Source organism: Leucopleurus acutus, assembly GCF_964270905.1.
Source record: "Leucopleurus acutus genome assembly, chromosome: 12".
Classification (NCBI taxonomy): domain Eukaryota; kingdom Metazoa; phylum Chordata; class Mammalia; order Artiodactyla; family Delphinidae; genus Leucopleurus; species Leucopleurus acutus.
The window spans coordinates 21,530,516-21,814,566 of record NC_139154.1 but is presented as its reverse complement, the minus strand read 5'-3'; the positions used below and the strand labels follow the sequence as shown (position 1 = coordinate 21,814,566).

The window sequence follows — 284,051 nt, the reverse complement described above, 5'->3', positions numbered from 1 at the left end:
ACAAAAATGTCCCTCCCAGCTATCTCCCCATGTACATTTTTTCAGGGGTGGTCTATTTTTTCCCTGTTTTTTGAATTCTTGCTATTATCATGATTCACTTGTGCGTTTTATTTTAGTAAGAAAGGACTTCCCCCTTCTACCCCCAGATCATTCTCTTCCCCACCTGCTACCCTCTCTCTGGCCTCCACATTAAGCCAAAGTCACCACACTCACAGATTCTTGCCTCAAAGGGGAAAAGGTTTTCTTCTGACAAACTCGCTTATGGAAATCTCTGATTTTCTAACTGTATGCTATTTATCCTTAGCCCTTCAATGAATGTTTGGGAAACCAGCTGTATCGTAAACACCAAGCCAGATCCTGACTTGCTAAACTTGGATTAAATGGAAGCTATTATCATTTTTAGAAGCTGACACCAGGACGATCTGCCCTCCTCTCCCTCCACTCCCCAATCCCCAGAATTTGAAAAAGATTCATTTCTGGATTAAACGAATTTACTCTTACTTGTACTGATCAAGAGGTAAAATTAAGAAAATATATTTTGAGATTCTATCTCAGATATTGGACACAGACTTTCTGTCATAGGGAAAAACCTTTGTATTCTATTACAAGTTAATTACTAAATAGGTGTTGCCTGTAAGCGTTAATTACACATCATGGCCCATCTCTGGGAACACTGCCTCCCAGGTAATGATCATTAAGCTAATGATCCCAGGTAATGATCATTAAGCTAAAAATATCTCTGTTCAGCTCTCAGGAGACATCCTGACCAGGCCCACCTGTGAATGCCTGCAGGACAGGAGAGGTTAACACCTCCCCTCTGGAGCTCACCTGACCCAGGAAGTGTTTGACTTTACTCCCGCCCTTTGAGTATAAAAGAAGCGTGAATTCTAACTCAGGCAAGGTGGTTCTTTGCGAGGTGGGGGTCTGTCGTCATCTCGGTGTGCTGGCTTTCCGAATAAAGTCCCTAGTTCTTGCCCCAACAGCTCGACTTTCGATTTATTGGCCTGTCACGGGGTGAGTAGTAAGGTTTGGACTTGGCAACAGATTTTTCCTTTTTCTTTTCTGCGGTACGCGGGCCTCTCACTGTTGTGGCTTCTCCCGTTGCAGAGCACAGGCTCCGGACGCGCAGGCTCAGCGGCCATGGCTCACGGGCCCAGCCGCTCCGCGCGGCATGTGGGGTCTTACAGGACCGGGGCACGAACCCGCGTCCCCTGCATCGGCAAGCGGACTCTCAACCACTGCGCCGCCAGGGAAGCCCCGGCAACTGATTTGGATGGAACCCGCCAGGAGCTGCTCCTGGCTAGCTGATCCCAGCCTGGGAATTTGGGGGTAAGGTCCTGGCCGCTGCCGGGACCGCTTGTCCGAGGATCTTCCCTTCAACATTCTGGCCGCCCCAGCGCTTGGCAATTGGAGCAAGGAATCAATACTTGGGAGCCGGAGGACTGCACGCAGTAGGGTAAGCTGCTCTGGTGCGCAGCCAGAAAGCTCTCCGTGTGGGGCTTTTATTCTGCGGAACGAGCCAGTTGTTTTTCCATTTGAGCGGGGCAGCCTGTCAGAGAGAGGAAAGAGTTGCTGGGCCTTTACCCAATTTGTGAACAAGTTCATTTGCTGCTTTGGTTTTTTTAAAATGTATTTTGTTGAAGTATCGTAGATTTACAATGTCGTGTTAATTTCTACTGTACAGCAAAGTGTTTCAGTTATACATATGTGTGTGTACATATATATGTTCTTTTTCATAATCCATTCCATTATGGCTTATTACAGGATATTGAATTTAGTCCCCTGTGCTCTACAGTAGGACCTTGTTTATCCAACCCATATATAATAGTTTCCACCTGCTGCTCCCAAACTCCCAATCCATCCCTCCCCCACCTCCCTATCCCTTGGCAACCACACGTCTGTTCTCTACAGCTGTGAGTTCTCCTGTTTCATAGATAGGCTCATTTGAGTCATATTTTGGATTCTACAAATAAGTGATATCACACGTTGTCTTTCTCTATCTGACTTACTTCCCTTAATATGATCTCTAGTTCTATCCATGTTGCTGCAAATGGCATTTCATTCATTTTTATGGCTGAGTAATATTCCAGTATATATATGTACCACGTCTTCTTTATCCATTCATTTGTTGATGGACATTTAGATTGTGTCCATATCTTGGCTATTGTGAATACTGCTGCTGTGAACATTGGGGTGCGTGTATCTGTCCAAATTAGAGTTTTGTCCGGGTAATATGCCCAGGAGTGGGATTGCTGGATCATACGGCAACTCTATTTTTAGTTTTTTGAGGAACCTCCATACTGTTCTCCATAGTGGCTACACCAATTTATGTTCCCACGAACAGTGTAGGAGGGTTCCATTTTCTCTACAACCTCTCCAGCATTTGTTATTTGTAGATGTTTTAATGACGGCCATTCTGAACAGATTGAGGTGGTACATCGTTGCAGTTTTGATTTGTATCGCTCTGAAAGTAAGCGATGTTGAGTATCTTTTCATGTGCCTATTGGCCATCTGTATGTATGTATTCTTTAAAGAAAGGTCTTTTAGGTCGTCTGCCCATTTTATGATTGGGTTTTTCTTTTGATATTGAGTTGTATGAGCTGTTTGTGTATTTTGAAATTTAATCTCTTCTCAGTTACATCATTTGCAAATGTTTTTTCCCATTCCTTAAGTTCTTTCCATTATGTTTATGGTTTCCTTGGCTGTGCAAAAGTTTACAAGTTTAATTAGTTCCCATTTGTTTATTTTTGCTTTTATTTCTATTGCCTTGGGAGACTGACCTAAGAAAACATTGGTACAATTTATGTTCGACAGTGTTTACCTATGTTCTCTTGTAGGAGTTTTATGGTGTCATGTCTCATTTAAACCGTTAAGCCATTTTGAGTTTATTCTTGTGTATGGTGTGAGGGTGTGTTCTAACTTTTCATTTTGTCTGTACTGTTTCCGCGTTTATTGCTGAATCAATTTTGTGATATTTAAAACTTTTACAGATGTCAAATAGAGAAAAGGAATAGAAGTAAAAAAGACCTGGCTGTAGGACATTCCCAGGGAGAAGAGAAAGGTTCCACTTGGTTCCTAAAATCACCAAAAGCCCCAGTCCAGAAATCAGCCAGGTTGATTGATGCCCAGGCAAAAGACATCCTTTTAATGGTTAGAGATGATCAATTGCTATTTATGGTTTTCTGGTGGCTATTCTGTGAAGAAGCGGGGAAGAATGATGAAATTCTTTACGTACAAGCATTTCTGCTATTACATCAGGGAAAATAAGAAAAGGAAGGTAATGAGAGTGATATATTGCTTCAAACCTTAACTCCTCCAGCTGAGCTAGCTGTCCCTGCCACTCCAGCCATCATTCCACTATACCCACCCCCTCCACTGCCTTCCATGTCTCTCTGGCTCCTGACACTGGGGCTCACAACTGTCCGTCCTTATAGGGAACAATTAGAAAATCCTGTGTTAGTTCCTGGAGCACAGGGATTTGGTCTGGTATCGTTTTCTAAGACTCAACAGGGCACCCAATTTGAGGCTAGAGTCACTCCCGGGGCAGGATAGTGTACTTTATGCTGTCAGCTCATAGGGGGCCTAAATGCAAATGACCAGCTGGCTGGGTTTCTCAGACTCGTTTAACTGGAAAGATGGAAACCCTCCTTACAGGGAGGATCTTCTACACCTGAAGCCCACTTAGCAGCGCCCACAGGTAAACCGAGTTGGGACCCCAATAAAGGACGAATGCCCTTATTAGAGTACTCCCAGAAGTGCATGGTGGCAGGTTTTTGAAAAGGGAAACCAAGGCAAAAGAATTTGAACAAAAGTCAAGAAATTAAAAAAACAGACATTTTCAAATTTTTGGAAAATCTTTATCTGGCCTACAGACATTATACTAATGCAGATCTTGAGGCCCCTGAAAATATTAGAATGGTAAATTTGACCTTTTCTGTGGAAGGGGTGCAAAGTGCCTCAGATACTGGGAGAAAAGCTGCAAAATTTAGTGCATTTGGAATGAACCTAATGCACTTTCTCAGCTGGTAAATGTTCCTTTTAAGTGTTCAACAGAGAACAGACACAGAAGAAAAATATACAAAACAAAAACTTCACTCTTTTGGCAGTGACATTGGATTCCCGGAAGGCAAGTAACCCGAAGAGAGGTAAGCCACTATTGGGGAAAGAAACAATGCCCTCACCATCGGCAGAAATAACATTGGCAATCAGGTTGCCCTAGGCTAAAACATAAGAGGAAAAACAACAAAAGATGAGAGCTTCTCGCATGGTAGAAAGAGACTAACCCTCTGCTGAATGAACAGGGAGTCCAGGGGCTCCCTTGGACATGAGGTGCCTAATTCCCCAAAGGAGCCCTGGGAAAAAATGACAGTGGGGAATGAGCTGATTAACTTTTCTCTTTTTGTTTTAAGATTTTTTTTTTTAATGTGGGCCATTTTTAAAGACTTTATTGAATTTGTCACAATATTTCTTCTGTTTTATATTTTGGTTTTTTGGCCACGAGGCATGTGGGATCTTAGCTCCCCAACCAGGGATTGAACCTGTATCCCTTGCATTGGAAGGTGAGGTTTTAACCACTGGGCCGCCAGGGAAGTCCCTGATTAACTTTTTTTTTTTTTTTTTTTTTTTTTTTTTTTTGCTGTACACGGGCCTCTCACAGCTGTGGCCTCTCCCGTTGCGGAGCACAGGCTCCGGATGCGCGGGCTCAGCGGCCATGGCTCACGGGCCCAGCCGCTCCACGGTATGTGGGATCCTCCCGGACCAGGGCACGAACCCGTGTCCCCTGAAATGGAAGGCGGACTCTCAACCACTGCACCACCAGGGAAGCCCCGTGATTAACTTTTTGATAGACCTCACCTTAAAGTTGTGTTTTTTTAAAAACCCCACATTTGTTTATTTATTTTTGGCTGTGTTGGGTCTTCGTTTCTGTACAAGGGCTTTCTCTAGTTGCGGCGAGCAGGGGCCACTCTTCATCGCGGTGCGCGGGCCTCTCGCTGTCCCGGCCTCTCTTGCTCGGAGCACAGGCTCCAGGCACGCAGGCTCAGTAGTTGTGGCTCACGGGCCCAGTTGCTCCGCGGCCTGTGGGATCTTCCCAGATCAGGGCTCGAACCCGTGTCCCCTGCATTAGCAGGCAGATTCTCAACCACTGCGCCACCAGGGAAGCCCCCACCTTAAAGTTTTTCCACCAGAACAGCTTGACATTGGAGTCCCACCAGAACATGCTTTAAGCCTACAGATGGTGCTCATGAAAACCTTTGCAAAGGAGTCATAGCTCTATCCCCCTGAGGTCTACGAAAAGCACAGGCTGTGTGCAGGGTTGCGTACAGTCTTGTCGACATCTGGTGATTTTTCTTTAGATACTTTCTTTTTCACAGTTTGTTCATGAGATTACTGAAGGGAGAGCTAGGGAAGAGATCTGGTCGTCTGTTAATTACTTTTCTACATTGATTTACAGAAAGAACCAATAGATTAGGCAAGATATTGTGTGATCAAATATTTGAAAGATGTGCTAGGGCTGGAGACTAGTAGAGCGTGGGGGCACTTGGTTTAAGGATAGTAACAAGGCAGTAGGGTGCCTCCTGCAGAGAGAGCTTTCCTGCCGAAAGCGCTTTCCTGCCGAAAGCGCTTTCCTGCCGAAAGCGCTTTCCTGCCGAAAGCGCTTTCCTGCCGAAAGCGCTTTCCTGCCGAAAGCGCTTTCCTGCCGAAAGCGCTTTCCTGCCGAAAGCGCTTTCCTGCCGAAAGCGCTTTCCTGCCGAAAGCGCTTTCCTGCCGAAAGCGCTTTCCTGCCGAAAGCGCTTTCCTGCCGAAAGCGCTTTCCTGCCGAAAGCGCTTTCCTGCCGAAAGCGCTTTCCTGCCGAAAGCGCTTTCCTGCCGAAAGCTGCTTGCAAATCCCCTTTGTCAGAACCTCATTCCATCTCTGAGATTATGGATGAAGGTCCATCTTTAACTTCTTCCTGCTGACGTAGGGCGCCGTATTCTTAGACTGGAAGATGTCGATGTGGGTTTGTAGCATCTCTTTGCTGACAGTTGTAGTTGCCCACTTACATATATGGGCAGAACAAGCTGCAATTACTCAGACGCCCACAAATGTATAGATTATGAGCAATAGTGTTACTCCCATTGTCTGAAGGCCGGTTCCTGGAATTGTGCTCAATAGACTCAGTGTTGCTCAAGGTGGAGCAGCTTGTGTCACGGCTGCAGTCTGGTCATCATGCAGTTGGCTTCTCCCTCTGGTGGCAGTTACAGTATCTATAAAACAACTCGGGAACATGTATCAGACACTGAGTCTGTGACCCAGGTTTCCTAATCATTAGTGGCTTCAGCCTGCTCTTTTGAGACTCAGCTTTTCTATAAACAAGAAGCAGGCGACACGGAGGGGCCTTTGTACTGCGGGGAGAGGGTGGCCTGCAGGGTTCCGATTGGTTCCATCCCCCCTTTTCTTGATACTCCTTAATCCTGAGTAGGGACAGATGCAGAACAACAACAACAACAAGGAGTAATGTTTTGGATAGAGAGGTTAATCATAAACTTGACCGAGGAACCCACAGGGTCCTGTTCAGTTTCACCAGCAGACACTCTTTTCAGAATGGCTGGTGGTGTTTGAGTCTGACACAACTCAGGGAATTCAAGTCCTTGGAAATACAGAATTGTATATGAAATGACATTCACAATGGCCACCCAGTTTTACCTTGGATGTCTGAACCATTTTGACTCTACAATACATTTTTCTCCTTAATGGACAAAGCAGGTGTCACCATTAATGATTTTAGTGCTTTTCTAGATATGAGGAGATGCAAGAATTTGGGCTCATGAAAGCTTCTCCTGAGAATATCTCACTGTCTGAAGGCCTGTCCTGCCAGTTTTTCTCAGAACACGGAGTGCCTCATTGCTGATCTCCACCCTGAACTCCCTTCAGGGTGTGCTGAAGGGCAGCAACTGCAGTGGCTTGTGACTCAATCCTTGCAGAGGCAGATACCTAGTGCCAAGTTTTGGTCTGCAGGGCCCCCTCATGGTCATAAATTGGACCATGGTTTGGAAGGCATTTCATGACCATTTCATCCCATGGTGCTAGGAATGTTCATTCCTAGGTCAGGCGAGGATTTTGTTAATAGGCCACTCAATGTGCTATTACTGGACTAGGCCTTATTAACAGTAGCCAAAAGTCTCTGGACCACCTGTCCTGCTAGTCTGTTATGGTCCAGGAAAAAAATTCCCTCTTGTTGCTTCTTCCCATATCTAGAGTTACACTATTACAATCATTGATCTTACATAGAACTATATATCTGATCAACTGTTTCAAGTTGCCTAGTCATCATTATTTTTATCGAGGTCTCAGCCACGCATTTGGTAATGCAAGAAACAACCATTTTGTAAAACAAATTTTAAAAATCTACAAATAATATATCTGGTAAGTTCATAAGTAACAATTTAAGAACTTCCATCCAGTGCAGCTCAGTATATCCCCAGGTCATCTGACTTAGTCTGCTCTATACCGATGCTTACCTTTAAGGGAAATTATATCTTGGCATTGTCCATAGGGCACCCAGCCCAATTTCCTAATGTTACTAGGCTGGATATCTTTAGTGTGGTTTAATTGTTCCCAACATAAGGGAGCCTTTAAACTTTAATGACCATAGCCTGATGTTAACCACATAAGTCCATCCCGTAATTGTGGGAGGTTATATTCTTTTTTTTTTTTTTTTTTTTTTACTTAACAAACATTGAAAGCCATGTGCTAGGCACCAGGGACACAAAGCTGACTAAGACATGTCCTCATCTTCAAGCTTACTCTATTAGAAGAACAAACATGTGAAATTACTAGGTATGGAATAATGTACAATGATAACAGCAATGGATTGAAGCATATTAAAAAATGTTTAAATATAGGCATTCATAATGACACCAAAAACAAAGCAAAACAAAAAACCCTAACCGGTCACCACTGGCGAATGCTAGTGCACCAGTTCACTATTCTGAAAATGGATGACTCAGAAGAAAGAATCAAGCATTCATCCTGACTTTCTTATATGAACTATACCACTGGGTAGTCACATAGTAGATAAGGGAGAGTTTCTCTTTATAGGAGAATTCCATCTCATAAATAAAGAATAACAGATTAGAATATCACTATTTTGCAGCTCTTTATGATTTAATGGATCTAAGCAAAGATCATTAATAGCTACTGACATCACAAAAAGAGAGTCAGTACCTCCTGATAGAAGTACTGACCACTCTTGAAGAAGTGTGAGCAAACTTCTAAAGTACCAATTTACTTTAAGTACCAATTTACTTTAAGTACCAATTTAAAGGAAATGCAGAAGGGAAAGGAACATGCTAAAAGGCACCACAGAGATGTGATCAGCAAAGTTCAGACTCAAGGAAACTCGACAAGACAAATGACTCAGTTTTTACAAGAAATTACGAAAGAAAAAAGAAAGAGATGGACAGTCTTAAAAGATAAAGCAACCAACTGTACTGTACAAATTTGCATCCCAATTCAAACACACTAGAAAATAATATATGTATGTATGACACAATTGGGGAAATGCAAACACTCACTGGGTTTTGATGCTATTAAAGCATTATTGTTAAATTTTTAAGTGTAAGAATGGAATTATGGTTATTCAAAGCCCTTATCTTTTAGAGATGTATATGGATATGTTTATAGATATAAAATGTCTAGAATTTGCATCCAGTAATCTAGGGAGGAGGCTGGAGTGAGTAGGGGTAGTACTAGGTGGGTGATGGGGTACATGTTTGACATTGTCTACTATAAAAAACATTAAAAAGAAACAGTAAAGATCAAAGTAGCACGAGAAAGAGAGGCTGACTGTATGTAAAGCACTTAGGCTGTACATCACAAGTACTACTAATAGTTATAAAGCATAAGGATTGGATTAGATGACCTCTCAGGTACTTTTTAATTCTGAAAAGTCTAAAATGTTACGACTAGGTTATTTTTAAAGGTCATTTGTATCTCTCAAATTCTTTGGTTCTTCCCCAGGGATACGGCTCAACTTTCTTCTCCCGCTGCTTAACAATGGCACACAAAAACACTGAACAACAACTACTGTGAAAAAGCACATGAACTGGAACTGACTCCCAGTTCAGTGCTTGGAGGTTTTGGCCATCCCACCCACCTCAGTTCTGGAGTCTGACTGTTACACTGCTTCAATACTAGGTTAAACAGCCAGTACTGGTTAAACACATGGAAAGTTTTGCTTTATCCAATGGTGATAACTCCTTTACTTCTTTTATCCTACACATAAACAGTTTGGGAAGAGTGGTCCAGAACCCCATGGAGATAGACACCTTCAGGAGGTGCCTGAGATCAAAAGTATTGTTGTGGTAATACTAAGATGATATTTTCCTTTTTTACTCTCACCTCCTAAGTGTACAGCAGGGTTTTCCAGAGGATACATGATGTGTGGAAATACACCAGATCAAATGCAAAAGCAGATGTAAAATTCAAGCTGTTTTTTGTTTGTTTTTTTTATACTGCAGGTTCTTATTAGTCATCAATTTTATACACATCAGTGTATACATGTCAATCCCAATCGCCCAATTCAGCACACCATCATCCCCACCTCCCCGCAGTTTTCCCCCCTTGGTGTCCATACATTTGTTCTCTACATCTGTGTCTCAACTTCTGCCCTGCAAACTGGTTCATATGTACCATTTTTCTAGGTTCCACATACATGCGTTAATATACGATATTTGTTTTTCTCTTTCTGACTTACTTCACTCTGTATGACAGTCTCTAGATACGTCCACGGCTCCACAAATCACTCAATTTCGTTCCTTTTAATGGCTGAGTAATATTCCATGGTATATATACCACAACTTCTTTATCCATTCATCTGTTGATGGGCATTTAGGTTGCTTCCATGACCTGGCTATTGTAAATAGTGCTGCAATGAACATTGGGGTGCATGTGTCTTTTTGAATTATGGTTTTCTCAGGGTATATGCCCAGTAGTGGAATTGCTGGGTCATATGGTAGTTCTATTTTTAGTTTTTTAAGGAACCTCCATACTGTTCTCCATAGTGGCTGTATCAATTTACATTCCCACCAACAGTGCAAGAGGGTTCCCTTTTCTCTGCACCCTCTCCAGCATTTGTTGTTTGTAGATTATCTGATGATGCCCATTCTGACTGGTGTGAGGTGATACCTCACTGCAGTTTTGATTTGCATTTCTCTAATAATTAGTGATGTTGAGCAGCTTTTCATGTGCTTCTTGGCCATCTGTATGTCTTCTTTGGGGAACTGTCTATTTAGGTCTTCTGCCCATTTTCTGATTGGGTTGTTTCTTTTTTTTTTTTTTTTTGGCGGTACGCAGGCCTCTCACTGTTGTGGCCTCTCCCGTTGTGGAGCACAGGCTCCGGACATGCAGGCACGTCCACAATATTGTGTGGATATTGAAAAATCCTTAAACTCCTGGGATAAATCCCACTTGATCGTGGTGTATGATTCTCTTAATATATTGTTGAATTTGGTTTGCTAGGATTTTGTTAAGAATTTTTTGCATCTATGTTCATCAGGGATATTGGACTGTAATTTCTTGTGGTATTTTTGTCTGGTTTTGGTATCATGATGATGGTGGCCTCGTAGGACGAGTTTGGAAGTGTTCTTCCTCTGCAACTTTTTGGAATAGTTTCAGAAGGATAGGTGTTATCTTTTCACTAAAAGTTTGGTTGAATTCACCTGTAAAGGCATCTGATCCTGGACTTTTATTTGTTGAGATTGTTTTCAGCAGATTCAATCTCAGTACTCGTTATTGGCCTGTTTGTATTTTCTATTTCATCCTGGTTCAGTATTGAGAGATTGTACCTTTCTGAGAATTTGTCCATTTCTTCTAGGTTTTCCATTTTATTGACATAATGGCTTGTAGTCTACTATGGTCCTTTGTATTTCTGTGGTGTCCATTGTAGCTTCTCCTTTTTCATTTCTGATTTTATTGATTTGAATCTCTCCCTTTCTTGATGAGTCTGGTTAAAGGTTTATCAATTTTGCTTATCTTTTTAAAGAACCAGCTTTTAGTTTCATTGATCTTTTCTATTGTTTTCTTCATCTCTATTTCATTTAAAATTTCTGCTCTGAGCTTTCTGATTTCTTCTGCTAAGTTCAGGTTTTGTTTTTCCTTCTTTCTCTACTTGTTTTAGGTGTAAAGACAGGTTGTTGGAGAGTTTTCTTGTTTCCTGAGGTAAGCTTGTATTGCTCTAAACTTACCTCTTAGAACTGCTTTTCCTGCATCCCGTAGATTTAGGTCATTCTGTTTTCATTTTCATTTGTCTCTGGGTATTTTTTTGATTTCCTCTTTGACTTCTTCAGTGATCCATTGGTTGTTTAGTAGCATATTGTTTAGCCTCCACGTGTTTGTTTTTTTTGCAGTTTTTTCTTGTGGTTGATGTCTAATCTCATAGTGGTGTGGTCAGAAAAGATGCTTGATACCTTTAAATTTTCTTGAATTTACCAAGGCTTGCTTTGTGGCCCATTATGTGATCTATCCTGGAGAATGTTCCATGTGCACTTGAAAAGAATGTGTATTCCGCTGCCTTTGAAGGAATGCTATATAAATATCAATGATTCCTTCTGGACTAATGTGTCATTTAAGGCTTGTGTTTCCTTATTGATTTTCTGTCTGGATGATCTCTCCACTCACGTAAGTAAGATGTTAAAGTCCCCAGCTATTATTGTGTTACTGTCAATTTATCTTTTATGGCTGTTAACATTTACCTTATATATTGAGGTGTTCATATGTTGGGTGCGTCTCTGTTTACAACTATTATATCTTCTTGGATTGATCCCTTAATCATTATGTAGTATCCTTCTTTGTCTCTTGTAACAGTCTTTATTTTAAAGTCTATTTTGTCTGATGTGAGTATTGCTACTCCAGATTTCTTTTGATTTCTGTTTGCTTAGGATTGCTTTATCCATCACCTCACTTTCAGTCTGTATGTGTCTCTAAATCTGAGGTGGATCTCTTGTAGACAGCATATATACGGGTCGTATTTTTGTATCCATTAAGACAGTCTGTGTCTTTTGGTTGGAGTCTTTCACCTGTTTACATTCAAGGTAATTATCAATATGTATGCTCTTAATGCCATTTGGTTAACTGTTTTCAACCTGTTTTTGCAGGTCTTATTTCTTCCTTTCCTCTTTTGTTCTCTTGTGATTTGACTTTCTTTAGTTTTGTGTTGGGATACCTTTTCCTTTTGTGTGTGTATCTATTATAGATTTTCTGTTTGCAGTTACCATGAGGTTTTGATATAGCAGTCTATATATATATATATATATATATATACATTACTGTATTAAGTTGCTGATCTCTTAATTTCAAACGCATTTCACATATCCTACATTTTCACTCTCCTATCATGAGCACTGGTTTATATGTCATATTTATTCGTAGATAATTTCTTACCTTTACTTTATGTTTGACTTTACTGATGAGCATTCCCATTTTAAAATTTTCTTGTCTCTAGTTTTGGCCTTTTCTGCCTAGTGAAGTTCCTTTAGCATTTGTTGCACAGCTGGTTTGGTGGTGCTGAATTCTTTTAGCTTTTGCTTCTCTGTAAAGCTTTTTATTTCTCCATCAAATCTGGATGTGAATCTTGCTGGTTAGAGTATTCTTGGATGTAGGTTTTTCCCTTTCATCACTTTAAATATATTGTACCACTCCCTTCTGGCCTGCACTTTTTGCCAAAAATATCAGCTCATAGTCTTATGTGGATTCTCTTGTTTGTTATTTGTTGCTTTTCCCTTGTTGCTTTTAATCTTTTCTCTTAACTTTAATTTTTGTCAATTTGATTACTATGTGTCTTGGTGTATTCCTCCTTGGGTTTGTCCTGCTTGGGACTCTCTGTACTTCCTGGATTTGGGTCACTGTTTCCTTTCCCACATTAGGAAATTTTCAGCTATTATCTGTTGAAATATTTTATCTGAGCCTTTCCCTCTCTCTTTTCCTTCTGGGACTCCTATAATGCAAATGTTGGTGTGTTTGTTGTCCCAGAGATCTCTTAATCTATCCTCATTTCCTTGTATTCTTTCTCCTTTATTTTGTTCCACATAAGTGATTTCCACCAATCTTGTCTTTCAGTTCACTTATCTGTTCTTCTGCCTAATTTTTCTGCTATTGATTCCTGCTAGTGTATTTTTCGTTTCAGTAACTGTAGTCTTCAGCTCTTTGTTTGTATTTTATATTTTCTAAGTCTTTGTTAAAAACTTCTTATAACTTCTCTTGCTATACCTCCATTCTTTTCCAGAGTTCTTGGATCATCTTTACAATCATTACTCTGAACTCTTTCTCAGGTATATTGCTTTCTCCATTTCGCTTAGTTGTTCTTCTGAGGTTTTATTTTGTTCCACTTTCTGAAACATATTCCTTTGCTGTCTCATTTTGTCTAAATTTCTATTTGTATTTTTATGTATATGGAAGGTTAGTTATGTTTCTTGTCCTTGGAGAAGTGGCCCTCTTGTAGGGGATGTCCTATGTGTCCCAGCAGTTCACTCCCCTCTCGTCATCCAAAGGCCAGGTTCCAGCTGGTCCCGGGTAGGTTCTCACCTGTGTTTGCAGACTCATTTCTGCAGGCTGTGGGATCATAATTTTCTTGCTTCTGGTGTCTGCCCCCCTGGTGTGTGAGGCTGGTCTAGAGGCTTGTTCAGGCGTCCTGGTGTGAGGGTGCTGGTGCCTGCCCACTGGTGGCTGGAGCTACGTCTTGACCCTCTTGTGGGCCGGGTCCTGTTAAGTGGTGCTTCTAGAGGTGGCTGTGGGCTCAGAAAGTCTTCAGGCAGCCTGTCTGCTGATGGGTGGGACTGTTCTCTCCCTGTTGGTTGTTTGGCCTGAAGCATCTCAGCACTGGAGCCTTCAGGCTGTTGGGTGGGGTCAGGTCCTTGTGCAAAATGTAGGCCTACGGGAGAGCTCATGCTGATAAATATTCCCTGATAACTCTGTAAGCAGTGTCCTTTCCCCATTGTGAGCCACAGCTTACCCCCTGCTGCCTCAGGAGACCCTGCAAGACCAGCAGGTAGGTCTGGCCTATGTCCCTATGAAGTCACTGCTTTTTCCCTGGGGACTGGTACATGCTAGAACTTGTGTGTACCCTGCAAGAGTGGAGTGTCTGTTTCCCCCAGTCCCGTGGAGCACCTGCAATCAAGTCTTGCTGGCCTTCAAAGCCAGAAGCTCTGAAGGCTTCTCCTCCCAATGCCAGAACCCCAAGTTGGGGATCCTGACGTGGGACTCAGAACTCAGTCCTGTGGGAGAACTTCTACGATATAATTATTCTCCAGTTTTGGGTCACTGACCCATGTGTTATGAGATTTGATTATATTGGCATTGTACCCCTCCTACCGTCTCATTGTGGTTTCTTCATCATCTTTGGGTATAGAGTATCTTGTTTGTTAGGTTCCAGTCTTTTTTAACGATGGTTGTAGAGCAGTTGTGGTTTTGTTATGCTCATGAGGGGAGGTGAGCTCAAGGTTCTTCTACTCTGTCATCTTCTCGAGAATTCTAGTGTGGGTTTTTGAGAGCTTGTCTAATGAGTGAAAATGCAGGAACACTGGGTAGATGGACCTTCGACTGTATTAGGGGATCCCTAGCTTTCTCTACATTAGTATCCTTTAGAGGAGAAGCGTTTCATTTTCTCATGTTCTTGCCAATATTTGGTAATGTCAGACTTTTACACTGTGCCAGCTTTTGCCAGTCCAATGATGGGAAAGCTATTGTGTGCATTCATTTTACAATTCCCTGATTACTAGGAAGATGGAACACCCTTGCCTATGTTCACCTTTGTCCTCTGAAATTCCTTATGTTTTTCCCTTTCACCCACCTAGTTGTTTGTCTTCCTCTCATCAATTTGTAGAGAACTTGTTATATTCAACCTCTGATATTTTATGTGGTTACCTTCAAAAGGAGGCACAGTTGTAGCTCACTGTTCTCTCCCTGAAAGGGAGTTCAAACCCAGCAGTACCACTTATCTATAACATAGCAATGACAGACCCACTTTTCAGGGGTGGTAATTGTAAAAACTCCTTAGAAGAGTGCTTGACAATAATAGATACTTGATGAGTACTGAGTTCTTTACCATCATCCTACAACCAACACTTCCGTGCCACAGTATTTAATATTGCAGATATTTTTGCAATGAGAATATTCTTAGAACTTCATACCATTAGTCACAAGCCATAGATAATGGACTCTTTCAGTTTTTTAATCACCTGAAACAATTCCTCTACTAATTCATTACCTCGTCCTGAGAGCAGGTGTGAAGCAATGGTCTGTATGTGATGGAGGCATTGATGACTTTGGATTGGTTGAATTTTACATTCAATTCATTGATATTCAGACAAGGATGAGATGCATATTCAGAAGAGTAGCAAGGCAACATATTTTAAAGGTTTCATATACAAATGTATATTTAATATAATGTATATTAACTTTTTTTCTAACTAAATTACTGATTTCCCATTGAACATAATGTACAACTAGTTTCCCAGTGAGAATGAAGCAGAAATGTGTCCACAGGGCATAGCCAAATGTTCCAAAACTCAGTGTGGGGGAGTGGGGTCCTACCAAGATCTTTATACCTTCAAGCTTCTTACCTTTTTTTTTTTCCTTTCTCTGGGAGGCTTGAGAATACACAGCAGCAATTCTGCAGTTGACTTTTGTTGCTGGAATAAAATGAACTTCTAGAGATGGAAGAAGCAACAGGGGTGACAGGAGGGTGATGCTAACACATTTAGTTTCCTGGGGTCCTCAGCTCCAGTCATCAGTTCATTCACTCATCAAATATGTATCCAGTCTCCTCCTTTGTGTCAGATGACACTCCAAGTGTTGGAAACAGCTGGACAGAAGACAGACAATCTCAGAGCTTACAGTATAGTGGCTAGTGTGTGGGGGAGGTGGGGGGAGGTGAGAGATGTGGGGAAAAAGCACTGAATAAGAGCACTCAGATGATTTCAGGTTGGTGAGAGCCATGAGGATACGAAATACGATGAAGAGGTAGAGAGGGTGATGGGGGAGGCTTCACTGCAGAAGTGACTGTGGCCTGAGTAATGACAAGGAGATCCCCAGGTAGACATCTGAGGGAGACTTCTCTTCATAGAAGGAACACTGCGACAAAATATCTGAAGGAAGAAAGAGTGTGGAAATTTCTAAATAACAGAAATGAAGTCAGTGACCAGAATACAGTGAATATGTGCAAGCGTTGGGTAAATAAAGTCAGAGAGTAGCCAGGGCTGTACCGTACAGGGGCCTGTAGGCAATAGGAAGAAGGTTGGATTTTATGCTAGGCAAAATTGAAAGCTGTTAGAAGATTTAAATCAGAACAGAGAGATAATGTTATCTACAGTTTTAAAATGTCACTCTGACCATTAAAAGTCCACCAAAATGGCTATGATTACAGGCTGACAATACTAAGTGTTGATGGGGATATGGAAAAACTGCAGCTGTCATATGCTGCCAGTGGCGGTACAGATTGGCATGACCACTCAGGAACTCTGGTGATTTCTACTAAAGCTAAGTCAGCAAGTCCATTTTTGACAGATACACCAAATAGAAATGCACAGATACATTCACCAAAAGAGACATTTGCTAGAATGTTCATAGGAATAGTACTCATAAGAGTCAAAAACTAAAAATTACCCAAATGCCTATCAACAATACAATGGATAAAACAGGTGTGGTAGATTCTCACAGTGGAATACTATAGCACCATGAGAAACAACTACATACAAACACAAGCAACAGTATGGTTGAATGTCATGGATGAATCTCACAGATAAAATGTCCAACAAAAGAAAACAGAAAAAAGATCATACTACTTGGTTTCATTTACATAAATTTTGAAAACAGGAAAAATTATGCTGTTGAAAGTCAGAACAGTGGTTTCCCTTGGGGCAGGGGTAATAAGTAACTTGGGGGAACATGACAGTGATGTTTCCGTGCTGATCATCTCCCTTTCTTGATTTCGATGCTGGTGGCATGGGAGTGTCTGTGAAGCTTCAAGGAGCTATTCACTTATGAGCGCTCTTCTAAAATGTAGGTTATAAAAATTCAAAGAAAGTTCACTCTGGATGCTGTATGAAGAACTGGTCATGAGGGGTGAGATGGCAAGAGGAGAAACGTGGCCCCAGTTAGGAGGCTACTGAAGTAGACCAAGGAAGAGGTGATGTGGCAGGTGTAGCCTGATGACAGTAGACATGCACGTATGGAGACACATTTGGGATACATTAGAGTTCTTCATATCAATCTATCTTAAATCAAATTCACAACATCAGAGGTTCTGAATAGAACCGAAGGTTTGGCTATGACTTGTGTAGAGTAGTGAGCACCCCTCCTACACATGGGGCAATGCATGGTGCAGTAACCAACATTTTTCAGCCCTTACAACTTAACGACTTGTGTTTCACACAGCCATCACAGCAACCCCATCCACCTACCAGTACCAGTTGACTTGGCTCAGGACGGCTCCCCTCTAGAGACATCCTGCCCACAAGTCACCTAGTTTAATCTCACATCCAGTGTTCAGATCTCTTCAGAGTCCTGCAGGAGTTTACTCAGCTTTAGGCTTGAGGGAACTCATTCCCTCCAAGGCAGCCCATTACAAGCTGTAGCAAGTCACTGCTTCCTAACGGGAAGAGGAGATCTCAGCCACGTAGGGATTCTTGTTCCACCCTTTGGGTCCATAGAAAGAAGAACCCAGTCTTCCACATTGCGACGCATCCAGTGTTGTCAGAGATCCTGCAACATTCCTTCTCTCCAGACCTAGTACCTGCAGCCAGAGGATTCAGCAGGCCTCACAGCCACTCCGTTGCTGGCCTCTCAAACATGGAGGACACGGGAACTTCATCCCTGACATTCTAAATGTTAGGCTTGTGTTAAAATCACCTGTGGTCTCATTGGGTTTGTAAGTGTTTTGCTTTGCTTTTCCACATTCATTCATTCTGACATTACTGTTCACTAAGACACTAATCTTTTTTTCCACATTTCTAGCCTCTAAGCCGTATTTTCTGCACTTGTGCTTAGGCATGTTCCTTATTGTAAGTGAAGGGTCTTACATTTATCCTTAGTCAATGTCATCTCATAACAATCGTTGGTGAAGGAGGTCATTTATCTGGGAGGCAAAACATCTGGGCTCCCTTCTCAGCCCTCTTGCTAACTAGCTGAGAGTTGTGGCAAATCTGGGGGCAAGGGCTGCCCCCCAGGAGCTGTCAGTGTTGAGTGAAACTTTGAGCTGAATTATTTAATTTGAAAAAAGTATTTATCATAGCGATACCCTATCAAGTTGGCAAAGACTTTACAATGACTATTTTCAGTGTCACGCTTCCTGTGGGAAAGCAAAGCAAATGTCTCCATGGACACAATTAGTGAAGAACTTAAAGGTCCATTGCCCTCTGGCCCATTGATTCTAGGAATGTATGTGAAGCTAATCATCGGGGAAGTGGACAGAGATATTTGGGTAAAGATGACTACTTCATTTTGACCCCTGATAGCTACAAACTGGATATAATCTAGATGTACAACCAAAGCAGGAAAGCTAAAGTATAGAGCATCCACTCGATAAAGTGATCATTCATAGATCATATTTCAGATAATGTGGGCGAATATTGTTACTAAGTTAAAAAAAAGTTAGGGATTAAAATGCATGTATTATATGGTCTCAATTATATCCATAGAAAGACAATGAAATGTTAATAATTAACTTGTGAGGTTATGGGTGAATTTTTCTCCCTCACAATATTCAGGAATTTCTATGTTCTCTCAAGCCAGTATTGCTTCTACAATATAAAAAGGTTTTTAAAATTTAAGAAAAATGTTTTTAATACAGTCAGCTCACAGAAGGATTACTGTACCAACTTCCTCAAGACCTCTCTTTCTGACCCTTTACTCCCTTCTAATTTGCCTGCATAATAACGCCTGCCCCTCTGTTAACACTTTCCTTATGCCTTAGTGTTCTTCCATTCAAAAATATCCAAGAGCTTCTATATACCAACTCCAAATAATAAGGTCTAAGTATTTCAGTCGGCGAGTTAAGACCCTCTATCATAATGAGTTGGTTTCCTGAACTACCTTCTGTGGACACTACTCTCTATGACTAGAGAGATTAAGGGTTTTGCAACTTTGTAATTTTCTCAGTGTCTAATATGTTAGGCACATAGTTAGCACTTTTAAAACAATCAAAATTCAACTGGAAAGCAAATATATTCCCCTGTTTTGGAATTTGAGGGAGGAATTTGGGGTCCAGTTTTAGGCAACTAAGAATTCAGAAGCAATTAAGTGTAGTGTGGAAGGTAGGATTATGGGATAGATACACCAATAAAGTCTTTCAACAGATGGCCACTGTCCACAGCTACAGAGGCAAATGAGAAGGAGTGTGTCTCAGGCTAAGCGGGATAAGCGATGTGAGATGGCTGAGGAGGGAAGAATGTGGGTAGCCAGACAGGATTCACCACGTGAGCAAAGGCAGAAATGGGTTCACACGAGGGCCATTAAACATGTGATACACTCTCACTGAAGACGTCCGAGGAATCTCATTCCAGGATGTGTTAAATGAAAGGAAAACCAGTGAACATCACAGACTGGTATCAGTGCAGCTCATCCCAGACCCAGAAGCAGGAACTAAGTGACACTTGGAATGACTTCTGGTCAAGGCCTCCGAGAAAAATGAGTTTCCTTGACTTTCACTGAGTAAATTCATCTCCCCACTGGTTGAGCCCAGAGCAAGTCAACAGGATCCTGTGAGTCTCCATGATTCAGGTGCTCCAAGCTCAACTGGTCTGACAGTTGCAGTTTTTAGTGATTGCTGCCTTGTGTTTGGGCTGCAGATTTAAGGTGAACATTACAGAATCTATGAACTTTAAACAGCCAGACCTTCCTTAGAAGAAATCTGAGCCATGCATGTTAAGATGAGCATGTTTTCAGTTTAAAAGATTAATACTCACTTTAAATATTGTCATCTATTTCCTATAGCTCTCCTCCCTAAAACCAGCACACACACACACACACACACACACACACACACACACACTTTGGCTGTTACAGTAAATGTTAGTACACCAAAAATAGTCCCTCCCAGCTATCTCCCCATGTACATTTTTTCAGGCGTTGTCTACTTTTTCCCTATTTTTTGAATTCTTACTACGGTCATGATTCACTTGGGCGTTTTATTTTAGTAAGAAAGGACTTCCCCCTTCTACCCCCAGATCATTCTCTTCCCCACCTGCTACCCTCTCTCTGGCCTCCACATTAAGCCAAAGTCACCACACTCACAGATTCTTGCCTCAAAGGGGAAAAGGTTTTCTTCTGACAAACTCACTTATGGAAATCTCTGATTTTCTAACTGTATGCTATTTATCCTTAGCCCTTCAATGAATGTTTGGGAAACCAGCTGTATCGTAAACACCAAGCCAGATCCTGACTTGCTAAACTTGGATTAAATGGAAGCTATTATCATTTTTAGAAGCTGACACCAGGACGATCTGCCCTCCTCTCCCTCCACTCCCCAATCCCCAGAATTTGAAAAAGATTCATTTCTGGATTAAACGAATTTACTCTTACTTGTACTGATCAAGAGGTAAAATTAAGAAAATATATTTTGAGATTCTATCTCAGATATTGGACACAGACTTTCTGTCATAGGGAAAAACCTTTGTATTCTATTACAAGTTAATTACTAAATAGGTGTTGCCTGTAAGCGTTAATTACACATCATGGCCCATCTCTGGGAACACTGCCTCCCAGGTAATGATCATTAAGCTAAAAATATCTCTGTTCAGCTCACAGGAGACATCCTGACCAGGCCCACCTGTGAATGCCTACAGGACAGGAGAAGTTAACACATCCCCTCTGGAGGCTGACCTGGAATTGTTTGACTTTACTCCCTCTCCTTTTTGTATAAAAGAAGCATGAATTCTAACTCAGGCAAGGTGGTTCTTTGGGGTACCAGTCTGCACCATCTTCTCAGTCAGCTGGTTTCCAGATAAAGTCCCTGTTTCTTGCCCAAACAACACACAGCTTGATTTATTGGCCTGTCTACAGTACTACAAGTTTGGACTCGGTAAAAAAAAAAAAAAAAAGTTTAAGGAACCTCCATTCCATTCTCCATAGTGGCTGTAATTTACATTCTCACCAACAGTGTAAGAGGGTTCCTTTTTATCCACACCTTCTCCAGCATATATTGTCTAAATTTTAATTATGGCAATTCTTAACGTTGTGAGGTGATACCTCATTGTAGTTTTGATTTGCATTTCTCATAATTATCAATGGTGAGCATCTTTTCATGTGCATTGTGGCCATGTGTATGTCTTCTTTGACGAAATAACTATTAGATCTTCTCATTTTTTGATTCGGTTGTTTTTCCATTTCAGAAGAATGAGCTGGAGATTAGTGCCTCGTCTGTCTCATCGTTTGCAAATATTTTCTGCCATTCTGTGGATTCTCTTTTCATTTTAATTATGATTTCCTTTGCCATGCAAAAGTTCATGAGTTGACTAGGTCACATTTGTTTATTTTTGCTTTTATTTTTATTGCCTTGGGAGACTGACCTAAGAAAACAGTGCTAAGATTTCTGTCAGAATATTTTGTCTATGTTTTCCTCCGGGAGTTTTATGGTGTGATGTTTCCAATTTAAGTGCTTAAACAATTGTGAGTTCCCTTTTTCGTATGGTGTGTGGAGGGGTGAGGAGGTTGTCCTAATTTCAGTGATTTACATGTAGCTGACCAACTTTCCCAACACCACTCGCTGAAGAGACCGGCTTTTCCCCATTGTATACTCTTGCTTCCTTTGTTGAAAATTAATTGACCATAGGTGTGTGGGTTTATTGCTGGCCTCTCTGTTCTGTTCCATTGATCCGTAGGTCTGTTTTTTATGCCAGTGCAACGTTATTTTAATTACTGTAGCTTTGCAGTGTTGTCTGAAGTCTGGGCGGGTTATGCCTCCTGCTTTGTTCTTTGTCCTCAGGATTGCTTTGGCAATTCTGAGTCATTTATGGTTCTGTATAAATTTTAGTCTTACTGGTTCTAGTTATGTGAAAACTGTCATGGGTAATTTGATAGGGATTGCATTAAATCTGTAGACTTCTTTGGGTAGTATGGTCATTTTAACAATATTAATGCTTCCAATCCAAGAGCATGGAGTATCTTTCCATTTCTTTGAATCATCCTCAATTTCTTTTCTTAATATTTTATGGCTCTCAGCATATAAGTCTTTCACCTCTTTGGTCAGGTTTATTCCTAATTATTTTATTTATTTTGATGTGATTTTCTTTTAATTTTTTCAAATTTTTGTATTGTGCAATATGCATAACATAACATTTATCATCTTAATCACTTTTTTAAAACTTTATTTCATATCGGAGTAGAGTTAATTTATAATTATTTGTTACTTTCACTTGTATAGCCTAGTGATGTACTTATACATAAATCTATTCTTTTTCAGATTCTTTTCCCATATTGGTTATACAGAGTATTGAGTAGAGTTCCCTGGGCTATGCAGTAGATCCTTGTTGATTATCTATTTTGTATTTAGTAGTGTGTGTATGTTAACCCCAAACTCCTAATTCATCCCTCCCCAACACCTTTCTTCTTTGGTAACCATAAGTTTATTTTCTCAGTTTCTGAATCTGTGAGTCTGTTTGTTTTGTAAATAAGTTAATTTTTAAGGAACCTCCTTACTGTTTTCCACAGTGGCTGTACCACTTTACATTCCCACCAGCAGTGTAGGACGGTTCCTTTTTCTCCACACCCTGTCCAGCATTTCTTATTTGTCGATATTTTAATTATGGAAATTCTGATCATTGTGGTGATACCTCATTGTAGTATTGATTTGCATTTCTCTAATAATAATCGAAGTTGAGCATCTTTTCATGTGCTTTTTGACCATCTGTATGTCTTCCTTGGAGAAATGTCTATGTAGATCTTCCCATTTTTTAAATTGGGTTGTTAGTGTTTTTGATATTGATTTAAATGAGCTGTTTGTATATTTTGGAGATTAGTCCCTTGTCTGTCACATCATTTGCAAATAATTTCTGCCATTGTGTAAGTTGTCTTTTCATTTTATTTATGGTTACCTTGCTGTGCAGAAGCTCATGAGTTTGATTAGGTCACATTTGTTTCTTTTTATTTTATTGCATTGGGAGACTGGCCTAAGAAAGCAGTGGTGTATGATTTATGTCACAGAATGTTTTGCCTATGATTTCCTCTAAAAGTTATATGGTTTGAGGTCTCGATTTAAGTCCTTAAGCATTTTGAGTTCCTTTTTTTGTATGGTATGAGGGTGTGTTCTAATTTCATTGATTTACATGAAGCTGTCCAACTTTCCCAACATCACTCTCTGAAGAGACTGTCTCTTTCCCATTGTATATTCTTCCTTTGTCTAAGATTAATTGACTGTAGGTGTGTGGGTTTATTACTGTTATCTCTGTTCTTTTCCATTGATCCATAGGTCTGTTTTTATGCCAGTACCATGTTGTTTTGATTACTGTAGCTTTGAGGTATTTTCTGAAGCCTTGGAGGGTTACGCCTCCTGCTTTCTTCTTTGTCCTCAGGATTTCTGTGGTGATACTGGGTCACTTATGGTTCCATATATATATTAGTATTATTGGTCCTAGTTCTGTAAAAAAAAAAAAAATTGTCATGGATAATTTGATAGAGAGTATATTAAATCTGTAGATTTCCTGGCCATTTTAACAATATTAATGCTTCCAATAAAAGAGCAGGTGATATTCTTCCATTTCTTTGAATCTTTTTCAGATTCCTTTATTAATGTTTCATAGTTCTCAGCATATAAGTCTTTCACTTCCTTGGTCACATTGAATTCTAAGTACTTTATTTATTTTGATATGATTTATTAAATTTTCATTTCAATTTTTTTCAAAATTTATTGTGGTATAATATGCATAACATAACATTTATCATCTTAATCATTTTTTAAGATTTTTATTTTATATTAGAATAGTGTTTATTTACAATATTGTGTAATTTTTAAGGAACCAAGTGATTTACTTATATATATATATATATATATATATATATATATATTCTTTTTCAGATTTTTTTTTCCCATATAAGACACACAGAGTACTGAGAACAGTTCCCTGGTATACAGTAGCTCTTTGTTGATTATCTATTTTGTATATCGTAGTGTGTATATGTTATACCCAAACTCCTAATTCAACCCTACCCATCTGCTTTCCCTTTGGTAACCATAAGTCTCTTTACTCAGTCTGTGAGTCTGTTTCTGTTTTGTAAATAAGTTCATTTAATTTTTAAGGACCCTCCTTACTGTTCTCCTTGATGGGTATGCCAATTTACATTGCCACCAACAGTATAGGAGGGTTCCTTTTTCTCCACACCCTGTCCAACATTTCTTATTCGTAGATATTTTACTTATGGAAATTCTGATCATTGTGAGGTGATTCCTTATTGTAGGTTTGATTTGCATTTTTCTAATTATTGATTTTGAGAATCTTTTCATGTGCTTTTGGGCCATCTGTATGTCTTCTTTGGAAAAATGTCTATTAAGATCTTCTGCCCATTTTTTCATTGGGTAGTTAGTGTTTTTGCTATTGATGTGAATGAGGTATTTGTATATTTTGGGTTAGTGCCTTGTCAGTTGCATCATTAGCAAATATTTTCTGCCATTTGGTGGTTTGTCTTTTCATTTTGTTTGTGGTTTCCTTTGTGCAAGGATGCAGAAGTTTGATTATGTCCTCTTTTTTTTTTTTTTTTTTCTATTTCCTCTGGAGAATGACCTAAGAAAACCACAGTATAATTTCTGTAAGGGAATGTTTTGCCTATGTTTTTCTCTAGGAGTTTTTTGGTGTGAGGTCTCCTATTTAAGACCTTATGCCAATTTGAGTTGCCTTTTGTGTATGGTGGAGAGGTGTGTCATAATTTCAATGATTTATATGCAGCTGTCAAACTTTCCCAACACCATTTGCTGAAGATACTTTTCCCCATTGTATATTCTTGTTTCTTTGTCAAAGATTAATTGACCGTAGCTGTGTGGGTTTGTTACTGGACTGTCTATTCTGTTCCATTCATCCATAGTTCTGTTTTTGTGCCAGTACCTCATTGGTTTGAATACTGTTGCTTTGTAGTACTGTCTGAAGTCTGGGAGAGTTATGCCTCCCACTTTGTTCTTTGGCCTCAGGATTGCTTGGGCGATTCTGGGTCATTCATGGTTGCATATAAATTTTAGGCTTATTGGTTCTAGTTCTGTGAAAAATGTCATGGGTAATTCGATAGGGATTGCATTAAACCTGTAGATTGCTTTGGGTAGTATGGCTATTTTGAAAATATGAATGCTTTTATTCCAGAAGCATGGGATATCTTTGCATCATCTTCAGTTTCCTTTATTAGTGTTTTATGGTTCTCAGCATATAAGTTTTTGACCTCCTTTGTGAGGTTGGTTCCTAAGTATTTTATTCATTTTGATGCAATATTTTTGTATTTTATTTTACTTTTTGCAGATTTCTTTATTGTGGTATTACAGTATGCATAATATAACATTTATGATCTTAATTTAAAAAATTTTTATTTTATATTGGAGTAGTTGATTTACAGTATTGTGTTGGATTCAGTTGTACAGCAAAGTGACTTACTTACAATTATGTCTATTCGTTTTCAGATTCTTTGCCCATATAGGTTATACAGAGTATTACGTTGAGTTCCCCATGCCATATATTAGGTACTTGTTGAATATGCCTTATGTATACAGTAGCGTGTATATGTTAATTGCAAACTCCTAACTTACCCATCCCCACCACCTTTCCTCTTTGGTAACCATAAATTTGTTTTCTCAGTCTCTGAGTCTGTTTCTGTTTTGTAAATAAGTTCATTTAATTTTTAAGGACCCTCCTTACTGTTCTCCATAGTGGCTGTACCACTGTGCATTCCCATTAACAGCATAGGAGGGTTCCTTTTTCTCCACACCCTGTCCAGCATTTATTTGTAGACATTTGAACTATGGAAATTCTGATCCTTGTGGTGGTACCTCATTAGTTTGCATTTTGTTAATTATTGATGTTGAGCATCTTTTCATGTGCTTTTTGGCCATCTGTCTTATTTGGAGAACAGTATTATGTGGATCTTCTGCCCATTTTTTAATTGGGTTGTTAGTGTTTTCGATATTGATGTGAATGAGCTGTTTGTATATTTTGGAGATTAGCGCCTTGTCAATCATATCGTTTGCAAATATTTTCTGCCATTCTGTGGGTTGTCTTTTCATTTTGTTAATGGTTTCCTTTGCTGTTCCAAAGGTCATAAGTTTGATTAGGTCCCATTTGTTTATTTTTGATTCTCTTTCTATTGCCTTGGGAGACTGAACTCAGAAAACAATGGTACCATTTCTGTCAGAATGTTTTGCCTACATTTTTCTCTAGGAGTTTTATTGTGTGATGTCTCCTATTTAAGTCCTTAAGCCATTTTGAGTTCCTTTTTTGTATGGTGTGTGAATGGTTTCTAATTTCAGTGATTTACATGCAGCTAGCTCTCCAACTTTCCCAACACCACTTGCTGAAGAGGCTATCTTTTCCCCTTTGTATATTTTTGTTCAAAGATTATTGACCATAGCTGTGTGGTTTTGTTACTGGGCTCTCTATTCTGCTCCATTAATCCATAGTTCTGTTTTTGTGCCAGTACCTCATTGTTTTGAATACTGTTGCTTTATATAGTGTTATCTGAAGTCTGGGAGGGTCATGCCTCCTGCTTTGTTCTTTGTCCTCAGGATTGCTTGGGCGATTCTAGGTCATTCATGGTTGCATATAAATTTTAGGCTTAATGGTTCTAGTTCTGTGAAAAATGTCATGGGTAATTTGATATGGACTGCAGTAAATCTTTAGATTGCTTTTAGTTGTATGGCCATTTTAACCGTATTAAAGCTTCCAATCATAGAGCATGAAATATCTTTGCATTTCTTTGAATTATCTTCAATTTCCTTTATTAATGTTTCATAGTTCTCAATATATAAGTCTTTCACCTATGTGTTCATGCTTATTTTGAAGTATTTTATTTATTTTTATGTGTTTTTATCAAATTTCTGGATTGTGGTAAAATATGCATAGCATTTTCCAATCATTTTTTAATTTTTATTTTTATTTTATATTGGAGTAGAGTTGATTTACAATGTTTTGTTTTCAGTTGTACAGCAGAGTGATTTCCTCATACATAAGCATATGTCTATTCTTTTTCTGGATCTTTATCCATATAGGTTAGTACAGTATATTAAGTTGAGTCCCTGTTGTATACAGTAGGTCCTTGTTGATTTTCCATCTTGTATATAGTAGTGTGTGTATGTTAATCCTAAACTCCTTATTTATCCCTACCCACCACCTTTCTCCATTTTTTAACCATAAGTTTGTTTTCTTAGTTTTTGAGTTTGTGATTCTATTTGGTTTTCATAAATAAAGTTCTTGTAATTTTTAAGGAACATCCATACTCTTCTCCACATTAGCTGTACCAAGTACGTTCCCAGTGACAGTGTTGAAGGGTTCCTTTTTCCCCACACCCTCTCCAGCATTTATTTGCAGACATTTTAATTATGGAAATTCTGATCATTGTGAGGTGATTCCGCATTGTAGTTGTGATTTGCATTTCTCTAATAACTGTCAATGTTGAGCATCTTTTCATGTGCTCCTTGGCCATCATTATATCTTCTTTGGTATAATGTCTTTAGATCTTCTGCCCATTTTTTGATTGCATTGTTAGTGTTTTGATATTGAAGTGAATGATCTGTTTGTATATTTTTCAAATTAATCCCTTTTCAGGCTCATCATTTGCAAATATTTTCTCTCGATCTGTAGCTTGTCTTTTCATTTTGTTTATGGTTTCCTTTGCTGTACAAAATTTGATAAGTTCGATTAGGTCTTATTTATTTTTGCTTTTATTTCTATTGCCTGGGAGACTGAACTAAGAAAACAATGGTATGATTTATGTTAGAGAATATTCTGCCTATGTTTTCCTCTAGGAGTTTTATAGTATCTCATCTTACATAGGTTTTCAATACATTTTGAGGTGTTTTTTTTTAAAGAACATTAGAGAATGTTCTAATTTCCTATTTCTGCATGTAGCTGTCCAAGGTTTCCAGCACTGCTTATTGAAGGAAGAGACTGTGTTTTCTCCATTGTATATTTTTGCCTCATTTGCATAGATTATTGACCATAGATGTGTATGTTAATTTCTGGGCTTTCTATCCTGTTCCAGTGATCTATAATTTTGTTTTTGTGTCTGTACCATACTCTTTCGATTACTTTGACTTCATAGTATAGTCTGAAATCATGGAACCTGATTCCTCCAGCTCTGTTCTTCTTAAGATTCCTTTGGCTATTTGGGGTTTTTTGGGTCTCCATACAAATCTTAAAGTGTTTTGTCCTTGATCTGCAAAAAATGCCATGGAAATTTGGTAGGGACTGCACTGAGTCATTTGATTGTTTTGGCTAGTATAGACGTTTTGACAATATTTATTCTTCCAATCCAGAAACATTGTATACCTTTCCATCTATTTGTGTCATCTTTGATTTCTTTTATCTGCATCTTATGATATTTGGAGTACATGTGTTTTGCCTCCTTAGGTACATTTATTCGTAGATATTTTATTCTTTTTGATGTGATGGTAAATGAGATTGGCTCCTTAATTTCTCTTTCTGATCTTTTGTTGTTAGTGTATAGAAATGCAACAGATTTCTGTGTATTAATTTTGTCTCCTGCAACTATAACAAATTCATTAATGAGCTCTAGTAGTTTTCTGATAGCATCGTTACAATTTTCTATGTATATATCATGTCATATGCAAACAGTGACATTTTTATTTTCCAATTTGGATTCCTTTTATTTCTTTTACTTTTCTGATTGTCATGGCTAGGGCTTCCAAATTATGTTGAATAAAAACGGCAAGAGTGGACATCCTTGTCTTTTTCCTGATCTTAGAGGAAATGCTCTCAGCTTTTCACCATTGAGTATGATGTTAGCTGTGGGTGTCATATATGGCCTTTATTATGTTGAGGTAAGTTCCCTCTATGCCCACTTTCTGGGGAGTTTTTATCATAAATGGGCATCAAATTTTGTCAAAAGCTTTTTCTACATCAATTGAGATGATCATATGGTTTTTATTCAATTTGTTAATGTGGTATATCAGACTGGTTGATTTGCATATATTGAAAAATCCTTGCATCCCTGTGATAAATGCCACTTAATCATGATGTATGATCCTTTTAACGTATCGTTGGATTCATTTTGCTAGTATTTCATTGAGGATTTTTGCATCTGTGTTCATCAGTGATACTGGCCTGTAATTTTCTCTTTTCTTTCTTTCTTTCTTTCTTCTTTCTCTCTTTCTCTTTTTCTTTCTCTCTCTTTTTCTCTCTTTCTCTCTCTTTCTCTCTCTTTCTCTCTCTTTCTCTCTCTCTCTCTCTCTCTCTCTCTCTTTCTCTCTCTCTCTTTCTTTCTCTCTCTCTCCCTCTCTCCCTCGCTCCCTCTCCCTCGCTCCCTCGCGCCCTCTCCCTCGCGCCCTCTCCCTCGCTCTCTCCCTCGCTCTCCCTCTCTCTCCCTCTCTCTATCTCTCTCTCTCCGCCTCCCTCCCTGCCTCTCCTCACTCCCTCCCTCCCTTCCTTCCTCCCTTCCTTCCTCCCTCCCTTTCTCCCTTCCTTGTATCTTTGTCTGGTTTTGGTATCAGGCTGATGGTGGCCACATAGAATGAGTTTGGAAGTGTTCCTCTCTCTACAATTTTTGGAATAGTTTCAGAAGGACAGGTGTTAACTCTTCTCTAAATGTTTGGTAGAATTTACCTGTGAAGCCATCTGGTCCTGAACTTTTGTTTGTTGGGAGTATTAAATCACAGATTCAATTTCAGTACTTGTGATTGGTTGGTTCATATTTTCTATTTCTTCCCAGTTGAGTTTGGAAGATTGTACCTTTCTATGAATTTGTCCATTTCTTCTAGTTTGTCCATTTTATTGGCATATAGTTGCTTGTAGTAGTCTTATGAGCCTTCAAATTTCTGTGGTGTCAGTTGTAACTTCTCCTTTTTCATTTCTAATTTTACTGATTTGAGCCCTCTCGCTTTTGTTCTTAATGAGTCTGGCTAAAGGTTTATCAATTTTGTTTATATTTTCAAAGAACCAGCTTTTAGTTTCATTGATCTTTTCTGTTGTTTTCTTAGTCTCTGTTTCATTTATTTCTGGTCTGATCTTTATGATTTCTTTCCTTCTACTAATTTTGGGTTTTGTTTGTTTTCTTTCTCTAGTTGCTTTTGGTGTAAGGATAGTTTTGAGAGTTTTCTTGTTTTCAGAGGTAAGCTTGTATTGCTATGAACTTCCTTCTTAGAACTGCTTTTGTTGTGTCCCATAGATTTTGGATTGATGTGTTTTCATTTTCACTAGTCTCTAGGTATTTTTATTCCCTCTTTGATTTCTTCAGTGATCCATTGGTTGTTTAGTATCGTATTGTTTAGGCCCCATGTGTTTGTGTTTTTTTGCAGTTTATTTGTTATATTTGATTTCTAACCTATAGTGTTGTGGTCAGAAATGATGCTTGATGATTTCAGTTTTTTAAAAATTTACATAGGCTTGCTTTGTGGCCCAGAATGTGATCTACTCTGGAGAATTGTCCACATGCATTTGAAAAGAATATGAATTCTGCTGCTTTCAGATAGGATGCTCTATAAATAACAATTAAGTGCGTCTGGTCTAATGTGTCATTTAAGACCTGTGTTTCCTTATTGATCTGTCCTGTCTGGATGATCTGTCCTTCGATGTAAGTGGGGTGTTAAAGTCCCCCGCTATTATTGTGTTACTGTCAATTTTTTCTTTTGTGTCTGTTATCATTTGTTTTATATATTGAGGTATTCCTATGTTGGGTGCATATATATTTACAACGGTTAAATCTTCTTGGATTGATCCCTTGATCATTATCTTTGTCTCTTGTAACAGTCTTTATTTTAAAGTCTATTCTGTCTGATAGGAGTATTGTTTTTCCACCTTTCTTTGATTTCCATTTGCATGGAACAGCTTTTCCCATCCACAAACTTTCATTCTGTATGTGTCCCTAGGTCTGAAGTGGGACTCTTGTAGACAGCATACATATGGGTCTTGTTTTTGTATCTATTCAGCCAGTCTGTATCTTTTGGTTGGAGCATTTAATCCATTTATATTTAAGGTAATTACCAGTATATATGTTCTTATTGCTATTTTGTTAATTGTTTTGGATTTGTTTTTGTAGGACTTTTTTCTTCCCTTCCTCTTTAGTTATCTTCTCTTGTGATTTGATGACTGTCTTTTGTGTTGTTTGGACTCCTTTTTATTTTTGGTGTATGTATCTATTGTAGATTCTTGGTTTGTGGTTAACATGTGGTTTGGAAATAGCAGTCAATATATATATAAGATTTTTAAAGTTGCTGTTCTCTTAATTTCAAATTCATTTCCAATATCCTGCATTTGTACTCTCCTCTCCTCAGGGTTGCTAGTTTTGAGATCATATTTGCATGTGGATCATTTTCTACCTTTACTATATATTTGTCTTTACCTGTGAGCTTTCCCCTTTCATAATTGATGTGTTTCTAGTTGTGCCTTTTCTGTTCCTCCTAGAGAAGTTCCTTTATCATTTGTTGTAAAGCTGGTTTGGTGGTTCTGAATTCTTTTAGTTTTTGCTTGTCTGTAAAGCTTTTGATTTCTCCATCAAATCAGAATGAGAGCCTCACTGGGTTGAGTATTCTTGGTTGTAGGCTTTTCTCTTTTATCACTTCATATATGTCATGCTGCTCCCTTCTTGCCTGCAGAATTTCTGCTGAAACATCAGTGGATGACCTTATGTGGATTCCGTTGTGTGTTATTTGTTGCTTTACCATTGTTGCTCTTAATATTTTCTCTTTATCTTTAATTTCTGTCAATTTGATTACTATGTGTCTCGGCGTGTTCCTCCTTAGGTTCATCCTATATGAACTCTTTGTGCTTTTTGGACTTGGGTGTCTGTTTCCTTTCTCATGTTAGGGAAGTTTTCAGCTATCATCTCCATATATTTTCTCAAGGCTTTCTATCTCTGCTCCTTTTGGGACCTATGTAATGCAAATGCTGGTGCATTTAATGTTGTCCTAGAAGTTTCTTAAATGGTTGTCATTTATTTTCATTCTTTTTACTTTATTCTGTTCTGTGGCAGTGATTTCCACCATTCTGTCTTCCCGCTGACTTACCTGTTCTTCTGCCTCATTTATTCTGCTATTGATTCCTTCTAGTGTATTTTTCCATTTCAGTTATTGTATTCTCCATCTGTTCTTTATATGCTATAGCTTTTCATTAAATATTTCTTGTATCTTCTTGGTCTGTGCCTTCATTCTTTTTCTGAGATCTTGGATTATCTTTACTATCATTACTCTGAATTCTTTTTCAGATAGATTGCCTATCTCCACTTTACTTAGTTTTTCTGGGGTTTTATCTTTTTTCTTCATCTGGAGTATATTCCTCTGCCATCTCATTTTGTCTAACTTCCTGTGTTTGTGGTCACACAGGCCGCAGGATTGTAGTTCCTCTTGCTTCTAATGTTGCACCCTGGTGGGTGAGGCTGGTCTAAGAGGCTTGTGCAGGCTTCCTGTTGGGAGGGACTGGTGCTGCCCACTGGTGGGTGGAGCTGGGTCTTGTCCTTCTGGTTGGCAAGACCATGTCAAGAGGTGTGTTTAGAGGTGGCTGGGGACTCAGGAAGACTTTAAACATCCTGTTTGCTGATGGGTGGGGCTGTGTTCTTGCTCTGTTGGTTGTTTGGCCTCAGGTGTCCCAGCACTGGAGCCTATGGGCTCTTGGGTTGGGTCAAGTCTTGGCATCAAAATGGCAGCCTCCAGGACAGCTCACACCAATGAGTACTCCCCTGTACCTCTGCCACCACTGTCTTTGTGCACACAGTGAGCCCTATGCCTCCCCAGGAGACCCTCCAAGTCCAGAAGGTAGGTCTGGTCTAATCTTCTACGAAGTCACTACTTTTTCCTCTGGGTTCTGATATGCACTGTACCTTGAGTGTGCCCCCCTGAACTGGAGTCTGTTTCCCCAAGTCCTGTGGAGCTCCTGTGATCAAGCCCTGCTGGCCTTCAAAGACAGATGCTCTGTGTCTCCTCTCGATGCTAGACCCTTAGAATGGGGAGCTTGATGTGGGGCTCAGAATTCTCACTCCCATGGGAGAACCTCTGTGATATAATTATTTTCCAGTTTGTGGGTCACCAACCTGGCAGGTATGGGATTTTATTGTATTACAGACTCGGTCCTCCAACTGTCTCATTGTGGCTTCCTTTTCTTTGGAAGTAGAATAATTTTTTGGTAGGTTCCAGTCTTTTTGTCGATGGTTGTTCAGCAGTTAGTCATGATTTTGGTGTTTTCAAGAGAGGTGAACTCAGGTCCTTCTACTCTGCCAATTTGTCCTTGGACATCCTTCTTAATGTGATTTTAAAAGGAATCCAGTTTCGTCATGGTGTATGATCTTTTTTACATGCTGTTGGATTTGACTTGCTAATATTCTGCTGAAAATTTTTGCATCTATATTCATCAAAGATAGTGGCCTGTATTTTTCTTTTTTAGGTGTTTGTCTGGTTTTGGTATCAGGGTGATAGTGGTTTCATAGAATATCTTTGACAGCATTTCCTCTTCTTTGGGAAGGTTTAAGAAGGATTGGTAAAAGTTCTTCTTTGTATGTTTGGTAGAATTGCCCAGTGAAGCCATCTGGTCATGGACTTTTGATTGCAGGGAGTTTTTTTTTTATTACACATTATGTTTCACTTCTAGTGATCAGTATGTTCAAATTGTCTATTTCTTCCTGATTCAGTTTTGGTGGGCTGTGTGTTTCTAAAAACTTGTCCATACATTTCTTCTAGACTGCCCAGTTTGTTGGCATATAATTGATCATAGTATTCTTTTTTTTTAATTTTCTGTGGTATCATTTGTAATTTTGCCTCTTTCATTTCTTATTTTGCTTACTTGGGTCCTCTCTCTTTTCTTCTTGGTGAGCCTGGCCAGAGGTTTTTCAATTTTGTTTACCCTTTCAAAGAACCAGCTCTTGGTTTTATTGATTTTTTTTCTATTCTTTTAATCTCTATTTTATATCCTCTCTGATTTTATTATTGCCTTTCTTCTGCTGACTTAAGGTTTTGTTTGTTCTTTTTCTAATTCTTTTAGGTGGTAGGTTAGGTTGTCTTATTTGAGATTTCTCTTGTTTCCTGAGGAAGGCCTGTATCAAGATGAACTTCCTCTAAGAACTCTTGCATCCCATTGATTTTATATGGTTGTGTTTCATTGTCATTTGTCTCAAGATATTTTTAAATTTCCTCTTTGATTTCATCATTGACCCATTGGGTTTTTAGTAACATGTTGTTTAGTCTCTATGTAATCATTTATTTTTCTTGATTCTTTTTCTGTGGTTGATTTCTAGTTTCATGCTGTTGTGGTCAGAAAAGATGCTTGAAATAACTTCCATTCTCTTACATTTGTTGAGGCTTTTTTGTGCCCTCGTATGTGGTCAGTCCTAGAGAATGTTCCATGTGCACTTGAAAAGAATATGTATTCTGGGTTTTTAAAAAATGTAATGTCCTAAAAATTTCAATTAAGTCTTATTGTTGTATCATTTAGGCCTTATTTATTTTCTGTTTAGAAGATCTGTCCATTGATGTGAGTGGGGTGTTAATATCTCCTACAATTTTTGCATTCCTGTCAATTTCTCCCTTTATTTCTGTTAGTATTTGTTTTATGCATTTAGGTGCTCTTATAGTGGGTGCATATATGTTGATGGGTGTAATATCCTCTTGTATTGATCCTTTTATCATTATACAGTGTCCTTCTTGTCTTTCTTTATAGCCTTTGTATGAAAGTCTGTTTTCTGATATGAGTACTGTGACCCCTGCTTTCTTGTCATTTCCGTTTGCATGAAATACCTTTTTCCATCCCTTCAGTTTCCATCTATGTGTGTCCTTTGCTCTAAAATGAGAATCCTGCAGCATATGTTAGGTTCTTGGTTTTTTTAATCCAATTTGCCACTCTGTCTTTTGACTGGAGAACTTAGTCCATTAACATTTAAGGTAATAATTGATAGATATGTACTTGTTGCCATTTTAAACCTTGTTTTCCCATTGATTTTGAGTTTCTTCTACCTTTCTTTTTCCTTTTGTGGTTTGATGATTTTCTTTTGTACTATGCTTGTGTTCTTTTCTTGGGTTTTGTAAATCTGTTGTATGGTTTTGATTTGTGGTTACCCTGTTTTTCAAGTTTGTTAACCCCTTATGTCTACTATTTTTTTTTAAAGAAGATGTTGGGGGTAGGAATTTATTAATTAATTAATTAATTTTTGCTGTGTTGGGTCTTCGTTTCTGTGCGAGGGCTTTCTCTAGTTGTGTCAAGCAGGGGCCACTCTTCATTGTGGTGTGCGGGCCTCTCACTATCGCGGCCTCTCTTGCTGCGGAGCACAGGCTCCAGACGCACAGGCTCAGTAGTTGTGGCTCACGGGCCCAGTTGCTCCGCAGCATGTGGGATCCTCCCAGACCAGGGCTCGAGCCCGTGTCCCCTGCATTAGCAGGCAGATGCTCAACCACTGTGCCACCAGGGAAGCCCTGTCTACTTGTTTTGACTGATAGTCATATAGGCTCAAACATATTCCGGAAAAAAAAAATCTACGTTTTCTTACTCTCTTCCCCCACATTTTTTAATTTTGATGTCCTCTTTTACATCTTCATGTTTATCCTTTTGCTGTTATTGTGGTTATCATCACTTTCACAGAACTTAAAAAACATTTTTTTAAATCTGTTTACTGGCTTATTTAAGTGATTTACTTTCCAATTGTGATTTTTCTCTTTCCTATAGATTCTTGCCTCTTTTCTATTTAAAGAAGACCTTTCAATATTTCTCTTAGGGTATGTTTAGTATTGCTGTATTCTTTTAGTTTTTGTTTGTCTGAAAAATTCTTTATCTCTCCTATTCTAAATGATCTTGCTGGTACAGTATTCTAGGGTGCAGATTTTTCCCTTTCAGGACTTTGAATATATCTTGCCACTCCTGTCATACAACGTTTCTGTAGAGAAATCAGCAGATTTTCTCTACAGAAACCCCCTTATGTGGGTTCCTTTGTAATGAGCTCTGTTTTTCTCTTGCTGCCTTTAGAATCCTCTCTTTATTCTTAACTTTTGCAATTTTAATTATAATGTCTTGGTGTAGGTCTGTTTGGATTCATCTTGTTTGGGTCCATCTGTTCTTCCTGTACCTGAATATCTGTTTCCTTCTTTATGTTTGGGAAGTTTTCAGCCATAATTTCTTCAAATACATTTCGATCCCCTTTTTGCTTTCTTCTCCTTCTGAGATCCCTATTATGCATAGATTGGCATGCTTTATATTATCCCATAGGCCTCTTATATTGCTTTCATTTTTTTTTCATTTGGCTTTCTGTCTGATGTTCTGATTCGGTGATTTCCATTATTCTATGTTCTAGATCACTTCTTCTTCTGCATTATTCAATCTGCTATTTATTGCCTTTAGCAGCACAGCTTTTGTCTCAGCAAAAGAGTTTTCTAATTTCTCTTGGTTACTCTTTATAGTTTCTATGTTCTTTTTTTACAGTAATTCGTATTTCTGTCGATAGCTCTTCCTAAATCCTTCAGTATTTTCATTATCTCCTTTTTGAACTCGATATCTATTATACTGAAGAGGTCTGTTTCATTGTTATTTCAGGAGAATTCTCCTGATTTTTTCATTGGGAGTGGTTCATCTGCTTCATTTTACTTATTTCTCTTACTCCGAGTTTAGAAGAAACAATTATCTACTCTGGTCTTGGAGGGCTATTTTTATGTGAGAGCATCCCTGTATAGCCTTTGTGGGTTTACTGTTTTGTCACAAGGGTTGTTTTTAGTACAGACACCTGCTGCATCTTCCCTGTGTGCTAGCCATTACCTCCATTACATCAGGTTGTGTGACTGGTGTTGTAGTGACCAGAGCTCTCACTGGATATTGAGTGGGACCTCCTCTTGGCTCTGCAGTTATCACTGCCCTGTCAGTTTCAGGGTGTGCTCCCTAGATATTGGAGTAGGAGCCCCCAGATCCGTTTCTAAGCTGCAATGTGAGGTAGGCAGGATTGGAGCACTCCTACTGGGTGAGGAGCCACTGAGTATTCCTCCACAGGAGCTGTCCACAGGGGAGTGTGCTCTGTGGTGTCACCTGTAGCCTGTTATGTGGGCTCACAAAGTACCTTGATGTTGGTACTGCCCTCAGCCCTGCCTCCACTGTGGGAATGCAGGAAATCAGCCCTGGTGTCCCTCAGGTGCTGTGTTCAGAAGCCACCAGCATAGATCTGTGGGCACCAATCAACTGAAGTCAGGTATCAGGACCGTAGTAGTCGCACATCTGGACCCACCTAGGGAGCTATGGAAGCAGCCCAGACTACAGCCTTGCTACCATGAACATGCACCCAAAAAGCCCACGAATGCTAAGGCTGGACCCATCCCAGCCCCGGGAGCACGCTTTGTCCACTCAGATGTCCCACAGGAGCGGAGTTTACAAAGCCTGTGGCAGTGGCATAAATCCTCGGATCATACAGCTGAGAAATAGGACTCAGATTTCAGCCCTGCTTCCTAAGTCATGCAGCCCCTGGGGCTCAACTCTGATTTCAGGCCCACCTCTGTGCTTGGGCAAACCACTGGCACGTGTGCCCTCCCAGAGCTCATAGAGGTGGCACCCAGGCACAGGCTCTGCTAAAGCAAACCCCACCCCTCCCTTCATGCTCCCCTTAACAACGGCGCTTCACTTCTATGGCAGGCCCCGGCTTGTTCCACACACACACCCAGTCAGGGCACACACCACACTCCAGCCCCTTCAGGCTAGCTCTGAGCAGGCAACCCTAGTCCTCTCCCCAGGTCTGTTCTCTGAAACCCAGGTTTTAGCACCTAGCCCTAGCACATACCAAAAGGTGCGCATCTAGGTCCAGAGACTGCAGTGAGCTAGCAAGTATCCTCTGGGCCAGTCTGTCTCTGTTCTGCCTGACACACTCGGGCTGCTGCACCCTCTTCCTAGTTCTGAAACTCCATTCCTGTCCCGGCTGATCTCCTTGCCAGTGAAAGGGCTTCCCAAGATATGGAAACCTTTCCTCTTTTGCAGCTCCCTCCCAGGGGCTCAGGTCCGATCCCACTTCCTCCTTTTTTGTTGTTGCTGTTTCTTTCATCCTTCCCAGTTATGGGGAGATCTTTCCTACACTTCTGGGTGCCTGAGATCTTCTTTCAGTGTTCAGTAGGTATCCTGTAAGAAGTGTTCCACGTGTAGATATATTTTTGATGTATTTGTGGGAGGGGGTGAGCTCCATGTCCTTCTGTTCTGCCATCTTGATTGGAGCCTTTAGTTTGCTTCTTTGTATGCTAGCATTTGTGTTTCTCTTGAATTTCTGTCTTTAAAGATAGGTGAAACATTCCCCATCTCTAAAGAAAGTACTCTGATGTGCATTTTGGATAAGTGATCTGATTATAACCATGAACCCATGAGTTAGAAGATGATATTTTATTGTAATAATGTGTGGCCACAGTTAGGATCTCCACAGGAGGCTTAGGGGGTTATCTTGGGACCCTGTGCACCATTTACTGCTACCCTTGCTGTGTTCATTACATTGTTATGGTCTCCCGTGTCATTGGTATCTGGAAAACCCCAAGACCAAACTTGAGGGTTTATTTAGTATTTTCTGTTTGTCTTTTTGTTTCTTCATTTCATTTTGTTTGGTACTGTTTCTCCATTTATAGCCAAATCAATTTTGTGATGTTTAAAACGTTTACTGATGTCAAATGGAGGAAAGGAATAGAAAAGGAAAAAAGACCTGGCTGTGGGACATTCCTGAGGAGAAGAGAAAGGTTTCACTTGGTTCCTAAAATCTCCAAAAGTCCCAGCCCAGAATTCAACCCAGTTTGTCGATGCCTAGGCAAAAAGGCATCCTTTTAATGGTTAGAAATTATCAATTGCTATTTATGGTTTTATGGTTGCTATTCTGTAATGAAGTGGGAAAGAGTGATGAAATTCCTTATGTACAAGCATTTCTGCTATCATATTACATCAGGGAAAATAAGAAAGGGAAGGTAGTGAGAGTGAGGATATATTGCTTCAAACCTTAACTCCTCCAGCTGAGCTAGCTGTCCCTGCCACTCCAGATGTTATTCCAATATATCCAATCTTTCCACTACCTTCCATGTCTATCCAGCCCCAATTCCTGACCCTGGCAATCAGGACTATCCCTCCTTCTAGGGATCAGTTAGAAAATCCTGTGTTAGTTCCTGGAGCACAGGGATATGGTGTCTGGTATTACCATCTAAGATCCAACAGGGTGCCCAGTTTTGGCCAGGAGACACTCCTGGGGCAGAATAATGTCCCTTATGCCATCATCTCATAGGGACCTAAATGCAAATGACCAGCTGGCTGGGTTACTCAGGCTTGTTTAGTTGGAAAGATCGCAACCCTCCTTATAGGGAGGATCCTCTACACCTGAAGCCAACCTGACAGCTGAACCAAATTGAGACGCCAATGAAGGAAGAATGCCTTTGTTGGAGAACTACTTATTAGTGCAGGTCTTTGAAAAAGGAGAACCAAAGCAAAAGCAGTTGAAAAAAATCAAGAAACTCAGCCAAAAAAGGAGACCCCTCTGAATTTTTGGAAGAGCTTTATCAAGACTGCAGACATTATACTAACTCAGATCCCGAAGCCCCTGGAAATATTAGAATGGTACATTTGACCTTTGCGGGGGGCGGAGGTAAAGTGCCTCAGATATCAGGAGAAAAGTTGCAAAAATTAGATGGTACATTTGGAGTGAACCCTTCTCAATTGGTAGACGTTGCTTTTAAAGTGTTCAATAGGGAATAACAACGGAAGAAAGAAGATGCAAAACAAAATGCACTTTTTTGGCAGCAACACCGGATTCCCAGAGGGTGAGTAACCCGAAGAGAGGTAGCCACTGTTGGGGAAGGAGCAATGCACTTCCTGTTCCTTACTGCATGAACGCTGGAAATCAGATTACCCTAGGCTAAATCATAAGATGAAAAACAATAAAAGATGAGAGCCTCTCACAGGGTAGGAAGAGAGGAACACTCTGATGAATTCAGAGGTCCAGGGGCTCCCTTGGACTTGAGGCACCTGATTCCCTGTAGGAGTCCAGGGTAAAACTGCCCGTAGAGAACGAGGTGATTAGCTTTCTGATAGACCTCACCCTGAAGTTTTTCACCAGAGCAGCTTGACATCAGAGTCCCACCCAAACACGCTTTAAGCCTACAGATGGTGCTCATGAAAACCCCAGGAAAAGAGAGAGAACACTTTCCTCCGAGGTCTATGAAAAGGTAAGAACAGATGTGTGTGCTAACAACACCCAAGGGAAGGCCAAAAACACATGGCCAGTACGAAACCCATTAAATAGGGACACTGGGACACCTAATCAAAAACAATATGCTCTGAGGCAAGGGGATCACTTCTCCCACAGATTGACTTGTCAAAATACCAGCCAGTGGAGTCAGAAAAGGACAAAGAGTGGGGTTTCCCTTGGCTCCCACCTCACCTGGCTGAAAATGTAGTGTACGATTGTTCTGATTCCTGAGGCACTCTTGGACACTGTGCTGTACCTATTTTGGGAGAGATGCCACCTTAATGGATTCAAAAATAGATAATGGGGCCTAACCTACAACAGACCAGCCAGCCAGTCACTCAGAATTGTATGATTTGTGCTAAAAAGAACCCAAAGAGTGCTCTTAAGCTTCCTCAGAGGAACCTGCACCACCAAGGACTGGACTCGAATGCCTTGAGCTGCAGGAAATTTCAGATTCCTGCTGGTGTTCGTGACCATTTCTTCAGGATAGGTAGAGGTATATCCCACCTGGACAGAAAAGGTCTGAATAGTGCTGTTACCGAATCTGATCTGACTGCTTGCCATTCGAAAATCAGTCAATGAGAGAGAGAGATTGATAGGAAAGTTGCTTTTCATCAGAACGCCAGAGCAATCTGGGTAGACGGTGAACTCGGTGTCCCCCCAAAACCACCTCTGAAAATTCTGCTCAGCCATGGAAGTTTTTAAAAGGAACAAGGGAGGTAATCTCAGTTAATCATTGAGATGGGGCGTTGAGTTGTCGCCATCCCCCATGGTGTGCAGGCTTGTTGACTTCTTGTGGTTTTTCTCATATGCTATCTTGTTCACACAGTGTGTTCACACGATTACTAAAAGTGAAGCTAGGGAAGAGATCTGGTCATCTGTTAATTACTTATTCTTCATTTCTACTTTGATCTCTACAGAAAGAACCAACAGATTAGGTAAGATATTGTGTGATCAAAAGATTTGAAAGGTGTGCTAGGACTGGAGATGAGTAGAGCATGGGGGCGCCTGGTTTGAGGTTAGGGACAAGACGAAGGGACCTCCTGCAAAGAGAGCTTTCCTGCCAAAAGCTGCTCACAAATCCCCCTTGTCAGAACATTATTCCATTTCTATGGGATTGTGGGTGAAAGTCCATCTTCTGTAACTTCTTCCTGCCGATTTAGGGCGCGGTATTCTTAGCAGGGAAGATGTCGACGTGGGTCTGTGGCATCTCTTTGCTCACAGTTGTAATTGCCCGTTTCCATATACTGGAAGAACAAGCTACGATTATTTTGATGCCCACAAGGGTATAGATTATTATGAGCAATCGTGTTAATCCCATTTTCTTAAGGCCGTTCTTGGAATTGTGCTAGCCCTAGACTCAGTACTGCTCAAGATAGAGCAGTTTATGTCATGGCTGCAGTCTGGTCATCACGCAGTTGGCTTTTCCCTCTGTTGGCAGTTACAGTATCTGTAAAACAACTCAGGAATGTGCGTCAGACACTGTGACTCAATCTTCCTAATCATTAGCTGCTTCAACCTGCTGTTTTGTGACTCAGTGAGGCCTGGGAGACTTCGACTTTTCTATAAACAAGAGTCAGGAGACAAGGTGAGGTCTCCATACTGGATGGGGGGCCCGCAGGGTTCTACTCAGTTCTAATCCCCCCTTTTCTCTGATACTTCTCAATGCTGAGGAGGGACAGGCGCAGACCGAAAAAAAGGAGTAACGTTTTGGATAGAGAGGTTAATCATAAACTTGACCGAGGAACCCACAGGGTCCTGTTCAGTTTCACCAGCAGATACTGCTTTCAGAATGGCTGGTGGTATCTGAGTCCGACACAACTCAGGGAATTCAAGTTCTTGGAAATACAGAATTGTATATGAAATGACATCCACAATGGCCACCCAGTTTTACCTTGGATGTCTGAACCACAGCTACTCCATTTTGACTGTACAATACATTTTTCTCCTTAATGGACAAAGCAGGTGTCACCATTAATGATTTTAGTGCTTTTCTAGATATGAGGAGATGCAAGAATTTGGGCTCATGAAAGCTTCTCCTGAGAATATCTCACTGTCTGAAGGCCTGTCCTGCCAGTTCTTCTCAGAACACGGAGTGCCTCATTGCTGATCTCCACCCTGAACTCCCTTCAGGGTGTGCTGAAGGGCAGCAACTGCAGTGGCTTGTGACTCAATCCCTGCAGAGGCAGATACCTAGTGCCAAGTTTTGGTCTGCAGGGCCCCCTCATGGTCATAAGTTCGACCATGGTTTGGAAGGCATTTCATGACCATTTCATCCCATGGTGCTAGGAATGTTCATTCTTAGGTCAGGTGAGGATTTTGTTAATAGGCCACTCAATGTGCTATTACTGGACTAGGCCTTACTAACAGTAGCCAAAAGTCTCTGGACCACCTGTCCTGCTAGTCTGTTATGGTCCAGGAAAGAATTCCCTCTTGTTGCTTCTTCTCATATCTAGAGTTACACTATTACAATCACTGACCTTACATAGAACTATATATCTGATCAACTGTTTCAAGTTGCCTAGTCATCATTATTTTTATCAGTCTGTCATACATTTGGTAATACAAGAAGCAACAATTTTGTAAAATAGGAAATATAGAAAACAATATAGCTAGCAGTATTAGTAAGGTCATAAGTAAGAATTTAAGTTAAGAACTTCCATTAGGTGCAGCCCAATATATCCCCAGGTCATCTGACTTAGTCTATCCTGTACCAAACCTTATCTTTAAGGGAAATTATATCTTGGCATTGTCCATAGGGCACCCAGCCCAATTTCCTAATGTTACTAGGCTGGATATCCTTAGTGTGGTTTAATTGTTCCCAACATAAGGGAGCCTTTAAACTTCAATGACCATAGCCTGGGGTTAACCACATAAATCCATCCCATAAATGTAGGAGGTTATATTCTTTGGCTGAAATTTTGCTTGTTGCTGTGATCGAGCTTGAGTAACTTTAGAAGAAAATTTACATTTATGACCAGGATCAGAGCAGGTATTATTTATTGGCCAGGGGAGGGGATCCCACCTCCCCTGGCCAATAATGTCAATAGTGGCCTGAACAGAACTATAATTTCTTTCTCCTAGAATAAATTCCCTAAGGGCTAACCAGTAAGAGCCATGGAGTGGCTCTTGGTGGTTACCACCAAGGTAACCAAGAAGTACTGGGTATAGTTAATTGACTATAAACCTACCAATCGGGTCAAATTTAGCTCTGCATAAGATTGTGAAATACAGTTGGTTCATAAGCAAATGTGTGACCAATTATCAAAGTAATTGATATATAAGCCTGGTCCAGCATCTTGGGTCAGCTCTCCACTTCAGAGGTCATCTTCTTCCTATCCTGCTCTGATAGTTTCTCCTCTCTTTGAGCATTGTTTTAAGGTGATTTTAACGTCAACAATCCTCTCTATAGGCCAGTCCAGTGCAGAGGCCCTTTCTAAGTGGAAATATTAATCAAAGACTCAATTCCTTTCAGTTTTGCTGTGCATGAGCTAGTTAAGAGTATTTGATAAAAGTCCTTCCATCTAGGTTGGAGATAGTCCTTTAAATTATGCATAATCATCTGGTTGCAGGTCATGGGGCATCTCATCTCCATCCAAAGACAGATTACTGAGATAAGCTTCAGAAACAAACTTAGAGTGTCCTCTTACTGATTCCATTAAACTTTGCAACAATATAACCTAACAGCAAGGAACTATCTGGGATGTGAATCTTAGTAAATACAGACCACAGTTAACAAAACTAGACTTTAATATCTACTGAAACATAATCTTCTCTCTAAAACTATCCTCATTTCTACCAAATATAACCAAATTAAAATTATTTGTTTGAAAAATGAGTGATTAATTGATCATATAGGCTCTTTTTAAACTGATTGTGCTGAAACTTTCCATAAGGAGTCTTCAGATTGAACCTTCGAAAAGGCCTTTAGGAAAACCACACCAAGGGCTAGTCACAGGTTTTATCTTACAAATTTGGGTGAATTCCTTCCTTTTTGAGGTCCCCCAAATACCTTGAGATTTCTGAACCTGTTAGGAGGTGCCCTTCCTAATTTATCTGATAAAGCTGCTGGAACTAAGAGTTTCCAATTTCTGGAGGGATCAGGTAGAGAGAAAAATGCTTCAGTTTTCCTTACAAAGGTATAATTTACCAAATTCCCATAAGTCATAATTACCTTAAGGGGAAAGTTTTCTTTTTACCTGGAAAAACACAGATTAAAAGCCAGTAATATTTTAGACAAAACCAAAAATATAACCACATTCATCACTTTACTCCTATGTAATCTTTTTTTTTTTTTGGTTTGTTTGTTCTTTGTTTTTCTGATAATAAAATTTTAATCATTACCCTTTCCTCAGACTGTTTTTTCTTTGTTTTCTGTGGCACGCAGGCCTCCCACTGTTGTGGCCTCTCCCGTTGCCGGAGCACAGGCTCCGGACGGGCAGGCTCAGCGACCATAGCTCACGGGCCCAGCCACTCCGCGGCATGTGGGATCTTCCCGGACCGGGGCACGAACCCGTGTCCCCTGCATCGGCAGGCGGACTCTCAACCACTGCGCCACCAGGGAAGCCCCTCAGACTGTTTTATCTCTTTTTTTTTTCACGCACACACTGTATTTTATTTTTACAAAAAATAAATAAACTGACACCAAGCATTGTAAATGTATGACCACAACAAAAGCAACAATGATTGCAGTTACCAAACATGAAACACACTCATACTATGTCATAATATTGACATTCAGTCCAGTAATCCTCCACTGTAATAGCTCCTTTACTTTGCAGTGAAAGTTGATTTGTATATTTTTTGCCTCTGAGTCTTTGTGGGATTTTGTTTTTCCCAAACAGAAAGTCATAAAAATTATAATCATCCTCATCAGTTCACTCAGTCCCGTGTAATATTTTTTCATCTTGATCTTTTGTTAGCACTTTTATGAAGTCATCAGTTTTCCATTAGAGTTCGGAAAATACTTATTCATTCAGTTCAGCAGTATAGTCAGTTACCAGAAACCTGTACTTGTCAATCTTTTCCATGAATTCCTTGAAGATAAAACCCTTTTATAGGAACATATTTGCAAAAGCATCAGGGTACACCCAGAACTCTCTGTAAATGACAAGAGACTTAAAAATGACCACGGTTAAAGATTTGATGAAAGGTCATAATAATGCAATTGACAAGGAAATTTAGTTATTTTTGAGATATACATTTTAAAGTAATAACTAGAATTATGACTTATAACATTATACCAGAACATATAAGAGTTTTAGAAATTTCATGTAATGTCTGAAACATTTATATTAACATATTTCCATACAAATAACCCACAGAAAGTTTAGTATTAGTTGTTTTCTTTGTTTTTTATACTGCAGGTTCTTATTAGTCATCAATTTTATACACATCAGTGTATACGTGTCAATCCCACTTGCCCAATTCAGCACACCACCATCCCGACCCCACCGCGGTTTCCCCACTTTGGTGTCCTTACGTTTGTTCTCTACATCTGTATCAACTTCTGCCCTGCAAACCGGTTCATCTGTACCATTATTCTAGGTTCCACATACATGCATTAATATATGAGATTTCTTTTAACATCTATATTGGAGTATAATTGCTTTACAATGGTGTGTTAGTTTCTGCTTTACAACAAATTGAATCAGTTATACATATACATGTTCCCATATCTCTTCCCTCTTGCGTCTCCCTCCCTCCCCCACTCCCTATCCCACCCCTCTAGGTGGTCACAAACCACCTACCTAATCTCCCTGTGCCATGCGGCTGCTTCCCAGTAGCTATCCACCCTACGTTTGATAGTGTATATATGTCCATCCCACTCTCTCACTTTGTCACAGCTTACCCTTCACCCTCCCCATATCCTCAAGTCCATGCTCTAGTAGGTCTGTGTCTTTATTCCCGTCCTACCCCTAGGCTCTTCATGACATTTACTTTTTCCTTAGATTCCATATGTATGTGTTAGCATACGGTATTTATATTTCTCCTTCTGACTTACTTCACTCTGTATGACACACTCCAGGTCCATCCACCTCACTGCAAATAACTCCATTTCTTTTTATGGCTGAGTAATATTCCATTGTATATATGTGCCGCATTTTCTTTATACATTTATCTGCTGATGGACACTTAGGTTGCTTCCATGTCCTGGCTATTGTAAATAGAGCTGCAGTGAACATTGTAGTACATGACTATTTTTGAATTATGGTTTTCTCAGGGTATATGCCCAGTAGTGGGATTGCTGGGTCATATGGTAGTTCTATTTGTAGTTTTTTAAGGAACCTCCATACTCTTCTCCATACTGGCTGTACCAATTCACATTCCCACCAGCACTGCAAGAGTGTTCCCTTTTCTCCACACCCTCTCCAGCATTTATTGTTTCTAGATTTTTTGATGATAACCATTCTGACTGGTGTGAGATGATATCTCATTGTAGTTTTGATTTGCATTTCTCTAATGATTAATGATGTTGAGCATCCTTTCATGTGTTTGTTGGCAATCTGTATATCTTCTTTGGACAAATGTCTATTTAGGTCATCTGCCTATTTTTGGATACGGTTGTTAGTTTTTTTCTTATTGAGCTGCATGAGCTGCTTGTAAATTTTGGAGATTAGTCCTTTGTCAATTGCTTCATTTGCAAATATTTTCTCCCATTCTGAGGGTTGTCTTTTGGTCTTGTTTATGGTTTCCTTTGCTGTGCAAAAGCTGTGGAGTTTCATTAGGTCCCATTTGTTTATTTTTGTTTTTATTTCCATTTCTCTAGGAGGTGGGTCAAAAAGGATCTTGCTGTGATTTATGTCATAGAGCGTTCTGCCTAAGTTTTCCTCTAAGAGTTTGATAGTGTCTGGCCTTACATTTAGGTCTTTAATCCATTTTGAGTTTATTTTTGTGTATGGTGTTAGGGAGTGTTCTAATTTCATAGTTTTACCTGTACCTGTCCAGTTTTCCCAGCACAACTTATTGAAGAGGCTGTCTTTTCTCCTCTGTATATTCTTGCCTCCTTTATCAAAGGTAAGGTGACCATATGTGCATAGGTTTATCTCTGGGCTTTCTATCCTGTTCCATTGATCTATATTTCTGTTTTTGTGCCAGTACCATACTGTCTTGATTACTGTAGTTTTGTAGTATAGTCTGAAGTCAGTGAGCCTGATTCCTCCAGCTCCGTTTTTCTTTCTCAAGATTGCTTTGGCTATTCGGAGTCTTTTGTGTTTCCATACAAATTGTGAAAATTTTTGTTCTAGTTCTGTGAAAAATGCCAATGGTAGTTTGATAGGGATTGCATTGAATCTGTAGATTGCTTTGGGTAGTAGAGTCGTTTTCACAATGTTGATGCTTCCAATCCAAGAACATGGTATATCTCTCCATCTAGTTGTATCATCTTTAATTTCTTTCATCAGTGTCTTATAATTTTCTGCATACAGGTCTTTTGTCTTCTCAGGTAGGTTTATTCCTAGATATTTTATTCTTTTTGTTGCAGTGGTAAATGGGTGTGTTTTCTTGATTTCACTTTCAGATTTTTTATCATTAGTGTATAAGAATGCTAGAGATTTCTGTGCATTAATTTTGTATCCTGCTACTTTACCAAATTCGTTGATTAGCTCTAGTAGTTTTCTGGTAGCATCTTTAGGGTTCTCTATGTATAGTATCATGTCATCTGCAAACAGTGACAGCTTTACTTCTTCTTTTCCGATTTGGATTCCTTTTATTTCCTTTTCTTCTCTGATTGCTGTGGCTAAAACTTCCAAAACTATGTTGAATAAGAGTGGTCACAGTGGGCAACCTTGTCTTGTTCCTGATCTTAGTGGAAATGCTTTCAGTTTTTCACCATTGAGGACGATGTTGGCTGTGGGTTTGTCATATATGGCCTTTATTATGTTGAGGAAAGTTCCCTCTATGCCTACTTTCTGCAGGGTTTTTATCATAAATGGGTGTTGAATTTTGTCGAAAGCTTTCTCTGCATCTATTGAGATGATCATACGGTTTTTCTCCTTCACTTTGTTAATATGGTGTATCATGTTGATTGATTTGCATATATTGAAGAATCCTTGCATTCCTGGAATAAACCCCACTTGATCATGGTGTATGATCCTTTTAATGTGCTGTTGGATTCTGTTTGCTAGTATTTTGTTGAGGATTTTTGCATCTGTGTTCATCAGTGATATTGGCCTGTAGTTTTCTTTCTTTGTGACATCTTTGTCTGGTTTTGGTATCAGGGTGATGGTGGCCTCATAGAATGAACTTGGGAGTGTTCCTCCGTCTGCTATATTTTGGAAGAGTTTGAGAAGGATAGCTGTTAGCTCTTCTCTGAATGTTTGATAGAATTCCCCTGTGAAGCCATCTGGTCCTGGGCTTTTTGTTGGAAGATTGTTAATCACAGTTTCAATTTCAGTGCTTGTGATCGGTCTGTTCATATTTTCTATTTCTTCCTGATTCAGTCTTGGCAGGTTGTGCCTTTCTAAGAATTTGTCCGTTTTTTCCAGATTGTCCATTTTATTGGCATAGAGTTGCTTGTAGTAATCTGTCATGATCTTTTGTATTTCTGCAGTGTCAGTTGTTACTTCTCCTTTTTCATTTCTAATTCTATTGATTTGAGTCTTCTCCCTTTTTTTCTTGATGAGTCTGGCTAATGGTTTATCAATTTTGTTTATTTTCTCAAAGAACCAGCTTTTAGTTTTATTGATCTTTGCTATCATTTCCTTCATTTCTTATTCATTTATTTCTGCTCTGATCTTTATCATTTCTTTCCTTCTGCTAAATTTGCGGTTTTTCTGTTCTTCTCTAATTGCTTTAGGTGCAAGGTTAGGTTGTTTATTTGAAATGTTTCCTGTTTCTTAAGGTAGGATTTTATTGCTATAAACTTCCCTCTTAGAACTGCTTTTGCTGCATCCCATAGGTTTTGGGTCGTCATGTTTTCATTGTCATTTGTTTCTAGGTATTTTTTGATTTCGTCTTTGATTTCTTCAGTGATCACTTCGTTATTAAGTAGTGTATTGTTTAGCCTCCATGTGTTTGTATTTTTTACAGATCTTTTCCTGTAATTGATATCTAGTCTCATAGCGTTGTGGTCAGAAAAGATACTTGATACGATTTCAGTTTTCTTAAATTTCAATTTTCTTAAATTTACCGAGGCTTGATTTCTGACCCAAGATATGATCTATCCTGGAGAATGTTCCATGAGCACTTGAGAAAAATGTGTATTCTGTTGTTTTTGGATGGAAGGTCCTATAAATATCAATTAAGTCCATCTTGTTTAATGTATCATTTAAAGCTTGTGTTTCCTTATTTATTTTCATTTTGGATCATCTGTCCATTGGTGAAAGTGGGGTGTTAATGTCCCATACTATGATTGTGTCATTGTCGATTTCCCCTTTTATGGCTGTTAGTATTTGCTTTATGTATTGAGGTGCTCCTATGTTGGGTGCATAAATATTTACAATTTTTATATCTTCTTCTTGGATTGATCCCTTCATCATTATGTAGTGTCCTTCTTTGTCTCTTCTAATAGTCTTTATTTAAAAGTCTATTTTGTCTGATATGAGAATTGCTACTCCAGCTTTCTTTTGGTTTCCATTTGAATGAAATATCTTTTTCCATCCCCTCGCTTTCAGTCTGTATGTGTCTCTAGGTCTGAAGTGGGTCTCTTGTAGACAGCATATATATGGGTCTTGTTTTTGTATCCATTCAGCCAGTCTGTGTCTTTTGGTGGGAGCATTTAGTCCATTTACATTTAAGATAATTATCGATATGTATGTTCCTATTCCCATTTTCTTAATTGTTTTGGATTTGTTATTGTAGGCCCTTTCCTTCTCTTGTGTTTCTTGCCTAGAGAAGTTCCTTTAGCATTTGTTGTAAAGCTGGTTTGGTGGTGCTGAACTCTCTCAGCTTTTGCTTGTCTGTAAAGGTTTTAATTTCTCCATCAAACCTGAATGAGATCCTTGCTGGGTAGAGTAATCTTGGTTGCAGGTTTTTCTCCTTCATCACTTTAAATATGTCCTGCCAGTCCCTTCTGGCTTGCAGAGTTTCTGCTGAAAGATCAGCTGTTAACCTTATGGGGATTCCCTTGTGTGTTATTTGTTGTTTTTTCCTTGCTGCTTTTAATATGTTTTCTTTGTATTTAATTTTTGACAGTTTGATTAATACGTGTCTTGGCGTATTTCTCCTTGGATTTATCCTGCATGGGACTCTCTGTGCTTCCTGGACTTGATTAACTATTTCCTTTCCTATATTTGGGAAGTTTTCAACTATAATCTCTTCAAATATTTTCTCAGTCCCTTAGTTTTTCTCTTCTTAGTCTGGGACCCCTGTAATTCGAATGGTGGTGCATTTAATGTTGTCCCAGAGGTCTCTGAGACTGTCCTCAGTTCTTTTCATTCTTTTTTCTTTATTCTGCTCTGCAGTAGTTATTTCCACTATTTTATCTTCCAGGTCACTTATGTGTTCTTCTGCCTCAGTTATTCTGCTATTGATCCCTTCTAGAGTATTTTTAATTTCATGTATTGTGTTGTTCATCATTGCTTGTTCCCTCTTTAGTTCTTCTAGGTCCTTGTTAAATGTTTCTTGCATTTTCTCTATTCTGTTTCCAAGATTTTGGATCATCTTTACTATCATTATTCTGAATTATTTTTCAGGTAGACTGCCTATTTCCTCCTCATTTGTTAGCTCTGGTGGGTTTTTACCTTGCTCCTTCATCTGCTATGTGTTTTTCTGTCTTTTCATTTTGCATATCTTATTGTTTTGCTCTCTCCTTTTCACAGGCTGCAGGTTTGTAGTTTCCTTTGTTTTTGGTGTCTGTCCCCAGTGGCTAAGGTTGGTTCAGTGGGTTGTGTAGGCTTCCTGGTGGAGGGGACTAGTGCCTGTGTTCTGGCAGATGAGGCTGGATCTTGTCTTTCTGGTGGGCATGTCCACGTCTGGTGGTGTGTTTTGGGGTGTCTGTGGACTTATTATGATTTTAGGCAGCCTCTCTGCTAATGGGTGGGTTTGTGTTCCTGTCTTGCTTGTTGTTTGGCATAGGGTGTCCAGCACTGTAGCTTGCTGGTCGTTGAGTGAAGCTGGGTGCTGGTGTTGAGATGGAGATCTCTGGGAGATTTTCACCATTTGATATTACGTGGAGCTGGGAGGTCTCTTGTGGTCCAGTGTCCTGAAGTTGGCTCTTCCACCTCAGAGGCACAGCACTGACTCTTGGCTGGAGCACCAAAAGCCTTTCAACCACACACTCAGAATAAAAGGGAGAAAAAATAGAAAGAAAGAAAGAGGATAAAATAAAGTAGGATAAAATAAAATAGAGTTATTAAAGTAATTATTAAGAAAAAAAAGTTTTTTAAGAAAAAAACCGGACCGTCAGAACCTTAGGACAATTGGTGAAAACGAAGCTATACAGACAAAATCTCACACAGAAGCATGCACATACACACTCACAAAAAGATGAAAAGGTGAAAAAATAATAAATCTTGCTCTCAAAGTCCACCTCATCAATTTCGGATGATTCATTGTCTATTCAGGTATTCCACAGATGGAGGGTACATCAAGTTGATTGTGGAGCTTTAATCCGCTGCTCCTGAGGCTGCTGGGAGAAATTTCCCTTTTCTCTTCTTTGTTCGCACAGCTCCCGGGGTTCAGCTTTGGATTTCCCCCTGCCTCTGCGTGTAGGTCACCTGAGGACGTCTGTTCTTCACTCAGACAGGATGGGGTTAAAGGATCAGTTGCGCCAGGGTCTCTGGCTCACTCAGGCCAGGGGGAGGGAGAGGTACAGTTATGGGGCGAGCCTGCGACAGCAGAGGCCGGCGTGACATTGCACCAGCCTGAGGCGCACCGTGCATTCTCCCGGGGAAGTTGACCCTGGATCACGGAACCGTGGCAGTGGCGGGCTGCACAGGCTCCCAGGAGGGGAGGTGGGGATAGTGACCTGTGCTCGCACACAGACTTCTTGTTGGCTGCAGCAGCAGCCTTAGCATCTCATACCCATCTCTGGGGTCCACGCTGTTAGCCGCGGCTCGCGCCCGTCTCTGGAGCTCCTTTAAGTGGCACTCTTAATCCCCTCTCCTCGTGCACCAGGAAACAAAGAGGGAAGAAAGGGGTTCCCTGGTGGTGTAGTGGTTGAGAGTCTGCCTGCCGATGCAGGGGACACGGGTTCGTGCCCCGGTCCGGGAAGATCCCACGTGCCACGGAGCGGTTGGGCCCGTGAGCCATGGCCGCTGAACCTGCGAGTCCGGAGCCTGTGCTCCGCAACGGGAGAGGCCACAACAGAGGCCCACAACAGAGGCCACAACAGAGGCCCACGTACCGCAAAAAAAAAAAAAAAAAAAGTAGGGAAGAAAAAGTCTCTTGCCTCTTTGGCAGCTCCAGACTTTTTCCCGGACTCCCTTCTGGCTATCCGTGGTGCACTAGCCCCTTCAGTCTGTGTTCATGCCGCCAACCCCAGTCTTCTCCCAGCGATCCGACCTCCAAATCCCGAGCCTCAGCTCCCAGCCCCCGCCCACCCCAGTGGGTGAGCAGACAAGCCTCTCGGGCTGGTGAGTGCTGGTCGGCACCGATCCTCTGTGCGGGAATCTCTCCGCTTTGCCCTCCTCACCCCTGTTGTTGTGCTCTCCTCCATGGCTCCGAAGCTCCCCCTTCCACCGCCCCGCAGTCTCCGCCCGTGAAGGGGCTTCCTCGTGTGTGGAAACGTTTCCTCCTTCACAGCTCCCTCCCACTGGTGCAGGTCCTGTCCCTATTCTTTTATCTGTGTTTTTTCATTTTTCTTTTGCCCTACCCAGGTACGTGGGGAGTTTCTTGCCTTTTGGGAGGTCTGAGGTCTTCTGCCAGCATTCAGTGGGTGTTCTATAGGAGCAGTTCCACGTGTAGATGTATTTCTGGTGTATCTGTGGGGAGGAAGGTGATCTCCGTGTCTTACTCTTCCGCCATCTTCTTCAGAATCCGATATTTGTTTTTCTCTTTCTGACTTACTTCACTCTGTATGACAGTCTCTAGATCCATCCATGGTTCTACAAGTGACTCAATTTCATTCCTTTTTATGGCTGAGTAATATTCCATTGTATATATGTACCAGATCTTCTTTACCCACTCATCTGTTGATGGGCACTTAGGTTGCTTCCATGACCTGGCTATTGTAAATAGTACTGCAATGAACATTGGGATGCATGTGTCTTTTTGAATTATGGTTTTCTCTGGGTATATACTCAGTAGTGGAATTGCTGGATCATATGGTAATTTTATTTTTAGTTTTTTAAGGAACCTCCATACTGTTCTCCATAGTGGCTGTATCAATTTACATTCCCACCAACAGTGCAAGAGGGTTCCCTTTTCTCCACACCCTCTCCAGCATTTGTTGTTTGTAGATTATCTGATGATGCCCATTCTAACTGGTGTGAGGTGATACCTCATTGTAGTTTTGATTTGCATTTCTCTAATAATTAGTGATGTTGAGCAGCTTTTCATGTGCTTCTTGGCCATCTGTATGTCTTCCTTGGAAAACTGTCTATTTAGGTCTTCTGCCCATTTTTGGATTGGAATTTTTGTTTCTTTAATATTGAGATGCATGAGCTGTTTATATATTTTGGAGATTAATCCTTTGTCTGTTGATTCGTTTGCAAATATTTTCTCCCATTCTGAATGTTGTCTTTCATCTTGTTTATGGTTTCCTTTTCTATGCAAAAGCTTTAAAGGTTTGAAGTTTCATTAGGTCCCATTTGTTTATTTTTGTTTTTATTTCCATTACTCTAGGAAGTGGATCAAAAAAGATCTTGCTGTGATTTATGTCAAAGAGTGTTCTTCCTATGTTTTCCTCTAAGAGGTTTATGCTGTCCGGTCTTACATTTAGGTCTCGAATCCATTTTGAGTTTATTTTTGTGTATGGTGCTGGGAATGTTCTAATTTCATTCTTCTACATGTAGCTGTCCAGTTTTCCCAGCACCACTTCTTGAAGGGACTGTCTTTTCTCCATTATATATCTTTGCCTCCTTTGTCATAGATTAGTTCACCATAGGTGCATGGATTTATATCTGGGCTTTCTATCTTGTTCCATTTATCTATGTTTCTGTTTCTGTGCCAGTACCATATTGTCTTGATTACTGTAGCTTTGTAGTATTGTCTGAAGTTGGGGAGTCTGATTCCTCCAGCTCCATTTTTTTCCCTCAAGACTGCTTTGGCTATTCAGGGTCTTTTGTGTCTCCATACAAATTTTTAGATATTTTGTTCTACTTCCGTAAAAAATGCCATTGGTAATTAGATAGGGATTGCATTGAATCTGTAGATTGCTTTGGGTTGTATACTCTTTTTTACAGTATTGATTCTTCCAATCCAAGAACATGGTATATCTCTCCATCTGTTGTTATCATCTCTAATTTCTTTCATCAGTGTCTTATAGTTTTCTGCATACAGGTCTTTTGTCTCCCTAGGTAGGTTTATTTCTAGGTATTTTATTCTTTTTGTTGCAATGGTAAATGGGAGTGTTTCCATGATTTCTCTTTCAGATTTTTCATCATTAGTGTATAGGAATGCAAGAGATTTCTGTGGATTAATTTTGTATCCTGCAACTTTACCAAATTCATTGGTTAGCTCTACTAGTTTTCTGGTGGCATTTTTAGGATTCTCTATGTATAGTATCATGTCATCTGCAAACAGTGACAGTTTTACTTCTTCTTTTCCGATTTGTATTCCTTTTATTTTTTTCTTGCCTGATTGCTGTGGCTAGGACTTCCAAAACTATGTTGAATAACAGTGGTGAGAGTGGACATCCTTGTCTCATTCCTGATCTTAGATGAAATACTTTCCATTTTTCACCATTGATAAAGATGTTTGCTGTGCGTTTGTCATATATGGCCTTTATTATGTTGAAGTAGGTTCCCTTTATGCCCACCTTCTGGAGAGTTTTTATCATAAATGGGTGTTGAATTTTGTCAAAAGCTTTTTCTGCATCTATTGAGGTGATCATCTGGTTTTTATTCTTCAATTTTTTAATATGGTGTATCACATTGATTTTGCATATATTGAAGAATCCTTGCATCCCTGGGATAAATCCCACTTGATCATGGTGTATGATCCTTTTAATTTGTTCTTGCATTCTGTTTGCTAGTATTTTGTTGAGGATTTCTGCATCTATATTCATCAATGATATTGGTCTGTAATTTTCTTTTTTGTAGTATCTTTGTCTGGTTTTGGTATCAGGGTGATGGTGGCCTCATAGAATGAGTTTGGGAGTGTTGCTTCCTCTGAAATTTTTTGGAAGAGGTTGAGAAGGATGGGTGTTAGCTCTTCTCTAAATGTTTGATAGAATTCACCTGTGAAGCCATCTGGTCCTGGACTTTTGTTTGTTGGAAGATTTTTAATCACAGTTTCAATTTCATTACTTGTGATTGGTTTGTTCATAATTTCTGTTTCTTCCTGGTTCAGTCTTGGAAGGTTATACCTTCCTAAGAATTTGTCCATTTCTTCCAGGTTGTGCATTTATTGGCATACAGTTGCTTGTAGTAGTCTCTTAGGATGCTTTGTAGTTCTGCAGTGTCTGTTGTAACTTCTCCTTTTTCATTTCTAATTTTATTGATTTGAGTCCTCTCCCTCTTTTTCTTGATGAGTCTGGCTAATGGTTTATCAATTTTGTTTATCTTCTCAAAGAACCAGCTTTTAGTTTTATTGATCTTTGCTATTGTTTTCTTTGTTTCTATTTCATTTATTTGCTCTGATCTTTATGATTTCTTTCCTTATGCTAACTCTGGGTTTTGTTTGTTCTTTTTCTAGTTCTTTTAGGTGTAAGGTTAGAATGTTTTTGAGATTTTTCTTGTTTCTTGAGGTAGGCTTGTATAACTATAATCTTCTCTCTTAGAACTGCTTCTGCTGCATCCCATAGGTTTTGTATCATCATGTTTTCATTGTCATTTGTCTCTAGGTATTTTTTGATTTCTTCAGTGATGTCTTGGTTATTTAGTAACGTATTGTTTAGCCTCCATGTGTTTGTGTTTTGTACGTTTTTTTCCCTGTAATTCATTTCTAACCTCATAGTGTTGTGGTCAGAAAAGATGCTTGATATGATGTCAGTTTTCTTAAATTTACCAAGGCTTGATTTGTGACCCAAGGTGTGATCTATCCTGGAGAATGTTGCATGCGCACTTGAGAAGAACATGTAATCTGCTGTTTTTAGATGGAATGTCCTATAAATATCAATTAAATCTATCTGGCCTATCATGTCATTTAAAGCTTCTGTTTCCTTATTTATTTTCATTTTGGATGATCTGCCCATTGGTATAAGTGAGGTGTTAAAATCCCCCACTATTATTGTGTTACTGTCGATTTGCTATTTTATAGCTGTTAGCAGTTACCTTATGTATTGAGGTGCTCCTATGTTGGGTGCATAAATATTTATAATTGTTATATCTTCTTCTTGGGTTGATCCCTTGATCATTATGTAGTGTCCTTCTTTGTCTCTTGTAACAGTCTTTATTTTAAAGTCTCTTTTATCTGATATGAGTATAGCTACTCCAGGTTTCTTTTGATTTCCATTTGCATGGAATATCTTTTTCCATCCCCTCACTTTCAGTCTGTATGTGTCCCTAGGTCTGAAGTGAGTCTCTTGTAGAGACTTGTCTTGTTTTTGGGTCTTGTTTTTGTATCCATTCAGCAAGCCTATTTTTTTTGGTTGGAGCATTTAATCCATTCACGTTTATGGTAATTATCGATATGTATGTTCCAATGACCATTTTCTTAATCGTTTTGGGTTTGTTTTTGTAGGTCCTTTTCTTCTCTTGTGTTTCCCACTTAGAGAAGTTCCTTTAGCATTTGTTGTAGAGCTGGTTTGGTGGTGCTGAATTCTCTTAGCTTTTGCTTGTCTGTAAAGCTTTTGATTTCTCCATCGAATCTGAATGAGATCCTTGCCGGGTAGAGTAATCTTGGTTGTAGGTTCTCCCCTTTCATATTTAAATATATCATGCCACTCCCTTCTGACTTGTGAAGTTTCTGCTGAGAAATCAGCTGTTAACCTTATGGGCATTCCCTTGTATGTTATTTGTCATTTTTCCCTTGCTGCTTTCAATAATTTTTCTTTGTCTTTAATTTTTGCCAGTTTGATTACTATGTGTCTTGGCGTGTTTCTCCTTGAGTTTATCCTATATGGGACTTGCTGTGCTTCTGGACTTGGGTGGCTATTTCCTTTCCCATGTTAGGGAAGTTTTCAACTATAATCTCTTCAAATATTTTCTCTCATCCTTTCTCTCTCTCTTTTCCTTCTGGGACCCCTATAATGCGAATGTTGTGTCATTTAATGTTGTCCCAGAGGTCTCTTAGGCTGTCTTCATTTCTTTTCATTCTTTTTTCGTTAGTCTGTTCAGCAGCAGTGAATTCCACCATTCTGTCTTCCAGATCACTTATCCATTCTTCTGCCTCAGTTATTCTGCTATTGATTTCTTCTAGTGTAGTCTTCATTTCAGTTATTGTATTGTTCATCTGTTTGTTCTTTAGTTCTTCTAGGTTTTGTTAAACATATCTTGCATCTTCTTGATCTTTGCCTCTATTCTTTTTCCGAGGTCCTGGATCATCTTCACTATCATTATTCTGAATTCTTTTTCTTGAAGTTTGTCTATCTCCACTTCATTTAGTTGTTTTTCTGGGGTTTTATCTTGTTCCTTCATCTGAGACATAGCTCTGTGCCTTTTCATCTTGTCTATCTTTCTGTGAATGTGGTTTTTGTTCCACAGGCTGCAGGATTGTAGTTCTTCTTGCTTCTGCTGTCTACCCTCTGGTGGATGAGGCTATCTAAGAGGCTTGATGGGAGGGACTGGTGGTGGGTAGAGCTGACTGTTGCTCTTGTGGGAAGAGCTCAGTAAAACTTTAATCCACTTGACTGTTGATGGATGGGGCTGGGTTCCCTCCCTGTTGGTTGTTTGCTGTGAGGCAACCCAACACTGCAGCATACCTGGTGTCTTTGGTGGGGCTAATGACAGACTCTGGGAGGGCTCACGCCAAGCAGTACTTCCCAGAACTTCTGCTGCCAGTGTCCTTGTCCCCACGGTGAAACAGAGCCACCCCCTGCCTCTGCAGGAGACCCTCCAACACTAGCAGGTAGGTCTGGTTCAGTCTCCGCCGGGGTTACTGCTCCTTCCCCTGGGTCCCGATGCGCACATTACTTTGTGTGTGCCCTCCAAGAGTGGAGTCTCTGTTTCCCCCAGTCTTGTCAAAGTCCTGCAGTCAATTCCCACTAGGCTTCAAAGTCTGATTCTCTAGGAATTCCTCTTCCTGTTGCCAGACCCCCAGGTTGGGATGCCTGACATGGGGCTCAGAACCTTCACTCCAGTGGGTGGACTTCTGTGGTATAAATGTTCACCAGTCTGTGAGTCACCCACCCACCAGTTACGGGATTTTATCTTACTGTGATTGCGCCCCTCCTACCATCTCATCGTGGCTTCTCCTTTGCCTTTGGATGTGGGGTATCTTTTTTGGTGAGTTCCAGTGTCTTCCTGTCGATGATTGTCCAGCAGCTAGTTGTGATTCTGGTGTTTTCGCAAGAGGAAATGAGAGCACATCCTTCTACTCCGCCATCATGGTTCCTCTCTATGTAATCTTTTTTGCTTAGTTTTGTGAAATCAGTTTCCCTTAGACTCTTTAAAATTTCTTACCCATTTTAGCTGTATGCTTTAAAGTTTTCAGTTACCTGTACTTGTCAAAGTCATTTTCCATGAATCTTCCTGAAGATGAAGAAGCTGATGCTTTGCAAAACATAACTGTCTATGAATGGCAACCGGCTTAAAAACGCAAGGTTAGAGATATAATTACAATGTTTTTTACAAAGGAGCTTAACCAAGATGTTGTGACATGCAACATTTTAAGATAACACCTAGAATTATGACAACATATCAGGGCATAGCAGATTTTAGGAATTTCATATAAATTTTGGAATATCTATATTAATGACATTTACTTATATAACCTAAAGTTCATCTCCAATCAGTTGAGAATGTTTCTCAAGTAATTTTAACATACCAAATAAGCCTAATTAGTTTTACATTCCTCTCTGATATGTCTCAGGGTTCCTTTGAAGCAAGCACATCTCAGAGTTAGCTGGAGGTTAAAAGAAGTTTAGTTAGAATTTGATATTTGGGAAGTTTGTTAAATATATCAGAAAGGTTTTAAAACACATGAGGTCACTCTGAAATATTACTTATTCACTTAACTAAAGGCTTTAAGAAAGTTTTCAAAAAAATTACTTAAAGGCACAGAAACTCACACAATCTGTTATCAAGAGCAACACTCCAAGAAAACCTTCTTCCCTTAACAGAGAGAAAATTAAACTCCAGTCTTGTACCAGCTTACTTTTTTTTTTCTTTTTTTGCGGTATGCGGGCCCCTCTCACTGTTGTGGCCTCTCCCGTTGCAGAGCACATGCTCCGTTCACACAGGCTCAGCGGCCATGGCTCACAGACCCAGCCGCTCCGCGGCATGTGGGATCCTCCCAGACCAGGGCACGAACCCGTGTCCCCTGCATTAGCAGGTGAACTCTCAACCACTGCGCCACCAGGGAAGCCCCCAGCTTACTTTTAACAACAAAATCTGCTTACTAAATTGAATTAAATCTAAATTTGGTCAATTCTATCCATGCACAAACCGTTTTTCTTAGGATTCCTTTTCCACAAAACTTCCATCACTTTCTGTATCCAAATAGTTTGTCCCTTATTTTTCCCATCTAGAGACAACCAGCTCTAAGACAAAATTACTTTTCCCTTAATGAAATGTAATTCCATCCTTTATACCTCCTTTTTTAAAACACACATCTTACTTTCCTACTGTATACTGAAATGTATTTCTTTATTATTTCCAGTAGCCTTAGCTACATGATTAAGATAGAATCCTCAACTCTTAAAATCTTAGTTTCCAGTGAAAACTAAGAAATAAGCAATTATGAACTGTGTTCTACATTAGCATTCAATAGATTGGCAAACATAAATACCAATAATAATTTCTAAATATAGGTGCTTTCTTATAGAGAATATCTAAGGGTGGGACCAAACATATTCATCGATAGTTCTGAACACTTTTAGTTTTTCCAAAAAGGGAAGCCAATGTCAGGTAATATTTCAATATTTCTTTTTTGGGAGGGAATGACCTAGTTATTAAACTTCCATCATTTAACTCAATTTGGCATAACTCTAAGATTTCAATTTACCAAATATCTGGAGTTATTATGTTTAAGTACACATGTCTAAAACATCATTTCTAAACAATTCACCCAAAAACTCTTGCCTCATTTGCATTCAATTTACTTATAAGAATTTTATCACAATAATTTAATTTTCTTGCTGACAGATTTGCAACAGATATAACAAGGTCTTGTTTGTTATTTCTATTAAATCCAAGTATAATAAAAGTATTATACTTAATGTTCATGATTCTAAAGACATTTCTACATTAGATCAGCAAACTTAAACTAACCTTAATACCAGATATCAACTTAATATTGAATAATTCCCAGTTCACATGAACCTGAAAGCCATTTTGTCTAGCTACTTTTATATTTAATTTGTAAGTGCTTGCTTACTTTTAAGTCAGTTAAGTAGAGCTCTTTATAGATTCAATTTTGATAATATTTTCCAGAGGTAGATATATTTCATATGTATAATGTGTTCAGACATATAAACAGACAACACTAGAGCTCTCATGGTTCACTTGAAAAAACTCAGTTATGGGACTTCCCTTGTGGTGCACTGATTAAGAATCCACCTGCCTATGCAGGGGATATGGGTTCGAGCCCTGGTCCAGGAAGATCCCACATGCTTCAGGGCACCTAAGCCCATGCACCACAACTACTGAGCCTGTGCTCTAGAGCCCACGAGCCACAACTACTGAAGCCCGCACACCTAGAACCCGTGCTCTGCAACAAGAGAAGCCACCACAATGAGAAGCCCACGCACCGCAATGAAGAGTAGTCCCCACTTGTTGCAACTAGAGAAAGCCAGCGTGCAGCAATGAAGACCCAGCACAGCCAAAAATAAATACATTTAAAAAATAAAAATTTAAAAATAAATTTAAAAACTCAGTTATGAATCAGGTATTACAATATAAACTTACTAGTTTACAAAGGAGTAAACGTTGCTTGCTCAGATGATAAAGGCTTTACTATTTGTTCTTGATAAACCCTTAGAAGGCTTATGAACTAAACTTTGGCTGATGAAGCCTTCAGTCCAAGGATCACACGTTGATTATATAAGCTCCTAAGAGCCCAGGTAGATCATCTACATCTCAAAGGCACAGGAAGGGTAAAAACAACTTCTCCCAGAAAGGCCCTTCTCTAAGGATCAGAATTTAAAGAGATATTTTTCCAAGCTAGATTTTTCTAATTGCATATATAAGGAAAGGAATCTGTTTTGGAGTTTCAAAAGAGTTTCATCTTGGGTTTCCCTGGTGACGCAGTGGTTGAGAGTCCGCCTGCTGATGCAGGGGACACGGGTTCGTGCCCTGGTCCGGGAAGATCCCACATGCCACGGAGTGGCTGGGCCCGTGAGCCATGGCTGCTTAGCCTGTGTGTGCGGAGCCTGTGCTCTGCAACGGGAGAGGCCACAGCAGTGAGAGGCCCGCGTACCGCAAAAAAAAAAAAAAAAAAAGAGTTTCATCTTAACCAGTTTTTCTCTAGAGTCTAAAGAGTATTGTGGCCACACAATGTTACAATAAAATACCATCTTTCTCTTAGTCATCGTTTCATAACAAAAATCTTTCCCATTTCAAAAGACAAAAGATAGACACGAAACACAAATTCACAAACCAGACTGGTCACAAACCCAAACCCTCCTCAAGCCCGTGGAGAGACCAATTTGGAATCTCACCTTTTTTGCTCCCTTAAAGAATTGACACTCTATGGCAGGGAAGACTGACACTCATCAAGGTCAAAGGGCAGCGAGCTGCCACAGAACAGGTAAGAGAGATTGGCTGGTGCTAGCTCCAGCAGATTTACCCAGATCTAGAGCCCATCAGCTCTTAAAGTTGCAAGTTTCATTTCTATCAACCTGAAGTAAAAAGGCAGCTGGTGTCAGGCAGGAAAGAGACCAGGAGAGTCTAAAAAATTGGCTTAGTCAGCGGCCAAGACCTCCCCAGAAATTTCCCCACGAAGGCCAGCTAGCCACAAGCAACTGACTCATCACTACTGTCCTGGTGCATGGCTGTGGCTGGTGGCCTTACTCCAGGAAGCCCAGAGGACCCAAATATCATGAGAGTTCAGCTCCACATTGGGTGCCAAAACATCTGTTACCGAATCAGATCCAGCTGCTCGCCACTCGAAAATCAATACACGAGAGAGAGATGTTGGTAGAAAGGAAAGCCGCTTTTCATCAGAATGCTAGCTATCTGGGTAGATGGTGGACTCAGTGTCCCCCAAAACCCACCTCCAAAGATTCTGCTTGACCATGAAAGTTTTTAAAGGGTAAAAGGGTGTAATCTCAGTTAATCACTGAGCTAGGGGATCAGAATGGTCACCATGCCCCTCTGTATGCAGGCTCTTCTGCAGGCTTATAGACTTCTTGTGATTTTTCTTTAGATGCTATCTTGTTCACGCAGCTTTTTCACAAGATTACTGAAGGGAAAGCCAAGGAAGAGATTTCATCATCTGTTAATTGCTTATTCTTCATTTCTACTTCTTTGATCTATGGAAAGAGCTAACAGATTAGGAAGGTATTATGTGATCCAAAGATTTGAAAGGTGTGCTAGGGCTGGAGATGCGTAGAATATGGAGGTGCTTTGTTTAAGGTTAGGGACAGGACAAGAGGTGTCTCCTGCAGAGAGCTCTTTCCTGCCAAAAGCTGCTTACGGTATGCCTGGGTCTTGGACAGACTGAAAGCTGAACATGAGCATGTTATCACCATTGACATCTCCCTGTGGGAATTCGAGAACAGCAAGTACTATGTGACCATCATTGATGCCCCAGGACACAGAGACTTTGTCAAAAACATGATTACAGGCACATCCCAGGCCGACTGTGCTGTCCTGATTGTTGCTGCTGGTGGTGTGAATTTGAAGCAGGTATCTCCAAGAATATGCCCTTCTGGCTAACACTCTGGGCGTGAAAGAACTAATTGCCGGAGTTAACAAAATGGATTCCACTGGTCACCTTACAGCCAGAAGAGATACAAGAAAATTATTAAGGAATTTAGCACGTACATTAAGAAAATTGGCTACAACTGTGACACAGTAGAATTTGTGCCAATTTCTGGCTGGAATGGTGGAACCATGCTGGAGCCAAGTGCTAGCGTGCCATGGTTCAAGGGATGGAAAATCATCTGTAAAGTTGTCAATACCAGTGGAACCACACTGCTTGAAGCTCTGGATTGCATCTTGCCACCAACTTGTCCAACTGACAAGTCCTTGCATCTGCCCCTCCAGGATGTCTACAAAATTGGTGTTACTGGTACTGTCCCTTTGGGTCGAGTGGAGACTTGCGTTCTCAAACCTGGCATGGTGGTCACCTTTGCTCCAGTCATTGTTAGAACTGAAGTAAAGTCTGTTGAAATGCACCATTAAGTTTTGAGTAAAGCCCTTCCGGGGGACAATGTGGGCTTCAATGTCAAGAGCATGTCTGTCAACTATGTTTGTCATGGCAATGTGGCTTGTGACAGCAAAAATGACCCACCGGTGGAAACATCTGGCTTCACAGCTCAAGCGATTATCTTGAACCATCCAGGACAAATCAGCATTGGATATTCACCTGTGCTGGACTGTCACACAGCTCACATTGCTTACAGGTTTGCTGAGCTGAAAGAGAAGATTGATCATCAGTCTGGAAAAACAAGCTGGAAGATGTCCCCAAATTCTTGAAATCTGGTGATGTTGCCATTGTTGATATGCTTCTTGGCAAGCCCATGTGTGTTGTGAACCTCTATCACTATCCTTCTTGTTCATTTGCTGTTCATGACATGAGATAAACAGTAACTGTGGATGTCATCAAAGCAGCAGACGAGAAGGCAGCTGGAGTTGACAAGGCACCAGGTCTGCCCAGAAGGTTCAGAAAGCTAAATGAATATTATCCCCAATACCCTCTTTCTTTTAAATTAAAATATAGTTGAACTACAACTTTGCATTAGTTTCAGGTATACAGTCAATTGATTCAGATAAATATATATGCCATACAGTAGTCCTTGTTGGTTATCTACTTTATATATAGTGCTGTGTATATCTTAATCCCCCAATCGTAATTTATACCTGTCCCCCCACATCCCCTTTAGTAACCCTAAATTTTTCTGTGTCTGTGGGTCTATTTTTGTTTTGTATCTTTTTTTAAAGATTTTTAAAATATAAGTGATATTATATGATATTTGTCTCTGTCTGGCTTACTTCACTTAGTATGATAAGCACTAGATCCATCCATGTTGCTGAAAATGGCATTATTTCATTCTTTTTTTTTGACCAAGTAATATTTCATTGTATGTATATACACCACATCTTCTTTGTTCATTTATCTATTGATGGACATTTAGGTTGATTCCATGTCTTGGCTATTGTAAATAGTGCTGCTATGAACATTGGGGTGCATGTATCTTTTTCAATTATGGTTTTCTCCAAATAGATGACCAGGACTGCAGGATCACGTAGTAGTTCTATTTATAGTTTTAAAGAATCTCCATATTGTTCTCCATAGTGGCTGCACCAATTTACACACCCACCAACAGTGTAGGAGGGTTCCTTTCTCTCCACCCCCTCTCTAGCATTTGTTATTTGCAGACATTTTAATAATGGAAATTCTGACTGGTGTGAGGTGATACCTCATTGTAGTTTTGATTTGCATTTCTCTAATAATCAGCCATGCTAAGAATCTTTTCATGTGCCTTTTGGAATCTGTATGTTTTCTTTGGAGAGATATCTTCATAGATCTTTTGCCCATTTTTGATGAGGCTGTTTGCCTTTTGATACTGAGTTGTATGAGCTGTTTGTATATTTTGGAGATGAATCCCTTGTCAGTCACATCAACTGTAAATATTTTCTGCCATTCTGTATGTTGTCTTTTCATTTGTTTACAGTTTCTGTTGCTGTGTAAAAGCTTTTAAGTTTAATTAGTCCCCATTTCTTTATTTTTGTTTTCTTTCATTACTCTAGGAGAAAGATCCAAGAAGATACTCCAGCAATTTTTGTCAAAGGGTGTTCTGCCTTTGTTTTCCTCTAGGAGTTTTACAGTAACTGGTTTTATATTTAGGTCTTTAATCCATTTTGAGTCTATTTTTATATATGGTGTTAGAGGATGTTCTAATTTCATTCTTTTACATCTAGCAGTTCTGTTTTCCTAGTACCATTTATTGAAGAGAATATCTTTTCTCCATTGTATATGCTTCCCTTTTTGTTGTATATTAATTGACCATAGGTGCATGGGTTTATTTCTGGGCCTTCCTCTTCCATTGATCTATATGTCTGTTTTTGTGCCAGTACCATACTGTTTTGATTACTGTAGCTTTGTAGTATAGTCTGAAATCAGGGCACCTGATTCCTCCAGCTCGGTTTTTCTTTCTCAAGATTGCTTTGGCTATTTGGAGTCTTTTGTGTCTCCATACAAATTTTTTTTCTAGTTCTGTGTAAAATGCCATTGGTAGTTTGATAGGGATTGCAATGAATATGTAGATTGCTTTGGGTAGTATAGTCATTTTGACAATATTGATTCCTCCAGTTCAATAGCATGCTATATTTCCATCTGTTTGTGTTGTATTCAATTTTTTATCAGCATCTTACAGTTTTTGGAGTACAGGTCTTTTGCCTCCTTAGGTGTGATTATTCCTAGGTATTTTATTGGTTTTGATGAGACGGTAAATGGGATCGTTTCCTTAATTTCTCTTTCTGATCTTTCATTGTTACTGTATAGAAATGCAACAGATTTCTGTGTATTAATTTTTCTATCCTGAAACTTTACCAAATTCATTGATGAGCTTTGGTAGTTTTCTGGTAGCATCTTTAGGATTTTCTATGTATAGTATCATGTCATCTGCAAACAGTGACAGTTTTACTTCTTCCTTTCCAATTTGGGTTCCTTTTATTTTTCTTCTCTGATTGCTGTGGCTAGACCTTACAAAACTGTTGAATAAAGGTGGCAACAGCTGGCATCCTTGTCTTGTTACTGATCTTAGATGAAATGCTTTCAGCTTTTCACCACTGAGTATGATGTTAACTGTGGGTTTGTCATATATGGCCTTTATTATGTTAAGGAAGCTTCCCTCTATGCCCACTTTCTGGAGAGTTTTTATCATAAATATGTGTTAACTTTTGTCAAAAGCTTTTTCTGCATCTACTGAGATGATTAAATGGTTTTTATTATTCAATTTGTTAATGTGGTATATTACACTGATTGATTTGCAGATACTGAAAAATCCTTGCATCACTGGGATAAATCCCTCTCAATCATGATTCTTTTAATGTATTGCTGGATTTGTTTTGCTAGTATTGTTTGAGGATGTTTGCCTTTATATTCATCAGGGATATTGGCCTGTAGTTTTCTTTTTTTGTAGTATCTTTGTCCAGTTTTAGTATCAGGGTGATGGTGGCCTCATAGAATGAGTTTGGAAGTGTTCCTTCCTCTGCAATTCTTTGGAATAGTTTCAGAAGGATAGGCATAACCTTTTCTCTAAATATTTGGTAGAATTTGCCTGTGAAGCCATCTGGTCCTGAACTTTTGTTTGTTGGGACTTTTAAAATCACAGATTCAATTTCAGTACTTGTAATTGGTCTGTTCATATTATCTATTTCATCCTGTTTCAGTCTTGGGAGACTGTACCTTTCTAAGAATGTATCCATTTCTTCTAGGTTGTCCATTTTATTGGCATATAGTTAGTTGTTGTAGTCTCTTGTGATCCTTTGTATTTCTGTGTTGTCAGTTGTAATTTCTCCTTTCTCATTTCTAATTTTATTCATTTGAATCCTCTCCCTTTTCTTGTTGATGAGTCTGGCTAAAGATTAATCCATTTTGTTTCTCTTTTCAAAGAACCAGCTTTTCGTTTCATTGATTTTTGCTTTTCTTTTTGTTTCTATTTCATTTATTTCTGCTTGATCTTTATGATTTCCTCCTACTAACTTTGGGTTTTGTTTGTTCCTCTTCGTTTTATTTATTTATTTACATCTTTATTGGAGTATAATTGCTTTACAATGGTGTGTTAGTTTCTGCTTTATAACAAAGTGAATCAGTTATACATATACATATGTTCCCATATCTCTTCCCTCTTGCGTCTCCCTCCCTCCCACCCTCCCTATCCCACCCTCCCTATCCCACCCTCCAGGCAGTCACAAAGCACCGAGCTGATCTCCCTGTGCTATGCGGCTGCTTCCCACTAGCTATCTACCTTACGTTTGGTAGTGTATATATGTCCATGACTCTCTCTCACTTTGTCACAGCTTACCTTTCCCCCTCCCCATATCCTCAAGTCCATTCTCTAGTAGGTCTGTGTCTTTATTCCTGTCTTACCCCTAGGTGCTTCATGACATTTTTTTCCTTAAATTCCATATATATGTGTTAGGATACAGTATTTGTCTTTCTCTTTCTGACCTACTTCACTCTGTATGACAGACTCTAGGTCTATCCACCTCATTACAAATAGCTCAATGTCGTTTCTTTTTATGGCTGAGTAATATTCCATTGTATATATGTGCCACATCTTCTTTATCCATTCATCCAATGATGGACACTTAGGTTGTTTCCATCTCTGGGCTATTGTAAATAGAGCTGCAGTGAACATTGTGGTACATGACTATTTTTGAATTATGGTTTTCTCAGGGTATATGCCCAGTAGTGGGATTGCTGGGTCATATGGTAGTTCTATTTATAGTTTTTTAAGGAACCTCCATACTGTTCTCCACAGTGGCTGTATCAATTTACATTCCCACCTACAGTGCAAGAGGGTTCCCTTTTCTCCACACCCTCTCTAGCATTTATTGTTTCTAGATTTTTTGATGATGGCCATTCTGACTAGTGAGAGATGATATCTCATCGTAGTTTTTATATGGATTTCTCTAATGATTAATGATGTCGAGCATCCTTTCATGTATTTGTTGGCAGTCTGTATATCTTCTTTGGAGAAATGTCTGTTTAGGTCTTCTGCCCATTTTTGGATTGGGTTGTTTGTTTTTTTGTTATTGAACTGCATGTGCTGCTTATAAATTTTGGAGATTAATCCTTTGTCAGTTGCTTCATTTGCAAATATTTTCTCCCATTCTGAGGGTTGTCTTTTGGTCTTGTTTATGGTTTCCTTTGCTGTGCAAAAGCTTTGAAATTTCATTAGGTCCCATTTGTTTATTTTTGGTTTTATTTCCATTTCTCTAGGAGGTGGGTCAAAAAGGATCTTGCTGTGATTTATGTCATAGAGTGTTCTGCCTATGTTTTCCTCTAAGAGTTTGATAGTTTCTGGCCTTACGTTTAGGTCTTTAATCCATTTTGAGCTTATTTTTGTGTATGGTGTTAGGGAGTGATCTAATCTCATACTTTTACATGTACCTGTCCAGTTTTCCCAGCACCACTTATTGAAGAGGCTGTCCTTTCTCCACTGTACATTCCTGCCTCCTTTATCAAAGATAAGGTGACCATATGTGTGTGGGTTTATCTCTGGGCTTTCTGTCCTGTTCCATTGATCTATATTTCTGTTTTTGTGCCAGTACCATACTGTCTTGATTACTGTAGTTTTGTAGTATAGTCTGAAGTCAGTGAGCCTGATTCCTCCAGCTCCGTTTTTCTTTCTCAAGATTGCTTTGGCTATTCGGGGTCTTTTGTGTTTCCATACAAATTGTGAAATTTTTTGTTCTAGTTCTGTGAAAAATGCCAGTGGTAGTTTGATAGGGATTGCATTGAATCTGTAGATTGCTTTGGGTAGTAGAGTCGTTTTCACAGTGTTGATGCTTCCAATCCAAGAACATGGTATATCTCTTCATCTAGTTGTATCATCTTTAATTTCTTTCATCAGTGTCTTATAATTTTCTGCATACAGGTCTTTTGTCTCCTTAGGTAGGTTTATTCCTAGGTGTTTTATTCTTTTTGTTTCAGTGGTAAATAGGAGTGTTTTCTTGATTTCACTTTCAGATTTTTCATCATTAGTGCATAGGAATGCCAGAGATTTCTGTGCATTAATTTTGTATCCTGCTACTTTACCAAACTCGTTGATTAGCTCTAGTAGTTTTCTGGTAGCATCTTTAGGATTCTCTATGTATAGTATCATGTCATCTGCAAACAGTGACAGCTTTACTTCTTCTTTTCCGATTTGGATTCCTTTTATTTCCTTTTCTTCTCTGATTGCTGTGGCTAAAACTTCCAAAACTATGTTGAATAAGAGTGGTCACAGTGGGCAACCTTGTCTTGTTCCTGATCTTAGTGGAAATGCTTTCAGTTTTTCACCATTGAGGACGATGTTGGCTGTGGGTTTGTCATATATGGCCTTTATTATGTTAAGGAAAGTTCCCTCTATGCCTACTTTCTGCAGGGTTTTTAATCATAAATGGGCATTGAATTTTGTGAAAAGCTTTCTCTGCATCTATTGAGACGATCATATGGTTTTTCTCCTTCACTTTGTTAATGTGTATCACGTTGATTGATTTGTGTATATTGAAGAATCCTTGCATTCCTGGAATAAACCCTACTTGATCATGGTGTATGATCCTTTTAATGTGCTGTTGGATTCTGTTTGCTAGTATTTTGTTGAGGATTTTTGCATCTATGTTCATCAGTGATATTGACCTGTAGTTTTCTTTCTTTGTGACATCCTTGTCTGGTTTTGGTATCAGGGTGACGGTGGCCTCATAGAATGAACTTGGGAGTGTTCCTCCATCTGCTATATTTTGGAAGAGTTTGCGAAGGATAGGTGTTAGCTCTTCTCTAAATGTTTGATAGAATCCACCTGTGAAGCCGTCTGGCCCTGGGCTTTTGTTTGTTGGAAGATTTTTAATCACAGTTTCAATTTCAGTGCTTGTGATTGGTCTGTTCATATATTCTATTTCTTCCTGATTCAGTCTTGCCAGGTTGTGCCTTTCTAAGAATTTGTCCATTTCTTCCAGGTTGTCCATTTTATTGGCATAGAGTTGCTTGTAGTAATCTGTCATGATCTTTTGTATTTCTGCATTGTCAGTTGTTACTTCTCCTTTTTCATTTCTAATTCTATTGATTTGAGTCTTCTCCCTTTTTTTCTTGATGAGTCTGGCTAATGGTTTATCAATTTTGTTTATCTTCTCAAAGAACCAGCTTTTAGTTTTATTGATCTTTGCTATCATTATTTCATTTCTTTTTCATTTATTTCTGATCTGATTTTTATGATTTCTTTCCTTCTGCTAACTTTGGCGTTTCTTTGTTCTTCTTTCTCTAATTGCTCCAGGTGCAAGGTTAGGTTGTTTATTCGAGATGTTTCCTGTTTCTTAAGATAGGATTGTATTGCTATAAACTTCCCTCTTAGAACTGCTTTTGCTGCATCCCATAGATTTTGGGTCATCGTGTCTCCATTGTCATTTGTTTCTAGACAGTTTTTAATTTTGTCTTTGATTTCTACAGTGATCTATTCGTTATTAAGTAGTGTATTGTTTAGCCTCCATGTGTTTGTATTTTTTATGGATCTTTTCCTGTAATTGATATCTAGTCTCACAGTGTTGTTGTCGGAAAAGATACTTGATACAATTTCAATTTTCTTAAATTTACCGAGGCTTGATTTCTGACCCAAGATATGATCTATCCTGGAGAATGTTCCATGAGCACTTGAGAAAAATGTGTATTCTGTTGTTTTTGGATGGAAGGTCCTATAAATATCAATTAAGTCTGTCTTGTTTAATGTATCATTAAAAGCTTGTGTTTCCTTATTTTCATTTTGGGTGATCTGTCCATTGGTGAAAGTGGGGTGTTAAAGTCCCCTACTATGAATATGTTACTGTCGATTTCCCCTTTTATGGCTGTTAGCTCTTGCCTTATGTATTGAGGTGCTCCTATGTTGGGTGCATAAATATTTACAGTTGTTATATCTTCTTCTTGGATTGATCCCTTCATCATTATGTAGTGTCCTTCTTTGTCTCTTCTGTCTGATATGAGAATTGCTACTCCAGGTTTCTTTTGGTTTCCATTTGCATGAAATATCTTTTTCCATCCCCTCACTTTCAGTCTGTATGTGTCTCTAGGTCTGAAGTGGGTCTCTTTTAGACAGCATATATATGGGTCGTGTTTTTGTATCCATTCAGCCAATCTGTGTCTTTTGGTGGGAGCATTTAGTCCATTTACATTTAAGGTAATTATCGATATATATGTTCCTGTTCCCATTTTCTTAATTGTTTTGGGTTCGTTATTGTAGGTCTTTTCCTTCTCTTGTGTTTCTTGTCTAGAGAAGTTCCTTTAGCATTTGTTGTAAAGCTGGTTTGGTGGTGCTGAACTCTCTCAGCTTTTGCTTGTCTGTAAAGGATTTAATTTCTCCATCAAATCTAAATGAGATCCTTGCTGGGTAGAGTAATCTTGGTTGCAGGTGTTTCTCCTTCATCACTTTAAATATGTCCTGCCAGTCCCTTCTGGCTTGCAGAGTTTCTGCTGAAAGATCAGCTGTTAACCTTATGGGGATTCCCTTGTGTGTTATTTGTTGTTTTTTCCTTGCTGCTTTTAATATGTTTTCTTTGTATTTAATTTTTGACAGTTTGATTAATGTGTGTCTTGGTGTATTTCTCCTTGGATTTATCCTGTATGGGACTCTCTGTGCTTCCTGGATTTGATTAACTATTTCCTTTCCCATATTAGTGAAGTCTTCCACTATAATCTCTCCAAATATTTTCTCATTCCCTTTCTTTTTCTCTTCTTCTTCTGTAACCCCTATAATTTGAATGTTAGTGCATTTAATGTTGTCCCAGAGGTCTCTGAGACTGTCCTCAGTTCTTTTCATTCTTTTTTCTTTAGTTTGCTCTGCAGTAGTTATTTCCACTATTTTATCTTCCAGGTCACTTATCTGTTCTTCTGCCTCAGTTGTTTGCTGTTGATCCCATCTAGAGTATTTTTAATTTCATTTACTGTGCTGTTCATCATTGTTTGTTTCATCTTTAGTTCTTGTAGGTCCTTGTTAAATGTTTCTTGCATTTTGTCTATTCTATTTCCAAGATTTTGGATCATCTTTACTATCATTATTCTGAATTTTTTTCAGGTAGACTGCCTATTTCCTCTTCATTTGTTAGGTCTGGTGGGTTTTTACCTTGCTCCTTCATCTGCTGTGTGTTTTTCTGTCTTTTCATTTTGCTTATCTTACTGTGTTTGGGGTCTCCTTTTTGCAGGCTGCAGGTTTGTAGTTCCCATTGTTTTTGGTGTCTGTCCCCAGTGGCTAAGGTTGGTTCAGTGGGTTGTGTAGGCTTCCTGGTGGAGGCGGCTAGTGCCTGTGTTCTGGTGGATGAGGCTGGATCTTGTCTTTCTAGTGGGCAGGTCCATGTCTGGTGGTGTGTTTTGGGGTGTCTGGGGACTTAATATGATTTCAGGCAGCCTCTCTGCTAATGGGTGGGTTTGTGTTCCTGTCTTGCTAGTTGTTTGGCATAGGATGTCCAGCACTGTAGCTTGCTGGTTGTTGAGTGAAGCTGGGTGCTGGTGTTGAGATGGAGATCTCTGGGAGATTTTCGCCATTTGATATGTGGAGCTGGGAGGTCTCTTGTGGACCAGTGTCTTGAAGTTGGCTCTCCCACTTCAGAGGCACAGCACTGACTCCTGGCTGCAGCACCAAGAGCCTTTCATCCACACGGCTCAGAATACAAGGGAGAAAAAGTAGAAAGAAAGAATTAGAAGAAAGAAAGAAAGAAGGGAGAGAGGGAGGGGGAGGGAGGGAAGGAAAAAAGAAAGAAAAAAGATAAAGTAAAATAAAGTAAGATAAAATATAAGAAAGTTATTAAAATAAAAAAACAATTAAGAAAAAATAATTAAAAACCAAAGCAAAACAAAACAAAAATATGGATGGGTAGAACCCTAGGACAAATGGTGGAAGCAAAGCTATACAGACAAAATCTCACACAGAAGCATACACATACGCACTCACAAAAAGAGGAAAAGGGGAAAAAAATCATAAATCTTGCTCTCAAAGTCCACCTCCTTAATTTGGGATGATTCGTTGTCTGTTCATGTATTCCACAGATGCAGGGTACATCAAGTTGATTGTGGAGCTTTAATCTGCTGCTTTTGAGGCTGCTGGGAGGGATTTCCCTTTCTCTTCTTTGTTCTCACAGCTCCCAGGGGCTCAGCTTTTGATTTGGCCCCGCCTGTGCATGTAGGTTGCCAGAGGGCATCTATTCTTCGTTCAGACAGGATGGGGTTAAAAGAGCCACTGATTCGGGGGCTCTGGCTCACTCAGGCCGGGGGGAGGGAGGGGCACGGAGTGCAGGGCGAGCCTGCTGTGGCAGAGGCTGGCGTGACATTGCACCAGCCTGAGGCATGATGTGCGTTCTCCTGGGGTAGTTGTCCCTGGATCCCGGGACCCTGGCAGTGGTGGGCTGCACAGGCTCCCCGGAAGTGGGGTGTGGATAGTGACCTGTGCTCGCACACAGGCTTCTTGGTGGCAGCAGCAGCAGCCTTAGCGTCTCATGCCCGTCTCTGGGGTCCGCGCTGTTAGCCGCGGCTCACGCCCGTCTCTGGAGCTCCTTTAAGCAGCGCTCTTAATACCCTCTCCTCGCGCACCAGGAAACAAAGAGGGAAGAGAAAGTCTCTTGCCTCTTCGGTAGGTCCAGACTTTTCCCTGGACTCCCTCCCGGCTAGCCGTGGCGCACTAACCCCCTGTAGGCTCTGTTCATCCTGCCAACCCCAGTCCTCTCCCGGCGCTCCGACCGAAGCCCAACCCTCAACTCCCAGCTGTGCCCGCCCCGGTGGGTGAGCAGACAAGCCTCTCCGGCTGGTGAGTGTTGGTCGGCCCTGATCCTCTGTGCGGGAATCTCTCCACTTTGCCCTCCTCACCCCTGTGGCTGCGCTCTCCTCTGCGGCTCCAAAGCTTCCCCCTCCGCCACCCGCAGTCTCCGCCCACGAAGGGGCTTCCTAGTGTGTGGAAACCTTTCCTCCTTCACACCTCCCTCCCACTGGTGCAGGTCCCGTCCCTATCCTTTTGTCTCTGTTTATTCTTTTTTCTTTTGCCCTACCCTGGTACATCTGGGCTTTCTTGCCTTTTGGGAGGTCTGAGGTCTTCTGCCAGCATTCAGTAGGTGTTCTGTAGGAGTTGTTCCACGTGTAGATGTATTTCTGGTGTATCTGTGGGGAGGAAGGTGATCTCCGCCTGTTCCTCTTTGTATAGTCGCTTTATGTGTAAGGTTAGGTTGTTGGAGACTTTTCTTGTTTCCTGAGGTAAGATTGTATTGCTATAAACTTCCCTCTTAGAACCGCTTTTGCTGCCTCCCAAAGATTTTGGATCAACACGTTTTTGTTTTTATTTGTTTCTAGCTTTTTCTGAGTTTTCTCTTTGATTTCTTCAGTGGTCCACTGGTTCTTCAGTAGAATATTATTTAGCCTCCACATATTTTTGCGGTTTTTTTTTCTTGTAGTTGATTTCTAACCTCATAGTGTTGTGGTCAGAAATGATGCTTGATATGATTTCAGTTTTCTTAAATTTACCAAGGCTTGCTTTGTGGCCCAATGTGTGATCTATCCTGGACAAGTTCCATGTGCACTTGAAAAGAATGTTTATTCTGCTGCTTTCAGATGGAATACTCAATAATTATCAGTTTAGTCCATCTGGTCTACTGTGTCATTTAAGGCCTGAGTTTCCTTATTGATATTGAGTCTGGATGTTCCATCCATTGATGTAAGTGGGATGTTAAAGTCCCCCACTATTAGTGCCCTACGGTCAATTTCTCCTTTTATGTCTGGTAACATTTCCCTTATATATTAAAGTGCTCCTATGTTGGGTGCATATATATTTACAATTGTTAAATCCTTTTCTTGGATTGATCCCTTGATCATTATGTAGTGTCCTTCTTTGTCTCTTGGAACAGTCTTTATTTTAAAGTCTATTTTGTCTGATATAAGTATTGCTACTCCAGCTTTCTTTTGATTCCCATTTGCTTGGAATATCTTTTTCTATCCCCTCACCTTCAGTCTGTATACATCTCTAGATCTTAAGTGGGTCTCTTGTAGGCAGTATAAATACAGGTCTTGTTTTTGTATCCAGTCAGCCAGTCTGTCTTTTGGTTGGAGCATTTAATCTGTTTACATTTAAGGTCATTATCAATATGTATTTTTTATTGCCATTTTTTTTAACTGTTTTGGATTTGTTTTTGTAAGTCTTATTTTTCCTTTCCTCTTTTGCTCTCTTGTGATTTGTTGATAATCTTTAGTGTTGTGTTTGGATTCCTTTTTCTTTTTTTGTGTGTATATCTGTTATAGATTTTGGGTTTGTGGTTACCATGAGATTTCGGTATAGCAATCTCTGTATATACATGATTGTTTTAAGTTACTCACTTCTTAATTTTAAATGCATTTTATTTTCTTTAATTTTTATTGGAGTATAGTTGATTTACAATGTTGTGTTAGTTTCTGCTATACAGCAAAGTGAATCAGTTATACATATACATATATCCACTCTTTTAGATTCTTTTCCCATATAGGTCATTACAGAGTACTGAGTAGAATTCCCTGTGCTATACAGTAGGTCCTCAATTGTTATCTATTTTATACATAGTAGTGTGTATCAAATGTATTTTAACTATCCAGCATTTGTACTCTCCTCTCACAATTACTGTTTTTCATATCATATTTGTGTGTGGATGACTCCCTACCTTTACTGTTTGTTTGCCTTTACCAGGCAACTTTCCCATTTCATTAATTGTCTCATTTCTAGTTGTGGCCTTTTCTGCTTACAAAAGTTCCTTTAGCATTTTGTTGTAAAGCTGCTTTGGTGATGCTAAACTCTTTTAGCTTTTGCTTGTTTGTAAATCTTTTGATTTCTCTGTCAAATCTGAATGAGAACCTTGCTGGGTAGAGTATTTTTGTTGTAGGTTTTTCCCTTCCATCACTTTCAGTATATCATGCTGTTCCTTTCTGGCATAGAATTTCTGCTGAAAAATTAGCTGAAGCCCTATGGGGATTCCTTTATATCTTACTTTGTTGCTGTTAATATTTTTCCTTTATCAATTTTTGTTCAATTGATTACTGGGTGTCTTGGAATGTTCCTCCTTTGGTTAAACCTGTATGGGACTCTGTGCTTCCTGGACTTGGGTGACTGTTTCCTTTCCCAGGTTCGGAAGGTTTTTAGCTATTATCTCTTCAAATATTTTCTCAGGCCCTTTCTCTCTCTCCTCTTCTGGGACCTCTATAATGCAAATGTTGGTGCATTTGACCTTGTTCCAGAAGTCTCTTAGACTGTCCTTATTTCTTTTCATTTTTCTGTTCTGTGGCAGTGATTTCCACCCCTCTGTCTTCCAGCTCACTTACTGTTTTTCTGCCTCATTTATTCTGCTATAGATTTCTTCTACTGCATTTTTCATTTCAGTTTTTGTATTCTTCAGCTCTGGTTGTCTCTATACATTCTAACTAACTCTTTGTTAAAAACTTCATGTAGCTTCTCACTCTGTGCATCTGTTCTTCTCCCGTGTTCTTGGATCATCTTTATGATCAGTACTCTGAACTACTTCTCATATCTCCACTTCACTTAGTTGTTCTTCTGGGGTTTTATCTTGTTCCTTCATCTGGAATATATTTCTCTGCCTTCTCATTTCATCTAAATTTGTTTGCATTTTTATGTATGTGGAAGGTTAGTTATGTTTCTCAAACTTGGAGACGTGGACCTCTGTAGGGAATATCCTATGTGTCCCATCAGTGCACTCCCTTTCTTCACCCAACGGCCAGGGATCAGCTGGTCCCAGGGTAGGTTCTGACCTGTGCTTGGGGAACTCATATCCACAGGCTGCAGGACTGTAGTTTTCTTGCATCTGGTGTCTGCCCCCTGGTGGGTGAGGCTCGTCTAGAGGCTTGTTCATGCTTCTGGGTGGGAGGGGCCAGTGTCTGCCCACTGGTGGGCAGAGCTGGGTCTTGGCCTTCTGGTGAAAATGTAAAAGTCTATACAATGGTTGCCCTTACCAGTTTTTGGACTGGTAAAGGGTTAATAAGACTCACATTTTAATCCATTTTAGGAGCAAGCAAACAGATGGAGTACAGCTGAGGCTACAAAGGGGAATCAGCCCTCATTGGTTAGCTAATGGTCTCTGACCTCCCCAGGCAGAGTGTCCTCACCCTCTATGGGACCTGGGAGTGTGCAGGTAAACTCAGGAGAGGGCCGGCAAAGGAACAGATGTGAAGGAGAACGGTCAATACCAGGTTTTGACAATTTTATTGGAAAATAAATACAGTCCATTGATCAATGATATGTGCTGTCCATGAATCTGGCATCTTACTATATAAAAATATTTGGTATCTGCTACAGAATTATACAAACAAGTTTTTTAAAAACCCTTCATCATTAACCAGTACAAATATAATTTACAAAAAATATCATTGAAAAAATGGCTCAATACCCTTTCTTTCATTGCAAATAAAATAGAGGCAGAAGGGGGAAAATAAAAATTCTGCTAAGCCAGTTTTAACAACTGGAAATGAAACACTTCATTGCATTTGCAAACTTAAACAGTTAGGCTGACCAGAACAAACAAAAAATTTACCATCAGATAGTGCAGTAAAATCTAATTAATGGGGAAGGCCTGAAAGGAAAGAGGTTAGAGGAAACCTTAAAAGAGATTTTCAAAAATTAAATAAGATAATCTGCGGACATTTTTAAACAATAAAGCACTACACAAATCTGTTATATGTGCAAATTACTTCTGAAGGCACCTCTGACAAAGAGACACACCCACACCTCTCCTGCAGAGAGCAGGGCTCCTTAGCTGGAGACGGAACAAACTTCCCATAAAGTGACAGCCGACAATAAGTACAATCAGACTGAGAAAAAGAGAGCAAGTGCCTTAGGGCAGTTTCTTGGGGAAATCTCTTGGAGGAAGTGACTTGGAGTAAATTTTGAGTTTCAGTAAAATTCTGGTCAGCTGGAGAAAATGTGAGGAGACAGGAAGGAGAGGCAGAGATGGAGGGGCACTGGGGGCAGGTATGAAGGTGTACAACTTGGATTCGCAGAGCAGGACCAAGAGGGGTCCAGCTGTGTTGGGGTGGTGAGATGCTAAGTGGGAGAACATGGGCTTTAGCTCCTGAACCAGGAGGAGCTGGTGGAAGTATTCTAGTAAGGGCAGGATGAGATCACAGCAGCATTGTGGGAAAGATGGTTCATCTGGGGCCGTGTGTGTATGACAGAGTACAAGGAGGAGGTGACTTGGAAGTTGTCCTTCCAAAGAAGGTACGAGTCAAGTAAAATGCAGAAGAATAAGGTGGAACCGAATGGTCATTCCAGGGGGAAGGCATTAAGAGGTGGATCAATTCTTTGCAACTCTTGCTCTTGAAATTCTCTCTCTCCTGCAGAAAGCTAAGGTTATTGCAAACCCTTCTAATACTGGAAAATTCCTTTGTTCATTGAAATGACAGTTTTAAAGGTCTGTGAAGTAAAATTCCATCTTTGGAAAGTGACTGCCAGCCGTCAAGGGGTATGGGAAATGCAAGGCAAATGGAAAGTTCTCCAAGAATGCGTCTAATTTCCCTGGGAAGTACGGGTCTCACTGTGCCTGCAGCAATGTCCAAGAGAACCGCTCGAGGACCAGTGACCCTGCTGTCCCCAGACTGGGCCACAGCCCTGCCCTCAGACTGTGGGCGACTTCCTAAAGCTGTCTATAGAAGGGATTTCCTGCACGTTCATTCCTCGTTTGCCGCCTCAGTGCCTTTTCTCAGCAGTTCAAACATCCAGACAGGGCATCTGCTGCCTTGTTAAAGGACTTCCCAAGCCCTTTGCTCTGAGTTGCCCTGGCCACAAGGCAACTGTCACCACTTACTGCTCCCTTAACAATCCAATTCTAGGTGACCTCAGGGATAAGGGACTACACAGGTGTGTGGTATGACTGTACAAGTCAGTGAGGCCCAGCCCCGCCTGCAATGCCTGAAGACAGGAATCACCAAGGAACTCTTGACCAAGCTTCTCTGCTACCCGAGGGGCACGTGGACCTCCAGTGGCCGTTTCTCCTTAGGGTCCAGCTGAGTGGCCGGGGACAGCAGCTTGTGCTTGGCTGAAGGCGGCTGCCGCCGGACCGGCATGTGGTACCTGACCTTCTTCCAGAACCTCGAGTTCGTAGTCTGCGACCCTTCTCTAATGTCCCCTGACCAGCGTATGGCCCCCTGTTTCTGCTTAATGAATTTAATGGATTCTGGCATTTTCTCATAGTCTGGGATTTTCTCTAGCTCCAGCAGGACAACTTTAATTCCTTCCTGAATGAGAGCGTTGTACATGGCTATCTGCTCTTCAGATGAATTCCCCAGCCAGCAGAATCCTGATATTTCTCGGGCCAAAATGATAATCAGTCTTCTGCTTTTCTTTATGGTTTCATTAGCAACCTCAACAATGCCTGAAAAACACGAAGCACAGCAAGTAAACTTTCAACTTACGATCATTCCCTCCAGAACCAAAACCCCTCAAGGTTCTTCCCACCCCATGGCCTATGTCTCCTAATGCTCTTTTTTTCTTGCCTTACCTAAGATTGAAGGAGTTTCTCATTTTATAGAATAGATCAAAAACTGACCCACAAAAGGTGAGCAGTGGTCAGAGTACTTTAAGTAGAAATTTATAAACTTTCTTGTTAAACCACTGGATCTATATCACTCCTATTTTACCATCAGCTGTAAAGTAACTACTGGATCTAACTAGTTAAGTTTTCCAAAATGAAATAAAACTTAGTTAATTGTTGCCCCAAAAGAATATGAGAAAAGTAAACACTTTGCATTTAATATGAAAATCGTCGTCATGCACCACTTCAGAGGCTCCTAAAATTGTCAGACATGTACACCCAGAAAGAGGGAACCCAAGTTTAGTAATTAAATTAGTTTTACAAGACTATTACTTTTTCCACTGCATACATACTTTCCCCAACATAGTCATCTCGGCCACTGATGAAGAGCTTATATCCACACTGTTTTTCCAAGACCTCAGGTAAGACTTTAAACACAAAAATATCTGAGTTAGAGGTGGACCCTTCCCCAGGGGTCTTTGGACATAGTATGTACGCATCATACGTCTTTCCATCTGAAGCTAAAGAGAAAATGCAATATATTTAGAACCAAAAGAAAAAAAAAAGATTTGGTAAAGTCAGTATCGCAAACATGCATTTCATACTGAATTATTAATTTTGTGTGCAATGGTATGAAGCAACAACACCATAAGTATAATGCCTTTTTAAAGTGTTCGTCTTCTTACAAGTTTACATTTATTCTGTTTTACTACAAAGTTCTTCTTATATTATTCGATGGTCCCCTCATATGCAAACATTCTTTACCCCTCAGTATGGAACTACCCTTATCTCACTGTTCTCATCTTCCCCAAACGTCTAAGCCCTGAATGCTATCCATTCTTCCTTTTATATATTAGTGTAGTATTAGTTTTCTGTGAGGTTTAAACAAAAGAGAGAGTGCTTCCCTGATGCAGGAAAATTACATCATTTCTTCCATTTGATGGCAAATCATGGGGTGATCTGTGTTCTACCCAGCACAGAGCAAGTCCTCAACCACAGCTTCTGAATAACTGGATTTATCAGCAGATGCTCTAAATGCCTGTTTATCCCACCATGATGAACACCAGAGCAGTAACTTAGAAAATAATACTATTCAGTCTATTTGGTTAAGAAACTATAATTATGTATAATTATGTTATTTTGTATATGCCACATTTCATTTTAAAATTTAAATAAAACCCCTCTTAGTTAGCTTTTATACCTCTTAACTATCCCAACAAGAAAATACTGCATAGAATACAAAATTGTACCTTTTTTTGGGAGAAAATCATAGAAAGAATCTCTGTACCAAAGCACAATGTCAACCTTGAAGACTTTATAGATGAAAACAGAGCATGTAATTACCAATGTTAACATGACAAATATACCAATTGTGGGCGTCTGGAAGTCAGGGACTACAGCAGAAAAGAGGGGAAAAAATATTAGAACCCAAAGAATTTAAAAATTGAGCATAGCAAATTAAACATTATCATCCCAGAGAAACCATATTTGGGATTGGCCTGTAATCCCAAATCCCAGACAGTATTAACCCATTCATTATCATCTTTTATTAATGAATACTAATGTACAAAGGCATTGAGAATGGATACTGTATAAAGCTAAGGTGCATTGTATTAAATTTTCACATAAGTCGTATGTAATAACATAGAAAAAATACCAAAGACCATAGGATAGAGCATTCCATAGGACTATGAGTAAAGTCAGAGTCACTCAAGAACCTACAAAAGTTCTACAAAAGTAGGAGAGTCAGGTGGAGCAAGCTGAAGACAGGAGGAAAGGAGAAAAGGGTTTAGGGATGCCAGACAGTGTTTCACACTTCCACATCCTCCCAGCTTCACAGGCTAGTTATTCATCTGATGACTGCAGAGGAGTTCATGTGGAGAGGTAAGGGGGAGGGGAGGAGAGAAGGAAGGAGCCTTCAGAATGTCAAGGGCCAAGGAGGCATCCAGAAAGCTCTGTTATTTTGCTTTTCCAATTTCAGTCATTGATCCTTCTGCAGTTGAACTGGCTATGAAGTGGAACTCAAGATAGATCAATATCCGATTGGCCCAACTGATAGTTCACATTTACAGTCTTAATTACTGTAGCTTTGTACAAGATCATGATATCTGAAGTGTAAATCTTTGCGATTTGTTTTTATTCAAGACCACCTTGACTTGTCTTGGCCCTTTACATTTCCAATATGACCTTTAGGATAAACGTGCCCACAACAACATGCCCACACAAATGCCTACCCACACCTGTACAAATATTGCTGAGATTTTGATTGGAATTGTTTTGAATCTGTAGATTAATTTGAAGGGAACTAACATATTTATAATACTGAGTATTTCAGTCTTTCAATCCGTGGATATCGTATATCCCTCCATCTATTAGGTCTTTAATTTATCTCGATAATGTATTTTTAGTTTGTATCACAGATTTTGAACAGCTGTTGCTGGATTTATTCCTATATACTGAATATTTGATAGTTTTAGATGCTACTGTAAATGTTATTTTTTAAACTTAATTTCTATTTGTTGTTGGTATTTGCAGAAATACATAGAAATACTATATATAAACATATACACTAGTGATCATGCTAAATTCATTTAGCTATTAATTCTAATAGTTTGTCCATAGGTTCTTTTAGATTTTCTTCCATGTACACATTCATAAATACCGTATTTTAATTCAACTACAAATTATCTTAAAAATATTTCACAAACACTTTAAGATTTTTTTATTGGAGTATAGCTGACTTATAATGTCCTGTTAGTTTCAGGTGTACAGCAAAGTGATTCAGTTATATATACAAATAAAATACATAATTCAGTTAGATGTGTATATATATATATATATATATATAATGTTCTTTTTCAGATTTTTTCCCCTTATAGGTTATTACAAAATATTGAATATAGTTCCCTGTGCTATACAGTATGTTCTTGTTGGTTATCTATTTTATATATATTAGTGTGTATATGTTAATCCTCAACTCCTAATTTATCCCCCCCCTCCCCTTCCCACTTTGGGAACCATAAGTTTGTTTGCTATGTCTGTGTGTCTATTTCTGTTTTGTAAACAAGTTCATTTGTAGCTTTTATTTTTTTTAGATTCCACATATAAGCGACAACATATATTTGTCTTTCTCTGTTTGGTCTACTTCACTTAGTATGATAATCTCTAGGTCTATCCATGTTGATACAAATGGAATTATTCTATTTATGGCAGAGTAACATTTTATCGCAAATATATACCACATCTTCTTTATCCATTCATCTGTTGATAGACATTTAGGTTGCTTCCATTGTTAAATAGTGCTGTTAGGAACATTGGGGTGCATGTATCTTTTTGAATTATAGTTTTCTCTGGACATATGTCCAGAAGTGGGATTGCAGGATCATATGGTAACTCTATTTTTAGTTTTCTGAGGAACCACCATACTGTTCTCTATAGTGGCTGTACCAATTTTCATTCTTACCAACAGCATATGAGGGTTCCCTTTTCTCCATTCCCTCTCCAGGATTTATTATTTGTAGATGTTTTGATGATGGCCATTTTGACAAGAATGAGGTGACACCTCATTGTAGTTTTGATTTCTCTAATAATTAGTGATGTTGAGCATTTTTTCATGTGCCTGTTGGCTATCTGTATGTCTTCTTTGGAAAAATGTCTATTTAGGTCTTCTGCACATTTTTTGATTGGGTTTTTTTGTTATTATTGAGTTGTATGACTATTTGTGTATTTTGGAGATTAATCCCTTGTCAGAGGCATCATTTGCAAATAATTTCTCCAGTTCTATAGGTCATCTTCTCACTTTGTTTATGGTTTCCTTTGCTGTGCAAAAGCTTTTAAAGTTTACTTAGGTCCCATTTGGTTTTGCTTTTATTGGCATCTAGAAGATGGATCGGGAAAAATATTGCTGTGATTTATGTCAAAGAATGTTCTGCCTATATTTTCCTCTAGGAGTTTTATAGTATCTGGCCTTACATTTAGGTTTTTAACCCATTTTGAGTTTATTTTTGTATAGGGTGTTAAAGAATGTTCTAATTTCATTCTTTTACATGTAGCTGTCCAGTTTTCCCAGCACCACTTATTGATGAGATTGTCTTTTCTCCACTGTATATTATTGCTTCCTTTGTTTAATTGACCACAGGTGTGTGGGTTTATTTCTGGGCTTTCTATCCTGTTCCATTGATCTATATTTCTGTTTTTGTGACAGTACCATACTGTTTTGATGATTGTAGCTTTTCAGTATAGTCTGAAGCCAGAGAGCCTGATTCCTCCAGCTGTTTTTCTTTCTCAAGATTGCTCTGGCTATTCAGGGTCTTTTCTGTTTCCATAGAGATTTAAAAATTTTTTGTTCTAGTTCTGTGAAAAATGCCATTGGTAGTTTGATAGGGATTTCATTGAATCTGTAGATTACCTGGAGTAGTACCGTCAGTTTGAAAATATTGATTCTTCCCGTCTAAGAACATGGTATATCTTTCCATCTGTTTGTGTCATTTTCAAATTCTTTCACCAGTGTCTGATAGTTTTTGGGGTACAGGTCTTTTGCCTCCTTAGGTACGTTTATTCCTAGGTGTTTTATTCTTTTTGATGTGATGATAAATGGCCTTGTTTCCTTAATTTCTGTTTCTGATCTATTGTTAGTGTATAGAAATGCAAGAGATTTCTGTGTATTAATTTTCTATCCTGCAACTTTACCAAATTCACTGATGAGTTCTAGTAGTTTTCTGGTAGCATCTTTAGCATTTTCTATGTACAGTATCATGTCATCTGCAAACAGTGACAGTTTTACCTCTTTTCCAATTTGGTTTCCTTTTATTTCTTTTTCTTCTCTGATTGCTCTGGCTAGGAATCCTAAAATTAAGTTGAATAAAAGTGGCAAGAGCGGGCATCCTTGTACTGTTCCTGAGGAAATCTTAGAGGAAATGCTTTCAGCTTTTCAGTGTTGATTATAATGTTAGCTGTGGGTTTGTCATATATGACTTTTATTATGTTCCCTCTATGCCCACTTTCTGGAGAGTTTTTATCATAAATGGGTGTTGAATTTTGTCAAAAGCTTCTTCTACATCTTTTGAGATGATCATATGGTTTTTATTCTTCAATTTGTTAATGTGGTATATCACACTGATTGATTTGTGGGTACTGAAAAACCCTTGCATCCCTGGGATAAATCCCATTTGATCATGGTGTATGATCCTTTTAATGTATTGTTGGATTTGGTTTGCTAGTATTTTTTTGAGGATGTTTGCATTTATATTCATCACTGATATTGGCCTGTAATTTTCTTTTTTTGTGGCATCTTTGTCTGGTTTTGGTATCAGGGTGATGGGAGCCTCATAGAATGCATTTGGAAGTGCTCCTTCCTCTGCAATTCTCTGGAATAGTTTCAGAAGGATAGGCATTAACTCTTCTCTAAATATTTGGTAGAATTCACCTGTGAAGCCATCTGGTCCTGAACTTTTGTTTGTTAGGAGTTTTAAAGTCACAGATTCAATTTCAGTACTTTTAATTGGTCTGTTCATATTATCTATTTCATCCTGTTTCAGTCTTGGGAGACTCTACCTTTCTAGGAATTTGTCCATTTCTTCTAGGTTGTCCATTTTATTGGCATATAGCTAGTTGTTGTAGTCTCTTATGATCCTCTTATGACACTGTATTTCTGCAGTGTCAGTTGTAACTTCTTTTTTGTTTCTAATTTTATTACTTTGGGCCATCTCCCTTTTTTCTTGATGAGTCTGGCTAAAGGTTTATCAATTTTCTTTATTTCTGTTCTGATCTTTATGATTTCTTTCCTTCTACTAACTTTGGGTTTTGTTTGTTCTTCTTCCTGTAGTTACTTTAGGTATTAGATTAGGTTATTTGACATTTTTCTTGTTTCCTAAGATTGTATCACTATAAACTCCCCTTTTAGAACTGCCTTTGCTGCATCCCAGAGGTTTTGGATGGACATGTTTTTTTCATTTGTCTCTAGGGTTTTTTTTCTTATTTCCTCTTTGATTTCTTCAGGTGATCCATTGGTTCTTTAGTAGCATATTACATAGCCTCCACATGTTTGTGGGTTTTGCAGTTTTTTTCTTGTAGTTGATTTCTAATCTCAGTGTTGTGGTTGGAAACAATACTTGATATGATTTCCATTTTCTTAAATTTACCAAGGCTTGCTTTGTGGCCCAACATGTGATCTATCCTGGAGAATGTTGCATGTGCACTTGAAAAGAATGTGTATTGCCTGCTTTCAGATGGAATGCTCTTATAATTAAGTCCATCTGGTCTACTGTGCCATGTAAGGCCTGAGTTTCCTGATGGATGCTCAGTCTGGATGATCTGTCCATTGATGTAAGTAGGGTGTTAAAGTCCCCCACTATTATTGCCTTACTGTCAATTTCTCCTTTTATAGCTGATAACATTCTCCTTAGATATCGAGGTGCTCCTTCTATGCTAGGTGCATATATAGTTACAACTGTTAAATCTTCTTCTTGGATTGATCCCTTGATCATTATGTAGTGTCCTTCTTTGTCTCTTGTAACAGTCCTTATTTTAAAGTCTATTTTGTCTGATACCTTTTGATTTCCATTTGCATGGTATATCTTTTTCCATCCCCTCAGTTTCAGTCTGTACATATCTCTAGATCTGAAGTGGGTCTCTGGTAGATGATATATGTATATATGGGTCTTGCTTTTGTATCCATTCAGCCAGTCTGTATGTTCTTATTGCCATTGTGTTAATTGTTCTGGATTTGTTTTGGTAGGACTTTTTTTTTCTTTTCCTCTTTTGTTCTCTTCTCTTGTGATTTGATGACTACCTCTAGTGTTAGTTTCCTTTTTTATGTGTATATCTATTGTAGATTTTTGGTTTGTGGTTAACATGAGGTCTTGGTATAGCAGGCTATATATATACATTATTGTATTAAGTTGCTGATCTCTTAATTTCAAATGCATTTTAAATATCCTGCATTTGTACTCTCCTCGTGATTACTGGTTTTCATATCTTTGTGTGTCTATGATTTCCTGCCTTTACTGTATGTTTTCCTTTACTGGTAAGCTTTCCTGTTACATAATTTTCTTGTTTCTAGTTGTGGCCTTTCCTTTTCTGCTTATAGAAGTTCCTTTAGCATGTTTTGTAAAGCTGGCTTGGTGGTACTGAATTCTTTTAGCTTTTACTTATCTGTAAAGCTTTTGATTTCTCCATCAAATCTGAAGAATAAACTTGCTGTGTAGATTATTCTTGGTGGTAGGTTTTTCCATTACATCATTGTAAAAATACAGTGCCACTCCCTTCTGGCCTACAGAGTTTCTGATGAAAAACCAACTGATAAGCTTATGTGGTTTCCTTTGTATGTTATTTTCTGCTTTTCCCTTGTTGCTTTTAATATTTTATCATTAATTTTTGTCAGTTTGATTACCATGTGTCTCAGCATGTTCCTCCTTGATTTTAATCCTGTATGGGACTCTCTGTGCTTCCTGGAATTGGGTGACTGTTTACTTTCCCATGTTAGGGAAAATTTCAGCTATTATCTCTTCAATTATTTTCTCAGGTCCTTTCTCTCTCTCTTCTCCTTCTGGGACCCCTATAATTGGTGCATTTGACATTGTCCCCAAGGTCTTGTAAACTGTCCTCATATTTCTCATTCTTTTTTCTGTTCTTTAGCAGTGGCTTCCACCACTGGGTCTTCCTGATCTAACTTTGCAGCCCCATGTAGGTTGATGAGTCTGAACTTTTAAAAGCAACCTATATGATTCTGAAAATAAGTGGTCTCAAGACCAATTTTACAGACTATTAATGGAGCAAATAAGGAACTCTAATGGTGAAATTGTGAGGAAAATAATTTTAGTGCAATGAAAAAGAAAAGGAGACAGCAAAGGAAATAAGGGTACAATGAAGTACAAGAAGCAAAGAGTAGAATTTTAAGGAGAGTTGGCAAATGCTGCAGAGTATCAGTGAAATGAGGAGGGGGAGAAAGCTGAATAACACCTGAAGGAGTCTGTAAGAGGCTCGAAATATCCAGTAGGCCATGAGGAATCACTGAAGCCTTTGATGGCAGAGTAGAAGGACCTTGAGTTCACCTCCTCTCACGAGCACACCAAAATCACAACTAACTGCTGAACCACCATCGATAAAAGAGTGGAACCTACCAAAAATGACATTCTACATCCAAGGAATTAAAGAAGAAATCATGATGAGATGGTATGAGGGGCACACTCGCAATATAATCAAATCCCATACCACCCGGGTGGGGCAACCCACAAACTGGAGAATTATATTGCAGAAGTTCTCCCACAGGCATGAGAACTCTGAGCCCCACATCAGGCTCCCTGACCTAGGAGTCTGGCATCAGGAGGAAGAGCCCCCAGAGCATTTGGCTTTGAAGGCCCATGGGGCTTCACTGCAGGAGCTCCGCAGGACTGGGGGAAAGAGATTCCACTCTTGGAGGGCACACAAGGTCTTGTGCACACCAAAACCCAGGGCAAAAGCAGTGACTCCATAGGAGTCATTACCTGCTGGTTTGGAGGGTCTGCTGGGCAGGCGGCAGCTGTGGCTCTCTCTGGGATCATAAAAGCTGGTGGCAGACATATCTGGGAGTGTTCATCTGCGTGAACTACCTGATAGAGGCAGATATCTTGCTTGGGTCTTTGGCACCAAGACCTGGCCTCCTGCAACAGCCTGTAGGCTCCAGTGCTGGGCTGCATCAGGCCAAACGACCACCCAGGGCAGGAGCACAGCCCCACCCATCAGCAGACAGGCTGCCTAAAGACTTCCTGAGCCCACAGCCAGCTCTAGATGTTCCCCTTGACACGGCCCTGCCTCCCAGAGGGCCAAGCCCCAGCGGCACCCACCAGTGGTCAGGCACTGGCCCCTCCTACCAGGAAGACTGCATAAGCCCCTAAACCAGCCTCACCCCCCAGAAGCAAGAAAACTATCATCCCACAGCCTGTGGAACTGAGTACACAAACAGGTCAGAAGCTACCCTGGGACCAGCTGGTCCCAGGCCATTGGGTAGCAAGAGGGGAGTGTACTGACCCACAGGACAGCCCCTACAGAGGGCCACTTCTCCAAGACCAAGAAACATAACTAATCTTGCATATACATAAAAATACAAATAGAAAGTTAACAAAATGAGACAGCAAAGGAATACATTCCAGACGAAGGAACAAGATAAAACCCCAGCAAAACAACTAAATGAAGTGGAGACAGGCAATCTACCCAAGAAAGAGTTCAATATATAATGATCGTAAAGATGATCCAAGAACTTGGGGAAAGAATGGATGCACAGAGCAAAAAGCTATAAGACGTTTTTAACACGAAGTTAGAAAATTTAGAGGCAACCAGAGTTGAATACCATAACTTTAAATGAAAAATACAGTAGAAGGGATCAATGGCAGAATAAGTGAGGCAGAAAAATGAATCAGGGAGCAGAAACACAAATACTGCCAATATTGTGTTTGATTACAGGATTCATGAAAACCAGTAACTTCTGACATCCTGTCTGGAAAGTGGATATTTAGGCTTCCCCTGTGCATTCATCATGTAGTGCTTTACCTAAAGCTATTCATTAGGTACCGAGGATGACCAGACTTAAGTTGCTATTAGCTCTGGCAATAGAATGATTAGTAATTATCTGCAACATCACAGAATTTATATTCAAGTAAAGAAAACTAAGATAGATATGGACATGCATAGCAGAGGCGCTATGGGGCAGAGAGAGGGGTTAAGAGTAGGCAGCAGGACAGCAAAACCTCCTAGAAGAAGATATAGTTCAGCTGGCAAGTGAAAAAGGAATGGCAGTCCCCAGGTTAAGAGGAATCTAAGAGCATTCTGGGCAGAGGAAATAGCATGGTAAACCTCAAGGTCATGAAATCTTACTACAGGAAAACAAAATTGCATTTCAAATAAACAGCTGTGTTGTTTACCTGGATGTATTAATTGGATATATGCTGTACTCCTTCCTTCTGTATTCTTGGCTAAACAGATAAATGGATGTAGAAAAAATTTACTTTCCACTGCTGTAATATTAAGCCGTGCGATGACCGCACTCTTTCTTTTGTTTAAAGGATTCTGCACGCTGTTCAAAAGAGTAATAAAATTGTATAAATGGCATCAATTATAGATACGATAAGCATCCCTGGTTTATCGTTACAGCAGAAATAATCACCAGCCCTAAGCACAGGTATAAGAATCAGGCTTTTAGCAAGACTGATCTGATGTTTCATAGCCCTAAGACCACTGTTAGTAAAAGACTCAGTAGCACAGAGAAATAAAATTAAAATTACCAGCTTCCAAGAAGGAAAATGGGGACCTAGGCATTCTGGTCTCCATGGGGCACGAAGAATATATGAAACAAGGGTAGATTGGGACAGATGGGAAAGGGTTTGCAGGTGATGCTAAGAAGTAATAGGACGCCATCAGAGACCTGAGCAGGGGAGTGCCTGATTCTTGGCCACAATTAATGAGTCTTTTCTAAACTACTTTAAAAATGGAATGACATGAAGGATAATTCAGGACAATTGCTTCATGGGAATGCTGCAACATTTTTAACTGAATTTAAGAGAAAGCCTTCCAAGGGGTCTGGAATTTGTACCATAATGACATGTGACATGTATCGTCACCTTCATTGGACAAGATCTTAGGAATCCTGCTGAGCTTAGCAAAACTCAATATGGGCAGCAAAGGGTTAAGGACCAATCAATGACCAACTCGATCACGGCCACTAGATTCAATCATAATGGTTATATAACGTATGACATGGGATTTAATACCAAAATGTCTGGCTCTTGGCATACTTACTATGTAAACTCTTCCATCATCATAGGCTCATATTCCTTAATTCCTGACCCATTCCACCTCCAGTAGACAAAGTTACTTAACTGGCCGGTAACATTGCAGATTAGTTGGAGCCAGGATCCTGCAAAGGAATGGATTTTGAATCATAACATTAATGGACTTTTACCTGATCTATCTAGATTAATAAATGACTGTTGAACAAAAAATTTAAATTATAGGAAAGCAAAAAGAAGAAATTGCCCTTATATCCACCACCAAGAGATAAGCACTATTAGTAACTTTACGTATCTCATTCCTTACCTTTCTGTGTACGTATGCAGTTTTTAAAATGGGGTGTCGTTGTCTACTATTTGTAATTATTGTACATTGAGAATTTCGGCTCACGTGATTAGCCTTCCAAAATAGGCTATTTCATGACAGTTTACTATTCCATCACACAGACATACGATGATGAATTCCTTTCCTATTGCTAAACATAATTTGTTTCTAATTTTCCATTATTATGATTAACATTCCAATGAATGTTCCTGTACGTCAACATTGTACATATCCTGAAGTATCACTCTGAATAAAAATCTGGAAGAATTGAGTTAAAAGAGAGACATATTTTTAAAAGCCAAACGCCCTGTCCCAAGGGAGACTACACCAGTGTGCACTCTGTCCAGCAGTGTATGCAAGAGTCATTTATCCCCGAAAGCCCCAGATACCAAGTGTTTTTGGTTAGTCATTGCCAATTGAGAGAAGAAAAAAATTCCATTTAAATTTTCATCTGCATTCCTTGAGCTCATGGTGAATTAACATGTTTTTCATAAGCTTAGTATTCATTTGCCTTTCTTTTAAGAATTGCTTGTTATGGGCTTCCCTGGTGGCACAGTAGTTAAGAATCCACCTGCCAATACAGGATCCGGGAAGATCCCACATGCCCCCACATGCCACGGAGTAACTAAGCCTGTGCGCCACAACTACTGAGCCCTGTGCTCTAGAGCCCATGTGCCACAACCATTGAAGCCCGTGTGCCTAGAGCCGGTGCTGCACAACAAGAGAAGCCACTGCAGTGAGAAGCCTGTGCACCGCAAGGAAGAGTAGCCCCTGCTCTCTGCAACTAGAGAAAAGCCCACGCAAAGCAACGAAGACCCAACGCAGCCAAAAATAAATAAATAGAACAAATTGATTTTTAAGAAAAGAATTGCTTGTTATTCCTAATGGCCATTACTAAGCTGCATTCTCATATTATTAACCTTATGATGCATGGAAGCTCTTTAATTATCAAGGATAGTAACTCTTTATCATACCTGAAAACTACCGCAAATATCTTTCAGAGCTTGTTTTCATTTTGTTACTGTTTACGGAAATTCTTTAGTGTATATATTTTTATTATTTGGCCAAATTTACAATTGTTTTATTCTACGTCTTCACTATTTTTTTGTTGTTGAAAAGCTCTCTCTACCATCAAATCAGGAAAACATTCCATGTACTTTTTTCTTTCAGGTATATATGATGTTTGCATTGTCGTATTTTGATTGTTTTAGTTCTTTAATCTGTCTAGAATATAACTTGGGTATGGTATGAGAGAAAGCTTTAACTTAATGTTTTTATCCAAATAGTTGACTGATAATTCCAGAATCTCTTACTGAATAATAAATCTCTTCCTCAGTTATGTAAGAATTATAAAATAATTATTTGGGACTTTCTAGGTTGATCTGAATGTGTATACTGGCGCCAGGGGTACCACACTCTTAATTATTGCAGTTTTATGGTAAATATTCATATCATTTAGCTTTTCTTCCCAGTATATCTTAGTAAGCTCAGCATTTTATCCTCCCAGGTGAATTTCAGCATCACTTGACAATTTTTAAGCCCGTTCATATTTTTATTGGAATTCCATTAAATCTGTAACTTACTGTTGAGAGTCCATATCTTTACAATTTCCAGTTTTTCATATAGGAAAAACACACATCCTTATTACAGTTTTTCTTAAATTTATGTTTCTTGAGAGATTGTTTTTATTATTGCTCCCTTTGGAGCTTTTTTGGATTTTTTTATCCCAGTTGCCTAACTCTCCGTGAATTTTTAATACCACAGATATACACTGTATCTATTGATTTCGATTTTTTCACCTCCTAAGAACCAATTTTCTCCCCATTGCCCAGAACATCTCCCCATCCCTTTAAGAATGTATGCTTTAAATCTCCCAGTTTGAGATTTATAGGTCAGAGTTTGGGGGGGGGGGGTTTGTTTGGTTGGTTTTTTCTTCCTTATAAATCCAATATAATTTGTAAAGGTTTTGCTAAGCTATCTTATAGACATCTCTATGGCATTTACTGTTGCAAATAGGATCTCTTTTCCCATTGTTTTCTTGGTTTTTGCTAAATAACTCTTGGTTTTTGCTAAATAAGTCTAATATTTTAGAATATTAATTTTATATCTGGTCAATACAATAATATTTGTAGGTACATCATTATATGATCTGAAAATAATACAGTTCTTTTCTCCCCTACAGTCAGCATGCCTTGGTTCTTTTATCTTTGCATTAGTGGGCACTTCTGGAACATGTTAAGGCCTAGACCTGTAGAAGGTTTAACACTATATAGTGTTTCACCATTAAAAATGTTGGTGACGATTGGTTTGAATTGATGTTATTAAGTGCAGAAAGTATCCCTCAATTCCTATTTTTCTAAGTCATTTTATTGGTAATTAATATGAAATCTTACCAAATAAATGTCTGATTATAGGATACTCATCTGCCACGGTGATCAGGCCCCTGATCCATGTGATATATTAAAATTATTATTTCCTAATGTGAACTTTTTAGATTCGTGGATCCAATCTAGGCTTCAGAGCTCTACGTGTGCATTCCTCGAGCATGCTTTCTCAACAGGGCGAAATGTGTGTCTTGGCGAGGAGAGCAAGAGAAGCTTAGCTATTGCAGTGGTGTGTGGCCTTTCAAAGTGCCACAGTGCACATCTGGGTATTAAATACCCTAGCAACTAACGAGTATGAGGGAAAAAATGGCTTGTCAGGCGCTACAGGGGAGCAATAATGGGGAAAAAAGGGTTGAAACACTGCTCTGGGTTCTACGGGACAATATTTAAAATGTTCACATCTTTGTTTGCATCTATGAATGTCTTTATATTACCTTCCACCAGGAAGAACAACTTGGCCAAGTACAGAATTCAGAGGTCACAAATTTTACCTTCTGATCTCTGTACAATTGCTCTTTGTCTTCATGCAGTTACTATTACAGACTTCTATATGCCAGCCTGATTTTTGATCCTCTGATACAAAAATCTGTTTGTATGTTTGGACCGGTGGTTTCCAACAGAACTTTCAGCGTTGGCAAAAATGTTCTGTAGTTGTGCTGTCTCATACGTAGTCACTAATCACATGTCACTCTTCAGCCCTTGACTGAGGGACTAATTTTTAATTAAACTAAATAAATTTACTTAATTTAAATTTACATGTATGTAGCCACACATGCCTAGTGGCTATCATATTGCATAGCTTAGATCTCAATGCTTATCGTGTTACATCTTCATTCTTAAAATGAACATTATCACTAACTTGGAAAAATGATTTTCTAGGATAACTGTCTTTTTGGCCTGTAGTCCTATTCTTCTACCTAAAAGCTTAACTCTGATCATAAGAAATCCATCCTGCACCAGGTAAGTTACATTTCTTATTCCTAGGCCTACTGAACTTGGTCTTTGTTTTTCTTTTTTTTTTTTTAAGATTTTTTTGATGTGGACTGCTTTTAAAGTCTTCATTGAAGTTGCTTCTGTTTTATGTTTTGGTCTCCTGGCCGCGAGGCACGTAGGATCTTAGTTCCCCAACCCGGGATCGAACCCGCACCCCCTACATTAGAAGGCGAAGTCTTAACCACTGGACGGCCAGTGGCGTCCATAGGAAAGTAAGGGTGGGCCAATCAGACATGGCTAGATGTTTGCCGTAAGAGGCAAGAAATCCAAAGAAACATTTAAGACATAATCTGTGCCACTTTCCCTCTAACTTTAGATATATATCCACTAAACAGCTTAGGTTGTGTGCTTAGGTTGTGTGCAGTAAAGGTACAGTTTATCTTAATCTCGAGTGCAACAACTACTGATTTCAGCATATCCTGATTGTAGCCCACTTACCCAAGACCACTTCTATCGTCTCATTAGCTGGACTCACAATCTCAGGTCTCTTGTTCCTGGATTTCACTGAAAGAAAAACATCCATAAGGTCTCTCATGGACCAGAATCTCAAGTGATGACCACACTTGGCAAAATCTACCAAAAATATACTACAAGGCATCTGCCTGATATTCCCTCTACTGGCCAAAGCATATATAGCAGGAAACAGAAGGCCAGAGGTGAAGGTAGGAGGCTGACACAGAGACCACAGCAGAACCCACAGAGTTGGCCCTTCTGAACCCAGAGTTTGGTGCTGCAAAAAACACCCCGCACGTCACCAGGCCCTGGGGCTCCAGACAAGTGCCCCTCTTCATGCAAATCAGGAAAAACGAGTCGTTGTGGAAAGGGACTTATTAACCAGAAGGCCATCTATTGGTAGACGTGCTTGTACTTGGTAATTTTCACAATGACCCAAGAGTGAAAGCCACAATTATTGAAGAATGCCAAACATTTTGGCATAATTTATTAAAATAAGCATAAAAATACTAAGGAGCTCCAGAAATTAATCTGACCTATCTGGGGCCAAGCCTGAGAAACTATGAGCTTGAATGCCCAGTATTTATTCCGCCACAGTCAAAAAAAAAAAAATGTTAGCTCCATCAGGGCAGGATACTGTCTCCTTTGTTCCCTAACGTATACCTAGAACAGTGCCTGAAACATAGTAGATGCCCAATAAATATTTCTAAATCCACCTTTAGAAGAAAACAAAATACAACCTCACATCTGATTAAGTATATTATTTCTACATAAGGGATCAGAAAGGATGGCAGAAAGTATTTAAAACCCATTTGACCTATTTTTAAAACTCTGTAGTGCCCTGTTTTCCCTAAAATTTGGTCTGCTGGTCTGGTTGCAGTACCCCAAGGAAAACAAATCAGAGCTCCACAATGACCAGAGAGGGAACTCGGGCTGCTCAGGAACTCAGGATGGTTGTGATTCAAGGACTCCTGAAATTTACGAGTCATTGATGCTTGTAGGATGTAGGGAAGGAATTGATTCTGAGACAATAAAATTAACCTTTGAAGAAAACATGAATTATTGTAGAATTGAGAAAACATAGCTCTCTGAAAAGTGATCATAATCTAGGTTTACCTGGGATGGGCCCTGTTTATCCCTGTTGCCCCAGAGTAATTACTGATAGAGACTGCTTTGAATTCCAAAGTCCTGGTTAAACAAACTCTATTCTTATCTTACTGAAAGCTGAGAAAAACCCTGGTATTTACAGAAAGGTTGAGCATTCTGCCCATCCCTGGGTAGCTTGTAGGAGTGCCTTGGTTTTATTTTGTTGTAGTTTTTAATATGAAATATGGTTAATAGAAGCCTCAGGAAAACTAACAAGAATAATCATCATGTACCTACTCATTTCTCATCTGTTTGGCCCCAGGCACAGGAAGGACCACACCTGATCTCTCGCTTTTGCAACAAGCTTGGAAGCTTGAATTTTCTTACAGAGGAGGAAACAGCCTTAGAGAAGTTAAGTGACTGGACTAACAGAGATCTAACAAGAGTGTAACTTGTGCCAAAGTTCATTAGCATCCACCCGTCACGCTAGTGACGGCTAGACACTCAGACTGCCCAAGTGAGGGATCTCAGAACTGTCGTTCCTCCAGTGCCTCTCCAGAGAACCCTCTGGAGAAGCAGCTCTAGCCAGGCCAAAGAACGTGCCTCCGAGTTCAGCTGGAACACATAGCTCATCCTTGTCTGTTTGATCAGCACTGCCTCTGAAGTAGGAATGAGAAACACGTACATAGCACGTAACAACAAAAACTAAACTAAAGCCAGGTGACCTCTGGCGAGTCATCAAGCTTCTCTTGGATTTAGTCCCTCCATAGACAGTGAAGGTGATATTAGAGTTATGGTCTCTGGGCCTTCCTGGATTTAAAATCCTAGGAGTGGAGCTCTGACTCACCTAGAGTAATGAGTTTTATCGCCCGGGTGACGTGATACTGCTTTCCCAAGTGTGCGTAGGATGCATGACACGTATAGTGCCCATTATGCGCCGTAGTCACGTTCGTGATGATGAGTTTATTTGTTATTCCAACAAAGTTTACATTGTCAAGAAGTAGAGGTTTGCAGTCCTAAACAGAGGGAGAGGAAGGAAGTATTGAAAACCAATAATTCATATTTATATTCGTACGTATATGAATAGAAAGATTCCTTGCATACAAGTTTTAATATTGCATTTTTTTGCAAAGTCATAATTACATTCCCAGGATTTACATTTTTATGCCTATGAGGCTTGCACTTTGAAGACAAGTGAAGACCAACTTACTCCGCAAGAGAAACACATTTGAGGAAAGAATGCTAACACCATAGTTGCTTAGTAATGCTATACTTCCATTCTTCACTGATATTATTTTGTATTTTTTAACCTCTACAAGATGACTCTCCATGTAAGCTCCAACAAGCCAGGTAGATCAAAGATACCAGAATATGATGTATTCCATGGAGTGCTGGCCAATCGCCTTTCAGACAGTTAGAGGAACCACTAGGTTATCCAAGGACCACTTAATGTTTGTAATAAAACACAAAATAGTATCTTTGTAACAAATAGTTATTTCTTAAAAGCCCTAAATTTATTATCATCCTTATCTTTAAACATCTTTTATGCCTACTATACTTTTCTCAGCTCTACCTTATTAAACAAAAATGACGTCTTTTTAGTTAAGCTGCAAATTAAATGTGTACAGTCTTAAAACCTTTTAAAAACATCCTATTAAATTTCACCACTCAGGCAAAATAACATGCCAAAGGAAAAAGCGCTTTGCAGATTCATCCTACTGTCTGTGATAGAAAACTATTTTATTTGCTAGATGAGTAGAATGCCATATGTAATATAAAAATTACCTTATACCACTGTATTTGGGGCAACTCATTGTTTTCATCTCTGAAAAAATCCAAATAAGGACATACAAGTTGTCCATCTCCTGGAATCAGTAGTCTCTGTGTAAATACGGCTTGTGAATTGTAACACAAGTTAGGCTCATGCTGTACAAACTCGGCAGCTATTTTAGTTTTGAGGCAGTAAGTTGAATTGCTAAAATAAATCAGAATAGGTTTATTAGAAGATCTTTGTCCTTAACTATTGCAGGTGCATACAATGCACGTTTGTAACATATTAATTCCTTTCTTACCTCACTGCACAGTAGTAATATCCTGAATCCTCTACTTCAGCAGGAACAAACCAAAGTTTATCTTTGTGCTGATGAATCCTGGAGTCTCTTTCGGTAGATACAGGTGTCTTGCTGTCATTTTTATACCAAATTATAGGGCCTTTGTGTTCACTTAGGATAAGAGGACATGAACGAGCATCAATTTCATGTGCAGACGAAACTAAAATAACTTCCTCTTCACGTTCCACACATTTATCTTTAAAAGGGAGAAAGGGAAAGTCATTTCTATAAGAAATTGGTCAGTGTTTCTTAATGTAATATCTAAATATAAACACACCAACTATTAAATACATTAATTTGTGTTATACGTGAGAGTGTCAGTAGCCTTATGATTAAGAGAATCATCTTGGAAGTCTAAAAGACTTCTAGTCAAATCCAGGATGTCACTTACTACTTGTGTCCTTGAGCAAGTTATTTAACCTCTCTCCTCCCCTCTTTACTCAGCTAAAACTTGGGGATAAGGTAGCAGGAAAAGATGGCTGCTTCAGTAAAAAGATGGAAAAACCGTTATTTACCCTCCCACCTGTAACAACTAAAAAATGCACAAAGTATATGAAATAACCATGTTCAAGACGTCGAACGTCAGGGAATGAAGGACACAAAGGAGGCGAGCCCTAGGGTTTTCCCAAATTACTGTGTAGAGAGCAATTCTAGGCCATGACATTGCTGGGAGGAAATGCAGGCAAAACCCAGTGTTCTCTCTTGAGTTGAGGAGATGGAGCAGGGAATCCAGGTCAACCAAGAGAGTGGAGGGCAGAGTACCAGCGAGATTACAGCTGTACACAGAGAGTAAGCAAGCTTTGGAGGTCTACAGGATCTCCCTCAAGTTTTCAGCTGAGTATCAATTAGCAGAAGCATGAAAGAAAGCTCTCCAAGGCCAGAGTGAAAATTGCCACAAGAATTAGAGTGGATACTACCCGGAGCGCACACATGCCGGGAATGGTGGCTGTTCTCAACAGCCAGAATGGACAATCTTATCAGTCATGGGGCACCAGGTAGAGAACCCAGAAGGGTTTTGTCTCAGTAGATGGAGCAAGTTAGGCCTAGAATAAACCTTGTTCTGCTCCTGACTTACAAAGCTTAAAAGCAAGACCTACAAGGATCAACTATCTCCAAGTAACAACCCTGTAAAAGAACAAAGCTCAAGAACGTCTTCAGTAATAAAAAAATATGCAATGCCCAACATGGTAAAATCTACAATATCTAGCATCCAATCAAAGATTACTAGGCATGCAAAGAGGCAGCATAATAAAGAGAAAAAAAATCAGTCACATCAAAACTGACCCATAAATGACACAGATAAAAGAATAGATGGAGAAAATTAAAATAGTTATTATCACTGTGTTCCCCTTGTTCAAGGGGCCAGATCAAGCATGTTGAGTAGAGAAATGAAAGAGATTATTTTAAAAATCCTAAATCAAACCCCTAGAGATGAAAACTACAATGCTGGCTTTAAAAAAAAAAAAAAAATGGATGTGATTAGTGGCAGGTTTGACACTGCAGGAAGAAACTACAAGATATAGCATTAGAAACTCCTCAAAACTAAACAGAGAGAAAAATAAACAGGATTCTAGTTAGCTGCAGGACAACTTCAATACATGTAATAAGAATCCCTGAAGAACAGGAGAGGTGGGTTGAACAGGAAAAATAGTTGAAGAAATACAAGTTGAAATTTTTCACGATTTTATGAAAATGATGTAGCCACAGACCCCAAAATCACAATAAAACCCAAGCATAAGAAGCATGAAGGAAAGCACACCAACCAAAGACAAAAATGATGCAGTCTTCTTGCCAGAAACAATACAAGCCAGAAGAGGGCAGAATAAAGATAAGTACTAAAAGGAAAAACATCATCTGCCTAGAATTCTATATCCAGGGAAAGTACCTTTCAGAAATAGAGGCAAAATAAAGACTTTTTCATATTTATAAAAGCTACAGAAATTATCACCCATACACCTGTACCGCCAAAACATGTAAGGAACTCCTACAGAAAGAAAGAAAATAGCATCGGATGAAAAATGAATCTACATAAACGAATAAATAGCACCAGAAATGGTTACTACATGGGTGATCATAAAATAATTTTTCTTATTATTTAAATCTCTTTAAAAACAACGGAATATTTAAAGCAAACATAATGTCTTTTGAGATTTATAACATATAAAGAAGTAAAATGTATGGAAACAATAAGGCAAAGTTCAGGAAGGGAGAAGCAGATATATACTGTTTTAAGTTTTTTATACTATTTGTGAATTGGTATAGTATCACGTGAAGGTAAACAGTGATAAGTCATAGATGGATACCATAAGCACTAGAGTAGTTATTTTTTAAGTTATTAATATAAGCCAACCCAGAAGACAAAATAAATCATGAAAATTCTCAATCCAAAAGGCAGCAGAAAAGAGAAAACACATAACAAAGAATTAATGGTACAAGGTGAAAATAAAACAAGATCCTAAAATAAAACCCAAACATATTATCATATTTTTTTCATGGTCTAAACAACCCAGTTGAAAGGCAGAGATAGTCAGACTGGTTAAAGAAAGCAGGATCCAACTATATGCTAACATACACACGAACTCACACATAAACACACTTTAAGTGTAAAGACACAAATATGTTAAAAGTAAAAACGGGGAGGGGAGAGAAATATCATGTTAACACTAATCAAAAGAAAGTTTGAATGTTTATTATTATCAGTCAAAGTAGATTTTACAGTGAAAAATATTAACAGGGATTAAAAAGAGTCATGAAATTATGATAAAGGAGTAATTTGTCAGGAGGTACACAGTAGTCCTAGACATTTACTCACCTACTGACAGTGCTTCAAAATACATGAAGCAAAAACTGATAGAATTGCAAAAGGAAATAGAGAAACCCACAATTATAGTCTGAGATTTCAACAGTCTCCTCATAATAATTGGTAGAACAAGTACAACAATTAGACAGAAAATCAGTAATGATATAGAAGATTTGAACGACACTATCAACCAATTTGGCATAATCAATATTTACAAAAACTCCTACCCAACAGCAGCAGAATACACATTCTTTTTAACTGCACACAAAAGAACTTACCAAGATATACTATATTCCTGCTTATAACCCAACAGTCAACAAATTTAAAAGAATTCAAAGTATGTTCTCTCTTGACAATGAAATTAAATTAGAAATCAGTAACAGAAAAATATCTAGTAATTCACCCATGTATTTAAAAACTGAAAAAAACCCAACCAACCAACAAACAAAAAAATCACCCATGCATCAAAGAAGAAATAAAGGGGACTTCCCTGGTGGCACAGTGGTTAAGAATCCACCTGCCAATGCAGGGGACACGGGTTCGAGCCCTGGTCCGGGAAGATACCACATGCCTCGGGACAGCTAAGCCCATGCACCACAACTACTGAACCTGTGCTCTAGAGCCTGTGAGCCACAACTACGGAAGCCCGCATGCCTAAATCCTGTGCTCCGCCACAAGAGAAGCCGCCGCAATGAGAAGCCCGTGCATCACAGTGAAGAGTAGTCCCTGCTCGCCACAACTAGAGAAAGCCCAAGCACAGCAACAAAGACCCAACGCAGCCAAAAATAAATAAATCAATTTAAAAAAAAAGAAATAAAGGAGGAGATTAGGAGATAAGTCTTTTGACCTGAATGATAAAGAAAACACAACATATCAAAACATACGTCATGAAAAGGAAACAATACTTAGAGGGAAATTGATAGCACTAAATGTCTGTATAAGAAAAAAAAAAGATCTCAAATTATGACTTCGGATTCCATTTAAGAAATTTTTTAAAAAATCACACCCTAAGTAAGCAGAGGAGAGTAATAGATCCAGGAGAAAAACCGATGAAATGGAAAACAAAAACAATAGAGAAAAAAATCAAAGATACCAAAAGCTGGTTCTTTCAGAAAAATCAATAAAATGGATAAATCTCCTGCCATACTGATCAGGAAAAAAAGAGAGGTGACATCTCTCATTAAAATGATTTTAAAAGAGTAATGAGGAAATATTATGAACAGCCTAATGCCAATAAATTCAACAACTTAAATGAAATGGGCCAATTCCTTGAAAGTACAGACTATAAAATCTGCCTGAAGAAGAAATAGATAACCTGAATAGCCCTGCAGGTATTAAACAGAAAGTGTAGTTAAAAACCTCCCAACAACAAAAAAAATTTCAGGCCTAGATGGCTTCACTGGTATATTCATAGAAGGACCAACACCAGTTTTACACACACTCTTCTAGAAAACTGAAGAGTCCGTAACACTTCCCAGTTCACTCTAGAGGTCAGTATTATTCTAATTCCAAAACCAAACAAAGACATTCCAAGAAAAGAAAACCACAAAACAGTCTTCATCGTGAACATAGATGCAAAATTTCTTTAAAATATCTTAGCAAATTGAATGCTACAATATATCAAAAAAGGACGGTGCAGTATGATGTACACAACATCCCCCCCAAAAAAAACCACAATAAAACAAAACTAGGAATAGAAGGGAGCTTCCTAAAGCTAAAAAAGGACAGCTATAAAAACCTGACAGCTATCATATACAAGATTAGAAACAAGGTAAGAATGTCCACTCTAACCACTTCTATTCAACATTGTATTGGCAGATCTAATTAGTGCATTAGGCAAGAAAAAGAAATGGCATACGGATTGAAGAGAAAAGTAAAATGTCTTTATTTGCAGACAACATGATTCTCTATACAGAATATGCTAGGAAATCTACCGAAGACCTACAGGGTTTGTAAGCTGTAGGATACAATATGAATATGCAAATTTGAATGTGTGTGTATACATTACCTAAGAACAATTAGAAACTGGATTTTTTTAAATGCCTTTTACAATAGCATCAAGATATGAATAATTTAGGATAAATGTGACAAAAGATGCATCAGACTGATCCAATGAAAATTACAAAATAAATTTATTTAAATAAATTTTAAGAGATCTAAAAAAATGAAGACGTCTATACTTTGTTCATTGATCAGAAGACTTGGTATTGTTGAGCTGCCCCGTTCTCTCCAAACCAATTAATACTCAATTCAATATTATCTTGTGATGACGGTTTCGGGGTGGATATGTATGTCAACACATCAAATTGTATACCTTAAACATGTGTGGTTTATTGTATGTCTATTATAACCTCAATAAAGCTATTTTAAAACAGAATGGAAATAAAAGTGGCTAGGCACTCAGCAAGGTACCTGCACTGATGGAGGACTGGTAAGTATTTAGCTCCGAGGAGTAACAGTAGCAATAATAACAGTGATAAAAGAGTAAACCTTAGGGTCTCAGCTCAACACACTCTCCTATTTATCTGGGGTTTGCTCCACCACTCCATCAAAACTGCTCTGATCAAAGTCACCTATGACTTTTAAGTTGCTAAATCGAATCGACAACTCTCGGACGTCATCTTACTTAGCACATCTGCACTGGACACGTGTTATCCTCATCCCTGAAACACGTTCTTCACTTGGCTTTCAGGACATTTGTCTGGTTCTCCTCCTACCTTTCAGGCCAGTCTTTCACTGGTTCTTGGATGAATGGAAGCCTGACCGCCCATCCCTGGAGGGCTGCAGGGTTCACTCCTTGAAGTTCTGTTCTTTTCTAACCACACTCACTCCCCAGTTAGACCCATCTAGTCTCAGGGTTCTAATAGCAGCTGCTTGCCAAGGTCTCCAATTTTATACTTCCAACCCCTGGCTCCAGACTGCTTAGTCAACATCTCTATTTAGACATCTAATGGACAGCTAACTTTAACATGTTCAGTCTGAACACGTGACCTTCCCCCCTCCCATCAACGGCAACTCCACTTTACATGCGCTTGGGCTGAAACCCTTAGTCATCCTTGATTCTTCTCTGTTTCTCACACCCACATCCAATCTGTCTGCAAATCCTGCTGGCTCTGTCCTCAAAGTATATCCAGACTCTGACGACTCACTTCTCCTTGTCACCCTTGAATAAGTTACCATCATAGCTTGCCTGGATTGCCGTAATGGCCTCCTAACTGGCCTCTCTGTTTCTCCCTTTGCCTCCCTAGGATCTGTTCACAGTATAAGAACCAGAATGCGCCTTTAAACTATGGAAGCTCCCTGGCGGTCCAGTGGTTAGGACTGCACACTTTCACTGCCGAGGGCCCGGGTTCGATCCTTGGTCGGGGAACTAAGATCCCACAAGCCGCACGGCATGGCCAAAAAAAACAGAAAGGAAAGGTAGATCACCTCTCTGGTTTTAAACAGGGAACCTACACAGTCTTCCCACCTCAGAGTACAAGCCAAGATCCTTAGAAAGGTCTACAAGGTTCTCTCTACACAGTCAAACCTCCACCGCCCCCCATTACCTGAATGACCTCACCCTGTATCACATCCCTCACCATTCCCTCTGCTCCAGCCACAGCAGATTTCAGCCCCTGGAACATGCCAGTACTCCCGGCCTCAGGGCCTTGGCACGTGCTGCCTAGAATATTTCCCCACCCACAACCTGATCTCTATATAGCTCCCTCCTCCCGCTCCATCAGGTTCAACTCAAAGGTCAACTTCCCAGTGAGGCCTTTTCTGGCCACACTATCAAAAAATCCCCAACGTGTATACTTTACTTTTCTGCTGCTTTTCCTCTCCACACTTATCGCCATATGACACAATGTATCTTTACTTATGTAATGTACTGTCTCTCTCCCCTACTGGAATGTAAACCCCAGGCAGCTATTTCTGTCTGGATTATTCACCACTGTAGCCCCAGCAGCTAGTGCCTGGCGCACGGCAGGAGCTAAATACATTCGCAGCGGGAGAGGGAGAGGGGAAGAGAAAGAATGAATGAATGGAGAAAACACAGAACTGCCAGCTGTGGTTCATAAAGACTGCGTTTAACACCTCTTCTGAATGAAAGCCAGGATTTCCCATATTACACTCTTCAAGCAGCAACCAAGTGGGAAGAGGCCTGGACTAGACACTGGTGACGTGGACTGTAGCTTTTGCTCTGAAACTAGCTGCATGACCTTGGGCTCTTAACCTCACTGGGCTTCAGTTTCCCGATGTATAAACGAGAGAATGAAAAGTAAAGATCTTGAAAGGACATCCAGCAATACAGTTCTGTGACTTGGGCATCCACAGACACACGTAAGAAAAATGACTCTGTTCAGCAAGGTACTTCATGTATTCTAAATAACAGATTTTCTTAGCAGACAGGAACACAAGGAAATGCTTAACTCACCAGCCTCCAGAGAAGAAGTCAGTAGAGCTGTGAAACAAACAAGCCTGAATAATACTTTCATATTCTCCTGGGGAAACAGAGGAATGGAAGAGAAATTTTAAGTGTTACTATTCCCCCAGACATCTCTAAAACTACACACACGGACTGCCCCCCCCCCGGTCCCACCCTTACCCGCAAGTCACACTGATGGGTTAGTCTCCCTACATCCCTTATGTGATCATGCTTCTGGACGCAAACTGGGGAAAAGGGGAATGAAGATTTTTAACAGAACTGGGGACAAACTCACACAACTTAGGATTGACAAAACTTCCATCCACTGTCCCAACGTTCATTTCCATTTAAGTTTCCCCCAAATCTAATCTATGCTACACCCAAAATAGACTACCCACTAGACCCTAAACCATCTTGCCTCTACTTACATGGATGTGTTCCCCACCTGGAATGTACCCACTGCCAGGACCCGCTTGCAACGTCTCCCCGTACTTCCAGATCCTGCGAAAGCTCACACCTTCGCTTTATAAGGTAAGACACTAAACCGTTTGTACGAAATGGTATGGCTGCATGGAAATGCACCAGAAAGACTAAAAGAAATAATAACAGCATATCAAAATTGGGTTGCTTCTTGTGGTTGGTTGGTTTGCCCCTTCTCTGGGGCTTTTTATCTAAAATTTCTATAATAAGCATGTATTCATCTTATCACAAAGAAAACCAAAAATATAAACAAAACCTCCACAGCTCCTCTGAGTGGTTTAGAAGCCACACTAACGTAGCAGCAGCTACAGCAGGTATTGATCAGCCATAGGGCTACATAGTAAACTGAGGTCCTGGTAACCTAGCATTTCAATTCCCTAACACTCTGTCCATGTACCTGGCAGGCGGCATAATCAGATTAGGCATTTGGCTGATGCTGGAAGGAAAGCACGCCTGTGGCTTTATCCCTAAAATATCCCTAAAATAATATCAATTGAAAAAGGAAAACAGCACTCCATGTTGCCTACCTTTCTAAACTTCTCAGGCCCACATTAAGTTAATGTTCAGTACGGCCCCCTTTACCTTTTTGAACGTTCCTGTTCGGTGCTCCTGAAGGGGGACCTTACAACTACATGCAATAAATTCCAATCTCGTGCTTCCAATGAACTTAGGCACAAGTCTATTCAACAACCTATGAATTCCTAGTATTCCACAGGCCTCAAACCAAACTCATTCTCTGCACCAGCCATGCTCCCCACCTTAGTGACAGGGACAGCACTGCCACACTCCCACCCACCCAACGAGCGACCCAGGCTCAGTGACCCCGACACCCGCCATCCCCAGAGCTGTTCTCACCAGCCCTGAACAGTCCGGCTCCGGAGATCACCAGACCAGCCCGGTTCACTCATACCCACTGCTGATGCCTCTTTAGCTCAACAATCACCGGCTCCTTCCTGGATTAATTATGCCAACTGGCTCCTTATCAGTCTCTCTGCCTGTGGACTTACTGCTTCTATTCAATCCAGGGATCTTACAAACTCATAGTTACCAAGTGATCGGTTCAAAGCGCCTTCACCGGCTCCCCAGTGCACCCCAAACAGTCCGCACCCCTCAGCAAAGCACACAGGTCCTCTGTGCTGAGGCTCTGACTGCCCAACCCTCCACCTTCCTCTCCCCATGCCCAGTCCATACGTCAGCCTTCACCTTGCCCAGTTCTCCAACCTCAGAGCCCTTGCCTTTGCTATTCCCTCCACCCTTCACCTGGTGGTGAAGGTACCTCCCCACCCAGCAGGTCTCAGCCAGGGTCACCCTCCTCCCACCAGCTCCAGGGAGCCCCCAGAACCCTTGCCTGGCCAGACCGTCTCTCTCTGGGCCCCTGCAGCAACCTGTGTTAATGCCTTCGCACTTTTCACTGCAGTTACCCCGGGACAGGGAGCCTCATGTGGGCAGGAACCATGACCCGCCTATCACTGCACTCACAGCTTCCAGAACTGTGCTGGGAACTCAGAAGCCCTTGATAAGTGCTCACAGAATGAGTGAAAAAATGAACCGAAGAAACAGCTATCCCCTCGACCCGACCTCAGGGGCAATGTCCAGGGCAGACCGCATAATTTCATGCTTCAAAAAAAAGCTGTCCTTTTCATTTTACAGAAGATGAAATTTGCCTATATTCTTTTCTGTAGCCGTAAGTTAACTGCAAACAAAATATTTTAACTAAGACATCACAAACCCAGATTCTAATAACATGCAATCATTTGAATATTAGCTGGAAAATGTTCTACTTAAGAAGTGGTATTAAAAGGTATAAAAAAAGGGACAGTGTGCTTTTTAAATACAGGCGTACCTCGTTTTACTGCGCTTCGCTTCACTGCACTTTGCAAATACTGTGTTTTTTAACAAATGGAAGACTTGTGGCACCCCTGCATCGAGCAGGTCCATCGGCACCATTTTTCCAGCAGCGCCCACTCGCTTCATGTCTCTGTGTCACATTTTGGTAATTCTCAAAATATTTCAAACTTTTTCGTTACTGTCATGTTTACGTTATTCTGTGATGAGGGATCTTTGATGTTACGGCTGTAATGTGTTTTTGGGGCACCACGAACCACATCCATACGAGACAGCAAACTTAACTGATAAATACTGTGTGTGTTCTGACTGCTCCACCATCTGGCTGTACCCCCAGCTCTCTCCTTGGGCCTCCCTAGTCCCTGAGACACAACACTATTGAAATCAGGCCAACTAACAACCCTACAATGGCCTCTAAGTGTCCAGGCAAAAGGAAGAGTCAATCAATGTGGCAAATTTCAGTGTCGTCTTACTTTGAGATTGCCGTGGCCACCTCAACCTTCAACAGCCACCACCCTGAGCAGTCAGCAGCCACCGACATCCAGGCCGGACCCTCCACCAGCACAAAGATGATGACTCGCTGAAGGCTCAGATGACCGTGAGCATTTTTTAGCAATGAAGTGTTTTTTTAGTGAAGGTATGTACATTGCTTTCTTGGACATAACGTTATTGCTTATTTAATACACCGCAGTATAGTGTAAACATAACTTTTATATGCACTGGGAAACAAAAATTTCGTGTGACTCACTTTATTGCAATATAAGCTTTACTGTGGTGGTCTAGAACCAAACCCACAGTATCTCCGAGGTGTGCCTGCAAATGCAGGGAAAAAGAAGACAATCTAAGCGTGAGAGACACCCCCATCCGCATTCTCCTCAGTTTACCCCCAGCATGAGTGCAGTGATCCCCATACCTGATTCCAGCCTTAAAACCTACCTCAGAGCCATGAGACAACATTCCTTAAGTATCCTGTAATTCTGACGTTTTACTCACATAAATTAGCCTTCTCCCAAATTAGTCTAGATTAAGAGTATTATTATCATATTTACCTTGAACCTGTATTCAGATTATTAAATAAGATGGGAGGCTTTGACGTCTTGCAGTCTGGCTTATTAACTATTTCTGTAACCCTGAGGAGGTGTGTTTTAAATTTCTATGATAGAAGGAAGTAAATAAAGGGTTAAAACATTTCCCGATTAGCTGTTCCAGGCCAATCCATTACTCACATTAGTTTATTAAAGACACCACAAAATCAACTGAACTCTGCCAGGTGTTCGTTCATTTAGTCACAAGCTCTGGCTTGTTCGATGAGTGGGCGGGGGAGAAGACAAGGAAGGTGCCAGGCTGAATTCATACAGAGTGTGTCTGGAGATGTAATTCCAAATTAATTGTGGGCAAACAACGTTTAAGAATTGCAAGTCCAAGGACGGTGCGACCTTGGACACAATTCCTCCTGAGCCTCGGTTTCCTCGTCTGCACAGTTGGCAATGGGCTGGGTGACTACAGACCCCTTCCTATCTAATAGTCCATAGAATGCAGGAGCCCGGCCCCAGGGGTCCAGGTTTTACTTCGCCTGCCCTGGAACTGCTCTTGGAAAAAAGCAGGGGGGTGAGAGAAGCCCCTTCCCCTCAGCAGGGGACCTTCTGAATCCCTGTCAGTCTCCAGGATCCTAGGGCAAGGGGTTTGGCTCCAGGCCATGGGATGGGGGTTAAGAGTCCCATGAGTGCGGACAGTGTAGAGGAAGCAGGTAAAGACGTACCATCCAAGGCCAAACTAAACAAAAAAATGGACAAAACCCCCCGTATGTCCCAAAACGATACAGAATTCCAAGGGTGAAGCCAAACCTGACTAGCCTTCACCCTGCTAGTCCTTGAAAGGCTGGGCAAATCAGAAAATCCCTCAATGACATTTGTGTTCTGCTGTATACCAACATATACAGCCTGTATACCAGGCTGTATATGCTAGTACCAGGGACAAAAAATAATTTTTAAAATTCAAAATAAATAAAGTGAAATATAAAACAAGAACCCGCTCTTCAAGATGGTCACAATTCAGCCGTCAGCCACATGTGATCACGCAATACATCCCACATAGCCATCAATGGCACACTGGATAAAAGTTCAGCCTCTGTGTCGCAGTTCCCCCTTTGGACAAAATGGGGATGATGATAACAGTATTTGTCCTTGAAGGCTGTGATTAAGTGAGTTGTCACACGTGAAGGGTTTAGAACATTGGCAAACGGTCACACTCTGAATTAGCTATCGTAAGTCACCCCACGCTCTGATGAGAGATGTAAGTTTTGGTAAAATGTTCTCAGGTATCCATTCATTCCTTTGTTCATTTGCTGCCAAACCAACAACTGTATGTTGAAGATCTACTACATGCCTGTGTGTACACTCGGTCCTGGGAACAAAACTAGGAACAATGACCCAGGGGCTCGAGGAGCTCCCCAGCCAGCAGGGAGAGTGGACATGTCTGCAGAGTTACACCACAATGCGGGACTGACTGTCCATGGGGAGAGAGATGCCCCGGGTAGGAGGGAAGACAGGGCCTAACGCGCCCTGAAGGAGGGCTTCTGGACCAGGTGAGCCTCACGGTGGGGAGAGCATGGGGGAGATTCATCATGTTCCAGAGCATAAGTCAAAGGTGAGGCACCGGGAATTCCCTGGCGGTCCAGTGGTTGAGACTGTGCGCTTCCACTGCAGGGAGCGCAGGTTCGATCCCTGGTCGGGGAACCAAGATCTCACGTGCTGAGTGCGGCCAAAAAAAAAAAAAAAAAAAAGGTGAGGTGCCAAGAGGCAAAGCTGGAGAGATGGAAAGTGCCCAGGACACGAAGAGCCTTGCTGAGCAGTTGGGACTGCCCTTTGTAGGTGGCAAGACAATCACGTAATGGTTTTAAGCCACAGAGTGGTATACGATCAGATTTTCATCTTTTAAGGAAATGTTGGCACTCATGTGGAATATAAACGGGAGAGGTGTCTGGGGAAGGGCTGTAGATGAGCAGGGATGCAGGCATGAGCGGCCAGCAGTGACAGACAGACGGAAGGGGGCATATCTGAGTCCCACTCAGAGGCAAGCCAGAGAAGGGGTCTGGGACCCACCGGCCCTGATTCCCTCAGGTGGGACCAGCAAGGGCAGGGCAGGTAAGGAGGGAAGGTTCCGGCACCCACACAGCCGAGGAGACGCCTGGGGGTGTCACTCACGGCACCACCGGCCTGGGTCTCCTGAGACCATGTAACAGAAATCAAGAATTCGATTGTGAGGTGGAAATTCAGTGACGTGGACATGGAACCCGGGACGATCTGGAATTGAGGCAGCTCAGACCTGCACTGGGAGCCACCGTCACATGGTCACAGCTGAAGCTGAGGGGGAGGCAACCCTGAGAAACCGGGTGAGCAGTGCTTTTTTTTTTTGTTTGTTTGTTTTTGCGGTACGCGGGCCTCTCACTGTTGTGGCCTCTCCCGCTGCGGAGCACAGGCTCCGGACGCGCAGGCGCAGCGGCCATGGCTCACGGGCCCAGCCGCTCCGCAGCATGTGGGATCTTCCCGGACCGGGGCACGAACCCGTGTCCCCTGCATCGGCAGGCAGACTCTCAACCACTGCGCCACCAGGGAAGCCCAGCAGTGCTTCTTAATGGCTTCACAGACCCCTTCAGAAGTCAGATAAAACCACGGAGATGTCCCAAAGAAAAATGTACCGCCAAAACCAAAATATTTTGTATACAATGGGAAATAGTCCAGAACTACCTGAAACAGGGTGGAGGACTTCAGCTGTTGACGGGAAAAGGCCGGCGGGCCCCTGGGGTGAATCAGCCCAGTAACTGTGGAGGAGGCCTTGTCTCGTAGGAAGTGACCTGCTCCCTAGGAAGGAGTCACCATCTTCAGGGGGCGCATCTACCTGGGGAAGGAAATGCACACACAGGCATGAGCTGGAACAAGGAACGTCAAGTCCCCGACCACCACACGGATCTCACGGGGTCCAACGAAACAAAACAGGCTTACAAAGGTGAGTCACCTGTTTAAAGAGCACGTGTTCCACAGTCCTTTGAGAAAATCAAGTCAGGGGTGAAGAATACAGAGGCTGACAACCCCTAGTTTTGTTTTGTTTTAAATTTTTATTGGCGTAAAGTTGCTTTACTATGTTGTGTTAGTTTCTGCTGTACAGCAAAGTGCATCAGCTGTACGTAAACATATATCCCCTCTTTTGGATTTCCTTTCCATGTAGGTCAGCATAGAGCACTGAGTAGAGCTCCCTGTGCTATCCAGTAGGCTCTCATTAGTTATCTATTTTATACGTAGTATCTATAGTGTCTATATGACAACCTCTAGTTCGTTTTGATTAAACGCACACACCTGGCACTTTGCTGCACACAGGGATGAGTCAAACCACCTCTTAACGCACCTGGCCACTTAACGCACCTGGAGAATAATGCTCAGGGAAACACACCAGATGCCAGGAAAACCTTCAAGGCCCTGTTCAGTAACAGTCATCCCCTCAGAATCTTCACTCTTCCTTTGCACCAAGCATATTAACACACTGGCATTCCAAATTACATAACTTAAGATAACTTCTAAAAAGCTGAGCTGGGAATGCCCTACTGTGACGTCCTCTAGACGTTTCACCGTTCATTCCCTGGTTTTGCAGCTTCCTTTCAGTGTTTTGGAGTGTCATATTTTTTTCTCAGGTCTGAATCATTTCCTTAGGCCTCTGAGAAGCTTGTAAGCCCTCAGCATAAGGCCTTTTAGTGCCCAGTGGATAAAACAGCCTAATTCAACGCCAAACATTCTTCTTAGACTAAATGTGCTAAATGCCACCCTTGTTATCCACTTTGGACTTAAGAGAAAGTACAGGGCATCCCATCAAGGTGTCAGAGCTCGCCATCATGAATCGTAACAGGACACAAGATCAAAGACAAGCCTCCCAGATATTCCCGTCTGCAGGCCCAGCAAAGGGCCCTCCCCACCTCCAGTCGTGTGGCCCAGAATGACCGCAGCTGATGGCAGTCCCATGGACGACGTCTGGGAGAAATTAACAGACTGGGGGAGGGGTGGACGGGCAAGCGGACCAGATTTGTTTGGAAGGTCCAGGAAACCTTCTGCAGGGAAGGACACCCCACAGCCCTCTAACCACTTTCCTGCCTCGATGCAGTGATGCCTCTGCCACGTATGAAGTTTCCCAGACTTGCTAACATCCTCTCCATAGCAGCTTCCAGCTGATGTGCAGGGGTGCAGCAGTGCACTGAGGTACCCCGCTGCCCGACCCAGGGCCGTCGTGGGGGGCCTGGGTCAACAGGCCTCGGCTACTCACCCTACCTCCAGCAGCCTGGCCCGCTCGCGACAGTGCACCGTGGAGTGGAAACACGAGGCGTGACTTTCTACGACGCTCGCTGCAAAAGCGAGCCCTTGGGAGCGCCCCAAGCCCAGCTCCCATTGCCTTTTGGTGATACCGTTTGGAAACTAGTACATCACAGCCTGCCTATGTGGTACATGGAACATACATAGAAAGCTAGTGGCTTATTAAAGACAAAGTGAAAGTACAAATGTGGGGCATAGAGCAATTTCCTCCTAGACCCAGAATGAGAAACTTCAACGTGAGCTAATTTATAAGAACAGAGATTAAGCATCAGAATTTACAGTGAGTGTATTGGCCCCAACCAAAGCCCCCCTTCCGGGAAGGACTGACTTTATCCATAGCGCCTTCCTGTCACTGCAAGAAGTTCCACACCCAGTGCAGACAAAGGAAAAGAGACATGGGGGTGGGGTGCTGTCATAAGAACCCGAGGGATTTCCACAAGTCCCAGAGCCCCCGTGAAGGGCGGGGCAGGGCATTTGCTCCTACTTTGTGGCCACAGAGCATCTATTAAGGCCTTCTTATTCTTGAGGAATTTCCTTCTTGTTTCTAAGGAATTTCCTTCGTGTTTCTGAGGAATTCCCCCTCTCTGTGACTCTTGCCTTCCAGGACAGAAGCCACGCAGAGGACTGAGGTGGCGCACAGCAGATGCACCCCAGATGCATGAAGACACACTGTTCCGTGGGCCCAGGGTCCGGGCTGCACCGTCCCACACAGGGTCTACAGGGGGCGGTGCCCAGTGGGGCTTGAGCAGTTGCTATCTACAGTAACCTCCAAGCCTGACTCCCCGGCCTGCCCCCAGCTCCATCCCATACTGTGAGGGCCCTGAGTGTGCATACAGGCAGACATCCTCCCGTCTGGCCCTGGCCACTCTGCAGACCAGGCAGGCCCTCAGGCAGTGGAGTCCCCAGTGGACAACCCAGGAAAGAGGGTTGCACACGCCCTGGAATCCAAGTCCAGGTTATCTGGGCAGGGAATTCCAGGGCTCTTGGGCCCCTGGACCATCCTCTTGGCCCTACAGACTCCTAGCCATGCCGAGGCCAGCAGCCGGCTCTGAGAAACAGAACAGAACCCTCCAAAGTACAGGGCCTGGGTGGGATCTCTCCTGCCAGGTCTAAGGGAAGTTTCTGGAGAAACCCAAGGAGAGACATGACAACACTAGGGGCCCCATCCTCTTCCAGGGACCTTAAGTAGCAGAGCCCCGCCTCCTAAATATAAAAGGAAATCCTAACGGCACTTTCCACGTTTCCACCTCACGCCTACTCACTCTCCACACTGAGCGCCGCGTAAAGACACGGACGGCATTATTTCCTACAACTTCTCATCCCAAACATTAATCAACGTGGCCTCCATGTATATCGGACATCATGGGAAAATATTCAGAGAATGACGTTCCAACTGATTCACCTATAACTAAGAAGGCACAGTGGATGAGCCCCTGGGGAAAGCAAGGGCTGTAAGGCAGGTTCTTCAGCTCGTGAAATGTCACCACCCACGTGTTCTATTGAAAATCAGTGGAGACGTGCACAGGGAATGGATGACGGTATTAAAATGAAATTCATAATTATGATGTTCACCTGTTACAAGCATTCAACCAGCTATAAAACAGTCGATATTATTCAGACCAAAAATGTCAGTTTTCGGAACTTATAAAGCCAGGGAACTACACGATGGTGGGAAATACTTTAGAATTCTGTGCTTACACAAGTCCTTGTTTTTTTTAAACTAGAGCCATGAATACCCGCCCGGAGAAGCTGCAGACGGCCAGGGATCTCAGAGCCCGTCTTCCAGGGGTAAGGATTCTCCCTGAAGCTTTCCTAGGGGGAGTTATCGTTTTTATATTAGAGGATGCAGGGCTATGTCATGAAGAGGAGAGAAAGGTCTCCAAGAGATAAAACATGAGGCAAAGAACTATCTCTTAAGGTGATACTGTGGAGTGCTGGGTTGAGCATCTACTCTTCGCTTCCCAAGAGGAGCATTTTGGAGGTAAACTCGGCGAGGCACTATCTTACGGAAGCACCACGGTCATCTCCATTCCGTCCCAACCACGAGAAACAGAAGCACTGGGGTCCCACAGACTCACACCCACCAGCCCAGACACACAGAGCAGCCCAGCCCCGAGGATGGATGGGGCCCCAGGACGGCTCCATACGGGGAAGGAGAACGTGAACGTGACCACCTGGTGGTCGCCACGGTGTGCCCCCGACGTGACATGATGACTGTTCCCATTCTGCAGAGATGAAAAACACACAGACATCCTAAACCCTGACTATGTGGTCGGCATGGCTGTCACGGATCTTCTCCCGAGAAAAAGCTTTCCACGACTCTGAGCATACAAAACCACTCCCACCACAGAGGGAAAAGGAACACTTATCCTCTCAGAAAATCCAAAAAACCCTGAAATGTTGGTGATTTTCCTCTTGGGGGACAGATCCAAAAGCCTAGCTCACAGAACTATTTGACTTATTTACCCAAACGGGGCAAAGAAAGTTGCTTTTTTTTTTTTTTTTTTCATCATAAGGGTATCACGTACAGGACATGAAGATAAAGTAAAAATAGCCACAGAGGTTTCCAGTGTTGCTAGGAAATCTAAGTTATCCAGCTCTTACACGGCTCAAAGCCACCAGATTGGTGGTGTCACGTGGGTTTTAAGGGCAAAGGGGAAAATGAGGCAGAGAGGGAGTGATCACCATCACAAGAGGGCTACAGACAGGAGTGGGCTTGACCGCTAGGCTGGAGTTGGACAAGGTCTCCACTTTGCCTTCCTTGGGCTCCTGGACAAGAGAAACCAGACCCGGTGATGGGAGCGACTCTGGTCTCCATCCCTGGTGACCTTTTAAGCGCACTGCCTTGCCCCTTCCAGAATCTCATCCTGAAGCATAGCCCCAACGCAGACACTTGCCAAAGGCTCTGAACTGAGTCCGGCCACACAGGACTTGCAAAAAGTCAACTGTGAGAGACAGAATGGCCTGAGCACTGCCTTCTCGTCAGCTGAGAACAGTCCCACGTCTCAGAGTGGCGACTACAGGTGAGTCTCAGAGGACCAGACAGTCTCTACAAGAATCTTCCAGTGTTTTCACTCTTGTGGGGTTTTCTTAATTGAAGTAAAGCATGCGTATGATGAAACACACAAATCCTAAGTGTACAATTCCAGAAACTGTGCCAACTGTATATACCAGGAACACCTCCACTGGGATACAGACTGTTTCCATCCCTCCTAAAGCTCCCGGGTACCTCTGAGCACTCACCCCACCCCCCACCCTGCTGCATGCGGCCCTCACCGGTCTGATTTCCATCACCTCCTCTGCGACCCTCTGACAGTTCACGCGCATGCCCCCACTGGCCAGCTCACACCTGCTACTGTGAGTGCCCTGCTATTTCAGGGTGCACACCTGCATTGGCGTTTTCGTCGCTTACCACCTAGTGATGCAGTGAAAGCAGTGGTTCTCCATGGGGCCAGCATTTCCCCTGAGGGAGCACATTTTGCAAACTGTGGGGAAGGGGACCCTTTGGGTAGCCATTTGGTGGTGGAGACAATGGCCGCTACACATCGGGAACAGCCCTACCCAGCGAAGACCTGTCCCTCATCCTCCTTGACTTCCAGGGTCCTGCAGACATTCATGGCGACAGGAACATCGTTTACCGCTTTGGGAGCCTAGCACCCCACTCCACGCTCCACTCAGATATTTTGTTGGCACAGTTTCATCCCCCTGAATTTTCCGGGGGATGCAACCGCTGTGGTAACAGAGGGAGGACTGGCCTTTGACCTCCACTTAGACCTTGATCAGGAGTCAGACCTCGTCATGGGCAGCACCCCATGTCCTCACGCTCGGTCTGCATAAAGCACCGCTGACCCCACAAGTCCTGGTGGGGCTCTGCCCAAGCATTTGCACACCAGAATACACCATTTTAACCCAAATTACTTTACTTATTCTTTACATCTACTATTATATTGATTATTTGGAAGTTATGTTGTAGGTAAGTTTGATTGTATCATTTTGGAATTGTAAAAGGGTGTTTACCATGTTCGCATTCAGAGGGGGTGCTGGGTTTCGAATGAGGTGACAAGCACTGGTCTAGAGTGACAGCATCCGGTATTTGTTTCTCTTTCTGACTTACTTCACTCTGTACGACAGACTCTAGGTCCATCCACTACAAATAACTCAATTTCGTTTCTTTTTATGGCTGAGTAATATTCCATCGTATATATGTGCCACATCTTCTTTATCCATTCGTCTGTCGATGGACACTTAGGTATGCTAACACATATATATGGAATCTAAGAAAAAAAAAGGTCATGAAGAACCTAGGGGTAAGACGGGAATAAAGACGCAGACATAGGGAATGGACTTGAGGATGTGGGGAGGGAGAAGGGGAAGCTGAGACGAAGTGAGAGAGTGGCATGGACATATATACACTACCAAACATAAAATAGCTAGCTAGTGGGAAGGAGCCGCATAGCACAGGGAGATCGGCTTGGTGGTTTGTGACCACCTGGAGGGGTGGGAGGGAGGGAGACGCAAGAGGGAAGAGATATGGGGACATATGTATATGTATAACTGATTCACTTTGTTATAAAGCAGAAACAAACACACCATTGTAAAGCAACTATACTCCAATAAAGATGTTAAAAATATATATATATATAAAAATAAAGCGACAGCAGCTAACTCTTAATTTGACTCTTGGTCAGGAGCCATCGGCTGTATTTTCAGGGATCCATGCGTTCTCTGGTTTGGGAAGCCAGAGGCGCAGAGCCCGGCATGCCAAGATGCTCCTCCACCCCCATCGACGGCACCCTGAGTTCCGCTGAAATGCACCAAACTACACTTTTAGCGGGGGTCGCTCAAGAGATGCCCTGAAACTCGCTCTTTGTACCTCTTAAATGGGGACCTTCAGGAGAGAGTTCCCTCTTCTCTCTACCAGGAATGCTTTTGCATCCCCTGAGGACTTCCTTTTCATCTCGAAGACACGTGCGCAGCTGTTCTCTGCCAGGCGTCCCCTCTCCCACTGCCTGCAGGAAAGTGTGTTGTTGCTGTCGGCCTTGGCTACTCGCTAGAACCACCCTGGGGGCTTTAGAAACACCAGGGCCCGGGCGCACCCCGAGATGCTCGTTAGTTTGCTCTGCCGTCGGTCCAGCAGCAGTGGGAGGGCCCCGGGGGGTGCAGAGGAACCAGCAGGGAGGGGCACTGTGCTTTCCTCCGCCCCTGCAGCCCCCCTTGGGTCACCTTACAAGATACACAACTACTACGTATAAAACAGTTAAACAACCAGGAGAGGGAACAATATTCAATATCTTGTAATGACCCATAATGGGAAATAATATGAAAAAGAATATCTTTATATATGAATAACGGAATCACTTTGCTATACACCTGAATTATTGTAAGTCAACTCTACTTCAATAAAAACAAGCACATAGGTCATCCAGCTTTACCTTTTATACATTTCTAGACTCCTCTTTGTCTCCATTCTTGTCTTACTTTCTTCCCACTGTTAACTCATAGCATCTTACAAATCCTTTCCAGAACAGGTAGGAATGAAAAACTTGTCTCTGTTACTCCGCCGCACGCATAAAAGAGGGGCCAGCGCCGAATCCAAAGGTACGCCGGCGACCCGCAGCCTCGAGGAACCCAGCCCCTTCCCACACTTAGGGAGATCACTCTACAAGCTCCCGCGCCACGGCCAGGAGGCTGCAGCAGCGTTGCCTGGGGCCCCGGCAGGCAATGGGGCGGGTGGGTGCAGAGAGGGAGCAAAGCTGCTGACAGTGCAGGTCCTGTCGGCCCACCTGACAACCTCCAAGGGAGGAAGACGCAAGCAAGTTTGACAGCAGCAAATGGGGAGCATCACGGGGCAGAGCCCCTGATGACTTCTGTCCTTCAAAGCGGCAAGTTCACACTGAGTCCATCATGTACCACAATAATAATAACCTCTGCGCTCCCCTACCCGCTATGCTATGGTAGCTTCGCTGCAATTGTCCAGCTTCGCCACTTGGATCAATGACATGTTCTCTCCACAACCTCTCTACCTACGTCCAGGTGGACACACCTCCCACCGATGCATCCCAGTCACAGGCTCTCCATCTGTCCTGGTCCAAGGCCATGGCTGAGCCAGAGTATATCAACCGACGACCTGCCTGAGGGCAGTCCGTTTCCCCACACTTTGTCCAAGGGGGCAAAGTTCCAGGAACCTCATTATGCAGAGAGACCTCCGATGTCCTGTGACTTCACCCAGAGGACGCCCATCCATTAGAGGACAGGAATTTGCATCTATCTTGTTCACTGCTCTATCCTCAGTACATGGAACAGTCCCCGGCACACAGTAGGCCTCCAATAAACATTTGTTAAGTGAATCTAAAATTAAATAGTGTTTCACCAACAGTGAAGGAATTACTCAAGATGCTGCGTGTTTCAGAGCCATGAAAGAAAGCCCACAAAGGGCCCCGCAGAGCCTATTAGAAACAGGGAGGGTTTTTCCGGCCTCTGCCAAGTTCACGTGAGAATTCAGGTCAATCCTTCCTGGAACCGCAGGGAGGCCCCCTGAGGACATTCAGGTGCGCGAGATGCTCCACACACAGAAGAATGGCACCCAGCCAAACAAGACACAATAAATCAGGGCTCCCACACAACGGCCACACCCCTTCTCCATCAAATCCCATCCCAAAGGCCCCACGTTTCTGTCTAGCACAAAACTTAAGGTAGGATACGAATACAGAATATTAAATGAAATACTAACTAGGATATACTAGATAAGAAACTGAAAGGAGTCCAGAGAGAAAAAGATGCCTGAAGCTGCATAGCAGACTGGGTGGGGAAATGGTAGCCGCCTTCCCCAGCACCACCCGTAGCTCTCCTCATTTTCTTAACGGTCCCAGAGTCCCATTTTGCACATCCACCTTCCAGAAGCCCTGGAAGGTAGGACCACTGGGAACTATCATGCCATAAAGTAGAAGCCATAGGGTGTGGAGTCCAGAGGCCTCTGTCTCCTTCCGGATGCCAGCCCTCCAACAAGTTAACCACCCTGTTTAAGCTTCTGCTTCCTCCGCCGGAGCATGAGGGTGATAATTGCATGTCTCTCACAAGACTGCTGGGAGGATAGAAGAGCAGAAAGTGTAAAGGGGCTTCGAGGAGGCTCCCAAACCCGGAGGCTCCTAGCAGAGAGCGGACCTGCAGGCCCCCGATGTGCTGGTTTCTGCTTCAGGCAGAGCAGCCAAGCCCCCTGGGGGCTGCAGCCGGGCGTCCCCCCAGTTCCATCCTCTGGGTCAGGCGAGGCCACACTGGATTCCCAGCCACTGGCTAGTGTGAGCTCAGAAATGGGATCTCCCTATTCACCAGTTAGACCCCAGTTCTATCTATTTCCACATCTGTCTTTTAAGTAAATCTAAAAGAACCGTACAGTGTTTGACCACACTGAGTGGATGTGACCCCCAAGCGTGCAAGAAGAAAGTGGTGCGGTTCAGAAGATTCTGGAGTCCCGCAGATCTCGACTGGAATCGTCATTCTGTGGCGCTATATTCGCTCCAAGCCCCGGGTTCTTCCTATTTAAAAAGTGGAGCGTTGACACCTAGAATTCAGGTTTGTGTCAGGAACTTTATACACGTGTATATACATATAATAGTTCCAGACACATGCAGATGTGCAAATGTACCTAAACACATACAAAGACATCTAATGTAACTACTTTTTCATTAAATAAATGTGAAATATTAAAACAAATAATTACTAACCTAATTTTAAACCTTCTATTTGGGGCACCTTATAAATAATATATATGGATAAAATGGACAAAGTGCTAAACTATGTAGTGTCAAATAACTATTCCATGCCATGCTACTTTCAGGATTGGTCTGTATCTTTTTAAAGCTCCCTTCCTATGTAATAATGTACCTTTTCAAACTTGTCTTTACATTAGAAACTTACTTAGGGTGTTGGTAACACAAATCAAATACAAAATACTTTCAAATAAAAAGATGTGAAGTCAAAAAAAGTGTAAAGGGCCTTATAAACTGTAAAGTGCTGGACGTGCCTGTTGTGAATGAGTGTCTTCCTGGTGTCCGTAGCTACACCACCCAGCATCATCCTTCATCTGAAGGGGCCACAAGGTACCCTTCCCCACTGTGTTTAGGGAATTCATACCTTATCTTCTCGAGAAGACAACACTTTTGACCCTAAACCCCAAAGAGGGCCACTCCCAAATCAGTTGAATTTGGCCGGATTAAAACGCCTGGATGCAATTTACAGACACACCCTAGAGCAACCCTCCAGAAAGATTGCCAAGTTCCCCAAAGACAGATTTGAACAACTTTTACTCCCGCTTCACACAGGAATAAAAACAACCCCCCCCCCAAAAAATAAAAATAAACCCACAAATCAAACTACCATCACCTTCTTACACAACAAACTGACAACCAAGAGTAACAGAAAGGACGCTTTCTGCGCGCTGCACAGGGAAAGGGGACTCCGCGAAGGTGCCAAAGCCACAGTCGCCTCCCACCCCTAACTCCGCAAACCCTACCCGCCTGAATTCCGGCCCCGCGCCCCAGCGTCCCCCTACCTGGGCGCCCCGCGGGCGGCGAGCGGGGAGGCCGGCCGGGCGGGGGGCGCCCTGGGAGCCGGGCGAGAATCACATCCCCGCGCTCCGGGCCGGGCTGTGCGCCCCAACCGGCTCCGCCCTCGCGCCCGGGAAGCGCGGGCGCGGCTCTGGCTCCGGCTCGGGCTCCGCGGGGGCGGACGGCTCCCACCCCGCCCCACTCGGGAGACGGGAAGACCGCCAGCCCCTTCCGGTGCCGTCCTCCCCTGGCGTCCCCGCGAGGGGCCCCGGACGGCTGTTGCGCGCTCCCCCCGGACTGAGATGGAGCGACTCACCGAGACCTCGCCAGTCGGTTGCCCCCCTCCACGGCGGGGTCCCTGGGCACGACTTCTAACGGAGCTGCCGACCCGCCGGGCTCCCGGGCTCCAGCGACACTCACACTTCTGTCCCCGAGCCTGACCGGCGGCCAGCCTCCGGAGCTTTGTGAACTTGGTCGAGTCGGAACTTCTGCGAACCTCCGTTTCCTCTTCTGCGAAAGGGATTTTAACAGCACGCACCTCGTGCAGCGGTTGGGGCTATTAAAGGATTTAATGCTGTAAACCTGGGCCAGGCGCGGAGCTGCTACTACACGAATCACCTGCTACTTTTATTGTTACAGTTAAGCGCCTGAATGGGCAAGCAGCAGTGCAAGTGGTACAGTCTCGATACCAGACTTATTGGCCAGACCTCGTGTGCTTTTAAGCTTAAAACTTACTTACCCCACCGGTTCGTTTTGAACTCAGAGGAATGCAGTGAATGGGTCACACCTAGACCTCTGGGGGTGGGGGAGGGGAGGATGCTGGGATCCTGGCAGCGCGCGCTTGGCTCCAAGCGGCCCTTCCCCTTCCAGTCCGTACCTCCAGCAAGTGACCGGACCCCAGCTTGTTTTGAGAACCACCTAGGCCATCCTTCCAGGAGACACTGAGTAAATGATGATTGTTTCCTTTCTAATAGAACACACCACCCCTTCCTGTATCCCTTCCAGGCTGGGCAGGCACTCCTTTCCCTAACCCATCCCTTGATAACCACATCAGAAACTCAAGAATTGAGAAAACCTGGGCCTCAGCTGCCCCAGATAATTCTGCGATGGAAAAAAAGCATAAACGATACAACAGCAACAGCGCCTCTGCCCTAATGCTGCCTTGCGACCTCTTGAATGATGACATTTTCTCACTTTTTATTTTAGCTGCTTCTAGAACATGTATGGTTCCTTTTTCTCAGAGGAACTGGTTCACATCTGGGGCTGGTGACATAGTATTATGAGAACTCATCACATGTCCCATCTCTTAGTTTATTCCTGTTTAGGTGGCCGTTCTCTAAACCTGGCCCACATGTTAGAATCACCGAGGGCATCTGGACCTCCCAACGCTCAGATCAGTCCCTGCAGAAACTCTGCAACTGAGGCCCAAACCTCAGGGTTTTTAAACCTCCCAGATGATTCCAACGCGCACGCAGGATTGTGAACAAGCGTACGTCCAAGCTCCTACAGTGATGCCCTCCCTCTGTATCCTCCACCTGAAAATACTTCAGTGAGTGTGTCCGAGTGGCAGTGAATGAAACTAACACAGTTCGACACCGCAGAACTATCTCACAAGCGATAAACTGTCTTACTATTTATACAATGAAGATTTCTGAATAGTTCACAAGTAGAAAGAAAATTGATTTGTGCAATAATGTAGAAGTAAAAAATTAGACTTTCCTTTTATTTTTCTTTTATGTTCTCGATGCTTCCCACCTACCCCTACCCCAGCTGTTCCACTAGACACCGGGGCCCCTAAACCCAGGTGGGACCCTCAAACACCCCCCCCCCGTTATAGGGATGGGATCTGAAGACCTGACCTTCCCACCTACAGCCACTGCTCTACTGGGACCATGAATTCATCTCCTCCCTCACAAAGTGATGCTGACCACCTTCCCTGGATTCTCCTCCCTCTGTTTCCTCTCCTAGGTAACAGGTGTGTCCACCTGCCTCACCCCACCCTGGGTTGGAGGGTCTTCACGGGGTGGAGACTGTCACCCTACATCACTCCCTGCTCTGGTCTCAGCACCGCACAAGTGCTCTGGGTGCGGGCGTGTGCTTCAGTTCAGAGACCACTTCATGAAAATGAGGACAGGTGTGTTCGACAAAACCGTACGAGGAACAGAAATAACACCCAGAGCCTCGGGACCCCTCCTGGAGTGTGTGTCCCTCACTACCCTCCCACCTCTGAAACTTATCCTTTGGGAGACCTGACCGTCTGCCACCCCGGGCCACCTTCCTTAAGAGAGACCATATCCCTGAGGATTTTCAGCCTCTCTCCGACCTGTCAAGCTGCTCAGATCACATGACCCTCCTTGGAGGAATAGCTAATATGCACACGAAATAGCACCCCACTGACCAGTACAGCATGCTCTGGTGATCTGAAACACAAGGCATTCCCCATGGCCTATGAGGCATGACGCTTTGAAGGATTGTCCATTATAAACATTCCCACTAGCACTGGCAGCTTTAAAGAGGGAGCATTTGTGTGATTGTTTCCTTGAATCCCCAAAGCCAAAGTGCTGGAGAACTCTGAGCCTTGAGTTTATATCATAAACCATCGAGTTCAGAAGGAGGTACGGTCATGTCAAGAATGAAAGGCATTTTTCCCACCCAAAGGAGCAGAGTTAACCAGCAGGTGAGAAGGAAAGCAGAGGGGAGACCCCTGGTGTTTACTGACCCTGGAAGGTCGCTGAGAGGGGGTCCAGCACCCCCATTCTCCACCACCGCCAAACAAGAGACACCCTAGCCTCCTCCCAAGAGAAGAGACTGAGGGGACCCTGGAAGAGAGAGGCATCCCTGGGCTCCCCTTGGCGTAGCCCTGGACACCGCCCATGTCATGGCAAAGTCTGGGGTCCAGCATGGCCTGTTCCGAGGGGCAGACCGACAGCAGAACTGCCCGAACCTGGGGCCAGGCTGCCTCACTAAGTCCAGTGTATCCTCGAATGTTCAGAGTCCCAGACCCTCCAAGGGGGCTTCAGACGGACTGAGATGAGCCGTTGCAGTTGGGGACCAGTAGGGCAAGCAGGATCTCAGCTGAAGGCTGTAAGTCCAGAGGACTGGCCAGCAGGCAGAAGCCGTATCCAGATGCCAGGACAAGCCTCAAGCCGTCCATACCTCCATCTCCACCACCCCTGAAGAGCCCCAGTTACTGTCCAGAGAAAAAAAGCCACTTGAAGAGGGAAAATTCTGAATAGATTGTGCTGTTTCCCCAAAGAGACGGAGCCTTGACCCAGCAGAGACTAAACAACTCTGCATTGGCAAGATTTTCTTCTGGCCTCAGATGGAAATGAGGATTCATGAGCTAAGTTGACTTCAGTTGTGGGAAATTTTTTTTTCAATTACATTTGCGCCTCTGTGACTCTGGCTACGCCTATCTTTTTGTTATTTATGGAACTGCCGGTAACTGCTCACAGAACCACAGCGTTCCCTGAGATAGATTTAAAAACCACTGTCCTAGATGGACTTCCTTCTATGGCCTAGTTTTTTGCTCCTTTCACACATTTTCCATCCACTGAGCTCCAAATAATCACTTTTTAAACCTGTGTCTCTTTCCATGTAATACTTCGCAGTTTTAATCGTTCTCTATGCAGTCTTGTGTGGGCTTCTGTGATCATCTTTCTGCCCAAGTTCCTCTGATTTTGTAAGACCTCTACCAGTCAGACAGCCACGTGTGAACTAGAGAGGAGAGCTGGGGAGAAAGTATAAACTATCATAAGACTTCCACGGACAATAAACTATTTCTTAACCTCTTTTATGAAGAAGAAAAGATAGACATTGCCCTGCCAAGCCTTAGTTCCAACTGCAGCCTTCATCTTGTTCAATGAAGGCAAATGACCACAGAGGCTCCTTGTACCCGGTTTTTCCCATGTTAACACAGAAAGTGCACAGCAAGTTCCAGAGGCCGATAGACTCAGTAACTTCCAAGAACTGTTAGTAACCTAACAGAACCAGACTGGCAGGCCTTTTCTTTTCTACCAGCTGTCTTTGATTTGATGATTGCTTCAAAACAGAACACTGAAGGCACCAATGACCAAATCATCCATCCCCATCCAAAAGGCAGCCATTACCAGCTTCCCACGTCATCCAAGCAGGGCCAATTGAAACCTTTGTGCTTAGTCAGGTGCAAGCTATGTAACAAAAGTACTGCTTTCCTTAAACACAGTTTTAAATCTAACAGTCTTTCCTGGTAATTCTACGTGGTCCCACCACCATTGGTGCTCTGCAAATTTCTATAATTCATCCCTAAATTTTGTCACTTTCCCTTTTCCCCAAGCACCTTCCAAAATCCAGATTTTCATGTTGCAGCCGCTCAACTCTTTGATACTTCCTGAATATAACTGCCAATTTCATTTCTCTAAGTGGTTTCCTTTTAGTATGATCGCTATAGTACATTAAAGATGGCTGCAAATTCTTCACTCCTCTAATTAAGGGGCGAAGTCAGATTCCCTCCCCTTGAATCTGGCCCCCCCGAATCAGTGACTTAACCAATGCCAACCAATAGGATAAGGTGGAATTGAAATTTCTGAGGCAAGATCATCAAAAACCTTTCAGCTTCTTTCTGGGTCTCTTGGAGCACTCACTCCTGGTGCCCAAAGCTACCTGGTAAGAAGTATGACTCTCCTGAGACTGCCACACTATTAGAAATACGAAGCTTCATAAAGACCACATGGACGCACCCCAGTCCACAGCCCCAGCTGACAGCCAGAACCTACCCCAGCCATGGGAGCGCCATCTTGGATGTTAAGCCAGTAACCCTAGTCAGCTGCTTTCTGACTGCATCCACAGGAAAGGCCCCAAAGGAGAACCACCCAGCTGAGTCCCATCAACCCACAGAACCATGAGAGATAATAACAGGCTGTTGTTTAAGTCACTGAGTTTGTAGCACAATGACAGACAGGCAAAGCAATGACCACACTCAGGAATGTGTTATGATTCTCCATGGCCCATCCTGCACCATGTAGAGTCAGCCCAGCATGCAAAGTCTCTATGAATTAAAATGATGCCTATCTCCCTTCTCCAGCATCACGTCTGAACACTACCCAGTTACAAGGTTCCTTAAGATGATGACTGTCTCACCAGCAAATAAAGGAAAAATAAGAGTTATGAGATAGTCAAATAGGTTTAGCTTTACATATACCATCTTGGGTAAAAGAGGTAACCATGTACTTTGCAAATGCTAACTGCAAGAATGATTTAGTTTCTAGTGTTGTCCTTTAATGGTTTTCCAAGAAATAGTGTGACCCGTGGGAAGTAAGCGTCTGCCAGCAAAGGTACTTGCAAGAGTGAGAGCAGGCCACGACTTCTGACAGTAGAAGCAGAAAGAAAATCTGGGCAGACTCAGGAGCGCCAGAGCTGTTGAACCATTTCGCTAATGTCCAAAGATTGTATTAACACTCACCTATTCATTTCTCTTGTCTTTCCTCAGAACAAGCAATTTGGCAATAACTCGGCAGCTGGTGAGCTACTCCAATAATAATCACTGTTCCCCTGAGGCAGGAGGAGAGCTGTGTCCAAGGGGTGGGAGAAGAGGCCCTGGTACCACTGATTCCTTCTTTGCCTCTTGCGTCCTTACTAGTAAGTCACTGAATTGAGAGCCTTGATGGTGGATGCTGAGCTATCCCAACTCTGGGATGGTTAGACCCGCTGATGAGCTCAGCCTATGGTCAAGAACATAGCTGGTATTGTCCTCAGAGGAGGCCAATGTCACTGAGCCTTGAGTCTTTCTGAGAGTGACAGTAGTAGAAGCCTACGATCCCAATCTCCCAATAACGGCATAAAAGATTCAGGATCCAGACTTGGTACCAGTTCTGGGCAGGAGACACAGAAGATCCCTTGAGTGTGACTTCTGCATGGGCTCTCAGGACTAAAGATTCCCTCTCGTATTCCTCTAGATCTGTGCTATCCAATACGTGTAGCCTCTAGAAGCATGAAGCTGTTTTAATAGTTAAAAATTGAATAACATTAAAAATCCAGTTGCCCAGATGTACTAGGCACATTTCAGGAGCTCAGTAGCCACACATCATTAGTGGCTGCCATATTGAACAGCACAGTCATAGAACGTTCCCATCTCTGCAAAATATTCCATTGGACATTGCTGCTCTAAAGCCTAGACAATTCAAGGCCTCTGGAATAGGGGCTCCTTCTCTGGCCAGCTGGTTTTCATCCAAAATAGACAATCTGCTCATTTTAAATCTATACCTGAGCAAGAAACCTCTTCATACGTCCGTCTTTCCTCTCAATCAGCCAGGTCATCATTTAGACTGCCTTTCATGGCTCAGCTCAACCCTACCTCTTCACACCTTCCCTCTATAGTTCATGTTCTCAGTTTGTATACTGTTATAACTACTTGACATTCATCAATATAATGCTTTGCCCATAACCATTTCCAATCTATATTTTTTTATTTCTCTAGTAAATATAAGTATTTTTTAATTTCTCTAGTAAATATAAGATTTTATATTTACTAGAGAAATAAAAAATACAAAACCATGTATTCTGTGGGGGAGGAAGGGAATCCCTCCACCCCCTGTCCCAAAACACTCACATCAACCATAGCAATACCCTGAATGTCAGAAGGAGTCAACAGACCAGCTAAGGAGGAGGGTGTAGAGTTTTTATAGCAAGTATCACTCCATACTTCTACTGCGCCGCAATGAATTCTAGCAGAGGCAACACTGTAGTCCCTACTCACAGGATCATAAAACCAGCAGCAGAACATTTATTACCTTTCAATTTAAAATAAAAAGGCCAAAGATTTTAAATGCAAGTATGCTAGTAAACGAAATTGAAAAGTCTTACCACACTCTATATTTTTGTCATTCCTTTCTGTTATTCTCTAAGAAATAATAATCACTTACAGTGCTTTCCTGTTGCTTTGACATATTAACCATGTGTTTATCAAGTAACTTGGTGTTGCCCAACTCAACCTGGCCATGGGAATAATGACACAGAGAAACAGTGTCAGAGAGAAGGTGCCCACTTAGAACCCAGGCTTTCCTAAGAGCAGGAAGAAGGGGTCCCAGCGCATCCTGTTTTGAATGCAGAGGAAAGCCCTAAGTTTCCTGGGATGAGAGTTTTCTTTCCCCATGCTGTTTCATGAAAAGGAAAGCATCTCAGGAATGAACTGGTGATGGCTGAAAAAGGATCAAGTGCTTTTTCTGCTTTCCCTGCTCCATGTATAGAAGAAGTGAGCTACGTACCTGAAAGACCCGGTAAAAGCCAGTGATTTGGGAAAGATCTTGAAAAAGTCTCTGCAGAGAGAGCGGCATAAGCCAGGGAGGGCAGGGAGCAGGAACAGAAGACAAGAGCAGTGCCTCGCCCACCATGGGCTCAAGGGAAGGACAGCCTCCCATGGCTACCTCCTCACATGCTGGTCTTGTAAGTCTTCTATTTTATCTCAGAGTTTTCATACTGTTGATCCTGCTGTAGAGGGTATTGCTTTTAAATGCCAATCCTGGATCTTCAACGCTAGTGTGTGGAAATACAACTGATATTTGTACATTGATCTTGTGGCCCACAGAACTCGCTTATTAGTTCTAGTAGCTTTTTAAAATAGATTCCATAGGCTTTTCTATATAGACCACCATGGTATCTGCAAATATAGTTTTACTTCTTCTTTTCCAGTCTGGATGCCTTTTGTTTCTTTTACTTGACCTTTTAGATCCTTTAGTACAATGCTGAATAGAAATGAGGAAAGTGGATATTCTTGCTTTGTTCCTGATCTTAGGGGAAAGCTTTCAGTATTCTACCATCAGGTATGATGTTAACTACAGATCTTCCATAGATGCCCTTCATCAGGCTGAGGAAGTATACTTGTATTCCTCATTTTTGGATAATTTTTATCGGGAATAGACATTGGGTTTTGTTAAACGATTTTTATGCATCTGTTGAGATGATATATGGTTTTTCTATTTTAGTTTTATTAATATGGTGAATTACATTTCTTGATCTTCCAATACTAAGCCAACCTTGCATTCCTGGGATAAAGCCTGCTTGGCCATGATTTATTAGCCTTTTTATACATTGTTGGATTAGATTTTATTTTGTTTAAAACTTTTATATCTGTGTTCATGAGAAATATTGATCTATAGCTCTCTTTTCTTGTGCTGGTATACTTTTTAAGGTGTTTTTATTTTTTAACATCTTTATTGGAGTATAATTGCTTTACAATGTTGTGTTAGTTTCTGCTGTATAACAAAGTGAATCAGATATACATATACATATATCCGCATATCCCCTCCCTCTTGAGTCTCCCTCCCACCCTCCCTATCCCACCCCTCTAGGCGGGCACAAAGCACCGAGCTGATCTCCCTGTGCGATGCGGCTGCTTCCCACTAGCTATCTATTTTACATTTGGTGGTGTACATATGTCCAAGTCACTCTCTCACTTCGGTTTTGATTCCAAAGTAATACTAGCTTCTTAGAGTTGGGACGAACTTGTGAGTTGGGAAATATTTACTCCCCTTCAATTTTTTGGAAGAGTTTATGCAGAACTGATATTATTTCTTCCTAACGTGTTTGGTAGAATTTACCAGGGAAATTATTTAAACCTCAAGTTTTCTACGTGGAAAGATTTCTAACTGCAAATTCAATTTCTTTAATAGATAGAGGGCTATTCAAGTTATCTCCTGCTTCTTGAGTGAGGTTGGTAGTTTGTGTCATTCAAAGAATTTGTCCATTTCATCTAAGTGTCAATATTTTTTGCATAATTTTGTTCCTAATATTTTATTATTTTAATATTTTTACTGTAGTGCAGTGATATCATCTAATTTCTGCTATTGATATTTCTGTCTTCTATCTTTTATTCTTAATCATTCTGGCTAGAGCTTTATCAGTTTTACTGATCTCAAAGTATTAACTTTAGTGTCATTGATTTTCTCTACTGTATTTCTGTTTTCTACTTAATTGCTTTCTGCTTTGTTCTTTATTATTTCTTATCTTCTGCTCGCTTTGGGTGTAATGTTTCTTCTTCTAGTTCCTGAAAGTGGAAGCTGAAGTTATGATTTGACACTTCTCTGCTTTTTTTTTTTTTTTGCTGTACATGGCCTCACTGCTGTGGCCTCTCCCGTTATGGAGCACAGGCTCCGGACGTGCAGGCTGAGCGGCCATGGCTCATGGGCCCAGCCACTTCGCGGCATGTGGGATCTTCCCGGACCGGGGCACGAACCCGCGTCCCCTGCGTCGGCAGGCGGACTCCCAACCACTGCGCCACCAGGGAAGCCCCCTCTGCTTTTTTAAATAGACATTTTGTGATGAAAATTTCTCTTTACGATACTACCTTTCTATTTCTCCCTGCCTGGCCTTTGTGCTATTTTTGTCACTCATTTTGCTTTTACATATGTTATAAACCTTGCACTGTACTATTATTATTTTGTTTAAACAGTCCATTTTCTTCTAAAGAAGTTTAAGTAATAATTCCATTGCCATTTCCCATGGTCTTTATTCCTCTGAATAGATCCATATCTCTATCTATCATCATTTTCTTTCTGCCTAAAGGATTTCCTTTAATGTTTCTGTAGTTCAGATCTTCTGGTGATGAATTCAGCCTTTTATGTTCGAAACAGTTTAACTTTGTTTTTGAAAGATATTTTCAGTGTGTATAGAATTCTACGTTGACAGGGTTTTTGTTTTTTTTTTCCTTTCAGTACTTTATAAATAAGGCTCCAAAGTCTGCTAGTCTGCATGGTTTCTGTAAGAAATCTGCCATTTTGTCATCCTCATTCCTCTGCAAGTGTGTTTAATCTCTGGCTTTTATTAAGATTTTAATAAAATTTAATTAATTTTAATTTAATCTTTAATCTTTTATTAAGATTTTATTCTTTATCACTGGCTTTAAGCAAGTTGGTTATGATGAAACGCTATTTTTCTTTGTGTTTGTTGGGGTTCTTGGATCTATGGGTTTATCATTTTCATCTAATTTGGAAACATTCTGGTCACTAATTTCAAATATTTCGTCTGTTACTCCCTTCCTTTGGGGGACTTCAGTTACATGTGTATTTGGCTCCTTGAAACTGTTCCAAGTTCACTGATGCTCTGTTCTTTTGTTTGTTTGTTTCCCCTCTGTTTCACTTTGATAGTTTCTATTGCTGTGTCTTTAAATGTATTCATCTATTCTCCTCAGTGTCTAACCTGCAGTTAATCTCATCCAGTATATTTTCGTCTCAGACATGGTAGCTTTCATCTCTAGAAGTTAGAGGTGCGTCTTTCTTTCTCATATCTTCCAATTCACTACTTACTTCTTCGAACATATGGAATACAGTTATAAAAAGCTGCTTTAAGGTCCTCGTCTGCTAATTCTAACACCTGTGTTAGTTCTTAGCTGGTTTTGATTGACTGATCTCTCTCCTCATTATTTTCCTACTTCTTTGTATACCTGGTGAATTTTTTTTATTGGATGCCAAACATTCTGGATTTTGACTTGTTGGATGCTGGGTATTTTTGTGTTCTGGGATGCATTTGAGTTCTTGGAAATGTTTGATGATTTTGGGGTGCTGCTTTGTGCCTTGTTAGGCAGGGGCACAGCAGCATTGGGTCTAGGGTTCATTTTGCCCCACTGCTGAAGCATGATCCTTCTTAGTCCTCTACCAAATGCCTGCAAATTAGGTTTTCCAGCCTGGGTGGTAGGAATAGAAATTATTCCTGGCCTTCTGCACCATCTAATCCTTTCAGAGCGGTACTTTTTCTGGCCTCAGGTAATTTCCTCACATACATGTGCAGATTGGTACTCTGCTGATTCTTTTTTTTTTTTTTTTTTAACAGAGTCAACAAGATTATTTATTTTCAGAGCAGAGAAGAAGAGAGTTTTAAAGGTTTGCATGTTTGTTTATAATTACAAGTTTACATTGCTCCAACAGAGCAGCCGCGTTGCTGTGTTCTAATTCTTAGCCATTAATTCCTACAAAAATAAACCTAAGCTTTTACAGTAACTTAATCGACACAGAACTAAAACCGTTCCGCCTACTTAAAGGGATTTAATTACCAAGGCGCTTATGCTCACCACAATGCCCTGTCAGAGGGACGCACGCTTCTACTGAAGGTCTGATCCCTTTGCTCATGCCACAAATTTATATTCCCCACCCTCCCTCCACCCACCAGTAAAACAAAAACACAGAACTATTTACAATTGAGAGGAAATATGTTCTCGGTCAACCGATCTTGCAAAAAAAAAAAAAAAAGACTGGCTCATTTCCAAGTGGATGAGACACCGAACAGTGTTCGGCCAGAGTCCAACGCTGACTGGCCTGGGTCAGGGACTGGCAGGGAGAGGGCAGGAGGGAGAGGGACACCGCAGAGAAGCTTGTCCTAGGCGCTCACCCCCAGCCCGGATTCTTACGGAAGCCACACTCCAAGTGACAGCTCCCAGCTCCCTCCCGTTCAGGGCCCCATCCTACGCCTCCAGCAACCCCGACCCCGCCAGCCCTCTGCCAGCACCTTACCTTGACGTCGCCGCTTAGGATGTCAGGGTCGTCTGGTTTGCTTCTACAACATGATCGTGGGACACCCCACTTTCCATGCCCCCATGCTGGCCATGCCTGGCTCCTAGGCCCCGCCTGTGGCAGTGGGTACCAGGCCAGCAGCACCAGAGGCCGGTTGGATTACAGAGATGCGATTGGCTGCCACATTTGCCAAATGGGACTTGGTTCCACGTTAAAAAATCAAAGCTGTCCAAAAACGGTCACAAAGTGAGGATCACGCTTTCGCTCTAGAAACCTTTCTGCAAAATACCAAAACCTTAGAGTCGGGCTGTGCACAACTAAAAAGGAAAAATAGGCCAAGACACCTCAAAGAAGTTTCCCATATACGCGTCCCCCCAAAAAAGTGGTTGTAACTCAGACCACGTCCAAGTTCAGTTCAGTCCAAAACATAAGCAGTAGCATGGGAATTTTCCAAACTCAGTAAACAAAGTGACCCACGACTCCCGCAGTAAGTGCAGCGTTTTCCAGCATCCTCGTAGACACAGTCTGGCGTCTGTGCCGCTTCAGCAAGAGCCTTCAGCTGCCTCCTTACACCCGGCCAGTCCCAGCTCTTTGGAAGTCGGGTTACGACGGGTTGCACCGTTGCCCCTGCCCCCTCGAAATTCACCCCGGAAACTACGGCCACAAAGAAACCTTCCCGACACCCCGAAGGTCTCATTGTTGAGCCTCCTCTCTTCAGCCCACGTCGTCCGCCTGGAACTGGTCTTGAGCTCGGAGGAAATGTTGTCAAAGAAGGACTTGGATTTGTCATCGTAGCAGTTGGGCCCCAGGTGGTCCTCCTCAGGCAGGGGCCTCGTCACTCTGGGTCACCACCGCCAGGTCCTTCTCCTCCCCTTTCTCAGCTTTGTCGTCTTTAAAATTGTTTCTTCTTAAATTCTTTGTCCAGCTCCTCTCGGTTGAACTGGGCATTTGCACTCTCAAAGTCAAAGTCGCCTTCAAACTTGATTGTGTTTTCCTTGACGGTAGTTGGACGGCTTTGCCCTCTGGAGCCATTCCTTGTTCGTCTGTCCCCCGACCGCCTCCTCTGAGGTCTTCCGTTCTCATCATTCACCTGCCCTTGAGTCTGCCCAGCTGCCGGCTGAGCTACATCGCTGGCAGCCTTGCTGCTTGCGGGGGCTGGGCACCCGTTGAGCTGCACCCCCACGGTGCCCTTGCCAGGTAACAGCTTTTTGGTGTTCAGGTTATCAAGAGAACCAGTCTGGACAGCCTCTGCTCCACCATGGAGCTCTTGCTGACTGAGACAGCCGGAAAGCCAGCTCCTAAACCCAAGGAAGCGGTATGCTGCTGGCTGAGCAGGGAGCTGGCGGCCAGCTGGCTGTAGGGCGGCATCCCTCGGAAGGGGCTGGAAGGCACGTGTGGCTGGAAGGAGGAGGCCGAGCCCAGGGAAGACTGAACAATAGCAGGGAGCGCGTGCTGAGCTTTCGGAGGTTCGCACACAGTAATGTCTTTTTTTTTTTTTTTTGCGGTATGCGGGCCTCTCACTGCTGTGGTCTCTCCCGTTGCGGAGCACAGGCTCCGGATGTGCAGACTCAGCGGCCATGGCTCACGGGCCCAGCCTCTCCGCAGCATCTTCCCGGACCGGGGCACGAACCCGTGTCCCCTGCATCGGCAGGCGGACTCTCAACCACTGCGCCACCACGGAAGCCCCACAGTAATGTCTTTGATGTCACTTCCCCGGAAGATGATGTACTCATAAACTTCCTCCTAGGGGGGGCAGGCCTATCTGTGGGACGGTCTTCAGTACCAAAGGACCTCACTTGGGCGAGCGCCACCGTGGAGTTGTCCGTGTCGACGGTGTAGAGAACGCCCTCGTAGCGGATCTGCGCCTTGGAGATGAGGCTGATCTCGTTGCCCAAGTACGGGATGCCCGAGGGCCTGCGCGGGGACCAGACAGAGAGCGACGGCGCGCAGCCCTCTGCTGATTCTCAAAGGGGGCCCTCCGCAGATCTGAAGTTCTCTCTTGCTCCAGCTCCCTCTCCTCTGGCATCCTTTCTGTGAACTGTAGCCACCTTGGTCTCCCTTGGCTCTCAGCTCCATCACACCCATTCAGGAAGTTGCCGAACTCTGCCTGGATCCCCCTTCCCCAGGGAATTGGCTGGGCACCCTCCCATGGCCTGAAAATTCTCTCAGTTGGTGACCAAGAGCATTCATAAGGTCCACCTCATTTGTTTTCCTCTCAGGGACCACTGTCCTTCACTGGCTGATGTCCAGTATTTTAAAACCTCTGGTTTCATGTATTTTATGGAGTGCTTTTCGTTGTTGTCTCTGGTGAGAAAGAAAATCCAGGCCCGGTGACTCAGTCTTGGCTGGCAGCAGAATTCTGCCGCATAGTTTCTGAAGTTCGCAGATATTACCCTCTGCCATGAGCATGCCACAAATTCTTTACACATCTCAAAAAAATTTGGGGTTGGAAACATTTTTGAAATATTTATAAAACAAAAGCCAGAATTAATAAATGTCAGACAAGACCAAGAATTTTGAGGAAGGAAGTAGACTGTGACTGATGTCAAGCAAAACACAACCTGGCAACTGTCAGGTTCTAGAGGCACAGAGACCAGTCGGGAGGCACCAGAAAAACTCCCCAGGTTGTGAAGCAAGGAAGGAGGATAGGAAGGGAAGAGAAGAGGAAAGGAGAGAGGGAAGGAGGGAGAGAAGGAGGGAGACCTCTGAATCCACTATCTCCAGTCTTGCCAAAGCCAAGAATGCTGAAGGAAGAATTATTATCCATCATGATCACTTGAATACAGGCATCAGGAGGGAGGCGTTGAGAAGAAATTGTAAGAATGTTGAAAAAAGATGTTTAAAGAGAAAAAGATATTCTACATTAGTGGTCCTCAAAGGTCCCTGAGACCCTTCCAAGGGGTCCATAAGGTCAAACCTACTTTGATACGAGTTCAAAGATGATCTGTGCCTTTTCCACACAAATTCTCTCGCAAAAAGCTACATGATGTATAATACCTCAAAGACTGAATGCAGATGCAGACATGAGAATTCATCTGTCTCCTGTTGAGCCAGATATAAAGAGATTTCCAGAACAATGTAAACAATGTAAAATAAAGCAGAAAAAAGTCTATTTTTTCTATTTGTTTTAAAAATCTAATCTTTTTTTTTTTTTTTTTTTTTTTGTGGTACACGGGCCTCTCACTGCTGTGGCCTCTCCCGTTGCGAAGCACAGGCTCCGGACGCGCAGGCTCAGCGGCCATGGCTCACGGGCGCAGCCGCTCCGCGGCACGTGGGATCTTCCCGGACCGGGGCACAAACCCACGTCCCCTGCGTCAGCAGGCGGACTCCCAACCACTGCACCACCAGGGAAGCCCAAAAATCTAATTATTTTACAAAAGAGATGTTACTTATGTTAACAGGTAATAAGTTATTATTTTTGAATGATCAATAAAAATTCATTTTAAAATTTGTGTTCACTTCTAACACTGTCAATATCAATAGTTAACCCACGTAAATAAATCTCTTTAGAGTTCTCAATAATTTTGAAGAGTGAAAGGGGTCCTTAAATCAAAAGTTGAGAACTTCTGTTCTACCTAAAGCTTGGGCAGCCCTATGGAGACCACCATGTAGTTCAGGGAAGCATCTTCCCAGAAGCAAGGACCAAGGGCAGATCAAGAGGTCAGAAGGGAGAATCACCCCCGCACCAGCTGCTTCACCTGTTACCCAGACTTTGAAATGATATTTCATTGAACAGCAGCCCCTCTAAGCCCCACCCATGAGGAACCGTGCCCTCGCTCACCACCGCGATCTGAGCTGCTCTCTTAGGTTACACAAGTCCCACCCTGAGTTTCTCAAAGGCTATGCAAAATAGCCAGCGCCATTTACAGTTTACTTCACTACCGCGTCCCTAACTGTTCCTCTGACCCAAGCCTAGTGATGATCCTTCACGTAGGAAGGACATGTACAAGCAGTAAGCACCTATTACACGTCCGACAGTAAGTTAGATGCTTTAATAGGACACCCATCGAATGCTCACCATGCTGTGAGCGGTATCACTATCCCCTTATTTTATAGACAGAATCAGACATTCTAGGGAGCTTAAGGTACTCACCCAACTGCAAAATAACCAAATGAACTGGAGCTCAGGTCACTCTCCAAAACTGTTGGTCTTTCCCATCCACACTGCTGCCCTTTACTGCTCCAACATTTGTCACCGTTGTGGTGATGTTGTGTGTGAAGTTAAAAAGTCCCTAAAATAGGTAGCAGCTGGGAGATCTGCTTTCCAGAACAAAAGGAGTATAGCCTGGTGGTTCGGAGTGTAGACACTGGTGGTTCTGAGCTCCACCATATCCAAGCTGTGTGTGGCTGAGCCAGTCATAGCTTCTCTGTGTCTGTTTCCTTGATGGTAAAATAATGCTATAAATAGTCTCCACTTTACTGAGCAGTGTGTGAGGACTGAATGAGTTAATATGTAAAAAGCATTTAAACACTGTCTGACACATACATAGTCAACAGTACAGAGGATCGTTATTTGTCATACACACTTGGGTAACTCGCTCAGCCTCCTTGAATCTGTGGAAAGGGTATAACATTCCTGCCCTGATAACCACAGAGTTACTGAGAGACTTACAGGTAATGAATATGCCTGAGAGTGTTTTTAACCGAATATTATACAAATAAGCAAATATTACTGAAGTATTATTAGCCATAAACTCCTAATGTGATATTTTGGGATAGGGATATTTCTGGTAAAGGGTGGGTCAATATTTCTGGCAAAAAGACTATATACACTAGTATATACACCACAGCTGATAAGGCCCTCATTCCAAAAACACCAATCAAAACCACATCTAAGAAGCAGGGTTTTTCTGCACAAATACTCCAGTCTAAAGTAATCAGGTGTGAAATGTACAAACAGCTTGGTCTCCATGGGATAGGACGGTGAATTTAGTCCATATCACGAAGAACTCTAAGGAACCGAAATCTAAACAGTACTCCAAGACTGCGAAGGGCTTCAGGGAAACAAAACGTTGGTTTGCAACCAGAAGTTTCTCAACATCCCTTACGCAAACCCAGAAATGTAATTATTGCCATGCTAAAGTGGTTCTGTTTCTCTTCATTTCTCATTGTTAAAAAACTTTACCCAAACTTGAATCATTTCCTGTCTTAACAACTGCAATCTCTGTTTCCCGTTCTTCCTACACAACTAACCTCCCAATCACCACTGTCAAAGAAATTCCCCTCCTCATTGCCAAATAGATATCCCAAGCCATAAGATGTCACGTGCACACATGTGTGCACACACACAGGCACACACATGCACGCACGTTCCTACCCTACTGAAGTCCCTACTGGTGCTTCACAGCATGTCACCATCTAACTTACTGTACATATTCGTCATGATCTTGTTTATTAACCATCTACTTTTACTTCTACTTCTACTAGTATGTGGTCTGTTTTATTCACTGTCGTACTATCATTATCTAGAAGAAAGCCTGATATGTAGTAGATGCATTTTGCATTATGTAAGATGAATAAATGAACCAATCATTTAACTCTGCACTTTGAAAACTCCTGTGCTTGATTTCAGTATTTTTCATCCCTTCCGCTTAACAACACTTTGTCTTCCTTGTCCAGCTCTTTTCCACAGCCCTGATAGGACTCTTCAGCTGTCTTTGTTTTGTCTCACCGGGCACTGTCCATGAATGTACAGGTCTTGAGTTTTAGGACAACTTTTCTGTATTGGATCCTTCTAAAGGTAGCCGGGGAGCTGACTCAGCCAATGGGACTTCAAAGGATGGAGACCTGGAGCAAAGTGTTTCTCACCCTTGACTCAGTGGGGGAATGAGCAGAGCAGAGAAAGCTGAAGTCTGAATCACCATCTCCAGGGCTGCTGCAGGCAAAGGCCCAGAGGAGGAATGTGTGCATCAGACCAGCTGCTCCAATCCTGGCTTGCCTCCTGGGCTGACAGGTGGGCTGGGAAGAGAAGTGACTCTCTTGATGCTATTTACTGAAGCATGGCACCTTCAAGCCCAGGCTGGGTAGCCCCTGACCCCAGATATGGGAAGGGGACCCCGTGAATAAGAGCGAGGGATACCTGGGTCAGGAGGTGCCAAACCTGGCTGTGCACCAGAGTCTCCTGGACATTCTAGAGTCCTGCCTCCTGAGTGGAATCTCTACAGGTGGTGCCTGGATATCTGTATGTCTTAAGAGCTACCAACTGCTCCCCAGACCAACCCTTGGTAACCAACAAGCCGAGAAGACCACTAAGGACCCTTCCAAGCCCTGACTACGAGACTCTGAGACCTCCAGAGAGGTAGGACATGGCCCAGGGGAGTTTTAAGTGGAGGTGGAGGTACTTCGGTTGGCCTGTGTTGGGGAGGGTGCCTTGTTTAGTGGACAGAAGCTGGGGCTTCTAGAGGTTCTGCAACACCCAGGACATCACTGCACAACAAACTGCCCCCCATCCTACCAAATTTTCAAACATCCCACACAACCTGAATGTAGGTAAAACCCGAGCCTGGAACCTAACTCTGTTTTTCATAGAAACAGGAAGTATTTTTGTGCAGTTTTACTACCTATTGAATTTTGCAGAAATGCAGTTGCCATGAAAATTGAGGGGAAGTAGAACTTTTCTTCCTGAAATTAAAAAAAATATTTTTCATCATGGGAAAAGTCACTGATGGCCCCACGAGGCATGAGATCTGAAGCTCCAGAGAGGGACAGACTACCTCCATCTGGCTTTGCGGCTACCACATTACAGACTTGTCTGTGCGTATCTGCACACCTGACGGCTTCTGTCTCCCTGTTCAGTGGTGCCCACAAATGTCCATGTTGAACTGAACATGGAATAGCTTTCATTTCTCCTTCACATTATGCTTAGTGTAATATAGTTACGTGTTTAATGTCATGTATAGATAGAATACGTTATCAGTGAATTTCATTATAAGTTTGTAAAGAGAATGTTATAAAATATGCATTAAGGAAAGGAGCATTAAGTCTGTTGAAGCCAAGAACCACTGATCCAAACCTCTTAACTCATCCCTCAAAACAAACCACCACTCAGCCATAAAAAACGAATGAAATAATGCCATGTTCAGCAATACGGACGGACCTAGAGATTACCGTACTGAGTAAGCCAAAGACAAAAATCATGTGATATCATTTATATGTGGAACCTAAAAAAATTGATACAAATATTATTTACCAAATAGAAATAGACTCAGACATAGAAAACAAACTCATGGTTTCCAAAGGGGACAGTGGGAAGGGGTGGGGGGATAAATTAGGAGGTTGGGATTCACATATACACACTTCTATATATAAAATAAATAAACAACAAGGTCCTACTGTATAGTCCAGGGAACTATATTCAGTACCATCTAATAACACATAATGGAAAATAATCTGGCAAAGAAGAGATAATATATGTATAAATGAATCACTTTGCTGTATACCTGAAACTAACACAACACTGTAAATTAATGATACTTCAATTTTAAAAAATGGTTATAAACCTCTTAACTCACCCCTCGGAACAAAGCTACTAGGTGGAGGAGAAACACTATTTTCTTTGGCTCGTCCTTGTTGTTGGCCTGTTTACCATTGACTTGATCCCATTCGTCATCCAGGTTTGTGACCTATCCAGTAATGTCTCCCAGTAGAACCAGTTCAAATTCAAACCAGTCTTCCAGTACAAACCAGATGCTTATAGTGTCTCACGCATCACAAAAGAGGTCTATTTTCATGGACGGGCCCCCAAGGAGACCCTCTCCGCTTCGCTCAGCTTTCCTTTTGAAGCACAGATAGTGCGAGCTTTCTTTTTAGAACTTGGTTTTATTCATGGCAACTCTGCTTTGACAGTTTACAGTCAAGACCACAAGGAGGGCTTGACATAACCACACCAGCTGACCCTGCTGGGCAATAAGTGCCACAGTGGGGCTAGAAGCTCTTAACGTTTAGCGCGTCTCCTTTCTAAGCATCTCCCTTCCTCCTACCCCTCACCTGTGTGCCACAGTGTACACTCTGGCTGCTAAATGTGACTGCTGTCAATGCACCTCAGAAACTCTTCCCTTCCATTCCTGGGGAAGCCCTCGGTCCAAGAAACAATAAGAAGGTTACCAAGACCTGTGACCAAGGGGGAAAGGAGATATTGTTTGTACCAGACTAGATCCCAGCTGAGAATTATTCTTCATGCAGAAGTAATGAGGGAAGTTGCAAGAGAAAATCCTCTAGTGTGGTTTTCCTACCAAGTTGTTCTGCAGAGGAAAGATGGCACCTGCTAAATGATCAGTGGGTTCTAGATGGCTGGGGAGTAGCCGAGGAGGAGCCTCCAGGATACCCTCCCAGTCATCATCCTCCAAAGCTATAAGGGTGGCCATTCCGCCATCCTCCTCTCATCCTCAGCTAAACTTCTCCTGCCTCAGCCGTGGGCATTGCCATCTGAGTGCTTTACTTAGATGGACTTTCCTCTCCCCCTTCCTCTTTCCATCCTCTGCCCCCTCTTCCTCTCCTTCTTATTCTTCATCTCCCTCTACAATCTCTTCCAAGTCTCATTCCTTGCTCTCCATGCACCAAGAAAGACCCATATGAGATACTACCTGTATTTTTATATTTTCTTGGAATTGTATCAACGTACCTTATTTTAAACTGTAACGTTTTATCATTGTATATACGTAAAGTATTGATATAATTCATAAGGATTCCCCCCAGCCTTTTCATTTGCCATTAACATTTATGGTATCTTCTGCTCTGATTTACTCGAATTTGTTTTAAGCCTAGCATTCTGGGAATACTTCATTCGGAAAAAGCTAAATGCATTTATGAGAAAACTCAGCTTGCTTCTCAAAGTGGGGCTGATGACGCTTTTCCCAATAAGATATAAATACAATTTTACATATAATAAGAATAGCACGGCATTGGAACGTCTGAGGTTAAATACCTTTGACTGATGAAATTTGGCGTTTTACTAGGTTATCTTCTGAATCAACACACCTTGGATTGGAATGCAGTATCACCTTAAGGAAACAGACTGAATGTACTCAATGCTTAACTCAAGGCCGCATTCAGCCTTGCTCCATTTATATAATGTCTTTGGGTTGGTGTCTAGTCAGTGTACAGTGAACCGCTATTTCTCAGGAAACGGAACCAACTTCCCTGTTCCGCCACTTCCCGTCTATAGATGTGGCCCTAGGGATGAAGGGATGATACCCTGGGCCATGGCTGGCTGGGCCAAGAGCGTTTGCTAGGCCCAAAGCTAGAGCATTCACTTTCTCTCTCCCCAGAACTTTGCATCCAACCTGAAACACACATCCTGTGAGTCATGGTTGGCGTCAACACAAAGAAGGTGCTATTCTGCTTAGAAATTCATCTGGGACACGCGGGGCGGCTATGTTTTCCTCTATATGAACCAGAGATGCAAAGAAAGGCAGTTTTCATAGAAAGAGAGAAGCAAGAAGTGGAGATAAGAAGAGAGAAAGACCCCTCAGGCTCTGTCGGGCAACCTCCCAGGCTGTTGCGGAAGCTAGGTGGCACCCCTGAAGGTTGGCTACAATTTCTCTTTTTTTTTTTTTGCTTGAGCAAAGGCAGCTGAGTTCAACAAGCTCATGGTTCTTGCCATTGCCAAGTCCTATCGCTTGTTATCACCAACATCTACCTGAGCGCATCTCACTCTCCACAGTGAATTTTTTCTCAGATTTGGTTGTTATTACACAATTTGGTCCCTCTCGACTTCATGTCCACTCATTCGTTATTGTGTGTGTGTGTGCGTCTGTGTGTGTGTGTGTCTGTGTGTGTGAGACAGAGACAGAGAGAGAACTGACATAGAAAGCTCTGACCTAAGTATAGAAGTTTTCCAAGAAAGGCACTGTTTGAGGTTAACCTGTTCCTAAAGAGGAGGTCCAGCTAACCCCAAAGTGTCCTGAAAGATGGCCTTCACCTCTGGATCCACTGGGCCCTCGGGCCTCGCTCTCATTGTACAGACTCAGGAATTCAGGTTTTGTGGTGTTTCACACGCATACTGTTCTTGTGAGGCAGATGTGTCAGTCCAGAAAGGAACTCTGACTATTTAGCTTAAAATAAAACCTATAACTTCCAAAGGGACAAGCTATTATTATTTACTGACAGCACGTTTTCTTCTTCCAGGAAGGACACACTGGGAAACCACAATCGCATCAGAAGTGTTCTTAATGACCAAGGAATCAGACAGAAGGCTGGGTCCAGTGTTTAATGGCATCCGTCTTGGGGACCTTCATCCGCACTCTGCATCAGCACTTCTCAGCGGCTGTGACTGGTGCATAGCCGGGGTGGGCGCTGTCGCATTTATCCAGGGGTCCGTACGTCTTGCTCCACGGCAGCCCCAGGCTCTTTTTTCTCTTTAGCTGTATTCCAGGATATAGCATGGAAGGCAGCCTATCGCATGAAGGTGGTCTAATGCCATTTATACCAATTAAAAGGGTGATCTTTTGTACTGGGAATTATATTTCTTGAAAGTATTAAACAATGTATATTCTTCTGGGTCACCCTTTAATTGTTTCTGGTTGCCTGATAGCTTCCTACCTTTGAAGGAGAGGCATCCATTACCTTGGGGAGAAGAAGACGGAGGCTAGAACGAAGAAGGTATTGCTTGTCTTAAAACTCCAGAGTAGAGTTTAAGGCCATGGCCAGACAATTGCCTATGCCAAGTGTCCTTAGTTGTCACAGGTGCAGTAGGAAAGGAAGAAAGAAAATGCTGACAAGTAACTATGACCTATCATCTATTGCAAGATGCATCTTAAAATGTGGTGGAAAATGTGCCAGGCTTTGCCGAGAGACAAGAGGGATTTAACTGGAGCTCCTCAAACTGGGCTTTACTTCTCAAGAGTCAGAGGGAAAGAGTGGACCCACACACCAGAGAGTGAGCTGGGCTGGACTAGAACAGGGAGGCCTTCCACCCAGCCCAGGAGGGCACGGCCTGTGGCCGATGGGAAGAGCCCGCAGAAAGAGAAAACGGACGAAGCAAGAGCTGGGCTCTGACGGTCAAGTCTGGAAGCGGGGGTAGAAACCTACGGTCACTGGGCTCGTGGCTTCCTCCCCCGGGGGAGCCCAGGAGGTGGCAACTGCCCCAGAAAGGTGGGCGCAGAGTGAGACCCGGCTTCCAGTCAGGCACAGAAGGATCCCAGAGCCCGGGGGCACCAGCAGAGTGGGAGAAGACCAGGAAGCTGGAGTCCAGGAGCCTCACATCTGGCGCAATGGCAAGGCCCACGGCTGTTGGCACCGAGCAGCTTCCTGGCCCACACCCAGTGAGGCCTGGCACACCACAGCTGACACACAGGGCACTGGAGGCCACAGGGACCCAAGGACGGGGGCTACCACCTGACCCGGCAGGATGAGGCAACTCCCCTTGAGGGGGCAGGCTGGGACCTCTCCACAACCCCTGCAGATGCCACACCAACATAAGGGAGAGGGCCAGTGGCAGCCGGAGGGGTTGCCCTGAAAGGCCAGGTCCTAAGAGTTACTGAGATTTAAAATAAACTCAGTGGCGGACATAGTCATGCCTGCCCTGGGCTAAAAACCTTGACCTGCACCGAGCAAGCTGGAACTCATTAATCCTGGCATGTGTTCATTCAGTAAATATTTACGGAGCACACACTACCTGCCGGGCAATGTTCTAGCTACTTGGGATGGATACGAGAACGAATCACACAGAAGCCCTACCGTGGAGCCTACATTCCGCAGGGGGTGAACCAATAGTACACTGTGACCGTAATAAAGAAGGGACTTCCATGGGATGTGAGACGCGAACCTGGAAAATAAGGTCTGCCTCAAGGAGTCTGGGCCTGAGAGCAAAACCGTGTCCAGTTACACAATATCCATCCCCACCGGCGCCCCTACACTGTGTATGCCAGCGTCGCCTCCCTCTGAAGGACGCTGAGGACAGAAGGATGAACACGAGGTAGGCCGTGTCCTCGAGGTAGGCCGTGTCCTCGAGGACCTGACAGCCCAGCCTGCGAGTTTGCACCATGGGCTTCGCGGGGCAGGAACTGTGTCCTTTCCTTCATTTAATAAATGTTTACCGAGCACCCAGTGAAATGCATGCCTGGCGCTGGGCACTCACACAACACACACGACATTCACAAAGCACACACGGCCTACACAGCACACACAGAAAATATACACATACAGCAAACAATACACCCTCACACAACACACACAGAAAAGTCACACAACTTACCACATACACAAAACCACGCACTCACACAACACACACACGGCAAACACAATACCTGCCACGCACAACACACGTGCTGACCCAACACACGCATCCAAGTCTCCGTGCTGAAATGTTTTCACGTTTCACATTAAAGCCCCCAGGACAGAGATGCAGGCTGATGGGGCCAAGCCACCAGGCAAAATACGCCCACATGGAGGTGGTGAACGGAACGAAAGCCTTAAGACCTGGGTGGGGTGGGGGTGGGGGGTCCCGGGTGAGACACTTCAGGACAACACTTGGGGGTCCCAAGTTCCCGCAGGCGCCCCCCGCAGGCTCTGAGGAGGGATTTATGACCATGAGAGCTGTTTACAATCAAGAGCTCGGGGTCTGCTCTCATGATGTAATTTCTTTAAGATGCTCTAGACTCTGTTCCTGCAGGGCCGAGAGGGCCACCTGGCACCAGGTGTACCTGTGTGTCTCTCAACACCTGGTGCTTCAGTAAAGGTTACAGTCACACTGTGCAACTGTGTCGTCGGGGTTTCTGTCCAGAAGTTAGTCTGATGCAGTGAAGTTTAAAACAATAACCTGCCGACAGCATGAAATTTATTTTCTAACTTTCAGCGGATCAAAGGAAGTGCAATTTGGCTTCCATAGTGAATATCCCCGTTTTGCATGACAGCACAAAGTGTTTTGAGAGGAAAAACCCTCTGTGGTCAAAGGCACATCTTTGAAGTGCAGTAAGGAGCTTATGTTTTAACTAGATATTCTTGAATGATTGAAAGAAAGTTCCAATCTCACTATGGCACGAAGTTACAGCTCTTACCATTACCCTCTGATAAACGTTTCTTTGGTCCCAGCTGAGCTGTATACTTATTCTGAGCAATTTTAAAAGAATGTGTGTGTGTGTGTGTGTGTGTGTGTGTGTGTGTGTGTGTATACACATATATATAGTATATATTGTATAGCTTTAAAGGAATATATATATATATATGTTTCTTTTCTTGATACTTTCCAAACATATTCTTTACCACGATTGTAATGAAAAACTCCCAGGAGGTAGCAGTTTTAGCACTTTTTCAACGTCAAATAAATGAGATTAACTCTTGAAACTCAAGTGCTCAGAGTAAATGTTTTCTGCCCAGCAGTGTCCCCGCACACAAGCGTTATTTCACACATCCCCAAGGGGCCATACAGACTTGGACAAACATTTAAACAAGCTGCCTCAAGTCCCTTTTGGAACAAGGTGAGATTCACCTAAACAAAGAAAGAAGCAGGGAACATGCCAGGTGCAAGTTAGGATGGAGAATCAAAGGTGGCTCTGTGAGTGCAGAAGTGACAAGTGAAACGTTGACAGCTGTTCAGAGATCTGAGAGTTGGAGGTAACTAACAGTAACATAGGCAGGTACTTTACTTTGCTATGTCAACAGGAGAGCTAAGCCACAAATGTGTGTGCCGGGGATGCCACTAATGCATGTGCCGGGGATGCCACGAGTGTGTGTGGTGGGAGCATCACTAATGCATGTGCCGGGGATGCCGCGAGCAACAGTAACCCATAGACAGGAGAGGCTCAGGGTGCCTCCAGCTCTACCCATCCCAATGGTGCTTCGTCAGCCTCGGTTCCCCATCCGTCACATGGGGAAACCAGAGCCCACCTGACCAGGATGGTGAACATACAGGTAAAGTGCTTATTGCTGTAGCTGGCACATAGTAGGTGCTTTCTGCTGCTAATTTTGGTCCCCCAAGATAGGTAGGGGACATGTTACAGTTTCAAGCCTGGAGTAAGGATGCCTTCCCAGTCCAAAACTGGACCTGCGGTTTGACGAGAAAAGGTGCAGCTATGAGACAACACTGCCCTTTCAGTATTTTACCCCCCGACTGTGTCACACATCTAAGATTCGCACATAAGCAAGCCTTACCTTTAAGAAGTGACTTTTTCCTTCCTCCTTTATGACCAGATCCTTTCAAACTAGGCCAAACACTTATTGCAATGGGGTTATGAATTAATGTGAGAACAGTAAGAAGTAGAACCGAGAAACTACAGACATGCAAAGTTTAGCTAGAAAAATGTTAGCCCTGTCATACAGAACACACTAGGACCCGGCACAGAAAGTCTGCTAACGCGATTTCACCCTTTTCTGCCAATGGGAGAAAAAGTGAACCCGAGAGTTTTCAGGACCATAAACATCCTCCTTCTGTGTGTGTGTGTGTGCTGGAGGGGAGGGGAGGAATCCTCTAATGTGTCCAACACAATGCAAATAAATGCTTCTTAAACTGAAATATGATTGACATGTTAGTTTCGGGTGTACAACACAATGATTGGCTATTTGTATATACTTTGAAATGATCACAATAAGTCTAGTGAACCACCATCACCACCCACAGTTACTATGGTTATCGTGCTGTATATTACATCCTAGGACTTATTTATTTTATAACTGGAACTTTGCACATTTTGACCCCTTCACCCATTTCACCCCTCCCCACCCCCTGCCTCTGGTAACCACCAATCTGTTCTACCTCTGAGATAATTCAAAATCAGACTTAGACAAAGTGATCTCAATTATAGGGAAATCGCTCTCCCTCCTCTCCCCTTTTAGACAGAACCACTAACAGCACTTTCTCATAAATAAAATTCTCAAAATGCATTGAAGAACATTTAGAAGCAATAAAAATAATCCAGAAACATCTCTGGCAGAAGCGTGTTGGCCATCTGAGCCAAAACCTGGCTGACCTTTCAATGTTATTATTGTATTGTGAAAAGAATTTTTAAACAAGCAGTTACCATATTTACTTAAGAGTCAACGTGGCCAAGCATGAAGTAAATACCGTGCGAACCATCAGGCCTCTTAATGACCAGAGAATCTTTTTATACTCAGCGTTTCACTGTCACTACTTGAGGCAACAAGATTATACGTGTGGGAGGCTCTCCAATTTCCCCCTCAGAAGGAGGACTGGGGAAGAAGAAAGGAAGTCGTGCTCAAAGCTAGAGAAGAGGAGAGATGAATAAGGCAGCAATCAGGAAAAGTCTGAACCCACCCTGTGGACACAACTGACGTGTGGAGCCTACGTGGGTGTTTTTCCCACTTTGTCCAATGAGATGGTTAGACCAACACAGACTTTTCTTCCAAAGCACCCACATTAGCTGGATAAATAGTGCTAGGCCAGCCCCTACTGGCCCTTTGCTTGGGCTTTGGCAGTCAGAACGCATCCCCGCAGGGCTCCCACTCCCCTGGATGAAGCCCAGACCACTGGCTCTCATTCCAGACCCGCCCGGCCTCCCTGACTCCATCTTTCTGACAAGTTCCCCTCCTTGCCTCGATGCTTCTTGGCCGAGGTCAAATCGCAAAGCAGCCTCCTTGCCAGTTTCTCCATTGTTCCCTCATTCCCTCTGCCCAGACTGTTATCCTTCTTCCTCCTTCGTCCTCCAGGCCCATCCTCAATACTGTATGCTCCTTTCAGAGGGAGTTCTAGGGTTTTCCCACCCCTCCAACCAGGGGAAACGGGTGACTATCTCCACCTCCTCTGAGCCCTTGGCTTCACCTCCCTGTCCCTGGTGGCACCAGCACCCCGGACTCCGTAGGGCTGAGTTCTTCTCTCCCTGATACTCATCACATGCTGAAAGGTAAGCTCTTTCCCTTACGGACCGTAGCTTGAGCAGAGCAGATGTTTACATCTTAGCCGAGTAAATGACAGCGGCTCCGTTTACACCACTTACACCCACTGTCCCTTAGAAAATTCAAACCACACGGACGGGACAGAGAACCTGTGACCATGTGCAGGAACAAAGTATTCTGGGAAATGGACCTAAATTCCCCCAGCAGAGGGATGTGGCAATCACTCAGGACAGCCTTGTTCTAGCCAGCTTCTCGTTGACTTGGGTAAATTATGGAAATTACGGCTGTCTATTTCCCGGGTCAGTGATTCTCAGGCCACATTATAACACCTGCCCCCGGAGAGTTTTTAAAAAATCCCTCTGGCCAGGTCTGCTGCATCTCAGACCTATGCCATCAGAACGTCTGGGGGGTGGGGCCCGGGTACCCGGTAGTTCTTAAGGCTCCCCAGGTGATTCCAACGTGCGGTCAAGATCGACAAAGGCTGGCCTAGATCACAGAAGCTGACCATAGTAGGTACCTGTACGTAGCTGAGTGGGTCCCCTAACGCAGCAATACCATTTTCTACACCGACTGGGCCGACAGGGGCCAGGCAGAGGAAGAGAGTCCAACTTCAGGGGGTTATTCACACACAGCAGGTTTCCCTGGAACAATAATTCATGATCCGGACATCAGTTCCAGACTAAAGGAAGTGTCTGTCTCCACCACCCCTCCTCCGCCACCCTCCCAGCATTTTTCACTTTCCTATGAACCTAGTTTTTATATATATATTTTTATATATTATGTCACGTTACCTAAATTTCTTAAATATTTCAACTGGGAAAGAAAATCTAGAACTCTGATCTTGCAGTTAAATCTCAGAATTCGAGGTTGATGAGAAATATTCAAGTGTGCTGAGTGATGTGGGGTGTAATTTCCCACATTATTACAATAGCAAAAATGTAACCTCTCCTTCTCCCTATGAGTCAGCTCAGCAAACCACTGCGATATTCTAGAGAAGTGCTTAAACCTTGAGGGAAATTTGTTCAAAAGAGGTTGTCATGGCAAGTATCACATGAGATTTTTTAAATCAACAAGTCAAAGAACCCATTCTATCACCCCTGGCTAGAATCATATATTTTCTCCCCAGGAAAGAAATGCTGTGACTTTTTGCATACTGTTTAACAGGTTATTATTTTGTTTGTTTGTTTCCCAGCTTAATTGAAATATAATTGACATATAACATTGTGTAAGTTTAAGGTGTACAACGTGTTGATTTGATATATTTTTATACTGTCAGATATGACCACCATAGTGTTAGCTAACACCTCCATCCCATCACATAATTACCACTTCTTTTTTTTGTGGTGAGAACATTTAAGATCTACTCTCTTAGTGACTTTCAAGTATGTAATACAATGTATTAGCTACAGTCACCATTCGGAACATTAGATCCCCAAACTTGTTATTCTTATAACCGGAAGTTTGTACCTTGACCAACATCTCCCCATTTCCCTCACTCCCCAGCCCCTGCAAACGCCACTCTACTCTCTGTTTCTCTGAGTTCAGCTTTTTTTGATTCCACATGTAAGTGATATCGTACAGTATTTGTCTTCCTCTGTCTGGCTTATCTCCCTTAGCTTAATACCCTGAAGTTTCTTCCATGTTCTTGTAAAAGGCAGGGTTTCCTCTCTCATGGCTGAATAGTATTCTACTGTATGTCCAGTATGTACCACATCTTTATCCATTCATCTGTTGACAAACACTTAGATTATTTCCATATCTTGGCTATTATGAATAATGCTGCAATGAACATGGAAGTGTAGGTATCTCTTTAAGATACTGATTTCATTTCCTTTGGATATATACCCAGAAGTGGAATTGCTGGATCATATGGTAGCTCTATTTTTTAATTTTTTGAGGAACCTCCACACTGTTTTCCAAAGTGGCTACACCAATTTACTTTCCCACCAACAGTGCACAAAGTTTCCCTTTTCTCCACATACCCATTAACATTTGTTATCTGTTCTTTTATTGATGTACAGATCATTCATTAACAGATAGATGATACAATCTGTGAAACCAGGTTTCTCCCACCTATTTCAGGCAGGGTATGTTTAATCCTTCCAGAGAAATATCTGTTGAGTTCCTATGATAGTTGAATTTTTACTTTATAATATGTATTGTATTGGTTGTAGCTGAAATATTATCTACAGACCATTTCAGAGGCTGGAAAATAACCCTTGTACAGAACGCCTTCTTTAAAAACTAGCTTACAGGTACCAGGTGCCAGCTTGGATGATAAATTCCCATAAGAAATGGTAGAAGGGAGCCTTAATCATGTTCCTCCCGTGAACGAACTCTGAAAGCTTCGGCACTCATAGAAATATGAGTTCAAATACATCTCAAAAAGAATTATTCATCGACTAGCACTTCCCTTCTTTGGGTCCCGTTATCATATCAGCACAGTGAAACGTGAAGAGGTTTGGGAGCCCAACTGACCCAGGTTCAAATCCTGACTCTGTCGTTCATCTGCCACCATCTGGAGATGGTACCTGCCTAAATCTGCTAGCTCTGCCCCCCATCTCCCTTTGGGACAAATTGAAGACAGTAAAACGTCTGTACAGAGCACAGGTAATGTCTGTAAAGCACCCAGACGCTGCCAGGAGGAGCCAGATGACAGCTGACCCTGGTTCATTCAGGACAGCGGCAGATCTGCCCAGAGCGATGTGGTCAAAGAACCAGCAATTGAAATCCAGGTAATAAATGATCTGAGAAAAGTTGTCCCATGATTTCCAGTCAAGTTCTGCCCTCTCACTAAGTCCAGGAATTGAATGAGGGAAACCACATCAACCTCTGGGGTCATACTCAGGGCTGTGGAATGTGTTGGGTTTGCAGCCATGTTGGAATATATCGTTGGCGTAAGTGGCTGAGTGGATGGAGTCAAACAAACCAACACTGCTTACCTCAGCCAAGAAGTTCAGCATCTGCAGAAAAAGAGGATAATGTACAAGTGTGTCCACTTCCAATAATTTCCCCTCAAGTGATAAAAAAGGCAAACCTCCACAAAAGACACAATCACGCCATCGCCTAGTTCTATAGTAACATCATCATTCATTTGTTCATTGATTCGGAGAATGTCTGAAGCCTTCAGACATCAAACTTGCTAATATTCTCACTGAAATTTTAGTCATTGTCATGAACAGATTGAACACAGATATCGGAAAACCAAGAGCCTAAAAATCTATGAATCCTGAAATGTTTATTTTAATTACAATTAGCACAGATGCCGTTCAAGTTTCGTCTTTGTTTTGTTTTGCGGTACGCGGGCCTCTCACTGCCGTGGCCTCTCCCGTTGCGGAGCACAGGCTCCGGACGTGCAGGCTCAGCGGCCATGGCTCACGGGCCCAGCCGCTCCGCGGCATGTGGGATCTTCCCGGACCGGGGCACGAACCCGTGTCCCCCGCATCGGCAGGCGGACTCTCAACCACTGCGCCACCAGGGAAGCCCCGTTCAAGTTTTCTAAATATGTTTCTGGGCTTTTCCTTTGTAAGTATCCCTTTGGCTGGGCCTCTTTTACCTCCTTATCATTATCACTAGACAAGTCCCAACCCCACCCCATGTTGTGTTGGATTGGGCCACTCTGTCTGAGTTGAGCATCTGGAACTCATCTGTGGAATCCCTTCTCCTCCAGAGCAAACCCTGCCTGCCCTCTTCTCCCTGGACCAGGAAGCAAAGCTAGCTGAGGTGTTACCTGATCTCACAGCTGTCCCACTTCCTGCCCAGGTGGTCCTATCTCCATGGAAACCTGCAACCCTGAACACATCTTCTGGGCCAGCAGGTCCTGAAGCCTTCATCCAGACACACCACCTACGCACACACAGGCGCGCACACACGCGCTAATCCCCACTCTAATCACCAGTTGTGCCCTAGAGAGGGGCCTGAGAGCCCGACCAACAATACTTGACCTCGGTCCCCTATGTTCCTTCCCAAGATAGAAGCAACTCTGGGCTTACAGCCTGAACCATCAGGCACGTGAAGGTGTGGCCCAGCCCTTCTGCAGGGCTCTGCCAATGCTACAGGCTCGGAAGCCAAGCAGCCCCATGATACTGGAACCAGAGGGGCCAAAGTGAAAGAGGATGCGGGGCAGAGAGAGCGCCTCTCCTCCAGGCCTTCCCCAGCGATGAGGCTGAGGAATTTTGCTCCATTTGGGGATGCTGGAGAGCATCCTCAGAGAGCTCAGAATCAGGGGCTAGTCCCAGCTCCACCCTTGGCCCACCCCGTGGCCTTGAGGAAAGCTCTTGATTCTTCCCCTCTAAACATGGAAGGAACACCCTACCTGCACCTACAGAGAAGGACATGAGAAGCTCCAGCCCCATGGACTCCCCAGCACCAAACAGGCCCCCGCAGTGGTCTGCAAGGCCGGGGTTCTCATCTGGAACCAGAAGCGCCTGGGCCTCTCTGCTGCCCCCTCCCCCTCCGCCTGCCTTTTGATCATTGATGTTAACTCTGTCTCGAAACTGTAAGTAAGAAAGTAAGAGGCCGCTGCTCACTTTCTTCCTCTGTGTTTTCCCATCCTCCGACTCCTCTCGGCACCGGAAGCACCGAGCGCGGGGCTCGGCCCAGACTGGACGCTCATGAATCATTTCCCAGAACCCTCAGTTAGTTTAGCAAAGCGTGAGGGGACGAGCGAGAATGCCCTTTGTACACCTCGTTTCATTCCTGGGAGAGGCAGAGTGCGTGCCTGTGGAATGTCTCCACGGCCACGTTCAGGCAAAGCACCTGTCGCTTGTCACACACCCAGGAATCCAGGGCTGGGCGAGACAGCACAGTGTCCCGCGTGCCGGGACATGTCCGCCCTGCCACCATCTCTCATGGTAAATACAACGACGGCCCCCAGTGCTCGGGCACAGGGATTGGGCTTCCCTAATATCACACAGGTGAGCACTTGTGGTCTGGGAGGTAAGACTGTACACACTCTGGCACCATCTCCCCAGCCTGTGACTGGGAAGTTCAGAATAAAACCCAAGCTCCTTACCATGGCCCCACCTCTGTCTACACCACCGTGATCTGGCCCCATTCTCCTGCCCCCCCACTCCGGGCTCAAATGCCGCTGTTCCCTCTGCCTCAGACCTCACGCCTCCTCACAAGGACCCCCCATCACCAGGTAACGTAGACCCAGCCCCTTAGCCACTGTCTCAACAGCCATCTGTGTCTTTCACGACGCTCATCACACACTCGACTTGGGCTACTGCCCGGCCCCCCTGTGTGCCCTGCCCTACTGCAGCGTCCCATGGCTGGACACCCACGAGGCTCAAAAAACAATCGTCACGATCACAGCCGGTTTTAAAACAATCTCAATACCACTACACACCTATTAGAATGGCCAAAATCCACAACACTGACGGCAGATGCTGTCAAAGATGTGCAGCACCAGGGACCCTCATTCACTGCTGGAGGGGGTGCAAAACAGTGCAGCCACTTTGGAAGACAGTCTGACAGTTTCTCACCAAACTAAACATACTCTTGCAGTACGATCCTGCAATCACCCTCCTTGGTATTTACCCAAAGGAGTCGAAAACTTATAGCCACACAAAAACCTGCACATGGATGTTTATAGAAGCTTTATTAGTAACTGTCAAAACTTGGAAGCAACCAAGACACCATTCAGCAGGGGAATGGATGAATCACCAGTGGTCCATCCAGACAATGGAATATTATTCAGTGCTAAAGAGAAATGAGCTATCAAGTCATGACGAGACATGATGAAACCTTCAATGAATAATACTAAGCGAAAGAAGCCAATCTGAAAAGGCTGCACAATGTATGATTCCAATTATAGGACATTCTGAACAGGTGAAATTATAGAGACAATAAAAAGATCGGTAGTTGCCGGGGGGCGGGGGGGAGGAGGGATGAACAGGCAGAGCACAGAGGACCTTTAGGGCAGTGAAAATACTCTGTATGATACCATAATGATGCATACACATCATTCTATATTTGTCTAAACACATAGAATGTACCACACCAAGAGTGAACCCTAAGGTAAGCTATGGACTTCGGGTGATAACGACGTGTCAGTGTAGGTTCATCAGTTGTACCAAATGTATCCCTCTGGGTAGTGGGGCATACTGCTAATGGAGCAGGTTATACACGTGTGGAGCAGGGGGTATATGGGAAATATCCGTACCTTCCTCTCAATTTTTCTGTAAGCTTAAAACTGCTCTTAAAAAATAAAGTCTAAATAGAACTACCATATGACCCAGCAATCCCACTCCTGGGCATATACCAGGAGAAAACCATAATTCAAAAAGATACACGCACCTCAGTGTTCATTGCAACTCTATTTACAATAGCCGGGACATGGAAGCAACCTAAATGTCCATCAACAGAGGAATGGATAAAGAAGATGTGGTACATGTATACAATGGAATATTACTCAGCCATAAAAGAGAATGGAATATTACCATTTGCAGCAACATGGATGGACCTAGAGATTGTCATACTGAGTGAAGTAAGTCAGACACAGAAAGACAAACATATGATATCGTTTATATGTGGAATCTTAAAGAAAGGGTAAAAATGAACTTATTTACAGGACAGAAGTAGTGTCATGGATGTAGAAAACAAACTTATGGTTACCAGGAGATAAGGGGGAATGGATAAATTAGGAGATTGGGCTTGACATATACATATTACTATACATAAAATAGATAACTAATAAGGACCTACTCTATAGCACAGGGAACTCTTCTCAATACTCTGCAATGACCTATATGGGCAAAGAATCTAAAAAAGAGTGGATACATGTATGTGTATAACTGATTCACTTTGCTGTATGCCTGAAACTAACACAACATTGCAAATCAACTACATTCCAATAAAAATTTAAAAAAATAGTCTAAAAAAACCCCTCAGCAATGATATGAGATATGAAAAATTCAAAAACACACAGAGTTAACCTCTTCCCCCTATAAGATCACCAAAGCTAAAAAATAAAAACAAAAAACAACAACAACAACAAACAAAACACAGTTTGGTAGCATACTGTGTCGACATACATGTAGAGAAACATTTTCTCAAACACTCCTGGCAGAGTTGTTAACTGTTATAACCTGATGGGAGGTGGGTGGGCAAATCACAAACGCACACAAGCCTCTGAGCCAGCAGTGCCACTTCTAGGAATTTAGCCAACAAATACGCTTGCTAGCACTTCTGCAAAACGACACAGGCATGGCTGTTTGTTATTCATTGCAACATTGGTTGTAATAGCAGAAGACTGCAAACAACTTATTAGTCAGCAAAAGGTTAAAAAGCAGCTCGTTAGACGCAGATTTGGAACCAGGTACAGATGAGTGTACATCACTGGCATGTGTGATGATTAATTTTATATGTCAACCGAACTGGACCATGGGATGCCCAGATAGCTGGTGTGTCTGTGAGGGTGTGTCTGGAAGAGATTAGCACGTGAATTGGTGAACTGAGTAAAGCAAATGGCCCTCCCCAGTGTGGATGGGCTCCATCCAATCCTTTGGGGGCCTAAATAGAGCAAAAAGGCAGAGGAAGGTTGAATGAACTCTGCCTGACAACTTGAGTGAGGATGTCGGTCTTCTCCTGCCCTTGGCACTCCTGGTTCTTAGGCCTTCAGACGAGACAGGTGTCTACACCATTGCTCTCTAACTCTCAACCTTCTAACTACACCATCTGCTTTCCTTGGTCTACAGCTTGTAGATGGCAGATCCTGGGACTTCTCAAGCCTCCATGATGGCATAAGCCAATCCACACCTTATAATAAGTCTATTCCTAGACAGATACATATAGACAGATAGACACATATATAACCAAGAGGAGATTGATATAGCTATATCGATACCAACATATCTACATATATATCAATCTCCTATTGGTTCTCCAGAGAGAGAACCCCGACTAACACAGTGTCAAAGAGGTGGAAGAAACTATTAACTATCAACCTATTGGTGAAAGAGGGAAAGACTTCGCTGAATAACCTTTTTAAAGCCTTTTAAACTATGTGTTATCTATTCAAAAGCACGCAAGCTATGTGTTTTTATTCTCGCTAGAGACCGTGTCATGAAGCCCAGTCGTGCACTAAGTACTGATGTGACTTTAGGCAAATCACGTCCCTGCACTTACATTTCTTAGTCTGCAAAGTAAGATAATAATAATAAAGACTACCTCGTACACAGGGCACTTAGAACCAGGTCTCACATGTAGAAAGTGCTCTGTTGGTTATTTGCCATCATCATTACTTATTCAATACCAGGTTCAAACGATTGCGAAATGTTCATTTGATCCCAATTTTAACAACCGACCACTGAGCTGAGGGTCAGAGTGAAACTCTGTACCTCCTGCAAAGCTTCCCATACATGCCAAGTCCATGGGACTCGCACTTACAAAAGCCGCGATCTCCGTTTTCCTGAGTCTACCCTGGGTTTGTATTCATTTGCTTAACATCCATTAAGAGCTTTAAAGTCTTACTCAGTAGAAACAGAAACCAACCCACACTAAACTAAACCAAGAAAACAATCAATATGTCCCAGATAAAACTCCCTTTTTAAATCCTCTGTAATTCCTTTTGGGGATATTCATTTCCCTGCAGAGTTGGGTAAAAACGTTCCTAGCTCCCTTCCACTGACTCATGCGAGAAACGTTCGTCAAGCCCTCACAGGGCGTCAGACCCCAAACCAGGCCCAGGAGAGAGAGAAACACATAAAACCAGCCCCTACCTTTCAGAGGCTCTCACTGGGGATCAGAGTAAAGCAAGTGGATGGTGAAAATGCAATATGAGAAGAATGGCATATTATCCCGCGTGCAGGTGAGATAAAGAAGCAACAAAATAAAACCTGTTTTTAATCTAAAGTATGTCCACGTGCTACTGAATCTAGGAACCAAGAAACATGTTGTAACACGCACAACCTTCCAAGTTTAGAATTAGAAGACATTGTCAAAATGTCAGCACGCAGCTCTCCCAAAACTAGATGCTCTATAAGGTGAGGCTATGATATAAGTAAACTTCATATTAACACTAGTAATAGTACCATTTGGTATTTTTACTTTCTTTCTATTTAAAGAACATTCCTCTAGCTTTTCTCTTTATCTTCCCAGTAGGATCATGCGGTGCAGTGGAAAGTCAGTCCTTTCACCTCTAAATTGTAGAGATAAAAGGAGATCAAATCATAAACACTGAGGTTTGCACTCAGTTGTTCAAACGGTAAATAAAAAGTCAGAGCAAAAGCATTTGACTCCCACACACTCTGGGCGGACTTGCTGAGAGACATCAAATGAGGTCAAAGGCCTCAGAAATTAGGTTGGCAAAAGTTACTGTGAGAGAGGATTGGTTTGATAATGTAACCAAAAAAAGACAAGAAGCTGAACCTAAAGGGGCAGAATGGGAAGCCAGAAGGTTTCACAAAAAGTGTCCTCGAAGCAAATTAAGACAACAAAATACTCTTGGCCAGTTACCAGATTAGTACACTTTAGAAAAAAAAAAGGTGAAAAACTCAATGCTGGTGAAAGTGTGAGAAAAGGGTGTCCGTACAGCGCTGGAGGGAGTATACATGACTAGGGCTTTCCTAGAAAAATTTAGTAACAGAAGCAAGACCTTCAGATATGCTCGTGCCCTTTGACCTCTGGGAATTTATTCCAAGGAAATAATCAGGAAGAGAGGCATAGGTTTCCCTATAGGAATGTTAGTTTGGGGAATGTTAAAAATAGAAAAGAAAAACATCAAATATACCAACATGATTTAACAAATCATCTGTGTAATGTGATTAAAAAGCTTTTGTAGGAAGAAATACATTAGCATGGTAAAACGCTCACAGCATACTGCTGAAAGGGAAAAGCAGGTGATAAAACATCATGTACGGTACAAGCATGTTTTGTCAAAAATGTAAATGTGTTCAGAGAGAACCATACCCACCAAAACACTAACAGTATTTATCTCACCATGTTAGGTTTTTATGTTTCACCTTTTTCATTTATCTCTATGTATTCTTTTTTTTTTTTTTGTGGTACGCGGGCCTCTCACTGTTGTGGCCTCTCCCGTTGTGGAGCACAGGCTCCGGACGCGCAGGCTCAGCGGCCGTGGCTCACGGGCCCAGCCGCTCCGCGGCATGTGGGATCTTCCCGGACCGGGGCACGAGCCCGCGTCCCCTGCATCGGCAGGCGGACTCTCAACCACTGCGCCACCGGGGAAGCCCTCTATGTATTCTTTTTTAATTTTATTTTTGACCATGAGCATGTTCTGTCTGTGTACGTTTTTAAAGGCTATATTTCAGAAGCGGATCATAGCCACTCCGTGACCTCGCCTGTGGAGTTTCTCTCCTCAGCAAGTTAACAGAGCCCCAAAGGGCTTGTAGGTTAAAGATTAAAAACTGAATGTGGGGACTTCCCTGGTGGTGCAGGGGTTGGGAGTCCGCCTGCCAATGCAGGGGACACAGGTTCGAGCCCTGGTCCGGGAGGATCCCACATGCCGCGGAGCAACTAAGCCCACGTGCCACAACTACTGAGCCTGCTCTCTAGAGCCCTTGAACCACAACTACTGAAGCCCACGCGCCACAACTACTGAAGTCCACGTGCCTAGAGCCCATGCTCCACAACAAGAGAAGCCACCGCAATGAGAAGCCCGCTCAGCGCACCAAGGAGTAGCCCCCGCTCACTGCAACTAGAGAAAGCCCGTGCACAGCAACGAAGACCCAATGCAGCCAAAAATAATAAATAAGTTAAATTAATTAAAAAAAAAACCACAGCTGAATGTTGAGTAGAGACAGGCCATAAGCATCTTTCAGAATTCATCACTACTCATCGACAGATGAAAGGATAAAGAAGATGTGGTATATTTATACAATGGTACATTATGTAGCCATAAGAAAAGAATGAAATAATGCCATTTGCAGCAACATGGATGGACCTAGAGATTATCATACTGTGTAAAGTCAGACAGAGAAAGACAAATATTATATGATATCACTTATATGTGGAATCTTAAAAAAAATGATACAAATGAACTTATTTACAAAACAGAAACAGACTTACATAGAAAAAAAAAACCTTATGGTTACCAAAGGGGAAAGGTGGTGAGGGAGGAGAGATAAACTGGGAATTTGGGATTAACAGATACACACTACTATATATAAAATAGATAATCAACAAGGCCCTACTGTATAGCACAGAGAACTATACTGGATATCTTGTAATAACCAATAATGGAAAAGAAACTTAAAAAGAATAGATATATGTGTATAACTGAACCACTCTGCTGTACACCTGAAACATTCTAAATCAACAACACTTCAATAAAAAATACATTTTTATCATATGATATCATTTATATGTGCAATCTAAAAAAAGGTAACAAATGCACTTATGTACAAAGCAGAAATAGAGCCACAGATGTAGAAAACAAACTTATAGTTACTGGGGGGAAGGAGGGGAGAGGGATAAGCTGGGAGATTGGGACTGACATACACACTACTATATATAAAATAGATAATAAGAACCTACCGTATAGCACAGGGAACTCTACTCAACACTCTGTAATGACCTATATAGGAAAAGAATCTAAAAAAGAGTGGATATATGTATAACTGATTCACTCTGCTGTACACCTGAAACTAACATAACATGAAATCAACTATACGCCAATAAAAATTTTTTAAAAAATAAAATGCACTAATTTATAAGTTAACTTTTAAATTTAAATAACTGTGAAAAACTATTAGAAGTATAATAATATAAAGCAAATTGGAATAAATGAAGAAACTCTAAAAAATACATTTTTAAATAAATAAATAAAAATAAAATAAAATTCATCATCACTATTAAGAAAATCAAATTCATCTTGAGAAGTGTCCCTACTCCTTCCAGATGGTATGTCTCCTCCCTTTCCCCAACTATCCACACGTTTTCAGTGAGCACAGATTTCCCCCCGGCCCCCAGCACACACATGGTGGCCTCCAGTTGCCTGTGGGTGGACATGGTGATTCACCAAACCAGCTAGTCACTTACTGCACCTTTTGAAATGTCCTTCCCACCATCCAGCCCTTCACACCCTCACACCCACAGTGCAAAGTCACATTTGGCATAAGAGCAAGAGGAAGTTTTAAGTTGAATTGAACTGAATGCTTAACCTCATTTTTGTTTTCTTCCTTCCTTTCTTTAATATCTCAGATTCTGTCCCATTTTCTTATTCTTTCACACAACAACATTATTATAGGACACAGAGAGGTCAAGGGTGTCCAATAAGAAATACAAGGCAATGTTGACCAAACCCTGAGAGCCTAGAGTCTTCCTTGCAATTCCAGATGTAACATTTTCAAAACCTCTGAAGAAGCATGCTCAAAACAGTGAAGGCTAACCAGGGCTCCCTGAGCTATACAGGCCTCTGCTCTGGGGGTGATGGCCAGTCCTAGTGTCTGAGTGATTCCCTAGGCCCAGCAAAGGGAATAAGTTTCCAGAGCCCAATAAAAATAAAAACAAACAGCAACAACAGCAACCATGCTCAAGCATTTAAGAGTCCATTGCATCTACTGAGATGATCATATGGTTTTTCTCCTTCAGTTTGTTAATATGGTGTATGACATTGACTGATTTGCTTATATTGAAGAATCCTTGCATTCCTGGGATAAACCCCACTTGATCATGGTGTATGATCCTTTTATTGTGCTGTTGGATTCTGTTTGCTAGTATTCTGTTGAGGATTTTTACATCTATGTTCATCAGTGATATTGGCCTGTAGTTTTCTTTCTTTGTGACATCTTTGTCTGGTTTTGGTATCAGGGTGATGGTGGCCTCGTAGAATGAGTCTGGGAGTGTTCCTCCGTCTGCTATATTTTGGAAGAGTTTGAGAAGGACAGGTGTTAGCTCTTCTCCAAATGTTTGATAGAATTCACCTCTGAAGCTATCTGGTCCTGGGCTTTTGTTTGTTGGAAGATTTTTAATCACAGTCTCAATTTCAGTGCTTGTGATTGGTCTGTTTATATTTTCTATTTCTTCCTGGTTCAGTCTCAAAAGGTTGTGCTTTTCTAAGAATTTGTTCGTTTCTTCCAGGTTGTCCATTTTACTGGCATAGAGTTGCTTGTAGTAATCTCTCATGATCCTTTGTATTTCTGCATTGTCAGTTGTTACTTCTCCTTTTTCATTTCTAATTCTATTGATTTGAGTCTACTCCCTTTTTTTCTTGATGAGTCTGGCTAATGGTTTAAGCTTTCGAAAAAATTCAACACCCATTTATGATAAAAACCCTCCAGAAAGTAAGTGTACAGGCAACTTACCTCAACATAATAAAGGCCATATATGACAAACCCACAGCCAACATCATTCTCAGTGGTGAAAAACTGAAACCATTCCCTCTAAGATCAGGAACAAGACAAGGTTGTCCACTCTCACCACTATTATTAAACATAATTTTGGAAGTTTCAGCCACAGCAATCAGAGAAGAAAAAGAAATAAAAGGAATCCAAATTGGAAAAGAAGAATTAAAGCTGTCACTGTTTGCAGATGACATGGTACTATACATAGAGAATCCTAAAGATGCTACCAGAAAACTACTAGAGCTAATCAATAAACTTGGCAAAGTAGCAGGATACAAAATTAATGCACAGAAATCTCTGGCATTCCTATGAACTAATGATGAAAAATCTGAAAGAGAAATTAGGAAACACTCCCATTTATCATTGCAACAAAAAGAATAAAATACCTAGGAATAAACCTACCCAAGAAGACAAAAGACCTGTATGCAGAAAACTATAAGACACTGATGAAAGAAATTAAAGACGATACAAACAGATGGAGAGATATAACATGTTCTTGTATTGGAAGAATCAACATTGTGAAAATGACTATACTACCCAAAGCAATCTACAGATTCAATGCAATCCCCATCAAACTACCAATGGCATTTTTCACAGAGCTGGAACAAAAAATCTACAATTTGTATGGAAATACAAAAGACCCTGAATAGCCAAAGCAATCTTGAGAAAGAAAAACAGAGCTGGAGGAATCGGGCTCCCTGACTTCAGACTATACTACAAAGCTACAGTAATCAAGACAGTATGGTACTGGCACAAAAACAGAAATATAGATCAATGGAACAGGATACAAAACCCAGAGATAAACCCATGTACATATAGTCACCTTATTTTCTATAAAGAAGGCAAGAATATACAATGGAGAAAAGACAGCCTCTTCAGTAAGTGGTGCTGGGAAAACTGGACAGCTACATGTAAAAGAATGAAATTAGAACACTCCCTAACACCATACACAAAAATAAACTCAAAATGGATTAAAGACCTAAATGTAAGGCCAGGTACTATAAAACTCTTAGAGGAAAACATAGAACACTCTATGACATAAATCACAGCAAGATCCTTTTTGACCCACCTCCTAGAGAAATGGAAATAAAAACAAAAATAAATGGGATCTAATGAAACTTAAAAGCTTTTGCACAGCAAAGGAAAACACAAACAAGACAAAAAGACAACCCTCAGAATGGGAGAAAATATTTGCAAATGAAGCAACCGACAAAGGATTAATCTCCAAAATATACAAGCAGCTCATGCAGCTTCAATATCAAAAAACAAACAACCCCATCCAAAAATGGGCAGAAGACCTAAATAGACATTTCTCCAAAGAAGATATACAGATTGCCAACAAACACATGAAAGGATGCTCAACATCATTGATCATTAGAGAATTGCAAATCAAAAATACAATGAGGTAACACCTCACACCAGTAAGAATGGCCATCATCAAAAAATCTAGAAACAATAAATGCTGGAGAGGGTGTGGAGAAAAGGGAACACTCTTGCACTGTTGGTGGGAATGTAAATTGATACAGCCACTATGGAGAACAGTATGGAGGTTCCTTAGAAAACTACAAATAGAACTACCATATGACCTAGCAATCCCACTACTGGACATATACCCTGAGAAAACCATAATTCAGAAAGAGTCATGTACCACAATGTTCACTGCAGCTCTATTTACAATAGCCAGGACATGGAAGCAACCTAAGTGCCCATCAACAGATGAATGGATAAAGAAGATGTGGCAATATATACAATGGAATATTACTCAGCCATAAAAAGAAAGGAAATTGAGTTATTTGTAGTGAGGTGGATGGACCTAGAGTCTGTCATACAGAGTGAAGTAAGTCAGAAAGAGAAAAACAAATACCGTATGCTAACACATATATATGGAATCTAAAAAAAAAAAAAAAAAGGTTCTGAAGAACCTAGGGGCAAGACAGGAATAAAGATACAGACATAGGGAACGGACTTGAGGACACGGGGAGAGGGAAGGGTAAGCTGGGATGAAGTGAGAGTGGCATGGACATATATACACTACCAAATGTAAAACAGATAGCTAGTGGGAAGCAGCCTCATAGCACAGGGAGACCAGCTTGGTGCTTTGTGACCACCTAGAGGGGTGGGATTAGGAGGGAGAGAGGGAGATGCAAGAGGGAGGGGATATGGGGGTATATGTTATATGTATAGCTGATTTACTTTGTTATAAAGCAGAAACTAACACATCACTGTAAAGCAATTATACTCCAATAAAGACGTTAAAAAAAAAGATTCCATTGTAAGCTCTTATGGAAGGAAGCATGCACAAATCTTGCTAAAACAATATATTATCATTTTAAATGCAATCGGTGATATCTGTTTATAGCAATGCAATGCCGTCAGCCAAACACAGGCCCAGGTTATGCCCCTCTAGAACTGTAGAAGCATGAAGGAAAGTCATAAAATGTCTTAATTCTAACATCTACTACAGCATTTTAAAAGAACTTTACAACATCCTTCGGTTAAACCTCGTGATTTACCAAAAGACACATAACTATTGATGCCTTATAGGCAGTATATAGTCATAAAATATATCTCCCACATATTTCATAGTTAATCTTCCATGGAATAAAACATATGTAATCATAGGTGATCTTTTAATAGGGCTCACAGACACACTTAGGGTTAAATATGGCTACAGGGCCACATAACGCCAAGAAATCCTTCAAATCTTGTCTAAACAAACAGCATGACATTGTCAGTTTTATCAGATTCCATTGGCCCCTCTTAAGTAATTCATCAGTGTATAAGTAAACGAAGGGAAAAGGAGGGGGAAAAAATACAGAAACGAAAACCAAAGTGCAAATCAATCATCTTACCGTCCCCTTTCCTTATGGTTGGAGGCTTTGGGAACGGCTGGCCCCAAGGGAGGTGGTAAGTCAGGGTCAGCCCGCAGGGTTTCTGTCCCTGGTTGGAGCCCGCTGAGTTGACGGTGGTTATTAAAAACAAAAGTGCATTTAGAAGTCAGTCCTGGATGGAGTTGCTAATTGCACTTTTCTTTCCCAAAGAGCTTTGGGTCTGGTCTGTACGTAGGAGAGGGATGCCTCACAGCTTGTCAGGAGACCCAGCTGTGCAGAGGCTGAGAGAAAGGAGAAAGTGGGCTCCGGTGATGCCTCTTAGGGCTTTAATCCTCAGCTGTGACACATGTGGGGAACTAGAAACAGGAAACTCTGAGCCCGGCAGGCAGCCAGAAACATTCAGAAAACGTGCCAAGCCCTTTCGAAATACCACGCTCTCCACTGAGCATTCACTCCTAACAGTTCACAGGCTGTGTCTCTCTTCTCAAATGACTGAGCCATAAACCTGGGCAAGGCTGGCCCACAGACAGCTCGTCTGTCACAGCTCCTGTTATCAGAATCTGGACCAGTCCAGGCCAGGCCTGGGGTCTCCTATGCCCTCGCTCTTGTGCCAACCTCCCAAGCCTCTTGTAATGACATCCACAGATGGGAGCTCCCGGCGATGCTGCAGGACCTTTCATTCAGGTCTTTGCATGTTTCAGACGCAGGGCCTCTTCCTACTGTGCCCACCGCCCCTGCCATGTGCCCTGGGGACACTGCAGGGATCTCTTCTCAGCATCCTGGAGGCGAGGAGACCCAAGAGTCACCCCTGGGCTCAAAATCCATCCGGGCAGGGAGGATTCGGGGAAATGTAGCCAGATCTTCTGGCTTCCACTCGCGGCGGCCTGATCCATCCCCGAGAGACTGTGCTGCCGCATCCCTCTTCTGTTTCTCTCTCACGGCCCCTCCTGCGCCCGGCATCCAGATTCATGTTCTCAACAGAGCACGGGCACCGCCTATCAGAGCTGTACTCAAAGTCTGCAGCGCAAGGACCAAAATGGCCAAAGCTCCTCTCCTGGCACCCAAGGCCCTCCCGCAGCTACCTCTGCATACCTTTCCACCCTGTCCCACTTCCCTTTAAAAGAACCCCCCGCGCCAACCTGGATGGGCCACCACTCTCTCCAGGAGACAACGTTCAAACCTGTGTTTGCACGTGCTCTGCAGCCACCACCCTGCCCCGTCTCCCCTCCTCCTCTTGAACGTGATGTCACAACACGCACAACACTCCGTCCCCCTCCTCTTCGTCCCCCTCCCTGCACTTCCGGTCTGCACCACCTTCGCTCACACATACCCCCCACTGCATCCTGGGGTGATGCTCCCTGCTCTGAATCCAAGTCTTCTCTCCATGATAACAACACAGACAGCAAGGGCGGGCACTTATTATGTATCAGGCGGTTTTCCAGGAACTTTAAATTCTTTAAGCCCATTTTACAGATAAGGCAATGGAGGCATGGAAAAGGTAAGTACTTTCCCCAAGATTCCCTCAGCCAGGCAGGGTGGAGCCCGGGTGGAACCCAACCTGGCCTTGCTCTTTGAGACTTTCCAGGGACCTGTGCTATTTATCAATATTTGTGAACAGGGAGTATGTACTCAGGGGGAGTGCAATTTCCTCACCCTTCCCAGGTATCCTTTCCAGAGGGCCTCCCGGAATGGTTTCCAACGCTAAATGATTATAAGTAGCTGTGACTAATTGGGAGACTAACGAGCTTTAATTGAGAGATCAAATGTTTCCACCTGAGTGGTAGACAGGACTTTCAACATTAAGAATGAGCAGAACAGTCTTGAGGTTAAGGCAACGTTCCTGTAGAGGTTTTGCTGACATTTTTAACCTACCTATCACGTGACTATTCAGGCCTAGGCCATCTGGTGTGTCAACAGACTGCTACAGACATAACCTCACTGACAAAGCTGAGATACCCTCAAAGGTCGGGGGCCGGGGGAACTTTCCACCCTTCCTCCAATGTGGAGTAGCAGAGGCCGCTGGAGCCTAACCCACCCCCAGCTCCAGGGGCAGCCTTGCTGATCTGAGCTGTTAGATCCTTAGAAACACACTAGCACCGCCCACGTTGCTGGCCAGGTGCTACTCATGCTGGAAGGTGAATGATATTTCACTGAAGAGATGTTTCTGGCTTCCACTGAAGGCAAGACCCTCTCAATGCTCTTTGGAAGAACAACAACAAAAGATCAGGAAGACCCAGCTTTTGTCCCCAAGAAACTTACTACCCAGTTGATAGGGAGGCCATGGACAAGACACCAGCAGGCTTAACCCACCCTAGGTATTTGCCCCAAAACAGGAGTTTGTTTTCCCAAGTTTTCCCTAATCAGTTTATCCTTACTGAACATTTAGTGGAGAGGAAAGATTTTGTTTCCAGGATTTTTCTGACCCTCTTTTCCACTCCAGATGTCTCCCTTCCTCTTTCCCACTTCTCAACAAGGAGACACACATGCACACACATGCACACACACACTCCTGCCTGGGTTTTGTCAGTTGCTTAGTCCCCCCCGACAGAGTTCAGGGAAAACAAATTGTCAGAGTTGGCAATAAAAATTCAGTACCAGAAGTTCATGGAAAATCTCCAAACTCCAAGGTCCTTTACAAAGTCTGGAGCACAGCACTCCCTGAGCCAAGCCCACAGCTTTTACCATGGAAACTCTCAGAAGACGTCATTATGACGCGATTTTATCAGCGACATGGTCTTTGCAGAACTCCGAAACATCTGTATTTATACTTAATAGGTCAGAAATAGCTCACATATTTTCCCGTAAGATTTTTATGGAAAAGTTTACACATTCAGAATGGATCTGCATTTAAGAATATCTTTAATGTGACTGTAACCCATTTCTCCATGTGTTTCCTTAATCCATGTGTTTCCTACACATCATAATCAATGAGAAAGGAGAATGCAAAGCACAGTGTGTGTGTGTGTGTGTGTGTGTGTGTGCGTGCATGTGCATATGTGTGCATGTGTGTGCGTGTGTGTGTGCCTTCAGGCAAGCATGTCCACGCCTGGAATCTGACCTCGCCTGTCCTGTCACATACTACAGGTCCTTAAGAAAGGCTGGTAAACCCTGCTTTACTAGGTCCAGCAATTTGGTAATTAATTTTGTAGTTAGACACTGACCTGGGCCCCAGGAGACCTGGATGAAAGAGGCTGCTCTAACTTCATGGATGTGGCTTTGGGGAAACCACTTCACCTTTCTGCACTTCAGTTTCTACATCTGGAAAAACATACAGTATAATCTAAATCCTTGCTACACAAAGTGTGGCCACAGTCCAGAGACATCATCAAGGAATGCACTAGAAATGCAGACTCTCAGGCCCCACCCCAGAACGACTGAATCAGAATCAGCATTTTTTTTTTCTTTTTTTTGCGGTACACGGGCCTCTCACTGCTGTGGCCTCCCCCGCCGCGGAGCACAGGCTCCGGGCGCGCAGGCTCAGCGGCCATGGCTCACGGGCCCAGCCGCTCCGCGGCATGTGGGATCTTCCCGGACCGGGGCACGAACCCGTGTCCCCTGCGTCGGCAGGCGGACTCTCAACCACTGCGCCACCAGGGAAGCCCCAGAATCAGCATTTTAATAAGATTCCCCACGTGACCCGTGTGAGCGGTAAAGCTTGAGGAGCACTGATCTAAATGTTCTCTGAAGTGCCTTGCAGGGGCACATTTTGTTAGTTTAACCCTTATCCCTTTCAGCTGAAGAGTTAACATGCTATACACAATGGCTGCCTTGTGACCTTTGTGGTTATGCCCCGGGGGGATCTGGCTGATTCCACTCCTGTTCCAGGCAATGACACATAAACAGACCAGATCATCTCCATGACTCTCCCAGACCACTAAGTCACACTCTGTCTTCCAGCTTCCTTCCAAGCCTCTTAGGAGAATACTTAATACTTAACCCTTAATACTGCCTACCTCCAGACAGCTCCCACATCCATCACTGGGTCTGAGGGGTTGTGCAAGCACATATTAGTGAACAGGAAAGATTCTAGATGAATTATTACAGTGATCGTCTTTAGCACTTAATGAAGCCATGATCACTAAGAGAAAGCATGAAGTGACTAAGAATGAACCAAGTCTGGTGAAGCTCATTTAATCTTGTATTTGATGGGGTTAGAGAGGTGGAGATTAGGCAGAATACTGCGAATTTAATGAATCAGGATTTCCCGAGAAAGCATTTCAAACCTCTTTCTTGTGAGCAAGATGAAGAATACACTTAGTAGAGTTGGACACCTTCCTAAACGCCCATACTCCATGACAAATGGGTTAATGTGAAGAGTGGTCACCAGTGGACAACCTCGGGTGCCATACTTGTTCCCTCCCAGGAAAGTGGCAGCTAGGATGGATGTGGACAAGTTCACGGTCACCCTCCAGCTACAGCAAGTCAAGAGGAGGTAAGGGTGGTTGGAAGGGATATATTCTCCCCCCTGCCAAAAAAAGCAAATTCAGGATTAAAAAGCAAAACAGAAGTCTGAAGCCAAAAAAAATTACCAAGTGAGCATGGGCAAAAAACCCCAGAGAGTGTGGAAGTGGTAATATTTCCAGGGGTCATGAGTGCAGGACAACAGAGGGCCACAAACCCAAGCCAGAGATTGGGAAGGGAATTGGGAGCTGCAGAGTGAGTTCTACAACATGCGGGCACAGCTCACCACATGATGGGAGACCAGCACTTAAAATGGACTTTGAATTCACGGAGTGAGCAAATCAGGATCCCAAAAGATCCCATGAGGATGGAGCCATGGCCAAATCTAACAATAGGAAATGTAACAGAGGCAAATCTAAAGTCCTGTTCTTACTTCCCAAACCTCATTTTGTAAGTACAGGACAAGGCACACAAAAAGCAAAAGCATGGGTGGAGGACACAACCAAACAAACGTTAGGGTCTCAATTGACTAAGATGTCCTCTGTGAACCCTAAGTGTGATGGGAGACTGCGAATTCAGCTGCCCTGGTAGAAGCATAACTTCTCATACAAGGAGGGTGGTCACTCTCGAGATTGTCCTCCAGAGCAATGTTTTCCAAATGTTCTCCCACCATGGCACTCAGAGAAAATGAGAACAAGGGCTGCTCTTGGCCAGAGAAGACCACCCAAGCCCTCCACCCTGCCCATAGGTCGAGGGGATTGATATCCGTACACCTGGAAGCCATCAGGCCAAGGGACCCTACCATAGACCCTACTGCAGAGATGTTGAAACAGGAAACCAGGGCCAGTAGGGACAAATCCAAAACTAGAATTCAGGTCTGCAAACTTCAACACCTTTCTTGGTTACTCTGTTCACAGTGCCTCACTGTATATATCTGTGAACTTTGGGTGAGGTTTTCAGCTCTTTCAGTGAATGAGGAAGTCATTGTTTTTTAATAAGGTATGATGATATATTTACTATGTGTCAAGTTCTAAATATGAGTAACAGTCCAATAAATGTGCCCAACTTACTGTGCCATTAAATTTTACATGAAAACACTGTCTTTGGTTGTTCTTTGACACAAGTTAACTAGTGTCACTAAGTTTGTAGGAAGGTTCGAAACATTCCAATTAGTACAGATTTTTAAAATATTTTGTCATGAAAAATATAACCATGATACAGAAGATAAGAAGGAAAAAAGAAAAGACAAACATTCTTCATGATCTTGCAGCCAAATTCCCATCACTGTTGGCATTTTGGAATATTTCCATCTACTCTCTTCTTTTTTGGCACATATGTCTTTGTAATCTCTTCTGATTTAACATTACATCACAAGTGGTTTTTTATGCTATTACATGGCTTTTATCACTATCGTTTTTAGTGCCAGGTACTGCATATCACCTCCTATTCTGACACATTACCCCTTTTTCACAGTCTTGACTCTATTGCTTTCATTTTACATTTAAAAAGAAAAAAGACTGTATCCACACACTACATTTGAAAAGTCTGGATGAGAGGAAATGGGGGGAGGGATAAATTATGAGTTTGGGATTAACATATACACACTACTATATATAAAATAGATAACCAAAAAGGACCTACTGTATAGCACAGGGAACTCTACTCAATGTTTTATAATAAACTATAATGGAAAAGAATCTGAAAAATAATATATATGTGTGTGTGTATATATATATACACACACACATATATATACACACACACGTATAACTGAATCACTTGGCTGTACATTTGAAACTAACACATTGTAAATTAACTATACTTAAAGAAAAAATAAAGAAAAAATTTGAAAATAAAAGTCTGGATGGACAACACATCCATGGCACCCACAGCGGTTGTTTGGAAAGGAAGGAGCTGTTGATAATACAGGGTTGATTTCTTTGTTATATTTTTCTGCATGCTATAGATATTTGACCAAAGGTATGCATTCTTTCTAATAGAAACTCTAAAAATCTATAGAATACAACATTACAGACTCAGTAACTACTAATGGAACACGCAGATGCTCTTGCCCCTTCTGTAGCTGACGCTCAAATGGCCCACAAACACCGCTGCATCCAGTGCAAGGAAATCAACAGAGCATGCCGATTCACTTAAATTTAACAGCCTTTACCATCAAATGCGTTGGGAGGTGTGCATGTGCGTGTGTGTGTGTGTGTGTGTGTGTAGCCAGAAAGCATCATTTCCCATGTTTATTAGACCTATATCCTCCTAGATGAAGATTTCATGAGCAAAAAAACATTAACTTTCCAGCTTACTGCAAATATTGTTTCAATTATAGAAATCATAAAAATAAAAAGTTCTAAACATAGTTATGGGTTAACAAAGGGAAGATCCCACGTGCCGCGGAGCGGCTAAGCCCGTGCGCCACAACTACTGAGCCTGCGCGTCTGGAGCCTGTGCTCCGCAATGGGAGAGGCCATGGCAGTGAGAGGTTCGCGCACCGCGATGAAGAGGGACCCCCGCTCGCCGCAACTGGAGAAAGCCCTTGCACAGAAACGAAGACCCAACACTGCCCAAAATAAATAAATAAATTTATAAAACAAAAAAAACCAATGTGCTGCATAAATACAACTAAAACAAAATTTGCTTTTGGGAACATTTGACTCAGTGAACAATCTCCTTCTACCCTGGTTTTATGTCTCCCTCTCTGAACATTTCTTCCGTGTTCTGAATCCTCATCTTCCTCCTAACTTCTAGCTACCACGACTCCTCAGGAATCACACCTGCCAAGTCAACTGAGGCTCTTCTCCCACCTCTTTGCCTCAACCCTCCCCCTCCGGGAAGATGGGTGCTATTGCATCTCCAGCCCGGGCTCCTGTCCCAGCTCAGGACAAGTTTACCTGTCCCCTGGGCACTCCACCCTCCGGCTGTTCAACATTCCTCTATTGCAAACTGGTGTCAAGTACTGCACTGGCCTGAGGATACAGCTCTGAAAACCCTGCTTTCTGGAACCCTGCAGTCAAAGACAGCAGGATGTGGGCCAGAATCCTGTCCTGAGGACGTGGGCAATGTATGTCCAATGTTAGCAGGGTAAGGGGGGACCAGCACAAAATCAACTCGGCTACCTGAGCACCCCTTCCAGCTCCCCCCACAGACTCACTCCACACTCACATGTCCCCCTAAGTCTCATCACCCGGCACAATTATTAACTTCCCCTCACCCTGTCCATACAGGCATCATAACTCTTTTACTTTCATTGTTTCTTCACATTTGCTTCTTTAAATAGCCAATGAATATTGGCTTGATTTTGCCTTAAAAATCTTTCTTCTAAAGAGGTGGAAAGAAAAGAAACTATTTGTTCAGTCATCATTAACATTTTATATGCTAGAAGGTTGAAATTATATATATAATCATATATAATATAAATTATATGCCTATATGCAAATATTGATGTATTTAGTGGCTTATATCAAAAGCTAGTGACCAGGGATTTCCACCAAATGGACTCAGGAACCTCTCTGCTAATAGACTGAGGAAAAAAATTTAAACCACATGGAATGAAGAGTAAGATTAAAAGCATCTCACACTTAAAGACAGAACACAGAAAGGATAAAAACTTTCTAGAAGTATGAACTCATAAAAGACAACCCCAGAGACAAAGAGCAGAGAAAACTGGTTGTCTCAGTCTTGTCTCTAAGTGAAGGTTGACAAAGAATTATCATCTCCCATGAAAATACATGCCTCCTGGCACACCTTTGTGAGGGGTTAGAGCCTGACTGTACACCCTTTTATATGTTCTGAAAAGCCACAAGGCAATTTAAAGTAGTCCTAAGTCTCCTGGCTGAGGGAAATGTAAATACTCCCTGGAGGAAGACACTAGAAATGGACCTCAAAAAATTTCCACTGATTGATGTCAAACAAACATGATTTCACAATCAAAAATTTTAAAACATACAAGTATATAAGCTATTAAGCATTCACAGAAAAAAACCCCAAAAAAACAAGAGAACCAGGCTGACAAAAGAAAACCTTCAAATACTGAATGATCAAATATAGACTATAAAGCAAATATATACATGTTTTAAACAATTGAAAGGAAATCAAAACATAGTAAGGGGTAAAAGAATGTTAAAAATATTCAGGCTGACTAAAAGAAAGACACATGCACTATTTATTAAAATTGACTCTGAAATTAGACCACAAGTTTAGAACAAATTTCAAATTATTGGTATCAGACACAGACCCTATTCTCTTACTACAGTGCAATTAAATTAGAGAGAATAACAAAGACACTCACATATTCGGAAAGGTAAACATACACTTCTAAATTAAATGATATTTATATAATTAAATTATATTATACTTTAAAATTAAATTATACTTTTTAAAAACTACATATCAAAACTAACAGTATACAAAAAAACTAACAGTATATAAGGGAGCACTTTTAGCTTTAAGATCATATATTAGAAAAAGGGTTAAAATTAATGAGCTCAGCACCCTACTTAAGAAATTAGGAAAAGAACACAGAAAAATTTAAAGAAAGGAAAAGAAGAAAATATTAAATATGAGAACAGACATTAATGACATGGAAAGCAGAATAAAGTACAGCAGATCAGCAAGGCTCTCACACAGGCCAAAAAAAAAAAAAAAAGACTAATAAAATTGACAGGCCTGTAGCAATCCTGATGAAAGAAAAGAAACTTCATAATCTATTAGGAATGAAGGAATGAACAGGGATACATATATGTGGCAAGAACTAAAAATAAGAGAATACCAAGAACCACTTCAAGCCAATAAACCTGAAAATTTAGATGAAAGGAATAAATTCCAAGAAAAATATGATTTATCAAAACTGACTAGAGAAAAAAATAGAAAATCTGAATAGTTCCATGCAATATTAATCCACGTAATAAACTGTTTCTACAAAGAAAACACTTTACCTAAATGATATTCTGGGTGACTTCTCCAATTTTTCAAGCAATAAATAAGATTACTCTCTTGGTTATAAGACTACTATCCAAAAATGAGTTGTATTTCTGTACATGTAAAATCTTTATTAGCAACAAAAATTATAAGGACCTGGGAATAAATCTGGCAAAAATACAAGCAATACCTTTGTAGAAAAATATCGTATAACTTTAATGGAAAACCTTAAAGAAAACTGAAGTAAATTGATAGAGAAACAGTAATCGCAAAGATTTCAATCTTCTCCAAACTGATTAATAGAATTAATGATTTAATCCTACAGGATTTTTAATGGAAATTTATAGGCTCATTTTAAATAAATTGAAGAGATAGGACCAAAACTAGCTTTTTTTAAATACTGGGAAAGGAAATCAGATCAGGGCACTTGCATAAAGCAACTATCAAAACTTATTATAAAGCTATAGCAATTAAAGAATTGGTGTGAGGATATACAAGCAGACCAGGAACAGAATAAAGGGCCCAGAAAGAGGCCCACACTGAGATGACAAGGCAGAGGCAATGCACGCTTATTAAATGTGTACGTGCCCCCCAAATTTCACCACCTCCCTTGTGGTATGCTTGGGGCCAACTAGTTCTGGACAAGTGGCTGTGAGCAGAATTGACCTGTTAAGGGTGCAGGTTTTTTAGCTTAACTCCTTTATATGTTACTTCTATTCCATTAAAAATTTCAAATATTTCATAATTTAAAAATGAAAACATAATCATTGCTTCTCTCTTGTCTTCTTGATTTTAAAGAAAAAAGAAAACTCTGTTGTAGTGAAATGTCATCAGATAAAACAGAATTTATTGGGTTAGGGTTAGCAATACAAACAAGTGGAATTTTTCTCCCTAGTGGAGAAGTCAGCATCCTTTCCTGCATTCTTTGTCATGACTGCAAACTCTTTCTACCGCAACAGAAGTCGGGTTGGGCGTTTTTCCCCCATTATTACTATAAAAAATGGCATCATCACTACTACTGTGCAAGAACTGTACATATGTGACTTTCAGAGGAAATACCTGGTTCATGAGGTAGCAATAAGAAAGGACGCTGTGGTGGAGGGAGAGGATAAAGTTCAAAGGTTAAACTCTTGGGAAACAGCTGTGAAGTGGAAAATTCGATAAGTTTTGACATATGTGTAAGCGTGTGAGATCATCACCACAATCAAAAGAATGAATATACCCATCACCACTAAAATTTTCTCACACCATTTTGCAACTCATCCCTTCTGCCCCTCCCGGACCACCACTCATCTGCCTTTCTGTTAGCATTGATTAGTCTGCATTTTCTAGAATTGTATATGAATGGACTCATACAATGTATGCTCATTTTGTCTGTCTTTTTTCACTCTGCATAATTATTTTAAGATTCATCTATACTGTAGTATGTATGGATACTTGGTTCCTTTTTAGTGCTGAGTGGTATTTCATTGTATGGATGTACCACTGTTCACACATTCACTTGTTGCTGGACATTTGGAGAGTTTCCATTTTAGGTCTATTACAAGTAAAACTGCTCTGGACATTTGTATACAATCTTTGTGGGCTTCCATTTCTCTTGGGTAAACACTTTGGAGTAACATGTCTCTATCAGATAGTAGGTATATTTTGAACTTTGGGGGAAACTACCAAATTGTTTCCCGAAGTGTTTGTACCATTTCACATGCCCACCAGCACTATTTGAGAGCTCCTTGTCCTCCACATTCTCACCAGCACTTGGTATGGTTAGTCTTTTTCATTTTGGCCATTATAACAGATTTTTCCCTGAGCACTAATGATGTTAAGCATCTTGTCATGTGCTTATTTTCCGTTCATACATCTTCCTGGATGAAGCATCTGTTTAAATCATTTGCCCATTTTTAAATTGGATAGTTTGTTTTCTTACTGTATATCCTGAGGGTTCTTTGTATATTCCAGTCCTTTACCAGGTGTAAGATTGGTAAATGTTTCCTGTGGCTTGTCTTTTCATTCTCTTGAGTGTCTTCAGAAGAGCAGGAGATTTTTTTTAATTTAATTTTTTATCAACTTTTTTTTTTATGGATTGTGCTTTAGTCACATATATCTTTTTTTTAACATCTTTATTGGAGTATAATTGCTTTACAACTGTGTGTTAGTTTCTGCTTTATAACAAAGTGGATCAGTTATACATATACATATGTTCCCATATCTCTTCCCTCTTGCATCTCCCTCCCTCCCACCCTCCCTATCCCACCCCTCTAGGTGGTCACAAACCACCTAGCTGATCTCCCTGTGCTATGCGGCTGCTTCCCACTAGCTATCTATTTTATGTTTGGTAGTGTATATATGTCCATGCCACTCTCTCACTTTGTCACAGCTTGCCCTTCCCCCTCCCCATATCCTCAAGTCCATGCTCTAGTAGGTCTGTGTCTTTATTCCCGTCTTACCCCTAGGTACTTCATGACCTTTTTTTTTTCTTAGATTCCATATACATGTGTTAGCATACAGTATTTGTTTTTCTCTTTCTGACTTACTTCACTCTGTATGACAGACTCTAGGTCCATCCACCTCACTACAAATAACTCAATTTCCTTTCTTTTTATGGCTGAGTAATATTCCATTGTATATATGTGCCACATCTTCTTTATCCATTCACCTGTTGATGGGCACTTAGGTTGCTTCCATGTCCTGGCTATTGTAAATAGAGCTGCAATGAACATTGTGGTACATGACTCTTTTTGAATTATGGTTTTCTCAGGGTATGTATATGCCCAGTAGTGGGATTGCTGGGTCGTATGGCAGTTCTATTTGTGGTTTTTTAAGGAACCTCCATACTGTTCTCCATAGTGGTTGTATCAATTTACATTCCCACCAATAGTTCAAGAGTGTTCCCTTTTCTCCACACCCTCTCCAGCATTTATTGTTTCTAGATTTTTTGATGATGGCCATTCTGACCAGTGTTAGATGATATCTCATTGTATTTTTGATTTGCATTTCTCTAATGATTAATGATGTTGAGCATTCTTTCATGTGTTTGTTAGCAATCTGTATATCTTCTTTGGAGAAATGTCTTTTTAGGTCTTCTGCCCATTTTTGGATTGGGTTGTTTGTTTTTTTGTTATTGAGCTGCATGCGCTGCTTGTTAATTTTGGAGACTAATCCTTTGTCAGTTGCTTCATTTGCAAATATTTTCTCCCATTCTGAGGGTTGTCTTTTGGTCTTGTTTATGGTTTCCTTTGCTGTGCAAAAGCTTTTAAATTGCTACCAGAAACCTACTAGAGCTAATCAACGAATTTGGTAAAGTAGCAGGATACAAAATTAATGCACAGAAATCTCTGGCATTCTTATACACTAATGATGAAAAATCTGAACGTGAAATCAAGAAAACACTCCCATTTACCATTGCAACAAAAAGAATAAAATATCTAGGAATAAACCTACCTAAGGAGACAAAGGACCTGTATGCAGAAAACTATAAGACACTGATGAAAGGAATTAAAGATGATACAAATAGATGGAGAGATATGCCATGTTCTTAGATTGGAAGAATCAACATTGTGAAAATGACTCTACTACCCAAAGCAATCTACAGATTCAATGCAATCCCTATCAAACTACCAATGGCATTTTTCACAGAACTAGAACAAAACCTTTCACAATTTGTATGGAAACACAAAAGACCCCAAATAGCCAAATCAATCTTGAGAACGAAAAATGGAGCTGGAGGAATTAGGCTCCCTGACTTCAGACTATGCTACAAAGCTACAGTAATCAAGACAGTATGGTACTGGCACAAAAACAGAAATATAGATCAATGGAACAGGATACAAAGTCCAGAGATAAACCCACGCACATATGGTCACCTTATCTTTGATAAAGAAGGCAAGAATATACAGTGGAGAAAAGACAGCCCCTTCAGTAAGTGGTGCTGGGAAAACTGGACAGGTACATGTAAAAGTATGAAATTAGAACACTCCCTAACACCATACACAAAATAAACTCAAAATGGATTAAAGACCTAAATGTAAGGCCAGACATTATCAAACTCTTAGAGGAAAACATAGGCAGAACGCTCTATGACATAAATCACAGCAAGGTCCTTTTTGACCCACCTCCTAGAGAAATGGAAATAAAAACAAAAATAAACAAACGGGACCCAATGAAACTCCAAAGCTTTTGCTCATATATCTTTGCCTAACCCAAGATCATCAACGTTTTCTCTTACATTTTCTTCTAACAGTTTTATCATTTTAGGTTTTACATTTAGTTCTATTATCCATTTTGAGACATTTTTTGTGGATGGAGTGAAATATGGATCAAAAGATTTTTGGGGGGTGTGCTTTTATTTTGCATATGGATGTGGAATTGTTTCAGCATGATTTGTTGAAAAAGCTATCCTGTCTCCATTGCCTATTTAAACTTTGTCAGATATCAGTTTTCCATATGTGTGTACCTCTGTTTTTGACTCTCTATTCTATTCCATTGATCTATTTGTATCTGTGTGTTAGTGTGTGCGTATCAGAGAACTGTCTGCTATCACTTCGCGAAATAAAGTATTTATCCTAGGAAATATGCTTCTATATAGCTCCACTGCTGGGCTTGTAGATTGATTTCTTTGGAAATCAATCAAGTGTAAAAATTGTGTCACCTTAATCATTTTCAGTATAAATGTAGCGTCTCCTCACACACAGACACAGTGATCCACATTTATGGGGCCAACTCATATATTCTTATCTCTGATGTAGTTATGCATACTGTCATTTCCTAAATTCAATATCCAGCAACACAGAACTTTCTTTCTTTTACTTTTACAAAAATTATTTTTTTGAAATATTGAAAAACGTTTTTTTGAAATCAACTAAAGGATAGTTGATTTACAATGTTGTGTTGGTTTCAAGTGTACAGCAAAGTTACTCACTTATATATATATAATATATATATTTTTTTCAGATTCTTTTCTATTATAGGTTATTACAAAATATTGAGAACAGTTTTCTGTGCCATACGGTAGATCCTTGTTGGTCATCAGAACTTTCTAAAATTTTGGTAGTGATCACTTAATACCTTTTTCTAGGTAACCGGGTGGCAAAACTGGAGTTGATCAACTGCCCTACATAGAGCGTGCATTACCTTGCGCGAGGCTTTATGTGTGTTGTTTGTTCATTTTGTTGTGTTGCACGAGGGTTTTACAGGGTGTGCTCACTTCATCAATAAGATAAGTTAGACTGCTGCTCTTTTCTTTTCTGTCTTGTAAAATGATGGCTCTTTTTTCTTTTTCACTTGACCTTCTGCTCACTGCCCGCCACCACCACATTTAACCACCACCCACGCTGGGCAGTTTGAACCACAGGACCCTACATCCAGACAAAGTTTCTACCTCAAGTTACTTGAATCACAAATAAGTCCATCACACCAAATATTATTTTCTCATCAATCTCTTAGTAAACAAAAGGTGGAAACCAATTAATACTCAGTCTCTCGTTTCAAAACTGCTCTCATTCCAAAATGTGCTCATTCTAGGCAACACCTCTATGGAGCTTTGCTTTAAGTATAAAGTTATCTCCCTTTCTGGGCTCAGTTTCCTTTTCTAAGTGCATCTTAACAAAATTTCACTTGATCATAAATAAATACGAGCCTATTGACAAGATACTCTTTGCCGGCAAAAAAAATCATAGTCCTGGAACTGGGGATGATTGAGTGGAAAACCATCTTGCCTTGGACCCCAACTCTCTCCACCCTATACTCTCGCAGGCCTTCACTTGGACTTTAGCCTCCCATTTTTCCCTCTCAACCGCCCTGATGTGCAGTTAAGCCCCACATCTAATGAACATGAGCTCCACTTCTAGAGGAACTAGTATTGCAAACATGCTTCCTCACGCTCTGTTATCTGACTTCGTATGTGGTGTGCAAAGTAGAATTTTCAGTGTTATTTTTAGCACAGGCCAAATTGTTATTTATCTCATTAATGAAGAAATGAATAAGGAAGACCAAAAAAAAAAAAAAAAAAAACTTGGTTTAAGGAACCCTGAGAAACATGGGTTTATATAACCAGTTGGGAAATGAATATCAAGATTAGATTGTCAAGAACTCCTACTTCTGGGGAAGATATACTAGATAAAAGGTACACTAGATCTTGCTGTAATCACTGGATAAATATGAATACATTTAAGAAGCTGTATTTTTAAAAGGATCAGAGAGCTGTGAAAGCAATAAGGAGTAGGAAAAAGATTTTCGGAGAACAGAGAACAATTACAATATCAACTCATAATTGCCAGCCATTTTTTCTCTGACATCTACCAATTCTGACTGCAAGCTGAGAACTGAGCTGGGCTCAGACAGAGGATGCTGCTGGGGAAAGAGAACCCAGCAAAGCTTTTCATCGTTACATATGACAACTCTGCCAGGTTAGAAATTTGAGGACTCTCACACACATGACAGTTTGCCAAATAAAACATCTCCTGAGGCCTGGGTAGGGTAGGTAGCCGGGAAAGAAGGCTGAAAACTTTTCAAATGCAGAGAGAAATCCCCTGAAGTCTTGAAGTAATTACAAGTCAAAACCTCCCAGACAGACAAGGCCTGTCTCATGCTCATAACCCATTTTCCCCTCAAGACATCTGTCAGATTTTTCATCTCTGGGGACTGAACACTGGCAAGTAGGGCTGTGAGTCTCTGGGGAACATATGTGGATGTCTCACAATTTTTCAGGACTAGGGAAACAGAGACTCCTAAGGCTCTCTACAAAAAGCCCAGAAAAGCCTCAACCGTGACACAGGGTTAGACCAGGGTCCAACCTGTCTCTGAAGCTGCTAATCTGTCTGGATTGAGCTTACACATTTCATCTGCCTAACAGAAAAAAAGAGGGAACACTCTTGATAAATAATAACATTATCTGAGCCTCTTATGCACAACTGTCTGGCAAAAATAAAAACTTACTAAAGAGGCAAGAGGACCAAGAGTCAAGAAAAAAAACAGACAGTAGAATCAACTCACGGATGGTCAAGAAATTATGGTTAGCAGATGAGGACTATAAAACAACTATGATTAGTATCAAAAGATGGAGAAAAATATGGGCTAAGTAGGTAAAAGGATAAAGTATAGCAACGAAGAACAGGAATCTATAAAAGGCAATCCAAAAGACAGTCTAAAACGAAAAACTACAATAGTTGAAATAAAAAATTTAATTGATGAGTTAACAACTGATTAAACACAGCAGAGCAGAGGGTTAGTGAAATGGCAGACAATTTTAACAGGAAATATCTAAACTAATGTATAAATTAAAAAAAAAGAGCATATGAAACCTGCGAGATATACTCAAAAATCTACACATAGGGCTTCCCTGGTGGTGCAGTGGTTGAGAGTCCGCCTGCCGATGCAGGGGACATGGGTTCGTGCCCCGGTCCGGGAGGATCCCACATGCCGTGGAGCGGCTGGGCCCGTGAGCCACGGCCACTGAGCCTGCGCGTCCGGAGCCTGTGCTCCGCAACGGGAGAGGCCACAGCAGTGAGAGGCCCGTGTACCGCAGAAAAAAATAAAGAAATCTACATATAATCGATCAACAGATAAGTAGTAAATGAAATTTTTTAATGACATCATGCATAATCTCATTAAAAATAGGAATCACCTAAAAGCAAATCTAATAAATATGTAAGTTCTCTACAGTGAAAAATATCACAAAAATTGCCAAGAGAAATTAAAGAATATATTCTTCATCTTCAAAACTTGATAGACTCAGGATAGGCATACCTCAGAGATATCGCTGGTTTGGTTCCAGACCATTGCAGTAAAACAAATATTACAATAAAGCAAGTCACACGAATTTTTTTGTTTCCCAGTGTATATTAAAGTTATGTTTACACTATACTTTAGTCTATTAAGTGTGATTATGCAATAGCATTATGTCTAAAAATCAATACACATACCTTAACTTTATTGCTAAAAAATGCTAACCGCCATCTGAGCCTTCAACGAGCGGTAATCTTTTTGCTGGTGGAGGGTCCGGCCTGGATGTCGGTGGCTGCTGACTGCTCAGGGGGGGTTGTTGCTGAAGGTTGAGGTGGCCACGGCAATCTCTCAAAATAAGACGACACTGAAGCTTGACTTCCTTTCACAAATGATTTTTCCGTAGCCTACAGTGCTGTGTGATAGCATTTTACCCACTGTAGAACTTCTTTTAAAATTAAAGTTAATCCTCTCAAACCCTGCCTACTTATTAACTAAGTTTATTCTCATCCTTTTTTGTCATGCCAACAATCTTCACCACGTCTTCACCAGGAGTAAATTCCATCTCAAGAAGCCACCTCCTTTGCTCATCCGTAAAAAGCAACTCTTCATCCAATTCAAGTTTTATCCTGAGATGGCAGCAATTCAGTCCCATCTTCAGGCTCAACTACTAATTCTAGCTCTCTTGCTATTCCCACCACATCTGCAGTTACTTCCGACATGAAGTCTTGAACCCCTCAAAGTCATCCATGAGGGTTGGAATCAACTTCTTCCAAACTCCTGTGAATGTTGATATTTTGACCTCTTCCCATGAATCAGAATGTTTTGAGTGGCATCTAGAATGGTGAATCCTTTCCAGAAAGTTTTCATTTGACTTTGCCCACATCCATCAGGGAAATCGCTATCTGTGGCAGCTACAGCCTTATGAAATGTATTTCTTCAATAGTAAGATTTAAAGTCAAAATTACTTCTTGATCCATGGGCTAGAGAATGGATTTTGCATTAACAGGCATGCAAATAACATTCATCTCTTTGTACATCTCCATCAGAGCTCTTAGGTGACCAGGTACATTGTCAACGAGCAGTAATATTTTGAAAGAAATCTTTTCTCCTGAGCCGTAGGCTTCAACAGTGGGCTTAAAATATTCAGTAAGCCTTGTTGTAAACAGATGCACTGTCATCCAGGTTTAGTCGATTCATATATAGAGCACAGGCAGAATAAATTTAACATAATTCTTAAGGGTCCTAGGATTTTCAGAATGGCAAATGACCACTGGCCTCCATTTACATTTACCAGCTCTATTAGCCCCTAACAAGAGAGACAGCCTGTCCTCTGAAGCTTTGAAGTCAGCTTTCTCTCTAGCTAAGAAAGTTCTAGATGGCATCTTCTTCCAAAATAGAGCTGTTGTATCTACACTGAAAATCTGCTGTTTAATGCAGCCGCCTTCACTAATTATCTTACTGGATCTTCTCGATAACTTGCTGTTTCACTTCACACTTTGATGTTGTGACTGCAGCTTCTTTCCTTAAATCTCATGAATTCACACCTGCTGGCTTCAGACTTTTCTTCTGCAGCTTTCTCGTCTCTCTCAGCCTTCACAGAATCAAAGAGAGGTAGGACTTTGCTCTGGATTAGGCTTTGGCATAAGGCAACGTTGTGGCTGGCTTCAATCCGGACCACTAACACTTTCTCCGTATCAGCAATAAGGCTGTGTCACTTTCTTATCATTTGTGTGTTCACTGAAGTAGCACTTTTATTTTCCTTCAAGAACTTTTCCTTTGCGTTCACAGCTTGGCTGTTCGGCGCAAGAAGCCGAGATTTCAGACATGCCTTCCTTGTTAAGCTTAATCATGTTTAGCTTATGGTTTAAAGTGAGAAATGTGGGAGTCTTCCTTTCATTTGAACACTTAGAGGCCAATACAGGGTTATTCATTGGTCTAATTTCAATACTGCTGTGTCTCAGGGAACAGGGAGGCCTGAGCAGAGGGAGAGAGGTGGGGGAATAACCAGTCGGTGGAGCAATCAGAACACACACATTTATCAATTAAGCTCACCGGCTTAACTGGTCACGGTTACGGGCACCCGAAAACAATTACAATAGTGACATCGAAGATCGCTGACCACAAATGAGCAGGGCAAACATAATAATAAGGAAACATTTCGAAATGTGATAATTACCAAAATGTGACCCAGAGACGCAAAGTGAGCAAACGCTGTTAGGAAAATGGCGCCAATAGACTAGCTCATTGCAGAATTGCCACAAACCATCAATTCGTAAAAAACAAACAAACAAACAAACAAAAACCACAGAATCTGTGAAGCATGATAAAGCAAAGTACAATAAAATGAGATATGCCAGTAATGTAAAATATGTCAGCTCTTCCCAAATGTATTTATAAATTCAATGCAATCCTAGTCAAACTGTCTGTAGGGTTTTTGTAAGAATTGACAGGTTATTCTAAAGTTCATATGAAAATATAAAGTACAAAGGGTAGCCATGACAATCTTAAAGAAGAATAAGTCTGGAGGATTTACCCTACCAGGTATCATCTTATTTTAACGCTAGAGCAATTAGGACAGTATTGTATCAGTGCAAGGATAGATAAGCTAGATAGATAAGACCAATGCAACAGAATGAGCAGTCCAGAAAGAGACTCCTTCACACACAGTTACTAAATGATGCCAAACATGACACTGAAGTCAAGTGGGAAAAAGGCGTTCTTTTCTACAAATGAATCGTTTCAACAAATCAAATGGAAAAATTAAAATCAGACCTCAAACCACCACCTAACACCGTAGCAAAAATCATTTATAGACAGACTGCTGATCTAAATGTGAAAGGTAAACCAAGAAAGCCTTTTAGGGAAAACATAGAAGAAAATCTTCATGACTTGGGAGTAGACAAAGATTCATTAAACAAGACAGAAAATACTTGAACCAGAAAAGAAACAACATTGATAAATGATATTCATAAGTCAAGATCAGTTCATCCATTCCATTAGGAGAGTGAAAAGCCAGTCCACAGAGCTGGAGAACGGATTTGCAATCGACATATCTGACGAAGCATTCTTATCTGGAACGTATCAAAAACCTCTGCAAGTCAATAAGAAAAATACAAATGACAATAGAAACACAAACGATTGAACAGATACTCGACAAAAGAGAATATTTAAATGGCAATAAATATGTTTTTTAAATGTTCGACTTCATTAGCCATCAGGGAAATGCAGTTTAAGCCAGAATGAGATACAAGGACACACCTACCGGAATAGTGAAAAAGAGAGAAAATACCAGAATAGTGGAAAAGAGAAAATACCAAATATTATAAAGATCTCAAGCAAATGGAGCTCTGCAACATTCCTGCTGGGAGTACAGAGGAGTAAAACCACTTTGAGAAACAGTGAGGCAGTATCTACTACTAGCTACCACCCAGAAACATAGGCATATCCTCCGACCCAGGAATTTCACTCCTGGGCTTATGACCAATGGAAGAGTGTAGTAATGTTCACTACAAGACAAGATATGCATAGCAGCTCTATACATAGTAGCCCCAAACTACAAATTACCTGTGCCCATCAGCAGTACCCTGGACAAATAAATCTCAGCATACTCCCAAAACCTGATTTTGTGAAAACTCATTGAGTTGTCTGTAATAAGTTCACTTTTCTGTAACTGTCACTTTTCTGTAACAGCAATAGACTGGGTTTAATTTAATTGGGCTTCATTTAAATGGGCTTTTCAGCTCAGGTTTCTCATTTGAGCCTCACGTTACAGCTACTAAATCTTAGTTTTGCCAACAAGGAAACTGGGATTTAGAGTCTCAAGGAGACTTGGGTCAAGGCCACAGAGCTAAGTAGTAAGGTCAAAGCAAAATATTCATATATATATATATATATATATATATATATATACAATTTATATAATTATATATATATTATATATATATAATTATATGTAATTAACATTATATTAATTTAATATATTCATATTTGGCTAAAGTACATATTCATATTTCCATTTCTACAAAGCACTAGCCTATATTGCAGATTTTTTTTTTTAATTTATTTATTTATTTTTGGCTGTGTTAGGTCTAAGTTTCTGTGTGTGGGCTTTCTCTAGTTGCGGTGAGCGGGGGCCACTCTTCATCGCGGTGTGCGGGTCTCTCACTGTCGCAGCCTCTCTTGTTGCGGAGCACAAGCTCCAGACGCGCAGGCTCAGTAGTTGTGGCTCACGGGCCCAGTTGCTCCGTGGCATGTGGGATCCTCCCAGACCAGGGCTCGAACCCATGTCCCCTGCACTGGCAGGCAGACCCTCAACCACTGCGCCACCAGGGAAGCCCTATATTGCAGATTTTTTTAGATAACTGGTAACTATAGTTTTAGGTGCTTGAGGAAAGGCCTTAAATGAACCATCAACAGTGCTCAGATCTTTTGAACTGTTCTGATACTTGCATCAGACACTGAACCAGAGCAGCCTGGGATGGAAGAGTCCATACCTACTGGTGTCAAGACTCACTCAGGGGTTACCCTTGACCACTCAGACCTTCTAGCTGTTTTATAAAAAAGGAACTAGTAGGATTATACACAAGGTGATGTCACTCCATCCAGGTATGCATACACCCAGCACTTTGGGGAACAAAGCATCCATTTGAGGAGAAGGTGACTCCCCAAAAGAAAAGAACAGATTCTATTCTAGGTACTGTCAGTCCAAGTCAGCAGCTGACGGCTAGGAAACTTACATCTATTTGCATTTTCTTTCCAAACACCCACTCAAAGAAAGTGTTCTCAAAAGTGTGGAAATGAGTCAGTGTATGAAGCTTACTCTCCTGATGCAGTAGCCAGAAATCGTGGAGTCCAGAGCAGGACGAGATGTCCTCAGACACAGTCGGCAATTGCTACCCTGAGCCGACATGTGCCGGCCCTTGCAGAAGCTCATGGTCCCAGGGGAGGGGCCCCCCAGGGCTCCTGTGCCCTGACATCATTCCTGTGCTCTCACAAAACTGGCACAGGTCCAAACCCCAACCTCAACTGCAGTTCCTGGGAGGAAGTGGCTCTTCACGAGCAGAGCCCCGCTTTCAACACGTGGTGAGTTGTTAGAAAACACTGACAAACTCTAACCATCTCTGAAGGTACCCAGTCAATCGTACAGCCCGGACTCTTAGCTCTCACTTGCACTGACCAGGCAGCTATAAGCAACATCTCCCAGCACTAAATCTTTCTCTGAAGTAGGCCCCATTGATGGCATGCTCACCTGAAGCATTTAAAGAGAAAGAAAGAGAAAACCATGCCACAACTTTACAAGGAAGTCTAGGACTCTGTCCCCAGAGGCTCTATTTTTTTTTTAGAGAAACAGCAATATTTAATCTCTTTAGATGCGACTTGACTCCATTATCTGTATTATAACAAAGCACAAGTGTTTATAGATTTCAACAATTAATATTGTCAGATAATTATTTTGCCCCTAAACATCTCTACAGTGTACTAGAGATACACACGTAGAATCTAAAGTGTTGATTTCGTAAAAAGCTGAAGTTTTAAAAGTTCTTAAGATAAAAATTTCCAAGTTGGGTGGGAAAAGCCAAATTACTTTTGAATGTTTTTTAAGTGGATCTTAACATATATGTACGTTTACTAATTTAGTGTATGAAAAGTTTGTTTAAAAAAAAGATATATCGGGGGTGATGATTGAATTTATTAAAAGATTTTTCTCAGGAGTCGCATAGTACAGGTATTATTAGCAAGCTCTATTTCGTTCAGGCCAAAGGGTTACTGCAATAGGGCCCTTAGCCCTCATGTTTCCTATCGTAATATACAACTTTTTTAAAAAAAACTTTTTATTTTATACTGGAGTATAGCCGACTAACAATGTTGTGATAATTTCAGGTGCACAGCAAAGTGACTCAGCTGTATATATGCGTGTATCCATCCTCCCCCAAACTCCCAGAGGTTCTTTTTGTCCTAGCAGTCTGAACAGGAAAAAGCAGGAAAACCAACACCCTTGTTATCACTTAACTTTAGCTGAGTGTGCGGAATAATCGTGGCATCATTTCCAAGAAACTGCGTTTACTTTACTCTGATTCCAAAGTTTTTATATCAGGTAAATAAATGATGTCTGGGAAAAGAACATCCTTTGGTCCCGAGCACCCCAAGAGGCACTATGTACCCTTGGCTTCAGGACAAACAAGACGATCATTTTTGAGAAGATACGATTAATATTTTCCTCTCTTGTGCGCAAAATGGGCCACATAAAAAGACATTTTCCAGAAGTAACATTTAAATGAAAGGATTAGATTTAAAAGGTCACGAAGGCAACGTGCACGATGGGGAAACGGAGACAAAGATCAGTTATAAAGCCAAAAAGAAATGGAAGGAAATTTAAAGAAGAAAAAGGAGGAAGGGAAAGAAAAAGGTGTGTGCGTGGCTGGCAAAGTGGTAAGGTGTCTGTCCCACATCTACTAATTCAGAAACCCCGGAGGTGGGCCCTAGCATTCTGTGCCTGCCAGTGACTCTGAGGCAGGCTCGAGTGTGAGCATCACTGATTGGAGCAATCTGTGACCCACATCTCAGCTTCTTTAAAGATGGTGGTCCAGTGGTTAAGACTCCGTGCGCTCCATGCAGGGGGCTTAGGTTCCATCCCTGGTCAGGGAAATAAGATCCCGCATGCTGCAAAGCACGGCCAAAAAACAAAAGAAAAGAAAGAAAGAAAAAAGACGGTACTACACTTTCTCTGTTTTGAAGACTCCCAATGTCGCAGGCAAATGGGCCGTTAATAATGATGAGTGACTGGCAGGGAAGTTGTGTTACAGCCACTGAGATAACCAAGAGAGGAACCCCTGGGCCACCCGGCCAGTGAGCCCAATTCCACGACCACCTGAGGCCATTGCAACATCGGGGTAGCAGTCCCCTGCATGTTCACCGTGATTTTCCCACAAGCACCAAGTTGCCACCCATGTCTAATTAGCCCTGAGCTTCTAATCAGGGGTGGCAGGATCTCTGGCTTCTTCCTTGGCAGGAAGCTGGGTTACACACTGGGAGCTGAGGTGCTTCCCAAACCCCTGACCCAAGAATGGGCAGGAGTTGTTATTTCCTGTCCTTGGGTACAATTAGTCTAACTCAATCCTCATCCTAATTCTATTATGAACACTTGATCATCTCTAGGGAAATGGCTGAAACCATTGTGGAGCCAGATGGATAGATGCTCTGGTGTGTTGCAGGTTTGAAGACTTCATCTTTGGTTCTTGGGAGATTGCCAGGTAGGCCACTGGGTGTGGTTCCAACTCCCCCAACCTCAACCAGTTTCAGCTAATTCAGCATATTTCTATAGGAGTTTTTTAAGCCTCTGCATTTAGAAACAGGTACTCTCATACAGTCCTATTTTTAAGAAAACTTTAGTGAGAGATAATTCATGCACCATAAAATTCTTCCTTTTAAAAGTGTACAATTCAGTGAGTTTTAGTATATGCATAGAGGTGGGCGTCCATCACCGCTGTCCAGTTTCAGATCATTTTCATCACCCCAAAAAGAAACCTCATGTGCATTAACCATCACGCTCCATCCCCCTTTTCCCCAGCCCTTGGCAACCACTAAACTACTTTGTTTCTGTGGATTTTTTTTGTAGACATTCCATATAAATTCCATGCAATACACAGCCTTTTGTGGCCAACTTCTTTTACTTAGCATAATGATTTCAAAGGTCATCCATGCTGTAATATGTGTTGATAGTACTTCATTTCTTTTAGTGGCCCAGTAGTATTCCACTGTGTGGATATACCATATTTTGTTTGTCCATTCATCAGTTCACAGACATTTGGGTTGTTTCCACTTCTTAGCTACCATGAATAACATTGCTATGAATACTGGTGTACAGGCTTTTGTGTTGTTAATTTTGTTCAGTATGTACCTGGGAGTAGAGCTGCTGAGTCATATGGTAACCGTATGTGGAACATTTTGGAGAGCTGCCAAACTATTTTGCAAAGTGGCCGCACCGTTTTATATTTCTGCCAACAATGAACGCGTGTTCCAATTTCTCCATTTCCTCATTAACATTTGTTATTACCTGTCTTTTTTATTTTATTTATCCCAGAGGATGTGAGGTGGTATCTTATTATATTTTGATTTACATTCCCTAATGACTAATAATGTTGAGCACCTTTTCCTGTGCTTATTGGCCATTTGTATATCTTTCTTTGGAGAAACGGTGGTTCAAATCCTGTGCCCATTGTTTAACTGGGTTATAATGCTAACTTATAAGAAGTTAAAAATATATTATGATACAAGTTTCTTATCAGACATATAATTTGCAAATATTTTATCCCATTCCATGGGTTCTATTTTCACTTTATTAAGAGTGCGCTTCGGGGAGTGGTGTGGTGGTGGTGTGATGAATTGGGAGATTGGGATTGACATAGGTACACTAATATGTACAAAATAGATAACTCATAAGAACCTACTATATAAAAAATAAATTAAATTTTTTTTAAAAGTCCACAGGCACTGGAAAAAAAAAAAGAGTGTGCATCAGAACAACTGATGAAGTGCAATTTTCCTCTTGTTTCTTGTGCTTTAGGTGTCATATCTAAGAAACTATTGCCCAATCCAAGACCACAAATATTTACACCTATGCTTTTCTCCAGGAGTTTGATAGTTCTAGCCCATACATTTAGGTCTACGATCCCTTTTGAGCTGATTTTTGGATATGGTGTGAGGTAGATGTGCACACTTTTTCTTTGCTTGTGGATATCCATATGTCCCAGCACCATTTGTTGAGAAGACTATTCTTTTCCTGTTGGATTGTCTTGGCACTCTTGTAGAAATTGATTGACCATGAATTTAAGTGCTATTTCTGGACTCAATTCTATTTCATTGATTTTTATGTTTAGACTTATGATACCACCACACTGTCTCAAATACTGTAGCTTTGTACTAACTTTTGAAATTGGGAAGTGTAAGTCATTAAACTTTGTATTTTTGTTCCAAGATTGTTTCGGATACTCTGGATACCTTGCATTTCCATATGGATTTTATGATCAACTTCTCAATTTCTGCACCAAAGGCAACTTGGATTTTCATAGGGACTGTGATAAATCTGTAGATCGCTTTGGTAAGTATTGCCTTCTTAAAAATATTAACTCTTCTGATCCATGAATATGAAATGTCTTTCAATTTATTGAGGTTTTCATCATTTCTTTTAGCCATGTTTTATATTTTAGTGTACAATCTTGCACTTCTTTTAAATGTCACTAAGTATTGTATTCTTTTTTGATACTATTGTAAATGGAATTGTTTCTTAATTTCGTCTTCAGATTTTTCATGGCTAATGTATAAAAATACCATTAATTGTGTATAATGATCCTGTTTCTTACAACCTTGATGAACTTGCTTATTAGTTTTAATATTGTTGTGGATTCTCTAAAAATTTTTATATACAAAAACATGTTATCTGTTAATAGATAGCTTTACTTTTCCTTTCCAATATGAATGGCTTTTATTTCTTTGTCTGATCTTATTGCTCTGGCTAGCACCTCCAATACAATGTTGAACAGAAGTGGTAATAACAGATATCCTTCTCTTGTTCCTTATCTTAGGGGAAAACTATTCATTGTTTACCATCAAGTATAATATTAGCTGTGATTTTTTTCATGGATGCACATTTTCATGTTAAAGATATTCCCTTCTATTCCTAGTCTGTTGATTTTCATTTTATCATGAAAGGGTGTTGGATTTTGTCAAATGCTTTGTCTGCATCTATAGAGATGACCATGTGGTTTTGTCCTGTATTCCATTAATATGTTATGTTATATTGACTGATTTTTGGATGTTGACACAACCTTGCATTCTTAGGATAAATCCCATTTGGTCATGGTATATAATCCTTTTATATGTTGCTCTATTGGTTCTCTGGTATTTTGCTGAGGATTTTTGTAACTATACATATAAGGGATATTGATTTTTATTCTACTTTTCTTATCATGCCTTTGTCTAGTTTTAGTATCAGGGTAACAGTGGCTTCATAGAATGAATTGTCAAGTGTTCCTTCCTTTTCTATTTTTTGGGAAAGTTTTTTTAAATATTGATATTAACTATTTTTTAACTGTTTGCTAGAAGTGAATATTTGCTGGAAGTGGAATGCCATCTGGGCCTGGGCTTTGCTTCATAGGAAGGTTCTTTTATTACTAATTCAATTTCTATATTTGTTATAGGCCTATTCATTGTCTATTTCTTTTTGAGTCAGTTTTGGTAATGTCTTTCTAGGAATTTGCCCATTTCATCAAATGGCAATGTATACCATTGTTGGCATAGAATTGTTCATAATATTATCTTGTAATACTTTTTACGTCTATGGGGTCACTAGTAAAGTTCCCTTTTTCATTCCTGATTTTAACAAAGTAAGCCTTCTCTCTTTCTTGGTCAAACTAACTAAAGTTTTACCTATTTTGTTTATCTTTTCAGGAAACTAACTTTTGGTTTTGTTGATTTTTTCCTATTTTCTATTTTCCATTTCATCTATTTCCATGCTAATCTTTATTATGTACTTCCTTCTGCTTGCCATAGGTCTAGTTTTCTCTTCTTTTCTAGTTTCTTATTCATTTGGGATATTTTAAAATATAGTCATTTACATCTCTAAATTTCCTTCCATGTACTGCTTTCATTGCATCCCTTAAGTTTGATATATTGTGTCTTCATTTTATCTTAAAGTATTTTCTAATTTATCCTTTAATTTCTTCTTTGATCCATTTGTTATTTAGGAGTGTGTTGTTTAATTCTACACATTTGTGAATTTTCTAAATTTCTTTCTCTTATTGATTTTTAATTTTAACATGCTTTGTATGTATTCAATCCTTTTAAATATATTGACCTAACATATGGTCTGTCCTGGAGAATGTTCCATGTGCTGTTGAGAAGAATGTATATTTTGCTGTAGTTTGGTTGAGTATTCCATATATGTCTATTAGGTCTAACCACCAATGTAAAATTCACAATATCTACCATCCAATCAAAAACTACCAAGCATGTAAAGAAGCAGGAGAATATAACCCATAATAAGAAAAAACCCAATCAATCAAAACTGACCTAGAAATAACACAGATTATAGAATTAATAAACAGGACATTAAAAATTATTATGACTACATTGCATAAATATCAAACATCTTGAGTAGAGACATAAAAAAAGATCTTTTTAAAGATCCAAATCACATTTAATGAGATTAAAAACTACTATACCTGAGATTTATTTTTTTTTAATGGATGGCATTAATGGCAGATTCAACACGGCAAAAAAAAAAAAAAAAAAAGATTGGTAAACTTTAAGACATAACAATAGAAACTATCCAAAATGAAAGAGGGAGAAAAAGATGGATTAAAATGAACAGAGCACTGATGAATTGTGGAACAACCTAAAGCATCCAGATACACATGTAATCGTAGTCCCCAAAGCGGGAGGGCAGGGGTGGAAGTGTGGGTAATAGAAAAAATATTTGAAGAAATAATGGCCCCAAATTTCCCAAATATAATGGAAACTGTAGACCCACAGATCCAAGAAATGCAGCAAACCTCTAGCCCAAGAAACATGGAAAAGACCACACCAAGGCACACCATAATAAAACTATTTAAAATCCATGATAAAGAGGAAACTTTAAAAGCTATTCAGAGAACAGAGGAACAAAGATAAGCATGTCAGTAGATTTCTTATTAGAAATGATGCAGGGTAGAAGACCTTGGATCAGTATGTTTTAAGCACTAAAAGAAATAAAGGTCAACCTAAAATTCTTTATTCACCAAAAATATCTTTCCAAAAGGAAATGGAAATGAAGTTTTCAGACACATGGAAGCTAAAAGAATTCATCACCAGCTGACCTACAGAACATGAAGTGTTCAAGGAAGTGCTCCAGGCAAAAGGAAAATGATACCAAATAAAATCTTGAAACTACTCAAAGGAATGAAAAGCAGCAGAAATGGCTACTCCATGTACATAAATATTTTTATTATTTAAATCTCTTTAAAAGATAATTGTTTGAAGCCAAAATAATAGCAATGTATTGTGAGGCCTATAACATGTAGGAAAAAAAAATGTGTGATGCTAATAGTATAAAGGTCAGAATGGTAGAAATGAAAGTGTTATAAGGTTCCTATACTATATATAAAGTAGTATAACATCACTTGAAATTACATTTGGCCCTTGAATAGCATGGGTTTGAACTGGTCGGGTCCACATACACATGGATTTTTTTTTAATAAGCATAGTTGTCCCTCAGTATATGTGGGGGATTGGTTCCAGGACCCAGACATGGACCACAGATACTCAAGTCCCATAGTCGGCCCTCCATATCCAGGGCTCAGCATGAATGGATTCAACCAACTGCAGACCATGTAGTGGTGTATTTATGGGAAAAAAATCCATGTGTTAAGTGGACTGGCGCAGTGCAAACTCATGTTGTTCGAGGGCCGACTGTACATACAGTACTACACAATCTGCGCCTGGCTGGATCCACAGATGAGCCACTGCAGATTCAGAGGGCCGACCAATGGACCTGGGCGTCCTCGAATTTTGGTATCCACGGCGGGTCCTGGAACCAATCCCCCATGGATATGAGAGAAGACTGCAGATTACACTAAATTTCAGACGTGCTTGATAAATCCCTTCATGGCGCACATCGTGGCTGACATGGTTGGGAACCTCTGTCATACACTGTCCACAGTGCCCGTAGATTGGTCTTCTGAAAGCCAGTGGTACCACCCTTTGCTGCTTGAAAGGTAGATGGCTCCTGTAGCCTTCCCCAATAAAATCTGAAGTCTTTAACCTGCCTTTCCATCCTTATCTGTCAAGATACCCTCTACATACCTTGTGAAAAAATGAACCTCTGGCATCTGGACCTCTTTAACACACTTCTGGGGACTGCAGTAAACAATCAGGGATGTTCAGGGTGGTTTTGCACCAGAAATGTGCAGCTGGTGAGTGGGTAGGCATGTAGTGAGTCTCCAACCATCATGTGAGAGGAGATCCAGGAGGGCGTAAACCTTTTTGTGAATGGCAAAGAGCTCCTCAGGTCTGGCAGAATCCTCACTTTACCCTGGAATTAATACGTACAGTTGAACATCTCCTCAGGTTAGCTGAGGACTTGAGAACTGTATTTGGAGTCATCTGTGTTAGTTCCTTTTTTATAGAATTTTCTCCTTTAATTTGCGTATCCTTTTCTATTAAAGGAACGTTACGGTCTCGGAGTCTGTTGGCATCTTTTCTATAGTTACGACAACCACACGTACTGAGTCCTAAGAGGGATTCAGTCAAAAGCCCCAGGCCCTACTGGCTACGTTCATTTGGGAAAGGCAGAGGAAAACTGCAGGTAAAGGGGGTTTATGCCCAAATGTCTGGATGACAGCTGAGCCCGCCTTGGTATAGAAACACAAAGGTTTGTAACAGGGAAAGAATTGCTTCACTAGAGAATGCAGCTGGGCACACTGCTTGGAAAAGAAGCTACAAACCCAAATAGCGAAATGACAGTTCCCTGGCTGTTCCTACAGGCTGTAGCCAAAGCAGAAGAGAGACCTAAGGCTTCCCACAACCTGAACAGAAGTCCAGCCAAAAAAGGGAAGCTGAGGATGAGACTGGAATCGAATGCCTGGAAGGAACACACTGAGGGTACAAGGTTGGTGACAGTGACCGGCCCAAAGCACCGCCAGAGCCTCCCGTCACACTGGCCGTCAGCAGCGTCCAGGCAGGTGCCGGGGGACTGCAAGGTTCGGGGTGCCTGTGGGTCCGGAGGCACAGTGGGGCAGCAGGTGCTCAACTCACGCGGAGCTACCGACCTCACAGAGCGAGTGGCGTCACAGCCTCAAGGCAAGGGGAAAAACAGAGGAGATATGAAAGTGGGAGAGGTGACAGAAGCAAGTTTAAAAACAATGACAACAGGGCTTCCCTGGTGGCGCAGTGGTTGAGAGTCCGCCTGCCGGTGCAGGGGACATGGGTTCGTGCCCTGGTCCGGGAGGATCCCACATGCCGCGGAGCGGCTGGGCCCGTGGGCCATGGCCGCTGGGCCTGTGCGTCCAGAGCCTGTGCTCCGCGGCGGGAGAGGCCACAGCGGTGAGAGGCCCGCGTACCGCCAAAAAAAAAAAAAAAAAAAAAAAAAAAAAATGACAACAAACTTCCTTCTCCTTCCTAGAGACCTCTTCAGGGAATACGCTGTCAGTGCGTTCCCTGAGAACGTTGCTAAGAAGGAAAGGGATCCAAGTTAAACTGTTCAACACTGAGTAGTCCTCTGCTAATGTACGTATTAAATCTTTCTTTTTACAGACAGCTCTGACCCTAGAGTTCTGTGATTTCCACAAACCAGTTGCATGTAATATTTGTATGTTTGTATTCGTGTTTTAGTGGTGTCCTGAAATCAAGGACTCGGAAATCATATGTATATAAATATATACACACACATACACACACATAAATATATTAGATGACAAGCTCCCTACAGGTAGAAATCTAGTCCCCTTGACAGACTTGTGGTTGCCAAGGGGGAGGGGAGGTGGGAGAGGGATGGAGTGGGAATTTGGGACTAGCAGATGCAAACTATTATATATAGAATGGATAAACAATAAGGTCCTACTGTAGAGCACAGGGAACAATATTCAATATCCTGTGATAAACCATCAGGGAAAAGAATATGAACAAGAATGTATATATACGTGTAAATGAATCACTTTGCTGTGCAGCAGAAATTAACACATTGTAAATCAACTCTACATCAATAAAACACAATTTCTAAATTTTATTGAAGTAGAGTTGATTTACAGTGTTGTGTTTCAATAAAATAAATTCAAAAAAAAAAGAAATCTAGTCTCCTTGGAATGGGGTAAAATGTATCTTTTCTCTTCAAGCAGATGGTGCTCACCTCTGGCTTTTTTGCAGCATTTAAATCTGCATCTCCCTTTGTCGGTGTGCTTTTCAAAATCTGTTACAATTTTGTGCGTCGCCGCATCTCCCTTACCAACTCACAGGCTCCTAAGTGTAGGATCCCTGTACCAAGACCCTCTCAGCGCCAACCATGTCTAGGACAAAGCCAGTGTCATGACATGCTCATCATACTTCTTTCTTGAATGAACACATATTTGCTTGTGTAACTGATTAACAGAGAAGATTTAGTTAAGAAGTTTTTGTCTGGATTGGATGAGGTCAGAGAGTTGAAGCTATGTCAGCTGGAAGGGTCGTTAGAGGTCATCTAGTCCAACTCCCACTATCACCGCCATGTTTTATTTGCAAGTCCTGGGGAGGCTGGGGGCTTGGGCAAGGTCACATGACATGGTTAAGGACAGTGCAAGGTAATCCACGTTGACTACCGACTTTGCCAAGGTCCAAATCAGAAAAGGAGTAAAAGAAATGTATGAAGGATATGCACATCGTGACATATATTCATAGATACATACATACAATGGCAAATGGCATTTTTTTCTGATTATAAAAATGATGCATTGAAAAACTTCATGAGATGCAGAAATGTTTAGAAAGAAGAAAATAAAAAACATCAAAAATTCCACCATCTGGAGCAGGCCATGTTTTCCATGATAAATCCCTTCCTTTGTGGCTTTACTTGATCGAGAGCCATGGTGAAAACCAGTCCCACCTTTTCACTTGGCAGAATGGCTAGGAAAAAATGGTCCCTCCTTGTTAGATATTGCCATGGATTAAACAAGGCTGCAAATTCTCTGTCACTGTCCCCTTCGAGAAGGGTGGTCTGTTTTCCTTCCCCTTGCATCTGGCATGAGTGCTTTACTCCTAGGAGGCAGGAAGTGATGCCGTGCCAGCTCTGGGCCGGTGCCTCACAAACATCTAGCAGCTTCCACATCTGTACTTTGGAGAGTTCTACGTTACTGTGTAAGAAATAGGCCACCCTGCTGGAGAGAATGTGCGAGAAAGACCCCATGGAGAGACTCTGAGATGATGGTGACAGAGGTAGACTCTGTCATCACAGCGTGCCGCGTGAGCCCTCGCCTTCAAGCTGCCCTCGCTGAGATGCCAGCCATGGGAGGGGACCATATTGAACCCAGCCGGCCCAGTGAAGCCCTCACGTGACCACGGCCCCAGCTGATGTCATGTGGAGCAAAAGGAATGCCCACCTGATCCCAGCCAACCCACAAAATCACGACAGAAGAGAACACGGTTGTTGTTTTATGGATTTCAGGGCAAGGGGCGAGTGGGTAGGTGTGATGACAAAGCAATAGATAACTAAGACAGCTAGCAAAAATCTTCAGATGTGAACTTCTTTGCGAAGTGTCAAAACTAAACCCAAGAATTAAATCTGAAGTCGCAAAGCTGCAGACCACATGCTGGTCATCACTGATGAAGCGAAAAGAATGTGGGTTTGAAGTGGTACAACCAGGTACAAGAACTGACTGAGCTACTTAGGAGCTGTTTAACCTCAAGAATAAGTCACTCGACCTATTTGTTCCTCCATCTTCTCATCGTAAAATAGGGGCACCGCTGATGTCAATTTCCGGGGCTTCTGAGAAAGGGCAGATGAAACCCTGTACGGGAAGATGCTTTTTACTGGTAAGTAGGGTTGCTTTTTGCCTCTTTTCTTTGAGCTTAGAGATTTGCTGATCACAAACAGTGGCTCTTAAAAGAGAACACTGTTGTCTCCTATCTTGGAAAGACAAGAGGATGCCAGACCTTGGTTATTGAAGAGGTAATATTTTATCCATCTGACGTCCAAGAAAGGGCCCCAAAGGTTGTTCTCATGTGCACAGCATTTTAAGCCATTTCCCCAAGGTTCTGTGGAAGAGGATAGGGGGCTCTGTGAGGCCTCTTTCATATGAGCACTAATCCTATTCATGAAGTCTGCACCTCATGACCTAATTGTTTCCCTACGTCCCCACCTACTAATACCAGCATCTCTGGGAGTTAGGATTTCAGCATGTGAATTGGTGGGACGGGGTGGGGGGTGGGTGCAGAGAACCACAGCACTGAATAAATGCAGAGTCTCTACACTTTGGCCGCAGACCCACTGCACCAGGAATGGGGCCTTGGGAATCTGCGTCTTACTAAGTTTTCCAAGTGCTTGATTTTCATGCACTCTTAAGATTGAGACCCATCAGAGCTTGCCTGGATCAAACACGAACATTTAGAAAAAACAACAAGAGGGAAAAGGTATCATGACATTCCAGACCCAAGGAGAAAGGGAGTTTTAGACCCACCGTCCCAGGAGCTGTTTCCAAACAGACCAATCAGCCCCTTTGGCTCAAGCTGAGGTCTGGCCAGGAAGGGAGCTGCCCAGTCCCTGGGCTGGGAAAACAGCCTCCCAGCAGCTCTTTGACACAAGCCCTGGTCTTGTCCTGACATGTGAAGCCCTGGGGTGAGAGGGGGAGAGAGGGAGAGGGAGAGGGAGAGGGAGAGGGAGAGGGAGAGGGAGAGGGAGGAGGGAGGAGGGAGGAGGGAGGAGGGAAGGTGTGTGTGTGTGTGTGTGTGTGTGTGTGTGTGTGTGTCCGTGTCCCTGGCGTTATACTCCTGTGTGAAGGCCAGGTCTGCAAAGGCGGGAAACAGGGGAACCGTATGTCTGAGGAGCCAGGACAGGGAGGACAGTGTGGCTGGAGAGTCATGCAGGCCAGGATGCAAACCCAACTTCTAAGCTCACCCTTACCAACAAATGCATTTTAGATAAATCAGAGATTGAAATGAAAAAAAAAAAAAAAAAAGAGAAGATCTAGAAGGACATTTTCATAACCCTCAACGGAAGAACTTCTCGGCGTGATATAAAACTCAGAGGCTGTAAAGGAAAACAACTTAAAACGTCAGCTACATGAAAGTGAAAACCTGGGGACGTAGGGAAAAAAATAAAGTTTAACAAACAGATGAAAACTTAGGGAAAAGGTTTGCAACATATACTACCAACAGAGGGTTAATGCTCATACTAAATGAACAAGTATCCACAAGTCCAAGCCCAAACTGGGCAAAGGATATGAATAAACAGTTCACAGAAGAAGAAAGACGGCCAATGAACATGAAAAATATGTTCAATATTACTAATAACCAAAGAAATATAACTCAGCATAATACAAAAAGAATGTGTTTTGGCAGAGACTAAAAGATTCCTAATATCCAAGTAAGTGAGGTAGAAGGAATCAGGCATAGCTCTTATAAGAGTAAATTGCTGACATCTTTTTTAGAGGACAAAGTGTCAGCAGCAAGCAAAATTTAAACCTTGCCCTCCATTTGCCCAGCAATTTTATAGCTCGGAGTTTATCCCAAACTGGTCATTGCACAAATAAACAGCTCTGTGTGTACAGTACAAGGCTGGTTTTTTAAACATCATCTGCAATTTTGAAGGATTTGGACTGAGTCTAGGGGTCCATTGTGGAGGATGTATGGCCCAGACTCTTCCATGGAAGATGACACTTGACCAGTCATTGGTCAAGAAGGGGACATGGGAGGGCTTCCCTGCTGGCTTAGTGGTTGAGAGACCGCCTGCCGATGCATGGGACACGGGTTCGTGCCCCGGTCCGGGAGGATCCCACATGCCACGGAGCGGCCGGGGCCGTGAGCCATGGCCGCTGAGCCTGCGCGTCCGGAGCCTCTGCTCCGCAACGGGAGAGGCCACAACAGTGAGAGGCCCGCGTACCGCAAAAAAAAAAAAAAAGAAGGGGACATGGGAGACTTCTCTGGTTGTGCAGTGGATAAGACTCCACGCTCCCAATACAGGAGGCCCGGGTGTGATCCCTGGTCAGGGAACTAGATCCCACATGCATGCTGCAACTAAGATATCGCATGCCACAACTTGCCCACATGCCACAACAAAGGAGCTGGCGAGCCGCAACTAAGGAGCCTGCCTGTCGCAACTAAGGAGCCCACAAGCTGCAACTAAGGAGCGCCTGCCTGCCACAACTAAGACCCGGTGCAACCAAATAAATAAATAAATATTTAAAAAAATAAAAACTAAAAAAAAAAAAAGGGACACGTGCACCAAGGGGTCCGACCAGGGTGAATTGCACAATTCTTGCTCACCACGTGAGGGGCAGCGTTTTCCTCTCCTCCTCTGTAACCCTGATATGAAACTGTAAAGCCTGGTGTTGCTGTAGTAACTATTTTGCCACCAACAAGGGAAGAACCTTCTACAAAAAAAGCCAACATGCAGAGGAGGGCACATCAGAGGGAAAAGCCAATGATAAAATAGCAACCAATGGAGCTAGAACCACTGGATTAAGCCCACCCTGAAGCCGCCATTTCTATGACTTCAGTTACAAAGGCCAACACTTTATTTTCTACTCTTTCTTTTCTTTTTCTTTTTTTTTTTAAGTTTTTGGCTGCACCACGCAGCATGTGGGATCCAATTTCCCAGACCAGGGATCAAACCCATGCCCCCTGCGTTAGGAGCACAGAGTCTTCACCACTGGACCCCCAGGGAAGTCCCACAAAGGCCAATACTTTTCTTTACGAAGCCCAACTGAGTCACTTTCGGATACTTGCAGCCAAGTGTCTCCTGATATAGCCATCAGTAGAGAACTGGTTCAATAAATTATGACACAGCCATATAGTAAAATACTGTGCACGTGATACAAAGTTGCCGCATAGGCAGTGTCAGGCATCAGGTATTGTTAATCAGGAAAATGGCGGGGACTCATATATGTGGTATCAACCGTTCAGTGAAAAAAGTAAATTGAGCTCTAGATAGAGGTAGAAATTAGAATCATAGAGGAACAGGAAGCTTTTCTTTCTACCTGTGTACACTTCTGAGTTTTTAAGGGTTTAGCAATAAGTATGTGTTACTTTTAATATATGTATATATGCATAAATATATATTTCAGTTTTGGAACTCTGAAGTGCTCTAGGTAACATCATTTTTCAATGACAATACTAAAAACAGATCTTTAAACAGATATTTTAAAAGCAGATTTTAATGGCATAGTCTCCAGATATCTCAGTTTTCTACATAAGATCAATTTGCATAACCTGTTGCTTATTTAGCCTTTAATCACTTCCTCCAGTTTCTTGTCTGTCTTGAAATAGAATGTGTGTCTTGATCGCTAAAAGTAATAAAAATAAAAACCATCTCACAGGGTCTGGCACGAAATGACCGATCAATGGTAGTTCTTACCGTTATTTAATTTTCTCGGAGGGAAGGGAGCCCTTCCTGAAATCCGTTTTTGCTTAGAGGTCAGTGAACCCTCTTCTGACATTACATTTCTTCAAACGCCCTGGAAGCAACAGCCATTCCCTGAGTCCAGCTCAGGGGCCATGCTGGGCCTCCTATCCTGGAAATGACACGGCCGTGAACGCCCCAAGGAAACCAGGAAGGCCCTGTAAGGGCCTCATTACCCAGCCAGCTGATAAGAAGCTTTGGAAAAACAAGCTGGCTGCCCTACTCATTTTTCAGATGATTAATGAAGACAAATCTCTTGGAATTTTCCTTAAACTGGACGTCACCCCCCCATTTTCAACATGAAAAAATGCAAGTGAAGAGTTGCCAGTGAGTGAGGTCTTGGGCCACATTCCCCAGGAGGCTCTGGGCTAAGTTCCCTTCTTTGGAGGGGAGAGAGAAACAGAGCCAGCCAGGGCTGCACTCTCCCCCATGCCTGCAGCTCAGGGCTCTGAGCCCTGCTTTGGGGCCTCCTGCCATCGCAGCCCACAGCTCTGAAATGAGGAATATTACACACACACACACACACACACACACACACACACACACACCACACACACTATGATGTTTTTTAAGAGCCTTCAATAAAGTTTTAAATTGTTGTCAATTATTGTTGTCAGTTATCAGGCTAGCAATTCTTGTAACTAAAATGTTGAACAGGGCTGGGCTTTGAAGCTACCCCACCCAGGTGTATGTGCATCTGTGTACGTACCTGTAATCTGAGAAAGATTCTTGTGCGTATTGTGTGTGCAACAGAGACTTAGGAAAGATATCAAAGTTCCTTGCAGATTTTCACCGAAGGAGGCCATGTCCTATGGTGTTATTTGAAAATGTCATGAAGTACAAGAGAGACAGGGATTCATGGAGCTCCCACGTGACCCACAGGGGGTGCTCAACAAGTATTTGTGGGATGGTCGAAGGATTTGCTTTGGGACCTGACACTAGTGGCTTGCCTTTGTTGGGCCCGGCTTTCCTCTCTGCGAATGGAGATAATCACCCCTACTCCACGGCTGGGATGGAGGCGGTGCCTCCCTTGGCATCCATCTGGGCCTCTCAGAAACCAACGGGTGACCTGAGGCAAACGTTCCAGGGAACTGCACAACCACCCTCTGCTCGCATCTCCCCGGGAACCCACATCCTCCCCTTCGATCAGGCTGCCTTATCAGCATTTCCACGCCCCAGGCTCAGCCAGCTCTGCACTTGGGTTGATGCCAGACCCCTCTGGAACAAGTGTCCAGGCCCTCCACCCGTCACCCCCTCTGTAGAGTCCAATCTCTAGGCTCATCTCTCCAAGAAGCCTTCAAACCACCCTCCAGAGCTGCCTCTCTTCTCCTGTCACCCCCCCACCAAGCCCAGCGTCCTCCCTCTAAGGCGGCAGGCAGCTCCCACCAGATGTCCCCTAACAGAGAGGGCAGGTGAGGGATTGGATCAAGAAGCCAGTTGATTTTCAAAAGGCTCTTCTTAAAAGCCTTGATTTTTAAGTCTGGCCCTTGAGCCGGAAGAAGGTTTTGTTTTTATGTTTGCTTTCCTTTGGTGGAATTCAAGAAATACATCCTTATATACCAAGAGCCCAAAGCTTAGAAACCTGGGGCATAGAGTTTATGCCATAGACCAGAGAGTAACTGCTCAAGAAAAGTACCTATTCGAGCCAGCACATAATACAAGAAGTACTGAGGGAACATGACTGGGTTCGGGACTGAGGTGGAGGTGGATGTGGGAGGCAGCCTAGTCTAGGGGGCATCAGTGTCTCGATTTCCAGGCAAACCTTATATCGAAGCCCCACCTCCAACACGGCACCTGTACATGGGCGGCAAGGAAACTGGGGTGAACGGGAGGGAAGCCTCAGAGGTCCAGTGGCCCCAGCGCGCTACAGAATGGCCCTGGAAAGTTCCCGGGCTACCTCCGCCAAGAACATGAGACCAAGGGCAAGGCAGGCCACTCGCAAATCAGCAGCCCAGTGACCAGGTCAACAGGCATCCCTGGGCAGCTCCCAGCAGGGGCAGAGAAGAGGGGAGGAGGGGCAGATGGAGAATCTTGAACTAGTTTAAACCCTTGAGTAAACATACGTCATACTGAAAGGACCTGAGTTACCTTGAACTGGAAGGACCGATGTTTCCCACCATCGGCAGAAGGAAGGATTCATGAACGAAGTTGAGATCAGTTACACAGAGTCTGAAAAGCCCTGGTACCAAGGAGGGCAGCATGATAAAACGGGAACAGCGCCAGAGTTAGTACGTGTAGATTCTAACCCTGGTTTTGACAGTGATTAGCCGCGTGACCCAGGACAAGACACAGCCTTTGGGGGCCTAAACTTCTCCTTCCTTCCTGGCCACCCGAGCGTCCTGGTAACTGGGAAGCGCACTGGGCAGCAGAAGGAGGCTGCTGCTCTTCCTGGCTTGGGTCCCAGTGTCCCAGTGGAGCTGCAGGAAAAGGGAGAACACGGAGAGCAAACATAGCTCTCCGCTAAATGTAAGAATAGCTCCTAGTTTCTAATATCCTATGCTCTAGTTCTTAGCAAATGTTGCTGATAAAACAAACACTTTGCAGAAAAAAGAAAAGATCAGTTATACAGAAAGTTCCATTTGGGTGTAATTGTGACTAAATGTCACACCTGCCATCTGTCAGCTACCCACATCCCCTGGGTGACCAACCATCCCCGTTTGCCCAGGACTGTCCTGGGTGTAACTCCTAAAGTCCTTTGGCCCAAGAACTTCCTCAGTCCTGGGCAAACCGGGACAGTTGGTGGCCCTACCTGGTACTAAGCAGCATCTTCCCAGGATGTGCCGGTTTGACTTAAAGTGAGTGAGGGCAGGGACTCTGATTCTATTCAGACTGTGTTCACTCACCCAGCAAAGGTGAATAGAGCTGTCTTTGCACTGAAGTCTGATGGGGGAGACCTACTCTTAAAGGAATAATTAAAATACTAAGTGAAGTAAGTCAGACAGAGAAAAAGACAAATATCATATGATATCACTCATATGTGAAATCTAATTTTTTAAAATGATATAAATGAACTTATTTACAAAACAGAAAGACACAGATTTCAAAAACAGACTTAGGGTTACCAAAGGGGAAACGTTGGGGGAAGTGATAAATTAGGAGCTTGGGATTAACATACAAACACTACAATATAAAAAACAGAAAACCAACAGTGACCTACTGTATAGCACAGGGAACTCAACTCAACATTCTGCAATAAACTATATGGGAAACGAATCTGAGAAAGAATGAATATATGTATTAATATATATATAACTGAATCACTTTGCTGTATACCTGAAACTAACACAACATTGTAAATCAACTATACTCCAATAAAACTTTTTAAAAATACAGTGTGATATGGGGAAAGGTAAATTAATGCAACAGGATAGCAATGCACATCTACCAGAATGGCTAAAATCTAAAAGATTGAAAATAACAATGTTGACAATTGGAGCTACTGAAACTCTCAGACACAGCTGGGGGGAATGGGAAATGGTGCACTCACATTGGGGGAAATGCTGATACTTGCTGATGAAACTAAATAAAAACCTACCCTGTGACCCAGCAATTCCAATTCTAAATATTTTCTCAAGAGAAATAAAAACGTATGCCCACTAAAGACCTGTACTTCATAGCAGCCTTAGTCATAACGGCCAAAAATTGGGAAAAGCCCAGATGCAGGAAAACTGGTAAATAAATCATGGCATATGTATACAAGGGAATAGCGCTCACTGGAAAGAGGAACGACCTTGTGCACACACGTGGATGAATCCCCGAAACCTTATGCTGCGTGAGAGAAGCTGGACACAAAAGCACATATTCTGTGCACCGTTTATATGCAACACCGGGAAAGACAAAGCTGATCTATGACGATAGAAATCAGATCAGGGGTTTCACAGGCCAGGGTGAGGGGGTGGCCAGGCAGGGGCACACGGGACCTTTTGGAGATGTAGGAAATATCCTTTATCTTGCCTGTGGTGGTTGTTTGGTTGGTGCATGGTTTGATGTATTTGTCAAAACTCATCAAACTGCACACTTAAAATGGGTGCATTTTCTCATTTTTAAATTACACCCAAAGAAGTTGATTTTTAAAAATCAGAACAAGAAAATATAAGCACCACAACAAATTTGCACACAAAGGGCCGAGGGGATAAGGGAGCCCTTACTGCTGGCTTAGGGCTGAAAAGTCAGAAGGAACTGCACCCGATGGAAGAAAAGAGACCACCGTGTCAAGATGCGCAGGAAGCGACGGAGGGTGGGCTGCAGCCAGGGCACGAGAAGAGGGGCGGGTGGAGGCCGCCCTAAGAAAAGTGAGAATTGAAAGTTAGTTCTGAAAAATGAACTTATTTATGAAACAGAAACAGACTCACAGACATTGAAAACAAACGTATGGTTACCAAGGGGAAAGGGGGTGAGGGAGGGATAAATTAGGAGTTTGGGATTAGCAGATGCAAACTACCATATAAAAAATAGATTAACAACAAGGTCCTACTGTACAGCACAGGGAACTATATTCAGTGTCTTGTAATAAACCATAATGGAAAAGAATCTGAAAAAGAATGTGTATATATATGTGTGTGTGTGTGTATAACCGAATCACTTTGTGTACACCAAAAACTAACACAACATTATAAATCAACTATACTTTCAAAAAAGAAGAAGAAAGAAAGAAAGCAGACGCACACACACACAAAAGAAAGGTAGGTCTGGAGAGTTCGGGAACGGCCTCCTGTTCCCTGCAAAGGACACTGACCTCTACCTCTGGGCTCCATCTTACTGAGGGCACAGCTAGGCAGCGTGGCACAAGTAATATGTTACTAATTAGGACTCGACCGAGGTGATCCCTGCCATGACCCTGTCCCTCATGTGCAGGCTGTTGTGTTTTCTGAAGTGAGGGAGGAAAGAGAGGAGAAGGAGGGGTCCAGGGCCAAGGAGCACCCACGGGAGGGTGCTCCCCCTGACTGGGACCCTCCCCAGGCTGCAGAGTGACAGATGGTCAAGGACCACTGCTGGTGGTGACGGTTGGAAAGAGATGTGTGCCTTACAAGGAGTCAGGGGAGGATTGGATGGAATGGGGCTAAACTAGAAGCAGGGAGACCAGTTAGTAGGTGGGGCAATGGTCCCCCCAAAATGAGAGGGACCTGGGTTAAGGCAGTGGCGACACAGGGAAGAGTACAAATTGAAGGTACATTTTAGGAGCAGATGCGCCAGCACTTTGTAAGACTGAGAGCACCAGGAAGCTGGATAAACCACAAAACCTGGACTTGGTGAGTGGCCAGAACATGACTCTGGACAAGACAGAGAAGAGGGCGGCTGGGGTCAGGGAGCCGGTGGTTTTGCATGTGGTGACACTAGCAACAGTAGCCCGCGTTCACGATCTTGTCTGTTCTCTGCCAGCATCACAACAAATCTGTCCTTGGGGCTCTGCAGGGCACATCTGCGATATTCCAGCCTTCCTGGACACATAACCTCTTCCCAAGGGCACCCCACTACCTACTCGAGACCAGAAATGAAGCATCAGACCAGGTGACAGAGGTGCCCCCGGGCAAGACAGCCTCTCACCAACCTCCAGTCGCGTCACCTACTACACGGTCGGCCCTAAATTACTTCATCGACACACCCTGCTGCATAGACCTGGCCTATGCCTCTTAAGAAATCCAATTAAAAGTCCCCGCTCAGTGACAGGCAATGGGTCCTAAGAGAAGGAAGCAATTCTGTAGGGTACTTAACCGTGTGGCTCTGGCTTCAGGGTTTGTATAAATAAAACCTGGCAGGCTGGGGATTTCTGTAACCAGATCCTCCCAGCGCAGAGTTTCCTGGAAGCCAGGTCAGAGTCCAGCAGTTGTATAGCTGTTTCTCCATCATTACAAGCCAGCCTTCCTCTTGGAGATGTTAAGAACTGATACGAAATTCTGGGACATGGATCCTGTATGATTTTAAGGGTACACTGACAATAAAATTAAGCTCTGAGATGAGCACATTGCTTTCGTCTGGGGAATGGACAAGCAACCCCTGCACGTGGCAAATGATTCTCGAAGAAGGGCTGGGATTGGGCTTAAGGAGCTGCTCGTGGGGCTGTCATCCTGAGCCCTGGACACAGCCCTGGTGCAGTGTGTCAGCTGGGGTCAGCGTGGGCAGTGACTCAGAGTCTACCCTGGCTTCTCAGGAACATGTAGATCTTTCCCTCCCGACTCAGGATTCCCCACTGCTGAGCAGCCCTCCCCTGTGTGCACCCAGCCCCCCACCGTCTTCAGACACCCTCCTCCCCGGCTGGCAGGGAGGCCCCTACCCGCCCCCCACCCCCCGCCCACCGGGAACCTGTCCACAGCTTGTTGGGGCCGCAGCCCGGCCAGATTCCCGCCGGGAGGGAGGGTGGCCACCCCTCTCTGGAGGCCTAACTCTGCCCCTGGGGTATTTCTGTTTCCTTCCATCTTACCCTGCGGCCAAATAAGAAGCAGCCAGAGACAGCGAGGATGGGCTCAGACCCCCAGGGAGTGACGTCTCCGCTGCGGGGGGGGGGGGGGGGGGGGGTCAGGACAGCGGCAGGACTGGGAATGGGGCTGAGAATTAAGAGGGGAAACTTCAAACTTTCTGAGCCAGCAGTTTTATCTGTTGAAAAATAATCACTGGGCTTAGTCTGTCAGGAAGAGGAGAGGAAATAACATTTCTTAAGGACTCCAGGCTTATTTACTCATCCCACAAATCTTTTTGAAAGAGTGATTAGTGGTTTCCGGGACCGAACAGCCCATGTGGAGCCAGAGATTCTCCAGGCAGTGGGCGTGATGGAGTCAGGAGGCTGCAAGTGACCAGCTCTCAGACCCAGGCTGGAGCAGCTGCTTCCTGGGGACCTTGGGCAAATGGTTTAGCCCGTCTGTGCCTCAGTTTCCTCATCTGTAAAGAGGAAGGTGAGGAATGATGGAACCTGAGGTTTGGGTTTCCTGTGGGGACTGTTCGCTCATGCATCCGTGAGCACCTCCTGGGAGGCATGAAACAGATGCAGGTTCCAGGCCTTATGGAGAATGAAGGAAAAAATATAGAGAAGGTGCACCTTAGGCTGCCCTTCTGCCCCAGCACAGACGATAACCAATGTTTTTAATGGGTTTACTAGGTTATCAGGGTTAGGTGTGGGCAATGAGATCTGCTTAAGAACACGAGGCACAGTGTAATTTATTTTAGAAAGATTCACATGCAACATAGTTACAAGTTTCCAAAGCCGGGCGTTCAGAGCCGTGAGCTCTGATTCCCGGAAAATCCACCGAACAGCACATTTCTGAACGAGGCCCAGTGAGATGTGTCTGCTCCATAAGGGTGAATCAGGGGCGAGCAAGAGGCAGGGGGCTTGGTGACTCGACGCACCAGAAATTGAGCCGGGCGGCCTTAAAAACAGGGGTCTCCTCCCTGAATCACAAGTGAAGTTTAAGAGGAAACCGAGGTTCCGGAGGGGAATTAGCCAAGTCACAAAGGAACCACTAAATCAGGGAGGCCACACAGGAACGAAAATGCCGGAAAGATAGAAATTTCTAGCCACGGTGTCCTGAGGCGGGACCACGGTCATTAAAAATAAGCGCTGGCAGCCGCCCCAGGGCCGGTGCACGAGGAGGGATGGGACACCGTCCCTCCAGCAGCTCTGGAGCAAGCGTGGTCCCCAGAGAAGCTGAAGTGGGAGTCACACGCCATCAGCCTGTCAGGGCACCAAGTCCATTTTCCATTCCCTTCTCCTGCCAAACGGTCACTGCAAAATCCCACTCTGCCACTTGCAGCTGTGTGACCTTAGGCAAACTACTTAACCTTTCTTAGCCTCAATAAATGGTAGCTAATACTACTGTTTACTGTTATTCAAAGTGGCTGAGTATTTATAGGATTCTGTAATGTACTGCCTGTTATCATAGAGCCCCGGGGTGGGCAAACTTTTCCTGTAACATACCAGATAGTAAATATTTTAGACATCGTGGGCCAAGAAGCAGACACAAATTTGCCCTGTGTGGTGGGCACACTTTGGGCCCAGCTGCATTGGCTGGAGACCGCCTCAAGAAGAGTAGCCTGCTGGGGGACGGGGCCTGGAGGGCCAGATCAGCAGGGTCGGGGAGGTGACAGGGACTGCTTCAGGGTTTGTCAATGTCTCTTCGCCAACGACGCCCATACCTGCTCCTCCTGGAGAGGCCAGCTGGCTCCCCATGGGCAACTGACTGGAAGTGAGGTTACCGCATCTCTAACTCCCAGTCTGGGAGCCCGAAGCGCAGGGTCTAGCAGGTGCTGGGAGCAGCGTGGGGAGCAGGGGTGGAGAGGACACCCCAGTTTGGGTCCACAGTGTTCACAGTGGCTCACTACCAGCATTTTTTTAAAAAAATGAAACAGAGAATGGAATAAATGCAGGTTTGCAGCTGTGTCCATATGCGTATGAACCTGTGCTCTGGGTACAATGTCAAAGGTCTCTCTGAGCACTGGCCTCCAGGCATGCTTTTTGGCTTCTGCAAACCTCAAAAGAAGTGTTCTCATCTAACCGTCAAGTACTCACAGAGCAGTTACCATGAAGGTTTAGGGAGACGTTCTTTGAGGAAAAGACTCAAGTCATAACCCTCTGTTTACCCCGAAACCTACCATCTTCGGTAGGAAATGGAGGGAAAAGTGAATCCGCTGGCCTGTGGCCAATGGATGTTCCCTGGAGGACCCTGGGGAGGGCCGGGTCTTCGCTAGCACACCTCCTCACCCCCATGTTTTACACACTTACACAACCAGAACATCTTATAGGGCCTCCAATCCAGTGGTTCTCAGACTGGGTGGGCTCTGAGGAACCCTAGGGTTCCTTGGCATGCCCAGGGGGTGCCTGGGGGGAGAGGCTCTCGCCTTCCCCCAACCCTGACTTCAGCCACAATAGCTTTGCATTTTCTTTTCTATATTTTGAGATGACCAAAGGACTCCAATTCTAAAATAGCGAACAACAGAAAGGCATGAGGGCCATCTATTCTGTCCAACGCATTTTATAGCTGGGGAAACCTGCAGTAGCCAGAGAAGAGGCAGCAGCACAGAAGGAAGACTGGCCTTCAGGCTTCAGCTCCCGCCCTGTTCAGTGGTCTTTCTACCCATCGGGATGCAGCCCAAGGAGAGTCCCAACCTTCTCTGGGGGCGACTCCCAGTGGCCACATCACAACCCAAACAGACGATGTTGTAACACTGAGCTCAAGGTCAAGGTGAAGCCAAGAAGACACGCATCATTTCAAGTACTCATTGAGGGGTGCCACTGTTTGTCCCCCGCTACTATTTATCACAGGTCAGGCACCCACTGGCTTTGGGGTCTTCGACAAGTCAATTCCCTTCTCTGGACTTTGGTTCTTAAGTCCTCTCACTGTTCTGAATCCTCACTGGAGAGAAAGGGGTTCTCGGGCTAATCCCCCAGGTGACCATGATGGCCATCCCCCCTTATCTGCAAGGGATACATTCCAGGACCCCCAGGGGATGCCTGAAACTGGGGATACTACTGAACCCTATGCTTTTTCCTATACAGAAATACCTGTGATAAAGTTTAATGTATAAATCAGGCACTGTAAGAGGTTAACAACAACTAATAATAAAATAGAACAGCTGTAACAACATCTTGTGATGAAAGCTGTGTGAATGTGGTCTTTCTCAAAGTATCTCATTGCACAAATTTAATGCTTTTTCCTTCTTAATTAAGCACTTATCAGGCACCGTGGCTATACCTTTTGCAGTTTGCGGTGCAATAGCAAAACTAGCATGAATTTCTTTTCTCATACTTCATAATTTCACAGATAGAAGACTCATTCTCATTCAATCTTAGCACCCTCAGCATACGATTTTTTTTTTTTTCTGTCCTTACTGAGTCGCGAGCTTTCATGCTTTCACTTAGAGGAAGCACTTTACGGCATTTCTTCAGCGCACGTGAATTGCATCACTCCTCTGAGCTTGGGGGTCGTTATTAAGTAAAATAAGGGTCACTGGACACAAGCACTGAGATAGTGTGACAGGTAATCTGATAACCCAGTGGCTACTAAGTGACCAAGGGACTGGACACACAGGACAAAGGGATGATTCCCGTCTGGGCGGCACGAGATTTCATCACACTATTCAGAACGGTGAATGATTTAAAACTGATGAATTGTTTATTTCTGGAATTTTCCATTTAATATTTTCAGACCATGGTGGACCCAGGGTAACTGAAACCACGGAAAGTGGAGTCTTGGATAAGGGGCAGGACTGAATTAACGCCACTGCTATGACACATCCTGGGGGGGGTGGTGACTGCCACCTACAGTCAGTCTGGCAGCAGGACAAAGCCTCTTTGAGAAGCCATGGAGATGGTGACCGTGACTCAGACCCTCTGCTCCTAACTCAGTTCAGCCATGCAGAGAACTCAGGGAAACCGCACTTTGGGGCTGAGAGCATCGATTTAGTCGTCCTGACTGCTAAAGCGACTCTACTATTTCTCGTGTACAGTTGAGGAGACCCAGCGATGCCAAATGATTGTCCAAGGGGTGTAGAATTGGGATGGGGGGAGAGAGAGACGGAAAGACCGGGGGAGGGAAAGGGAAGACAGGGAGGAGCTCGGGCTTTGAGGCTGGGAAATGTCAGTTATCATCTGTTGACTGTCTTCTGGGAAAGGATTTGACATACTTAATCTCACTGAATCCTCACGAGAACCATGCAAAAGTAGATATAATAAACCCATTTTACAAAAGAGAAAGGTGAAACTCAAAGAGTGACAGCTCTGGTCCTCTAACTGGTTTGTCTGATTCCCAAATCTTTGCTCTCCCCACTCTCTCAGGGCCAAACTAAACACGCCCAGAGTATTCCCCACTCGGTGTTACACAAGGCCAGGCCAGCGGAGAAGGTGAAGGTCATCTTCACCACTTCAAGTGACACCTGCTACAAGAAGAACCAAGTTCTATCCCAGCTAGAACATCACTTCCTGGAGCACCTCTAGTCTGCTTCCCCAGCATCTTGTCTCAGATGCACCCAAATCTTGACAAGTCTGGTGTCCCCATCAGGAAACCAGGGAGACGAGGCCATCATTCTGTCCCTACCTCTTTGCCCCAATTGGCTTAAAGGTACGAATAGCCCTTTATGTCTTCACAAACTCTTTGACACTTTGAATAGTTTCCTGCAGAACTGGAACATTTCATGAAAAAGCCGATTTATTAACGGTGCCACCACAGTGGGAAAAGGGCAGGTTTGGAAATAAGTCCCTTTATCCCCCTCGATCTTTGATTCTTCCTTGGCAAAAATGGGATAACCACCGTAACGTCCACACGGGGTCACCGTGAGGAACAAACGAAGGGAGGTATCTGGATCTTATAAGTCCCCGTAAGACAGTGAGTTGGTTTTACGCCGGCAGGCAGCACGCCATCCAGCCTTGCCTCACGGAGGGGCTAGAGGTGAGGACGACGGTCCTCTAAGTTCTGTGGGCTTCTCTCATTCGATCCTCTCACCCTTTGGTAAGAACGACACACTATTCCCATTTTACGGATGGGAAGGTTAATGAAGTCCATTAAATGCAGGGCAGGCTCCAGATCCCAACGTTACAGGTAGAATAGCACACTTTGTCACCACCTCGACAGGCCCTGGAAGAGGCCCCCGTTGTCCCACCCGGGTCAGTGAGGTGCCCTGGGTGTCCGGAGCCAACACTTGACCAGCATTACTCCGATATGAAATAAAAAAATTTTTAAAAGTACACTTACTCTTCAACAATAAAGACAACCCAATTTAAAAATGGGCGGAAGATGTGCATAGACGTTTCTCCAAAGAAGGTATACAATGGCCAATAAGCACGTGATAAGGTGCTCAACATCGTGAGTCATTAGGGGAATACACATCAAAACCACAGTGAGACCCTACTGCTCACTCACTAGCGTGGTTATAATCAAAAAGACAGTAACAAGTGCTGGTGAAAACAGTGGAGAAATTAGAACTCTCATACACTGCCAGCGGGGTGGGAAAATGGTACCATCAATTTGTAAAACACCCTGGAAGCTCCTCAAAGGATCAAGCATAAAGTTACCGTATGTCCTAGCAGTTCCACTCCTAGGTATATACCCAAAGAACTGAATACCCAGGTCCATACAAACCTTGTACAGAATGTTCATGGCAGCATTATTCACAAGGACCCAAAGGCGGGAACAACCCGGCTGTCAAGTGATGAAAGAATTACAAATCATGGACTCTCCACACGGATACATGTTCCTCATGCATGAACCTGGAAACACTAAGCTAAGTGGAAGAAGCCATTTGCAAAACACACATTTTATGATTCCATTTATATGAAACGAAGAGAACGGGCAAACATACAGAGATAGACAGTAGATTAGCGGTTGCCTAGAGCTGGGGATGATGGGAAAAGGGAATGACCGCTCATGAGTACAGGTTTGTTTTATTTTGTGGTGATAAAAACTGTTTCAAATGGATTATAGTGATCGGTGTACAACAGTGACTGCACAGAAGAACCACTAAATTATATACTTTAAATGAGTGAATTGTACGATATGCGGCGTATATCTCAATAAAGCTGTTTTTAAAAATGAAAAGAAAACAATCCAAGGAGAGAGAAACCCCTGGGGTGGAGGGAGGCAGTCAAGAAAGAAGGGGCTCGATTTTTTGTAGGAAAACATCCTAGACTCGGAATTTTGAGGTATGGCTGTGATTGTCTCCTGGGGAGCCTCATATGGGAAGCAATGAGGAAACTCCCTCCAGCGAAAAGCCAGGGAGCCTCACTCTACAGGCCTTGGCCCACCTGCTCACAGGTACACATCCTTGTATGCACAGAGATGCCCAGAGAACCACCGCCCACCAGCCTTCCCGGAATTGCTCTGTGGCCACAGGGGAGGGAAGGCCTTGCACTCACGTAAACAAACTTCAAAGGCCTGCTGGAAAGGGAAAACTGATCAGGTACATTTGAAAAGAGGTCAAAGGACATTTGATTACAGGGGGAAGGACTATTTGTTCAGAAGTACACAGGTGAGTATGACATACAAGGTCCGTCCAGGGGTCATGAAGTCTATTCAAGGGAATAAAACTAAAGGTCTTTGGGCGTAGAGGAGTTTTTTTTTTAATTTTAGGATATGTGGTATGATTCTGTTGATTATGGAAGGCCTGTTTCCTAAGGAGAATGCGGAAATAAATTACCCCCAATTCACCCCTGAAGCTGCATGCAAATGTGTCTGAGGCTATAAGCAGCCAGAGGAGGAGTCAGGGTTCCAGGTGGGCCCCAACTAACGTGCGACATTGGCCTGGTGGCTCAGGTGACACCTCAGCTTCTCCACTACAGACAGAGCCCGTCTGCCCCTCCAAGTGAGAAGACACATATGGGATCATGTCAAGCCTTTCAGGAGTTATCGTGTTATTCGTTTCTCCGCACCCTCCCCCCAGTCACTTGTTTCCACATCTTCAGGGAAAATCTCACGAAAAGGAGAATTTCAATTAACACCAAAGCACTGAGCTCCCAGCGTTGCCCCGAGAAAGTGATGACTCATCCCAGTTTTCGGGGGCTTTCCTATTGAGGGAGGCAACCCTGGACCCTGGTGATCCACTCCCTCGTTTCTGAAAAGGAGAAAGAAGTCCTCGCCACCACAGCTTTTGTGTGGGACAAAGCTTTCATCAGAATAGCGTAAGTCCGATAATGCAAATTATCACCACGGCTTTCATCAGAATAGCGTAAGTCCGATAATGCAAATTATCACCACGGCTTTCATCAGAATAGCGTCTAAGTCCGATAATGCAAATTATACCACGTTCCATCCAAGTGCACGAGCCCTTGATTTTGACCCATGAGAGACACACCGCCAAGGCTCTGGGATTGTTCTAGAATCAATCCCAAGCCTTTCATTTCAACCTGGTTTTCTACTCTGGGCACAATAGTAGGAGCTAAAAAACCCAGAAGCAGAAAGTCCTTCATAAATTGAGAAGAAGGGAGGAGAGACCACATCCCCCTCCCTCCGGGAATCCCGTGGAAGGATGACCCGCCCGAGTCTCTGACCAGCCAGCAGTCTGTTTACTCTGCAGGCGCCTGCACCCATCTTTGATTGAAATGCAAGACCGTTGTCTAAGAAAATCAAGCACATTACGGAAAGCAATCATCAAACAATTTACCTGCATGACAGCCTTAAGAAATAAGCCAGAAGAATATTCTTCTATTTTTAGAAATGAGGAAACAGTAACACAGAGGCACACTATCTGAGCTGTAGAATGGATGAGGACATGTCACCCAGGCCTGATCAATCAGATTATTACCATCCTTATGGCCACGGTGACTAGTGCAGAGGGGGGCACAAGACACAAGCTGGACGGGTCAGACTCTTCTCTGAGCTCTTTCAGCCAGAGATATAGGGAAGATGATCTTTTCTCATGTGGGTTGCTCTTCAAATATAAGGTACCCCTCGACCTACCAGAGGCTAATATGCCCACCACATGAAGAGAACCTATTCAAGAGACACAAAGAAAAGGCACCTTATTGGCCCCCTGGATCCAGCCATACCTGAAGCTGTCATGTTCCTGGATTTTGCTTAACTTTACTGTATTAAGAGCCAATAGATTCCTTCTCTCTCTCTCTCTCTCTCTCTCTCTCTCTCTCTCTCTCTCTCTCTCACATGCTACTTTGAGAATGGCTGTCACTTGCAAATAAAAAAAAGGTTAATAATACAAGTTCTCAATTATAAGAAGTAGGATTATGTATAAAAAGTTTTATATTTTTATTCATCTGTATATTTTGATCATGATTCAGGGGGTAAAAAAAGTGGCCTAAATGAAAAGTATATAAACTAGAAATCATGAAATATTACCTTTATAAGTATGTTGAGGACAGAAATTGCCTGCTCGTTCCACCTAAACTTGAAGTTAGTCCTTGGTCAAATGCAGTCAAAACAGGGGCTTTCCAAATGTTGATCTATAATAGGATTGTGTTGTTTTGAACGCTATCCAAAGGAAATACTTCCAAAAGAGAGAATGCTCAGTGGACCCACTCAGCCCTTTAATTCAAGATAAGGAAAATGTTTATTGCTGTGAAGCTATAAAAACACTTCCAAGAAACTGAAGTCACATGTTTTCTGGAAAATCTAATTGCTGCTTTGCACTCACCAAGATGTTTTATTAATAAGAGGTTGTTAAATCATGGCTGTTAAGTTATAGTCTGCTGTTACTTGTGGACCAGGATTCTCAAGGCATCCCCCGGTCACTATGCAGTATGTTAGACATTATCATGATCACAGGCTTCTGGTTACTGAACGACAGTCTGAGCAGATGCTGCCACAGACGCAGCCTGAACTATGACCTTGTAAGGCACCTATTCTGATAGAGAAACCCCAGGAGGGTAAATGTGACAGACAGCTCTGTGCCCAAGATCACAGAGCTCTTCAATGGAGGAGCTGGAATTAGGGACCCAGTGGTGATTTCCCAGCCCAGTTTACTCTGGGTCTCATTTGGAAATGGTAAGAAAATCCAGGAGGCAAGTGTAGTAGCCCCAAATCCCTGCCATTCTCACCTCTGCACGTCAGAATAGAGTCAAGACCACGTGATCATCCTCCGTGGTGACGTGAGATTTGGGCCATCAGGATGACACTCGTCCTGTAACCACAGTTCTCAGATTCTAGCCCCGTGATTATAAGTCATGGAATACTGTCTCTGTGAGGAACTCGAGGGTCCCTCAGAGACACTTATTTTCCAGAAGGGAAAACTGAGGCCCAGCAGGGGGAAGTGATGTGTCCAGGGTTACCCAGGCGCTGCCTGGTGACAAAGCCCAGATCGTGTTCACCTGTGGAAGCAGTTTGCCTCATAAGCATCTCTATCCGCCCATAAGCTTGTCTTCAGCTTGGACTTGGACCAGCTGCACACGGTTACCCTGCAGGGCAACAGGTGGGCAGACGGGATGCGAGCCGACAGGCTGGGGCTTTGCCTGATCCTGACTCCCTGAGACTCTGGAGACATTCCTTGCACTTGTTTTTTGTTTTCTGGGGGGTTTTTGGCCACACCTTGCAGCTTGTGGGATCTTAGTTCCCCAACCAGGGATCGAACCCGGGCCCTCGGCAGTGAAAGTGCGGAGTCCTAACCACTGGACCGCCAGGGAAGTCCCTCCTTGCACTTGTAAAATAGGATTTCTTTCATTTTCCTTTTGTTTTAAAAGTTGGTTTTAATGTTTTGATAAGTCTAAAAACATCACTTTGAAAGCAGGGCTTGAATTACTTGGTTTTGATTCATTTGTGTGTGTGTATAAATAGATAGATAATAGCTAGCTAGATAGATGATAGATAGATAATAGATAGGCACATACACACATACATATATATACATATACATACACGTAAATACACACAGAAAGGAAAGGAAAAGTCACAGCAGATCACATCCCATAAAACAGTAGTTAAACTCTGGTCCTCTCCCCTCCCCAGCCTCTTAAGCTTTGCTCACATCCCCCTCTGTGTCTCACAATGAAGAAGTCGTGCCCTTCGCTCCTTGTGGCCGCCCTAAAATCACCTTCAGAGCAGGGAGCAGGGTTGCTCCCAGCTGGTAAGCCCAAGCCAGCCAAGCAGATAGAATTCCTTTCCGGTTTTCTGCCCATTAGCTGAACTCTTTCACACGACTACAAGCTTAGAACAATTGAGAGGGCAAATAAGAAGGGAAAGCAGGGCTCAGTTTGGGTGCAAAATTAGAGAGGCTGGGATTGCAGGAGCCAACTGGCAAAAGGGAAGGAATTCATTGCCATAAGAATAGGGGGAAAGTGCCCTGTAACATGGCTCAGAAAGAACAAAGATCTTCGCTTTCTGGAGGGTCAGGGGACTTGTTTCTATACAGTGAAGTAGGATGAGGGGGAAGGAAGGACCCTGAAGGGCTGTAGGGCTGTGTGTGAGTTTCGCGTGCTCACGGTACAGGAATCTCTCCAAGGCGCAGCAGAAGATGCTCATGGGCCTCTGAGTCAAGCTGGCTGCTTGTCCGTAAAAACAGGAGTATTGACACGACTGTGACGGCAGCTCAGAGGACTTGGCCCAGTGAAGGGGGTTTGCACGGTGCCTGGATCGAGGAATCCAGACAGAAATGCAAAGTTTCCTTGTCCGCGTCACCAAGTCCACACGAGTGCCTGGTAAGCAAGTGCCTTTTAGGTTCACACAAGGGTCTCTGATCTGAAAGCCAGGCAGCGTGCTGTCAGAAAGTACACACTGCTGTATTTAACGTGGATAAGCAGCAAGGACCTACTGTAGAGCACAGGGAACTCTGCTCAATATTCTGTAACAACCTCAATGGGAAAAGAATTTGAAAAAGAATAGAGACATGTATATGTATAACTGAATCACTTTGCTGTACACCTGAAACCGTCACAACATTGTTCATCAACTATACTCCAATATAAAATAAAAACTTAAAAAACATTTAAAAACTAGCACATGGGAGCCTGCAGCTGTCCGTGAAACCTCATGGTTTGTACTCATAATGTTATTACTTCCCTTCGGGCCCATTGCAAACATGGAATTAAATATGTTAATTAAATAATGTATTTGTTTTCCCCTTGAAAGAGCTCTCTTCGGGTAATTAGAACTTCTAAAAAATTGTTCTGGTGCTTGACGTAAAAGTGGCCTTGTGCTCTGGGTGGGGAAAGCCTAGATAACTCTCCCTCCCTTGGCAGGGTAGGAAAGTTCTGCTTAGAGGTTCTTGTATCTTCGTAAGGTTCAAACTGGGTAGAAAGCTAATTATTCTGGGCATCCAGGTCACTGCCACCCTGACACACACAACCACCCTCACCAAAGCATCCCCAGCCAGGGGAAGATTACTCAAGTGACATGTCAGTTCCTTGGTGACTTCCTAGAACCCACATCAAAGCAGACCCTACTGTAGAGCACAGGGAACTATATTCAATATCTCATAATAACCTATAATGGAAAAGAATCTGAAAAAGGATAGATATATGTATAACTGAATCACTTTGCCCTACAACTGAAACTAACACGACATTGCAAATCAACTATACTTCAATTTTTAAAAAGGAGAAAAAAAGGAAAATAATTAAAAGAAAACTGTACTAATAAGATTTGAGGAAAAAATAAAAGAATATTTCCAAACATAAGAAATTTATAAACATGTAAAAATTGTTTAAAAAAAGAAAATGTGTAACTAGTTACCAGTAGGAGGGAAGGGGCAATAGAGGGATGGAGGATTGGGACGTACAAACTATTGGGTGTAAGACAGGCTCCAAGGATTTATTTTTATTGTACAACATGGGGAAGAGAGCCAATATTTTGTAATAACTATAAATGGAGTGTCACCTTTAAAAATTGTATAAAAATAATTTTTTAAAAAGCCAATTGAGAGCTTCCCTGGTGGCGCAGTGGTGGAGAGTCCGCCTGCCGACGCAGGGGACGCGGGTTCGTGCCCCGGTCCGGGAGGATCCCACAGGCCGCGGAGCGGCTGGGCCTGTGAGCCATAGCCGCTGAGCCTGCGCGTCCGGAGCCTGTGCTCCGCAACGGGAGAGGCCACAACAGTGAGAGGCCCGCGTACCGCAAAAAATAAATAAATAAAATTGAAAAAAAATAAAATAAAATAAGCCAATTGGGAGACAGATCTGAGACTTGTTTCCTGTCTCCTTGCTGGGCCGCCCTGCAATAAAGCCTTTTCTCCCTGAAGAAAGAAAAAAAGACCCTAAAAACCACCCAAGAGATGACAGCACTGACGAACAATAACCCTGGACACCACAGTCCTGGAGGCTCATTTTCTCCGCCTCCAGTAGCTTAGCTGAGAGCTGATGTCGCCCACCTGGAGGCCCTCCCGCTCCATCCAGGTCACTCCCCAGGACAGGGATCCACGTCACACCATGACACAGTCCCCGTCCCCAGGCCCCATGTAGGGCTTTATGAGTGCAGACCCCTGTCTAGAGACCAGACACTCTGTGCCAAACCTCAAATGCAGGGTGTGAACCTTCCAGGGATCGCGTGAGCTGTGTTGTTCCCCGCGGCCAAGCCACGTGGAGCGGCCTGACCTGCTTCTGAATGCCCCAGGGGAGCACCCTTTCTGAGTACGTACTTCTGCCTTGTGCAGTTTTTCTGTTTCCTCCATCTCTTTCAATGGACTCAGCACGTTACTGTCACGCTCCCCGCTTCAGCGGCCACTCCGCCTTTTAAAAGAGCTGATTTGAATTCTCTGTGTACCGGGAGGCCAGATACACAAGTGCCAGAGGAAAGATAGGTTCTTGGAGGGACCAACAGGCTCTCCTTTGGGGAAGAGAGAAAACATCTGGAAAGGAGCAAAGTCCCACAAAGACCACAAGACTGTTGAGGACGTGTAACTGACGGGATGTTAGATCATAGGAAACGAGAGAGGAGAGAACCTCCCAACAGTAAGAAGGACCTTTCCAGGGGCCACTCAGGAAGGTCAGCCCAGACAGCACCGTCCCCTGCAAGGGCCGCCTCTCAAATCCCATCCGCTGTGCCGCAGGCAGCGTCCGCTGGTACTTCGTGCAGGATGTTCGGCAGAAGCCATGAGAAGACCCTGCTGTAAATGAGCAACCACCTCACACCTATTAGAATGGCTTTTACCAAACAGACAAGAGGCAACAAATGTGGGTGCGGGTGTGGAGAAGAGGGAGCCCTTGTGCACTGTTGGTGGGAATGTAAATTGGTGCAGCCATTATGGAAATCGGTATGGCGGTTCCTCAGGAATTTTAAAATTGAACTAACACGTGATCCAGCAGTCCTACTTCTGGGCGTATATCTGAAGGAATTAAAATCATAATCTGGAAGGGAGATCTCGACCCGTGTTCACTGCAGCATTATTCTCAACAGCCAAGATATGGAGACAATCTAAGAGGCCATCAACAGATGAATGGGTAAAGAAGATGTATTACACAAATATATATAATGGAACATTATTCAGCCGTGAAAAAGAAGGAAATCCTGCATGTGTCACACGTGATGGACCTTGAAGGCATTATGCTGAGATAAGTCAGACAGATAAGTGTAGGATCTCACTTATATGTGGAATCTAAAAAAAAAACTGAACTCGTAGAAATACAGAGTACAATAAAATGGTGGTTACCAAGGGCTGGGGGTGTGGGGAATTGGGGAGATGCTGTTTAAGGGTCCAAACTTACAACTAGTAGACAAATAGGCCCAGGAGGTCTAATGCACAGCACAGTGATTATAGTCAGCAATACTGTAGATAAACTCCAAAGCTGCTAAGAGACTAGATCGACTTTGTTCTCACCACAAAAAAAGAAGTGATAAATATGTGACATGATAAAGGTGTGAGCTAACGCTACTGCAGAAATCATACTGCAGTCTCTAAATTACCAAACCAACACATTGTATACCTTAAACTTACACAATGTTATATCTCAATAAAAAAAAAGAAAAAGAGCCGCATCTAATGAAGGAAATCCCAGCCTGAGCCCTGCGGCATTTGACACAGCGTCCAACAGCCAATGGAGAGCAAAGGGCTCCACCCACAGCCCCGGACACAGTCATACGTGGTCACAGCTGAATGAATGAAAGAGGGAGGGAGGGAAGAGGAGAAGGGGGAGGGGGCGGGGGAGGGGGAAGGGAGGGAACGAGTGAGAACACAGTCTCTAGAGCACTAGAAATACAGGTAATGGAGCAGATGGGATTCTGCAGAAGAGGCCAGCCCTTTAATGATGTCCTTCGAGCAACACAGAGAAAGGCAGAACCTTTTGACCACTGTGTCTGCTGGAGATGGACTGGATTGTGTGGGTGCAGAAGCAACACAGGGCAACCAAAGGAGAGGATCAGGGCAGGACAGACACACGGCCACACTCCCAAGGGCAGCAGATGTCTCCAGTTCTCCAGGCAGTTTCCATACACGTGTGTACACACATGTGCCTTACTCCTAATTGGATGCACACATTTCACAGGCTTTTGACCCTCTGCATTTGGTTTTTAGGGTCGTAAAGTCCCGAGTCCAAGGCCTTCCTGAGGTATTCATGAGGAGATGGGGCTGAACCAGATGGCAGCAACATGTCAGCCCAGGGCACACACAGGGCAGTGCAAGAAAGCAGTGTCGTCAGAGATGGGAGCTGAACAGAGCCAATTCCGCTGTGCCGGTCCTGCATCTCATGCAGGGATGTGACAAAAGCCAGAACGGGCAGCTTCCAAAGTGACCCTCCTCTGCTAGAGATTCACGCCCTTTTGTCTCAACTGTTAAGTCAGGACAGGCCTGCAGGAACGATGGTAGGGGACTCCTAAGACCAGGTCAGAAAAGGCACTGCAACCTGCGCCATGGCCTTTGGGCTCACCAACACCTGCGGCCCACTGAATAGCTGAGAGAAGCAAATGAAGGGCCGTGCACCCACTACCCTAACTCTCCTCCTATTTAGAAACTACAGGAGACAATTCTGGCAAAAAAACCCAAACACCTAAACAATACCTATGTGTGTGTACACCTATGTACATACATGCACATATATACATATATATAACACACAAATACACACACATATATTATACATTTATGTGTAGATATGCACACACCCAGACATTATAACATTAACGAACTTTGGGAATTTGGGATCCACTTGGACCTATGGAAAATGGGTAAAATTTGAGGCATGAAAGGTCACTTTTAAGGGAAAGGACTGTGCCCTGGCCGAGACAGCTTTGACTAAAGCCAAAGGGATGTTAATTACACATCTAGAAGGGACGTGCTCAGAAGATGAAATCAAGTGGTCCAGGAACACAAGTCAACCACGAGCTCAGCCAGCCTCACTCCTGGCGTTTCTGAGGCTGAAAACGAGGCTGCAAACGGGCCCTCATACCACGTGTCCAGATATTTCTGAGTTATTTAATATACACCTAGGAATGTGAGGTCCGAATTTCCACTTATTTGTGTCCGGGGCCTGCAGCCAGCAACCAGGGGATTCCCTGACCCTAAAACTAAAGATTCCCCTGCAATCCCACACCTCACTTTTCTGACTCAGATTTCTAGACAGTTCCCAAACCACAGCTTCCCAGAGAGGGGGCAGGAGGAAGTATAATTGTTCAGGGAGCCTGGCTCTGCCCAGACCCCCGCTCTGGGTGATTTGGAGCAGTCAACTTTGAACAAAAGGCAGCAACTTTGAATGCTGAGAGCAGGCCTGTGATGCCTCCTCTCCCCACGCAAACTCAGTGCTCTCCGCCCAGCATCCTCTGGCTCGGAGGGGTCCAGTTTGGTTCAAGCAACTTTCTTCTACGATTCCTTTTGGCTCAATTTTTGGCCAAACTTGCAAAAAACATTATGAGACTGAAAAGACATTTAGAAAGAAGTCTTTGGGTTTTTGCTTATTCCTCTGGTCTAAGGACAGCTCTGATTCCAGCATCCCTGGAAGATGCTCTTGGTCAAGGCTGGCTATGAATTCACCACCTTTCTTGGATATGATGCAGTTGAGGGAAGAGAAGTATCTGACAGTTGACCACTAATATCCCTTCTAATGGAGATTCCACCCTCCACGATCCTTTAATATCCCTCCCTGGCAGCCAGGCCTTGGTTTGGAATTCTGTCCCTCCCTCCTAGGCAAACGAGCAGAGTGGATTCTTTCCACCCATGTGAACACTGGGCTGCCCAGGGTTGGGGAAAATGCACCAACATAAGGGCCAAGGGAATCAAATTTTGTCACCTTCGCAATACGGGAATGAGTGCTTCAGCCTATCTGCCCACACCCTCCTCCCAAAGGGTAGGGTGGTCCTTGTATTAAGGAGAAATATTAAACCTTCCTCTTCTTAGCCCCTCGGTCCTATTCAGTAATACCACCTGGCGTTCCACTATCACAGCGATCCTGTAGATGAAGGGTCAATAAACCACAGTTCAAGGATAGAGTCCCGCCCAGCACCTGTTTTTACAAATAAATTTTTCCTGGAACACAACCCTGTACACTTGTTTAAATATTATCTACGGTTGCTTTTGTGCTGTAACAGCAGAATCGAGTAGTTGCGATACAGACAGTGTAAGCAGCAAAGGCTGAAATTATCACTATCTGATTCTTTACAGAACAAGCTTGTCGCCCTCTGCTCTGGAAGGCGATGATGGCAGATCATCGTAGTGGGTACCATGCACCTGACGTTGTTCATGCTTAACGTGGAGTCTCTCATTTAACCCTCACACCAAACCTGATGAAATTATATCAATTCCATAGATAAGGCAGAGAGACAGAGAAAGAAAGTTCTAAGGTTCCCTTTTAGAACAGCTTTTGCTGTGTCCCAAACCCTATGGGATGCAGCAAAAGCAGTTCTAAGAAGGAAATTTGTAGTGATACAAGCTTACCTCAGGAAACAAGAAAAATCTCAAATAAACACCCTAACCTTACACCTAAAGCAACTAGAGAAAGAAGAACAAACAGAACCCAAAGTTAGCAGAAGAAAAGGAATCATAAGAGCAGAAATAAATAAAATAGAGACGAAGAAAACAATAGAAAAGATCAATGAAACTAAAAGCTTGTTCTTGGAAAAGATAAACAAAATTGATAAACCTTTAGCCAGACTCATCAAGAAAAAAAAGGGAGAGGCCCCAAATCAATAAAATTAGAAATGAAAAAGAAGTTACAACTGACACCAGAGAAATGAAAAGGACCATAAGAGACAATTACAAGCAACTGTATGTCAATGTCACCGGTGTAACATGGTCTGGGACCCAGTCCCAGGAAGTCTGGGGCAGGGACCGTGCTCTTCATTGGCTACTTCACTGCCTCAACATTCCATCAGGCCGCCAATTCCCACGGAAATTGGTTTCATGTTCCCCAAGCTGCCTTCAGGATCCCAAATTCAACCCCCCAGTCACCTCCATAAGTCACTGGGAAGGGACACGCCTACTGTAATTAACAAATTGATGTTCTGGACTTCATCAGCCTCTTGAATTTGGTTAGAAGGAGCCTACCCCTGGGAGCCTGAACATCTCTGGACACCAGCAAAAGGGAGTTTCTAGCCTCAGTGTGAGCCTCCCGTGGCCTCAACCACACAAGGGCAATGGCCCTACGTCTTTCCTGAGCCTCCAACCAGGCCCTCTAGCCTGCACTGATCGGTCAGGCTGGGGCTCTTGAAAGCCCAGTCCTGGGAAAACCAAGCTTTGCCTTCACGAACACGCCTGCAGCCCTTCCCATAATCGCCCCTGTTGTTTCAGTTTGCCTCAAATGAGTGTTAAAGATAACCTCCTGTTAACTTCCACTGAGGGAAGAAATGACTATTTAAGCTTCTTGGCTTCGGTAGAGCACGATTATTTTCATTTCACAAGTCTGTTTTGAAGAATGAAAGCCAGCCACGGCTCAACAGTCGCCTTCAAAGCACTGTTTGGTATCAACGGCCCACAGGAGGAGAGCTTCTGAAAACAATGCCATTTGATGGGAGATCCCAGAAGACTTCATGCATCTTGATCAAAGAAGCTACTGGCTTCCTTCAGCTGTTGGCCTGAAGCCCAATTTTTGGCTTGACCTAAAAGGATTTAAACAGTCCCACCCATCCCCCCACACAGGAGAATCTGTAGCATTTATTGGATCTCCTGGAAGTGATACAGACCCTTGATCTGCCCCTGTAATTCATCACCTTACTCACCTACAGAGGTGAGTAAGCGGTCTTGTGATCTGAGGACCCGGGGAAATTCTCCCAAATCTCTCTCTCATGCCCATGCCACGTTGTCTAAAACTCTACCAGCACCATCACTAAAGACACCTGCTTAAAGGTAAATGCTCTCTCCAATGGCAATCCACAGCTTTATCAGCTAGTAAAACGTCAGCACACCTCAAGGTGGAACTTACAGGAAAATGAGAAGAAATGGCCAGAGTTGAGGACCTGAGTCCCCTGAGCTACTTAAACCCCAGTTACACGGGAACAGTTAAGGGTCACCTGCCATTCTCACAGGGTGTGGCGAGGATGAACTGAGTTCAGTATAAACTATATAAAAGTATGAGCTCACTGTTTTCTTGCCTACAGTCAGACTATAGGAAAGAAGAGAAGGGAAGACCAAGAACTGCGGGGGCTTACCAGCTGGACCAAGGTTCCAAAAGGAAGGAGATGCTCGGAGACAAGGTGAGATACCCAGGAACGGACTCGTCTGCGGCGGCTTCAGGACACAACTGTGAGACACCGTGCTGAATGTTCTCCCGGAGGGCAACCCGAAGGTTCAAGATGTTCCCAATAACTGCTAAGCGCACGCTGCTGTGATGCGCTCTCCCTGACTTCTAGATCCTTAGCAAACTCCCCTCTTCCACGTGTACCACGTGTGGAGACAAGCTATTCTATGAGCTTTTGCTCCCTGCTCTGTGGGGACATACATCCTTTTAAAATCTTTCACGTGCCATAAGGTGGTGTGCTGCTTCTCCTGCTTCAGAAACAGGTGGGCAAAGTCCATCTGCACTTTAAAAATATCTTTTATAGTAGTTTTACAGATTTGTATTCTCCAGGCCATCGAGTTCTAACCACTGACCTGCTCTCATTACACCCTCTCTGATCTGCTCATCACATAAAACCACCACTGGTTTGCAACGAGTAACTGAGGTTATTGCAAGCAGGGCTTGGGTCTGGGTAGCACACATCAACATCTGCTGAGGGTACCATGCCTGGAAGGGGGGCTTCAGGCTAGGCAGGATATTGGGGGAGACAAGAGAAATGATAATTCCCCAGAAGTCTGGGAAATCAACGAGTAAACCAAGAGATCATTGTAATCTGAAAATTCCCACAACCTAGGCTCATAGAGACACACAGTTGGAAATCGTCATCTAAGGAGCATTATTCTGGAGATACTCGCCACAGAGTACCTCATTTAATTTAATCTCCAAAGTAACCTTATGAAATAGGCATTATTCTGCCAGTTTACAGAAATTTTAAGGCACCACTGTCGCAAAGAGAGGTAACGGTTGAGCTGGGATTTGAACCCAGGCTAGCCTGGTACTTCAACAGTCACCACAGGACGCCACCATCTCCCTGGTCTGGTGCATTTGGGAGAAAGCCAGGAAGGAAGTGGGATGGCTGGAGGTGAAGGACACTTTTGAGGCTAAAATTGTTGCCAGATTTTTTTTAATATAAAATGAATTAAGGCAGCGGGAGGAGGCAGAGAGAACAGATCCCAGAGCAAAAGGTGTTGTGGAAAGTAAATAAAATCTCAGCCTTAGTTTCCCTAACACTCCTTCTCAGACATGCTCTGGTCAACCACTCTTGGTCAATGTTTCATATAGAAATTGCTACCAAGAAGAAATTAATATTTTATTAATATTTTAAATATATTAAATTAATATAAATATTAAATTACTATTTTACATTACCATTTTAATTAATTACTATTTTAATTAAAATCAATAATCTGCCCTCAAGTTCTTCCAGAATTTGAAGGAGATCCCTGTTCAGGTACAAATGCGTTGCTCTGCTGCCTCTTTGCTGCTGAGAACCTACAAAGTTGACTCAGGAGTGATCTGTCTTCCCCAACCCTGACTGCCCTGGGCAGGTAAGGTTCACAGGCCCCTGGAGCAGCGTTCCCTCGGAGCCTGTCCCAAGGCCCCCGTCGGCCGAGTGGATCCTTCTAAACCCAGAGGCTGAGGATTCCCTCAGGCTTGGCAACACCAAACGGCATCATAGCCACAGCCGCTCGATAGCTGGTTTCAAACGCTGGACACATTCCATCTATGCCCATCTGCGTTTGCTGTGAGAAAGCGAACACCAGAAACTGGGAGGAAATAAGGAGGTTATCCACTTCTCTGCTCAGGATGTGCATGTTGAAAAGCACTTATTGAGTGAATTCCACTTCCTGGGCTTTGTGGCTCGTTGACCTTGAATTTCCCTAGAAGAAAAGTGTCTTCTTAGCAACGTCAAGAATATGGAGAACTGGGCACCTGCATCTCTGCTGGTGGACATGTAAATACGTAGGACCTTTCTGAAGATATTTTATTTAAAGCCCTTGAAATGCACATCCGGGGGGCTCAGCAGCTTCATTTCTGGGAATTTTCCATAAGGAAACAATTAGATAGGTGTCGGAAGAGGCAAGAATGTTTATCGTGGCATTGTTCATAATAATTAAAAATGAGAGACAACTTGACACCCTACGATAGGGATTGGTTGAATAGTTTTCAGTAGAGTGACACAAAGGGGTATCATTCACACCATTAAAAATTACCTTGACAGACTATGGGATCCCAGGACTTGGGCTTACTCTGAAATGTTTTATCCCCACAGGAAAGTCTGGTTTATTTAAGACCGTAGTATGCCACAATTTTACAGTATACATACATCTCAAACTATTAAAAATTAATTTACCCCACCAAAAAATAGTACCTTGTAGATATGTACTTACTGATGTGGAAAGATTAACTCAGACCCTACTTGAAACTTTGGTATTTTAGTAGGTGCCACCTCTTCCTGAATGACTCCCAGACATTTCCTTAATGATATTTAAATACCCATTTCATTGTCTTTGTTCCTGTGAAACATCAGGTGACACCCCAGTATGTTCTAAGTACGTTGAGTAAATCTGATTTAAATCACCTTCTCTATGCTTATCGTGCCCATTCTTAACTTGCCTGAGTGGAAATCCCAGCTTTTGATAAACTGCTTGGTCTGGGAGTCATCCTCCTCCCTGGATTCTGGTCCTACTTCAGACCTGCCCCAGATCTAACCTGATGATTTCAAAATACAGTCAGTAGAAGAGCCAACATTTAGCAAGTCTAGACAGGAAACTTGGGGGCCAAAACCAACTTTCAGGATAAATGAATATGTCTACGTGGTCTAAAATGAGGGAGTTCACGGAGAAATCTCCAACTCTTCCAGGTCATCAAACGGCAAGTCGAAAAACTCCAAGAAGGTCCACCGAAGTAGTGAGTCGTAGGGCAAGAACTTACAGCTGTAGTTCTCTGGGAGTATCTTATGATGACACTTTTCCCTCAAATGACTTAGAAAAGTCACCTATACTATTTTTATAAGATAGACATGCCCAACTGATTCATTATAACCATAAGAAATGTGACTGTGACCACTTCTTGGTGACACACACCCACTGTCCCACCGAGGCAGCGGACGACAAAGCCACTGTGTCGAAAGGAGCTGTCACCCTGTGTTAGCACAAAACCGGATTTCAGCCGTATTTGGGAATTGTGTGAACTTCGGGTTACCACATCTTTAACAAGACGGGATGAGACTCAAGGAAGTTCTCAGAAGCACAAATGATTGACTGAGGACATGGGTATGTGGGACGGCAAATAAACGCTAGACCAGAGGGCAGAGGACGGGGGGGCCCCGGCAAGGACGCTGGCTGGGGGGTGGCCTGGGCAGCCTTTCCCCTTCTCAGCCTCTGTTCCCTCCACGGTCGAGGGGATTTGATTAGGGAACGTTCAGGAAAGGGCTGGAACTTCAAGCATTCAACAGTCAGGATGGCTGGAACTTACTAAGGGCTCAGGAAGACCCTTATTCTCCTTTCAGTGGGAGGCAGGCTACGGGAAGGTGGTCCAGAGTGATGAGCAGAAAAGATCAAGGTGTTGGGGATATTAACATGATCAGAAAAACCGGTGGGGCGGGGGGAGATGTAGAATGAGACCACCCTCCCCAGGACCCTTGAGAAACCAACCAGCGCCCTCTGTCTCCCACTTCCAGATGGCTAGCACTTGGTGGAAAGCACCCGAAAGGACCCCAGGCCAGTTCAGGGCAAGATGGGAAAGCGGCGATAGCCAGTAGAAAAAGGACAGCAGCCTGGCCAGAGGCAGCCACCCTTGTACCCCTCGAGGGCTCTGCTGTCCCTCCTATCAGCCCCAACCAGCCCAGAGGGGTGAGTTCAAGGGAGACAAACCAGCCCGGTGTGAGATGACAGACTCAGCCATGTACGCAAGCACACGACACACACGCACACAACACATACACACACCACACACATACACAACACACACTCATACACATACAAATACACACATACACAACACACACTCATAAACATACATACCAATACTTACCCATACACACACACACACAGACTCGCAAGAGTGGATAAAAGGTAGAAATATCTCATGAGATTAAAATATTTACATGAACAAGACAAAGTCTTAGAAATCAGAACCTGACTCTCCCAGTAAACCAGCGTTATTGGAATGGCTGCAGAGTCTTTAGGGAGATTCCCCACCCAGTGGGAAAGGAGCTGCTCAGGACATAGCTGGCTGTAGTCACTGAAAAAATAGATAAGACCATGTCATGCCTTGGCCCCCAAAGAGGTGGGACACCTCACTAAATTACTCGCACAGTTAGTGAAAGAAGATGTCTTTCTTCCAAAAATAGCTATGTAGCTGAGGTCACGAGGAGCTGTGAGGACGGTGTCTGCACCCCAGTCTCCCAGATTTCCCTGTGGCACCAGACACCAGTGCTTTCTGCTGGCATCCTCCTCTGGCGTGACACGAACTCTGCAAACCAACTCTCAGCTAGGTCTCCTCTGACTCCTGGTGTCTTAAACGTGGGCATCTCCCCAAGTTTTATTTTCTACTTTCTGCATTACAGTAAGTCCCCTACATACGAACCTTCAAGTTGCAAACTTTCAAAGAGGCAAACATGGCGTTCACACGTCCAATCACGTAAGTTAGTTCACGTGTCTGGTGTACATTGTCACGTGCGTCCATCCTCTACAAGTGGTTGTGCTTTTGTGTGCTTTACTGTACAGTACTGTATAGAGTACAGTATCTTTATTTCAAGCCCAGGGTGTCCAGAAGCAAGAGGATAGATAGACTTGAATCCAGCAGGGAACCAGAACCTGTGCCGTCAGCGTTGGGCGTGAGTGAAATTGCAGCTTGCCCTCCATCTCCTATTGCTGACGATCCTTCAGCTCTACCATCTCCCACCTCCTCTCCCTCCTCCAGTCAGTAACTCTTCTTGCCTGTTCACTTGATGCCAGCCCCTGGATGCCAGCTGCTGTACTGGACTGCTGTACTTTTCAAGATCTTGTACTGTGAGGTTCAACATGTTTTATTTTTTGTTTGTTTTCTATGTATTATTTGTGGAAAAGTATTAGAAACCTATTGCAGTACAGTACTATATAGCCGATTGTGTTGGTTGGGTACCGAGGCCAACTTTGCTGGCCTTACGAACAAATTAGACTTACGAACGCGCTCTTGGAATGGAACTCACGCGTGTGTAGGGGACTTACTCTACTTCCTCTCAGAAGGCACATCCGTAATCATTGCTTTACTTACATGTGTTCAGGGAGGGCTCCCCACGCTGTGTGGAGTTTCTACTGCTTTGCATGCTTGTGTTTACATATTGGTTCCCAAGGCTCATTCAGAGCTGAGAGAGAAAAGTGCTTTCACCCCCTTGGCGCACGTTCACAGATGCTTGATCCAAAATCCCACACATGAATCACAGAAAGAAAGAGAGAGAGAGACACAGAGATACCCAAATTCCCCATTGACTTCTACAGGTGTATAGATTAGAGCTTAGTCCAAATAGCTGAATTTCAACCTGCCATTTAAAGATGCTATATATCCTTCTAAGAAGAGTAAGACTGCAGTGACTACAGGAAATGGAAAGCACAGGTCGTGTTCCAGTTACCTCTGGCTGAGCAACGAAACCTTGAAATACCAAGTATGTTATTTGATCTCAGTTTTGTGGGTCAGAGTATGGGCATCCCATGTGGCATGAGTAGAGCTGACTTGGTGGTACCAGCGGAAGGTTGCCTGGTCTGGCGGGTCTCTACCGCGTCTGGCACCTTGGCAGAGACACTGGACAGCTGGACTTGGCTGAAACTCTCACCTGGAGCCTGTCCATCTCGCCAGAACCGCTCACCTGGGGCCTCTCCAGCCAAGCGGCCTCAGAGCAGTTAGGCAGCTCCCATGGCAGCTCAGGGCTCCGAGAGGAAGCGTCCCATCCAAGCAGCCCACCTGCTGGTGGCAGGGACCCCCTTGCAAGCCCTGGGGCTCCCAGAAAGTCACTTCTGCCTCCTTCTACTGGTCAAGCCAGCCACTAAGGCCAGACCAGGCGTAGGGGAGGAGAGTTCAATGCCTCCTCTCGTTGGGAGAAGCAGCAGAGAATTTGCGACCATCTTTAACCTCCCAGAGATCCTGCTGACACCCCTTTCACTATGTTATGCTTGGGTTAAATCCTCACCGGGCAGTTAGTTTGCTCTGTAGATTACATGACGTCATCCCTCACTACCACCCAGGGTGGCGATACCTCTTCTGCTGGTACCGTAGCAGCACCACAGATTCAGCATCCCTGCTAGGCCTGGAGAGATTAACAGCGCTTAGAAAAATATCACAGCCACAGAGAACTATACTCACTATCCTATGATAAACCATAATGGAGAAGAATATTTTGAAAAAGAACGTGTACATATATATATTTGTATGCACGTATAATTGAATCACTTTGCTGGACAACAGAAATGAACACAACATTGTGAAGCAACTATACCTCAATTTAAAAAACAATGAAAAAGGAAAATACCACATCAACACTGACCTTAACATCCATTTTAATTCACTGCATCCTTGATAATTATGTTTTAATGTACAGTGAAGAGGACAGTGGTAAAATGTAAGTTTTGCAGTCACAGCCCACCTTGTTCAAACCCCTGCCCTGTCGTTTATTTGCAGCGAAAATTTGGGCTGCATATAACACCTGGAGCAGGTGTGTCAGGGGCCCTCACTCCATCTGTGTCATTCTTTCAAGGAAAAAGTTGTGGGAGACCTTCTATGCACCTCTCAGGAGGCCCTGGTGGACACGAGCCACACTGTCCACAGCAGGTGAGCTCCATGAACCACCCTTTGCATGGCTGTTTCTTAACTCCTCTCTCGCTCTCTGGGATCCTCACACCTGCTCCCTGGAATCTCCTCCCCTGTAAACTACCAGCAACCAACACTCTGTCTCAGAATTTACTTTCAGGGGAACCAAAACTAAGGGAATTCTCACCTTGCAGGACTGTTCTAGGCATAAACTCAAGTTCAGAACGTCTGGCAAAGAGCCTGGTGTACACTGCCCCAATCCCTGCTCACTGGCCAGCCTGTTCCTCTAGATGGGATGCCTCCCCCTCCCCCAGCCTTGCCAAAACCTCACTCACCCTTGAACAGCCTTCTCTGACCTCCCTGACTGGGTGACACCCTCGATTATAGCCCCTCATCTCGCTCCTTGCTTACGCTTCCCACAAGGTTACGTCTTAGCCGACTCACCACGCGATCTTTGTTTGTCTTCATGAGGCTTAAACGCCTGCAGGGCAGGGGACATGTCTGGCTAAGGAAGGGAAAGCTAATGTCTGTTGAATGAATGAATAAATAAACGAAGGAACTAAATATTCTTTCTTCTGTGACGCACACCCTGTTATCCTACTAGCCTCGCACCAAGCAACACACACCACCGCTCTGGAGGTCATTTCTCCCCTCTGTGTTCCCAAAGCCTGCTGTCCTAATGTGTGGCTACTATGCTCTCCTCTGTAGTACAATTTAGTTGTTTTTGCTTCGATTCCCTTTCTTTCTCTCTTTTTTTCTTTTTCTTTCTTTCTTTCTTTCTCTCTCTTTCTTCCTCCTTTCCTTCCTTCCTTTCTCTTTCTTTCCTTCCTTCCTTCCATCCTTCCAGCCTTCCATCCTTTCTTCTCCCTCCCTCCCTCCCTTCCTTCCTTCCTGAGAGTCCCATCATCAAGGCCTAAACTGTGCACTCACTGCTCACCAGAATGTCAGGCATGTCTACATTAGTCCAGCCCGGGAGCTGCCTGCATGAGCTCCCTGGATGACCACACCGCAAGGAGAGGCTAACGTCCACCCCAGATCCACACCTTCCCAAGTCAGGGATGACTAGCTGCCCCTCCAAAATAATGTTGCCACTGGGGAAAGGAGTTTCCCTGAAGAAAGGAAGGTTGGACCCAGGATCCAGGTCTGGGGATACCTGCGGAGGGCTGAGAGTAGAGGGATACCACCCCCTCTTTGGTTTTGCCACGCCAGCATTCTGCTTCCAGCCCACAGAAACACTGTACCAGCTTCTTACGAAACTGGGCTGTAATCAGTGTTGGCACTATGTCTGGCACTCCAGCAGTCATTTTGTGACCATGGGGAAAGGTCAAAACTTCAAGAGTCACTGACCCTGACATCATTGAGCTGCCAAACCTCTATGCTTCCAGCAATGTGGGGGGAAAATAAACACCAGTTTTTGTTTAAATCACTCTCTATTGAGTTTTCTGTTACTTGCAAAGCAAAGGCATCCCTAACGGACACAGATCTAGAGCTAGAGAAGACTTTTAGCTGCCATTCATCTGTCCCCGTGTGCCAGTGGCACTGGGGCTTGTGTGGCCTGCAGGAGCAGGTATAAACTATGAAAGTGTCACGCCCACACTTGTTCCACAAACTCCAAGTGGGCGAGGAAATGCTGTTTCACCGCTGATGTACCTCCCCCCAAACCCTCGCCTGGGACAGCATCTCACTCATGGTGGGCGTTTAATAGACTTTTTAAAAATAAATTCCTTTTAAGCAGGAAGAAATAGAGTCTGCTTTGGGCTACTGGAGAAACACTGTAGTTTAGGGAACACTGGAGTCAGTGTTGACAGTGAGCACGGGCAGGTCAAGGGGCTCATGGCCCACTGTCATCCGACGCTCTGTGTGCAGGGGAGGGTGGGAAAAAGAAAAGGAAGTTGAGGGCAACATCTTGATAAGTGTTCTCCCCTGAAAGATTGTCATTTCAAGTGTGTTACGGGAAATTTGTATTTAAAGAGAGGAGAAAGAATGTACAGAAACCAAAAGCACTGCCCCTGAGATATCTCATCAGGATCCCTTCTCTCCAGGAGGTTTCTGAAATCAACCCCAGCTTTTGACTCTGAAGATAAGTCTCCTGAATTTCCTCAGGATGTGCCCCGCTGAGCAAAAGCTACTCAGAAAGACCTGGCAGTTTCGAGTGTTTACCAAGAACTGTGTGCTCAGCACTCGACATAGTTCCCAAAGGACTTTATTCTAAAAATATTTTTATTAGACTCTGAAATAATTTAATCATAGGCTTCTATTAGTCAGAGTCCAGCAAGTACCCTGTGTCCGACAACGATATTCTCTTGAACTTTAAAACAGGAACCTCTAAGTCCACAGAACAGAAAACACTCAGAACCCTGCCAGGGACTCAGAAAGTAGTCATCCTCCCCACTCACAAAGAAGATATGTTAAACCTAAAACAAAAGGGGGGATTTGACGGTTCTTTTCACAGTGGGCTCGGGCTGAAGGGACAGAGCCTGGCAGTGTTAGCTCTTCCAGAAAGAGCATCTCTGACCTCCGAGTTCAGGAGGGAGTGATTCCTGGAATCAGATTCCAATCTTCTCTTTGGATCAGAGAAAAACCTCCTTGTTAGCACTCAGAATAAACCATCTCCCATGAATAGCAATCAGCCAGCACAGTCCGTTCATTCATTCATTTGATGCCTTTGACATGAGGAAATCTGCAGACCTCTGCTTTCTAAGTAACATTTATGACGACGGATTCATTTGAAGCACGCAGGGACACTCAGGGACAGCTAGATAAATGGGCCCGTGGGGAAGCGCTGATTTCTGGACACTCCAGGAATCGGTGGTGAGCTTCCAGGATGGACATGACGGGGGGTGGCAATGGGGGCTTTGCTTTCCTCGTCTTCATGTGCCCAGACCCCTCACACTGTCCTTTGCTCATTCACACACTCATTCATTCACCAAGTATCTAATGGATGCTTAACGTGTGCTAAGCATAAGTCGTCGGGACAAAGCCAAGGTGTACAAGGTAAAGACCCTAACTTCGGGGACTTCCCTAGTGGTCCAGAGGTTAGGACTTCGTCTTCCAATGCAGGGGGTGCAGGTTCAATCCCTGGTGGGGGAGCTAAGATCCCACATGCCTCATGGCCAAAAAAACAAAACATAAAACAGAAGCAATACTGTAACGAATTCAACAAAGACTTTAAAAACGGTCCACATCCAAAAAAGAAAAAATCTTTGAAAAAGAAAAAATAAGGACCCCACCCTCAAGGAGCTTAGGACCAGGATCCATGAGAAAACACAGACAAGGACACAGACAACTTCAGTGCCCTGAGAAGAGCGGGTCCGGGGCTCGGGATGCGGCACCTGAGCTAGACGACAGGGCTGGAATCCGCCTGTGCCCCCTGCTGCCTCCGTAACCCAAGTGACCCGGCAAGGGACCCGAGCTGATCAAGCGTCAGTGTCCCCGCGTGTAAACGAGGGGCGTCAGTAATACCTGGCGCGTAGGTTCAGGAGAAGGAATGAGATCACGTCTGAAAAATTACTTAGGAAGAGGCTGGCCTGTCATCGATAAGTGACAACCACGACGGCTGCTGGCGCCCATCGGGGCACGTGGGGGAGGTGTCCTTGCCAGGTTCCGGGCTGTCAGGAGGAGTCAGCCAACTGAACAGGATGGGAAGGGGTTTTCCAGACCCAGGAAGTAGCTCATGCCAGGGCCCTGACCCAAGAAAGAACAGTGGCCTGAACGGAAATGTGGGCATTTTCGTTTGGCCGGCGTGGGGCCCGGCCGGCGGGGGAGGGTGGGTGGAGAGGATGGCAGTAGATGAAGCAGAGGACTCAGCACCCGTCCGTCCACTTCAGAGACACTTGCCGGGCACCTGCTGTGTGCCCAGCTCTCTTCTAGAAGCTGCAAACAAAACAGATGCAAAGCCCTGCCCTTACAGAGCCCACCTTACGGTGAAAGACAGAAGTAGACAAAACCAACGAGATCAAGAAGGAGGCTGGGAAGGGCCTCTTAGTTTGGGCTCTAGCCAGTGGGCAACAGCTGCCTGCTTTACACAAAGCAGGGCAGTGCCGTGGCTCTGTTAAGGATGGGCTGGAAGGGGGCCAGCCTGGAGGCAGCGACGCCGTGAAGGTCCGCATCCCGGGCTAGGAGACTGTCAAGGTGGACATAAACTTGGGAGGTAACTGAGGCCTAAGGAAGCAGTCAGACTGTGGCACATGTGACAGTAGTAAAGGAAGGAACCGCATACACGTGGCACAGAAAATGGGGCCATGAGGACAGCGTACTGAGTCTGGCCTTTGGTAGGTGTCAGACAGAGAGCATGCGGTGGGGTGTTCCAGTCAGAGAGAGAAGGCGGGCAGGGGGCGTCCTACAAGCCCAAACTGACCGATATTATAGCTCTCTCTGCAGAAGACCCAAATGAGTCCAGGATCTAGAGGAGTTTGCTAGGATGACGAATGAATGAGTGAGTGAATAAATGAATGAAAGCCAGGCCTGGAAAGCAAAAGAAAGCTAAATGGAGGAAGGCTTTCAGGGCCTTTCCATTTTCTACGTTTGGTTGGTCTAGAAAAAGCACTTTGTCTAGAAAAAAAAAAGTCACTAGAAAACAAAAGAGCTTAAACCAGGGCTCCAGCTGGGCCCCCGTTAGAATCACCGGCAGAGCCTCGGAGGCCCCGGAAGCCCTGACCGCTGGCAATGGGACCTGCGCGGTGAGGTCAAAGGGCAGCAGCATTGCCTCCATCTCTCCAGACGGTCCCTGTGAGCCACCAAGCCTGGTCCACAGGCTCGAAGCAGATCCCTCCACGTCAGAACCACATGTACGAGGGAGAAATGCTGCACGGGGTCCTGACCATTCAAACACCGAGGAAACACCCAGCACGTGGTCAGAGGGCCATCCCCACAGGGCCCAGGGGTCCAGCAAGGCCCACGGTCTGCTGAGGGTGATCCTGCAGCTGAAGTGGGGCTGGGAGAGAGCCCTTCCCTTGGGCAAGGTACAGAAGCCTAGAAAGTTCTGCACAGGAGGCCACGGTCCTCGGCACTCTGGCCCAGGACTGTCTGTCCCTGCTGACAACACACCAGGGACAGTTTGTCACCAGACAGGGCTCACAACACGCAACTCGCGAAAAGACCTGGTAAGAAGTTACAAATGTGCTGGCTGGGAAAGAAAGTCACCAAAAACGGCCCGGAGCCTGGGAGGCTGGGGGCTACCCCTGGAGATGACTGCGTTACTCAGGAAAGCATCAGGACCCAGATGCTGAGCTAAGATGTCCAGGTGGGATTTCCCAGGTATGGTCACCGTGGTGCTGTCACTCACGCCCCGTTGGAATAATTGGCCCAACCGGATTTACATTCCCCGGCTGTGGAGTCTACGCAGACCACAGTGGGGCTCAGATCTCGAGCAAATACCAGAACCACCTGGAAGGCTTGTGAACCAGGGGCCCTGGACCCAGCCTGTCTCCCATCAGCAGCTCTGTCATTTCTGGTGAATTCCCAGGGGTGCTGATGCTGGGGTCCAAGCTCTGTGCCGGCACCCCTCTTCCCTTTCTCCCCCAGGCAACCCTGAGGCTCTGCTGACACTCAGTACCTGGTTCTGGGAGCAGCATTTGCCTGGGAAACCTGCCCCAGAGGCCCCGGAATTCCATGCAGGTGGGGTCAGGGCTGTGATAATCTTGTACTAACAAGATTTAAGGGGCGTGTGAGAAGCCAATTGGTGTTCAAGGCTCAAGGAGCCACACCCTTCCCTGCAGAAGACAAGACAGCCTGGACTACAGTCCCGCTGCCCTGGACAGAGCAGTCTCCTTGCTGGGACTGAGCAGGAAGGAATTGATGAGGAGGAAACTCACACTTTAATTTCAACTTTTTTTTTTTTTTTTTTTTTGCGGTACGCGGGCCTCTCACTGCTGTGGCCTCTCCCGTTGCGGAGCACAGGCTCCGGACGCACAGGCTCAGCGGCCATGGCTCACGGGCCCAGCCGCTCCGCGGCATGTGGGATCTTCCCGGACCGGGGCACGAAACCGCGCCCCCTGCATCGGAAGGCGGACTCTCAACCACTGCGCCACCAGAGAAGCAATTTCAACATTTTTGAAGTTTGGTTTCTTTGTACTTGAACTTATAAGGGCAAAATAATTTAATCTTTGAACTTTAATGTCTCCTTAGGAGCTTGACAATGGGAAAGGGCTGAAAATCAAATTTGGGAATAATATTTTACTTTTTGGGGGGAGGGGGGGTACTGCCAAGACCACAGACACAAGCCTCCATTTCTCTGCAGCACTAACTTTCCCACTAATGTTCGCCGGGTTTATGGTGAGTGCTTTACTGCCTTGACTGTTCTTAATAAAGGATATTTGAACCATCTGATCCAGCAATCCCACTCCTGGGCATATATCCAGACAAAACCATAATTCAAAGAGATACACGCACCCCTATGTTCATAGCAGCGCTATTCACAACAGCCACAGCATGGAAACCACCTAAATGTCCATCAACAGAGGAATGGATAAAGAAGACGTTGTGTATATACAAAATGGAATACTACTCAGACATAAGAAAACGAAATAATGCCATGTGCCGCAACATGGGATGCAACTAGAGATTATCATATTAAGTGAAGTGAGAGAGACAAATACCATATGATATCACCTATATGTAGAATCTCAAATACGACGCAAATCAACTTATTTACAAAACAGACACAGGTTCACAGACATAGAGAACAGGCTTGCAGTTGCCAAGGGGGAGGGGTGTGGGGAAGGAATGGAGTGGGAGGTTGGGGTTAGCAGGTGTAGGATTTTATATATGGGATGGATAAGCAGCAAGGTCCTACTGTATGGCACAGACTATATTCTTTTTTTTTTTTTTTTTTTTTTTTTTTTGCGGTACGCGGGCTTCTCACCACTGTGGCCTCTCCCATTGCGGAGCACAGGCTCTGGACGCACAGGCCCAGCAGCCATGGCTCACGGGCCCAGCCGCTCCACGGCATGCGGGATCCTCCCAGACCGGGACACGAATCCGCACCCCCTGCATCGGCAGGTGGACCCTCAACCACTGCACCACCAGGGAAGCCCACACAGACTATATTCAATATCCTATGATAAACCATAATGGAAAAGAATATTTTAAAAAGAGAATGTATATATATGTACAAGAGAATCACTCTGTTGTACAGCAGAAATTAACACAACATTGTAAATCAACTCTACGTAAATTAAAAAAATTAAAACTGAAAAAAAAAATAAAGGATATTTGATGATCTCCTTGAAAAAAATATAAAATTGGGAGCCTATTTTGTTGGCTCTTTACTTCTGGCCATTTGATTTCGTGCCCGATCGTATGATGAGCTACGCCAGATAAGCTGGGCATAACTGTAGGAACCACTTGTCTCTGAGGCTTCGACAGGCCTTGCTGGCCCTGTAGGAAATTTCCCTCCCCAGGCTAGCCAATTCCCAGAACACGCTTTGCAAATGCAAACAAAACTGTCCACACCCCAACCACTTCCTCTATCAGCTCCCACACGCTGGGCCACTGTCCACCTGCCCTGAGCCAAGTCACTAGACAACCAGGGACAGGCCCCGCCCCCCAGCCCACTGAAATGATTCAGACGAGCCAATGCTAAGCCCACTTCCCCTGCCTCTCCCATTCCTTCCACAGAAACCACGATAAAGGCTATGCTTTCCCCTCACTCCTGATCCACCCCGTGCTTCCCTGTGTGGCCCTACGTGACACAGCACGCCCCTCCTCTTGGGATCTGTAACACACCATCTTTCCAGTAACAGTCATCTCCTGATCTGTTGGCCTCACCACACCTGAATAATAATAAAACCTACATTTTAAAATGGTGCTTCGGGACAGGACATACACCAGGTGAACTTCCAGCCTTGAGTAGAGCATAGTTTTGCAGCTAATTTAATTCACATACTGTTCTTAATCATTTCTGAGCCTTCTGGAGGCTAAATCTACCTTGCCCGACAGCAGGCTCAGAAAGTTCCAGAAAGTGCACCTGTATTTCCTGGGTGAGCATCCCCAGAAAGGTTGAGTGGGACTGTACTGGTGGAATGCTCACTCCCATCCTAGTGGGACCAGCAGTATCCTGGCTGGAGTCTCACAGGCCAAGACTGGAAGCTGTAGGCTGTGTCATTTCTAAAGAACCAGTGGGCAGCGCCTCTGGGAGTTTCTCTGTAGGAGAGTTTGTTTTGCTTTGCTCGGTCTGCAGAGGAATGAGGAAGTGGTTTCCACAAGCGTGCCAGGGAGGAGGAGGGCAGCTCTGTGGCTGGGCCCGAGGGAGAGAGGCCTCTGGTCCACCACCATCACCACCGTGATGCCTGGCTGACCACGTGAGCCACAGAAGGGGCGTTCCTGTGAGTGTACAAGGCAGCTCCTGCCCAGGATGGCAGCTGGGCTGCTTGTCCCCCAGACACCCTGGGACACGGTGTAGGGTGACAGCAGCTGTATTGAGGAGCCCTGAGGAGATGGCATGGGTGGCAGATGCCAATGGGGATGGTGGGATGACAAGAACAGGAAAGCAAAAGCACGAGGCCCGCGTCATGTCCGAGTGAGCTCCTGGCTGGAGTCATGGAAATGACCAGTGAGAGTCTGCGAGGAGGGGCAGGAAAGGGAAACTTGAAAGGTCCCACTAACGGCGTCCCGTTTGTTCACACAGGCTGGCGAGTCCCCCAACACCCAGGTAACACACAATTTATCCATCACCTCAGCAGGCGCTTCCTAGGTACCTATAAGCGCTGAGGACGCGTCATGAGCAAGAATGCTCCTGCCCTGAAAGGTCTCACGGTAGATAGACAAGCCCACCTTCTCCGAGAAGCACCCATCTGTTCCTATCGCGTATGAAATACTTGAGACATCAAATTTAGTTTTTCATGCATAAATTATTGTTGGTACCTGTTCCTGGTGTCCACTGTCATCCTCAGTCAGTTCTTGGGCAGGTGGTATATGATGACATCGGGATTGTTTTTCCTATGGGCAACAAAGATGCTATTTACTGCCCATCCCCACCCCTCAGTTTTGTAGGAGGAGGTGAAAAAATTCACCTTCAGAGTTAAACCAACAGAATCAACATAAAATGGATGAGATCAGCCACATTAAGGAAAGGAACCATCTTGTTTCTTTTTGTTGTTTAATTTGGACTTGGGCGCACGGAATCAGATTTATCAGAATCCTTGGTTCAATACACATACTCTTACGTGGCCCTGTTTCTCAATGTTTGATAAAAATGGTAATAATCCGCCACCCAACATGAGATCCAGAACCTGAGGAAACTTACATCTTCCTCAATCTTCTCAACCCTGGTCCCACCTGTCACCTGATGAATTCACTGAAACTTCGGTTTCTCATTCTCCTGCTTCCTTAAAATATAAGTGCTTTTAAACCCTGAAAATCACATATGTGCTCTCTAATTACAGATACATACATCCACATACAGTTGGTTTTATCCCGTATGTGTTCTTAAATATGTATATGTTAATGTATGTACGTGTGTGTGTTTAGACAGTTTAGTTTTAGTTGTCTTTCACTTTATATAAAAGAGCATCATGCTATAAATCACTGTTTCTGGGACTTACTATTTACTCAATAATGTATTTCTAGGATTCATCCACATTACTTTATGTAGCTGTAGTTTATTCATTTTCACTGTTGTAGAAGCTTCCACTGTGCTAGGACATTTATGTACCCATTGTCTTGTCTAGTGGGTATTTGGGTTGTTTCTGTGTGTTGGTTTTTACCTTATATCATGGACATTTTTAAGCGTACTCAAAAATAGAGAGACTGGTGTAAGAACGCCCCACGCGCCATGACCGGTGTTAGCAACAACGATCAGTACACGGCCGATCTTATTTCACCCACATTCCCCCCAGCACTGGATTACTGTGAAGCAAATCTCAACTCTGTCCATCAGTCTCTCTATATGTCTCTTAGAAAGATAAAGACTCTTCTTTCAAAATGTAACCATCCCAGTATCACACTTATTCTGCGACAGTATCACAAATCAGTGCCCCAGATTCCCCGACTGTCTCCTACTTTTTCTGACGGTGGGACCCATGCTCCAAATCTCTGGGAGGAAATCCGTAAGCCAGCAGCCAGGTGGGGTCTGGAGGCAGGGGTTGCTCTTCTGGCTGCAGTCAACTTCTTTTCTGGGTCATGGATGAAGCCGCCCAAATCTGAAGGAGGGACGAAGAGCCCTGGAGGGGGGGGTCCCGGGAAAAAAGCGCGGTGAACACGCCGCGCGGTGAACACGCCGCGCGGTGAACACGCCGCGCGGTGAACACGCCGCGCGGTGAACACGCCGCGCGGTGAACACGCCGCGCGACACCCAAGCCTGAAGACCCAGCAAGGGAGAAGCACCTGGAGCGGCTCTTTACAAAGCCCCCAGCTGTCCTCCATCTGCAACATTGCTTTCCATTCCTTCCCATTAAAGTTCCTGATTGATGCTAAAAGGCCTCTGGCTGCCCCTTCTTACTTCCTTCTCTCCTCGTCTGCTTGGAAAACAGGCAAAAAGAGGAGAGAAGATAATAACAGGGAATACAAACATTAAGGGTCAAAACTGCCCATAATTTCCTTGTCTAGACCAGCTGTCAGCACACCTTTTCTGTAAAGGGCCAGGTTAATACTCCAGCCACGGCCCCACTACTCAGCTCTGCCTGCCGAGAGCCAGAGCAGCCGTGGACGGTGTGTAAACAGACAGGCCTGGCTGTGTCCTGATAAAACTTAATTTATAGAAACAGAGGCCAGGCTGGATTTTGCCAGAAAACTAGTTTGTTGACCTTCGGTCGAAACAATACCACTATATTTATTTCTGTCTATTCCTCCTATTTTTTTCTCGGGTTGGGCGCCGTGCAGCTTGTAAGATCTTAGTTCCCCAACCAGGGATCGAACACGGGCCCACGGCAGTGAGAGCACGGAGTCCTAACCACTGGAGTGCCAGGGAATTCCCGCTCCTGTGGTTTTTGATCATTAAAGAGCTGGCACTCCAGGATCAGTCCTGTTATTACCCCCCTTTTTCAGATGAGAAGACTGACCTTCTACAAGATGAAAGGCCATGTCCAGGATCACAGAGGCACCACCCGGCACTGCCTCCACTGCTGCTCACATAGCCCCTGCCTCACCTACACCCGACTGACATCAACAAGCTTGCCCTCTGCTCCAGCTAGCTATGGTTCTAATCCTTAGGCCAGAATGGTTCCACCTGATAGTTTATTAAAGGGAAACAACTTTAACCTGAGGGGCTGGAGGGCCATGCCCCGGCGGCTGGTTTCCCTGGTAACTGATGAGCCTCCCTAACATCAATTCTCTCTATAACTTGTAGCCTCCTTTCTCCCCGGAGCAAGGAAGACGGTTGCCGTGTCCTGTGTGCCATCTGCCATCCGTGGTGGGTGTCGCTCCAGGACCCTTTGCTTCTGATGTGTAAGATCCCCCGTCCAACAAACCACTGATGTCTCTGTCGCTGTCTCCGGGCTTTCTTGGGTCTCGAGGCTGGGCAATTACAGGGCTTGTAGGGCTGTGGGGTGCAGCCCAACAATTGTATAAAACAATTGTTGTTTTGTATATAAAAAGCTTTCCTTAACATTACAAATATCCTGGCCTCACAGTCTTGATCATTATCACTTACAGCTGATCATAATTTCTCATCACCAGGGGGATGAGTTTCACTGAACTCTTTCACGTGTCTAATCATCATCTTTTATTGAATCAGGTCCTAAATCCCCAGGAGTAGCGGTGCTGGGCGTCGCTATGACCCTTGTAGCGGGGTACTGCAAAGGGGAGACTTGGGCATTTGCTGATTTCGGTGGTGTAGATACTCCCACAACAGCTGACTTTAAGCTGCAGCGTGACATCACTCAACAGAGTCGGGAAGAGATGCCACACTCGGCTCTTTAAGAAGGTGCCCGCTGGTCCCAGCACCCCACCGGCTTCACATATATGCCTGTCACCTCCCAGCGTGTGTATACATGGGATCATAGGGAGAGAGGGTGACTGTTCTGTCATGACCTTGGTATCACCTTTTAACACTGGATAGTACGTGTGTGCTTAGGTATCTCAATGTTGTTTAATTGATATCTCTGATTATTACTGAAACCACGGTTCCTTGGTGTTTCTTCTCCCAATTCCCTACCCATGTTTCTTCATCTGTTTGGTTCTGATGCCTTTCTTAAAACCTTGAATAGGGCTTCCCTGGTGGCGCAGTGGTGGAGAGTCCGCCTGCCGATGCAGGGGACGCGGGTTTGTGCCGCGGTCCGGGAAGATCGGCCCGTGAGCCATGGCCGCTGAGCCTGCACGTCCGGAGCCTGTGCTCCGTAACAGGAGAGGCCACAACAGTGAGAGGCCCGCGTACCGCAAAAAAAAACAACCTTGAATAACTTTGTTATAGTTATTAATGCCTTGACCTTGCTTCACACAATTTCTTTGATGTGTTGCTTTTATTATTTTATTTTTCTGTGCAGAAATTGTAACATAATGAACCCTGTCCATCTCTACTCTGGTGATACTTTTATTGCTAGTGAACACAAGAGAATTCATCCTGTTTTCGTCTATTCTACAAATAATTATTAAGTACCCAGTGGATGACAGGCTTGATTTGAGGTACCGGGGATACGGCCGTGACCAAAATAACATTTCTGCCCTCAAGGAGCTCCCATTCTGGTGGGGAAAACAGCAAGTGAACAAGCAAATATATAATGGAAGGTCTGGTGGCGATAAGAGCTATAATGACACAAAGCAGAGTTGGGGGGAACAGAGAGGGTTGGAAAGGGACTCATAAGGGCCTCTGGGAAGGTCACGTTTGAACAAAGACTTGAACAGGTGAAGGAGTGAGTCACGCCAATTTTCCTGCCATTTGATTTTTTTAATTTAACTCATTAATTTAGCTGGAATTTCGTTTTGGCATATTACATAAAAGAGGCTCTGATTACTTTTTTCTCAATGTGTATGCAATTATCTCAATACTCTTCCATTCTCTTTATTTTCAGAAGTTTCGTTATGAAGGCGAATCCGTTTCTCAGTCTGCTAGTATGTTCTGACGTATTTTTCTGACCATCTATTTGAATTACTATTTTTTGGATCGTCCTTTTAAAAAGCATTTACCAATTCTTGCTGACTCTTCTTTAGTATTTCTAAACCATCCTTTCCAGTTTCAACATGAAATTCCACCTTCCCGAAAGGAAAACCATGTCTTTATCTTTGTATCTATAACACCTGCCATAGAGCATAGCTAAAGTAGACTTTTAACACGTTTTTGTGAAATGGATGAATGAATTCCAAAACTCATTTAGGTGTTTTCACCTCTTATTCAAAGAGCACCTCAAGCCCACCCATGTGCACATTGGCCCCTGTGATTCAGTTTCAGAATAAACTTTACATGTCCACTTCAGTCTCTTACTACAAACCCACTATAAACACAGCAGCTCTGTTAAACAACGGAGGAAAAGAACAGCGTCCCTCAAACACCAGGGCTGCTTGCGGAAGAAAGGACATCGTTTGACTTGAAGTATTTTATTTCCTTTATTTTACTCGGATAGGATTGAGAATCTGATGGCTGGTCTTTAACTCCATCATCAAATCATAGGCTTTTCCAGTTCTGCATTTACACCGTCTGTGCATCCATATTCCCCCCAAAACCAAGAAGATGAGGGAAAGGGGGGCCAGTGTAATCTCCCAGGAGAACGTGGCAGCTGTAGGAAGAACAGACATGTGAGGGGTGAACACTCTCCTACCACCAAATAGGACATTGCCGCGCACTTTACAGAGAAGGAAGGGGTGTTTGTCACTTCTAATAAACAGGTACTGATTTTCAGAAAGTATGTCTTACACTAAGATCAAGGATACTTGAGGGTGACATCTGTGGCATTAGGCAAACAAGCAAGGTAGAACAAATACCCCTTGGAGAGAAGCAGCGCAGAGCTGGGGGGGTGGGCAGGTGTCGATGGTCTAACTTTGTTCTACCCGTTGGGCTGTGTGCAATAAGATGCCTGTCTAGGTCTCTGCTAGCTGACTGTGACGTGCCCTTTTCCATGAGCATGGGTGTCATGAGGAGTCAGTAAAGTAACAAAGGAAAAGAAAAACTTTGAATAAAGGGGCTTTAGGTGTCAAGATTATCGCTTGGATCATGCTATTATATATTCTACTCCTTGACATCTCTGTGCTATGAAAATATAAGAAGCAATCCCTGGTGGCGCAGTGGTTAAGAATCTGCCTGCCGGTGCAGGGGACACGGGTTCGATCCCTGGTCCGGGAAGATCCCACATGCTGTGGAGCAACTAAACCCATGCACCACAACTACTGAGCCTGCGCTCTGGAGCCCGTGAGCCACAACTACTGAGCCCGCACGCCACAACTACTGAAGCCCACGTGCCTAGAGCCCGTGCTCCGCAACAAGAGAAGCCACCGCAATGAGAAGCCCGCGCACCGCACAGGAGACTAGCCCCCGCTTACTGCAACTAGAGAAAGCCTGAGCGCAGCGACGAAGAGACCTAACCCAGCCAAAAGTAAGATAAATTAAAAAATTAATTTACTTTAGAAAATATAGGAAGTATGGATAAAAAGTTAACAAGTGTTGAGGAGGAGGGATAAGTTAGGAGTTTGGGACTGACATATACACACTACTATATATAAAACAGGTAACCAACAAGGACCTGCTGTATAGCACAGGGAAGTCTGCTCAATATTCTGTAATAACCTATATGGGAAAAGAATCTGAAAAAGAACGGATATATGTATATGTATAACTGATTCACTTTGCTGTACACCTGAATCTAACAGAACATTGTAAATCAACTATACTCTAATATATAATAAAAATTAAATTAAAAAAGTTAACAAGCGCATGGATGATGAGGCTAGAATTCTACATTTTTAAGCTACTGTTTATCTTAGTCTGTGCAGGCGTTCCGGAATCGACACAGTCTCAGACAGTTTCTCCAGATGATTCTTCCACCTGAAAATCCCTCAAGGCTTAGAAGCGAGTGAAGCTTCAATTTTCGGAGCAGCCATTGGGGGGCGCCTCTCAGCCCTGGTGAAAGGCTTTGACCTGTGCCCTCTGTGATCAGTCATGGCCGACCCAGTGAAGGACAGGCAGGGTCAGGGCTCACGTCTTAGAAATGTTTGCAGGTTCCCAGCATCAGGAGCAGACAAACCATGGCTTCCTTTGGGTCACGATTCTGAAGCCCAGCAGCGGATCCCACTTTCTGTGGAATCCTCCACTTCCAAGTTTGTACCACCACCAACCCGCTCATGGAAATGATCGGGGACGTCCGCCTTCGCGTGTGTCCTAGGGCAACGGTTCTCAAACTTTAACATGAAAGGAGCTTGCTAAATTGCAGTCTTTGGCTTCACCCCAGAGAATCTGACCGGGTAGATCGGGGGGGGGGGGTGAGCCTAGGAATCTGCATTTTCAACTAGTGGCTCAAGTCAGGGATGCTGGTATGCATGGACCACAGTTGGAGAGAAGTTATACTGGGCTGTCGTTCCTGCCCTGAGGCTTACACAAATTCTCAGCTTTCCAATTAGAAGCTCGTCTGCAGCTGCCTCCCCTGCAAACACGGAATTTGTGGGGCGGTTTGTGTTTATTGATTGTGCAGACTGCCCAGGAGGCAGGGTAAGGCTCCCGGTAGGGATCGCTTTGTCTCTTCCCTTCTTATCCTTCGGGCTGTCGACAGACCACATCACCCACATCTCCCTTTCCTGCTCAGCGCTCAAACACTGAGAAGAAATCGATTTGTCAAAATGGTAAGTCAGGTTTTTCTTTTTTTTGTAAATGTCCTTCCGTGAGCACTGCGTTGGTTTGGCTACAGCCTTATACTTTATCTCCTGATGACCGATGGCTTTAACCCTGAAGCTGCCTGAGCCCTGCGTACCTTCCCAGCTCTTGGAGGATGAAATCTCTCAACCTCGGGATAAAAACATCCCACCCTCCTTGAGGGGTCATGAAAGCAGAGCTGGTCCTGCCGATCCAGGCAGAACCACTAGAGGACATGGGGTTTTTTTAAATCTATCGCAGAACCATTTTATATTTTTCCAAAAAAATCAGCTTCCTCTTTGTTTTTTTGTTTTTTTGTTTTTTGCGGTACGCGGGCCTCTCACTGTTGTGGCCTCTCCCGTTGCAGAGCACAGGCTCCGGACGCGCAGGCTCAGCGGCCATGGCTCATGGGCCCAGCCACTCCACGGCATGTGGGACCTTCCCGGACCGGGGCACGAACCCACGTCTCCTGCATCACCAGGCAGACTCTCAACCACTGCGCCACCAGGGAAGCCCTTAGCTTCCTCTTTAAATTTTTCTTTGAGTACAATCTCCGAGCCTGCGCTCTGGAGCCCGTGAGGTGGCAGCCTCCACCCTACCAAAAAAGTCATAAAAAATGAGAGATTTGCTTTCTGTGCTCCGCTAACGGGAGACTCACGGGCCCTCCTAAGTAATCACCCGGAGCGTCAGGAGCTTTATTTTGCATCCACAGAACATCCAACACATAGCTTTTCCCTTTAATGTCCCCAAAATCCATACCTTCTTTGACTGTGGTACGAAGCATCTGGAAACTCATTGTATTACGGACAACACATTTAAAATCCGTGTGCAAATCCTCTCTTACGACTGGATCAAAAATCAGGGGCACTTCAATGTAATTCTCGTTATTTTCTGAGTATTCCCTAAGTGAGAAAACAGTTAAACATAAAGTCTTTTCAACATAGACACCTACACATTCTCAAGGCCCCACTGTGCTTGAATGGATGTCACGATTTACCAAGTTAGAGGTACTTGCCATTATATTTGTTACGTATTTGGGAGAATTTCTAAGCCTGTTCCTGAAGGTGAGAGGGACCCTGAAGATGCTGGTCACTGTGATAGGTTACTTGTAACAAGGAGCTTGCAGAAGCCAGTTGAGTTTGGATAATGGGGGAGAAATCACTTTTTAAGGCCCTTGATGAACGAAGAACCAGTAGTAGGAATAGAAATGTCTAGTTTTGGGAAATTGGACCGTATCACCAAGAAATCATTTGCATATTGGAGGGCAGGGAGTTTCCAAGAATCCCGTCCTCCACGGTGTCTACTCTCATCCCCGCTCACTGCCAACCCTCACTCTAGAAACTCAGGTGCAGATCCGAGGGCTGCAGATGGGCCGCCGCGGAGGGGTCTCTAATCAACAGCACTGCCATGTGCAATGTTGCAGGAATCCGAAGATGCTTCACTACGATCTTTTAGTACGAATAAAAATATCACGGGTGTGGATCCTCTAGGACTTTTTTTTTTTAATCTATGGGGGGAAAATAGGCTCCTTTAAGCAAACAGGTAGTACGAGTAAGCTGACATGCGGCATGTGGGTTCTGCCCAAGCTTTTCACAACGAGAATTTTCAAGCAAACAGTTGCACTAACTACACGTAATTTCTATCCACTAAATTGCATCCAGAAAGACCTCTTTTGATAGGCCTTTCCAAAAAGACAGAAATTGGGCCAGCAAAAGTTCAGGCAACTTCAGAGTACCGAAACTGTGATTTTAAAAACACTTTATAATTTGGAACATTGGAGGGTCTGCCTCCTCACATGCAAATGGTTTCCATCTACAAGGCCTGATTGTTCTACTTTCAGAGTGAGAAAATATTTCCCGGAGATGAAGGCTTATGAGGGCAGAATCCTCGCTTTCTTTCAGAGTAACCTTCCTTAGAGACTGGAAGGAAGCAGAGGCGGCTCTCGGATCCCGTGGCTAAGTTTCAGAGTCGTTTTAAGGGCTGTGGATGTTTGACTCTGCAATGCTCAAGGAAGAAAGATCTAATTAAACAGCTAGAAGAGGCAACACCAGTGTCAGGTAGTAGGCTGCAGCTCATAGATTTAGAGAGAAGCCTTGATTCTCAAGAACAGTTGGTGATACTTAGCAAAACCCAATGTTTAAGATTCTAAAAATCCAACGGAGTAGAATAAAAAATATATATTTGTAATGTGGTGTGTGTGTCATATTGATGGGTTGGCTAGGACATTGTCTCTACAAGGAAGTGGAGTCTGCAGGGGGTTCACAACAGCTCTGCCCAGGGGATGAGGAAGATCTTCCCCCACTTACTGGCGCTGCCCCTCGGTCACGCGGCCCCCCTTGTAGGCATCCTCTACGTGTGTGTTGTTGGCAGTCCACCACAGCAAGGTGGTCGCCTGTATGCCAGCTCCCAGAAACACCTTACACGGGATTGTCAGTCTCGACCCTGTGACGGCAAGACGCAGCACATCAAATGTCAGAACCCAGCCAGGGGACGGGGTCACATCAGCAGGTCTGAGCGGTGGATCCTCCCCCCTCTTTTCAGACACCCTCACCAATTCTCTTCTTAGAAGGAAACTTAGTTCCCTCAAGCGATTCCATTCACCTAGAGCATCAGTATTTACCAAGGGTCTCCAGCTCTTTCCACTGGTCCTCAGGGCAGATGGAAACCCGGAGGCAAATGGCTCCCCCAAGGCCACTCGGCCCCCACAGAGCATTCTGAGTTCCAGAGCTGCCTCTTCCCACAGTTAATTCTTCTTGCCTCCAGAACTCCAGATCCAGAATCCAGAGGATCTGTCTCTTTGCCCACTGCTGGTCTCTGCTCTCCTGTTTCCCCTAGGAGCTCTCCATCCCTGGTCATGTTCATTCAGGATTAATCCTTTCAAAAGCCACTGTGTTTTACATGAATGGTGCCTTCTACAGTTGTGCGATATGATGGTCCTAGGTCCCCTGCCTCAATCGCTATGTTGGGTTGTTTTTAGTCACCAAAGGGGAGGAGGGGGAATAAATTCCTCGCGGGTAATGTGCCTCCCTGGGGTGTGTGCTTTAAGGCACCTGGCCACTTCAGGCTCAGAAAGCCCACTTTTCTTCCTCCTTCACATCCCTTACGACCTTAAAGATTTCTCAGCCAAAAACAGCCCACTCGTTCTGGCCTCATATGACTCTGCCAGGCACATCAGTGCATATGCAAAGCAACGGGGCTGGAGACTCAGCTCCACTGGGCTGGGGAGCACAGAGGAGCAGGGGCGCTGGGGCGCTAGTCAGCGCTAACCCGGGTCCCCACTTCCCCAAGCTTCCAGGAGGCTCTTCTGAGAGCCAAGACAGCTGTTGGGAGCTGCAACTCAGGTGTCAGGCAGCAATCCCGGCGTCTGTGCAAAAGCCCTCCTTCTCCATGACCACCAATTAAAGTTAAAAATGTAAGCCCAAACACCAGACAAAAGAGGGAGGGAGGGAGGAAGGGAGGGAGGGAGGGAGGGAGGGAGGGAGGTAGATAACAGATAGATAATAGATAGATAGATGGATAGATGGGTGGTTAGATAGATAATAGATAGATGATAGATAGATAGATAGATGACAGATAGATAATAGATGATAGATGGATAGATGGGTGGTTAGATAGATAATAGATAGATGATAGATAGATGACAGATAGATAATAGATGATAGATGGATAGATGGGTGGTTAGATAGATAATAGATAGATGATAGATAGATAGATAGATGATATGTAGATACAGGACTCTGCAGCCAGGATTTAATAAATGAGCATAAGACCTACAAAACCTCTATATAAAAACAGACACACAGAAAAGGTACAGGCCTCACAGACACACAGGCCTGTGTCTGAACCCCAGCCAGACCCGACTATGGCTTTTTGACAGATACTGAGCCAGTGACCCCCTGGACAACTTTTCCTTCTGGAAATTCGGAGAAATAAGACCTCCCCACAGGGTTGATGTTGGCATTGAATGGCATCTTTTTTTTTTTTTTTTTTTTGTGATACGCGGGCCTCTCACTGCCAGGGCCTCTCCTGTTGCGGAGCACAGGCTCCGGACGCGCAGGCTCAGCGGCCATGGCTCACGGGCCCAGCCGCTCCGCGGCATGTGGGATCTTCCCGGACCGGGGCACGAACCCGTGTCCCCTGCATCAGCAGGCGGACTCTCAACCACTGCGCCACCAGGGAAGCCCTGAATGGCATCTTATCAGACTTAGCTGTGCTCAATAAGAAAGTGCGTGCTGGCCAGGATGGTGAAAAATGGTGAAAACCTCTGTCATGCATTTTCCTCAACTCCCTTGACCCGCTGACCAGCTATGTAGGCGATAAGAAACTGTCTCTGGGGGAACCAGCAGGGGCAGAGTCGGAGTCTTGGGGAAACGCTGAGCGTCGGCCAAGTATTGGTAAAGTGAATTATTTTAAATACACTACAGGTGCTGACTTTCTGGGGCATCGTGCCTTAATCCTTTCATGCAGTTAACAACAGCTACTAGAACGTTCTGCTTTTTGCACTGAGATTTTTGTAGGCAGGGTTTTCAAGAAGCAAAGTGTACATGTTTTCAGATAATGCCATTACTGACGGTATTTGGTAAAGGGAAATGTTCCCTCTCATTTGCTATTTCCCGCTGGGGTAGGGGGACCTGCAAACCCCACGGCAGGCACAGTCGGTGACACAGGGGTCCTGGGGCCCCAGCTTTGGGACTGCAGCCATCCAGGTGGGTTACACGGTCCTTACCCAGCGAAGCTGAGATGGTCTGGTGGGGGGAGATGATCACGGGAATCGTCTCCTCTTCTCTTTCTGAGAAAGATATGAGGAAAAGAGATTCAGTTAGGAAAGCCTTCATCGCAAGCTGAGGGTCAGGGTCTATTGTTTAGCTAATTAACTAAACTATCCCTTACAGCAGGGCCAGCCATTGTGAGACTTGGCTTTTTCTGGCAAAGGAAACCGGCTCTCCACGAAATTGAGCCTCTTTGGCCAATGCCTTTCCCAGAAGAGAGATGACTGGAAGAAGCCACAGTTAAACACACATTCCACGAACAGATGTTCTCTGCTCTGTGGTAACAATTAACCATTCCGCTCCCCGGCTTCCTGAATGAATCCTTAACAGGAGCGTTCACCATGTCCACAGGATAGGTCTTACTCCAGAGGCTCCTCGCCCCAGAGTATCTCTCCCCACTCCCTCGCTACCATCCCATGCGCCTGCCACAGAACCCTGGAGTCGCTTCCAAAGAAATAAAAAATAAAAAAGGCACAGGGGCCCCAGAACCACCTGTTCGTGATGCTAACCCCATACTGAGTGATAAACTCAGTAACCCAGCTTGGTCACCAGGGCTTTTTAGTTGAGGTGATTGACCCTTTGGTGGGGGGGGGGGGTGGAATTGGAACCCAGCTCCCTGAGAGGCAGGTCCCCCAGCAGCTGGAAGAAACTGGGCATCTGAACTGGAGCAGAAAGGACAGTTGATGGGGGTGGACAGAGAGCTCTGCTCCATCCCCACCTCTTCCACTAAAGAGCATTTGAAACCCTAACAGGAATAAGCATTATGCAGCATCCCAGGAGAGCCCGGGGAGCCCGCTTCTCCACCAAGACCGGGAGCTTTTCCCTCCCCTCACGGTCACAGGGCTGCTGCACAGAGGCTGGGAGCAGAGAGGGGAGAAGAACGCCCCAAGGACGAGACGTTAATGCATCCGTGGGTCCCAATTCCAGGCTGCATCAGCATCACCGACACGGGGGTGGTGGGAGTGTTAAACACAGACTGCTAATCGCTTCTGATTCAGTAGGTCTGGGATGGGGCCTGAGATCTTCCAGGTCTGATGAGTACCCAGGTGATGCCACTGCCGCTGGCCGAGGACCACCCTTTGAGAACGGCTGAGACACAGTGTGGTCCGGACACAGGATTATATGTAGGTTGGCGCCCCCTAGTGTTCCTGTGCAGTATCACATGAACAGGATAATTCGGGGCCCCTTCAAAGTCACGGGATCCTCAGGGGTCCCCGCTGTGCAGGAGCAAGGGGTTGATGTGAATGAATCTTCACAAGACGTTAAAAGAAAGTAATCTAGAGATTTCCATTCATGGGAGACACGATTTTCCCTGTAGTAAAACTGAATCTCTGGATTCTCTGGGAGAAAAGTCTTTCCCCTCACAGACCAATTATGTAACCTTAATATAGTTCCAATGCTCTCTGAAACGTCCTTAAAAGACTCCAGTTGTGTAGTTACTCAGTGTATAAAACAAAGAAAAGCACCATAGTTTCCAGGGCAGGGACTAGAACTGCCTCACTTGTGTGCCCTTTGCACCAAGCTTGATGTCCCACACGTAGGAGGCATGGAGGAAACAGTGGATAAACTTGACATGCTAATCAGTACTGTTCACAACATTATTTTCAGGTAGAACTCATTTAAACCAATGAGATCCCTCACTATTTAAAATCCTGGTTTCAAGGGTAACTAGACCTGCTTGGGAAAGACCAGAAAAGGGCAATTTTCACCACATATGCCAACGCATAGCCTTCTCACTGAAAAATCCAATAAAATCCTAGTATCCTAGAATTATACACAAAGTTACGGCAACCGTGTCCTGATAGCTGGCCCTGGAGGTGCAGGCCTTCCAAGGGGACCTTGCAAAGAGACCTTCCAAGAGAACCACTGTTTGGCTCCCTCTAGTGGTACATGTTTTAGCCTCAGACTCAGAACCCCGTCAACTACCCAGGGATTCACCATTCCTCATAAAAACACCCTGCTTCCTCTCTTTCCAAGTGTCCTACGCATCTTAGAAGCCTGATGCTTAGAGAGTTGCCGTATCTGTTTTCCTTTCATACCAAAGACGCTCAAAGAATTCTACAGGAACCCTAATTTTTTCCTTGCATGCTTGTTGCTGAACCAGGGTGCAGAGGTACCTTGATAGCAAGTACTCACTCTTAACACGGAGTTTGATATTCCTGGTGATGTTGTATTGCGTGCCTCTGTGGGCAAACGTCATGGCACACTGATAATAGCCCGCGTCCTCCAGAGACACATTGTTTACCAGTAAGCGAGTTCCCCTCACACTTAGAAATTTCTCGTTGTCTTGATCCAAAGGGACAGAATCCTTAAGAGAAAATGTTTTTCAAAGTTACGCTATATCTTAATTGACATCTCAAAAACTATGAACAGCATTGGTATTATCCGTCACTGTTGAATCTGCAATCCAAGAACCGCTCTGATATTTACTTTGCAAATATTGTCCTTTGGGACATGCTTTTAACTGTATTTTTACGAGGGGGAGTCTGTTAGCATATAACACGGGATGGCTGGGTTTGTTTAACCAGAATGTTTAAAGCACATTTGCTTTGGCACAATGGGAAAAAAAGAAACTATCTTCTTTGACAAAGTAGGCGATTAAAATATAAATATATTTATGGCATAACAGCTGCCTATAGAAACATCCAGAAAGGAGTGCTATGGGAAACATCCAGAAAAGAGTGCTTGGGAAACATCCAGAAAGGGGTGTTATGACGTAGTCATGGCAACTTGGAGAACAAGGCTCAGAAGAGTTGATATTGCAGTAATCACTTTAAACATCATCTCAATTTTAGGAGTCAGTAGAGACAGAGAAAAATTTGTAAGACAGAAATAAATGTGGGGCTTCCCTGGTGGCAGAGTGGTTAGGAATCCGCCTGCCAGTGCATGGGACACAGGTTTGAGTCCTGGTGTGGGAAGATCCCACATGCCGTGGAGCAACTAAGCCCGTGCGCCACAACTACTGAGCCTGTGCTCTAGAGCCCATGAGCCACAACTACTGAGCCCACGTGCCCCAACTACTGAAGCCCACGTGCCTAGAGCCCACGCAGTGCTCCGCAACAAGAGAAGCCACCACAATGAGAAGCCCACACACTGCAACGAAGAGTAGCCCCTGCTCGCCGCAACTAGAGAAAGCCTGAGCACAGCAACAAAGAACCAATGTAGCCAAAAACAAATAAATTTATTTTTAAAAATAATAATAAAAAAATAAATGTGAGACATGAGGCCACACTTCCTGTATGGACAAAAGGTACTGTGCATTCTACAGAGCAGACCCTCAAGAGGGAAGTCTCCAGTAACAGAGAACACACCCTCATGAGCACAAAATGTTCTCAGGAACATCTCTTTCAAAACCATGATGATTGCAAGGCTTCCCTAATGGTGCAGTGATTGCGAGTCCGCCTGCCAATGCAGGGCACACAGGTTCGATCCCTGGTCCGGGAAGATCCCACTATGCCACGGAGCAGCTGGGCCTGTGTGCCACAAGTACTGAGGCCCACGCACCTAGCTCCCGTGCTCCGCAACAAGAGAAGCCACCACAATGAGAAGCCCGCGCACTGCAATGAAGAGTAGCCCCTGCTCGCCGCAACTAGAGAAAGCCCGTGCACGGCAATGAGGACCCAACACAGCCAAAAATGAATAAATAAATTAATTTTTTAAAAAAGAAATGCCTTTAAAAAAATGATGATTGCAATAGTCATATATAACCTTGAGTCATTTCAGAGACTTTTTCTGAATGAGAACCCAGGCATAACTGGAATAGTTTGTCAACCACACAGCTCATGGAGTCTAACTGTACAATGTATTTAATTAAAGAAAGAGATTTCACTGTTCCCAACATGAGTGATCAATATGAAAAAAGCCAAACAGGGCCTGGCAGCACAATTATTCCAGGGTCTACGAGCCCCCAGGTCTCCCCCGTGTGGCAGGGATGTGTGGGTTCTGGCCTCTGGGGTCAGAGGTTTGGCTTCACCCTCTACCAGCTGCATGACCTTCAGCACATTCCTTACATTTCCGGTCTCTGTTTCCTAATCTGTAAAATGGAGATATTAACAACCCCTATTGCACTGGGTTCATGTCAGGGAGTTTAGAACAGACTTGTACACAGAACGTGCTCTGTAATGATTAGCATTCTTAGGACGGGAACAAATATTATTATTAAGCGCCACCATGATACCCTTGTCCACCCGAATTTATTGAGGACCATTTACAAATCAAGCACTGCACGAGGTGCTTCCCACACTGTGCTCCATTTAATCTCAAAACAACCTCAGGCAGCGGGAGTGACGAAGTGCGTCTTGCAGAGGGAACAGGTTTAAGAGGTAAAATAACTGCCCAAGGCTATACAAAAGGCCAGTGAAGAAGCAGGGTTTCCAATCCAGACTGCCCAACCCCAGAACCTGTGCTCTCTCCTCTGCGGTAAAACCCCTCACTTGACCTCTTTATGCTCTTACAAAACCAAGGGCTCCATAATTGGGCAGGTGAACTCCTAGGAGCTGGCTGTTCACTTTCTCCGAAAATCATTTAGAAATTCCCAATATTAAATGGACATCCTAGAGCTATCTTGTAGTTAGAATACCAGTCAACTGGTCAACCTATTTTTTGATTAAAAGGTTAGTTTCTATCCATTTTTAAACAAATAACTGTACTTTTCAGTATCAATCTATGGTGTATATCAGGAGTCGGCAACTTTTTCTGTAAAGGGCCAGAGGGTAAATATTTTAGGCCTACGGTCCACGTGGCCTCTGTTCAACTATTCAACTCTGCCGTTGCCCCACGAAAACACAGAAATAAATGAGCGTGTCCCAGCAAAACATTACTTATAGACACGGAGATTTGGGTTTTATATCATTTTCACGGGTCATGAAATATTATTCTTTTTTTTAACCACTTAAACAAGTGAAAGCTAAGCTGGTGAACATACAAAAGTGGGTGGCAGCTCAATTTTGGGCCCTGGCTGTCATTTGCCCACACCTGGTCTAAACAAGGGAGCCGATGATAGTAGGTATTTATTCAACCAGTCAGGACACGAAATTGTGTTTATATTTTACTCCTCTAACTCAAAGGCTGATTTTTATGTGCTTTCAAAAAACTCTATCAGGGCTTCCCTGGTGGCGCAGTGGTTGAGAGTCAGCCTGCCGATGCAGGGGGCGCGGGTTCGTGTCCCGGTCCGGGAAGATCCCACGTGCCGCGGAGCAGCTGGGCCCGCGAGCCATGGCCGCTGAGCCTGCGCGTCCGGAGCCTGTGCTCCGCAGCGGGAGAGGCCACGGCAGTGAGAGGCCCGCGTACCGCAAAAAAAACAAAACAAAACAAAAAAAACTCTACCAATATGTGTATCAAGTTGTTAAATAGTGCTTTCTAAAAATTTCTATAGACAAACAACAGAGTGAAAAGCTCTTTTCTTCAGCTGTTATTTATTCTGCATTCATTTCCACTCTGTATTTCCAAATCACCCTCTGAGGACACTTACCTAAGCCCTATCAAAACTAACAGAGCATATTAATCATGGCCCTTTTTAAAATCGCTGGTTTAAAGAAACAGAAATATAAAAGTGAATATATTGCCTTCAAATGAATATTTTATATCTTTCCTATGGCTCATCAAACACCTTTTCATTAAACGGCAATTCTTAAAGATGTACCTTGTACCATCGAATCTTCACGTCAGTTTTGTTCCCGATGAATTCACTCAGATCAGGACAAACTAATAACCCAGAGGCTGACAAGGTTATAATTTGCGGGTAGAAGATGAGAGGCAGGGAAGCTTCTGTCTTCTCAAAAACCCTGAGCTCAACGGACATTTCGTCACAGTAAGAGGCATTTCTGATTTAAAAGGGGAAAAAAGGAATAATAAATGGCAAGGCAAAATGAAAATAAAACTAAATGAAATTAAGAATAATTCCCCAATCTCATTAAATTCTGCATTCTGTATTTTCCTCATTTGTATTGCAATACTTTTGTCCCTTGTCCTTTTGAATCTTTGGAGCACAAAAAAAAAAACCATAATTGTCATATAGAAATGGTGATATATTCTGCATGTTTCCAAAAAGGACCCTCCACAAGCCTGATTTCAAGACCATTGAGGGCCAGTAAAAAACCCTCAAGTCCTCTTCAAAGGGGCCTAAGCCCTTCCAGGTTCCGGGGGAGGTTCTTGACCACAGCCCCAGTATGCTCCAAATTCCTGGTCCAGGCAACCTTATCTAGATGGAGATATTGTTTCCTAAGAGCCGCTGTTTCCATATAAAGAAAATTCTCTTTACTTCTCTTGGAAATCATTATCAACTGAAGTCAAATTTCAGAAAACTGCTGAGCACTTTGTATAAGATCTAGAAATGATTTTTGCAATACTGCACAGGGGAAATTAACTTGGTAAATTTGTTTGTTTGGTTTTTATTTATTTTTTGGTGGGTCTAACTATAATCGCAATATCATCGTTCTATCAAGACCCTAGAACTGGGGAAAGGACAGAGGCAAAACATTGACAGAAACACAGACAATGTGGAGGGAAGGACAGAGGATATTCATTCAAACAACTTTTTGAAGTAGAAAAACATAAAGATATAATTAGCTCAGCTAAGCTGCTGGTGACCTACCTAAGAAACACTGGACATCAACACAATGAGCATGTGTGTTTTACGGGGTTGGGAGGGAGGGGTACAGCAAAATGTAAAAAAATTCTATACCCAAAGAAGGAGCAAAATGTGAAAATTATATGTGAAGGTAGTAAGTGATAAATGCTTACTACCCGAAAGCAAAAAGAAATTAATTCAAATTTCGACTTCATATCTGGTTGAAGAAAGGAAAAAGATGAAAAACATTTTATGCACGAAGAAAGGCAGACAGCTATCACCTTGAAGAATGCATAATCTCACTGCAAATCGAAGAAATGCTAATGAGGGCAAGTCTGAAGAACAGAGCACACCTGAAAACAGCCCTCCCAGCAGCTCCTGGGGAGGAGAGCATGCCAGGCTCTGTGCTCTGCAATACATCATTTCATTTATTCTCCAACCCTGTGACACTACTGTATCACTTTTAGATGAGGAAAATTAGGTATGCAGAAAGTAAGTAAATTCCTAAGGCTATAGAGCCTCTAAGAGGTCAAACCAAGGTTAGAAGCCAGTAGGGCTGTGGGAAAACCTGTAAGTCAGGGCATTACATCCAGACACAAAGCTTACGAGACATATTGAGAGTTACAAACCTGTTCGCATTACTGATCTGGTCATCCCCCTTGGGCAACAGACCCCCCGTGGAAATAACTCAAAAGAAAGATGGGTGGGGAAATCATTTGATCAATCACCACTCATATTCCCCACGTAGTGTGGCAGCCCCACAGCAAAGAGGTGGTTGTCATTTGTGCCATCCACCAGATATGTCCTGTCCCCCATCCAGAGCAGACGGTGGGGTTACAGGTCCTGGCACTGAGACTTGGGGGCTGCGTAGCCCAGCAGCATCACCTTGCCCACCCTGATGGACAGAACAGCTATGTGGGTTCCAGGTCACAAAATTATAAACAGCACAGGAGCAGGGCCATCTTATGCCCTGTGACTGTAAATGCCAAAGGGCTTTATAGCAGCTGCTGGTGATTCTTGCTCTATTAGACCCCAATCCCGAAGCTGGAAGAGAGTTTTAGAGGTCAGCCAGGGGAACTCTCCCACGAGCTACAAAAGATTAACCCAACATCGGGGTTCCCTGGCGTCTCAATCCCTGATCTCTTTTTTTCTACAAGAATACAAAACAAAATAAGGTATTAAGCACAAATTTTTTAATCACGTATAAAAACAAACTTTAAGGCAAATATGACTCAGCTCACATCTCCCTAATTTTTGCATGTTATCACTTCAGTAGTAAATAAGTCTTGCATTTGGGGAAAGAAAGGCCATTTCCATGTGCATATTGACACCTACAATGGTGCTCCCCATACTCTATGCTTCATATGCTGTGATTTCACAGAACCCTCCCAACAAACCTCTTTACAAAGGAGAAAACTGAGGCCCGTAAGTATCAAATAATAAGACCAAGGTCCTACCAGGTAGCAAATGAGGGCTAAGATTCACATCCATATCATTCTGACTCCAAATTCCATCCTATTTCTACCATGCTATTAAGTTTTCCTCATAGTGTTCCTTAGAAAAACGTTAGAATTTTTGACACTAAAAAGAAAGAAAAATGATGCATTTATAGCTATTGTAAAATCAGATATCCAGGGACTTCCCTGGTGGCACAGTGGTTAAAAGTCCGCCTGCCAATGCAGGGGACACAGGTTCAAGCCCTGGTCTGGGAAGATCCCACGTGTGGTGGAGCAACTAAGCCCATGCACCACAACTATGGAGCCTGCACTCTAGAGCTCACGAGCCGCAACTACTGAGCCCACGTGCCACAACTACTGAAGCCCGTGCGCCTAGAGCTTGGGCTCTGCAACAAGAGAAGCCACTGCAATGAGAAGCCCGGGCACCACAACGAAGAGTAGCCCCTGCTCACTGCAACTAGGCAAAGCCTGCACAGCAACAAAGGCCCAACACAGCCAAAACTAAAAATAAATATATTGATTAATTGTTTTAATAATAAAAAATAATAAGTGAAAAATACAGATGAAATCAAATTTAATAAAATATATTTTTTAAAAAAATCAGATATCCACATTTCTCTGATATGAAAATATGAGATTGTGTGCCTGCTTCCATTGACAGGACTGAAAACACACACACACACACACACACACACACACACACCATCTAGGACTGGGGCTGATATTGTCTGAAATTCTCCCATTCACCAGTAATTTCTTTGTGCTGAGAATGTCACTTTCTTTGGCTGTCTTTCTAAATGTAAATACTCATGGGCACAGTTTCTCCTTAAGTCAAATGAATTTATGAAATCTGGGGAGACACTGAAGCTGGCTGGTGAGGATAATTAGAGCCTTGGGGTGGAAGAGAGGCAGCAGCTGAAGAAACAAGGCCAAGAAGAGTATTTCCCAGTCACGCCAATGGTCTGCCCTAATCCTTTCAGAAGAACTAATTTGGGCTTCCCTGGTGGCGCAGTGGTTGAGGGTCCGCCTGCCGATGCAGGGGACACGGGTTCGTGCCCCGGTCCGGGAAGATCCCACGTGCCGCGGAGCGGCTGGGCCCGTGAGCCATGGCCGCTGAGCCTGCGCGTCCGGAGCCTGTGCTCCGCAACGGGAGAGGCCACAACAGTGAGAGGCCCGCGTACCGCAAAAAAAAAAAAAAAAAAAGAACTAACTCAGGAAATGTTTAAGGCTGCCAACACTAGGCCTACAACTTTCTCCTTCAAGAAGCAGCAAGGTATGCCTAGACCATTCAATGGGGAAAGGACAGTCTTTTCAATAAAAGGTCTTAGGAAAACTGGTTAGCCACATGCAAAAGAATGAAGTTGGCCCATGAACTTACCCTTATACAAAATTTAACTCAAAATGGATCAAAGACCAAAACATAAGAGCCAAAACTATAAAAATGTTTAGAAGAAAACACAGAGGGAAATCTTCATGGCATTAGACATGATCTCTTGGCTACGACATGAAAAGCGCAGGTAACCAAAGAAAAATTAGATAAATTGAACTTTATCAAAATTTAAAACTTTTGTCCATCAAAGGACATTATCAGCAGAGTGCAAAGGCAACCCATGGAATGCAAGAAAATATTTGCACGCCATATACCTGGTAAGGCATTGATATCCAGAATACATAAGGAATTCCTACAACTCAAAAACAAATAAACAAGCAACTTGATTTTAAAGTGGGCAAACGACTTGAATACACATTTCTCCAAAGAAGATACACAGATGGCCAGTAAAGCACATGGAAAGATGCTCAAGGTCACTAATCATCAGGGAAATGCAAATCAAAATCACAGTGATACTACCAACTGTAAAATAGCTAGCTAGTGGGAAGCAGCCGCATAGCACAGGGAGATCAGCTCGGTGCTTTGCGACCATCTAGAGGGAGGGGATGTGGGGATATATGTATACATATAGCTGATTCACTCTGTTAGACAGCAGAAGCTAACACAACATTGTAAAGCAATTATACTCCAATAAAGATGTTAAAAAAAAATCACGGTGATATCCCACTTCACCCCCATCAGAATGGCTATTAAAGAACAGAAAATAAGAAGTGCTGGAAAGGATGTTGAGAAATTGGAACCCTGTACATTGCTGGAGGGAATGTAAAATGGTCTGGCCACTGTGGAAAACAATACAAGTTCCTCAAAATTAAATATAGAATTACCATACGGTCCACCCATTCCACTTCTGGGTAGATACTCAAAAGAATTGGAATCGGGGACTCAAAGTTTTGTACAGCCATGTACAAACAGCATTATTCACAACAACCGAAAGGCAGAAGCAGCCTACGTGTCCCTTGATGGATAAATGGATAAACAAAATACGGTATGTACAGTTGACCCTTGAACAACACAGGTTTGAACTGTGTGGTCCGCTTGCACACACATTTTTTTCAACAGCAAATACTACAGTATCACACCATCCATGTTGGGTGGATCCACGGACACAAAACTGAGGGTCCTGAGGCGCCGTGGACACTGAAGTCTGTGACTGTGAGTTATACGCAGACTGTTGACTTTAGGGGTCGGGGCCCCTCACCCCCGTGTTGTTCAAGGGTCAACTGTACATATAACGGAATATCATTCAGCCGTAAAAAGGAAGGACATTTTGACACCTGCTACAACATGGATGAACCTTGAAGACATTGTGCTGAGTGAAATAAGCCAGTTACAAAAGGACAAATACTGTGGTGCTTGGAAGATGAGGTACTTGGAATAGTCAAATTCATCGAGACAGAATAAAGGTAGAATGGGGGTTGCCAGGAGCTGATGGGGAGGGGAAATTGAAGAGTTGTTCAGTGGGGACAGAGTTTCAGCTTGGGAAGATGAAAAGAGTTCTGGAGCAAACCATGTGGATGTACTTCACACAACTGAATGGTACACTTAAAAAGGGTTAAAATGGTAAAGTTTATGTTATGCTTATGTTACCACAATTAAAGGGGAAAAAAAGCAACAGGGCAATGAGGAAGGGGACTACGACCCAGGTCAGGAGCTGTGGGTTCCAGCCTCACCTCCACACCCACCACCTGGGAGAACTTTGTAAGCGAGCTTGGTCCCCCCAGGTGCGCAATAACCAGTTGGATTAACTTCTTCCTAAAGTCTCACCTGGGTCCCCTGTTCTACTCAGCGTTCTACATCTATTTCTTGGGTCCTTGTGGATTCAGCAGTGAGCAAAACAAACCAAGTCCCTGTCCTCTGGAGTTTACATCCTAACAGGGTAGACAAACCTTAAGTACATAAAACACATGTGTGTGTGACAGATGAGCAAACATAAGCACAGGGCAAGGGGAGAGTGACAGGAGTCCTGCTTTAGATAAAGTGGCCAGGGACGTCCTCTCCATAGAGGGGACACCTGAGCAGAGACTTCAAGTGAAGGGAGAGAGGGCGCCATGAGGACATCTGTGGACAGGCTCTCAGGTAGGAGGTATTTCAGTGACAGTGAAGCGGACGTAAGGTGGGTTCCCACCTGTGCACTGGGTTTTGAAATCCAGGTGGTCACGGAAACGCCATGCAAGCATCCATTCTGCAAGGGCCCCCCTTCCCACCCTCATCCCAGAGGGGCTGACCTGACAGTGCAGATGTAGGTGCCAGAGTCCCCCCGCGAGGCTGGTACAATCCACAGGCCGCCGTCCTGGACCCACACTCGCAGCTCTTCCTCCCCCGGGACCATCGTGGCGGAGTTGTTTCTACGCCATGTCACACTGACGTGGGTGGTAGCAGAGTCCCAGTATGGCCCCTGGGGGCACCTCATGGCCACAGGCTCCCCTTCTACCTTGAACCTGGTTTTGGGATGCCTGCCATGAAACTGGCAGCTTCCTGCAGCCACTGAATGACAAAGAACCCACAGTCAGGCTTTGGTCCATCCGAGGAAGCCACATGCCCCGGACAACGCGGGGGCCCCATGAACCCCTCCTCTCACAGAGATCTCAAAACCCCCAAATAACAAGGTTAGGGCTACTATCAAGTCCCATCGACATTTTGTGGGAAAAGTTAAGTCAGGTTCACACGATGACAAAAAAAAGTTTGGCCTTATTTTTGCCTTGTCATTCAAAGTCGATCTTGATTGAGTTCAGCTTCCTTGCAGCAGGTCATACGGTTAAAATCCAAAGGCACCTTTTGTCAAGGGCAAAAGCAGGGTCTCTTTGGTTTGCTCCTTCGGCAGGAATGACCGATGCCCAGGGCAAGCTCATGAACCAGAGGAGACAGGCAAGAGGAAGACTCCGTCACCTACCAACACCTTGCTTTCTGAGGACAACAGAACCTCCCTAGAGAAGCAACTCCTTTCCCCAGAGAAGCTGCAGGCACGTCCCCTCCAGCTGAGTCACTTCTTACCCATGTGTTCCTCAGGCCGGATGGTGAAGACAGAGACACACAGCAACCACACAGACCAGGTGAACATCACTCCCGGGAACTTCTGGAGGACACAGGAAGCAGAGACCGCAGGCCCAGCACCCCGCAGCCTAGAGGAGGACACAGAGGAGGGGTCACCAAGAACCACCGACGCCCAACCAGAGAACCCCTTGAGGATGGTCCCTGGGATGGGTTCTGGAGGTTTCCCCTGGCGACCAAAACCCTTTTGCCTGGATTTTTTAACAAGAAAACTCAAATATTTGTATTCCTCTACAGCAACTTTCACTGGAATAGGAGTCTGTCTCTTAAGTGTTTCTCTCTCCTGAAGCGTGCCTTAGCACTCCCTGCCCCTTGGCCTGATAGGCTCTTTCGTCACCTAAGGCCACTGCTAAGGTCTGGGCTCAGGCATCGCCCTTGGTGAGGTCTTCCCTGACCTTCCCGTAAAGTGGCACCACCTTCTGCCCCAGTGCTCTACTTCCTTTCCTGCTCTGTTGCTGTCGATGGCGTTTATCCTTAACTATGTCTCTTCTCTCCAGCATGTAAGCTCCATTTATTTATTCACCACTGTTTCCCTAACTCCTATTCGTTGAGTGAAGGGATGAGTGAGTGCATCACCAGAGTCGAACGTTCCTTATATTTTACCGGTCAGAGAACTCTTCCTAGAGTCTTTATGGGTTAACTTATTTTACACACAATTCTGACACGCGCTGAGGGATTCAGCAGCCCCTCTGAGCTAGAGCATCCCCGAGGGAAAAGCAAAATGAGGGCCAAAAAGTGAATAGTTTATACAAGCTCACGAAGCATTCCTCCCTACCAACCTCCCCAAGGCTGGAGTACCAGATGCCTCTGCATCTCCCCGTGGTCCCTCGGCATCTCCCCGTGGTCCCTCTGCATCTCCCCGTGGTCCCTCTGCATCTCCCCGTGGTCCCTCTGCATCTCCCCGTGGTCCCTCGGCATCTCCCCGTGGTCCCTCTGCATCTCCCCGTGGTCCCTCTGCATCTCCCCGTGGTCCCTCCCACGCTTTATCGCAGTCGCCTGTTGTATCGCTAGCTGCTGCCACGACAATACTGCTAACGAGCCAGCCGCGAACTGAATGCCATACGACACCAGCCGTTTGTTGTTGCTCACAGGTCTGTGTGTCAGAGGGAGCTTAGCTGACCTCGATTACGCTGGGTTAGTCTCGGCTCCAAGCTTCAGGTGGGACCCAAGTCAGCTCCATGGGTGTCTCACCCTCCTTGGACCAGTGACTTCCTGGGAGATGATCTTCTCACGTGATGGCAAAACTCAAACGATGTGGGCGAAAGCACTCGCTCAGAACTAGCTCACTCTTTCTGGCCCACATTCTGTTGGCCAAAGCAAGACATGTGGCCAAACTGCCATTTGTGGCACCAGGAAATACCCCCACCTGTAGTGGGAGGAGCTGCAAGGTTACACCAGGAGGGGAATGAAGCGGGAGCCATCAGGCCATCCCGCACACCTGTGACTTGTCTGGCTCCCACGGGTGGGGACGGCCTTGAGGACGGAGGCTGGGTCTTATTCACAGCCTTTGTGGACTACACAGTGCCCTGTTCCAGAAGTTACCAGGGAATGTGTACGGTTGAAAGTCTACCAGGGAGTTGGGAGTGATGAGTGAATCCAGAAAAAACATCCTTACCTGTACCTCCTCCCCATATACTTGAAGGAGTCTGACATTTTCCCTGTTCCTGGCACAGATGCAGTTCTGAATGTCTCCTAGTAAAACCACATGGCTCTTAACTGGCCAGGGCAGGGTTGGCAGACAGAGGAAGTAACCCTTGCACTCTAGAAACCCCCCTCCCCATCAATGGGGAACCATCAGAAGACAGGAGCTCAGAGCTGCGTCCTGGACCCCCGCCCACAAGTCTCACCTGGACCCCCAGCCCCGCTTGGGCTTCCCAACACCCCGGTCTGGACCCACAAGCCCCACCTGGACCCCCAGCCCCGCCTGGGCTTCCCAACCCCCTGGCCTGGACCCCCAAGTCCCACCTGGACCCCCAGCCCCGCCTGGACCCCCAGCCCCGCCTGGGCTTCCCAACCCCCCCCGCCTGGACCCCCAAGTCCCTCCTGGGCTTCCCAACCCCCCGGCCTGGACCCACAAGCCCCACCTGGACCCCCAGCCCCGCCTGGACCCTCAAGTCCCACGTGGGCTTCCCAACACCCCCACCTGGACCCCCAGCCCCGCCTGGGCTTCCGAACCCCCAGCCCTGGACCCCCAAGTCCCACCTGGACCCCCAGCCCCACCTGGACCCTCAAGTCCCACGTGGGCTTCCCAACACCCCCACCTGGACCCCCCAGCCCCGCCTGGGCTTCCCAACCCCCAGCCCTGGACCCACCAGCCCCGCCTGGGCTTCCCAACCCCCAGCCCTGGACCCCCAGCCCCGCCTGGGCCCACAGCCCCGCCCGGGCTTCCCAACACACCCCCCCCCCCCCGCCCGCGCCAGATCCCCGGCCGAGGCGGTTTTCTCGGTTCTTCTCTGTGAACTTTGGCACAGTAGCTGCTTTACTGCGACCTCTCCAGGAAGTGGCTTCAGAGGATTAAACCACAAGCACATAGCAGTGATCGTTTTCAACAACTGAAACCTCAGCAGCGGGCTGTACCCAGAACTGCCACAGTGAGGGAGACGGTCAGTCTTTGCAGGCCCAGAGGGAAAAGTTCGTTTTGCAGAAGTTTGCAAGCAAAATGCTATTTTCCTGCCCTATTTTCTTTAAACGTGTCTTTAAATGACAGGCAATTTGACATTCTGCTTGAATCTGTCTGAGGTGACCTTCTTACTGGAAGAAAGAAGTTTTAAAGGTAGCTCGTTCCAAGCATTTGAGGTACAATTCTGGCTTTATGTTTTCCTTTGTCAGATAACCGTGTTTCCCAGTACTCAGTGTAAACGCACAGAAGAATAGGAGGCGAAGCAGGGCCAGGCATAAGAAAATGACCCGAAAAATGTGTGAAGAATTGAAGAAAAATAATGCAGTAAGGTGGAAACTGCTGATGGCCCAGCCTGAGCCAGGGGCGCCAGTGGCAAGGGGAGGGGGGAGGGGAGGGGAGGGGGGAGGGGGGAGGGGGGAGGGGGAGGGGAGGGGGGAGGGGAGGGGGAGGGGGGAGGGGGGAGGGGGGAGGGGGGAGGGGGGAGGGGGAGGGGGAGGGGAGGGGGAGGGGAGGGGGAGGGGAGGGGAGGGGAGGGGAGGGGGGAGGGGAGGGGGGAGGAGGGGAGAGGGGAGGGGGAGGGGGAGGGGAGGGGAGGGGAGGGGAGGGGAGGGGAGGGGAGGGGAGGGGAGGGGGAGGGGAGGGGGAGGGGAGGGGAGGGGAGGGGGAGGGGGGAGGGGAGGGGAGGGGGAGGAGGGGAGAGGGGAGGGGGAGGGGGAGGGGAGGGGAGGGGGGGGAGGGGAGGGGAGGGGAGGGGAGGGGAGGGGAGGGGAGGGGAGGGGAGGGGAGGGGAGGGGAGGGGGAGGGGAGGGGAGGGGGAGGGGAGGGGAGGGGAGGGGGAGGGGAGGGGAGGGGAGGGGAGGGGAGGGGAGGGGAGGGGAGGGGAGGGGGAGGGGAGGGGGAGGGGAGGGGGAGGGGAGGGGAGGGGAGGGGGAGGGGAGGGGAGGGGAGGGGGAGGGCACCTGAGCAGCATCCCCCTTGGCCCTCGCTAAGGCCCAGGTGACAGTACCTGCCTGTGACCCTGGGTCTGCCTCCTGCTCAAGGGTGGCACATGGAGCCTAAGGGTGTGTAGGTGTTTACTTCACCTTTTAGTTTAATTCTGAACAATTCCAACAGACTAAAAGGTTGCAGGAATAGTATAATAACACGAGTATGAGTCTTACCTCGGTTCACCAATTTTTAACATTTTGCTTTATTCTCATTTTCTCTCTCTGTTTCTTTCTTTCTGTCTGTCTGTTTCTCTCTCTCTCTCTCTGGGTCCCGGACACCCTTGTTGTCCCCCATCCCTGTGCTTCCCAGAAACTTTGTTCCAAATGCTTTTTACTTTGCTTCACCTTTGAATTGAAAAAAATTTCCAAGCTTAAGTTTGATGTAAATAGTAATTTCCCTATAGGTTCAAGAAGTGGGGCTTGGGCCTCCCAACCCCCTGCCTGGATCCCAGCCCCACCTGGGCCACAAACACACACACACACACACATTTTCCCCTGAACACCTGAAAGTTTACTGAGAGTAAATAAGTAAGTAAACGATAGCTCCAGAAATAAATCTTCAGGCATTTAAAAGGAGTAAAACTTTGATTCTCTAGTATATTTGAGTCTCTCTCTTCATTTACCCAGAAGATGAAACTTTTCTTTATTTCTATCTTCACCTTGTTCCCAGAAGGTTTCAGGCAACTGTCCATCTCTGAGTCAGGCAGTCATCCAAAACACAAAAACAAGGTGACAGATCTCGACTATTAAGGAAGACAAATAACTCTCCAGGCTTATACCAACTGCTGAGTCACATTCAGTTTGCAAAATAGATTCCTAAAAAACTGAACATGTTGTTTCAGGCGTGTGGTATAAAACCTTCTGGAACCTATGGCGAAATAAATATTTACATCAAAATTAAGCTTGGATATTTTTTTTAATTCAAAGCTGAAGCAAAATAAAAAGTATTTGGAACTAAGTCTCTGGGAAGCACAGGATGTCAGGCATTTGAGGGGCAGGGAAGATCCTCTAGCTTCAGATACACGGAAATACATGACCAGGTTTGAGGCAGATTTTGTTGAAAAATGTACTGGCTCAAAGCAAAAGCAGAACGCTTGAGAGAAGTCCACAAACTATTTTTGTTCTGTAGAAAAGAGAGAAGCTAGCGCTTTCCCCCCAGAATTAAGGGAATTAGGGGCAGCACGGTGGGACTGTTTCTGGTCTGCATGGCTGTGTCATAACGACAGCACCTGCATGTCCTTGACCCTGATGGGGCCGGGGGGTTGGCGGGGGTGGGGGTGGGAACAGAGTCGCTTACTGGAACCCATGGCACAGGAAGATCCATCTTTAGCAGAACCAGGCACTGGGCCACTTGGGCTGAATGTCTGACCGGGGAGAACCTGGGAAGGTTCAGACTTGGGTCCACCAAGGGCTATGCACTCTCTTTCTATTTTACTTTCTCCCAACAAGTATCTTTCTCTTTAAAATCACCCTTTCCAAATCTACAAACAACAAATGCTGGAGAGGGTGTGGAGAAAAGGGAACCCTCTTGCACTGTTGGTGGGAATGTAAATTGATACAGCCGCTATGGAGAACAGCATGGAGGTTCCTTAAAAAACTACAAATAGAATTATCTTGTGACCCAGCAATTCCACTACTGGGCATATACCCTGAGAAAACCATAATTCAAAAAGTGTCAGGTACCACAATGTACATTGCAGCTCTATTTACAATAGCCAGGACATGGAAGCAACCTCAGTGTCCATCAATAGATGAATGGGTAAAGAAGGTGTGGCACATATATACAATGGAATACTACTCAGCCATAAAAAGGAATGAAACTGAGTTATTTGTAGTGAGGTGGATGGACCTAGAGTCTGTCATACAGAGTAAAGTAAGTCAGAAAGAGGAAAACAAATACCATATGCTAACACATATATATGGAATCTAAAAAAAAAAAAAAGGTTCTGAAGAACCTAGGGGCAGGACAGGAATAAAGACGCAGACATAGAGAATGGACTTGAGGACACAGGGAGGGGGAAGGGGAAGTTGGGATGAGGTGAGAGAGTGGCATGGACATATATACACTATCAAATGTAAAATAGGTAGCTAGTGGGAAGCAGCCGCATAGCACAGGGAGGTCAGCTCGGTGCTTTGTGACCACCTAGAGGGGTGGGATAGGGAGGGTGGGAGGGAGACGCAAGAGGGAAGAGATATGGGGATATATGTATATGTATAACTGATTCACTTTGTTATACAGCAGAAACTAACACACCACTGTAAAGCAATTATACTCCAATAAGGATGTTAAAAAAAAAATCACCCTTTCCCAATGAACTTAGCTATAAAACAGAAATAGAGTCACAGATGTAGAAAACAAACTTATGGTTATCAGGAGACGGGAGGGATAAACTGGGAGATTGGGATTGACATACACACACTACTATATACAAAATAGATAACTAATAAGGACCTGCTGTACAGCGCAGGGAGCTCTGCTCAGTACTCTGTAATGACCTCTCAGGGAACAAACTCTAAAAAAGAGGGGATACATGTATATGTATAACTGATTCACTTTGCTGTACACCTGAAACTAAATCAACATTGTAAATCAACTATACGTAAATAATAATTTTTTAAATTTTTTTAAATAAAGATAAAATAAAAAATAAATAAAACCACCCTGTCGCTGCCAAACCTTTTGAACTTGACCAGCTTCTGCCCCAGGAACCATTAACCCAGAGATTCAGCAAATCAGCCCAGCTCACGCTCCGTCTCCGTCAGATCCTCCAGTCACACCTTGCATTCCCAGCGAGCCCAAGTCATTCAGAGCCCCCGGCGGGCTGGACCATCAAGCAAAGACCCTTCCGTCACCTTCCTCCTGCATCAGCCCCTCCCGCAGGCCAACCCCCAACAAGACCACTCCTCTAGCTCAGAACAGTCGCCGTCCTTCCCCAACAGGACAGACAGGGAAGCTCGATGCGTGAGACCCTCGGCAGCCACGGTACGAATTCACCAAGCTTCAAATTCTCCCGGCCTGATGTTTGTGTGAAAGGGATTCATCGCTCTGAACAACTCCAGAGGGCAAAGGCCGTGGGTCTGGTAGAGCGTGTCAACCCCATTATAAACACGAAGCAACGGAAACCAACTCAGACACATTCAGTAGGTTACCCAAGGTCGCAGAGCTAATGGAATCGTCAAGTAGGATGCAAGCCTGAGTTTACGCAGTCCACATTCTCGGTACTGGTCCTCAGCTCTGCAGGAGCATCAGTACCTGGACCTAGAGGGGACTCCAGGAGCCATTAAGTTTAGCAGCCCACCCAAACCAGCATCCTCCACAGATGGCCACGCTTGCCCCTTGTAAGATGGACACTTTTAGTCTTGGAAACCACTCATGATCAGAAACTTCTGTCATTTTAGGATGCAGCTTCTCCTCCCCCTAAGTTCCACTCACTGGCCAGATTCCCCCCTGGGGGCAGCTCAGAAGAAGTCCTTCTGCATCTTCCAAGGGTCCTGAGGGTTAGGGAGTCTACACAGGAGAGCGCCGTGGGAACAACATGGCCCTCAGAGTCTGGCAGAGCGAGTGTCAATCCTCCCTTCCTTCTGGGCTAGGCGGAGGGTTCAGTGCCTCCGTGAGGCTCGGTCTGCTAGTCTGTAAAGTGGCTGCAGCGTGACGTGCATCACAGGAGGGCATCTGCTATATAAAGAGGTCAGCACAGTGCTGACGCAGAGAAAGCCCTCAACAACAGGTCACTCTCTTCAGCATCTCCCAGAAGTAGACCCAGAATCTTGGGGAGGCAAGTAATTTGCTCAGGCGCACACATCTGGCAGACGTGAGTGAGAAGTCAGAGCTTCCACAGTCTGCATTCTGCCTCACTACAGCTAAAGGTCCGTCACACAGCCAGAGAACGTTCTGGTGTCCTAGTCAACAGCACAGCTAATAGCTCACCAGGTGCTATTCTAGAGAGGTGTGCAACTTCACCTAAAGGAACCAATGAGCCTGTGTGCATACGCCCATATTATAGAAGTGTGCTTAAATTGCAAACACACAGTCATAAACACACACACACATTCGAGGCCTATTATGGGATGCTAATGCTTTCATTCAGACATCTTAGCACAAGAGTTTTTAACACACACAGAACGGGAGATTGAAGCTGGATTCCTGTCCTCACTTGACCATTAGCTATTGCTATGTGATCGTAGGCAAACCACTGAGCCACTTACCCAACCTGGGTCACAGTTTCTTCATCTCCAAAATAAAGCTTTGGGCTGCCAGAAACTCCCAGGTCCCTCCCAGGTGTAAAATCCTAGGGTCAAGGTCAGGCTGACCTTGAGTTCAGGCTTCATTCCTGGGCACACCTTTAATTTCTAAAGCACCAAGTCAGGGGCTCAGTCAGATAACCACTGAATTGGATCAACTCACCAGCTTAAGGTCCCATAGCTAGCAACTGGCCAAACCAGGACTCAAGACTCCTGAGTCGTCCTGGGTACTGGAGTTTCAGCTCTGTGGGGCTGCTCACCGGGGAATGTTAACTAGTATCTGGACGCCCCGTGCTGGCATAGGACAGGAGACTGGTTATGAGCAGATGCACACCCTTTGAAATGAATGTTGCTTTCAACCCTTGTAATCTGAGAGTAATAAATGTCGCAGATATTGAAATCATCAGTTATCCAGAAAACATGACCATCTAAAATATAACACAGATAAAAGAAACCAGGACAAAAAAATCCTGAACGGCTGAAAGATAGTCAATTTGATCCCGGCACCAAGTCATGCCTATTTGACTCACAGAAGAAATGTGAAGCTCTCTTTCAGAACCTGTCTCTTTATTCACATGAATGTGACTACTGCTTCTCAGAGAGGCAGATCGTATTTTGTAAAGATGGCCACAACAATATCTCCCTACTGTTTTCTGTTATGTGACCAGGCTACTCTGCCATCAAAAGTGGAGTCCAGGGACTTCCCTGGTGGTGCAGTAGTTAAGAATCTGCCTTCCAATGCAGGGGACACGGGTTCAATCCCTGGTCAGGGAACTGGATCCCGCATACCGTGGGGCAACTAAGCCCGCGCGCTCTGGCGCCCACGTGCCACAGCTAGAGAGCCCACGCACTGCAAGTACTGAACCGGCGTGCCACAACTAGAGAGAAGCCCGTGCGCTGCAAGGAAGAGCCTGTGCACCGCAATGAAAGATCCCACGTGCCACAAGTAAGACCTGATGCAGCCAAAATAAATAAATATTTTTTTTAAAAGGTGGAGTCCAACTTGTCAAGGGGTCCCTTGAATGTGGGCCAACTGTGACTTAAGTCTAACCAACAGAATGGTGCTGAGCGAACACTGAAGCTAAGTCAGAAAAGGCCACGCAGCTTCCACCTGGCTTCCTTGGGACGCTGGCTCTGGGAGACGCCAGTCACCGTGTGAATTGTCCAACTGCCCTGAGACCTGCTGGGAGGGAGGCTACATGTAGGGGGTCAGGCCGACCGTCCCAGCCCAGCCCCAGCCATATGAGTGAAGCATCTTAGGCTCCCCAGACGAGTCCACTCACCAGCTGAGTACCACTGATTGATCTCAAGTGAAACACGTGGAGCAAAAGAACTGCCCAGCTAAAGCCCCTCTCAAATTCACGACCTGTGGAGTATGTGAGTTACAATAAAATGTTTGTCGTAAGCCACTCAATTCCGGGGCAGTTTGTTATGCAGTGATAGGTGACCAGAATGTTCTATCAGAAGCAGAGAAGAGGCGGCAAATCAGAAAGAGGGAGAGAGCTGATCTGGGAAAACACACCCACAAAGACGTGGCAGCCAATTACCCAATAACAGAGAAGAAAAACTACTGAGACAGATGCAAGAACCAAAGAGCACAGCAATCAGAGGCCTTTAAGAGCAGACACAAACGGTCCCCTCCACCTCTCTGTGTCCTACTGAGGGTATCCAGGTGTTCCGGCACAAAACAGTTGATGTCCGTAATGATGTCCCTGAATCATGAAGAACAGTTGAAATTTTGCACAGGATCTTCTTTCTCGAGGATGCGACAGTGCATAATGTATGTGATGAGGCTAACATGCTAATTACCTTCCAGTGTATTTCCCTGCTCGTTGCCTCTGAGTCTTCAGCCACTATGGCCCCAAGAAAGGGGAAGAGCAAAGGCCTCCTTGGAAAGGAGAGAAGGAAGTGGATGTGACATACGGGACGTCTAAGTAGGGAAAACGCGTTCTGTCCCCACTTCTGGGCTGAAAACCTGAGTGCAAAGAGACAGAGGGTAGAAGAGAGGGGGAAGCTGAAAGCTGAGGGGCTTTTTCTCTGCTTTCAAATTGGGTCCCTAGAGGAATCCCACCAGGGTAAAGTAAGGAGCCATTGCCCAGATGGGGGCTCTGGGGAAGGATGGAGATAATGGCATGGCCTATTCAGGTAGAGGGATGCTAGGGTTAGCTCCCTGCTGGCCTCAGTTCTTTGCTGATTGGGAGGAGATTCAGATCTCCCCTGTGCTTCCAGTGGAGAAGGGGGGCTAAACTGAGATCTAAGCTGATATGGGGCTGCCATGATGGACAGGTGACCTAGAGGATGCAGGACATCCGGTCCCTAAGGAGCAGTGTGGCCAACTGTGGAAACATGTCTTTACCAGTTGGCAAATAACCACCCACTTAAGCCCTGAACTCTCCACCCTCTACCTTTCCAGGGGCTCCCCTGAGATCCTCATGGTCTAGCAACATAGGGTAGCACCTGTTCTGACTTGTTGGTACTCCTGCCGTGCGGGTTGGTAAATATTTGGGCTACCACCTGCAAGGTGGCCAGTCTAAGCCAGGGGAGAAGTGAGGCCGTGGCCAAGGGATGCAGAGGACCGTGGAGCCAGCAAGGGGCACAGTGGGGCCACCTCAGCCATTGCACCGACTCTGCCTCCCCTGAAAGACCAGACCCCGGCTTTCCCAGCCAGGAACCTCAGCAGCCGATGTAGCAGGACACTGCGTGACCAGCCAGGTCCAGGAACACCTCCATGGAAACCCGTGAAGACCCCCCAGGCCAGCGAGTGCGGACCAGCCGCCCTCCCCACCATGCCCTGGGGACATGGCTTCCCCAGGTCTCAGACTCCTTGCTAGAAGTAGGTGGCAAAGTCAGAAACTCTAAGAGACTGAGCATCTACCCAAAAGAGACCAAATAAATCCAAGAGAGGCAGAGCTGGACCAGCCTAGACTGGAACAACATGGACCGGCAGCTTAAATCCCCCTTTGCTCCTGGAAAGAGGCCTCAGGAGCCAAACAAGATTCTATTAGAAAAGTTATTAAAGGCACATTTTTGTGACATCGAGTTGCAGTGACTACAAGTTTGCACCACGATACATATATTTTAGAAATATTTCTTCCCAAAATTAAGTTGTCAGAACAGATGAGATTTTCTTTTTATGCTTTGAAAGGTCATCTTTCACTCCCTGGAAAATATGTCCACCTGGAATGGCTTGTCCTCTAAGGGTCACAGAAGGCACAATTTTCCCCAGCCCTGGGCCCAACATGGCCACAAAAGCAGATAAAAAACCAAGAAAGCCAACCACGATAGGAAGCCCAAGCGATTTTGAGTCATAGGGTGTGGGGAAATCCCTGGGCACAGGAAACCCCAGTCATTAGCCTGAAGACATCCCAGACTGACTGGGTTTTCCACAGACCCAGAAAGTCCCATTAAGAAACGCTTTGCTCTTCTCTGGAGCTGGGAGGGGGGGGGGCACTTCCCTCTCACACGTGTTCCCTCTGGCTTCTCCCAGGATGACGCCGGGGAAGCCAGCTTCATCCCTGGTTCCAGGAGAGCATCCTGAAACTGGCCGATCTGAAATCCTGCTTCCTCCCCAGCGACATGATATGATAGACTCAGGTTCCCAACATCTGGACCTGTGATACTCTGGGGTGCACAAAGGATTTCACTTCTCTGCACCCTGAAATTAGGCACAGCCATATGACTGGTTATCGTGGGAAGGACACGGGAAGGACATACGTCACCTCCAGGTGTCTCATTTCCGGTACCCCACCCTCCAGCCCTCTCTTCTGCCACCCTGTTCAAGGATGGTACCTCTGTTAATGGAGGGTGGCCACCCTGATAGGAGACTGAGGATTACTTCCGTCCATGAAGCCACTCCTTTGTTCCTGAACGTCTGTTTTTCCTTCTGTTAAACAGGAGAAACACAGACTTTCCACACCAGCACCTGTGTCAAAACAATCTGAGGCAGACAGGTAGTCTACAAAATTCTCTTTTGAAAATGGCCTCAGGTAGCTGTGAGGGGCCGCCACGGTCTGACACAGCTGCCCCGAGACAGTGACGTGACGTGAGCGAGGTGATGGATTAAGCTACTGAGATGTTGTAGGTTATCGTTGCAGTGGAACCCGGAGGGTATGTGCACAGCAATCAAAGAGAAGAATAAGGACACTGTGTTCGTTTTCTATTGCCCTGGAGCAAAGGACCACAAACTCAGTGACTTGAAACCAAGCCCCGTTATTAGCTCCCATCACTGTGGGCCCAAGGTCGGCCTCTGCTTGGATGGACTCTGCTCCGGGTCCCACGGGTGGACATCAAAGCTTGGGGTCCTGTCCCACGTCCCTGGGGCTATGGTAGAATTCATCTCTTAGGGATTATACAACTGAGGTGTCCACTTTCTTGCTGGCTGTCAGCCAAGGCCACTCTCAGCGACTAGAGGCCACCACTGTTTCCTGCCCCGGGGCCCCCTCCATAAAACGGGACAGTTTGTTTCCTCAGGGCCAATCGACCACCTACTTCACATCTCTCTGACCTCCTGACTCTGACCCCTGGACCCTCTTTTAAAGAGCCCAGCTGGTTGTGCCGGGAACACCCAGGATGGTCTTCCTTTTGATTAACTTCACATCAACTGACCGGGGACCTAAAATACATCTGCAAAATTCCCTCGCCTTTGCTGTATAAGGTAACCTAATCATGGGAATGCCATCCCATCCTGTTTATATTACCCACCCTCATTCAAGGGGAGGGGCTGCACAAGGCATGCTCAGTGGGGGGCACCTTAGAATTCTGCCAACCACAGACAGTTAAGAAAACATGCTGATGAATACTAGCTCTAGAAAATTCAGGACACATCCAAAGCCATACATTGACTTCCTTGCTCCCAAGTAAGAAAACCTCGTCTCGAATATTCTAAAGCCTTCCTACTCAAAGTGTGGCCCCTGGACCAGAACCACATCACTTGTGAGAAATGCAAAATCTCAGGCCCCACCCCAGAACTAGGGAATCAGAACCATCTGCTTTTTAACAAGACCCCCAGGTGATTTGAGAAGCATTGATCATAAGGACCAGCTCATTCTCAAATAAAGTAGGCAGATACCCACGGGGACTAAAAGTGGGGACGCTATTAAATCCCTGAACCCAGATCACCCCAGCCCTCTCAGGGTGGTTCCTGAAATTTTGAGGTCAGAACCTTATAATCTGATGATGATGATGATGGTGGTGGTGGTGATGGTGATGATGGTGACGGTGATGATGGTGGTGGTGATGGTGATGATGATGATGATGATGGTGAGGATGGTGAGGATGGTGATGATGGTGATGGTGGTGGTGATGGTGATGGTGATGATGGTGGTGGTGATGGTGATGATGGTGGTGGTGATGGTGATGGTGATGATGGTGATGATGATGGTGATGATGGTGATGGTGATGATGGTGATGATGGTGATGATGGTGATGGTGATGGTGATGATGATGGTGATGATGATGGTGATGATGGTGATGATGGTGGTGGTGATGGTGGTGAGGATGGTGAGGATGGTGAGGATAACTAACACTTATTGAACATCCACCATGTGCCAGGCACTGGGCAAAGTCTTGACATGTATGATTTCTTTTAATTTTCCCAATACTTTACAAACTAGATATTATTATTTTTGTTTTAGAGATAAAGACACTGAGGCTCACAGAAGTTAAATAACTCCTCCAAGGAAATACAAATAGAAGTGATGGGGCCAGGACTTGGCCCTCATCCCTTTAACTTAGGGGTGATGTGATCAGATTGTCACAAAGAGTCAAAGCTAATCTGGGAATCACAAACTGGGGGTCACAGCCCTGTTCAACTTGTGGATATGCATTTTTTCAGCTTGGGTGGTGGTGTTATTTTTCACTGAATGTCTTTTCCGAGGGACAAACTCATTCCAGCGGGTCATAGGCCCTGTCACTCACAGTCTCACGGATTTGACTTACTGCCTGGCCCCTGAATACACTCAGGTTAGCAATCCCCAATTAAGTCCAAGCATTCTTAAATTTCCTCTTGACATTTCATGAAAAATTTGAGGGCTTCCCTGGTGGCACAGTGGTTGAGAGTCCGCCTGCCGATGCAGGGGACACGGGTTCGTGCCCCGGTCCGGGAAGATCCCACATGCTGCGGAGCGGCTGGGCCCGTGAGCCACAACTACTGAGCCTGTGCGTCTGGAGTCTGTGCTCCGAAACAAGAGAGGCCATGATAGTGAGAGGCCCGCGCCCCGCGATGAAGAGCAGCCCCCGCTCGCCGCAACTAGAGAAAGCCCTCGCACAGAAACGAAGACCCAACACAGCCAAAAATAAATATAAAAAATAAATAAATAAAATTTGAGTGGAATACTTCCCAGAAATTCTTTAAAATAGCAAAGAACTCCTGCTCTCTAATCCATCCATTTCATCAGATGAATGAAACTAACGTCCAGAAACAAACTTCTATGTCCAAGTCACATAGCAAGATAATATCCTGGTTTTAAACTGGCCTCCTTTGGCCCACAATCAAGTGCCACAACAACTTACCTCGTGTGTTTAGGGAATTATTTGTGCTCAAAATGCAACAGAGGTTCTTAACTAACGTACGCTCCAGAAACGTTCAGATGGCGTTTCACACAGACTCTCACGCTACTGATCAAATGCCCATTTATCTAAGGAGAATCATCAGGTACATGACAGGTTTAGAACACAGGCTCTGCAGGGAGAAAGAAGTCCCTAAATAGTTTATATAAGTGGAACAGGGAGGAGTATAAGAGGTAGAATAGAGCAGTGGATCCCAGCCTTAGCTGCACATCAGAATTGCCCGGGAAGCTTTAAAAACTACTGCTGCCTGGGCCCCAAATTCCTGACGTAATTGGTCCCAGGTATGGAGATTTTTTTTAAAGCTTTCCAGGTGATTCTAATGCTCAACCAGGTTAGGAACACCGGAGCAGGGACTCTAAGATTCTGGAAGACCAACATCGCCCCCATCACTATTTTTCCTGTGACCCCACCGGGTCTGGCTCATCAGCTGGTCACAGACGCTTCCACGTCCCTTTCATCTTTTTGCTGCCTTCTCCCTTCCTTCTTTAAGCAGCAGTCCTTCATGGGTAGAGAACAACATTGGTGGGAAGCTGAGGTCTAGTTTCAGACTCTGAGGTACTCACTCATTCCTGCTGATTTGCTTCTGGACATGAAACCTCCTCTCATCTCCCAAGGGAGTGTTTCTCCCAGACCGGTAGCCTCAGCATCACCTGGGAACTCATTCGAAGGGCAAGTCCTCAGCCCCTCCTGCCCTACATCTACTGAATCCAAAATTCCGAATGGGCTCAGCAATCCATTTTAATAAATCCTTCAGGTGATGATGACGCAGGCTGAAGTCTGAGAACCACTGATTGGAGACAGTCACGATCAAGTGTCCCCATATAGAGAGCAGGTGATGGTGACATAGAAAGACCACCCGACACTATACACTCGCACTGCTCCAGCTGTGTTGTCACTAGACTGCCATCCTAGGGTCTGTGCGTCCCGATCACTCAGGTGTCGATTGTCAAACAATTGGGCTTTGAGGGTGCGGTAGGAGTAGGAATGTTGAGGGGAAGGGCTGTGGCAGGTGTGGAAAGGTGGGGCGGCGTCCCGGGCCGGCTGGCAACACATGGGGCGGGGACCATCCTCACAGTCCCACGACCCCGACCAAGCTCCCTTTCTTGCCTGTTACGATAACCACACAGGCTAGAAAGTGGAACATACAATTAAAATATGGGCAAACTGTAATGAGGTTTGAGGGGAAGTGCCCCTTCTACCGTGCATGTAGGAGGAGCCCCCTTTTCGAGCTGGTGAAGAGGGACCCCCGCTCTCTTGGGGAGGGGGAGCTCAGGGAAGGGTGAGCGGGGTGGGGGGGGGTGGGGGTGCAGGATGGGCTGCCGGGAGGGATGCCCCAGCATCCCACCGCTGACATCGAGCTGCCGGAGGGACTCAGAAGGTCAAGTCACTCAACTGCCTCCGTTTACAGGAGAGGAAATTCAGAAGGATGACAAGCCCCGAATAGCATCATACGGCATTAGGGCAGAATGGGACCAGGGGCTCCCGAGGGAGCTGGGCGCCAGGAAGAGGCACGGCCTCCAAAGGGGAGTGGGCATCGAGAGGAGGGCATCTAATACAGAGAGCAAGCTTTTTTTTCTCGGTTGTGCCGCGCGGCATGTGGGATCTTAGTTCCCCGACCAGGGATCAAACCCACACCCCCTGCGTTGGAAGCGCAGAGTCTTAACCGCTGGACCATTTAGGTAGCAGCCCCGTGAGCCCAGCATTGCGCTAAAACTCCGTGTGATTGGGATTCATACGCCCTTCCCTCCACCTGTGAGCCTCGCCATCAGCACCACGGTTTACAGACGGGGAGACCGGGGCGCCGGGAGGGTGAAGATAAACTGCGTGGGTTACTTAATTATAATCGCGGGTGAAAATGATTTCTTTAAAGAATCGCACCCAGTTTTATTATTACTTCACAGGAATGAAGCAAGGGATAAAGATAAGCTTAACACTTCCTGGTGGTTGATTACTGGTGGACCATCTCTAGTCAGTGATACTTTTTCACTGGAGAACAGGATTTTTAAAAGACAGTTACTATAGGAACAGGTGCGTGACATCACACAGCCAGTAACAGGCACAGCTGGACTAGAACCCGGACGCTTTAGCCTCTGGGACTCACACTTAGCCACACTCTGCCTGCTGCTCCTCCAAGACGGTTGTGAGGGTTGGTGACCAGCCAGCACGGGGAGCTCAGGCATTGGAAGTGTTTCTCATACTTTAGAAAGCGTCCCACAATCCTTCCAAAGAGGAAAGCTTCTAAACTCAGTGGAAGTCTCAGAGGCACAGCCTCCCCTGAGCTGGACACAGACCCTCTCAGCGATTCCTTTCCTCTCACTGATTCCACAGCAGTTGTGCCGGTCACTTCCAACCAGAGAAGGTCCCTAGAAATCCTCCAATCCAGCCCCTTTTTTGACAGAGAAACTGAAGCCCCCAAAGGTCAAGGTCACTTTCACACAGGTGAAAAAGGTCACAGAGATGAGGAAAGTCACACGGAGGAGGCGCCGGGGGTATGGAGCCATCAGGAAAGCCTCCTGAGGTGCCCTCCAGAAGTGATGGAGCCCAGGTGTCCTGACTCCCAGGTCAACCGCCCCCCCTGCCCTTGTCCCCTCTTACCTGCAGCTCTGCATCGTTCGCCTGGTGCTGTCTCCTGGGATGGCTGCCAGGCCTTTCACCTTCAGTGGGAGCTCAGCGGTCTGGCAGGAATTTATACGTCCAGGGATTTCCCAATCGGGCTTGTGTCACTCCTCCAACCGGGTGGCTGTGAACACACCTTTTCCCTCCTCGCTGGGAGCGCCGTCTCAGCTGTAGCGCCGGCTGCGTGACCACTCAGATGGGGAAGTGACCAGAGAAACCCTGTGTAAGTTTCCCTATTTTTTGTGACTCGCTAAAAGTTACATACTTCCAGCTGTGAGGTGGTTTTAAAGTGATGTGTATTTTGCCCAACCACGGCCCCATTAAAGAGAAAAGGAGGACTCTGGGGCTTTAACCAGCGAGGTAGGTGCCGTTTCCCCCCCGCCCCCATGAAGTCCTTCTAGGGTTAGGAGACCCCCACTGCCAGTCTTACGTGGTGTTTAGTTGTTAGCAAAGGAAGGGGGTGATTCTCTAAGTATTTATTATAGTG

At 43.6% G+C, this 284,051-nt stretch overlaps 2 protein-coding genes and 2 pseudogenes across 12 annotated transcripts; 1 reads left to right on the top strand and 3 right to left on the bottom strand.

Moving 5' to 3' along the window:
- Positions 1–56,743: 56,743 nt before the first annotated feature.
- On the bottom strand, positions 56,744–235,630 carry IL1R1 (interleukin 1 receptor type 1). Of its 9 annotated transcripts, XM_082851759.1 has the most exons (13): positions 164,831–165,147; positions 149,189–149,312; positions 111,258–111,408; positions 105,196–105,262; positions 97,940–98,174; positions 97,653–97,842; positions 96,715–96,883; positions 94,767–94,832; positions 90,637–90,754; positions 89,763–89,914; positions 81,117–81,260; positions 80,220–80,387; positions 77,527–79,707 (listed from the first exon to the last, which is right to left on the bottom strand). In XM_082851759.1, the coding sequence occupies exons 4-13, from the start codon at positions 105,254–105,256 to the stop codon at positions 79,289–79,291; spliced, it is 1,722 nt and encodes a 573-aa protein (XP_082707885.1). In that variant the 5' UTR covers positions 105,257–105,262; positions 111,258–111,408; positions 149,189–149,312; positions 164,831–165,147; the 3' UTR covers positions 77,527–79,288. The 9 variants fall into 9 exon arrangements, 8 of the variants coding, with proteins under 8 accessions (XP_082707885.1, XP_082707881.1, XP_082707879.1 ...); XM_082851755.1 differs by lacking the exons at positions 105,196–105,262; positions 149,189–149,312 and adding an exon at positions 151,516–151,634 and having other exon boundaries at positions 111,258–111,404; XM_082851753.1 differs by lacking the exon at positions 105,196–105,262 and having other exon boundaries at positions 149,096–149,312.
- Positions 59,041–64,309, top strand: LOC309969427 (elongation factor 1-alpha 1-like; annotated as a pseudogene). Its single transcript has 3 exons — positions 59,041–59,069; positions 62,146–62,215; positions 63,043–64,309. The product of its transcript is annotated as an elongation factor 1-alpha 1-like (transcript).
- On the bottom strand, positions 133,453–134,364 carry LOC309969813 (protein LSM14 homolog B-like; annotated as a pseudogene). The gene has a single exon. The product of its transcript is annotated as a protein LSM14 homolog B-like (transcript).
- Positions 235,631–247,055: 11,425 nt separating the features above from the next.
- Positions 247,056–283,594, bottom strand: IL1R2 (interleukin 1 receptor type 2). Its single transcript, XM_082851764.1, has 9 exons — positions 283,544–283,594; positions 266,477–266,604; positions 265,711–265,969; positions 259,712–259,892; positions 256,207–256,378; positions 254,028–254,090; positions 251,608–251,743; positions 250,061–250,203; positions 247,056–247,238 (listed from the first exon to the last, which is right to left on the bottom strand). The coding sequence occupies exons 1-9, from the start codon at positions 283,555–283,557 to the stop codon at positions 247,069–247,071; spliced, it is 1,266 nt and encodes a 421-aa protein (XP_082707890.1). The 5' UTR covers positions 283,558–283,594; the 3' UTR covers positions 247,056–247,068.
- Positions 283,595–284,051: the final 457 nt, after the last annotated feature.

What these genes read in the sequence shown, in the direction of transcription:
- IL1R1 (XM_082851753.1), bottom strand. Translation starts at nt 149,179, where the DNA reads ATGGTCAGCTTCTGTGATCTAGGCCAGCCTTTGTCGATCTTGACCGCA. An exon ending in TATTACTACTGTGCAGTGAG is followed by an intron (nt 97,843 to 97,939) that starts GTAAGAAAGGAA and finishes GATTTATTTTAG; the next exon opens with CAATTCAACTTACTGCCTCA. An exon ending in TGATTTTCTCCCAAAAAAAG is followed by an intron (nt 80,388 to 81,116) that starts GTACAATTTTGT and finishes TTTTCTCTTTAG; the next exon opens with CTTCAGATGGAAAGACGTAT.
- IL1R2 (XM_082851764.1), bottom strand. An exon ending in CCGGCCTGAGGAACACATGG is followed by an intron (nt 265,970 to 266,476) that starts GTAAGAAGTGAC and finishes TTTGTCATTCAG; the next exon opens with TGGCTGCAGGAAGCTGCCAG. An exon ending in ACCTACATCTGCACTGTCAG is followed by an intron (nt 259,893 to 265,710) that starts GTCAGCCCCTCT and finishes CTTTTAAATCAG; the next exon opens with AAATGCCTCTTACTGTGACG.